Raw genomic sequence first — 288,358 nt, 5'->3', positions numbered from 1 at the left:
CCTACTGTGTGCCACTGACGTTAACCTTTCAAAGAGTTAAATTCTGAAATTGGATGGAGATAATTATATAGTAATTATACTTAAGAATCTGACCGCTTTAATCAGGTGAAATTAATCATAAGTGTGAAAATGATTAATTTGTGTCAGCAAGCGGTTGATTACGGTGACTTGGTTTCCATGAGACACACGTAGCTGACTAGTCAAATCAAATCAAATGTATTTGTCACATACACATGGTTAGCAGTTGTTAATGCGAGTGTAGCGAAACGCTTGTGCTTCTAGTTCCGACAATGCAGTAATAACCAACGAGTAATCTAACCTAACAATTCCAAAACTACTACCTTATACACACACAAGTGTAAAGGGATAAATAATATGTACATAAAGATATATGAATGAGTGATGGTACAGAACGGCATAGGCAAGATGCAGTAGATGGTATCGAGTACAGTATATACATATGAGATGAGTAATGTAGGGTATGTAAACATTATATTAAGTAGCATTGTTTAAAGTGGCTAGTGATATATTTGACATCAATTCCCATCATTAAAGTGGCTGGAGTTGAGTCAGTGTGTTGGCAGCAGCCATTCAATGTTAGTGGTGGCTGTTTAACAGTCTGATGGCCTTGAGATAGAAGCTGTTTTTCAGTCTCTCGGTCCCTGCTTTAATGCACCTGTACTGACCCTGTTTGTTCCTGTTGCTCCCTGTTGGTTCCTGTTGGTTCCCGTTTCTCCCTGTTGGCCCCTGTTTCTCCCTGTTAATTCCTGTTTCTCCCTGTTAATTCCTGTTTACTCCCTGTTGGTTCCTGTTTCTCCCTGTTTCTCCCTGTTGGTTCCTGTTTCTCCCTGTTTCTCCCTGTTTCTCCCTGTTGGTTCCTGTTTCTCCCTGTTGGTTCCTGTTTCTCCCTGTTGGTCCCTGTTTCTCCCTGTTGGTTCCTGTTTCTCCCTGTTGGTTCCTGTTTCTCCCCGTTGGTTCCTGTTTCTCCCCGTTGGTTCCTGTTTCTCCCTGTTGGTTCCTGTTTCTCCCTGTTGGTTCCTGTTTCTCCATGTTGGTTCCTGTTTCTCCCTGTTTCTCCCTGTTGGTTCCTGTTTCTCCCTGTTGGCCCCTGTTGGTTCCTGTTTCTCCCTGTTGGCCCCTGTGGCTTTAGGATCATATTTGTTTATTTAGTGATGGATTCAGGATCAGGAGGCTCCAGTTTCAAAACCAAGGGAATATATTTACTATTCGAGTGCATTGATACCTAACTAGATGGGGGTGTTTTGAACGATTGGCAGTGGCATGTTTGGGTTACTGGGCTAAGGCTAAGCTAGATGTTGTGGTCATGCAGTGGTAAAGACCATGGTGTACGAGAGACCCACAAACACTTGCCTAATAACCCACTGCTGTGACATATGTGACCCACCACCTGGATTTAGTCTATGTAGCAACATTTGAAATTGTGTTTTTTACATTGGATAAAAGTAGAGACTGGTTTATCAGCAAAATGGTTTATCATACACAGCATTTGAGGAACAATGGGAAAGTAATTCTGCTTTGAAAGTTGATCAAGTTGTAAACTCACTTTTGAGGAAATGGCCTTTGTATGTTTATGTATCTAGTGAAGAGCTCTTCTTATACTGCTTGGCTTCACAAGTAACATTGTACCTCAATACTACAGTCAGCGTTAAACATTCTAACCACAGAAAGTAGTACATTCTAACATACCACTCAGACTTTATGTTTCAGTTTTTATACATGGCAAATTATACAATCATTTACACCGCACATCTTCCATCTTACAATGAATACAGTCATCTTTATAAATCAGCCCATACATCATTCCTTTCATTTATGGCCATACTGCTCACAGCTATCCAATCCTTTCAGATCTACTGGAGTGTTGTAGAGGAGGAGGGTCTAGGGGTCCTGTCGTAGAGAGGAGGGGTCATGTCGTAGGGAGCAGGGGTCATGTCGTAGGGAGGAGGGTGTAGGGGTCATGTCGTAGAGGAGGAGGGTCTAGGGGTCATGTCGTAGAGGAGGAGGGTGTAGGGGTCATGTCGTAGGGAGGAGGGGTCATGTCGTAGGGAGGAGGGGTCATGTCGTAGGGAGGAGGGTGTAGGGGTCATGTCGTAGAGGAGGAGGGTCTAGGGGTCATGTCCTAAAGGAGGAGGGTCGAGGGGGTCGTGTCCTTAAGTCTTACTGCCCCTGAGGAAGAGGTAGGGCTTCTCCACCAACACGGTCAGCACATAGCCAATCACCACCGTCAGAATCATGTGACCCAGGAACAGATAGAACTGAGGAGGAAGAAAACAAAGGAAAATAACACAGTGTGATCATCTCCAGAAGAGCAGGAAGATGCATCTCCTTCAAGCATAATGTGCTATTATGATCTACAGTAGTAGGCCTGTCCTAGATCTGTTTGTGCTTTCTTGCCAACTCAAGTCACTGCCATACCAGAAATGTTTGGCATGATAACAACCATGGAAGAAGTTGGCTATGCAGCAGACACTTATCTGGGTCTAGGTTACTACTGTGTGAAATACTTACAAAGTTCATGTCTGTGTAGTGTATAGGAGTCTCCTGTTTTCCGTTGTATAGTATAATAAGAACAGGATGGATCAGGTAACAGGCAAAGCTGATGTTGGACAGAGGAACCCACAGATTTAGTGACAGGAGGTTATCAACAAATCCTGGAGAGAGAGAGAGGGACAGAATATACAGCATGTGAGAGAGACACTGGGTAGTTACTGGAGACTGGGTAGTTACTGGAGACTGGGTAGTTACTGGAGACTGGGTAGTTACTGGAGACTTGGTAGTTACTGGAGACTTGGTAGTTACTGGAGACTGGGTAGTTACTGGAGACTGGGTAGTTACTGGAGACTGGGTAGTTACTGGAGACTGGGTAGTTACTGGAGACTGGGTAGTTACTGGAGACAGGGTAGTTACTGAAGACAGGGTTGTTACTGGAGACTGGGTAGTTACTGGAGACTGGGTAGTTACTGGAGACTGGGTAGTTACTGGAGACTGGGTAGTTACTGGAGACTGGGTAGTTACTGGAGACTGGGTAGTTACTGGAGACTGGGTAGATACTGGAGACTGGGTAGTTACTGGAGACTGGGTAGTTACTGGAGACTGGGTAGTTACTGGAGACTGGGTAGTTACTGGAGACTGGGTAGTTACTGGAGACTGGGTAGTTACTGGAGACTGGGTAGTTACTGGAGACTGGGTAGTTACTGGAGACTGGGTAGTTACTGGAGACTGGGTAGTTACTGGAGACTGGGTAGTTACTGGAGACTGGGTAGTTACTGGAGACTGGGTAGTTACTGGAGACAGGGTTTTTTTTAGGGGCAGGAATGTTACCTGACCACATGAGGAAAAACTCTGATCTTTTGCTAAAGGATGTAACTAAGACTCTTACATAGAAAACGACTAGGGACCATCATTGTTACCGGTCAGATGAAATGGTCAGCAAAGACTCCTGGCCCTAGATCTGTTCTGAATAGTATGTCTGGGACTTGTGGTAGGTGGGTTGTCAGTGCTCAGGTCTCACCTCCATATCCCTCCTCACAGGCCAGTATGATCCAGGCCACGGCCAGGGCCCAGAGGGAGCGATGGATCCCCTGGTAGAGGGCGTGAGGCGCGGACGGCTGGGGTGGGACATCCCGGAGGACATAGGCCAATCCTACCAATATCGCCATGACTGACAGGCAGCAGAACCAACCTACTGCAGCCTGCCACTGAGTTGTTACACAGACACAGGAGAGGAGAGGAGAGGAGAGGAGAGGAGAGGAGAGGAGAGGAGAGGAGAGGAGAGGAGAGAGAGAGAGAGAGAGAGAGAGAGAGAGGAGAGAGAGAGAGGAGAGAGAGAGAGAGAGAGAGAGAGAGAGGGATATGTTATTGAAACGAAACAGGGCTGTAGTGTTAAAAATAACACAGGTAGGTAAACCTTACTGCAAAAAAAAAAACACTTATATAGCATTAAAAGGAGGGTAAACCCTGGTCACAAAATTTTAAAGGTAGGTAACTGAGTGTTATAAGCAGTTAAACTGAGTGTTAAGCAGTTAAAGATTATTCAGTTAATTCAAATTATTACCTGATGTTTTAAAAGGTGGCCTTTCTTAGTTGTCATGCTTATCCCTGCCAGGATCCCGATCAGGTAGGGCCCGTATCTGGTGTATGGTTTATTGTAGTAATACTGGAAGTAGTTTTCATATTTTCTGGACCATATACAATATAAACGATAATGGCAGTGTTGGAACAGAATACATATTATACTGGACATTGTGGGTGATTCATATCTGTAACAGTTGATCTGGTTTGAGTTTATGTAATATGACATTTTCTTACAAATCATTTTTTAATGATTTATGTAGGTCTTGTAATGGGTCAATGAAAGCTTCATTATGCTTTTATAATGATTAATTATTGTTAAAGTGTTACCACTTGATCTTACAGTGTGGTATTCTGGGTAATTTACAGTGTGGTATTCTGGTGAATTTACAGTGTGGTATTCTGGTGAATTTACAGTGTGGTAGTCTGGGTAATTTACAATGTGGTATTCTGGGTAATTTACAGTGTGCTAGTCTGTGTAACTTACAGTGTGGTAGACTGATTGAATGTACAGTGTGGTATTCTGGTGAACGTACAGTGTGGTAGTCTGGATAATTTACAGTGTGGTAGTCTGGGTAATTTACAGTGTGGTATTCTGGTGAACGTACAGTGTGGTAGTCTGTGTAATTTACAGTGTGGTAGTCTGTGTAACTTACAGTGTGGTAGGCTGGGTAACTTACAGTGTGGTATTCTGGTAACTTACAGTGTGGTAGACTGGGTAATTTACAGTGTGGTAGACTGGGTAATTTACAGGGTGGTAGGCAGGGTAATTTACAGTGTGGTAGGCAGGGTAATTTACAGTGTGGTAGGCAGGGTAATTTACAGTGTGGTAGGCAGGGTAATTTACAGTGTGGTAGTCTGGTAACTTACAGTGTGGTAGTCTGGTAACTTACAGTGTGGTAGGCAGGGTAATTTACAGTGTGGTAGTCTGGGTAATATACAGTGTGGTAGGCAGGTAACTTAGAGTGTGGTAGTCTGGGTAATTTACAGTGTGGTAGTCTGGGTAATTTACAGTGTGGTAGTCTGGTAACTTACAGTGTGGTAGTCTGGTAACTTACAGTGTGGTAGGCGGGCTAATTTACAGTGTGGTAGTCTGGGTAATATACAGTGTGGTAGTCTGGGTAATTTACAGTGTGGTAGACTGGGTAACTTACAGTGTGGTAGTCTGGGTAACTTACAGTGTGGTAGTCTGGGTAACTTACAGTGTGGTAGTCTGGGTAACTTACAGTGTGGTAGTCTGGGTAACTTACAGTGTGGTAGTCTGGGTAACTTACAGTGTGGTAGTCTGGTAACTTACAGTGTGGTAGTCTGGTAACTTACAGTGTGGTAGTCTGGTAACTTACAGTGTGGTAGACTGGGCAACTTACAGTGTGGTAGACTGGGCAACTTACAGTGTGGTAGACTGGGCAACTTACAGTGTGGTAGACTGGGCAACTTACAGTGTGGTAGTCTGGGTAACTTACAGTGTGGTAGTCTGGGTAACTTACAGTGTGGTAGTCTGGGTAACTTACAGTGTGGTAGTCTGGGTAACTTACAGTGTGGTAGTCTGGGTAACTTACAGTGTGGTAGTCTGGGTAACTTACAGTGTGGTAGTCTGGTAACTTACAGTGTGGTAGTCTGGTAACTTACAGTGTGGTAGTCTGGTAACTTACAGTGTGGTAGTCTGGTAACTTACAGTGTGGTAGTCTGGTAACTTACAGTGTGGTAGTCTGGTAACTTACAGTGTGGTAGTCTGGGTAACTTACAGTGTGGTAGTCTGGGTAATTTACAGTGTGGTAGTCTGGGTAATTTACAGTGTGGTAGTCTGGGTAACTTACAGTGTGGTAGTCTGGGTAATTTACAGTGTGGTAGTCTGGGTAACTTACAGTGTGGTAGTCTGGGTAACTTACAGTGTGGTAGTCTGGGTAACTTACAGTGTGGTAGGCTGGGTAATTTACAGTGTGGTAGTCTGGGTAACTTACAGTGTGGTAGTCTGGGTAACTTACAGTGTGGTAGGCTGGGTAATTTACAGTGTGGTAGTCTGGGTAATATACAGTGTGGTAGTCTGGATAACTTACAGTGTGGTAGTCTGGATAACTTACAGTGTGGTAGGCTGGGTAATTTACAGTGTGGTAGTCTGGGTAATATACAGTGTGGTAGTCTGGGTAATATACAGTGTGGTAGTCTGGGTAATATACAGTGTGGTAGGCTGGGTAACTTACAATGTGGTAGGCTGGGTAACTTACAGTTTGGTAGGCAGGGTAATTTACAGTGTGGTAGTCTGGGTAATTTACAGTGTGGTAGTCTGGGTAACCAACAGTGTGGTAGTCTGGTGAACTTACAGTGTGGTAGGCTGGTGAACTGGGAGGTGCAGTAGGGCAGTGAGAACAGCGCTAGTCAGACTGGACAGAAACAGCAGAGCTGAAGCCACACCAACCAGAACTCCTTTGTTCCTGAAAGACAACAGAGAGAAGAACATTTATTGAGAAATAAATAGAATGATCATTAGAATAGCCATTTTGCATTGTGAATGACTTACAGCCTATAGAGGTAGATGAGCAGGGGGGTTGTTGCATAGAACTGGAAATCCAGGGACAGATACCAGGTCCATGGAGCACACTGTAGAGACAGATGACCTCTACATTATCTCAGTCATAACCAACAGTCATAGATAATGACAGATGACCTCTGCATTATCTCGGTCATAACCAACAGTCATAGATAATGACAGATGACCTCTGCATTATCTCAGTCATAACCAACAGTCATAAATAATGACAGATGACCTCTGCATTATCTCAGTCATAACCAACAGTCATAGATAATGACAGATGACCTCTGCATTATCTCAGTCATAACCAACAGTCATAGATAATGACAGATGACCTCTGCATTATCTCAGTCATAACCAACAGTCATAGATAATGACAGATGACCTCTGCATTATCTCAGTCATAACCAACAGTCATAGATAATGACATATGACCTCTGCATTATCTCAGTCATAACCAACAGTCATAAATAATGGCAGATGACCCTTGCATTATCTCAGTCAAAACCAACAGTCATCTTTAAAAAAAATATTGTTTTACATATTGTTTTTACACTGTCTGTGTGTATTTGTCCTGTCTGAAGCACCCTGTCAGCCTTGAACAAATTGCCTCTCTGGGATTAATAAAGTTGCATTGTATTGTAGTGGCTACTACCAGTCCAAACATTTCAGTGTAGTACTACTACTGCTAAAGCAATGACAGTTACAGGTTACCTAAAAGGCTCACTATGTCAAATGGTGGTGAAGAGGTTGTTGACCAGTAGTAAGCTAGGGTTAGGGTTAAGGTTAGGTTAGGTGTTAGAGTAGTGGTTAGGTTAGGGGTTAGGTTTAGTGTAGTGGTTAGGGTCAGGGTCATTCTCACTATGTCAGTGATGGTGAAGAGGTTGTTGACCAGTAGTAAGCTAGGGTTAGGGTTAAGGTTAGGTTAGGTGTTAGAGTAGTGGTTAGGTTAGGGGTTAGGTTTAGTGTAGTGGTTAGGGTCAGGGGTCGGGGTCATTCTCACTATGTCAGTGATGGTGAAGAGGTTGTTGACCAGTAGTAAGCTAGGGTTAGGGTTAAGGTTAGGTTAGGTGTTAGAGTAGTGGTTAGGTTAGGGGTTAGGTTTAGTGTAGTGGTTAGGGTCAGGGGTCGGGGTCATTCTCACTATGTCAGTGATGGTGAAGAGGTTGTTGACCAGTAGCAGGTTGGACCACCAGTACTTTTTACAGTTGATGATCTCATCCTCGGCGATGAACCAGAATGCACCTCTCTGGACCACGGAGAAGAGGCCGATAGCGAGACACACGATGAAGAGGTGCAGCGGCTGGACTCTGGGAGGGAGGGCAGGACAATAACAAATCAACAATGATCAGCAAAGAAGAGCACAAAACATACAGCAGATTGGTGTTGTGGTTCTATAAACAGACTGTAATGATTTCAGTGATCCAGGTCACCCTTACACATAGCATTCAGGGTCTCTCCTGGTTAAATAAAAGTTGATGACTGATGGAGTTACCTTTTAAACCTTTTGAAGAGGAAGTTGGCCACCAGACCTGGACTCAGTTTGTCCTCCGCTCTCTGAATGGACCCCAGCAGGGACCTTGCACTCAAAAGACCTCTGAGACACGGACCAGACAGGTGCAGATCAGTGATTACTTCAAGGAAGATGTGGAAGGAAGGATGCATATATGCAGTGCACTCTTAGAAAAAAGGGTTCTTCATCTTTCCCCATAGGAGAATCCTTTTTGGTTCCAGGTAGAACCATTTTGGTTTCCATGTAGAACCCTCTTTAGAAAAGGTTCTACATGGAACACAAAAGGGTTCTACCTGGAACCAAAAAGTGTTCTTCAAAATGTTCTCCTATGGGGACAGCCGAAGAACCCTTTAGGGTTCTAGATAGAAAAAAAATGTGCTAAGGGTGGAGTTGAACTGGGTTGTGTTCTCACCCTAGGAGCAGAAAGGTATCCACAGCCAGATAAACAGGTCCACTGAAGGCAAACACATGCAGAGGGTTTTTCTCCACTGTCCCTTTCCATCTCTTTTCATTATCTGTAATCAGTTCATTGCATATCTGTATCTGTAAATAGCTGATATTAATATCCAATTCATTCATCAAGTATTGTAGATAGATATACTTTTTTACGGTATACTATCCTATCAAACGCTGAGTCTGAAATAGCCGCCTGTCCCTTTTAAAAGCTGGGCATCGGCACATATTTCAGTAAATAAACGCCTGTTTCAAATACACGGAGGATCTAAATAAATGGTTTATGAGGTTACCATGGACACCACTTTGATATTCCCGCAAAAGCCGACTCCGGGTGTCCTGCAAGATGATCAGGGTGAAAGCAAATTAGATCTACGCCACCGTGAGTGACAGTGGGGCCTCTGACTTCGCTGCTAGTGCAGGCTGGCATGACAAATTCCTAGAGCGCAATGGCTTTTCCTTAAGCACAATGGGTTCAAATTGAAGCCTGTCTCTAATAAACGGCAGTTGTGTTCATTGATTGAAGCAAATAAAAGTCCGGGCTGTTAATTGAAGTTCTAAGGTAGACAGCAGTGTAATGAACCTTGCCTAGGAAAGCCTGTTACCATCCATCCCAAAGGGGCTAACCCTTATTGGAACAGTGGTTGGCAGGTCTGCCTACAAACTGGGAGACGTGGGTTTGAGATCTGGAAGGGGCGTTTTACACTGTGGCCATTCACAAGAATTCGCTACAGTACAGAGAATGAGAATTTCCTCTGAGACATACCTAGGTTGTTCCAGGCGCTGAGCTGGACAGTGTGTCCACAGATTATCCATAGAAGGCTAAAGATGCGGATTCCATTGAGGGAGGAGTAGCCTCCACCTGGGCTAGCTGTAGAGAGGACCTCCTGGCTGCAGGCCTGGAAGGAGAAGGCCTGGAGCCACGAGTACATACAACCTGTTGGCAGACAGCAAGAGTGTGGGTTAGTTAGTTAGGAATGATGCACCAAATCAAGTGTTTTTTGTTGATGTATGCAATTACACTTTTTCACCTGCAATAAAACATATTTTTTTCTGAGATCAAAGTTCAGGAAACTATAAAGAGCTCCAGTAATGAATAAATGTGAATAATATATCCCAGGCAAAGCATCAGTAGTCCAGTGTGTTTGTAGGTTTGCGGTGCAGACTATTCTAAAACATGTACTTGCTCTTCTTACTGCCCCCCTCCTCCTCCACTTCCTCCTCCTCTACTTCCTCCTCTGTGTAGTGCTCCATCTGGCTGTCCAGTTGTCCAGAGCAGCTGTTGTTACTGGCTCTAACACTGGACGTGCCGTTAGACATCAGCGTCCCGTAGAGGTTTGGGTCCCTGGTTTTCAGAGAAGAAGACTCCACTCCAGGGCCGACCTCTCTGTTTCTCTGCCATCTCACTATGGCCACAAACAGGGTTGCAGTCAAGGGGACGGCCACCAACGCACAACACACAAACCTGACGGACAGATGGGGACAGAGTCAGACATCCCAAATCACTTTCTTGGACTTTGGATTGAGTTTTTTTTAACTATCTGGGATGTTAGTTAGATCCTCAGAATTAAATCATTTTTGTAAGTATTCCATCTACGCAGATTCGATATGGTTGGGGTTAGAGTTATGACGTACAGGCAGGTGACAACAGTGTCATGACTACACATGAGGATCCAAAGGCTCAGATCAGCTTGGCATGGTTGACGAATAACCAGGCCCTCTCTCACCCACAGAAGAGGGGAGGGGGGATGTGCCGCTTTTGTGACAACTCACATTTTAAGCAGCAGAACTCTCTCTGTACCCAGAAAAGTAACATCTATTTTGTGATGTCATTTTTTTTTAATACATATGGTATAACGGAAATACTGTAACTTGAAATGTATACACTTTGTATATGTCAGGTTTTCATCTTAAATGTTGTGGTGGTGAGACATGAACAATGATGAAAATATTTTTGTTAAGATATGAATGCAGTTTTCGTTTTCTAACGAGATCATAGTTTTGATGATACTTTGCACCAGTAAGTAGCCTAGCCACCAAGGGAGCTCAGAGATCGTGTCAGGATGATGGAATTTCCCTTTTACCAGAGTGCATAAAGGCTTGGAAGAGAAATTAACATCAGACCAGAAAGACGTGAGACCGCGGTCCACACGTTTGAAATGGTTAGAAATTAACCTCAACACGAGATGAAGAAGACAAACGCACAGGACACTGCCGGTCTGCAGCTGCGCATGTAAAGTGGTCAACTTCTGACTATTCACATCAGCTAAGAACAAGTTCTGAACAAAGACACCACTGGTGACCGGACAACTAAAATTAAAATTAAGGACATTGTGACCTCTGGTGGACAATCAGAGCCTTATAAGTGAGCTGAGTGAATGGTTTCACCAGAGCAAGACGACAAACGACGGCATTCACACATAAATACATTAATGATTTCTTACTGCAAACAGGCGGTGGTTCAAGGTGTGCAAGGTATTAGGATTACTTTGAGGGTAGTTTCCAAATACATATCTCTCTCTCTCTCTCTCCCCCCTCCATCTATGTTTTAACAAGCTGTCATATCTTGTCAGTCCACTAGGGACCTTTGTCTCATGTAAGTGTGTATGTTTATTCTGTATTATTATTTAGTTAGTAAATAAATAGTTAAACCAATTTGTGTGGTACGGAATGATGAGTAAAGCTGGGGTTTTTGCAGATCCAAGAAGTTTGCGATCGTTCAGATTATGAGACCGATATGAGGTAATGATTAATAAATGACTGTTATCAATATGTAATTTATAGATCTTCTGGAGTTTAATTTGAGAGATGGTAACTCGTTAAACAGCTTATTCCGTGGTGCCCCAAATCCTAATGAGTTAATTGTTACATTATTAATTTAATCGGGTAACAATTAAACATAGTTAGTGGATTGAATAAATAACAGTCACAATCAGATTAATGAAAGTAAAGTCACGACAACAGACAGGTCTGGAGCCCCAGTATGAGTTAGACACAGGGGTCAGTGGCAGGGTTAGGTGTCAGTGGTTAGGGTGAACTGTACTCACAGGCAGGTGACAGCAGACAGGTCTGGAGCACCAGTACGAGACAGACACTGGGTCATGAACAGGCCCTGAGTGGACTGGGCCAGTAGGGTGGACGGTACTGGAGGGATCAGGGAGGTCCTGGCCTGCTGGAAGGTCTCTGGGGACACAGACACAATGGGTGCCAGTCATAATAACAACATAATGCATCCTTATAACTGTTTATAAATGCTTTATGGATAATTATAAATGTTATTCATGCTATTGCAGACAAAGCTACTGACCGTAAACAACTAGTGTCTGAACCTCTTCTTCCACACAGGAATCAGGAACACATATTCCAACAAAGTACTGGATTGGGTCCTGTGTCAGAACAACATTATAGTACCGTAATTCATTTATCTGAATGTACATACTGTAGTTAGAATCAAATAGAATACAATAACATATTATATAATTAAATACTACAGTAGAGAGTTGTAGCAGTGTGACTATATATATAAAAATAAGGGTTTATTTCCTCACTTGTTTGAGGAAGACCTGGCAGTACTGTCCAGTAAAGGAGGGTCCCTGGACAGACAGACACTCCTGGAGAGACCCAGGCCTGTTCACGTTGCCCCCCACCACATCACTACCCATCTTCCCAAAGGCATCATACACTAGATGGACACAAAACATACACATAATCAATGAGTGATTGCTACGCTAAGCTATGAGATATATTTTGAAATGTTTTGGAAATGTTGTTTTAAAACTAATGCAGTCATGTCTCTGACAATACATTTTGTTTTAAAACTAATGCAGTCATGTCTCTGACAATACATGTTGTTATAGAAATAAATAACTATTAATTTAATTAACATTAAAAAAGGTTTGCCCCAAAAATATTTGTTGTAAGTAACCAGACCCTGAGAATTACAGAGAAATCTGAGAAGGATCCTATTAAGCCCCCTGTTAAACTTCAGACAAGTGAAAACATAGAAAATAGTCAGTCCTATCTTTCTTCAATCACATTTTATTTTAAATGTAACCTTTATTTAAGTCAGTTAAGAACAAATTGTTATTTACAATGACGGCCTACCAGGGAATAGTGGGTTAACTGCCTTGTTCAGGGGAAGAACAACAGATTTTTACCTTGTCAGCTCAGAATTTGATCCAGCAACCTTTCGGTTACTGGCCCAACACTCTAACCACTAGGCTTCCTGCCGGCTCTACACTCTAACCACTAGGCTTCCTGCCGCCTCTACACTCTAACCACTAGGCTTCCTGCCGGCTCTACACTCTAACCACTAGGCTTCCTGCCGCCTCTACACTCTAACCACTAGGCTTCCTGCCGCCTCCACACTCTAACCACTAGGCTTCCTGCCGCCTCTACACTCTAACCACTAGGCTTCCTGCCGCCTCTACACTCTAACCACTAGGCTACCTGGCGCCTCTACACTCTAACCACTAGGCTTCCTGCCGCCTCTACACTCTAACCACTAGGCTACCTGCCACCTCTACACTCTAGCCACTAGGCTACCCTGCCGCCTCTACACTCTAACCACTAGGCTTCCTGCCGGCTCTACACTCTAACCACTAGGCTTCCTGCCGGCTCTACACTCTAACCACTAGGCTTCCTGCCGCCTCCACACTCTAACCACTAGGCTTCCTGCCGCCTCCACACTCTAACCACTAGGCTTCCTGCCGCCTCTACACTCTAACCACTAGGCTTCCTGCCGCCCCACATGTCAACAATAAGAATTTAATTTAAACATATATATTTATTTAAATAGAGGTCAAGTACTCACTTAAAGCAGCATATTCACTGGGCAGGTCCTTGTTTAGCTCTGAGAGAAAAGTCCTGGTGTCCTGCGTGCATTTCTCAGAGACATTCATGGAATATACAGCTAAAGAACACAACTTTAAGCAGTGGACCAAACAACAAGCCCTCCACAGTAGCACCATCTTGGGGAGGATAGCATCCTTCCATTTCGTGACTAGGACCTTTAAATAATGTTAAGAGTCACATGGTCACAGTGGAAGTGATGATGACTTCCTGTTAGGTAATCTGTAGCTTGACCAATCAGTGTGGTAATTGGTGGCTTCACACATGGATGTGAGTGACCAGTCCCCTGGCACTCTAAACCAGCTGTCAATGGCTTTTGATCCAACAGGTACATGTAATGGTTCTTTCATCACAATTATCATTCATTCAAACGTTTATTCATGAAGCAATAACGATCTTCTCTCATAATATTGATTGATTAGTGAGGCCATACAGGCTTGAATTCAAATGTTACGGTGTCACTAAGTTGTCAGTCTAATCCAATCTAATTTAAATTCAAATCCCATGAAGACCAACTACCCATTTTGGACAGGAAATTAGTACATCATGTGTGTTGAAGGTCAAATGTGACTCATAACATGGATGTAATTGGCAGTTAAGAAGTCTGTAAACTGCTTGCTTGACGTCAACACATGTATCACTGCGTGTCCTAATGACACCCTTGGATGGGATTAACGTACACCATACAGCCTTGAAGCAAAGAGAGAGGAGAGAAAGAGACCATAGCAGAGAAGACAAGGGAGAGACAGTCTGTAGCAGGGAAGAGAAAGGAGAGACAGTCTGTAGCAGGGAAGAGAAAGGAGAGACAGTCTGTAGCAGGGAAGAGAAAGGAGAGACAGTCTGTAGCAAGGAAGAGAAAGGAGAGACAGTCTGTAGCAGGGAAGAGAAAGGAGAGACAGTCTGTATCAGGGAAGAGAAAGGAGAGACAGTCTATAGCAGGGAAAAGAAAGGAGAGACAGTCTAGCAGGGAAGAGAAAGGAGAGACAGTAGCAGGGAAGAGAAAGGAGAGACAGTCTGTAGCAGGGAAGAGAAAGGAGAGACAGTCTGTAGTAGGGAAGAGAAAGGAGAGAGTCTGTAGCAGGGAAGAGAAAGGAGAGAGTCTGTAGCAGGGAAGAGAAAGGAGAGAGTTTGTAGCAGGGAAGAGAAAGGAGAGACAGTAGCAGGGAAGAGAAAGGAGAGACAGTCTGTAGCAGGGAAGAGAAAGGAGAGACAGTAGCAGGGAAGAGAAAGGAGAGACAGTTTGTCGCAGGGAAGAGAAAGGAGAGATAATCTGTAGTAGGGAAGAGAAAGGAGAGACAGTCTGTAGCAGGGAAGAGAAAGGAGAGAGTTTGTAGCAGGGAAGAGAAAGGAGAGACAGTAGCAGGGAAGAGAAAGGAGAGACAGTGTGTCGCAGGGAAGAGAAAGGAGAGATAATCTGTAGTAGGGAAGAGAAAGGAGAGACAGTCTGTAGCAGGGAAGAGGAAGGAGAGACAGTAGCAGGGAAGAGAAAGGAGACAGTCTGTAGCAGGGAAGAGAAAGAAGAGACAGTCTAGCAGGGAAGAGAAAGGAGAGACAGTCTGTAGTAGGGAAGAGAAAGGAGAGACAGTCTGTAGTAGGGAAGAGAAAGGAGAGACAGTCTGTAGCAGGGAAGAGAAAGGAGAGACAGTCTGTAGTAGGGAAGAGAAAGGAGAGACAGTCTGTAGCAGGGAAGAGAAAGGAGAGACAGTCTAGCAGGGAAGAGAAAGGAGAGACAGTCTGTAGCAGGGAAGAGAAAGGAGAGACAGTAGCAGGGAAGAGAAAGGAGAGAGTCTGTAGCAGGGAAGAGAAAGGAGAGACAGTCTGTAGTAGGGAAGAGAAAGGAGAGACAGTATGTAGCAGGGAAGAGAAAGGAGAGACAGTCTGTAGCAGGGAAGAGAAAGGAGAGACAGTCTAGCAGGGAAGAGAAAGGAGAGACAGTCTGTAGTAGGGAAGAGAAAGGAGAGACAGTCTGTAGTAGGGAAGAGAAAGGAGAGACAGTCTGTAGCAGGGAAGAGAAAGGAGAGACAGTCTGTAGTAGGGAAGAGAAAGGAGAGACAGTAGCAGGGAAGAGAAAGGAGAGACAGTGTGTCGCAGGGAAGAGAAAGGAGAGATAATCTGTAGTAGGGAAGAGAAAGGAGAGACAGTCTGTAGCAGGGAAGAGGAAGGAGAGACAGTAGCAGGGAAGAGAAAGGAGAGACAGTCTGTAGCAGGGAAGAGAAAGGAGAGACAGTCTAGCAGGGAAGAGAAAGGAGAGACAGTCTAGCAGGGAAGAGAAAGGAGAGACAGTCTGTAGTAGGGAAGAGAAAGGAGAGACAGTCTGTAGTAGGGAAGAGAAAGGAGAGACAGTCTGTAGCAGGGAAGAGAAAGGAGAGACAGTCTGTAGTAGGGAAGAGAAAGGAGAGACAGTCTGTAGCAGGGAAGAGAAAGGAGAGACAGTCTAGCAGGGAAGAGAAAGGAGAGACAGTAGCAGGGAAGAGAAAGGAGAGAGTCTGTAGCATGGAAGAGAAAGGAGAGACAGTCTGTAGTAGGGAAGAGAAAGGAGAGACAGTATGTAGCAGGGAAGAGAAAGGAGAGACAGTCTGTAGCAGGGAAGAGAAAGGAGAGACAGTTTGTCGCAGGGAAGAGAAAGGAGAGATAATCTGTAGTAGGGAAGAGAAAGGAGAGACAGTCTGTAGCAGGGAAGAGAAAGGAGAGAGTTTGTAGCAGGGAAGAGAAAGGAGAGACAGTAGCAGGGAAGAGAAAGGAGAGACAGTGTGTCGCAGGGAAGAGAAAGGAGAGATAATCTGTAGTAGGGAAGAGAAAGGAGAGACAGTCTGTAGCAGGGAAGAGGAAGGAGAGACAGTAGCAGGGAAGAGAAAGGAGACAGTCTGTAGCAGGGAAGAGAAAGAAGAGACAGTCTAGCAGGGAAGAGAAAGGAGAGACAGTCTGTAGTAGGGAAGAGAAAGGAGAGACAGTCTGTAGTAGGGAAGAGAAAGGAGAGACAGTCTGTAGCAGGGAAGAGAAAGGAGAGACAGTCTGTAGTAGGGAAGAGAAAGGAGAGACAGTCTGTAGCAGGGAAGAGAAAGGAGAGACAGTCTAGCAGGGAAGAGAAAGGAGAGACAGTCTGTAGCAGGGAAGAGAAAGGAGAGACAGTAGCAGGGAAGAGAAAGGAGAGAGTCTGTAGCAGGGAAGAGAAAGGAGAGACAGTCTGTAGTAGGGAAGAGAAAGGAGAGACAGTATGTAGCAGGGAAGAGAAAGGAGAGACAGTCTGTAGCAGGGAAGAGAAAGGAGAGACAGTCTAGCAGGGAAGAGAAAGGAGAGACAGTCTGTAGTAGGGAAGAGAAAGGAGAGACAGTCTGTAGTAGGGAAGAGAAAGGAGAGACAGTCTGTAGCAGGGAAGAGAAAGGAGAGACAGTCTGTAGTAGGGAAGAGAAAGGAGAGACAGTAGCAGGGAAGAGAAAGGAGAGACAGTGTGTCGCAGGGAAGAGAAAGGAGAGATAATCTGTAGTAGGGAAGAGAAAGGAGAGACAGTCTGTAGCAGGGAAGAGGAAGGAGAGACAGTAGCAGGGAAGAGAAAGGAGAGACAGTCTGTAGCAGGGAAGAGAAAGGAGAGACAGTCTAGCAGGGAAGAGAAAGGAGAGACAGTCTGTAGTAGGGAAGAGAAAGGAGAGACAGTCTGTAGTAGGGAAGAGAAAGGAGAGACAGTCTGTAGCAGGGAAGAGAAAGGAGAGACAGTCTGTAGTAGGGAAGAGAAAGGAGAGACAGTCTGTAGCAGGGAAGAGAAAGGAGAGACAGTCTAGCAGGGAAGAGAAAGGAGAGACAGTAGCAGGGAAGAGAAAGGAGAGAGTCTGTAGCATGGAAGAGAAAGGAGAGACAGTCTGTAGTAGGGAAGAGAAAGGAGAGACAGTATGTAGCAGGGAAGAGAAAGGAGAGACAGTCTGTAGCAGGGAAGAGAAAGGAGAGACAGTCTGTAGCAAGGAAGAGAAAGGAGAGACAGTCTGTAGCAGGGAAGAGAAAGGAGATACAGTCTGTATCAGGGAAGAGAAAGGAGAGACAGTCTATAGCAGGGAAGAGAAAGGAGAGACAGTCTAGCAGGGAAGAGAAAGGAGAGACAGTAGCAGGGAAGAGAAAGGAGAGACAGTCTGTAGCAGGGAAGAGAAAGGAGAGACAGTCTGTAGTAGGGAAGAGAAAGGAGAGAGTCTGTAGCAGGGAAGAGAAAGGAGAGAGTCTGTAGCAGGGAAGAGAAAGGAGAGACCGTCTGTAGCAGGGAAGAGAAAGGAGAGAGTTTGTAGCAGGGAAGAGAAAGGAGAGACAGTAGCAGGGAAGAGAAAGGAGAGACAGTGTGTCGCAGGGAAGAGAAAGGAGAGATAATCTGTAGTAGGGAAGAGAAAGGAGAGACAGTCTGTAGCAGGGAAGAGGAAGGAGAGACAGTAGCAGGGAAGAGAAAGGAGACAGTCTGTAGCAGGGAAGAGAAAGAAGAGACAGTCTAGCAGGGAAGAGAAAGGAGAGACAGTCTGTAGTAGGGAAGAGAAAGGAGAGACAGTCTGTAGCAGGGAAGAGAAAGGAGAGACAGTCTGTAGTAGGGAAGAGAAAGGAGAGACAGTCTGTAGCAGGGAAGAGAAAGGAGAGACAGTCTAGCAGGGAAGAGAAAGGAGAGACAGTCTGTAGCAGGGAAGAGAAAGGAGAGACAGTAGCAGGGAAGAGAAAGGAGAGAGTCTGTAGCAGGGAAGAGAAAGGAGAGACAGTCTGTAGTAGGGAAGAGAAAGGAGAGACAGTATGTAGCAGGGAAGAGAAAGGAGAGACAGTCTGTAGCAGGGAAGAGAAAGGAGAGACAGTCTAGCAGGGAAGAGAAAGGAGAGACAGTCTGTAGTAGGGAAGAGAAAGGAGAGACAGTCTGTAGTAGGGAAGAGAAAGGAGAGACAGTCTGTAGCAGGGAAGAGAAAGGAGAGACAGTCTGTAGTAGGGAAGAGAAATGAGAGACAGTAGCAGGGAAGAGAAAGGAGAGACAGTGTGTCGCAGGGAAGAGAAAGGAGAGATAATCTGTAGTAGGGAAGAGAAAGGAGAGACAGTCTGTAGCAGGGAAGAGGAAGGAGAGACAGTAGCAGGGAAGAGAAAGGAGAGACAGTCTGTAGCAGGGAAGAGAAAGGAGAGACAGTCTAGCAGGGAAGAGAAAGGAGAGACAGTCTGTAGTAGGGAAGAGAAAGGAGAGACAGTCTGTAGTAGGGAAGAGAAAGGAGAGACAGTCTGTAGCAGGGAAGAGAAAGGAGAGACAGTCTGTAGTAGGGAAGAGAAAGGAGAGACAGTCTGTAGCAGGGAAGAGAAAGGAGAGACAGTCTAGCAGGGAAGAGAAAGGAGAGACAGTCTGTAGCAGGGAAGAGAAAGGAGAGACAGTAGCAGGGAAGAGAAAGGAGAGAGTCTGTAGCATGGAAGAGAAAGGAGAGACAGTCTGTAGTAGGGAAGAGAAAGGAGAGACAGTATGTAGCAGGGAAGAGAAAGGAGAGACAGTCTGTAGCAGGGAAGAGAAAGGAGAGACAGTCTAGCAGGGAAGAGAAAGGAGAGACAGTCTGTAGTAGGGAAGAGAAAGGAGAGACAGTCTGTAGTAGGGAAGAGAAAGGAGAGACAGTCTGTAGCAGGGAAGAGAAAGGAGAGACAGTCTGTAGTAGGGAAGAGGAAGGAGAGACAGTCTGTAGCAGGGAAGAGAAAGGAAAGACAGTCTGTAGCAGGGAAGAGAAAGGAGAGAGTCTGTAGCAGGGAAGAGAAGACTCAGTTGGCTGTTCTAATTGCTTAAACATCCGTCCTCCCCTCCCCTTCATCTGAACTGACAGCAACAGACTTGATGGGTAAAATACTATATGGTGGAAGAAAGCTCATCACTGTATCATATAGTGGTTTATCTCAGCATTGAGATTAGATGGCAGTAGAGAGAGTATTTCCCAAGGAGGGACTGATGCCTGATCATGTGCAGTAGACATCAGGGGCAGAATTCAGAATTTATTATTGACATCAAGAACTGCTTCTACACAAACATCCGACATCTCTAGCGAACAAGCAGCAAGACACATTCTAAGAAACAAATAAGAACCATTGACAGCTTCTCTCATGCACGTTGAGCTCTACACAAATAGATTCATATGTCATTTTCAGAGAATAAAAAAGTTACTTCCAAAAACAATGTGTCCTTTTATGAAATACATACATGACAACAAAAAAAGGACATGGAAATAAAAATGTACAGTATCGTGATCGTTTTCTAGTACAATTAATTTTCTCTTTTCAAATGTAAAACACATCTTGAAATGTAAAGACACTGAAATGAGGAAATGGGTTTCAATTCCAGTCTCACATTCACATTGACATTGTTTAATGCGAAGGCAAGTTTTTTTCTATTTAATTGGTTCATTTACACTCTGAACTATGATCAGAGAAATGCATTGGCACCCTACAACCTTCCAAATGGTACACTTGGTGTTCAGGAAATCCAGAATCATAACTATTAGCCAGTGTAATCTTGTTCATTTGGCCAAATGAAAAGGCTGATATACAGTATGGTCAATTGAAAGGCAGAAGGCTATATACTGTATCTGTGTGTACATGCAAAGAAAGACACGTTGCTATCATCATAACTCAATTAATATCAAAACTGAGCTGCCAGAGAATAAGGAAATTGAAAAGACAAACATTCCGAGACATTCTGAAACAAAATGTCTCCGGTTTCTTTAAACAAAGAACAGAACGAATTGGCCCATAGACTGACGGAATAGAGGTGTGAAATAGACAGGCTACTCTCGTGTGGTCTAGTCTGGAGTCTGGACTGATTGTCCTGACAACATGAGCAGAGTTAGGGTCAAATCCATTCTATATCAGTCAATTCTAGAACTGACTTGAATTGACAGAATTGAAACAGAATTGACCCAAACCCTGTGAGGATGACAAAGTCATGCAGAGATAAAGTGTTTCTTTATAAGCTGATCCCAGATCTGTTTGTACTGCCTAGGCAATAGCCATAGGAGTTGACGGGACAGCACAAACAGATCTGGGACCAGGCTAGTTTCTTCAGACATTCCATGGACATTAGCAGCAGTTATAAAACGTAACACTGCCAATAGTTGAGAAGTCATCTCCCATAACATAAACATGTATACAGTACCTAACACTTTCCCATACTAGTGAGAAGACAACAATTGAAACCTTTTCAAAATAAACATTTTCCTACAAAAGATCTATCCAACATCCATAGAAACATCTATATCATAAAGTGTACAAAATGTTCTCATAGATTGATTTAAATACACATACATTTACTTTAAATATATTACATATTTTAAAACACATTAGAAATGTGTATATATATTGTGTATATACTGTATATTTAATATATGTGGGTAGACGAGTCAATGGAGAATGTCTTATTCCTACTCTAGCATTTACAACGCAATATTCTGAGGCAAATTTGGTCAGAGACAACATTCTGGTAGATGCCACTATGCTTCAACAATAGTGTCCCGACGAGGCCGCTCCATCTCTATTTCTCTGTTGCGTTCAATCTCTTAGACCTGATAAAGGCCATGCCATGTGTCCTCATGTGTGTGTTCAAACTCCCCTCTGTCTCAAACATCTTGTCACACACTTTACATTTGGTTTCAGGGGTCCCGTCGTCCAGGCCGTCCCCCGAGCCGGAACCCAACTGGTTCTCTCTCTGGTTCTCATCGGCAGCAACGGTTCCATTACGTCTGGCCAGCTCCCGCGGCTCCTTCTGCTTGTGGATAATGAAAAGATGTCGGGCCAGGGAGCGGGGAGAAGTGTAGCACAGACCACACTCCCTACACTGGAAGGAGGATCTGTCAGACTTGTGCTGCGGAATGTGGTCGTGGAAGGTGACGAGGTCCTCGGTGGTGAAGCTGCACACGGCACACTTGTGGACCTTGAACACGTTAACCTTGAGCTTCTTTAGGGGCTGGGTGGGTGTGGAGCCCCTGGAGCGAGAACCGGGAGGCCCCTCGTCATCCTGCTGCTTCCTCTTGGGGCTGAGGGCCTGCAGGGGGGGCGAAATAGGGACATGAGGGTTGCTGCATGTACAGATTTCCATTCAATCCAACACAGATAAACAATCTTTGCATTGCCGTGATTTTTAGAGGCAAATTCCCTCATGTTCGCAGAGATCACGTTTGTTTTAAATGCCGTAGATGTTAGCTCAAGCACAAATCACCTTTACAAATCAATGGCAGTGCACAAGCAGTTAATCTGGGTTTCTTTGAATCCTGGTCACAGTATCAGGGAGAGGAACAGCACAAACTATGGATCAGTGGGTGCAGCTGATTGGTCAGTTACTGTGCCTTGTCAGGAGGGCGGGTGCAGCTCATTGGTCAGTTACTGTACCTTGTCAGGAGGGCGGGTGCAGCTGATTGGTCAGTTACTGTACCTTGTCAGGAGGGCGGGTGCAGCTCATTGGTCAGTTATTGCACCTTGTCAGGAGGGTGGGTGCAGCTGATTGGTCAGTTACTGTACCTTGTCAGGAGGGTGGGTGCAGCTGATTGGTCAGTTACTGTACCTTGTCAGGAGGGCTGTCCTCTGTGTGAGCTGGGTCTGGCGCCATCTTCCCCTCAGCATCTTTAATGCCACCATGCATCAGCTGGATGTGTTTGTCCAGCATCACACGCTTAGTGAACGTACGGTTGGGGTCTGGACAGTGACTGTAGAGTCATACAGAGAGAGAGAGTTCTTAAAGAAGAGGCCATACACATTTGACACATTAAATGCTAACATGGTCATCACAGGAATTTGTTGCCCTGTTGAATCTGTGTAGACTGAATAGTTGTGCATCTACAATGTAGGTTCAACTCATATATTCTAGTAGCAAACGCCACAATAACCGAACCCAAAAATGTGATCCAATCCAGCATTACTCACGGACAGGAGTAGACCTTACGTAGCCCCTTGTGCTTGATCCTGTTGTGTCGACACAAGCTGTGGGAGGAGCTGAACGACTTGTCACACTGTCGGCACGGGTGCTTCTTCAGTTGCTGCATTCATAGTGGGAGAAGAAATAGAATTGAACAGTTATGGTTTTATTACGGTCACCACGGCGATAGACTGTATCACAGCAGTCTGAGGCTCTGTCACTACAGACACCCTGGTTCCACTCCAGACTGTATCACAGCAGTCTGAGGCTCTGTCACAACAGACACCCTGGTTCCACTCCAGACTGTATCACAGCAGTCTGAGGCTCTGTCACTTCAGACACCCTGGTTCCACTCCAGACTGAGGCTCTGCATCTCAGTGCTAGAGGCATCACTCCAGACTGTATCACAGCAGTCTGAGGCTCTGCATCTCAGTGCTAGAGGCATCACTCCAGACTGTATCACAGCCGGCCATGATTGGGAGTCCAATTCACCGTATCACAATTCCAGTGGGTCAGAAGTTTACATACACTAAGTTGACTGTGCCAGCTTGGAAAATTCCAGAAAATGTCATGGTTTTAAAAACTTCTAATAGGCTAATTGACATCATTTGAATCAATTGGAGGTGTACCTGTGGATGTATTTCAAGGCCTACCTTCAAACCCAGTGTCTCTTTGCTTGACATCATGGGAAAATCTAAATAAATCAGCCAAGACCTCAATTATAACAATTATACACCTCCACAAGTCTGGTTCATCCTTGGGAGCAATTTCCAAACACCTGAAGGTGCCATGTTCATCTTTAAAAACAATAATACACAAGTATAAACACCATGGGACCACGCAGCCATCATACCGCTCAGGAAGGAGACACGTTCTGTCTCCTAGAGATGAACGTACTTTGGTGCGAAAAGTGCAAATCAATCCCAGAACAACAGCAAAGGACCCTGTGAAGATGTTGGAGGAAACAGGTACAAAAGTATCTATATCCACAGTAAAACAAGTCCTATATTGACATCACCTGAAAGGCCGCTCAGCCAGGAAGAAGCCACTGCTCCAAAACCGCCATAAAAAAGCCAGACTATGGTTTGCAACTGCACATGGGGACAAAGATCGTACTTTTTGGAGAAATGTCCTCTGGTCTGATGAAACAAAAATGTAACTGTTTGGCCATAATGACCATCGTTATGTTTGGGGGAAAAACGGGGAAGCTTGCAAGCCGAAGAACACCATCCCATCCGTGAAGCACGGGGTGGCAGCACCATGTTGTGGGGGTGCTTTGCTGCAGGAGGGACTGGTGCACTTCACAAAATAGATGGCATCATGAGGTAGGAAAATTACGTGGATATATTGAAGCAACATCTCAAGACATCAGTCAAGAAGTTAAAGCTTGGACGCAAATGAGTCTTTCAAATGGACAATGACCTCCAAGCATACTTCCAAAGTTGTGGCAAAATGACTTAAGGACAACAAAGGCAAGGTATTGGAGTGGCCATCACAAAGCCCTGACCTCAATCCTATAGAAAATTTGTGGGCAGAACTGAAAAAGTGTGTGCGAGCAAGGAGGCCTACAAACCTGCCTCAGTTACACCAGCTCTGTCAGGAGGAATGGGCCAAAATTCACCCAACTTATTGTGTGAAGCTTGTGGAAGGCTACCCGAAACGTTTGACCCAAGTTAAACAATTTAAAGGCAATGCTACCAAATACTAATTGAGTGTATGTAAACTTCTGACCCACTGGGAATGTGATGAAAGAATTAAAGCTGAAATAAATCAATCTCTCTACTATTATTCTGACATTTCACATTCTTAAAATAAAGTGGTGATCCTAACTGACCTAAGACAGGGAATTTTTACTAGGATTAAATGTCAGGATTTGTGGAAAAACTGAGTTTAAATGTATTTGGCTAAGGTGTATGTAAACTTCTGACTTCAACTGTACACATGTACTACGGGGTATTGGCTCAGGGTTGATTTGGGATTCAAACTAGGACTACACGCTACCTTGCCATGCTCCTGCCTGACGTGGGCTACGAACACCTCTCTCTGGATGAAGAGACGGTCACAGTCTCCACATGTCCAGCCAGGGGCAGGTGGCTTCTGGGGGGCTGAGGTAGGGGTGATCTGGGCCTTTTTCAGGGGGGTAGTTGGGGCATTCTTGTCCACCCTGTCCAGACCATTGGTGTTGGTGTTGGGGCTGGAACTGAGGGGCAGGTTGATACCCAGGTTGGGGGGACCCTCGATGGTCTTTAAGGTGCCATGCATCGTCTACACAGGGATGACAAACAGCTCCGGTAACAGGCATATTAACTATTCATACAGACTGCACAAGGACAATGACTTAGAATTATCACTTGCTGATTAGGATTATACACAAATATATTTCAAGTGCTTGTCATTACATTGTAGTAGATTTTGAATAATTTTCTGAAAAATAGAAGTGCGTGTTATAAGTTTTTATAAGTTAAATAAGTTATTTGTTCACATCGACCACAAGAGAAGAAGATATTTCCCCCTTCCTACCTTGATGTGGTCCAACATGAGCTGTTTCTGGGCGTAGTGCATGGAACAGTCTGGGCATTTGAAGACAGACACCTTCTGGCTGGCTATGTGTTGATCGAAGTGTGACTGAAGCAGTGTCTGCTGGGTAAACACTGTGTCACACATGGAACACTTGTAGATCAACCTGGAAGACAACAAAAAATAATGTTTTAACAACATATTCCACTCTGAGAGACATGTGGCTTGATAAAAATGAATGAGTTTCATTAAATCGTGTATACAGAAAAGGAATAAAATCAATGTCATCTAATAACAATTATTTTTTTCAATTGTACTAATGCATTGTATACGACAACAGTACCTACACTTAATAATGTTAATGTCCATAATAGGAGTTAATGATTTACTTAAAAACAATCCGTCAGTTCAAAAGGTATATCACAGAACCTGGCAGCACACTGTCTGTTCTGTTCTGTTCTGTTCTGTTCTGTTCTGTTCTGTTCTGTTCTGTTCTGTTCTGTTCTGTTCTGTTCTGTTCTGTTCTGTTCTGTTCTGTTCTGTTCTGTTCTGTCCTGTCCTGTCCTGTCCTGTCCTGTCCTGTCCTGTCCTGTCCTGTCCTGTCCTGTCCTGTCCTGTCCTGTCCTGTCCTGTCCTGTCCTGTCCTGTCCTGTCCTGTCCTGTCCTGTCCTGTCTGTCTGTCTGTCTGTCTGTCTGTCTGTCTGTCTGTCTGTCTGTCTGTCTGTCTGTCTGTCTGTCTGTCTGTCTGTCTGTGAGACCACCTGGCACCTGCTCCTGAACAGGTTCAGTCATCAGTGTGTGTGTGTGTTCATTAGAGTGTGTTGACGGTGTTAGGAAAAGGTCAGGGTGCTGGAAAAACACTCAGTTAAAGCTACTGTGTCTAATAACATTAAACGCAAACCCATTCAACGTTGAAAATGAAGACGGTTCTGACAGGAACATGACTTGGATATGGATATCGGATAACTTTCCCTCATTAAAGCAGAATGAATTTGTGTTAAACAACTGAGGATGTTGGTGTCACCTTTCCAATCAGTGATAGAACAGCATACAGTAGAATAGAACAATAAGATCGTATATTCTATTAAATAGAAGACAAAGGTCTTCAACATAGAACGAAAACTTTCTAGGATAATATTAAGTTTAGATAAATACTTTACTTTACTAGACTAGACTAGACTAGACTAGACTATACTAGATCACATGAATAATGGGTTGTGAGAATCTGAAGAAACTTACTTGGGCTCTCCTATCTTGACCCCAGGGTGCTGTGTGCGTGCGTGTGAGTGTGTGCCAGGAGCAGACTTGAAGGCCATGGGGCAGATGGGACACTTGTAAAAGATCTCACAGTGAGAGCTCTGGATGTGAGTCTTCAGAGCAGCCACGTCAGAGTAGATGACGCTACAGTGCACACAGCTGGAGAGAGAGAGAGGGGGGGGGGGGGGGGGGGGGGGGGAAGAAAAACATACATACAGTGAGAACCAGAATTCATTGGACAGTGACTATTTTTCTGTTATTTTGGTTCTGTACTTTGAGTTTGAAAGGATACAATGACAATGAGGGTGAAGTGCAGACTGTCAGCTTTAATTTGAGGGTATTTTCATACATATCGGATGAAACGTTTAGGATTTATAGAAGCTTTTGTACATGGTCCCCCCCATTTTCGAGCATCAAAAAACATTGGACAGTTTAACATAATGCAGAATAAAGTAATCATTGTAAATATTTGGTCGCACATCACCAGACGCTGGGTATCTTCCCTGGTGATGCTCTGCCAGGCCTGTACTGCAGCCATCTTCAGTTCCTACTTGTTTCGGGGACTTATTGCCTTCAGACTCCTCTTCAGCATGTAAAATGCATGTTCAATTGGATTCAGATCCGGTGATTGACTCGGCCAGTCAAGGATTTTCCACTTTTTGGCCATCAAAAACCCCTTCGTTGTTCTAGCAGTATGTTTAGGGTCATTGTCTTGTTGCATGATGAAGTGCTGTCCAATGAGTTTGAAGGCATTTGGTTTTATCTGAGCAGATAAAATAGACTTCAGAATTAATTGTTCTACTTCTGTCTACAGTCACATCATCGATGAAGACAAGTGAGCCTGTTTCCCTGGCAGCCATAGTCTGGTTCCCTTGCAGCCATAGCCTGTTTCCCTAGCAGCCATAGCCTGTTTCCCTAGCAGCCATAGCCTGTTCCCCTAGCAGCCATGAGAGTGTTTTTGATCTGTTGGGCTGTTGTCAAGGGGGTTTTCTTCACCATGGTGAGTATTCTCCGGTCATACAGTGGTCTTCCTCAATCTACCGGGTCTTTTGACATAATTGAGTTCACCGGTAGTTTTTTTCTCGTTAATGATGAACCAAACTGTTGACTTGGGCGTGCCCAGGGTTTTTTCAATGTTCCTGATTGATTGATGTTCATTTCTGAGCCTTATGGCGGCCAGCTTCATTTGCATCGACACTGCTGTCTTCCTCATGTTGTCACACCCCAACAACAACCTCCAAAGGCAACAGCAAAGTCTAGAATCAATACTATTCATCAACAGCTCTCCTGCATTCACTAACGACACAAATGAATACACCTGCCTAACGATACACATCTGTGAAGCCAATTCAACAAATACTTGTAGTACCTTAAACTGGGGGAGACTATGTACAAAAGGTGCTGTCATTTGTAAATGGTTCATCCGATATGTATGAAAATACCCTCAAATTATAGCTGACAGTCTGCACATCACCCTCATTGTATTCTTTCAAACTCAAAGTGCTAGAGTACAGAACCAAAATAACAAAATAAGTATGGTGCTCACTGTATATATATACAGTGCCTTGCGAAAGTATTCGGCCCCCTTGAACTTTGCGACCTTTTGCCACATTTCAGGCTTCAAACATAAAGATATAAAACTGTATTTTTTTGTGAAGAATCAACAACAAGTGGGACACAATCATGAAGTGGAACGACATTTATTGGATATTTCAAACTTTTTTAACAAATCAAAAACTGAAATATTGGGCGTGCAAAATTATTCAGCCCCCTTAAGTTAATACTTTGTAGCGCCACCTTTTGCTGCGATTACAGCTGTAAGTCGCTTGGGGTATGTCTCTATCAGTTTTGCACATCGAGAGACTGAAATGTTTTCCCATTCCTCCTTGCAAAACAGCTCGAGCTCAGTGAGTTTGGATGGAGAGCATTTGTGAACAGCAGTTTTCAGTTCTTTCCACAAATTCTCGATTGGATTCAGGTCTGGACTTTGACTTGGCCATTCTAACACCTGGATATGTTTATTTTTGAACCATTCCATTGTAGATTTTGCTTTATGTTTTGGATCGTTGTCTTGTTGGAAGACAAATCTCCGTCCCAGTCTCAGGTCTTTTGCAGACTCCATCAGGTTTTCTTCCAGAATGGTCCTGTATTTGGCTCCATCCATCTTCCCATCAATTTTAACCATCTTCCCTGTCCCTGCTGAAGAAAAGCAGGCCCAAACCATGATGCTGCCACCACCATGTTTGACAGTGGGGATGGTGTGTTGCTTTTACGCCAAACATAACGTTTTGCATTGTTGCCAAAAAGTTCAATTTTGGTTTCATCTGACCAGAGCACCTTCTTCCACATGTTTGGTGTGTCTCCCAGGTGGCTTGTGGCAAACTTTAAACAACACTTTTTATGGATATCTTTAAGAAATGGCTTTCTTCTTGCCACTCTTCCATAAAGGCCAGATTTGTGCAATATACGACTGATTGTTGTCCTATGGACAGAGTCTCCCACCTCAGCTGTAGATCTCTGCAGTTCATCCAGAGTGATCATGGGCCTCTTGGCTGCATCTCTGATCAGTCTTCTCCTTCTATGAGCTGAAAGTTTAGAGGGACGGCCAGGTCTTGGTAGATTTGCAGTGGTCTGATACTCCTTCCATTTCAATATTATCGCTTGCACAGTGCTCCTTGGGATGTTTAAAGCTTGGGAATTATTTTTGTATCCAAATCCGGCTTTAAACTTATTCACAACAGTATCTCGGACCTGCCTGGTGTGTTCATTGTTCTTCATGATGCTCTCTGCGCTTTTAACGGACCTCTGAGACTATCACAGTGCAGGTGCATTTATACGGAGACTTGATTACACACAGGTGGATTGTATTTATCATCATTAGTCATTTCGGTCAACATTGGATCATTCAGAGATCCTCACTGAACTTCTGGAGATAGTTTGCTGCACTGAAAGTAAAGGGGCTGAATAATTTTGCACGCCCAATTTTTCAGATTTTGATTTGTTAAAAAAGTTTGAAATATCCAATAAATGTCGTTCCACTTCATGATTGTGTCCCACTTGTTGTTGATTCTTCACAAAAAAATACAGTTTTATATCTTTATGTTTGAAGCCTGAAATGTGGCAAAAGGTCGCAAAGTTCAAGGGGGCCGAATACTTTCGCAAGGCACTGTATATAAAACAAAAATATACAGGACCTTTTAACTCAACACTTTGGATGATTTTGATACTCAATGCAAGTTACAAAATCAACTGACATTGTAATTACTGTGATTAGCAAGCGGCACATTGATAGGTGAAATAAATAATTTTCAGTGTGGAGACTTAAAGGTGACATTATCAAAGAACTACAGTATTGCCTCTTCCAAGTGTGCACCCTCCACATTGGGAAGAGCCGATATTGGGGGTCTCGCTGCTGTTGATTTCTGCAGGAAGAAAGTTGCCTTTCTGTATGGCGTCATATTGCTACGTCTACCTGAGTGAGTGGACCTTTTAAACAAAAGTCATCTGACTGCTCCTAAAGAAAATCTCCAGAGAAGAAGGGGAACCATGGTAACAAGCTAGACAGAAGTGTTTCCTGTTCAGGCAGGAAGCAATGTCAGACTGACCGGTAGCCCACCCTGCGGGTGTAGTGCAGACAGTTCCTGGTCACATGGGACTGGAAGTGGATTGAGCGGCAGATAGCCCCACACTCAGGGCAGATGTAGGGAGACTTGTGCTGGTGGATCCGTTGGTGCGATGCAAAGCTGCATACATTAGGTAGTAGCATTTGGCAGATTGTGCAGGTTTTCTACAGACGTAAACAGAGACAGAAATTTCACAAAACGGTATTATAATTCTCTAGGAGGAATGCAATCTTTGAGAGTTGGTTCAATAATGGAGTTAAATTAACAAAAAACATTTGACAATTTATAAAGGGATGATATGATGAAAAAACACAATGCCATTAAAGGTGGCATCTGCAGTACAGGGAAACAGCGCCACTGGCCGCCCCACCACCTTTGTTATTGTCGTTGTTGCTAAGCTGAGGAGCGTTGTGCAGCATGGTGAGAACGAGGCAGTACATATTAAGCTCTTCTGTCGAGGCGTGCAATGATGTCGGGGGGGGGGGGAGGGGGACACAGCATTCTCTGTTTGCAGTAACTTCTTTGTTGTAATATCACAGATGGACGTGGTTCATTTACCATAAAGGATTCCAGCTTTAATATATATATATATATATATATTTTTATTTGATTTTTTATTATATATTATTCAAAAGGGAGTGTTGATTAGAAGTGGTGACACAGTGGGTGTGACTCACAGAAATACACAATAGACAAGGGAAGTTTAAAAAGAGCAAGAAAACAATCACTCAACACCCGCTTATAGACATAGACACAGTAACCACACATACACACCTGTCCGCTGGACTCTGGCGCCTGCTGATAGTGCATCGCTAGAGAGTTCTCATCCAGGAACACCTCACTGCACTCTAAACACTTCAGACTGGTTCTGCAGAGCCGGGACACATCCTCATCCAGGGGCATGGCAGCAACCGGAGGGGCGTTGGAGGGGGCACAGATCACCGCTGCCTGGGCCTGAGTACCAGCACCCTTCCCTAGGAAGTGGCCGGTGGAGCTGTAGGTAGATCCAGTGGTGGTGGTGGAGGATAGCGGAGGTGATGTAGTGATCATCTGGTCTGTAGGGATGGGCTTGAGGATGAGGTGGGAACACTGCATAACCACCCCTTTGAGGAGAAGAGAAGAAGAGACGAGGTTAGAAGACGAGAGGAGAGGAGACAAAAGGAGAGGAGAGAAGACAAGAGGAGAGGAGACAAAAGGAGAGGAGAGAAGACAAGAGGAGGAGACAAAAGGAGAGGAGAGAAGACAAGAGGAGAGGAGACAAAAGGAGAGGAGAGAAGACAAGAGGAGAAGAAAAGAGGAAAGGACAAGAGGAGATAAGAGGTTTTTATTAGTCTCAATTTAGAAGCATTGCAGAGTATCAACGGCAGTGAACGCTTTAGGCATTTCATGTATGAAGAAAAGTCACCTTTGTCTTTGTGTCCCCGGGCGTGGGAGAGCAGACTGCACTTGTTGTAGAAGACCAGGTTCTTGACACAGTGGTTGCAGGTGACCTCGATGCGGACACTGCGGCGGTCGTAATGCTGGCTCAGGCTTCTCTCCAGGGCAAACGAGTCACCGCACTCCAGGCACCTGTAAATAATAATATAAATGAATATACATTCATTCGAACATGTATATTATATACACTGCATTTCAAGAAGCCCAAGGACACTGTATACATTTTTTTTAGGAAGAAACAGTTAAAATGCTATATAGCTAGCTAGCATTTTACCTATAGCCGCGGGAGGGTAGGGAGATACAGGCGGCCGAGGGGGGGCTGAGGTTGGGGACGTAGACTGGGACGGGGTTGATGCTGCTCAGGACCTTATTGAAGGCCTCCACTACAGAACTCTGAGAGCTGGCTAACACCTGGACTCTAGAGACACCCTTCTTCTGGGCCTGGGCAGCCAGCAGGGCTTGCTTCACCGGCTGCTGCCCCTGGGGCTTGGAGCTGGACAGCACCTGGTGAAACGAACAGACATTCAAGGAGTTACTGAATGAAATGTTAGGGATTTATTGTTGTTATTATTACTCATGTTCCTCATGTTTATTTCTATTGAGTTATTCATTTATTATAATTATTCCTCATGTTTATTTCATTATTACTGTATGACGTTATATTTTGTTGTCTATAGCGTGTTAGCATAGAAGATTAGTTCTGATGTACAGAATGAGGTATCTTAAGAAACCAAACCTGGTGGAGCTCAGACACGGAGGTGGTCTTGGTCAGGGGGAGTAGGTTGAGGTTGGTGAGGTGGACAGTCTTTGGCACGGTGAGTTTGGCGTTTGCCAGGCTGGATGCGGGCACCATGACGGTCTGCTGTTGTTGTTGATGATGGATGGCGTTGGCAGCTTTGAGGATGGCACTGCTGGCACTCTGTACCGACGCAGCGGGGATCACTGTGGCTTTGACCATGGTGTTGTTGGCCAGCTTTAGGTTAATGACCTGAATAGGGGGAGGAGAGGATGGGAAATACAATTGTATTTGTCATATGTAGCCTAACAGTGAAATGCTTACTTATGGGTTCATTTTCAACAATGCAGAGTTAAAGAAAGTCACACCAGGAATAAACACACAGTGAATAATGCATAACAATACAATAAAAATAACATGGCTTGGCCTCCCGGGTGGCACAGTGGTTAAGGGCGCTGTACTGCAGCGCCAGCTGTGCCATCAGAGACTCTGGGTTCGCGCCCAGGCTCTGTCGTAACCGGCCGCGAGGTCCGTGGGGCGACGCACAATTGGCCTAGCGTCGCCTGGGTTAGGGAGGGGTTGGCCGGTAGGGATATCCTTGTCTCATCGCGCACCAGCGACTCCTGTGGCGGGCCGGGCCGGGCGCAGTGCGCGCTAACCAAGGTTGCCAGGTGCACAGTGTTTCCTCCGACACATTGGTGCGGCTGGCTTCCGGGTTGGATGCGCGCTGTGTTAAGAAGCAGTGTGGCTTGGTTGGGTTGTGTATCTGAGGATGCATGACTTTCAACCTTCGTCTCTCCCGAGCCCGTACGGGAGTTGTAGCGATGAGACAAGATAGTAGCTACTAAAAACAATCGGATACCACGAAATTGGGGTAAAAATTCAAAAAATAATAATAAATAAATAAATAACATGGCTATATACAGGGAGTACCGAGTGGATGTGCAGGGTAAGAGGTAATTGACGTACACTACCGTTCAAAGGTTTGGTGTCACTTAGAAATGTCCTTGTTTTCCATGAAAACATACATGAAATTAGTTGCAAAATGAATAGGAAATATAGTCAAAAGGAGATCCTGGATGGCAAGGGACCCTGGGTACAGCCGTGAGAGTACCCAATGTATTGGGGGGAGTGTGGCTAAGTCAGGTAGGAGACCTGAGCCAACTCCCCGTGCTTACCGTGGAGAGAGAGGGACCGGGCAGGCACTGTGTTATGCCGTGAGGCGCATTGTTTCCCCGGTCCGCAGGCATAGCCCGGTGCATGGTGTCCCCGGGTTCACCAGCACAGTCCAGTGCAGGCTATTCCACCTCGCCGCACTGGCCTGGCTACGGGGAGCATCCAGTCCAGGTAGGGTTGGGCAGGCTCGGTGCTTGAGACCTCCAGTGGGCCTTCACGGTCTATCCGGTGCCACCTCCAAGCACCAGCCCTCCGGTGGCAGCAATATTAACACGTACCACGCTGCGCATTGGTTCTCCGATCCTTCCTACTACTCCTCTTCGTCAGAAGAGGAGGAGGACAATCGTTACAGCACCTCTACAAACTATCCCTAACTGTGCATTTGCATTCTCTCAATATTCTGAAAGAAAATTCATAGACCTACAGTCAGTGTCCAGATTACAGTTTCCATTTAATGATGAGTGAGAAAGTTACAGACGCACAAATGTCATACCCCCCAAAAATGCAAACCTCCCCTGTTATTGTAATGGCGAGGGGTATGATATTGGTGCATCTATAACTTCTCGCACATCATTTTTAACGATTCATTCAGGATTATCCGTAATCATGGTAGCATCCACATTAATGTAGAAGTGTTTATAAGTGCTTGATGTAGTCATTATTGTGCTATACATATGGGACCAAATACTTCACTTTTTACTACTTTAATAAACATTTAAGTGAATTTGTCCCAATAATTTTGCTCCCCTAAAATAGGGGGACTACTGTATGTACAAAAAGTGATATAATTTCTAAACTGTTCACCCGATATGGATGAAAATACCCTCAAATTAAATCTGACAGTCTGCATTTTAACATCATAGTCATTGTTTGATTTCAAATCCAAACTGCTGGAGTGCAGAGACAAAACTAAACAAAATTGTCCCAATACTTACAGAGGGCCGTACAAAGAAAAAGGTTGGTTACCTGGGAACCCGCCGTCTTGACTGCCGACACAGGGAGGAAAGCAGTGGCCACAGGTTTGATGGTCATCTGCTTGTTGATCTCCATGGCAACACCTGGGGTGGTGGTGGGCAGGGAGGAGGTCCGCGTCGAGTTCGGGGAGGACAGGAAGGAGGAGACCATGATGGAAGACCCTCTCTTCAGGCGTTCAGGGTCTGACTCTACCTGGGCCAACGGCAGCACTCTGGTGACGGTGCGTTTGATCTGGCCAGAGGAAGTCTTAATGGTTTTGATCCGGACCTTTGGGATGACGGGTGTGGACGGGGAGGAGGAGGGGGAACCAGAGCCTCTACTGCTGTCCTCGCTGGTGGTTGGGCTGCCGGGGCCCTCTGGCTGTTTGGACTGCAGCCTCCTGGCCACCTAGGATAGGATAGAATAGGATAGGATGAACTTTTTTGTCCCCGGGCGGAAATTTGTCTGGGACTAATGGAGCATCTAACCGTTCCTAGAGGTTAGTCTCAGACACATAGTACTGACGTATACAAGTACAGTAAAACATTTACACACTTGACTTATATACAATCCATACCTCCAGAGCTGATGGGGACTCCTGGTCTGGGGGCTTCTCCGGGACCAGGTCCCTGGGGCTCTCCCTCTCCTTGGCCTCCTTGGGTGCTTCCCTCTGGGTGTGGATGTCAGGGATGGTGGTAAATGAGTCTCTCTCGGTGGTAGGGGGGGACTCAGAGACTACAGAGTTAATGGTGTCTGATACTGTGGCTTTCTTAGCACTGAGAGCTGCAATAGCAGCAATGCAGGAGGAAAGTTTGGCTGATGAATTGGCTTGTTTGGCCTGCGAGAGACTGGTGGACACAGCCTGGACACAGTGCTCCCCAGCCTCCCTCCCTGACCCCTCCTGGGTGCGAGGGGCCGTTGTCTCTTTGGCTTTCTCTTCTTCAAGTTTCCTTGATTTAGAGGAGTCGTAAAGGTTCAGACTAACGGTGACCAAAGTCTTGTTGTTTTTATCAGGTTTTGATTTGTCGCAGTCTCCATTGGACCTGTTCGCAGGTTTGGCCGTGCTATGGGAGTCTGCCAGTACGGCTTTGGTGGTCAGCTCCTCCTCTCTCTTGGCAGGTGGTTCTGTCAGAGGGTTTGTCCTAAAAAATGGCAGGGCGCTCTGCTTGACCCTGTCCAGAGAGTCATCAACTTCAATCTTATCGTCATCGTCAAACTCCTCAGCGCTGGAAATGGGACTGAACTGGTTAAAAGTAGAGTGGGAGATGAAGTTGGAGGTGATAGCTAATCCATGATGAGCCTCCACATCTCTCAGAGCCTTTTCGGCTCCGTTGTTCTTACTGTACCGGTCGTTAGGTGACATTGACAGGTACCCGTTATGAAGCCCATTGTGGTTCACCATGGTGGTGGGGTCAGCCTGAACCACCTCCTCTGGTCGTGTTTGTTCTTCACCGCCGGCGTCCATTTTGTGGACATTCTTGACGATGACGCTGACGCCCACGTCTGGAGCTCCAGAGGGGGTGTGTGCCTCGTCCTCGTGGGGGACGCTTGGGTGTTTGAGCTGGCCATCATGAGGGTCCTCGTGGGGGACGCTGGGGTGTTTCAGCTGGCCATCGTGGGGTTCCTCGTGGCCTGACTCTATGGCTGTCTTCGGGTCCACCATGTCTGGGATGTCAAAGGCTGCTAGGAGGTCGTCAAAGTCTGGGGTCTTCATATCTCCCATGTTTTTGATGTGATGATGCAAGAACCTGGAAGAGATATAACGAAAAAAAATACAACTAGTTAGCTAGTACACAAATTAATACACAAACTCATTAAATCTGAATAATATTGTCAAGACACAAAAGAAGGGTGAGAAGAACGATTAAGCCTCCAGATTCTACCCATAATGCCATTGGAGTGCTAATGTAACAAAGTCAAAAAAAAGAAAAAAAAAATGGCGGACGGAAGACAGGGTGGTGCGGCATGTGCCGCTTCTCATTCGAATGCTGTAATTTTATCTAAACCATCAGGTGTACGCCGATCCCAGCTAAGTAACTCATGCAAAGAGTTAAAGCGCAATTATGTGTTTTATCTCCAGTACTCTGCCATGATTGTCAGTTATGTAGCTGCTCTACTGATAATCTCAGTGCGTCCTTGCTGGGATGACACAATCAGTCTACTACCGGAGAATATCAAAACCAAACACATTGGTTCACCGTTCCACGGGAGCGGACAGTACACAGCATACCATAATGTTCTGAATAATGGCCAAGTCTACCTCGCTCCTTATTCTACTGAACCGCTTAGGCGTAACAAACACAAGTCCAACATTTATCGGAAACTGTTAAACTACCTGTTCACTACCCTCCTGCTCTCCGGGGATGTACAACTCAATCCTGGGCCCAATATCACCGAGCCAGTGATACGCACCGGAGTGGAGAGCGGTGGATGGCCTCGTCCACTGGTCGTCGCCGCTGTGGAGGTGGGTGAGTGCTATGGTCCTATGGTTTCTCTCGACTCACCCGGCTCCAGGATAGATTTTGACTCTTCAAACATACCAGAGTCGTTATATGCGATCTCTGACTCTGTTTCTGGTACGCAAGCTATTTTAATTAGTTCCCCGCATCCAGTGCAGGCGGGAGGGATTGTTAATTGCGCTACCGAACTGCCCCTAATCAAAACGGCCTAAACCCAGCCGTCAGAAAACACAGAAAATTTAACTTTTTTCAATGTGTCAATCACTCTCGAGTCATCTGGGACCCACGAGCTAAGCCCAAGGGACTATTAGGGGGGCACTTGAACATTCGTAGTGTCATTCCAAAAAGTGATCAAATTCAACATCTACTCACAGACTCCAACCTTGACTTTCTCTGCCTCTCAGAGACATGGCTCCATAAATTGGCTCCATATGCTGCTTTGATTGTGCCTGGCTACAATGTTTTCAGGAGAGACAGGATTGAAGGAAGAGGAGGGGGTGTGATGATTTACATTAAAGAACATATCCGATGTAAACAAATTGAGTGGTCATGTGATAATGAACTAGAATGTATCGGCCTGAACGTTACACTGTCTCCCCAAATGTCTTTTACCCTCATTGGAATGTAAAGGCCACCTTCCACCAAAAGTGTGTTTTTTGATCAGTTTAATACCATGCTTAGGGAATGTGATTTTGGGAAAGAGGTCATCTTAATGGGAGATTTTAAAATTAATTATGAAGACAAGTGTTGTAGGAAAACCCTCAAACAGATCACTAATACCTTTGACCTTACACAGCTAGTTAAAGGGCCAACCAGGGTGACTTGTTGCTCTAAAACACAGATTGATTTGGTGTTCAGTAATAAACCAGAGAGAGTGACTAAATCATTCAATATGGTTACTGGGCTATCTGATCATAATCTGACACTTCTAGCCAGAAAGCTGTCTAAGAGCAGGTTTAACCTCTCTACTGTTAGAAAGCCGGATCAACTCAGAATACCTAAGAGTGAATTAAACTATTTTGAAAAAGCAATTAAGGGAATAAACTGGAATGATCTCTTGTCCTATACAGACGTGGAAGCTGACAGTCAGGTTGTTCTATCCACAATCCAGACTACAATAAATGGCTTCCTAAAGAAAATCAAATCCAAACCTGGCCAAAAGAGCACTCTTCCTTGGCTAAATGGAGAAATCTGGAAATTGATGAAAGAACGAGATTATGCTCTAAAAATAGCCCTAAAATCTAAATTAGAGCATGACAGACGTAGGTTTACCATGTTGAGAAATAAGGTGATGAAAGAAATTAGACAGGCCAAGGCAAACTTCTTTATTAACATAATTGGTGAAGCAAAGGGAAATTCTAAATTGATATGGGAGAATCTAAAAAAGTTAACAGGGAAAGACCATAGTAACACTGCAAAAAGACTAGAAATCATGGTGAATAACAATCTAACACAGGATGCAGTCGAAATAGCAATAGCCTTCAATTCCTACTTTATTGACTCTGTCAGGGCACTGACACAGAACCCCTCCACTTGTTTCCTGGGCCCAGTGCTAGTGAATGACACTCAACCTGTCTTCATCATAAGGGAGGTTTCTGAGTCAAAGGTGAACAAGGTGATTAGCTCACTAAAGAACTCTAAAGCCAAAGATGTGTTTGGGATGGACTCTACCTTTCTTAAAAACTACAAAGAGTCACTCATTGGCCCCATTACTAAGGTCACCAACACATCTATTGGTCTCGGTGTGTTTCCAAGGGTATGGAAGTCGGCCATAATAACGGCCATCTTTAAATCAGGCGACCCTGCTGACGTGAGTAACTACAGGCCCATTAGTATACTACCTGTGGTGTCAAAGGTTGTTGAAAAGTGTGTAGCAGAACAACTGATTGCCCACCTCAACAACAGCCCCTTCACATTACACTCCATGCAGTTTGGCTTCAGAGCGAAACACTCCACAGAAACGGCCAACTGCTTTCTTCTGGAAAATGTGAAGTCCAAGATGGACAAAGGGGGTGTTGTGGGGGCTGTGTTTCTGGACCTAAGGAAGGCTTTTGATACTGTTAACCATGAGATTCTCATCACAAAATTGTCCAAGTTCAACTTTTCCCCTGATGCCTTGAGATGGATGAAATCATACCTTGAAGGCAGAACTGTGTGTCAGAGTGAGCAATGAGCTGTCGCCCACTCGTAGCTATGATGTGGGCGTGCCCCAAGGGTCAATACTGGGGCCCCTCCTGTTCAGCCTGTACATTAATGATCTGCCTTCTGTCTGTACTGGGTCTGAAGTTCAAATGTATGCAGATGATACAGTGATATATGTGCATGCAAAGAGCAAACAAGCTGCACAAGAACTCACTACTGTAATGGTCCAGGTTACAAAGTGGCTCAGTGACTCGTGTTTGCATCTCAATGTGAAAAAAACAGTTTGCATGTTCTTCACAAAGAGGGCAATAGATGCTACTGAGCCAGATGTCTATGTGTCAGGGGAGAAGCTCCAGGTGGTATCCGATTTTAAGTACCTTGGCATCATACTTGATTCCAACCTCTCTTTTAAAAAGCATGTGAAAAAAGTAATTCAAATAACCAAATTCAACCTAGCTAATTTCCGATTTATACGAAATTGTTTGACTACAGAGGTAGCAAAACTGTACTTCGAAACTATGATACTCCCCCACTTAACATACTGCTTGACTAGTTGGGCCCAAGCTTGCTGTACAGCATTAAAACCTATTCAGTCTGTCTACAAACAGGCTCTCAAAGTGCTTGATAGGAAGCCCAATAGCCATCATCATTGCCACATTCTTAGAAAGCATGAGCTCTTGAGTTGGGAAAATCTTGTGCAATACACCGACGCATGTCTTGTATTCAAGATCCTTAATGGCCTGGCTCCCCCTCCACTCAATATTTTTGTTAAACAGAAAACCCAGACATATGGCAGCAGATCCACAAGGTCTGCCATGAGAGGTGACTGTATAGTTCCCCTAAGGAAAAGCACCTTTAGTAAATCTGCATTCTCTGTGAGAGCTTCCCATGTCTGGAATACACTGCCATCAGACACACATAACTGCACCACATATCACACTTTCACAAAATGCTTGAAGACATGGCTAAAGGTCAATCAGATTTGTGAACATGGTCCCTAGCTGTGTGTTGCCGCTTTCCATGTTGTCTGTTGTCTGTAGCTTATGAGGTGTGGAAACACTTTGTTGCTTTTATGAATTTTGTCTTGCTGCTTTTTGTTTTATGTTGCTCTGTCTGTATGCTACGTCTTGCTTGTCCTATGTTGCTCTGTATGCTATGTCTTGCTTGTCCTATGTTGCTCTGTATGCTACGTCTTGCTTGTCCTATGTTGCTCTGTATGCTATGTCTTGCTTGTCCTATGTTGCTCTGTCTGTATGCTACGTCTTGCTTGTCCTATGTTGCTCTGTATGCTATGTCTTGCTTGTCCTATGTTGCTATGTCTTGCTTGTCCTATGTTGCTCTGTCTGTATGCTATGTCTTGCTTGTCCTATGTTGCTATGTCTTGCTTGTTCTATGCTGCTATTGTCTATATTGTAATTTTTTAAAATAACCTGCCCAGGGACTGCGGTTGAAAATTAGCCGGCTGGCTAAAACCGGCACTTTTACTGAAACGTTGATTAATGTGCACTGTCCCTGTAAAAATAAAAATAAACTCAAACTCAAACTCAAATGACAAGCATTCATGGTTTTGACTAGGTGGTATACAGCTATGACCGGAAGTTACTTTTTCATAGCAGGTTAGGATAACTAATGTATAAGGTTAGAAGAACTAAATGTAGCTAATTTCCCTCCAACATCGGACACCCCCTAACTTCGGACACCCCCTAACATCGGACACCCCCTAACTTCGGACACCCCCTAACATCGGACACCCCCTAACTTCGGACACCCCCTAACATCGGACACCCCCTAACTTCGGACACCCCCTAACTTCGGACACCCCCTAACTTCGGACACCCCCTAACTTCGGACACCCCCTAACTTCGGACACCCCCTAACATCGGACACCCCCTAACATCGGACACCCCCTAACATCGGACACCCCCTAACATCGGACACCCCCTAACATCGGACACCCCCTAACATCGGACACCCCCTAACATCGGACACCCCCTAACATCGGACACCCCCTAACATCGGACACCCCCTAACATCGGACACCCCCTAACTTCGGACACCCCCTAACATCGGACACCCCCTAACATCGGACACCCCCTAACATCGGACACCCCCTAACTTCGGACACCCCCTAACTTCGGACACCCCCTAACTTCGGACACCCCCTAACATCGGACACCCCCTAACATCGGACACTCTCTAGAGGTTGGATGATTAAATCACCGAGCTCAACGGTACATTTTGGGACTGAAGACACGCTTCTAGCTAGCTGACCACAGATTTTCATTGCAGTTTATGTAAGTTAAGTTAGGTTTTGAGAGTTTTCAAAAAACTATTTGGGATGACGGGTGTGGAACACTCTCAAAACTTAACTTACATAAACTGCAATAAATATATATACACACACACACATTTTGTGGGACACGCTGTATATTGTCAAATTCGACTGCGCGACAGACCACACATCATTTAATGTCCAACTTTTTACCTAAATGATTCATACTTATTTATATGTTAGTATTAAACTGTTATCTACTTTCTCAAAACATAAGATGAATCTGTAAAATAAACAAGACTTTATTTGGTTACAACACTGAAGAAGATGTTGGTGAAGAACCAGGTCTTTTTTTTTTACTGAAAGGCTAGCCAACTATCTAGTAAACACTTCGGACACGAGGTTGGTGTCTCTTTTTTGAACAAAATGAAATGGATATATCTTGTAATTGAACAAAATAGTAAGGTGTCCAATAACTGGAGACTGTATGCCAATAATACGGGAGTTTTATCTTTGCTAAACCGCATATCAAAAAGCTGATACAGTAGTAGTAGTATTTCCACTGAAATGTCAAACATGCTAATTACTAACCCGTTAGCTAACAGTTTTACGACACCAATGATCACAAAATATTGATAGCTCGATCACGAGATAACACTGTTGAAGGTAATATATTTCTTAAACGCTGTTGAATACGCCGATAATAAAGGGTGCTACGCTAGCAGGTTAGTATGACTAAATGTAGCAGGTTAGGAGAACTAAATGTAGCAGGTTAGTATGACTAAATGTAGCAGGTTAGGATAACTAAATGTAGTAGATTAGGATAACTATATGTAGCAAGTTAGAACTAACGTAGCAGGTTAGAACTAATGTAGCAGGTTAGTATAACTAAATGTAGCAGGTTAGGATATCTAAATGTAGCAGGTTAGAACTAACGTAGCAGGTTAGAACTAATGTAGCAGGTTAGAACTAATGTAGCAGGTTAGAACTAATGTAGCAGGTTAGAACTAATGTAGCAGGTTAGAACTAACGTAGCAGGTTAGAACTAACGTAGCAGGTTAGAACTAACGTAGCAGGTTAGAACTAACGTAGCAGGTTAGAACTAATGTAGCAGGTTAGAACTAATGTAGCAGGTTAGAACTAATGTAGAAGGTTAGAACTAACGTAGCAGGTTAGAACTAATGTAGCAGGTTAGTATAACTAAATGTAGCAGGTTAGAACTAACGTAGCAGGTTAGAACTAATGTAGCAGGTTAGAACTAATGTAGCAGGTTAGTATAACTAAATGTAGAAGGTTAGAACTAACGTAGAAGGTTAGAACTAACGTAGCAGGTTAGAACTAATGTAGCACGTTAGTATAACTAAATGTAGCAGGTTAGAACTAACGTAGCAGGTTAGAACTAATGTAGCAGGTTAGAACTAATGTATCAGGTTAGTATAACTAAATGTAGAAGGTTAGAACTAATGTAGAAGGTTAGAACTAATGTAGCAGGTTAGTATAACTAAAGTAGCAGGTTAGTATAACTAAAGTAGCAGGTTAGAACTAACGTACAAGGTTAGAACTAACGTAGCAGGTTAGAACTAATGTAGCAGGTTAGCACTAACATAGCAGGTTAGTTTAACTAAAGTAGCAGTAAGTATAACTAAATGTAGCAGGTTAGAACTAACGTAGCAGGTAAGAACTAATGTAGCAGGTTAGAACTAATGTAGCAGGTTAGTATAACTAAATGCAGCAGGTTAGTATAACTAAATTTAGCAGGTAAGTATAACTAAAGTAGAAGGTTAGTATAACTAAATGTAGCAGGTTAGAACTAACGTAGCAGATTAGAACTAATGTAGCAGGTTAGTATAACTAAATGTAGCAGGTTAGAACTAATGTAGCAAGTTAGTATAACTAAATGTAGCAGGTTAGGAGAACTAAATGTAGCGGGTTAGGAGAACTAAATGTAGAGGGTTAGGAGAACTAAACGTAGCAGGTTAGGATAAATAGGTTAAGGTTAGGAAAGGGGTTAGGGTTAGCTGAAATGTTCTCCTAACCTGCTTCAAAAATTCCCTTTGGGCTCCCGAGTGGCACAGCGGTCTAAGGCACGGCATCTCAGTACTAGAGGCATCACTGCAGACACCCTGGTTCGAATCCAGGCTATATCACAACCGGCTGTGATTGGGAGTCCCATAGGGCGGTGCCATATGCGTCATCTGGGTTTGACCGGTGTAGGCAGTCATTGTAAAATAAGAATTTGGTCTTAACTGACTTGCCATTGTTAAATAAAAATATATACTCCATCTAGTCAGAACTAGCATTCAGACATGCAACAAATTCCCAAGTTAATTTGGTTGGCATCCTAAGTATGGTGGCTAATAACGCACACTCTAAATCAGTAATGCCTTTCGAGGCCACATGGAGTGCTATTGTATACATTTTAAACAGAGTCACGACAAGCATTCAGCATACCTATTATTCAGACAAGGCACATTCGTGACAGGTTAGTATAACTCTGGGGAGAATGACTGCTCCCTCTCATTGAAGCCACAGAGGTTCAAGGCCCACCGCAGTACTGCAGGCATTTTTAGCGTGTACATTATAGATATGTTTTAAGGCAATAATTGCTTTTAATACACCACATGCGTGTGCTTGAACCGCTTATTTTAAAATCGCACACAGAAATTATAAAAAAGAGGAAGAGGCGAAGCGAGAGGGATAACTGGACCCAACATCTGGTCTTCACCAGCAGGTGGCATTTATTTTATTTGCTCACCAAGCAAGTTTTTGTATGGAGGTCAATGAGAGAGTGTAGAATTTGGTTAACGAAAAATGTAATGACTAATTTGCTACCTGTGGCTTATTTGATTGAATATACGTTTTTTAATGATTAGGTTGTTGTGAGTGTACTGATAAGTATACGTGATATCCTGGCAACTTTGAGAAGAAAAAAAACGTCATATTGACGTTGTGCCTGGTCGTCACTAGTTACCACAAACACAAAGTCATAAACCCTTCCATTTCTACAATTTATCCTCTTCAAATTTGATTTTAAACCTAACCATGTGCCCAACCCTAACCTTTAATTAAGACCAAAATTAAAATTTTGGGGTTCATGAATTTTTACGATATTGCCAAATTTGACTTTGTGGCTGTGGTAACTAGTGGAAACAGTTGTGCTTGGTGGTCACACACGTATCTTCCGTCTCATTAGCTAGAATGGTCCCACCTGCTCTCGCTTCCTCCCGACTGCCTTCCAATTTTTAAGACATTTATTTTCATTATTAGAGTGGCCACTTGAGTTTCTTGTCAATATAATGGATAATCTGTGGTTATACGGATAATTTAATGGCAGCCTATAAGTACCCCTGTCGGCCTTCAACTTGAGTTACTCAATGAGAGGGGGCAGCACTGAGCTAGCCTGCAACGCCACTTCCTGGACTAGCTCAAACTACACATGTTAATGTTTCTATGGCTGCATTTAGGCAGGCAGCACAATTCAGATCTTTGTTTCACAAATTGTGGGTGGCAGGTAGCCTAGCGGTTAAGAAATCTGGGCCAGTAACCGAAATGTCGCTGGTTTGAATCCCAGATCTGGCAAGGTGGAAAAATCTCCTGTTCTGCCCTTGAGCAAGGCAGTTTAACCCAACCTGGGGAGAAGTTGTTGGTGGTTAATGTGAAAGACACATTTCGGTTGAAGCCATTCAGTTGTGCAATTGACTAGGTATCCCCTTTCCCTTCTCTTTTGCGATTCCTGTTTGCCACATCTTCAATTTAAGCCTAGAAGAGGATGTGTGTCCTCAGGCCTGGAGGGAGGCAAAGGTCATTCTGCTGACCGCTACTGAAGAATAGCAAAGCACCCTCTAATGGTTCAAACAGCCAACCGATCAGCCCGTTACCGGTGTGTTTGATAAAAAATAGAATAGTTATTTTAAAGAAAACTCAGTAACAACAGACTTTCAGCATGTTTATAGGGAAGGGCACTCAACATGCTCAGCACTGACACAAATGACTGATGATTGGCTAAAAAAAATGTATAATAAGAAGATTGTGGGAGCTGTTTTGTTAGACTTCAGCCAGTCTTTGATATCATTGATCATAACCTATTGGTGAAAAAACTTAGGTGTTAAGGATTTACATCCTCTGCCTTTTCATGTATTGAGAGTTACCTATATAATAGAACACAGAGTTACTTATCAAATCAAAGTTTATTTGTCACGTGCGCCAAATACAACAGGCGCCCTTACAGTGAAATGCTTACTTACAGGCTCTAACCAATGGTGCGAAATGGGAGCTTCTGCTACAACCACAAACAAATTTGGTTGAGTGTGGTGTACCGCAGGACAGCTGGCTTGGGCCCACTGACCTTGAATAAAGCCTGCTGTGTCTATGCACGCTGACGACTCAACAGTATAGACGTCATCTATGACAGTAAAATAAATAACACTCAACATAGATCTCCAGTCAGTTTTAGAATGAATAACTAGCAATAGGCTGGTGCTAAATAAAATAAAAAACTACAAGCATTGTTTTTGTGACAAATCACTCGCTCAACACTAAACCTCATCTGGATCTATACTGAATAATGTGGCTATTGAGCAAGTTGAGGAGACTAAACTGCTGGGTGTAACCCTAGATAGCAAGCCATCATGGTCAAAACATAGAGACGCAATGGTTGCTAAAATGGAAGGAGGTCTGTCCATGATAAGGCGCTGCTCTGCTTTCTTGACATCTACAGTGCCTTGCGAAAGTATTCGGCCCCCTTGAACTTTGCGACCTTTTGCCACATTTCAGGCTTCAAACATAAAGATATAAAACTGTATTTTTTTGTGAAGAATCAACAACAAGTGGGACACAATCATGAAGTGGAACGACATTTATTGGATATTTCAAACTTTTTTAACAAATCAAAAACTGAAAAATTGGGCGTGCAAAATTATTCAGCCCCTTTACTTTCAGTGCAGCAAACTCTCTCCAGAAGTTCAGTGAGGATCTCTGAATGATCCAATGTTGACCTAAATGACTAATGATGATAAATACAATCCACCTGTGTGTAATCAAGTCTCTGTATAAATGCACCTGCACTCTGATAGTCTCAGAGGTCCGTTAAAAGCGCAGAGAGCATCATGAAGAACAAGGAACACACCAGGCAGGTCCGAGATACTGTTGTGAAGAAGTTTAAAGCCGGATTTGGATACAAAAAGATTTCCCAAGCTTTAAACATCCCAAGGAGCACTGTGCAAGCGATAATATTGAAATGGAAGGAGTATCAGACCACTGCAAATCTACCAAGACCTGGCCGTCCCTCTAAACTTTCAGCTCATACAAGGAGAAGACTGATCAGAGATGCAGCCAAGAGGCCCATAATCACTCTGGATGAACTGCAGAGATCTACAGCTGAGGTGGGAGACTCTGTCCATAGGACAACAATCAGTCGTATATTGCACAAATCTGGCCTTTATGGAAGAGTGTGAAGAAGAAAGCCATTTCTTAAAGATATCCATAAAAAGTGTTGTTTAAAGTTTGCCACAAGCCACCTGGGAGACACACCAAACATGTGGAAGAAGGTGCTCTGGTCAGATGAAACCAAAATTGAACTTTTTGGCAACAATGCAAAACGTTATGTTTGGCGTAAAAGCAACACAGCTGAACACACCATCCCCACTGTCAAACATGGTGGTGGCAGCATCATGGTTTGGGCCTGCTTTTCTTCAGCAGGGACAGGGAAGATGGTTAAAATTGATGGGAAGATGGATGGAGCCAAATACAGGACCATTCTGGAAGAAAACCTGATGGAGTCTGCAAAAGACCTGAGACTGGGACGGAGATTTGTCTTCCAACAAGACGACGATCCAAAACATAAAGCAAAATCTACAATGGAATGGTTCAAAAATAAACATATCCAGGTGTTAGAATTGCCAAGTCAAAGTCCAGACCTGAATCCAATCGAGAATCTGTGGAAAGAACTGAAAACTGCTGTTCACAAATGCTCTCCATCCAACCTCACTGAGCTCGAGCTGTTTTGCAAGGAGGAATGGGAAAAAATTTCAGTCTCTCGATGTGCAAAACTGATAGAGACATACCCAAGCGACTTACAGCTGTAATCGCAGCAAAAGGTGGCGCTACAAAGTATTAACTTAAGGGGGCTGAATAATTTTGCACGCCCAATTTTTCAGTTTTTGATTTGTTAAAAAAGTTTGAAATATCCAATAAATGTCGTTCCACTTCATGATTGTGTCCCACTTGTTGTTGATTCTTCACAAAAAAATACAGTTTTATATCTTTATGTTTGAAGCCTGAAATGTGGCAAAAGGTCGCAAAGTTCAAGGGGGCCGAATACTTTCGCAAGGCACTGTAAATCAACCAGGCAGGTTCTACAGGCCCTAGTTATGTCGCACCTAAACTACTGCCCAGCTGTGTGGTCAGGTGCGGCAAAGGAGGACATAAGCAAATTGCAGTTGGTCCAGAACAGAGCTGTACACGGAGGGTGAATGTCAGTGGTATGCATGTCAATCTTTTCTGGCTCAAAGTTGAGTAGATATATATACTGCAGAGATAGCCTGCAGAGTTCTGTCTTACTATCTAGGTCTGTACCCAAACAATTTGAGCTTCTACTTTTAAAAATCCACCTTTCCAGAAACAAGTCTCTCACCGTTGCCGCTTGCTATAGACCACCTTCTGCCCCCAGCTGTGCCCTAGATGGGGGGCAATCAATTCACATATGGTGTATATGTGAATTGATTGCCCCCCATCTATCTTCAGAGCTCGTGCTGTTAGGTGACCTAAACTGGGACATGCTTAACACCCCGGCCATCCTACAATCTAAGCTTGATGCCCTCAATCTCACACAAATGATCAATGAACCTACCAGGTACAACCCCAAATCTGTAAACACGGGTACCCTCATAGATATCATCCTAACCAACCTGCCCTCCAAATACACCTCTGCTGTCTTCAACCAGGATCTCAGCGATCACTGCCTCATTGCCTGCATCCGTAAGGGGTCTGCGGTCAAACAACCACTACTCATCACTGTCAAACGCTCCCTAAAAGCCTTCAGCGAGCAGGTCTTTCTAATCGCCCTGGCCCGGGTATCCTGGAAGGGCAGTTGGAGGCCACGGAAGGAGAGTTGTATGGCATTGAAGCTCGTCTGGAGGTTAGTTTACACAGTGTCCAAAGAAGGGCCAGAAGTATACAAAATTGTGTTGTCTACGTTGAGGTGGATCAGAGAATCACCAGCAGCAAGAGCGACATCATTGATGTATACAGAGAAAAGAGTCGGCCTGAGAATTTAACCCTGTGGCACCCCCATAGAGCCTGCCAGAGGTCCAGACAGCAGGCCCCCGATTTGACACACTGAACTGTGTCTGAGAAGTAGTTGGTGAACCAGGCGAGGCAGTTATTTGAAGGCTGTTGAGTCTGCCGATAAGAATGTGGTGAGTGATAGAGTCGAAAGCCTTGGCCAGGTCGATGAATACAGCTGCACAGTATTGTCTGTTATCGATGGCGGTTATGATACCGCTCCATTCCGTTTCTTTTTCATCCTAAAAAAACTCCCCAGTCTTTATTGATAACACACATACACCTAACATGATACAGCCACCACTATGCTTGAAAATATGGAGAGTGGTACTCAGTAATGTGTTATATTGTATTTACACCAAACATAACACTTTGTATTTAGGACAAAAAGGGAATTGCTTTTCAGTTTTACTTTAGTGCCTTGTTGCAAACAGGATGCATGTTTTGGAATATTTTTATTCTGTACAGGCTTCCTTCTTTTCACTGTCAATTAGGTTATTATTGTGGTTGTGGTTAGTATTGTGGAGTAACTACAATATTGTAGTTACTCCTCAGTTTTCTCCTATCACATCCATTAGTCACCATTGGCCTCATTGTGAAATCCCTGAGTGGTTTCCTTTCTCTCCGGGCAACTGAGTTAGGAAGGCCGCCTGAACCTTTGTAGTGACTGGGTGCTGATACACCATTAGACTGTAATTAATAACTTCACCATGCTAAAAGGGAAATTCAATGTCTGTTTTTTTTTTTACTCATCTACCAATATGTGCCATTCTTTGCGAGGCATTGGAAAACCTCCCTGGTCTTTGTGGTTGAATCTGTGTTTAAAATGCACTGCTCGACTGAGGGACCTTACAGATAATTGTATATATGGGGTACAAATAGGGTTGAAAAAAGGCAGAAACAGTCCGGTAAATTTCCATGGCAACTTAAGCCCTGGAATTTGGGGAATTTTGCTTAAATTCATCAAAAGTTAGCTTATAACAGTGAACCTTTTTTATGGGATACACACAAGGCAATTCTAGGTCTTGTGGCATATTTTGGTTAAACTATCCTCAATTCAATGGAATTGTAACCCTCTGCACGCACAGTGCATTCTTCCATCACATGTGCAGTGCACTCTTCCATCACATGTACAGTGCCTTGCGAAAGTATTCGGCCCCCTTGAACTTTGCGACCTTTTGCCACATTTCAGGCTTCAAACATAAAGATATAAAACTGTATTTTTTTGTGAAGAATCAACAACAAGTGGGACACAATCATGAAGTGGAACGACATTTATTGGATATTTCAAACTTTTTTAACAAATCAAAAACTGAAAAATTGGGCGTGCAAAATTATTCAGCCCCCTTAAGTTAATACTTTGTAGCGCCACCTTTTGCAGCGATTACAGCTGTAAGTCGCTTGGGGTATGTCTCTATCAGTTTTGCACATCGAGAGACTGACATTTTTTACCATTCCTCCTTGCAAAACAGCTCGAGCTCAGTGAGGTTGGATGGAGAGCATTTGTGAACAGCAGTTTTCAGTTCTTTCCACAGATTCTCGATTGGATTCAGGTCTGGACTTTGACTTGGCCATTCTAACACCTGGATATGTCTATTTTTGAACCATTCCATTGTAGATTTTGCTTTATGTTTTGGATCATTGTCTTGTTGGAAGACAAATCTCCGTCCCAGTCTCAGGTCTTTTGCAGACTCCATCAGGTTTTCTTCCAGAATGGTCCTGTATTTGGCCCCATCCATCGTCCCATCAATTTTAACCATCTTCCATGTCCCTGCTGAAGAAAAGCAGGCCCAAACCATGATGCTGCCACCACCATGTTTGACAGTGGGGATGGTTGTTCAGGGTGATGAGCTGTGTTGCTTTTACGCCAAACATAACGTTTTGCATTGTTGCCAAAAAGTTCAATTTTGGTTTCATCTGACCAGAGCACCTTCTTCCACATGTTTGGTGTGTCTCCCAGGTGGCTTGTGGCAAACTTTAAACGACACTTTTTATGGATATCTTTAAGAAATGGCTTTCTTCTTGCCACTCTTCCATAAAGGCCAGATTTGTGCAATATACGACTGATTGTTGTCCTATGGACAGAGTCTCCCACCTCAGCTGTAGATCTCTGCAGTTCATCCAGAGTGATCATGGGCCTCTTGGCTGCATCTCTGATCAGTCTTCTCCTTGTATGAGCTGAAAGTTTAGAGGGACGGCCAGGTCTTGGTAGATTTGCAGTGATCTGATACTCCTTCCATTTCAATATTATCGCTTGCACAGTGCTCCTTGGGATGTTTAAAGCTTGGGAAATCTTTTTGTATCCAAATCCGGCTTTAAACTTCTTCACAACAGTATCTCGGACCTGCCTGGTGTGTTCCTTGTTCTTCATGATGCTCTCTGCGCTTTTAACGGAACTCTGAGACTATCACAGTGCAGGTGCATTTATACAGAGACTTGATTACACACAGGTGGATTGTATTTATCATCATTAGTCATTTAGGTCAACATTGGATCATTCAGAGATCCTCACTGAACTTCTGGAGAGAGTTTGCTGCACTGAAAGTAAAGGGGCTGAATAATTTTGCACGCCCAATTTTTCAGTTTTTGATTTGTTAAAAAAGTTTGAAATATCCAATAAATGTCGTTCCACTTCATGATTGTGTCCCACTTGTTGTTGATTCTTCACAAAAAAATACAGTTTTATATCTTTATGTTTGAAGCCTGAAATGTGGCAAAAGGTCGCAAAGTTCAAGGGGGCCGAATACTTTCGCAAGGCACTGTACAGCTGATTCTTAAGATCTTGCACACTAATGAGATGCTATTGAGCCCATACTATTACACTCTCTGAGCCAAGGACTACATGCTTTCTGGTAAGTTTTGATTACAATACTGGGTGGGGTGAATATATTTTATACGACATACATGATTTTTTGTTAACTAGTAAACAGTAGCCTACAGCAAAGTGTGTTTAAATAATTTATAACTAGTTTGTTTCTGCTACCATGTGGGTTTTCGCTTGCTTGAGCCTGCTAACTGAGGAGTGTTAATTCACCTGTTTCCATACATGTTTCATTTTTTAAAAATTATCTTACAAAGGAGCTGTTTAATCTAACTGCTTAACTATTTATCTGTACATGGAATTGTATTTGGGTTTTTGACTTATTTTTTTCTAATCTTTACAGGAAAATGCCACAGGCACTATCTGATGTGTGGAGACATTTCACTGCAGTTAATGTAGAAGGAAAAGTTGTGTACATTTGCAAATACTGTGCCAAATCATGTGCATAAAGTTCCCTCAGCGCTCACAACAAGCCACCTCTGACAAAAGTCCCTCTACTTCTTTTTGAGGTGAAAAGGATGAATCAGACACCTTATCGATAGCAACAGCTCAAGTTTTTTTTCCTCAATGGAGGAGCGTAGTCAGAGAAATGCTGATGAATGTCTTGCTCGAGCTGTGTATGCAACTGGTTCACCTCTAATGCTCACAGGCAATGTGTATTGGAAGAGATTTCTGAATGTTCTGAATTACCTCAAAAAGCGTGAAGACTTCTGCCTGAAGCCCATACACGCCACAGCGTACATGTTGGACCCCAAATATGCTGGCAAGAGCATCGTGTATGGTGCAAAGATCAACAAGGCCTATGGTGTCATCACTACCGTGTCTCGCCACTTTGGCCTGGATGAGGGCAAGGTTATTGGCAGTCTGGCGTAGTACACTTCCAAGCAAGGGCTTTGGGATGGAGATGCAATATGGCAGTTGTGCCAACATATCTCATCAGCCACCTGGTGGAAGGGACTTTCTGGATCTGAGGCTCTTTCCCCTGTTACCTCCATCATCCTCCAAATCCCACCAACATCAGCCGCCTCAGAGTGCAACTGGTCCTTGTTTGGGAACACACATACTAAAGCAGGCAACAGGCTGACCAATACAAAGGCCAAAAAATTGGTGGCCATCCGGGGAAATGTTTGGCTTTTTGAGCCTGACAACGAGCTATCCTCAACAAGGTTGGAAAGTGACAGTGAAGATGAGGCCTCAGAGTCTGATGTTCAAGAGGTGGACATAGAGGAGATCCAGGGAGAAGACATGGAAGCCTGAGAGGAAGACAACCAAAGCTTTAGTTTCTAGACTATCGTTTTACAGATGCATGTTGAAAACATTTTTGGGAGATGCGATGGATCATTGGGGATCATTCAATATTCCCTTCCTTTTGTTGTTCAGTGAAATCATCCCATGTAAAGAGTCAACTCACTTAATTAAAGTTACATTTGTGACTAAATTGTTTTAAAACATTTCTATTGGAAGGATTTATAATTTGGAATTATGTCTACTAAGGTAAAAGGTTTATGTTTCTGTCTCCATATGATATGGTAAATACAGTGCCTTGCGAAAGTATTCGGCCCCCTTGAACTTTGCGACCTTTTGCCACATTTCAGGCTTCAAACATAAAGATATAAAACTGTATTTTTTTGTGAAGAATCAACAACAAGTGGGACACAATCATGAAGTGGAACGACATTTATTGGATATTTCAAACTTTTTTAACAAATCAAAAACTGAAAAATTGGGCGTGCAAAATTATTCAGCCCCTTTACTTTCAGTGCAGCAAACTCTCTCCAGAAGTTCAGTGAGGATCTCTGAATGATCCAATGTTGACCTAAATGACTAATGATGATAAATACAATCCACCTGTGTGTAATCAAGTCTCCGTATAAATGCACCTGCACTGTGATAGTCTCAGAGGTCCGTTAAAAGTGCAGAGAGCATCATGAAGAACAAGGAACACACCAGGCAGGTCCGAGATACTGTTGTGAAGAAGTTAAAAGCCGGATTTGGATACAAAAAGATTCCCCAAGCTTTAAACATCCCAAGGAGCACTGTGCAAGCGATAATATTGAAATGGAAGGAGTATCAGACCACTGCAAATCTACCAAGACCTGGCCGTCCCTCTAAACTTTCAGCTCATACAAGGAGAAGACTGATCAGAGATGCAGCCAAGAGGCCCATGATCACTCTGGATGAACTGGAGAGATCTACAGCTGAGGTGGGAGACTCTGTCCATAGGACAACAATCAGTCGTATATTGCACAAATCTGGCCTTTATGGAAGAGTGGCAAGAAGAAAGCCATTTCTTAAAGATATCCATAAAAAGTGTTGTTTAAAGTTTGCCACAAGCCACCTGGGAGACACACCAAACATGTGGAAGAAGGTGCTCTGGTCAGATGAAACCAAAATTTAACTTTTTGGCAACAATCCAAAACGTTATGTTTGGCGTAAAAGCAACACAGCTCATCACCCTGAACACACCATCCCCACTGTCAAACATGGTGGTGGCAGCATCATGGTTTGGGCCTGCTTTTCTTCAGCAGGGACAGAGAAGATGGTTAAAATTGATGGGAAGATGGATGGAGCCAAATACAGGACCATTCTGGAAGAAAACCTGATGCAGTCTGCAAAAGACCTGAGACTGGGACGGAGATTTGTCTTCCAACAAGACATTGATCCAAAACATAAAGCAAAATCTACAATGGAATGGTTCAAAAATAAACATATCCAGGTGTTAGAATGGCCAAGTCAAAGTCCAGACCTGAATCCAATCGAGAATCTGTGGAAAGAACTGAAAACTGCTGTTCACAAATGCTCTCCATCCAACCTCACTGAGCTCGAGCTGTTTTGCAAGGAGGAATGGTAAAAAAATTCAGTCTCTCGATGTGCAAAACTGATAGAGACATACCCCAAGCGACTTACAGCTGTAATCGCTGCAAAAGGTGGCGCTACATAGTATTAATTTAAGGGGGCTGAATAATTTTGCACGCCCAATTTTTCAGTTTTTGATTTGTTAAAAACGTTTGAAATATCCAATAAATGTCGTTCCACTTCATGATTGTGTCCCACTTGTTGTTGATTCTTCACAAAAAAATACAGTTTTATATCTTTATGTTTGAAGCCTGAAATGTGGCAAAAGGTTGCAAAGTTCAAGGGGGCCGAATACTTTCGCAAGGCACTGTATCTCCAATGCAAAAAAACATCTACATTTAAATGGTATTAATATTAATTTGCATATATTTCTGTTAATTCCCATATATTGCCGTTAATTCCCATATATTCCCGTTAATTCCCATATATTCCCGTTAATTCCCATATATTGCCGTTAATTCCCATATATTCCCGTTAATTCCCATATATTCCCGTTAATTCCCATATATTGCCGTTAATTCCCACGGAAAGTTTCCACCTATGAATATTCCCCAAAATGTGCAAGAGATGAGGTAGTCATTCAAAAATCATGTTAAAATGCTATTATTGTCAATACAATTTTATTATGTGACTTTAAAAAAAAAAAAATTACACCTGAACTAATTTAGGCTTGCCATAACATACTTATTGACTCAAGACATTTCAGATTTAAAATTTGTAACATTTTTGAAAAAGATAATTGCACTTTGACATTGAGGCCAGTGACAAAAAAAATATCTATATTTAATAAAATGTTAAATTCAATCTGTTACACAGCAAAATGTGGAAAAAGTCAACAGGTGTGAATACTTTTTGAAGGTACTGTACATGGAACTCTCTGTCACCCCAGGTAACTCAAGTTAGCAATAAAAACAGATTTAAACCCCCCCCCCCCCCAGATAAAATAGCTCCTTCACTGTGAAGAGACTAACATTTTGATATATTTTGTATTATATTACGTATTGCATTACGTAGTGTTATATATACTATGTATTTTATGCATTTACTTTTGTTTCATGTTTGGACCCCAGGAAGAGTAATTGGGGATCCTCGTAAAATCAGAATTGGGCTGCCTGTCTAAACGCAGCCAATGAGACACTATCTTAAACCGACTTAATTTGGCTTCAATGCGCTATTGAGTCTTCACATAGGAATGCATTGTGTCATGTGATCGATGGCTTTGTCCATTCATGTATACAGTTATTGATACAAATTCACTACTTTTTTGTTGTAGAAAATCGCCCACTAATGTACAAGTAGGAACTCATTCTGCTCCAATTCCCCTCCCAACTCTCAGTTGCCCAATTCAGGGGTTTTCAAAAACCTCTCCTCTGGGATCCCTAGCCGTTCCATGCATTTGAACTATTCCACAGCTGGCACACCTTATTTAACTTGTCAACTAATTATCAAGTCCTTGAATAGGTGTATCAGGTGAGCTAGTTCAAGGCTAGATCAAAATTGTGAAATGTGTGGGGGTCCCTGAGGAGAGGTATGAAAACCACTGCCTTTAATCAAGCTCTCCTAGAGAGGAACAAAGGAAAGCAGAGGTAGGTAGTCAACTAGGCCCACTTAAGACCCAGGACATTCAAATCTGGCCACTAATTTCCTACTGCAATCACTTCATCCATGGAATTAGGCTAAATTAGACTAGTAGCTAATGCCCATTTGAACGTAACAAAATGCAGTGGACCCTCGTAAAAACAGCATCCAAATCAAACTCTGTGAATACTCATCAGTTGGAAAAACCAGACCACACTTTTGGTGATCTTCATTCAAATTGGCATTTTTCTCTTCTTTGCACGTATGTCAGATGACTTCAGACCAAGGTCACTGGGTGTTTACAGAGAATGAATGACATATCTCCAGTGATTATGCTGGTTTGTTTATGAAGGAAACATGAGAGTGGTATACAGTAACATGGCTACTCAGCGCTAGATGAGCTAGCTTATCATTCTGACCTACTTTATGAATGGGATGGAGACAGATAATGCCTGTCCTCTAAATAGCTAATAACTAGCCAAATTGCTTCATGTACATTAGCCTGTATCTGAAGTATTATAAATACGTTTATTTCAAACAACCCAATAGCCAAGGACAGTTCGGAGGTGGATGTACTGTATGTATGTACAATGCTTCTGAAACAAGTAGTGCTTTTTGTGTTGTTGTACTGAAATGAATTTTCACAAGAGGAATCCTCATAGGAAATGTGATGGATGAAGACAATGGGCTACGGATATCATATCATGTGGTGCGTCTTTGCGCTGCCTCTTCAGTCTGCACGTAGCATGTAGCCAAGGAGGGCTGCCTGAATGCTTGCTGCCTCATTAAAATGGACGACAGATCAGTCTGCACACTGCACTGCAGCCCCGGCCACATCCATTTCACCTATTAACATCTGCACTCCCCAGTCTCCCTCCCTGCTAAACCACCAGTGAAATGGCCTCCTCTCCTCAGCTGCAGACAATGAGATAACCAGGCAGTAGTGAACAGAACAAGAAAAGTAGAGAACGAGAGAGAGCGAGAGAGACAGAAACAGATTTGGAGATTGGAGAAAAGGGGCAAGAGGGAAAGGGAATGGCTGCTGCCGAGCTGAGGTGAGGAAAAGCTGCATCAGAAAAAAAAGGAAAAATGGCTGCTGCCGAGCTGAGGAAAAGCTGCAGCAGAGGAAAGAGAATCGCAGGGCCTAGTCTAGTGCAAGAATACGGCCAATAAAAGCAAAGCTGTCTGACATAGAAAAAATGATATTTAATGCAGAGAGATGAAGAATACTGTACTGTATACATATTGACGCCCAGTTATATTAACCCCAGTTTCATGTATATGCTGTTCTCACCACCACCCCTTTCAAGTGCACATACAGTACATCTACCTACAGAGTAACTCACATTAGGAAACATAGCAGTAGAAAGAAACATGAAACAGTCCTCACCCTGTGATCTGTAGCCAGCCTGTCCCCAGCCAGCCACTACTGTAGTCACAAAACCACCTTCCTTCCTTCCTGCTACCACACAGTCAGTCAGGCACAACAACCACCCCCCTTTTCCTGCAGAAAAAAAAATCCATTTCCCAAAGCAGGCAGGGCCCAAAAAGAGGCAGAGAGATGGAGGTGGTGTGATCCCGATCAGTCATCCATTTCCTCCTGTCCTGCACCATCACCAGCTGACTGACAATGACCCTGTGCTGTGAGACAGGCCTCCAGAGTTGCAGTCTCATCCCCTCTCCCCTGCCTGAGCACTGCTCTCTCTGCCTCTGCCTTCAGCGAGGTGGCCAGCCCTGCTTATCCCACAGCCTACACCCTGTATCCCATAGCCTAAACCCCCACACCCAGTGTACTGTACCACCACCATGCTGCTGGGGATCGATAGTGCCTTTCTGCAGCCTCCTCTACTAGGCTACAGCCTTCTAGTTTGGCTGCCATTATTAAGCAGCCAGGGAAGCTCTCTCTCCCCCTGTAGCACAGAGCCGGCATTGTTCCTCAGCCCTCTGTCTGCTGGCTCAAACCTGTTTCAGCCGGTTCCGGTCACCACACATAAAGCCTGCTCTGCTGCAGTACAGCTACACACACACAGACAGGCAGAAAGAGACACAGCTAGCGCCCACTTCTCAGGCTGATCACAGAGCACTGATACTGCACCATTTTGACCTGAAATACAACATCTGGATGTGGTTAAAAGATAACAGATGACTAAAAAGGTAATAGTTCTCTGGGTTCAAAATACAAAAGGTTTGAAGAGATCCTTGTCCAAAACAAATCTGGAATCCAGGTCATTACCCCAGCAACAAAAAAACAGCTAGGCCTCGAGAGTACAAATCATAACATCCTCCTCTGGGTTGTGCAATGGGACAAAATACACACGCAGTTAGAAATCTAACTCTGTTACAGATACAAAACGAGATGGCAGGAAAAAAAGGACACAGCTCAAAACACAGACAATAATACAGCCTGAATCCGGATGGCTTATTATGTGAGTCATGACAGTTACGATTCCTGGTCTGGGATGAGGACGTGCCACAACGCTGGGTGAAAATGGAGAGGGAGGAGGCTGAAGCAGCCATGACAGAGTAGTAGTAGTGGTAAAACCCTGGTCTATACGTGGCCTGCTTGTCTGCATGAGCCCCAGTGTTTTAGTATAGCCCTCGGCTGAGCTGGTGAGGGTCTCTCCACCTCTATCCTCTCTATTCCATGCCCATGGTTCCCTAATCTCTGTCCTAGAGAGGCTGATCTTTGTCATGATAATCCCTGTAGCCTCAGGCAATTGAGCATCCCATCCGTCTGTCTGTGATAAATGACAAGGAAAACAAAGGGCCATCATGATGGCACACACCCTATCCCTGTCACAGGCACAATACATGCAGACACACACAATATATATATATATATAATATATATGTATCTGATATAGATATATATATATACACACAAATACTAGGGGAGGAAAAGGAGATTGTGCCATACCCTCGTGATCCCCTGACTCTGATTTTCCACTAAGAGAGGAGAAATCTTCCTGTTGAGGCCTGCTTCATACACACAGAGTCAATCCAGACTAGCAGCCCCCATCCTGCCAGGCAGCCCCTTATAAACAGTGCTGTGCCTCTGCTCTGTGGCTGCAGTAGGTCAGCCAGTCCAGGCTGCTCCCTCCAGACGAAGCCGAGCGCTGCATGGAAAAAGGGGGCAGTGTTCGACAGGCGAATCAGGCCTTTTGTCTATGCATGTATGTGCAGGGTAAGGGGGTGAGGGGACTCTCCAGGCTCTCTCGGCTACGGCAGGGAGCAGCAGCTGGTGCAGGAAGGAGAGGAGAGAGGGGGAAAGGAAAATATAGAAATATGAGAAGAGGGCACAAAGAAAAGGATACCAAGAAATCTCCTAAGTCTCTCTTGATCAATGACAAATATAGGCTAAATATTGACTTGAAGAAAATAGGGCCTAGTATGGTCTGTGCAGTCTGGATATTGTCATCAATTGATACTGATAGGCTACTTACTCAAATAATTTAACAAAGGCTCACTTTGTACATGGCACTGCATAATGCAATTATTTAAAAGCATGTTCTTTCTTTCTGAGTAATTACAAAGATAAATAGCAGACTATAGGCGAACTACTTTAAAAAGACAGCACATTGTTGTTTATGTTATATAACAGATCCTCACAAGGCCCGGGCCTGTACCTATAAAGTCATCAACCCAAACCCCAGATTCAGACAATTCATCAACCAACACGTGAACAATAGATTATTACCTACCTGGGTAGTGGGTATGGTGACAGATTAGCATATATATATATATGACAGCAGCATATATATGACAGCAGCTCACTCTCAGACAATGAAGTCATGGGTAGCCCCTTCTGTAATAGGTTCAGCACCTTTCCATCAGCAACACATCAAAATGCAAAGGCATCAGACTGCATTTTATCTAAGAGGGGGATATAAACTACCCTGCTCCAGACTGTTGTTTCCAGATGTTGAACGTGTATGTTCATAAGGAAGAAAGGCCTATAAAATACCCCCCCTGCTCACTGCTCTCCGGTGAAGTCTATTCTTTTCTGAGCTGAGCAGAGCAGAGGTTGCTGCTCAGTGCTGCCCACCCCCAAGATTGCCATTGTCACGTGATGAGAAATATTGCCTTGACGCTTGATCATAACGATATTTCAAGTCAGCGGATCAGCCATGTCGTACCTATTATAATGTAGACAAATCGATATTGGAACGTTACGTATGTAAGGTCGTAGGTATCAGACGTTTATTTTATGGATACTTTGTTTTGACAAGATGTGATGACGTTGAAAATCAGAACACAGTTTTCTCAAACCCAGAATGCATTTCGCGGTCGTTCAAACGTGTAAAAATAAATAACGCTTTCTTCGGGGAAATATTAATCGTCTTGTTGGCGGTGTCATCACCGATACATTTCAAGGAGCATTCGTTACGAGTCTCGTTTTTATTTTTAAAATCTGATATATTTGATATAAGTGAACTGCGCCTAGCTAACTGGCTAGTTTCTTCTAAGAGCTGCACTTAATCATCAGCTAAATCCATGCAAAGAAATAATCTCGTCCATAGTTCAATGTCATACTATACTTACCCGCATCCTCCGTGATTAAAACGGTCATTAATTATTATGAATGCTGGCTTTGTGTAACTACATTAGAAACGTAAATACTCGAAAGTATTCTGTTTGAATCTTTTGGCAAAATGTATTTTTGGATAGAGCTGTAGACTTGAGTGTCAGTTCCTGATGTGTGTCAGTCATGTATCAACTCAGCACTCCATCATCACCGTTACAATTGTTCATATTTTCAGTTTGGCAATTATTTTTTAGCATTTGCTTGTTTTCAGAGTTATGCAGCAGCATAATAATGCAGAATTTAATTCAACAGGTTTAGATAAAAAGCAATTACATCCTTTGTGCTGCACCTTTTGGACTTGATAGATCAATTAATCAATCACATGTATTTATAAAGCCATTTTTATATCAGCAGAGAGCACAAAGTGGTGTACAGAAACCCAGCCTAAAACCCCAAACCGCAAGCGATGCAGATGTTGAAGCACTTCATTGTAGAAGCGCTATAAATGGAAAAACACGTGGTGTTTTTTTACAGGAATAAGGAATCTAAAAATGGTTATGGCAAAAGGCTTTAATGATCTCTGTTCCTATGTGACACCTTTGTTAACCGGAGGTCTTTCCTTGATGGGCTACTACACTAGATACTTTTGTCAAAACGATATATGGCTTTCCTATGACATCATGTGACCTTTTCATCATATTTTCCTCAGGTCATTTTGGCTATTGTTGTTCATATTGGTCTTCATTTATGAGGAAATGCAGTTTATTTAAATTCACGTAACAAAATGTATTACCTTTTTTTTTTTTTGACTTCTTGTACATAGGCTACATGGGAAGTAAACCATTTTTAAAAAGTTACTTTGTAAAGTTATTCAAACAATATCTGTGTTTGAATATAACACTTGTCTTGCTTCAATGAAGGTTTTACACACGTATCAATATAATTATTTCCTGTGCAAGGTAGCTATCATTTTGTCATTATTTCAACAAGTGTGATTTCATTTCAGGTAGTTGAATGGAAGGACACCTCATATTTCATATTTGACTCATCCTACCAGTCAGCGATGTGACAGTCAACAGAGGTTTTAATTAACACTTGCTGCCCCTTAAATTACCCGTATTGCCCATTAAAACGCCACTGTGGACATGTATCAAAAAGAGGACGAATGAAATGTGGGGCTTTTTTAGTCATGTTTGCAAATGTCAAGTAATTGTAGTTCTTTTCAACAATGTACATGGGATCCTGTAATATGACTCCCATCTAGCCTGCTCCAAGCGATTAGAGGGCGCCGCTATGTAATGTGAAAATACAGTATATTTGACTCTTGCAAAAACACAAATGCTACATTCAACCTCTAAAGTGTGTTGAAATTAATATCCCCTAAATTCACTCAACACTGCCATCTAGTGTTCATGCTAGACAGATACAAAGTGTCCGTACAGCATTCTACAACGTCACTTATCTCATATGTTGGTCAGCTAGTGGGAAATCAATCAACTCGTCGTGACATGTGTCGTGATCGATGGTTGTCATTGATGCCGCATTCACAACAACTGGGACTCGGAAAAATACATGTCAAATCATGACGTAAGTGATCTTCAGGTCGGGAAGTTGGAGCTCTAGGAAGAGGCCCGAGTTGGATGACCGTCAAATCGATTTTTTTTTCAGTCGGAGCTCGTTTTTTTCCGAGTTACCAGTTGCTTTGAACGCCTTGATGTCGGAAGTCGGAGTTATCCGAGTTCCCAGTTGTTTTGGAACGGCGGCATAAAATACCGATGACGTAACAAGTGATCGTTCAAAAGACAGCTAATAATTACGTGTGACCTGAGTTGACTGTGATGCCTATGGCATGAGTAGATGAGCCGGTCTCTTGTCTGTCTTACTTTCTATGTGATCATTATCTTATCATTATTCAGACTATTGAATGGCTGACAGCTGCAGAAGTGTTCATGCCAATATCTGGTCACAAACATCTGACTGTATTGTGAGACATATGTTCTAATAAATATTCAATATGACTCATATTTCTACTTTTCTATTAGTATATTCTAGGACATTGTGAAAAGAGAAGGAAGACAAAACATCACATAGAACATCTTCGGAAACAGTTGTTACATTGACTAAAAAATAACTGACAATATGTGAAACATTGCCAAAGACTCCAGCCACCCAAGTCAAACACTATTCTCTCTGCTACCGCAAGGCAAGCTGTGTTGGTCCAAAAGGCTTCTTAATAGCTTCTACCCCCAAGCCATAAAACTGCTGAACAGCTAATCAAATGGCTACCTGGACTATTTGCATTGACACCCAACCCCTCCCCCCCTTTTTTTTAACACTGCTGCTACTGGCTGTTTATTATCTATGAATAGTCACTTTACCACTACCTACATGTACATATTACCTCAATTACCTAGACTAACCTGTAACCCCGCACATTGACTCGGTACCGGTACCCCCTGAATATACAGCCTCGTTATTGTTATTTTATTGTTGCTCTTTATGTTTTTTTATTTAAATAACTCTTATTTTTCTTCAAACTGCATTGTTGGTTAAGGGCTTGTAAGTAAAGCATTTCACAGCATTTTCAGCATTTTATAGTGATCTAAAATACACCCAACTAAAATATAAACGCAACATGTAAAGTGTTGTTTCCATGTGTCATGAACTGATATAAAAGATCCCAGGAGCGTTCTATGTGCACAAAAACCTTATTTCTCTCAAATGTTGTGCATTTGTTTACATCCATGTTAGTGAGCATTTTTCCTTTGCCATGATAATCCATCCACCTGACAGGTGTGGCATATCAAGAAGCTGATTAAACAGCATGATCATTACACAGGTGCAACTTGTGCTGGGGACAATAAAAGGCCGCTCCAAAATGTGCAGTTTTGTCACACAACACATTGCCACACATGTCTTAAATTTTGAAGGAGCGTGCAATTGGCATGCTGACTGCAGGAATGTCCACCAGAGCTGTTGCCAGACAATTTCATGTTAATTTCTCTACCAACGTTGTTTTAGAGAATTTGGCAGTATGTCTAACTGGCCTCACAACCACCGATCATGTGTAACCACGCCAGCCCAGGACCTCCACGTCTGGCTTCTTCACCTGCGGGATCGTCTGAGACCAGCCACCTGGACAGCTGACAAAACTGAGGAGTATTTCTATCAGTAATGAAGCCCTTATGTGGGGAAAAACTCATTCGGATTGCCTGGCTCCTCAGTGGGTGGGCCTATGCATTCCCAGCCCCACCCATGGATGTGCCCCTGCCCAATCATGTGAAATCCAAAGATTAGGGCCTAATTAATTTATTTCAATTGACAGATTGACAGATTTCTATATGAACTGTAACTCAGTAAAATTGTTAAAATTGCTGCATTGTTGCTTTTATATTTTTGTTCAGTATAGTTCCATTGGTGCCTGAATTTGTCATACGGCCCAAACTGATTCATAACATTCAGAGCCTTTATAGTGACCTAAAATAGTTCCATTGGAGCCAGACTTTTTCCTATGGCCCCAACTGACTCATAATGTTTCCACTTATAGGTTATTCTCTTGATGTCATCCAATGAGGAAGAGCTGAGTACCAGGCCAACTCACCAACTTCCTGCGGGGCTTTCCTGAGATGTGACAATGCCCCCGGGCACCACTCAACCTTATCAGACCAAATGTTATCTGTATGTACCTTCAAAAGACCGGCGGGTGGACAACGGATCTGTCAACACTAATCCTCTATTACTTTACCTCTGCAATGATCTGTATGTCAATACAGGATATGAATGTCATCATTCGAGTATGAATGTTTCACAAGGATGTGTACTTACAGTAATAGACTCATTTAATTGAATTAAATAACATGGACATGTTTTTGTACATGTTGTTGATCTTTCCTATTCACTGATGCAGATTCCATAATATCATTTCTGCATGGTAACCAACCAATGGTTGTGTGGGTCATTCATTCATCATTGTGTCTAAATTAATGAACACAAGTCAAACCACTTTTGTTTGTTAGCCTTGACCCTACATTACCATTCCTGGCACCTGTTGTCAGCTGTGTTTCTACCAGTCTCCAATATAAAATCAAATCAAATCAAATGTATTTGTCACATACACATGGTTAGCAGTTGTTAATGCGAGTGTAGCGAAACGCTTGTGCTTCTAGTTCCGACAATGCAGTAATAACCAACGAGTAATCTAACCTAACAATTCCAAAACTACTACCTTATACACACACAAGTGTAAGGGGATAAAGAATATGTACATAAAGATATATGAATGAGTGATGGTACAGAGCGACATAGGCAAGATACAGTAGATGGTATTGAGTGCAGTATATACATATGAGATGAGTATGTAAACAAAGTGGCATAGTTAAAGTGGCTAGTGATACATGTATTACATAAAGATGCAGTATATACATATACATATGAGATGAATAATGTAAACATTATATTAGGTAGCATTGTTTAAAGTGGCTAGTGATATATTTTACATAATTTCCCATCAATTCCCATTATTAAAGTGGCTGGAGTTGAGTCAGTGTGTTGGCAGCAGCCACTCAATGTTAGTGGTGGCTGTTTAACAGTCTGATGGCCTTGAGATAGAAGCTGTTTTTCAGTCTCTCGGTCCCAGCTGTGTTCCTACCGGTCTCCAATAAAAAACCTTCTTTCAGCAGTATATGTTTATTTATTTAACTAGGCAAGTCAGTTAAGAACAAATTCTTATTTTCAATGTCGGCCTAGGAACAGTGGGTTAACTGCCTTGTTCAGGGGCAGAACGACAGATTTTTTACCTTGTCAGCTCGGGGGATTTGAACTTGCAACCTTTCGGTTCTTAGTCCAACGGTCTAACCACTAGGTTTCGTATCGAAACCCATTGTGAGAGTCTTAACACTTAGTGTGTCACCGGATAGGTGCGGCTGGTCTTATTCACATCCAGTGGAATAGAACTGCAATTACTAAATAGCCAGCTATTGGTGTAACGTTTAGTTTTGTTTCTAATGTGGGTGATGAAATGTATTCTATTCTACTCTAATGTATTCCATTTCATTTTATTCTACTCTAGGCCTACTCTACTCTACTGAAGGGGGATACATCAGATGCACAACTGAATGTATTCAACTGAAATGTGTCTTCCGTATTTAACCCAACCTCTCTGAATCAGAGAGGTGAGGGGGGCTGCCTTAATCCATGTCATCGGCACCTGGGGAGCAGTTGTTGGGGGTTAACTGCCTTGCTCAAGGGCAGAACAGCAGATTTGTCCACCTTGCCTGGCTCAGGGATTCAAACCACTGACCCAACGCTCTTTACCGCTAGGCTACCTAATGTTTTCAATTTGATTTGATTATTCTCTACTCTCGTCTCTTATACTGTTGTCACACCCTGACCTTAGTATTCTTTGTTTTCTTTATTATTTTGGTTAGGTCAGGGTGTGACGAGGTTGATATATGTGTTTTTGTCTTGTCTAGGGTTTTTGTATGTTTATGGGGTTGTATCTTGTCTAGGTGTTTTTATGTCTATGGTTGCCTAGATTGGTTCTCAATCAGAGGCAGCTGTTTATCGTTGTCTCTGATTGGGGACCATATTTAGGTAGCCATATTCCTTGGGTATTTTGTGGGTTAGTGTCTATGTAAAGTTGCCTGTGTCAGCACTAGTGGTTTATAGCGTCACGGTCATTTTGTTAGTTTGTTTAAGTGGTCTTCCTTTAATAAAGAGGAATGTATTCTCATCACGCTGCGCCTTGGTCTCCTCGTTACAACAAACGTGACAACTGTACAGTCGTGGCCAAAAGTTTTGAGAATGACACAAATATTAATTTCCACAAAGTTTGCTGCCTCAGTTTGTATAATGGCAATTTTCATATACTCCATAATGTTATGAAGAGTGATCAGATGAATTGCAATTAATTGCAAAGTCCCTCTTTGCCATGCAAATGAACTGAATCCCCAAAAAACATTTCCACTGCATTTCAGCCCTGCCACAAAAGGACCAGCTGACATCATGTGAGTGATTCTCTCGTTAACACAGGTGTAAGTGTTGATGAGGACAAGGCTGGAGATCACTCTGTCATGCGGATTGAGTTTGAATAACAGACTGGAATCTTCAAAAGGAGGGTGGTGCTTGGAATCATTGTTCTTCTTCTGTCAACCATGGTTACCTGCAAGGAAACACGTGCCGACATCATTGCTTTGTACAAAAAGGGCTTCACAGGCAAGGATATTACTGCCAGTAAGATTGCACCTAAACCATCCATTTATCGGATCATCAAGAACTTCAAGGAGAGCGGTTCAATTGTTGTGAAGAAGGCTTCAGGTTGCCCAAGAAAGTCCAGCAAGCGCCAGGACCGTCTCTTAAAGTTGATTCAGCTGCGGGATTGGGGCATTACCAGTACAGAGCTTGCTCAGGAATGGCAGCAGGCAGGTGTGACTGCATCTGCACGCACAGTGAGGCAAAGACTTTTGGGGGATGGCCTGGTGTCAAGAAGGGCAGCAACGAAGCCACTTCTCACCAGGAAAAACATCAGGGACAGACTGATATTCTGCAAAAGGTACAGGGATTGGACTGCTGAGGACTGGGGTAAAGTCATTTTCTCTGATGAATCCCATTTCCGATTGTTTGGGGCATCCGGAAAAAAGCTTGTCCGGAGAAGACAAGGTGAGCGTTACCATCAGCCCTGTGTCATGCCAACAGTAAAGCATCCTGAGACCATTCATGTGTGGGGTTGCTTCTCAGCCAAGGGAGTGGGCTCACTCACAATTTTGCCTAAGAACACAGCCATGAATAAAGAAAGGTACCAACACATCCTCCGAGAGCAACTTCTCCCAACCATCCAGGAACATTTTGGTGACGAACAATGCCTTTTCCAGCATGATGGAGCACCTTGCCAGAAGGCAAAAGTGATAAATAAGTGGCTCGGGAAACCAAACATCAATGTTTTGGATCCATGGCCAGGAAACTCCCATTGAGAACTTGTGGTCAAGCCTCAAGAGGAGGGTGGACAAACAAAAACCCACAAATTCTGACAAACTCCAAGCATTGATTATGCAAGAATGGGCTGCCATCAGTCAGTAAGTGGCCCAGAAGTTAATTGACAGCATGCCAGGGCGGATTGCAAAGGTCTTGAAAAAGAAGGGTCAACACTGCAAATATTGACTCTTTGCATCAACTTCATGTGATTGTCAATAAAAGCCTTTGACACCTATGAAATGCTTGTAATTATACTTCAGTATTCCATAGTAACACCTGACAAAAATATATAAAGACACTGAAGCTGCAAACTTTGTTGAAATTAATAATTGTGTCATTCTCAAAACTTTTGGCCACGACTGTACTCTACTCTACTATACTATACTGGACTATACTCTACTGTACTCTACTGCACTCTACTGGACTCTGCTATACTCTACTGTACTCTACTGTACTATACTGTACTCTACTATACTCTAATATACTCTACTGTACTCTACTCTACTGTACTACAGCAGGTAGCCTAGTGGTTAGAGCCTTGGGCCAGTAACCGAAAGGTTTCTGGATTGAATCCCCGAGCTGACAAGGTACAAATCTGTCGTTCTGCCCCTGAACAAGGCAGTTAACCCACTGTTCCCCGGTAGACCGTCATTGTAAATAAGAATTTGTTCTTAACTGACTTGCCTAGTTAAATATAAAAAAATACTATACTGTATTACATTTTGTTTTATTTGTTCTACTCTGGGCCTACCCCACTCTACTCTAGGCCTACTCCACTCCACTCTACTCCACTACTCTAGGCCTACTCCACTCCTCTCTACTCCACTCTACTCTACTCTAGGCCTACTCCACTTCACTCTACTCTACGTCTACTCCACTCTACTCCACTCCACTCTACTCCACTCTACTCTAGGCCTACTCCACTTCACTCTACACCACTCTACTCCACTCCACTCCACTCTACTCTACTCTACTCTACTCCACTCTACACCACTCTACTCTAGGCCTACTCCACTCCACTCCACTCTACTCCACTACTCTAGGCCTACTCCACTCCTCTCTACTCCACTCTACTCTACTTGACTCCACTCTACTCTAGATCTACAACACTCTACTCCACTCCACTATACTCCACTCTACTCCACTCCACTCTAGGCCTACTCCACTCTACTCCACTCTACTCTACTCTACACTTCTCTACTCTACTCTACTCTACTCTACTCTACTCTACTCCTCTCCTCTCTACTCCACTCTACTCTACTCCACTCCTCTCTACTCCACTCTACTCTACTCTACTCCACTCTTCTCTAGGCCTACTCCACTCTACACCACTCTACTCCGCTCCACTCCACTCCACTCTACTTTACTCTACTCCACTCTACTCTACTCTACTCTACTCTACTCTACTCTACTCTACTCTACTCTACTCTACTCTACTCTACTCCACTCCACTCTACTTTAGGCCTACTCTACTCTACTCTACTCTACTCTACTCTACTCTACTCTAGGCCTACTCCACTCCACTCTCCTCTCCTCTACTCTACTCCAGTCTAGGCCTACTCTACTCTATCTAATCCACTCCATTTAGTTGTATTCTATTCTAATCTAGCATAGGCATACTGTAACTGGTCACCAGAACACAGGACATGACACTGGCCATCACATAGCCTTGTGAAGAACTGGCATACTGTAACTGATCACCAGAACACAGGGCATGACACTGGCCATCAAATAGCCTAGTGGAGAACTGGCATACTGTAACTGGTCACCAGAACATAGCCTAGTGAAGAACTGGCATACTGTAACTGATCACCAGAACACAGCCTAGTGAAGAACTGGCATACTGTAACTGATCACCAGAACACAGCCTAGTGAAGAACTGGCATACTGTAACTGGTCACCAGAACACAGCCTAGTGAAGAACTGGCATACTGTAACTGATCACCAGAACACAGCCTAGTGAAGAACTGGCATACTGTAACTGATCACCAGAACACAGCCTAGTGAAGAACTGGCATACTGTAACTGGTCACCAGAACACAGGACATGACACTGACCATCACATAGCCTAGTGGAGAACTGTAATAAGTAATATGAATTAATAACCTGCTGTAAGGGGAAGCAATTAACTGCCTGTTATTAATAACAGACTGTCGCAAATGGCACCCTATTTGCTACATAGTGCACTACCCCTTATAGGGAATATATAGGAAATAGGTTGCCACTTGGAATGTCCCAGGCTATACAGGCTCTGCAAAGAGGAAAAAACAACCCGTCAATGTTAATGAAATGACGCTGACGTGCAAATGCAATCTCTACACACACATTATCCAGGCGTGTTTCGTAATGGCAGGTTATCACAATTTGTCACATTTTCATTTAACATCACGGGTGTATTTTTTTTATTTTTTTTAAGGATCTCTGACGTATAACACTCAGGAAAAGCATTTAACTTTCAACGTCGCCTACTTCAGAGCTATCGCCCTTATGGAGTCACTCCCGTATAACTTCGCAAAGACAACAAACTTGAACGTCGGTCGCGGTATTATATAAATGAACTGATTATGGAAGACCACCATTAGTTTAGGAATTTTTCAACTGGACGGATATACAGCCAATAAGGATTATAATACCTTATTATAACGCTTGCTCCTCTCTCTGCGATATAATGGGCGACCTGTGCCATGCATGGACCTACAAACCTTCCTTATCGATTGCTATTATATTGGTATCAATTTTATGTATGGTGCATTGTTCAGACAATACTGGAGCCATTGGAAAAGTGTTCCCACGAGGGAATCACTGGGCAGTAGGTAAGATACCTATTATTGTTGCTATTTATATTACAGAATAATATATTATTATTTATAATAAAATTAATATTAAGTGTTATTATTGTTATGATCTACTTCGGCTTTTGAGATTCTGCTGGATAGATGAAAATTTTGTTTCGAGATAAAAAAAAAAAAATGTAACGATGGGAAACCACTGCACAAACCATGTTTAATGGTGTAACAATTTTCTGATTGAATTGTTGAGCTGATGTATATAAAAAAAAAATAGGACTTAATGTGGACAGCCGAATGTTGCCTTTGTTTTGTATAATCACCTTGGTTACCCAGAAAAATGAGTATTCTATTTGGTGGGCAAGTTACATTTCCTGTGAAAAGTTTAGGTGAAATGTTCCTGGGTGAGAAAGCTCAGAGCAAACGAAGACATTGTGACGCAGGACATTGGTTGTTCAAATAAAAACCCAGCGTTGAATTGTCTTACTCTCCAAACCAGAATTGGACTCAAAAGAACACTAACTTCAATATTAAATCTTCCTCAATGTCCATCCGTACATTCTTTATGTATAAACCTTTTTTATTAGGTCACTTGATGGGGAAGAAAAGCCTTGACAGTCTCTCTGGATCAGAAGATAGCAGCAACAGGGACAATATACCGTCTTCAGAGGAAGACACGCTGTTGGATAGATATGTGCAGCCGTCCAAGCTGGTGCAAGGCTTCATCAGGACCCTCTGGGGACTGGAGAACAAGAGGCAGAACCAGACCCAGAGACAGGGACAGGAACATGTTATCTCTCGAATGGGTGTACTCAAGACCACAAAGTGGGAAGAGACAGATAGACACCGATACCTCAAACAGGTTAGTAATGGTGAGAGGTTAGTGTCAATTAGGTGAATGTTGTTCCTCCGGTCTTTCCCTTTATAGTATGTAGCCTATGTATTCATCGCATCCCCTAATATCCAGTAGGCTATTTATCAGAATATAAATGTTTGACTTCATTCTTAACTTAATGTTTGAGTTCATTAGTAACAACATATTTATGAAGTATAATTATTTAAAAACGCATGTTTATGAAGACTGATTATTTAAAACCGGTAATTATATTTTATTGCAGGTTTACGTGGTTCAGGTATGAGTGCTAAATTGTTGTATTTCTGCGTTTCCTCTCCGTAGCTGACAGACCTCATTCGATTGGCTTTCAACATGAAGGAGAACACTATCTTCAACTGAAGACAGGCAGTCAGCTCTAGTCTGCAGCTGTCCTATGATGAACGGCACTACACGCCTCAGAGACTCAGTTCGAGTCGTTGCATCCAGCGCACCTGTTCACAATATTTTGAAAACAATATAGCCTATATTAGAGTTGACTTTATATGATATATAATAACATAATTATCATAATAATTACATGACGTCATCTACTATTTATTGTATCCTACTCAAAATACTACTCCCTCCCCATCAACAACACTGTGTAAAGAACATTGAATAAAGCTGAAATTGTTGTGGTAACTGCATTGTGGATATCTGGGTGTTCCTTTACATAACCATACAGAGGTATCCAAAACAAATATCAAAAAAATATTTGATAAAATATTGAAATTGGCCTTTATTACTAGAACCCATAGAAACACATTGAATGACACATTCATAAATGGCAAATAAGACAGTCCAAAAGTAAATAATGAGGAATAAGGTTTTGAAGTGTCTATACCTCCTTACTTCCATAAAACAGTTTTCATGTACTGGTTACCTTCAGATGAGCCCCATAGGTTCAGTCAAACCGTTCGGACGCTACAGACGTTTTCATGAGAAGACTGATTTTCGGGATGTCTCGTGCTCTGACCAACACCACTCTATCTCTGTCACCTTTCACCTTTCAGATGTGAACGTGTTACAAACAACAGATATCGCTAGCTTAAACTGGCGGTATTTTGATGGGGATTTTTATTATGTTACTTCGATAATCGACTCTAGGAGGTATATATACTATAGTACTGTATGTACTTCATTTTCAACTGACAACGGGTGAAGAAGTGCAGAGGCAACATATTCACCACAAGATGGCAGACAAGCGTCTCATCAGAGCCTGTTCACAGTTACGACTGCGTTCCCCATTCCACTTTCTAATAAAGACATTTTTAATTATATAATCTTTTTTGATTTTTACAAAATGTTTATCTATCTATCCCATATTTAAATCTGACAACTGATATGCATCCTTACATTTCTCTAAACTACCTAAGATACTCAAAGTTTAAAATATAAGCTTCAGTATCAAGGAAGTTAGTTCTTAAAGCTATTCAATTTCTGTTAGAAGTTTTCGGGCAACAATTTGGCAATCACTACGATTAGGCTACATTTTGACAAAGGACAAAATACTGGTTTGTATCTTTCAGTGACCCAGCAATACATAAATCTAATGACAAGCTGATCTTTGTGAGGCATAATGTGCAGACAGACAGTCATTACGTTCCAAATGGCACCCTACTCCCTATATAGTGCACTACTTTAGACCAGAGCCCTATCGGAAAGTAGTGCACCATATAGAAAATAGGATGCTATTTGGGACGTAAAACAGTGTGTAAGGAAGGACTCATGCATCTCTACTCAGCTGTCCCCTGACAACAATGGCCTCAATTATCTGCTCCAGACTTTATCACAATGAGAAATCGTAATTGGAACAATTTAATTTGGTTAAGGCGCATCCTGTTGGCATAAACCAGGCTTGTTCTCCACTCTGTTTTCTCCCCTCATTTGTCACAGATAATAGTAGATGATATTAGTGGATGATAGTAGATAATAGTAGATACAGTGCCTTGCAAAAGTATTCATCCCCTTTGGCGTTTTTCCTAATTTGGTTGCAATACAACCTGTAATTTAAATAGATTTTTATTTGGATTTCATGTAATGGACATACACAAAGTAGTCCAAATTGGTGAAGTGAAATGGAAAAAAATAACTTGTTTCAAAATATTTAAAAAATATTAAAAAAACGGTAAAGTGGTGTGTGTATGTATTCACCCCCTTTGCTATGAAGCCCCTAAATAAAATCTGGTGCGACCAATTACCTTCAGAAGTCACATAAATAGATAAATAAAGTCCACCTGTGTGCGATCTTAGTGTCACATGATCTGTCACTTGATCTGAGTATATATATATATATATACTGTGTGTTATGTTCTGAAGGGCCCCAGAGTCTGCAACACCACTAAGCAAGGGGCACCACCAAGCAAGTGGCACCATGAAGACAAAGGAGCTCTCCTAACTCACGGACCAGGCAAGGAAGGCATTAATCATAGAGGCAACAAAGACACCAAAGATAACATTGAAGGAGCTGCAAAGCTCCACAGCGAAGATTGGAGTATCTGTCCATAGGACCACTTTAAGCCTTACACTCCACAGAGCTGGGCTTTACGGAAGAGTGGCCAGAAAAAAAACATTGCTTATAGAAAAAAATAAGCAACCACATTTGGTGTTTGCCAAAAGGCCTGTGGGAGACTCCCCAAACATATGGGAGAAGGTACTCTGGTCAGATGAGACTAAAATTGAGTTTTCTGGACATCAAGGAAAATACATCTGGCACAAACCCAACACCACTCATCACCCCGAGAACCCCATCCCAGTGAACCCCAGTGAACCATGGTGGTGGCAGCATCATGCTGTGGGGATGTTTTTCAACGGCAGGGACTGGTAAACTGGTCAGAGATGAAGGAATGATGGCTGATGCTAAATACAGTGAAATTCTTGAGGGAAACCTGTTTCAGTCTTCCAGAGATTTGAAACTGGGATGGAGGTTCACCTTCCAGCAGGACAATGACCCTAAGCATACTGCTAAAGCAACACTCGAGTGGTTTAAAGGGAGACATTTAAATGTCTTGGAATGGCCTAGTCAAAGCCCAGACCTCAATCCAATTGAGAATCTGTGGTATGACTTAAAGATTGCTGTACACCAGCGGAACCCATCCAACTTGAAGGAGCTGGAGCAGTTTTGCCTTGAAGAATGGGCAAAAATCCCAGTGGCTAGATGTGCCAAGCTTATAGAGACATACCCCACATATTTTGCATCTTCAAAGTGGTAGGCATGTTGTGTAAATAAAATGATACAAACCCCAAAAAATCTATTTTAATTCCAGGTTGTAAGGCAACAAAATAGGAAAAATGCCAAGGGGGTGAATACTTTTGCAAGCCACTGTAGTAGATCATAGTCGATAGTAGTAGATAGTAGATCATAGTAGATAGTAGATCATAGTATATAATAGTAGATAGTATATAATTGTCACACCCTGACCTTAGAGAGCTTCTTATGTCTCTATTTTGGTTTGGTCAGGGTGTGATTTGGGTGGGCATTCTATGTTCCTTTTTCTATGTTTTGTATTTCTTTGTTTTGGTCGGATATGGTTCTCAATCAGGGACAGCTGACTATCTATGTCTCTGATTGGGAACCATACTTAGGTAACGTTTTCCCTCCTATGTTTTGTGGGTAGTTATTGTTTAGTGTTTAGTGTTTTCTGCACCTGACAGGACTGTTTCGGTTTCGTTATTCACTTTGTTATTTTTGTTTCAGTGTTCAGTTAAATAAAAGTCATGAACATTTACCACGCTGCGCTTTGGTCCGATTCCTCCTCATCAGACGACGACACCTGTACAGAACTACCCACCACCAACGGACCAAGCAGCGTGGTATGGAGGAGCAGAGGGCTCAGGACTCCTGGACATGGGAGGAGATATTGGATGGAAAGGGACCCTGGAGACAGGCTGGGGAATTTCGCCGCCAGAAAAAGGAACTGGAGGTAGCTAAAGCTGAGAGGCGGCGATATGAGGCAAGTGAGCGAAGCAGGTACGAGAGGCAGCTGGATTGACGGAGTCAGGCTATAGTGTTTTCTGCACCTGACAGGACTGTTTCGGTTTCGTTATTCACTTTGTTCTTTTTGTTTCAGTGTTCAGATAAATACAAGTCATGAACACTTACCACGCTGCGCTTTGGTCCGATTCCTCCTCATCAGACGACGACACCCGTTACAATAATAGGAGATAATAGTAGATAGTAGATAATAGCAGATATCACTGTATAGTAGTTGTTTTATTTCTTTACTATTTCTTTACTTACCTACACACACACACACACACACACACACAAGCCTGTAAGTAAGCATTTCACTGTAAGGTTGTATTCGGTGCACATGACAAATAAACTTGGATTTGATTTGATTTGATAATAGTAGATACTAGTAAATATTAGATTGTAGTAGATAATAGTAGATAGTATTAGATAGTAGATAAAAGTAGATAATAGATAGTAGTAGATCATAATAGATAGTAGATAGTAGTAGATAGTAGATAGTAGTAGATAATAGTAGATACCAGTAGATAATAGATAGTAGTAGATAATAGTATATAATAGTAGATAGTAGATAGTAGTAGATAATAGTAGATAGTATATAGTAGATAATAATAGATAGTAGTAGATAATAATAGATAGTAGATAGTAGTAGATAATAGTAGATAGTAGATAGTAGTAGATAATAGTAACTAGTAGATAGTAGTAGATAATAGATAGTAGTAGATAATAGTAGATAATAGATAGTAGTAGGTGATAATAAATAGTAGATAGTAGTAGATAATAGTAGATAGTAGATAGAAGCAGATAATGGTAGATAGTAGATAGTAGTAGATAATAGATAGTAGTAGATAATAGATAGTAGTAGATATTAGATAGTAGTAGATAATAATAAATAATAGATAGTAGTAGATAGTAGTAGATAGTAGATAGTAGCAGATAATAATAGATAGTAGATAATAGTAGATAATAGTAGATAGTAGATAGTAGTAGATAATAGTAGATAGTAGAGAGTAGTAGATAATAGTAGATAGTAGATAATAATAGATAGTAGATAGTAGTAGATAATAGTAGATAGTAGCTAATAGTAGATAGTAGATAGTAGATAGTAGTAGATAGTAGATAGTAGATAGTAGTAGATAATAGATAGTAGTAGATAATATATAGTAATAGATAATAGTAGATAGTAGATAGTAGTAGATCATAGTAGATAGTAGATAGTAGTAGATATTAGTATATAGTAGATAGTAGTAGATAATAGTAGATAGTAGATAGTTGTATATAATAGTAGATAGTAGATAGTAGTAGATAATAGATAGTAGTATATACTAGTAAATAGTAGATAGTAGTATATAATAGTAGATAATAGATAGTAGTAGACAATAGATAATAGTGGATAATAGATAGTAGTAGACAATAGATAATAGTAGATAGTAGATAGTAGATAGTAGTAGATAATAGATAGAATTGAATAGTAGTAGATAATAGATAGTAGTAGATATTAGATAGTAGTAGATAATAATAAATAGTAGATAGTAGTAGATAATAGTAGATAGTAGATAGTAGTATATAATAGTAGTAGCAGATAATAATAGATAGTAGATAGTAGTAGATAGTAGATAGTAGTAGATAATAGATAGTAGTAGATAATAGATAGTAGTAGATACTAGTAGATAGTAGATAGTAGTAGATCATAGTAGATTGTAGATAGTAGTAGATAATAGTATATAGTAGATAGTAGTAGATAATAGTAGATAGTAGATAGTTGTATATAATAGTAGATAGTAGATAGTAGTAGATAATAGATAGTAGTATATAATAGTAGATAGTAGATAGTAGTATATAATAGTAGATAATAGATACTAGTAGACAATAGATAATAGTAGATAATGGATAGTAGTAGACAATAGATAATAGTAGATAGAGATAGTAGATAGTAGTAGATAATAGTAGATAGTAGATAGTAGATAGTAGTAGATAATAGATAGTAGTAGATAATAGTAGATAGTAGTAGATAATAGTAGATCGAAGATAGTAGTAGATAATAGATAGTAGTAGATAATAGTAGATAGTTGATAGTAGTAGATAATAATAGATAGTAGATAGTAGTAGATAATAGTAGATAGTAATAGATAATAGTAGATATCAGTATATAGTAGGTATTAGTAGATATCAGTAGATAATAGTAAATAGTAGATACAAGTAGATAGTAGATCACTGACATTCACTGTTGTCTTGCTGAGCAACTCCAGTGTAGATTTGTCCTTGTGTTTTAGGTTATTGTCCTGCTGAAAGGTGACTTAGTCTCCCAGTGTCTGTTGGAAAGCAGACTGAACCAGGTTTCCCTCCAGGATTTTGCCTATGCTTAGCTCTATTCCGTTTGTTTTCATTTAAAAAACCTCCCTGGTCCTCATCGATGACAAGCATACCAATAACATGATGCAGCCACCACCATGCTTGAAAATATGGAGAGTGGTTCTCAGTAATGTGTTGTATTTATCACAGGTCAGGTTTTCTCCCGTGAGTGTACTACCTGAGGTTGCCACTGGAGAGCACCCTTGGGTTACATCTGGTATCCAGGTGACCCTCATTGGTCTATTGCGATCACCTGATGGATGACTATTTAGGTTCCTCTGTGGACTGGGTCAGTTGCTCAGGTCTCATGTTTTGTTCAGTGTTCTTGCTATGAAGATCTTCCGTAAATATTCTGGATTTACCCGTACCTCTGCCTGCTGTGTTTCTCTGCTCATGGGTCCCAGTTCGTACTAACACTAATCTCACAGTATTGGATTTGACCCAAACATAACATTTTGTATTCAAGACAAAAAGTTAATTTCTTTGCCACATTTTTTTGCAGTATTACTTTAGTGCCTTGTTGCAAACAGAATGCATGTTTTGGAATGTTTTTTATTCTGTACAGGCTTCCTTCTTTTCACTCTGTCATTTAGGTTAGTATTGTCGAGTAACTACAATATTGTTTATCCATCCTCAGTTATCTCCTATCACAGGCATTAAACTCTATAACTGCTTTAAAATTGCAATTGGCATCATAGTGAAAAGCCTGAGTGGTTCCTTCCTCTCCGGAAACTGAGTTAGGAAGGACTCCTGTATCTTTGTAGTGACAGGGTGCATTGATCCATAGCCTAATTAATAACTTTACCATGCTCAAAGGATATTCAGTGTTTTTGTCTCTCTTTTTTTATTTTTTTTACCCATCTACCAATCAGTGTCCTTCTTTGCCAGGCATTGGAAAACCTCCCTGGTCTTTGTGGTCGAATATGTGCTTGAAATTCAGTGCTCGACTAAGGGACTTTACAGATAATTGTATGTGTGGTGTGCAGAGATGGGGTACTCATAAAAAAATAATGTTAACCACTATTATTGCATAGAAAGTGAGTCCATGCAACTTATTATGTGATTTGTTAAGCACATTTTTACTCCTGAACGTATTTAGGCTTGTCATAACAGTGGTTGAATACTGATTGACTCAAGACATTTCAGCTTTTTATTTTTAATTTAAAAAATCTACTTTGACATCATGGGATATTGTGACATCATGGGATATTGTGACATCATAGGATATTGTGACATCATGGGATATTGTGTGAAGATTAGTGACACAAATTTTCACGATGTAACACAACAAAATGTGGAAAAAGTCAAGGGGGTTGAATACTTTCTGAAGGCACTGTAAGTAGAATTTTCACTTGGTCATGCATTGATGTCGATGGGAAATTAAAAGTATACATTTGACTCAAGTGGAAGTTGAGTCTTAAGAGCTGACTTGGTGAGTTTCAATTGTATTGGCTGCCGCTAAAGATTCACATTACTTTATTGACCAATTGCACACAAGGTCCAAATGAAATTTTACTTCTTCTTTTAACGCAAACCTTCCGAAAGACACACATACACAGGTGTTTTTAGAGAGGTCAAGGGGGCTGCCACTCTGGACACCTGTTGTTGTGGGGAGGTTAAGGGCCTTGCTCAAGTGTACAACAGCAGGCGATGGCATCTAGGATTTGATAGCCATAGATTATTTGATTGCCAGCTCACTTCCCACCCGTCATAAGACTAATGTCCACTGGAGGGAACCAGACACCACATTCACGTGTCCTGCTCTGTGATTTGTGATTTCAATTTGCAGTATAGAACCACCTGTTTTCTAAAAAGTGAAAGTATTGAGTAAAAACAAACCTCTTGGAAAAGACAGGAGTTATATTGTATATTATCTTTGTGATATATGGATAATATACCACGGCCCTTAGCAGTGGTATATTGGCCATATAACACACCTACCCGGGTCTTATTGCTTAAATATGGCTTTTCAGGCTTGACAATTAATGAAAGAAGGATGAGTTTGCACATTGTCAGCCTGGAGGGTTGATGTAAATATACAGGTTTATTTCCATAATATCATTCACGTACAGAGAGAAACTAATTACAGAAAATTGACATTTGTTTGTTTGTAAAGTCAGCAGCACAAAATGGAAAAATACTGAAAGAAAGGTACCTAAATAAGGGTTGGTAAACAACAATACATACGTTGACCCTGGGATGGGATTGTCTTAGCAGAATAACAGAAGATAATTGTTCAAATAGGGATGGAAATTATGACAAGGAGAGCAGGTTGCGAGCAACATAGACAAACATTTCACATTTCTACTTTCTCCTCAATGGCATCTTTCATTTTTCATTAAAAGCAGACTGGATGGATCTTGGTGAATCCAAGCATAACACTGACAGTTAAAGTTCCTTATAAAATGTGAACATCTGAAATTAGACATGGTTGTTCCTCCTCCAATACTGAGAATTCACAAAAAAACACTGACTGGGACGATGATGTAAACCACTGAAGAAGAAACAATAATCTCGTGGAGTCCTCTAGTCCTCTAGCACAGTGAACTTCCATGTCCACAGACTAGAGCAGCAGCACTGCATGAAGTAGTAGTCTTTAAAGTGTTGGCCCCAGTCAGAGGGACGCAGACAGCATCCATCCATCCTCACCATGTCTTCCCAATAGACTGAATATGCTCCTTAGCCTTCATTCTCAGAGACGCAATACTAGAATTACGAGGATCCGTCTCTTCCATGACTAACTTGTCCATGTACCCAGCCACGGCGCACTGGTATGGGGGTGGAGGAAGAGGGCGCGTAGAACCAATGTGAGGCAGGTTATGGTGTCCAAAACTGGGGGAGTTGAGGAAGGCTGGAGGGGAGTAGCTAGAGGCTCCTGGGAGGCCCTGAGAGGAGCTGGTAATGAAGCCGGGTAGGGACTGCAGTGGGGTGGAGGTGATGGCAGTGCTGAGCCATGGCTCCAGCTGCAGTCCGGAGCCCAAGGACTGGGAAGGGGAGCGGCTGAAGGACAGGAGAGAGGAGGTGTCCTGAAGCTTAATGGAACTCACCTCCAGCTTCTCCTGGCGACGCCACTTGGCCCGACGGTTCTGGAACCACACCTGAGATGGAAGCATCACAACATTCTGATTAGACATTTTAGAATCATAACAACATTCTGATTAGACATTCTGGAACATTACTAAATTCAAAATTAGATCTTCTAGAACTCACACAACATTCTGATCAGTCATTCTGGAACCACACAACATTCTGATCAGTCATTCTGGAACATTCTGAAGTTCAATATTATGAGAACGGGAAAGGATGATTTCATGCTAAAACAGGATTTCAGGGCCATTTTGAACAAATCATGACAATATTGAAATAGCCTACATTTAACCCTATCAATGATAACACAGCTGTAGGAAAGATGAAAGAAAATCAGTCAATCAGGGAGCTTATCTACTGAAACTTGTCATCTTCCAAAAAATGTTCCTGCGTCAAATCAAATAAACTCAATTGCCTAATTCTCCAAACATGAAGTAAAACTTTGTTCGGGCTATTTGAGAAAGAGTTTATTTGCATTTAATATCTATAATGGGAAAACATATTGAATATTAATGTTGAGTCCTCCTTGGTGTAATAAATTAGTTATTGTCATGTCATTAATACATATTGGACATTTTATCGAGAGAAAAAATCGCGTTCATAATCAAAATAATGTTGAACATTTTTTTAATTGAATTGCTTGATATGACTAACTGAAAATATTAACAAATATAGACCTAATATATATATTATATATATATATTGATGGCTACATGTTTTAAATAAATTGAGAATTAGCGATGATAGTGAAATGCTTAAGAGAACATCTATATGGCGTAATTTTGCCTATTTTAAAAAGTATATAGGACCTAAACTAAATGAGACGTTTTAAGAAAAATTAACACATTTTTACATAATTTAACGAGTTATATTAGACCAATTGAATACATTTTCAATTGATAACATTCTATGTGATGCTAGTTTCAAATACAAACGTTTAAAATATCAATTAACGGTCTGTCATCATCAAATATCCAGCGGTTAATATCCAAGTAGCCTATACTTACTAATATGTGACAGTTGACTAAGTACATTACCTACAAGTTAATAAACTGAAGTGGGACTTTGAATTGAGGAATTATGCCTAATACTGACATTATTGTTGTACAGGCCTAATTGTAAAAAGCTGACTATTCAAGTCCAGGCAATTAATGCTTCTTTCATGAGCCACGCATTAAAAAAAATATTATTTGAGAATCATAAATTAATGTCCCACAAATAAGAGAAAGGTTTTGTGGAATATTGGAAATTCAGTTGAGCCCCGTAATAAAATCTAACTTTCTGTTTTCTTTTAAAGACAGAATCGAACATCATTACCACTGTAACGAGTCTGTCAAGTTGGCTCATATCTATATTACCTGCACTCGAACCTCCGGAAGATTCACTTTCATCGCGAGCTCCTCTCTGCTGTAGACGTCAGGATAGTGCGACTTCTCGAACGCTCTCTCCAGCTCATGCAGCTGAAAGGTTGTGAACGTAGTCCTGTTGCGCCGGTGCTTTTTCTTTGGGTTATCATCATCGGACAGTTTATCCTCCCCGTCGGGTAAATCAGGACTAACAGAGGCCCCCGAACTGCTGCAGCAGACACCTAAAAACACATTATAGGCTAGATCAATATATGAACTTCTAAAAGTGTATTTGCCTTTATATGTGACTTTTTACTCTTTGATTCAAAAGTCTACTGGCACATATTTATAAACATGGAATAAATAGCCTACTGGTGTGAAAAATAAAATGTTGAATCAATCAAGATTGAACCATTTTGAATCACCTTTTTAACAAGGCCTCTAGTTTAATACACATTGCAGTGTCACTTACTGTCAAAACGTTCCGTGTTGTGTTCTTTCTTCAGGGATGACATAATTGCGTTCCCTCTCCGCTCGGCGAGTTTCCCCGATGATCCATTGTATGAGACAGATTGATTATATATGTTTTCGTCTTTAAATCCCAATATTGCTTCAATACTGTGAACCCTCGCTGCTGCGGTGTTATGGTTATTGCCGGGGTTCCGGACGAAACACGCAGAAGGTGACAGGCGCTCTTCCATGACTTCAGGAGTTGAACCAAGTAGCCACATTTGATGAAAAAATAATAATCTCAAACTAAATTGAAATGACACTGATTAACAAATGTAGCCTAAACTCAAGAGACATGTACTTTTAAAACAAAGTTTTAAGTGTTCAGAATGAATAGCAAAATGTTTTTATAGAATGAAACACTAAATGTTAAATAGATTGAAACAACAATTCCGGTTGTTTTGTTGAAATAAAAATCGAATTGAAAAAGTTAGTAAGCATCCGTGGCATCTGAGTAGTAGAGGCACCTGTTAGTCTACTAGCTGACACTCCAGTAGTGGTCTTGTCTCATAGAGGAGGCTGTATCTTCTGGGGTTTATAAAGTACTCCTTATGGTAAGACCCCCTTCACTCCGCCCATGTGACAGCCCCCACCTCCCCACCAAGACACGTAAAAGGGGGGTTGTCATGTTCGATTTTCCCCAGCCATGGGTTTAGGGGTAACTACATTGTCCCCATTGAACCAATGCACCAATGCTGAGCTAGGCCACTAACCCCTCCCCAAGACAAGTCTTCTGCCCTGCCTGCCTGTCAGTCAGTCAGTGTTGGTTTATAAACCGCCTTACATAAATCTTAAAACCATATCTCCAGATGTCATGGTTTGTGTCCCAAATACCACCCTTTTCCTTATTCCCTTATATGGTGCACTACTTTTGGCCATTGGCCCAAAGAGCTCTGTTCAAAAGTAAAGATCTATGTAGGCCGGGGATAGGGTGTCATTTGGAATTTACAGGCCATGCTCATGATGGCCTGTAAAAGGAGCAGGTTGGGTAAGAGATTATGGCTTAAGGTAGTCAGAGAACAAAATCATAATTACAAGATGTTCAGTCACGACGAAGGATTTACAAGATGTCAGATTAATGTTTGACTGGTGTCTTAATCAAAGGGTGAATAGATTATTATCAAAACAAGTGACCAAATCACACATTTAGGAGATAATGATATTATTGCAGAAGAAGACAAGTCATGTGCTCTTTTGTTTAATGAACAGGCCTAGGACCTACATATAAAAGAGTTGAAATAGTTAAATAGTTATCGATAGGCCCATCGGCGTATTACATGTTTTCTCAGAGACGAAGTCTACACGGCCACCTCCCAATACTTTAATGTTCAATAAAATAAACGTCGTCTTTTTTTTAAAACTTGAAAATAGGCCTAGTTGTTTTATGTCATTGTTTTATTTAGTTAAATACATAAATAAATAAGAAATAAATACATGTGTTTGTTTAATTGTCCAGTTGTTTTATTGAATGAATGCTCTTTTTTAAATTCTATTAAATTAGTTGATTAACCTGGCAACCAAAACACACAATAATATAATATGTGATTAGCAACAGCTGTAAGTGTTATCCATGTTAGGCTACAGCCAAGTTGTCTTGATAATTGGACATATTTCAAGTTGGGTTGAATGTGTTGAATGAGTTGAGTGGCCTGTGTAAGCCGGTTGTAGCCTATTATCTGTGAACAAGAAAGCCACGACAGTTTCTGCTCCATTAACTAACCACTTGAGAGGTCATAGTTCACACCGTAGTTACATCGTTACATCTTTAGGCCTATACAGTATATAACCTTATTATGTGAGAGGTTAACCATACAGACCTTAGTTTAGCCCAGTGGCCCAGTGGGCCTGCCATTGAGGTGCAAATAAAATGTCTTAACTTCCTCAATATTGTGGGGGATATGTGTAATTAACACTAAACAAAGATTGACAGCAGTTTGGTAATCCCTGGCCCACATGCTGATTAAGAGGATTTGTTTTTTTCTTTCTCTAAAGAGGTAAAACCCTTAAAACTATTTAGCTTTTCCTAATTGCAGAAGGTAACATTATCCTCTGTTTGCTAAAGAGTCCGGTAGGCACTGCACAAGGAGAGATGGATCTAGTGTGCTGGGAACTTGCAGTCACGATATACTGTAGCTTGTCGATATACTGTAGCTTTACAACACAGGCTTGTAACTTAAATATATGTTTTAGTTACAATTAGGGGATGCATATTGGATATAAAAGGGTTATTGGACTCTTGAGTCATTACCATATTTGTAGTTCACAATATTAATTACAATATCCAGGGCTGGGGGGGGGGGGGGGGGGACATGGTTCATGTCCATTTAGTAAATTAATGTCAAGCATTTCAATTTAATTTAAAAAATCCTCAATGAGTCTATTGATCCTTGGCCTTGACAACCGTATGAGCAATTTGATAGCTGGATATTATATAGAACAGTTTTTATTTGCTGTTATTGTACCTTTGACATTGCTCTGTCTGTTGAAAAGCAGTCATCTAGCTGGCTCACACTAGTATGTGATGATCTATTCTCACACCTTTGAGGAGGTTCCAACTACTCTAATGAGGAATATGTGATGTGTGGGTTTCTAAAATAAAATACTGGCTATATGATTTCATCAAGATACAGAAAATATGTCTTTCATTCCCCCTATATAACTCTAACCTTCTGTGGAAACTTGAACGCAACTTGTCTTGTCTAGTTTTCTAGCTAACTGAGTCCAATCCAAATCATTTGAGAGTCTGACATAAGCTGTTAACCTGATGAGGTGGGACAACCTCCTCGGCAACCTTCATCCTATTAACTGCTAATGTTTTACCAGAACATTCCCAACCCAAGGCATTCTGAATCCAAGGCATTCTGAATCCAAGGCATTCTGAATCCAAGACATTCTTAATCCAAGGCATTCTGAATCCAAGGCATTCTGAATCCAAGGCATTCTTAATCCAAGGCATTCTGAATCCAAGGCATTCTTAATCCAAGGCATTCTGAATCCAAGGCATTCTGAATCCAAGACATTCTTAATCCAAGGCATTCTGAATCCAAGGCATTCTTAATCCGAGGCATTCTGAATCCGAGGCATTCTGAATCCGAGGCATTCTGAATCCAAGGCATTCTGAATCCAAGGCATTCTGAACATTGAACTCACGTGAAACTCACAACATGGAGGGATTCTTCACCCGACCTAAACCTACCCTAACAACAGTTGCTAAATAATCTCAAATTAATTGAAGACCCATTCCTTTATTCAGTCTCTGATAGTGTGCTAGTCTAATTCACATATTTAAAATCTAATATAGAGTTTCTTTCGATTTCTGTCTGTTATATCACCCTTTAGGAATATATGTATTTGTGAATAGAAGGCTTTGGATCTGTGAACAGCTATAAGAGAAATAATGTCAAATAGTCAGCCATTTTATACAAGTCAGTCGTTTTATTTGTCATTGGCTTCTGCATGAACATGTATAATTCTAACAGCACAACATAACCTTACATTTAATATACATATATTTTAGAGTAATCCAATATCCTTAACATTAGTACTCCAGTGTGTCAGTCAATGTTAATGTACAGTTTGTTTAATTATGGAATAAAGACTGTATATTTTATTTAAATGATGGATTGTGCAAAACTGCAAGTATTTATCTCTTACAGGCGTGTTTTATGCTCGTTGTTTTGGATAAACATTGATAGAGGTGATTGTCAAAGATTTACTATTGTGTGTGTGGAGGAGGATATACAACAGAATGCATTTTGCAACTGTCCAAAATACTGTCAGTTGAAAAAAGTGTAAAAGAAGTGGCCATCATGAGTGCCATCATTTCCTAATTAACAGATGAAACATGGAGAATAACACAAATTGGGGAGAAACAATCTAAAACAGCATTCATTCACACACATACAAAAAAATACGTACTTTTACAAGTTAAACAAACAGCAAATTACAGGGAGACTTCAAAACATAAACCGATTCACACAAGAAGTTGTTTGGGAAATTAACTTCCATTTCAGCGAAGACCTGCTACCATTGGATGTCGCCAAGCAGATTTCACAGCTTTGATCATTGATAGGGGGAGATAGAGGACTCTCTTAGACCTGGGTTCAAATAGTATCTGTTTTCTTTCAGCTGAGCTTGATTGAGCTTTTATGGAGCCAATGGAATGGTACCAAAAGTGCAAACCAACTCGGCCCGTCCATCTGGCACTCCCCAGACAGGCTCAATCAAAACACTCAAAGGAGACTTTAAAACAGGGGTACTCAAGTACTAGTTGAGAAGGTCCGGTCAAACAAATTTTCTATGTGGATAAGGTCCAGATGGATAATGTCATTTATCGGCGTAGTAACGAACCCTACCTCACAACCCATTGGACCCCAAACTGTTCACACCCCTCTTGTTGGCGGAGAGAAAATGTTGCAGTTTCAAAGCTAATTTCCTGCAGTTCTACACATTTCACATGGGACAGAGAATTTTGTTGCTGTTTCGAAGCTAATTTCCTGCAGTTCTACACGTCTTATGTGTGTTTAAATGATACCAGGGGTCAAAGCCCGATCGAGTTCCATTTTTTTAACAATAAATAGATGTGGTCCACCAGTTGAGCATAGGAGCTTTAAAATAGCTCAGATACTTATTTTAAACCCAGGTCTGCTGGGTGGAGAGTGGAGATTCTTATTGGATCGGTTTGTTTACAGTCGGTCCTAAATCACTCCCTTTCCCTCCCCCTTGTTCCCTTACACCTCTATGTTAGCATGTCTAATGGTCTTAATAAGTATAGGCAGTGTGGTGGTACAGCTTCCACCATATTTTTCCACCTTCAGATCTGCAAACATTGAAGGGTTAGGGCCAAGGGATCGAATCGGGCTAGAATTGGGACCGGCTGTTCATGAAGTGAAATCTTCCATTTTATTTTTATTTTACATGACAGAGCATTTCTCCTCTGCCTTGGCTTTCATCTCCGTCACGGTGGCCGAGGCCTTCTCCTTGAGCTGGTCCATGTCCATGTTCTGGAGGTTCTGAATGCCACCCAAGATGGAGTCCTTGTCCTCCTCCTCCGTGGCATCCTCGTCCACCATCTTGAGCAGCTCCTCGGGTACGTCCACGTCGTCTCCAGCCATGGCCAGCATGTTATCGTCCTGCTCGCTCTGGAGAGAGTAGAGACCGATACAGACATTATATTTATTTTATAGCTTGTAATGTTATTATTAGGTCAGGACATCAGCTAGTAAGATAGACAGAGATCATGTTCTCGTCCTGCTCGCTCTGTTAGAGAAACAATAGGGATTTTACATTAGCTAGCATCGTTAGTTACTGCTCGCTGCCCTTCTCCCACTAAAAGACCAATGCAGACATTAGATTAGCAAGTGAGACAGACAGACAGCCTGAACCTACTACTCGGCCTTTAAAGGGAGAGACCGATACAGATATAAACAACCTCCTACGGGGGCAAGAAAAACGTATGTGAATCCTTTGGAATTACCTGGACTCCTGCATAAATTTGTCATAAAATTGTATCTGATCTTCATCTAGGTCACAACAATAGACAAACACAGTCTGCTTAAACTAATAACACACAAACAATTATATGTTTTCATGTCTTTATTGAACACACCGTGTAAACATTCACAGTGCAGGGTGGGGAAAGAATGTGAACCCTTGGATTTAATAACTGGTTGACCCTCATTTGGAAGCAATAACCTCAACCAAACGTTTTCTGTAGTTGTGAATCAGACCGGCACAATGGTCAGGAGGAATTTTGGACCATTCCTCTTTACAAAACTGTTTCAGTTTAGCAATGTTCTTGTGATGTCTGGTGTGAACCGCTCTCTTGAGGTCATGCCACAGCCTCTCAATCGGGTTGAGGTCAAGACACTCTAGAAGGTGTATTTTCTTCTCTTGAAGCCATTCTGTTGTTGATTTACTTTTGTGTTTTGGGCCGTTGTCCTGTTGCATCACCCAACTTCTGTTGAGCTATAGTTAGCAGACAGATAGCCTTACATTCTCCTGCAAAATGTCTTGAAAAACATGGGAATTCATTTTTCCGCCGATGATAGCAAGCTGTCCAGTCCCTGAGGCAGCAAAGCAGCCCCAAACCATGATGCTCCCTCCACTATACTTTACAGTTGGGATGAGGTTTTGATGTTGGTGTGCTGTGCCTTTTTTCCTCCACACATAGTGTTGTGTATTCCTTCCAAATAATCTGTCCACATAATATTTTGCCAGTAGAGCTGTGGAACATCCAGGTGCTCTTTTGCAATCTTCAGACGTGCAGAAATGTTTTTGTTTGGACAGCAGTGGCTTCTTCCGTGGTGTCCTCCCATGAACACCGTTCTTGTTTAATGTTTTACGTATCGTAGACTCGTCAACAGAGATGTTAGCATGTTCCAGAGATTTCTGTTAGTCTTTAGCTGACACTAGGATTCTTATTAACCTCAATGAGCATTCTGCGCTGTGCTCTTGCAGTCATCTTTGCAGGACGGCCAGTCCTAGAGAGAGTAGCAACAGTGCTGAACTTTCTCCATGTATAGACTATTTGTCTTACTGTGGCGTGATGCACATCAAGGCTTTTAGAGATACTTTGTAACCCTTTCCAGCTTCATCCACGTCAACAATTCTTAATCTTGGGTCTTCTGAGATCTCTTTTGTTCAAGGCATATTTCACATCAGGCAATGCTTCTTGTGAATAGAAAACTCAAATTTGTGAGTGGTTTTTTTTACAGGGCAGGGCAGCTCTAACCAATATCTCCAATCTCATCTCATTGATTGGACTCCAGGTTAGCTGACTCCTGTCTCCAATTAGCTTTTGGAGAAGTCAGCCTAGGGGTTCAAATACTTTTTCCAACCTATACTGTGAATGTTTAAACGATATATTCAATATAGACAAGAAAAATACAATCATTTGTGTGTTATTAGTTTAAACATACTGTGTTAGTCTATTGTTGTGACTTAGATGATCGGATGAAATTTGATGACCAATTTATGCAGAAATCCAGGTAATTCAAAAGGGTTCACATACTTTTTCTTGCCATTGTACTCGTGTGTTTATGTAGAGGCCAACACAGGCGTCAGATTAACTAATGAGACAGACAGCCTACTGCAGCTATACTCCTGCCTCATGCTGGATCTGTAGAAACAAGACATCAACAACACAGCGTCCGCGTGTGAGACAGAGATATCTTCTACAGTTACACTCTGGTCTCTTTAGGGGCCAGCACAGACATCAGATTAGCTAGTGTGATAGAAAGATACCATACTACAGCTAGACCAACACAGACAATCAATCAATAAATCAATCTATCAATGAAATCAATACAAATAAATCAAATTCATTCATAACTGATGTTTTTATGTCAGCAGTTGTCACAAAGTGCTTTGCAGTACATTAGATTAGCTACCGAGGCAGACAGACAACCTCTATCATCCTGTCTCGCTCTGTAGAGACAGATGTTAGATTAGCTAGTAAAACACGGAGAAACATCAAATAAATGAGACGAATACAACAAGTGTAGACTTCACTGTGAAATGTTTACTTACGACCCCTTTCCCAACAATGCAGTTAAAAAGTAGGAACATTTCCAAATAGATGTAATATATATATAGTAACCCGATAAAATAACAATGACGAGGGTATATAAAGGCTATAAAGTACCGGTACCGAGTCAGTGTACTGAGGTATGAGGGTGTTGGGGTGATTGATTGAGGTAATATGTACATGTAGGTTTGGTTAGGTGATTGATTGAGGTAATATGTACATGTAGGTTTGGTTAGGTGATTGATTGATTGAGGTAATATGTACATGTAGGTTTGGTTAGGTGATTGATTGAGGTAATATGTACATGTAGGTTTGGTTAGGTGATTGATTGAGGTAATATGTACATGTAGGTTTGGTTAGGTGATTGATTGAGGTAATATGTACATGTAGGTTTGGTTAGGTGATTGATTGAGGTTATATGTAGATATAAGTAGGGAGTGAGGTATGAGGGTGTTGGGGTGATTGATTGAGGTAATATGTACATGTAGGTTTGGTTAGGTGATTGATTGAGGTAATATGTACATGTAGGTTTGGTTAGGTGATTGATTGAGGTAATATGTACATGTAGGTTTGGTTAGGTGATTGATTGAGGTTATATGTACATGTAGGTTTGGTTAGGTGATTGATTGAGGTTATATGTACATGTAGGTTTGGTTAGGTGATTGATTGAGGTTATATGTAGATATAAGTAGGGGGTGAAAAGCAGAATGTCCGGGTAGCCATTTGACTAACTGTTCAGCAGTCTTTTAACTTTGGGGTAGAAGCTGTTCAGGAGCTTTCAGGTCCCAGGTATGGCGCTCCGGTACCGCTTGCTGTGTGGCAGCAGAGAGTACAGACAGTGGAGGGAGTCTTTGATAATTTTTAGGGTGTTCCTCTGACACAACCTGGTATCCTGCAATAACTACACACAACCACATGCAAGGCACGGGATGAGCGTCGTTTTAATACCTCACTGGTGAAAACAAATGGTCACTTAGGGATCCTTAGTTTGAGCACACTTAATGCAATAAAGAAGAAGAAGAAACTGAAGAAACTGCAGCAACCTCAAACCTACATTCTAGAACCTGTTGAAACCTCCATTCTAGAACCTATTGGAACTTCCATTCTAGAACCTATTGGAACCTCCATTCTAGAACCTGTTGAAACCTCCATTCTAGAACCTGTTGAAACCTCCATTCTAGAACCTGTTGAAACCTCCATTCTAGAACCTATTGGAACTTCCATTCTAGAACCTATTGGAACCTCCATTCTAGAACCTGTTGAAACCTCCATTCTAGAACCTGTTGAAACCTCCATTCTAGAACCTGTTGAAACCTCCATTCTAGAACCTATTGGAACCTCCATTCTAGAACCTGTTGAAACCTCCATTCTAGAACCTATTGGAACTTCCATTCTAGAACCTATTGGAACCTCCATTCTAAACTCCAGGAAGGCTGATCTGAAACCTGCGTTAGCCTTTCCGTTGTAAACCATGACGACGGCCAGGTGTGAGGATTCTAAAGATGTCCGCCACAGTCTTACACAAGAGACTAATTCCATTAGTTAAACATGCCAGATTTTGCAGTTACTATATACAATCACATTATTCCACCATTCATTGTGTTCATCAGTTGTGATGACTGTCTTGTACAATGCCTTTAATCAAATGTAAAATAATCTATATTTTGGGTTGTCTGTTATGGTGAAACTATACTTGCTGGACTCAAGTCGTTGTATAGGTTGTATAGCCTTTGTCATGAACATTTCAATTTAAACTAACACGCAAACAAAACAACTGAGTCAGTACCTATTCATGAAATATGAATATGTTGTCTATTGTTTTGAAGTGTCGTTCCACATATAGAAATAAAAATAACTAACAACAAGATTGAATATTGAACTGAATGACTTGTGAGAGGCATTCTGCAAAAAGCAAACACAGAAGCCATTTACGTTCACCTCAGTCAGGATGATTTATTTTCAATACTTAAATAATATTAATATATATTCTGCTTTTTGCTACTGTAAGCACAGCTTTATACATGGTAGTGGTAATATAGCTATACAAATCAAATGGTTAGAACATTGAACTGTCTTTTCTTTCAGTAATGACGTATGTAAAATCAGAAATCCAACTGTACCTTATTTTCGCTCGTCATAACAACTGGTTAACAATATCTTCCTTATCAAGCAGCTATCAATAGATCCAAACAGATTCCGTAGATTATTCTACAGAATCTAACCTAGATGTGGTTGTTGTGGCTGTCAACGTCGCTCAACCAACACTGTCTTCACTCCCCAGAGACACATTAACACCTAGCAGAGCAGATGGCTTCTGGTCTTGTTTTAAGCCCGCGGCACAATACAGGACACCATGTCAAGTCTCCAGACCTTTTATGGAACATCCTGCCTTCACCGTAATCTGCTGGCAGTTAGCCACCTCCACCTCCCGCTGTACGGCCTAAGGTAAACTGCCCATGTACTAGGCCAAGGGATAAAAACAGAGTCTAGCCTGTAAACATCAACCACTGCAGGTCAGGCTCAACCACTGAGGTGTTCACCACAGCGCTAGAGGCGTCAATACAGACACCCTGTTTCGAATCCAGGCTGTATCACAACCGGCCGAGTTTGGGAGTCTCATAGGGCGGCACACAATTGGCCCAGTGTCATCCGGGGTTGGCCGTCATTGTAAATAAGAATTTGTTCTTAATGTTCTTAACTGACTTGCCTAGTTAAATACATTTTAAATGTAAAATTACATAACCTCATTGTTCCATCCAAAGGTCTCTGCATCTGAGCAATGAACGTGTTTTCTATTTTAACATTTGCTCTACAGTATGTAAACATACAGTATAACATAAAACAGTGCAGAATTCAGGAAGCAAAGTAAAGTTGAAATCATCTACTCTAGAGAGTGACTAGTGACAGGGGGCTGAACAGGTTGTAATTCAGGAGGAATGGGTTGTCACAGGGGGCTGAAAAGATTGTAATTCGGGAGGAATGGGTTGTCACAGGGGGCTGAACAGGTTGTAATTCAGGAGGAATGGGTTGTCACAGGGGGCTGAACAGGTTGTAATTCAGGAGGAATGGGTTGTCACAGGGGGCTGAACAGATTGTAATTCAGGAGGAATGGGTTGTCACCTTTGGGAGTCTGTACTTGTCTCGTAGGCACACCCGCAGAGTTGCCCTCTCAGCTTTCTTGTGTAAGAAGTCGGCATCTCTTTCCATCCTGAACAACAGAGAAAATAAATGATTGATTAACTGATTGATGAATTAATTTATATATAGTGTGACCACATAATGGATAACTTTATATGCATGCATACTGTATACTTGTTTCATTTGTATTCATACAACAATAACGGTCTGAGTAGGATCTTGTTTCAACCAAAGGGACAATTAATATACCATACTAATGCAACACATGATACTGTGAAGCTAAGAGGATGCAGCGCTTACGGAGGTTGACCTTAACGACATGCTACATGTCTCAGGGGTAAACCATCGGGTTTAGGTAAAGAGGTAAGGAGGTTCACACTACATATTCTCACTGTTCAGTCATATGATTCTTCCGGAATTTGAAAAGAGAACATGGAGGATGTCTGGGCTGGCTGCTATAATAAATAGTTACTATTTATGACTTTATCATCTAATGTGCTGCTTGCTTTCCTCCTATTTAGAAAAATCAAAAGCTGTAAAGTCTATGGCTCCAATGATAGTAATTGATTAAACCAACGTTTCAACAGCTTTCCTCCTGTGTCCTTATTATGGCTTTACACAACCCGTAGCATGTCAACACAACCCGTAGCATGTCACACAACCCGTAGCATGTCATTACAACCCGTAGCATGTCACACAACCCGTAGCATGTCATCACAACCCGTAGCATGTCCTCACAACCCGCAGCATGTCCTCACAACCCGCACCATGTTCTCACAACCCGTAGCATGTTCTCACAACCCGTAGCATGTCAACACAACCCGTAGCATGTCAACACAACCCGTAGCATGTCAGCACAACCCGTAGCATGTCATCACAACCCGTAGCATGTCATCACAACCCGTAGCATGTCTTCACAACCCGTAGCATGTCAGCACAACCCATATCATGTCATCACAACCCGTAGCATGTCACCACAACCCGTAGCATGTCATCACAACCCGTAGCATGTCATCACAACCCGTAGCATGTCATTAGGCATTGGGCAGTCAGATTATACAACGCTTGGTCAACTCATTAGTGTATTGACTTTAGGATAATAGTTATGAGAATCCTTGGTTGCGATCCAAGTGGCTCCATATTCTCTATATAATGCACTACCCTAGCGGTTATAGCCCTATTTTCTATATAATGCACTAGCCTAGCGGTTAGAGCCCTATTCTCTATATAATGCACTAGCCTAGTGGTTAGAGCCCTATTTTCTAATGCACTAGCAGTTAGAGCCCTATTCTCTAATGCACTAGCCTAGCAGTTAGAGCCCTATTCTCTATATAATGCACTAGCATAGCAGTTAGAGCCCTATTCTCTATATAATGCACTAGCCTAGCAGTTAGAGCCCTATTCTCTATAAAATGCACTAGCCTTGTGGTTAGAGCCCTATTCTCTAATGCACTAGCCTAGCGGTTATAACCCTATTCTCTATATAATGCACTAGCCTAGCGGTTAGAGCCCTATTCTCTATATAATGCACTAGCCTAGCGGTTAGAACCCTATTCTCTAATGCACTTCTAGCCTAGTGGTTAGAGCCCTATTCTCTAATGCACTTCTAGCCTAGTGGTTATAGCCCTATTCTCTATATAATGCACTAGCCTAGCGGTTATAACCCTATTCTCTATATAATGCACTAGCCTAACGGTTAGAGCCCTATTCTCTATATAATGCACTAGCCTAACGGTTAGAGCCCTATTCTCTATATAATGCACTAGCCTAGCGGTTAGAGCCCTATTCTCTATATAATGCACTAGCCTAGCGGTTATAGCCCTATTCTCTATATAATGCACTAGCCTAGCGGTTATAGCCCTATTCTCTAATGCACTAGCCTAGCGGTTAGAGCCCTATTCTCTAATGCACTAGCCTAGCGGTTATAACCCTATTCTCTATATAATGCACTAGCCTGGTGGTTAGAGCCCTATTCTCTATATAATGCACTAGCCTAGCGGTTAGAGCCCTATTCTCTAATGCACTTCTAGCCTAGTGGTTAGAGCCCTATTCTCTAATGCACTTCTAGCCTAGTGGTTATAGCCCTATTCTCTATATAATGCACTAGCCTAGCGGTTATAACCCTATTCTCTATATAATGCACTAGCCTAGCGGTTAGAGCCCTATTCTCTATATAATGCACTAGCCTAACGGTTAGAGCCCTATTCTCTATATAATGCACTAGCCTAGCGGTTATAGCCCTATTCTCTATATAATGCACTAGCCTAGCGGTTATAGCCCTATTCTCTAATGCACTAGCCTAGCGGTTAGAGCCCTATTCTCTAATGCACTAGCCTAGCGGTTAGAGCCCTTTTCTCTATATAATGCACTAGCCTAGTGGTTAGAGCGTTGGGCCGATAACCAGAAGAATGCTGTTTTGAATACTCGAGCAGACAAGGTGACCCTCTCTCACCCTGAAAAATAACACATTTCACTGCACTTATCGGGTGTATGTGACAATACAACATATTATTTATTTTGGCCAGAGCCCTATGGGATTCCCTAGGGCCCTGTTCTGTGAAGGGAGCAGTATACAGCATTGTACGAGATCTCCAGTTTCTTGGCAATTTCTCGCATGGAATAGCCTTCATTTCTCAGAACAAGAATAGACTGACGAGTTTCAGAAGAAAGGCCGTTGTTTCTGGTCATTCTGATCCTGTAATTGAACCCACAAATGCTGATGCTCCAGATAGTCAGCTAGCCGAAAGAAGGACAGTTTATTTGCTCTTAAACAGGACAACAATTTTCAGCTGTGCTAACATATTTGCAAAAGTGTTTTCTAATGATCAATCAGCCTTTTAAAATTATAAACTTGGATTACACAACGTGCCATTGGAACGCAGGAGTGATGGTTCCTGATAATGGGACTCTGTATGCCTATGTAGACATTCCATTTTAAAAATCTGCCGTTTCCAGCTAGAATAGTAATTTACAACATTAACAATTTCTACACTGTATTTCTGATCACTTTGATGTTATTTTAAATGGACAAACAAAATAAGCTTTTCTTTAAAATACAAGGAAATGTCTTAAGTGACCCCAAACTTTTGAATGGTGTTGTTCATATGAGATGAGTAATGCAAAATATGTAAACATGATTAAAGTTACTAGTGTTCCATTATTAAAGTGGTCAGTGATTTCAAGTCTATGTATATAGGGCAGCATGTATATGTGCCAACCTCATTGGTCGCTGTGGAGAGGGAACTGTTTCCCCTAGCCAATTAAACGTGAGGATTATTAGTTGGCCAGATTGAGGGTTTGGGCCAGATTGAGGATTAGGACAAATTACCCAACACAGAAACAGTACACTGATTGTACAAAACATTACCATGACATAGACTGAACAAGTGAATCCAGGTGAAAGCTATGAATCCTTATTGATGTCACTTGTTAAATCCACTTCAAATCAGTGTAGATGAAGAGACCGGTTAAAGAAGGATTTTTAAGCCTTGAGACAATTGAGACATGAATTGTGTATGTGTGCCATTCAGAGGGTGAATGGGCAAGACAAAATATTTAAGTGCCTTTGAACGGGGTATGGTAGTAGGTGCCAGACGCACCAGTTTGAGTGTGCCAAGAACTGCAACGCTGCTGGGTTTTTCACGCTCAACAGTTTCCCGTGTGTATCAAGAATGACCCACCACCCAAAGGACATCCAGCCAACTTCACACAACTTTAGGAAGCATTGGAGTCAACATGGGCCAGCATCCCTGTGGAACGCGTTGGACACCTTGCAGTTTCCCAATGAATTGAGGCTGTTCTGAGGGCAAAAGGGGGTCAACTCAATATTAGCAAGGTGTTCCTAATGTTTTGTACACTCACTGTATAACACTAACTCCTGCTCTGCTCTGAGAGTCATAGGCCGAAGACACCCAACACAAAATGAGGAATACAAGATGGTTATGAGGTGGTCATACACGCTCTTATAATGCATTATAACTGCAGGCTTTAAGTAAAAGTGCTTTAACATTTAGCATCAGATCTATGTGCAGCCATTTTCCACCAGACGACAACAGAATAGTTCACTAAATCATGGGAGGAAGGGCTAATCTGGTTACATAATCTGGTTACATAATCTGGTTTTGCTGAAGCGTCCATCAGAAGATTATATTTCTGTAAAACATCAACATGTCAAATTAAATCAAATATTATTATTGGTCACATACACATGGTTAGCAGATGTTATTGGTCACATGGTTAGCAGATGTTATTGGTCACATGGTTAGCAGATGTTATTGGTCACATGGTTAGCAGATGTTATTGGTCACATACACATGGTTAGCAGATGTTATTGGTCACATACACATGGTTAGCAGATGTTATTGGTCACATACACATGGTTAGCAGATGTTATTGGTCACATACACATGTTTAGCAGATGTTATTGGTCACATACACATGGTTAGCAGATGTTATTGGTCACATACACACGGTTAGCAGATGTTATTGGTCACATACACATGGTTAGCAGGTGTTAATGGTCACATACACACGGTTAGCAGATGTTATTGGTCACATACACATGGTTAGCAGATGTTATTGGTCACATACACATGGTTAGCAGATGTTATTGGTCACATACACATGGTTAGCAGATGTTATTGCAAGTGTAGCGAAATGCTTGTAACATGTCAGTGTTAGGCTAAGGCTATGCTATATTTTGTTGCAATATAGAAAATTATTACACACAAATAATGTAACCTTTATGGTCTCATTTGTTGATTGCTTAAATAAATGTAAAAAAAATCTTAATTTTATTGAATGTTTAAACATACAATCTACCCGCAGCGAAGCAGCTCAACATTGGCATTCGGTCATCTAAAAGACTCCCATCCAGAGAGACCCACAGGAGCAACCAGGGTCAAGTGCCCAGCTCAAGGGCACGTCAAAAGATCTCCCACCAAGTCAAAACGGGGACCCGAACCAGCGACCTAGCAGCCACCAGCCCAAGATCCTAACAGCCAGACCCATCAACCATCCAAGACCCCCCTCCCCCACCCAAAAAAACCTCTCCCTCTGTTGTCGCCAGTTCCAAATCCCAACCCTCAGTTTCCCTCAGCCCATCCCACCTATCTCTGCTGACCACACTCTTTGTATTTCTACACGCCATACAGTATCTTTCAACTATGCTGTGATGTAACATACAATTTGAATCTAATTTAATAGAATCCAGAGATTGCGAGTTAATGTTTTGGACAGTCACTGAACATGCCCTACTCGGCAGCAGCCAAATCATTTTACATAATAAAACAAAATGGCTGCCATGGCGGTGAACCCACAGTTATGAGCTCTTCCTCCTGTTTGTCAACTAGTACCTGTCTGAAATTGTGGATATGGATGAATAAACTGGACAGAGTGTTGAAATGATTCGAGATAGACATAGGCAGTAAGATTACTTTTGATCTGTGATTTTTCACTTCACCATCAAAGCTCCTCCTACAACGTCGCAGTTAAATTAAATCACGATGGGTGAAATTCAGCAGCCATTTTAAAATCCTCCTGGAGTCTTAATAGTTCAGGCTCTAAATTAGACTGAACTGAATTCAGTTTTCTAATTTTACAGACCATTTTACAGACCATTTTACAGACCACTGATCCTTTTGAGTGTTATTCAAATTCAATGTCAGTAAGCCAGTCTGGCTTCTAAAAAAACATTGTTGATATCACAGCAGAGGGTCAACGATCAGAGATGAATTGTGTAATGGTGGTCGTGGTTGTAAAAATTGCAGTTTGAGTTAAGGTGTCTGCTCTGACCTTGAGTGACAAAACCATCAAGAAAATAAATAATGCAAAAAGAAACCAATTGTAATCTGTAACATCAGGAATAAATGTTGATAAATTTAAGTTATGAATTCAACAACTTTTCAAATTAACGAATCATTTGCAAGGTGATTTCCTGCAGAATTGCTGCATGGTGCTTGTCAAGGTCAGATAGAATAGGTGGAGCCGACACTCTGTAGAGTTAGCCAGCCATGTTGTCTCATAGCCATTCATGATCCAACAACACCAAAACAAAATGGAGGTAACTCGGCAGTCAGGGCAGGTTACTTACTTCTCCTCCACCAACTGTTTTTGGTACTCCTCATACTCCTCGCGTGTCATCCCTGCTGCCTTGGCCGGGTCTGCAGGGGCCGCCTCCGCTTCCTCCTCTCCTCCACCCATAGGATTCAAACCAGCCAGTGGGTTAGGCATCATGGTCTTGATTAGGAACATCTTGATCCCCTATAGAGTTCTGCTGTACTAGGATATATAGATATTATATTATTGTAAATAGGACTAGTTGCTTCCCTGGCTTCTAAGGTTGGGTTGGGATTGCTAGCGGTTGGTTAGGTCCAATGGGATCCTGTATATTCTGTCTAGCTAACCTGTCCTGCTGCCTGGGTGTGTAATGAAGGATGCACTGACGGCTAGGGAACAGACACCAACAACAAAAAATACGGTCAGCCGTAATCTGGATTAAACCTCACTACAGCCCCACGATGCTAAGAGGCAGATGGCCTGGTTTTCTGCCTCTATTTTTAACACACAACTTTAAGGATTGATATTGATAAATGGGACAGGTTCAATCAATGACAGAATTGGTGTATAGCACAATGCAAAAGGTCACAGTCAAATTTTTGGGATTTCAAGATCCCAAGACATTCTTGTTCCCCTGTCACATTAGTTGTTGCATCCGCCCGCCCACTGCTAGTTAATCACATTACTGAACAAGGTTTGGCCCCTCCCATCTGCCAGAGATATCTGTTTATATCCTGGATGAGTTGGGGGGAGGGGGAGCTGAGGGCTGGAGGAGCTGAGAAGCTGAGGGTGGGGGGAGGAGGGGGAGCTGAGGGCTGGAAGAGCTGAGGGTGGGGGGAGGAGGGGGAGCTGAGGGCTGGAGGAGCTGAGGGTGGGGGGAGGAGGGGGAGCTGAGGGCTGCAGGAGCTGAGAGTGGGGGTAGGAAAGAGAGCTGAGGGCTGGAGGAGCTGAGCTTGGGGGGAGGAAGGGGAGCTGAGGGCTGGAGGAGCTAAGGGTGGTGGGGGGGGGGGGGGGGGGGGGGGGGGGTTGTTGAGGGCTGGAGGAACTGGGGGGGGGGGAAGAGCTGAGGGCTGGAGGAGCTGAGGGCTGGAGGAGCTGGGGGGGAGCTGAGGGGGGGACTGAGGGCTGGAGGAGCTGTGGGGGGAACTGAGGGGGGGCTGAGGGCTGGAGGAACTGGGGGTGGGGGGAGCTGAGGGCTGGAGTTATATAAAGAAATCTTTATGTAACAGCATGAAGAATAACGCAACGTACATTTGTGTACAGAGTGTGCAGAATGCTGGGTTGTATACTTTCATATTCTTATCATCAAACGCTGATGTTCTTTATAATTGGTATGAAATTACAGACAGACAAGCTGAATTTTATAACCATAGCATTTGCCCTTTTCTATAGCTACACTGTTGATTGCAGTTTGCTGTACTGTACTGCGTTGTACTGTGCTACACTGTACTGTGCTGTACTGTACTGCGTTGTACTGTACTGTGCTGTACTGTGGCGGGGAGGCGGGTGATCATGCTGTGGGGAAACCTGGCACCATCCCTTCGGTGAAGCATGGTGGTGGCAGCATCATGCTGTGGGGAAACCTGGCACCATCCCTTCGGTGAAGCATCGTGGTGGCAGCATCATGCTGTGGGGAAACCTGGCACCATCCCTTCGGTGAAGCATGGTGGTGGCAGCATCATGCTGTGGGGAAACCTGGCACCATCCCTTCGGTGAAGCATGGTGGTGGCAGCATCATGCTGTGGGGAAACCTGGCACCATCCCTTCGGTGAAGCATCGTGGTGGCAGCATCACGCTGTGGGGAGCTTTTTCAGTGACAGTCAGGCTAGTCAGGCTCGAGGGAAAGATAAATGGAGCAAAGTACAAAGAGATCCTTGATGAAAACCTGCTCAGGACCTCAGACTGGGGTGAAGGTTCACCTTCCAACAGGACAACGACCCTAAACACACAGTCAAGACAACGCCAGAGTGACTTCGGGACAAGTCTCTGAATGTCCTTGAGTGGCCGAGCCAGAGCCCGGACTTGAACCCAATCAAACATCTCTGGAGAGACCTGAAAGTAGCTGTGCAGCGACTATCCCCATTGTTATGGGATTTATATGTATAATGACTAAATTATGTATACATTTAAAGTAGAAATATAACTTAACCGAATACTACCCTGTCACTGTATGATTGTATGAATCTTATTGGAATCATAACACTAAATCTAATGTGTGTAGTTTTAGTCAAGAATTAGAACAAGGACTTTCTGTTCCTTGTTAGAGACAAATGGAGCTATCGTCAGACCGGCTGGAATACTGTGTTCCTTACAGGACATTCTGTCCCCACCCAGGGAGGGGAGAGACCTTGGGCTTGTAGAAGATTGTTTAACAGGTGGCAGACAATGTGAGAAGACTTGTGAACTATGTTGCCATTGTATCTGAGGAGGAGGGACATTTATGAAAAAATGTGAGGTATATAAACCAAATGTACATGGTATTATGACCAGAGCTCTCGAGAATAAACGCTATTGGCTAAGTTGACTGATCTCTGTCCGTTTTATTTAAATAAGAACCTTACAAATTCTTAGAAACTGACAGAGTGTATTAATTGCATTGGTTAATGAACACATAGGAACAAAATCCCTCTAACACTCATCCAACCTGACAGAGCTTGAGAGGATCTGCAGAGAAAAAGAGGAGAAACTCCTCAAATACAGACGTGCCAAGTTTGTAGCGTCACACCCAAGAAGACTCTACGCTGTAATCACTGCCAAAGGTGCTTCAACAAAGTATAGTAAAAGGTCTGAATACTTATGTAAATGTGATATATATATTTTATTTTTCTAATACATTTGCTAAAATTTCTAAACCTGTTTTTGCTTTGTCATTATGGGGTGTTGTGATGTCATTATGGGGTATTGTGATGTCATTATGGGGTATTGTGATGTCATTATGGGGTATTGTGATGTCATTATGGGGTATTGTGTGTAGATTGATGAGGGGAAAAAAATATTGAATCCATTTTAGAATAAGGCTGTAACGTAACCAAATGTAGAAAAAGTCAAGGGGCCTGAATACTTTCCGAATGTACTGTATGTGGATTGAGACACATTCACCACCAGTGGTGTCCATTAAAAGATACATGTTTTACCTGTTATGGTACAATGTTAATTTTTCACTCGCTATGTTGTCATACATTCCCTCAGAGGCTGACAAGAGGATAAAGCCGGTATTTGTACACATGCCATCAGGATTAGTGAGAGGTCACGGTGGTGATGTGACCTGGAAATATAATGGTTAACATCATACTGTAGCTCAGGAGAAACAGCATCCACATCACAGCTGCTATAACCAGCTGAATCAAAACAAGTTAAACTACATGACCAAAAGTATGCGGACACCTGATTGTCGAACATCTCATTCCAAAATCATCTGCATTCATATGGAATTGGTCCCCCACCTTTGCTGCTATAACAGCCTCCATCCAGTCTTCTGGGAAGGTTTTCCACTAGATGTTGGAACATTTGGGGCGGGGACTTCCAACATCTAGTGGAAAGCCTCTATACCAGGCGGTGTGAAAAGAATGCCCAGGAAATCGTCAGACCCCAACCATCCAAGCCATAGTTCTGACACCAACAGGCTCTTGGACAGCTTCTATCCCCAAGCTATACGACTGATAAATCAAATCAAATTTATTTGTCACATACACATGGTTAGCAGATGTTAATGCGAGTGTAGCGAAATGCTTGTGCTTCTAGTTCCGACAATGCAGTAATAACCAACGAGTAATCTAACCTAACAATTCCACAACTACTACCTTATACACACAAGTGTAAAGGGATAAAGAATATGTACATAAAGATAAATGAATGAGTGATGGTACAGAACGGCATAGGCAAGATGCAGTAGATGGTATCGAGTACAGTATATACAGTGCCTTGCGAAAGTATTCGCCCCCCTTGAACTTTGCGACCTTTTGCCACATTTCAGGCTTCAAACATAAAGATATAAAACTGTATTTTTTTGTGAAGAATGAACAACAAGTGGGACACAATCATGAAGTCGAACGACATTTATTGGATATTTCAAACTTTTTTAACATTTCAAAAACTGAAAAATTGGGCGTGCAAAATTATTCAGCCCCTTTACTTTCAGTGCAGCAAACTCTCTCCAGAAGTTCAGTGAGGATCTCTGAATGATCCAATGTTGACCTAAATGACTAATGATGATAAATACAATCCACCTGTGTGTAATCAAGTCTCCGTATAAATGCACCTGCACTGTGATAGTCTCAGAGGTCCGTTAAAAGCGCAGAGAGCATCATGAAGAACAAGGAACACACCAGGCAGGTCCGAGATACTGTTGTGAAGAAGTTTAAAACCGGATTTGGATACAAAAAGATTTCCCAAGCTTTAAACATCCCAAGGAGCACTGTGCAAGCGATAATATTGAAATGGAAGGAGTATCAGACCACTGCAAATCTACCAAGACCTGGCCGTCCCTCTAAACTTTCAGCTCATACAAGGAGAAAACTGATCAGAGATGCAACCAAGAGGCCCATGATCACTCTGGATGAACTGCAGAGATCTACAGGTGCCACAAGCCACCTGGGAGACACACCAAATATGTGGAAGAAGGTGCTCTGGTCAGATGAAACCAAAATTTAACTTTTTGGCAACAATGCAAAACGTTATGTTTGGCGTAAAAGCAACACAGCTGAACACACCATCCCCACTGTCAAACATGGTGGTGGCAGCATCATGGTTTGGGCCTGCTTTTCTTCAGCAGGGACAGGGAAGATGGTTAAAATTGATGGGAAGATGGATGGAGCCAAATACAGGACCATTCTGGAAGAAAACCTGATGGAGTCTGCAAAAGACCTGAGACTGGGACGGAGATTTGTCTTCCAACAAGACAATGATCCAAAACATAAAGCAAAATCTACAATGGAATGGTTCAAAAATAAACATATCCAGGTGTTAGAATGGCCAAGTCAAAGTCCAGACCTGAATCCAATCGAGAATCTGTGGAAAGAACTGAAAACTGCTGTTCACAAATGCTCTCCATCCAACCTCACTGAGCTCGAGCTGTTTTGCAAATAGGAATGGGAAAAAATGTCAGTCTCTCGATGTGCAAAACTGATAGAGACATACCCCAAGCGACTTACAGCTGTAATCACAGCAAAAGGTGGCGCTACAAAGTATTAACTTAAGGGGGCTGAATAATTTTGCACGCCCAATTTTTCAGTTTTTGATTTGTTAAAAAAGTTTGAAATATCCAATAAATGTCGTTCCACTTCATGATTGTGTCCCACTTGTTGTTGATTCTTCACAAAAAAATAGTTTTATATCTTTATGTTTGAAGCCTGAAATGTGGCAAAAGGTCGCAAAGTTCAAGGGGGCCGAATACTTTCGCAAGGCACTGTACATATGAGATGAGTAATGTAGGGTATGTAAACAAAAGTGGCATAGTTTAAAATGGCTAGTGATACATGTATTACATAAAGATGCAGTAGATGATATAGAGTACAGTATATACATATGAGATGAGTAAAGTAGGGTATGTAAACATTATATTAAGTAGCATTGTTTAAAGTGGCTAGTGATATATTTTACATCAATTCCCATTATTAAAGTGGATGGAGTTGAGTCAGTGTGTTGGCAGCAGCCACTCAATGTTAGTGGTGGCTGTTTAACAGTCTGATGGCCTTGAGATAGAAGCTGTTTTTCAGTCTCTCAGTCCCTGCTTTAATGCACCTGTACTGACCTCGACTTCTGGATGATAGCGGGGTGAACAGGCAGTGGCTCGGGTAGTTGTTGTCCTTGATGATCTTTATGGCCTTCCTGTGACATCGGGTGGTGTAGGTGTCCTGGAGGGCAGGTAGTTTGCCCCCGGTGATGCGTTGTGCAGACTTCACTACCCTCTGGAGAGCCTTACGGTTGTGGGCGGAGCAGTTGCCGTACCAGGCGGTGATACAGCCCGACAGGATGCTCTCAATTGTGCATCTGTAGAAGTTTGTGAGTGCTTTTGGTGACAAGCCGAAAGCACTGTCACTCCATCTGATAAATAGCTACATGGACGGAGTTGACTTTTTCTTTCAGTCTCTATGCACACTAACAGGGCCCTACACACTGTCACTCCATCTGATCACACACACATAATACTCACATACATTTATACTGACTCTACACACGGACTCACATGCAAGCTCCTGCTACTCTGATTATCTTATATCCCGTTGCCTAGTCACCTTATCTACATATCTATCGCCATCACTCAAGTATTCCTGCACATGTAAATATAGTATTGGAACGGATTTAAATATTTCCTGCATATAGTATGCTTACTTACGGGTTATTTCATTCCTTATTTCTTGTTTTTTTTCTAGTAATATATTGTATTGATTATTGAATTGTTGGGTTTTGAATTTGCAAGAAAGGCATTTCACTGACATAACTTGAAATTTACTTCCACTCAGCCACAAGAGCATTAGTGAGGTCGAGCATTGATGTTGGGCGATTAGGCCTGGCTCGCAGTCTGTGTTCCAATTCATCCCTAATGTGGTCGATGGGGTTGAGGTCAGGGCTCTGTGCAGGCCAGTCAAGTTCTTCCACACTGATCTCGACAAACCATTTCTGTATGGACCTCGCTTTGTGCACAGGAGCATTGTCATGCTGAAACAGGAAAGGGCCTAACCCAAACTGTGGCCAAAAAGTTGGAAGCACAGAATGGTCTAGAATTTCATTGTATGTTGTAGCGTTAAGATTTCCCTTCACTGGAACTAAGGGGCCTAGCCCGAACCATGAAAAACAGCCCCAGTCCATTATTCCTCCGCCACCAAACTTTACAGTTGGCACTATGCATTGGGGCAAGTAGCTTCTCCTGGCATCTGCCAAACCCCGATTTGTCTGTCGGACTGCCAGATGGTGAAGCGTGATTCCAGAGAACGCGTTTCCACTGCTCCAGAGTTTAATGGCAATGAGCTTTACACCACTCCAACTGACGCTTGGCATTGCGCATGATCTTAGGCTTGTGTGCGGCTGCTCGGCCATGGAAACCCATTTCATGAAGCTCCCGACGAACACTTCTTGTGCTGACATTGCTGTTTGGAACTTGGTAGTGAGTGTTGGAACGGAGGACAGATAATTTTTACGTGCTACGCGCTTCAACTCTTGGCGGTCCTGTTCTGTGAGCTTGTGTGGCCTACCACTTAGCGGCTGAGCCGTTGTTGCTCCTAGATGTTTCCGCGTCACAATAACAGCACTTACAGTTGACCGGGGCAGCTCTAGCAGGGCAGATATTTGACCAACTGACTTGTTGGAAAGGTGGCATCCTATGAAAGTCACTGAGCTCTTCAGTAAGGCCATTCTACTGTCAATGTTAGTCTATGGAGATTGCATGGTTTGTGCTCGATTTTAGCAAACGGGTGTGACTGAAATAGCCGAATCCACTAATTTGAAGGGGTGTCCACATACGCTATATAAACTAAAAGTATCTCCGCAGGACATGGCGTCATATACCAATGACCCATAGTCCGTACCCATGCGAACTGTATGGCATGCCTAGATTAATATATTAATTTGATCAAATATGAACTAACATTTTATTTAGGACACAGTGCCATTCATTTGTTGAAATATGATCCTTGCGACATGGGGCTGTGCATTATCATGCTGAAACATGAGGTGATGGTGGCGGATGAATGGCACGACAATGGGCCTTAAGATCTCGTCACGGTATCTCTGTCACTTCAAATTGCCATTGATAAATTGCAAATTGTGTTCGTTGTCCGTAGCTTATGCCTGCCTATACCATAACCCCACCACCACGGGGCACTCTGTTCACATCAGCAAACCCCTCGCCCACATGATGCCATCTGCCCTGTACAGTTGAAACCGGGATTCATCCATGAAGAACACACTTCTCCAGCATGCTAGAGGCCATCAAAAGGTGAGCATTTGCCCACTGATGTCAGTTACAACATACTGTATATGAAAACACAAAATAAAAAAGGTTATTCAAGTATTAATTACCAAAATTATGAAGATTCCGGTAACTGTGTTAAATTACCGGTAGCTTTGCAACCCTACCTATACCTCACCACTGGCACACAGAGTTGTTCTCTCTCACATAAGGCCCAGCATAATGTCCCCTGATCTGTCAGAGGCTATTATTGCTGGACACCAGTCTACCGTGCCAGAGACACCAGTCTACCGTGCCAGAGACACCAGTCTACCGTGCCAGAGACACCAGTCTACTGTAGAGACACCAGTCTACCGTGCCTCCCTTAGACCAAACCTTGACCAGACTAAGCACTAAGCCATGCATTAAGCTAATGTCTTTAAAAAGGGATCCTGAACTTTAGCGACAGGACGATAGCGCAAACAAATCTGGGACCAGGCTAGTAGGTCAAATTTAACAACAATTAAGGCTACTTTTTTAATACCTGAAAACCAAAATGTAAACAATAGGATGGCATACAAGGAACAAAGACAAAAATGTTGGTTTGTTTTTTTGTTTATGTAAATTGCTTGAGAAGAAAAAAGAAAAAAAGCCAGATTGGCATGTTTCAGCCATTCAAGACGACACACATATTGGACATCCACTCTGGCTTTTCTTCAACACAGTTCAGAATTCATACAAAATTGCACATTTATTAAATCCACAGTTTTCCAAGCTATGTGAACGGGCATTCGGTGTTTTTGTTTTCTGAGAGTGGGAACTTATCAAAAAAATCAGTCGAAAGATCAGAATATCACCCAACGACTTGTCAAAATACTGTATAGAATATATTACATCATATTTGGAATCTTTTAACAAAATGTCCCACACGAGCATTCATTCACATACCCTATACATAATATCAGATCAAATTAAAACTAAGAAATTAAAAAAGAAACTTCTCAAACAAAATCTCATTTTCAAGTACAATAATTTACAATTTTGAAAAACAAAACCAAACCAAAATAACCAGGAAAATGAACAGTGTCTCATTTACATATTGGCATGATCTTGATGAGTGTTTCATCAAAAGAATTTCTTTGCTGCTGCTTCTTGTTGACTTCTGTAGAGGGAGAAGAAAGAGAAAGAGATGCGAGAGGGAGGAGAGAGTTGAAATTGAGAAGAGAGGGGAGAATTGAAATTGAGAAGAGAGGGGAGAGTTGAAATTGAGAAGAGAGGGGAGAGTTGAAATTGAGAAGAGAGGGGAGAGTTGAAATTGAGAAGAGAGAGTTGAAATTGAGAAGAGAGGGGAGAGTTGAAATTGAGAAGAGAGAGTTGAAATTGAGAGGAGAGAGAAAGAGATGAGTTATGACAAACATAATATTTTTTAAATGTATTAGTTATACTATTTATTTATTATTGCTCTTACTTGTACATAATGTAGCTGAAGAACAGGACTGATTGGATGACCACAAAGACCAGGAAGTGTGTGGTACCCAAACAGGAAGGCATTGGAGGGGGATCAGGGCAGTTCATCACCTGCTTTTCACTGGGGTTCTACATGCAGCATAAGACACAAAAATATACAGTAAAAATCTAGATTCCTCATGTCTTCGTTCTTTCCCGTCTTCTCAAAACACATTGGAGGAGAAGGTCTGAGGGAGAAAGACCGTGGATCTTCTCTTCCAATGGTGGTTGGCGAAGGAGGCGAAGTTCGAGGAATCAGGAAAAAAAGACTTGAGAAAGACGTGTGGATAACGCCTGAGATTTACAGTCAGATAAGTTATTGACAAACCCCAGTGCGCGTGATGAGGTGTTCGATGTTCTTCTTGACCACGTGTAGATGTTCCTTGATGTCGTTGAAGTGTTGCACCGTCTCATACGTTCCCATGCCAACTGCGTTGCCCTGATGCTGGCTGGCACCAATCTGCTTCAGAGACTCATAGAACGAGTTTCTGAGGAGAAAAAAAAGTCACTGTTGAACACAGCCCAAGCTGCAGTAGAAACATGTCAGATCCCTCTCACTGTTGAACACAGCCCAAGCTGCAGTAGAAACATGTCAGATCCCTCTCACTGTGGAACACAGCCCAAGCTGCAGTAGAAACATGTCAGATCCCTCTCACTGTGGAACACAGCCCAAGCTGCAGTAGAAACATGTCAGATCCCTCTCACTGTGGAACACAGCCCAAGCTGCAGTAGAAACATGTCAGATCCCTCTCACTGTTGAACACAGCCCAAGCTGCAGTAGAAACATGTCAGATCCCTCTCACTGTGGAACACAGCCCAAGCTGCAGTAGAAACATGTCAGATCCCTCTCACTGTTGAACACAGCCCAAGCTGCAGTAGAAACATGTCAGATCCCTCTCACTGTTGAACACAGCCCAAGCTGCAGTAGAAACATGTCAGATCCCTCTCACTGTTGAACACAGCCCAAGCTGCAGTAGAAACATGTCAGATCCCTCTCACTGTTGAACACAGCCCAAGCTGCAGTAGAAACATACATACGATAGGAAAAATTCAGACATTTTCTACATCAGCCCACCAGAAAGGTCAGCGAAGAAAAACCTCAGCCCATGGTAAACAACATCTGAAGTAGGCGACAACATTAAACCAGGAATGAATTCCAGCTAATACAGAATGAAGAAGATTAATAGAATAGGTCTTCCTATACCTAAATAATCTAAATAAGGTATGTGAACGTCTAGGTATTTGGAAGATGATTGATTTAAGGTTGAAGGAAATGTTTTCCCTATGATAGTGTGTCAAATCAAAAGTTTATTGATTGCGTACACAGATGTTAAATCGCTTCTAGCTCTAACAGTGCAGTAATGCCTAGCAATAAAAACAGCACACACAATCTAGATACAAAACAATCTGTTATATAGGATGAGCCATGACTACAATACAGCATATATGTCTAAAGTAGGTAAAACAGTATGTAAACAGTATTAAAGTGACCAGTGTTCCATGACTATGCACATAGGGCAGCAGTCTCTAAAGTTCAGGGTAGAGTACTGGGTAGTCGCCGGCTAGTAACAGTGACTGAGGTTCAGGGCAGGGTACCGGGTAGTAACAGTGACTGAGGTTCAGGGCAGGGTACCGGGTAGTAACAGTGACTGAAGTTCAGGGCAGGGTACCGGGTAGTAACAGTGACTGAGGTTCAGGGCAGGGTACTGGGTAGTAACAGTGACTGAGGTTCAGGGCAGGGTACCGGGTAGTAGTGACTGTTTAACAGTCTGATGGCTTGGAGATTGAAAAACAGCTTCGATCTCTCGGTCCCAGCTTTGATGCACCTGTACTGTCCTACTCCCTCTTGATGAAGTGAGGGTGTGAATGTGTGACTCAGACTGACAGACAGGTTTATCCATGTGGTAAAGCTATTGGACAGTTCTCTGGGAACAACATCCAGACCACTAATCCTGATTGAAAAGAAGGAGATGAGGCAGAGAAAGTGGGCCAGCACAGGTGATCACAACACACAGACTGATACACTACACACACACACACTGCGTCCTTTAAATGGTGCATACGTTATATTATATATTTTATGTTATACAAACCGTATCCTTTTTTTTTTTTAAATTGTCCAAAATCAAGTAAAAAAAAAAATATATATATATATATATATATATATATATATATATATATATATATATATACACATATATATACATATACATATATATACATATACACACACAACAAGTCAAAAGTTTGGACACACCTAAACATTCAAGGGTTTTTCTTTATTTTTTATTATTTTCTACACTGTAGGATAAAACTATGAAATAACACATGTGGAATCATGTAGTAAACAAAAAAAAGTGTTAAATCAAAATATATTATATATTTCAGATTCTTCAAAGTAGCCAAGCTAAGCCTTGACAGCTTTTCACACTCTTGGTATTCTCTCAACCAGATTCATGAGGTAGTCAGTCACCTGGAATGCATGTCAATAAACAGGTGTGCCTTGTTAAAAGTTCATTTGTGGAATTTCTTTCTTTCTTAATGCATTTGAACCAATCAGTTGTGTTGTGACAAGGTAGTGGTGGAATACAGAAGACAGCCCTGTTTTGTAAAAGACCAAGTGCATATTATGGCAAGAACAGTTCAAATATGCAAAGAGAAACGACATACATAACTTTAAGATATGAAGATCAGTCAATCTGGAAAATGTCAAGAACTTTGAACGTTTCTTGAAGTGCAGCAGCAAAAACCATCAAGGGCTATGATGAAACAGGCTCTCATGAGGACCGCCACAGGAATGGAAGACCCAGAGTTACCTCTGCTGCAGAGGATGAGTTCATTAGAGTTACCAGCCTCAGAAATTGCAGCCCAAATAAATGCTTCAGAGTTCAAGTAACAGATGCATCTCAACATCAATTATTCAGAGTAGACTGCATGAATCAGGCCTTCATGGTTGAATTGCTGCAACAACAAAAAACAATATAGGACACCAATAAGAAGAAGAGACTTGCTTGGGCCAAGAAACACAAGCAATGAACATTAGACAGGTAGAAATCTGTCCTTAAATCTGATGAGAGATTTTTGGTTCGAACCGCTGTCTTTGTGAGATGCAGAGTAGGTGAACGGATGATCTCCGCATTTTTGGTTCCAACTGTGAAACATGGAGAAGGTGTGATGGTGCGTCGCTGGTGACACTGTCAGTGATTTATTTAGAATTCAAGGCACACTTAACCAGCATGGTTACCACAGCAATACGCCATCCCATCTAGTTTGAGCTTAGTGCGACTATCAATTTTTTTTCAACAGGACAATGACCCAACACGCCTCCAGGCTGTGTAAGGGCTATTTGACCGAGGAGTGATGGAGTGCCGCATCAGATGACCTGGCCTCCACAATCACCCAACCTCAACCCAATTGAGATGGTTGGGATGAATGAGTTGGACCGCAGAGTGAAGGAAAAGCAGCCAACAAGTGCTCAGCATATGTGGGAACTCCGTCAAGACTGTTTGAAAAAGCATTCCAGGTGAAGCTGGTTGAGAGGATGCCAAGAGTGTGCAAAGCTGTCATCAAGGGTGGCTACTTTTTTTGGATACTACATGATTCCATATGTTTTATTTCATATATGATGTATTTTCTACTATTCTACAATGTAGAAAAAAGTTTAAATAAAAATGAGTAGGTGTGTCCAAATGTTTGACTGGTACTGTGTGATATATCCCTCTAGCGCTCTCTCTCATATATACATATACACACACGCACATATATATATACACACATACATCCATATCTATGTATCTCTCTATCTACAGTTGAAGTCGGATGTTTACATACACTTCGGTTGGAGTCATTAAAACTCATTTTTTAACCACTCCACACATTTTGTTTTGGCAAGTCGGTTAGGACATCTACTTTGTGCATGACACAAGTAATTCTTCCAACAACTGTTTACAGACAGATTATTTCACTTATAAGTCACTGTATCACAATTCCAGTGGGTCAGAAGTTTACATACACTAAGTTGACTGTGCCTCTAAACAGCTTGGAAAATTCCAGAAAATGATGTCATGGCTTTAGAAACTTCTGATATGCTAATTGACATAATTGGAGTTAATTGGAGGTGTACCTGTGGATGTATTTTAGATTGTAGACATCCACAAGTCTGGTTCATCCTTGGGAGCAATTTCCAAACACCTGAAGGTACCACATTCATCTGTACAAACAATAGTACGCAAGTATAAACACCATGGGACCACGCAGCCGTCATACCACTCAGGAAGGAGACACGTTCTGTCTCCTAGAGATGAATGTACTTTGGTGCGAAAAGAGCAAATCAATCCCAGAACAACAGCAAAGGACCCTGTGAAGATGTTGGAGGAAACAGGTACAAAAGTATCTATATCCACAGTAAAACAAGTCCTATATCGACATAACCTAAAAGGCCGCTCAGCAAGGAAGAAGCCACTGCTCCAAAACTGCCATAAAAAAGCCAGACTACGGTTTGCAACTGCACATGGGGACAAAGATCATACTTTTTGGAGAAATGTCCTCTGGTCTGATGAAACAAAAATAAAACTGTTTGGCCATAATGACCATCGTTATGTTTGGAGGAAAAAGGGGGAAGCTTGCAAGCTGAAGAACACCATCCCAACGGGGGTGACAGCATCATGTTGTGGGGGTGCTGCAGGAGGGACTGAAAAGCTGAAATAAATAATTCTCTCTACTATTATTCTGACATTTCACATTCTTAAAATAAAGTGGTGATCCTAACTGACCTAGGACAGTGAATGTTTACTAGGATTAAATGTCAGGAATTGTGAAAAACTGAGTTTAAATGTATTTGGCTGGTGTATGGTGTATGTAAACTTCTGACTTCAACTGTATGTACCTGTGTGTGTGTGTGTATATATATATATTCAGTATCTATGTATATACATCCATACAACCATGGATGTAAATATTTGAATATCTATATCCAGTATCTATTTCTATATCCAGTATCTATTTCTATATCCAGTATCTATTTCTATATCCAGTATCTATAAATATCCAGTATCTATAATCTATCTATTTTGTACCACAACGGGCAGTTTAATGAGTTTACAATATTCCTGGACGGGGCCGGATTAAGAAATCATACGGGCTTTGTTTAAAAAATATATAATTGTTAACAGTAGTGTTGAGCGATTAACCAAAATGTCTGTTATTTGTCAGTTTTTTAACAACTAATTGACCTATATCGGTTAAATGATTTGAATTCCATTTCGTTCTGTTTTTTTTCTTCCTGTGAGCTCAACGAGCACATTACCACAGTTTCTCTAGAGATCAGATCCAGCCTGAACTGTGTAATGTAGTAGGGAGTTGTTTAAACACCACTTTAAATGTGTACATGACACCGCAACAAAATTTCCCCAAGGGGACAATAAAGTCAGTAAAGTAGTTGTAGTTTCCAACAGGCAAATATTCTACAAGTGTAGCGCATAAAACGTGGTAATTAACTATAATCCATTGCGCATCTACGTGTCCAGTCAGAGTTTTACCACTGCCACAGAAGAGGCAGAAGAATCCAATCGTGAGGGGATAGAGAGAGCAGCTGTTGCTTCGCAAGGTCTCTCTACCTGAAAATACATGATCAGGTATTCCCAAACTTGGGGGGTACGCGCAATGCTGTCGGGGGTACACCTGCACATGTCAAAGACACAAGTTGTTCTGCTTCCACGAGCACATCCATTGCTAGCATCAGTAATTCTACATGTTGTTGTTAGCCCAGCTAGCATGGATACTGACAGTTGTGAATCTGATGCAGCCGAAGAGCTACTGCCCCCCTGACCCTGGAAAGCACCGAACAACAGACAGGGACGTTGGACCATCGAAGAGGAGCAAATATGATGAGAAACACATTGATTTAGGGTTCACTTATATTGGGAATAGCACCTTTCCTCAGCCACAGTGTGTTATATGTGCAAAAATACTTATTTTCCACCATAATTTGTAAATAAATTCATAAAAAATCCTACAATGTGATTTTTAGGATTTTTTTCTCTCATTTTGTCTGTCAAAGTTGAAGTGTACCTATGATGAAAATTACAGGCTAAAACTTGCACAATTGGTGGCTGACTAAATACTTTTTTGCCCCGCTGTATGTATATATACAGTTTATATATACAGGTCTGTTGTTTGGCGCTTTTCCAGGTAAGGGGGCAGTAGCTCTTCGGCTGCATCAGACTCACAACTGTCAGTATCTATGCTATCTATCTATCTATATGTGTGTGTATGTATATATATATATATATATATATATATATATATATAGGAAAAATAAAATAAAAAAATAGAAAATGTGTGTATGTGTATGTATGTGTATATGTGTGTAGATATATATCTATCTATCTATATATCTATATATATATATATATATATATCTATATTATTATATCTATATATATCTATATCTATATCTATATCTATATATATCTATATCTATATATATATATATATATCTATATCTACACACATATATACACATACATACACACACACATTTTCTATTTATTTTTGCTGCTTCTTGGGCCCACACGGACCTGGCGAATTCAACCCCTGGAAGCCCCTGCATTAATCCAGCCCTGCTCCTGGACAGAGAGTGAGAGGGTGACAGGAAAGCTGGTAGGAGAGCGAGAGAATGACGGAATGGTCTGGATTCTAACCCACGCCAACACAGGCATAGGTGCTCTGAAGGCATTGGCACAAATCGGTAGAACACCCAAGGCAACCCAGAAACAATTTGAATGATAGTGCGAGTTTCCTACAGTTTGGGGTTTTGTTTCCTACAGTTTGGGGTTTTGTTTCCTACAGATTGGGGTTTTGTTTCCTACAGATTGGGGTTTTGTTTCCTACAGATTGGGGTTTTGTTTCCTACAGATTGGGGTTTTGTTTCCTACAGATTGGGGTTTTGTTTCCTACAGATTGGGGTTTTGTTTCCTACAGATTGGGGTTTTGTTTCCTACAGATTGGGGTTTTGTTTCCTACAGATTGGGGTTTTGTTTCCTACAGATTGGGGTTTTGTTTCCTACAGATTGGGGTTTTGTTTCCTACAGATTGGGGCTTTGTTTCCTACAGATTATGGTTTTGTTTCCTACAGATTGGGGTTTTGTTTCCTACAGATTGGGGTTTTGTTTCCTACATATTGGGGTTTTGTTTCCTACAGTTTGGGGTTTTGTTTCCTACAGATTGGGGTTTTGTTTCCTACAGATTGGGGTTTTGTTTCCTACAGATTGGGGTTTTGTTTCCTACAGATTGGGGTTTTGTTTCCTACAGATTGGGGTTTTGTTTCCTACAGATTGGGGTTTTGTTTCCTACAGATTGGGGTTTTGTTTCCTACAGATTGGGGTTTTGTTTCCTACAGATTGGGGTTTTGTTTCCTACAGATTGGGGTTTTGTTTCCTACAGATTGGGGTTTTGTTTCCTACAGATTGGGGTTTTGTTTCCTACAGTTTGGGGTTTTGTTTCCTACAGTTTGGGTTTTGTTAAGTCCAGCCAAAATTCCACTCCAGAGCTAAGAAAAGACAACAAACATACTGTAATGAACAATATATAATCTTAATGTCACAGTGAACGGTCCAAAGTCAATCTCTAAATCCTCTTTAGGATCTTCCCAAAAGGCCATTTATCCTTAACATCAGAAACAAAATCTACCATTAACAAAAAAAAGGGCATGATTGCTGAATTAATCCCATGTTCTTAACCCAGATGCACAGTATCTTAATAAAAACAACTTAGTGAAATATTATAGATCATATTCAATTTACCAAGGTTTAAAACAGAAAAAAAATGTATTCACACTATTTATAAATAATACCAAAAGTATTGACCTTAGCGGAGGGCAAATTTCGGATTGGGAATCTATCAAATTTGTTGTGATGGTGGCCAAGCCGTGTAAACCACAGCCTCCAGCACACGTCTATGGTGTCGGCATGGGTCTGATTCCTGCCTACTGCCCTTTGACAAAGTTCTCTTTCCCCACTGTCATCATCTCTGCTCAATAAAAGTCAGGAAAAAAAATTGAATAAAAAACATCTACACAGTGCATTTGGAAAGTATTCATACCCCTCGACTTTTTCCACTTTGTTACGTTACAGCCCTATTCTAAAATTGATTTATTCACCTTCCAACAGGACAACGACACTAAGCACACAGCCAAGACAATGCAGGAGTGGCTTCGGGACAAGTCTCTGAATGTCCTTGAGTGGCCCAGCCAGAGCCCGGACTTGAACCCAATCAAACATCTCTGGAGAGACCTGAAAAATAGCGACACTCCCCATCCAACCTGACAGAGTTTGAGAGGATCTGCAGAGAAGAATGGGAGAAACTCCCCAAATACAGGTGTGGCAAGCTTGTAGCATCACACCCAAGAAGACTTGAGGCTGTAATCACTACCAAAAGGTGCTTCAACAAAGTACTGAGTAAAAGGTCTGAATATTTATGTAAATGTAATATTTAAAGTTTTCCATTTGTAAGATATCTGCAAAAAAATAAAATGTTTCTTAACTGTTTTTGCTTTGTCATTATGGGGTATTGTATTTGAATAACGCTGTAACATAATAAAATTAGGATAAAGTCAAGGGGTCCTGAAGCATTCTGAATGCACTGTACATGGGTTGTGATGGACGTCAGTTTACAACACTCCTTTCTCTGAAATGATTTACTGGTTAAGGGGTTAACCTTAACGAGTATAACACATGATATTGTCTATTGAAACCATAATATATATTTTTTTTAATTACATTGTGGCTTCTGTTTAAAATGTGCTAATCAAAAGTGCCCATGTTAAGGAAAATGTGCAAAATACAGAAGTTATAGTGACGTGTATCAAAAGAGCAGAATTAGAGTCAGTTGACATTTTAATAAAGTGAACAAGATCACGTTTCTGATTAAATTACATTTTCTTATAATGTATTATTACTAACAGGAGGGGTCCGTCTTTTCCCATTAATATCGTCTTAAGATTTAAGATGATTACACGCTAAAAACACTTGACAAATAAAAGCAATTGGAAGGTTGTTAGTATATAGGTCTAGGGGGGGAACGGCGACATCAAGAAAGCAATCAGAAGGATCCCATGTTTTGTATCTGTGTTTGAAGGATGTATTTAAAGACTGAGGTCAAATCCTCCAAGGACAAATGGTGCCCGAGATGCATCCTTTTCTTTCAGCAAGCCCAGGGCCACATGGCACAGAGCACACAGCTGAGGGACGGTCAGACAGTAGAAGACATTTGTATAAACAAAATCCAATTTGTTTCTCAAAATTAAGAAGCAGGCAAATCTCCCTCGAGAAAGTAAGTGAACATTTATTAAAACTGAGTCTAATCTTTATCTTGTCCAAGTGACCCATTTATGAGAAAGCCCTTCTCAGATCAGAGAACATAATTTACCAGAGACTAACAGTAAGACGAGGTCAATCACATAATCATAATTCACATCTCTATAGACGGGGTCAAGACCTTAACGAGGGCATAATAATCTACTAGATTATAATCCCATACAGACCAATCACGTTACTGCATTAGAGTCAGATGTACAGTATGTCAGTACAGTGTTTGTATAGTCTTAATGTTGTGCCGGTCGGCTCGACTATAGTATGCATTCTTTGATGTTCAATGTTAACTTCAAAATCTCCCTACCATCAAATCTAAGCCAATGTCAATAAAAATGTGCAAATTAATTTGGGAAGTGCACAACACACTCCCTCTCGTCATGGTCCGTGTAGCCATTCCAAAGAATCAGTATATCAGATTTTTGATGGGTCGTTAGCACTAGGGTCATCAGACAATTATTTTGCCAAAACCTAGCTCAAATTCTAGACGTCAGATTAAAACAAATCTACAGCGTCCATAAGGTGACCAATAGACTCAGATCCATTTGGACTGATTAAGTTTGTAGGTGCAACAGTTTTTTTTTAAAATCCAAATTTACCACTCTCACAAATCTGCCCAATGAAAACCAAACGATGTGCTACTTTTTGGTAGCATTTCTGACAATGCTAACATCTTTTGAGTTGAATCTCGGCGTTCTAAAACAGTCGAGCAACTCGGGTTGCTGCACAACAGTAGCAGCTTCCTAGTAGAAGGCTAGCAGCTGTAGCTAGCACCAGTTGGATGAGAAGCAAAAGGAAGGTAGCTAGCTAGCTCTGTATATTTTGCTACGGAAGGTTTTTCCTATGGCTGAAGACAGTCATCTGGGTAAAACGCTGACCTGGACACTTGCGTGTAAATCGGAGCACAGATATGCTAGCGGACCTCTTTGGCTGCTATTATAGCCTGTTAGATGCACAATACTGTGGGAACTTTGGGAAAACTGCCACGCTGCTAATTAATATATAATACATGCACACACCAGACAGACACATTGCTGTTGGAAGAGCCAGAGTATATTCTATCCCTTACCATATGTATTAATTCAGTACGCACCCTCCCTCCTCTGTCAATTACATTTTCTTCACATCATTATCATCTAAATTTGCGCTGACTGATCAACACAGTGTCAAGTTACTTTTCAATGTGTTCCTGAAAACCTGAAGTCGCCATCCACAAGTAAAGAAGAAGAGGTGTGTGTTGCACACAAAGCATCAGCATCATAATCATATTTTCTTGTGCGACCTGTGACCAGTCAAAAGACACCATGCTTTGCTAACTTGGTTAGCTATGTGATAAAATGAAACTGTTTACAACTTTTTGACTTTTTATCTGAGAAATAAAGTTATCTGTACTGAGTGAATGCCGTTCTGCATATGACTGTTGTACTGCGCCGTTACTAGTCTGCTTGTGGTCCGCTTGTTAGCTTGCATGATTCTTGCCATTCTCCTTCGACCTCTCATCAACAAGCAGTTTTTTTCTCACATAGAACTGCCGCTGACTGGATGTTTTTTTTGTTTGGTCACACCATTCTCGGTAAACCCTAGACACTGTCGTGCGTGTAAAGCTCCGGAGGGTGGACATTTCTGATACACTGGATCTGGCGTGCCTGGTAACCTACGATCACACCACGCTCAAAGTCTCTGACGTCACTCGTTTTGCCCATTCTGACATTCAATAGAAAAGTAACGGAATGCCTCACGGTCTGTAGAAGCGATCAATTTTCATGAACGGGGTGGTGTACCTAATAAACTGGCCACATTTGACTTTAGTGCCTTATTGCAAACAGGATACATGTTTTGGAACATTTGTATTCTGTACAGGCTTCCTTTTCACTGTCAATTAGTTTAGTATTGTGGAGTAACTACAACGTTGTTGATCCATCCTCAGTTGTCATATCATAACCATTCAACTCTTAACTGTTTTAAAGTCCCCATTGGCCTCATGGTAAAATCCCTTAGTGGTTTCCTTCCTCTCTGGCAACTGAATTAGGAAGGATGCCTGTATCTTTGTAGTGACTGAGAGTATTGATACACCATCCAAAGTGTAATTAATAACTTCATGCTCAAAGTCTGTTTGGAAAAAAAATGGGAAACAGTGTTTCAAACCTCTTTGGGCTAGGGGGCAGTATTTTGACTTCTGGATGACAAGCGTGCCCAAAGTAAACTGCCTGTTACTCAGGCCCAGAAGCTAGGATATGCATACAATTGGTAGATTTGGATAGAAAACATTCTGAAGTTTCTAAAATTGTTAAAATAATGTCAGAGTATAACAGAACTGATATGGCGGGCAAAAACCCGAGGACAAACCATCCAGAAAAAAAAAAAATCAGCCCACCACTGATTCCAATGGCTGACATTTTTTAAATGAAGGGAAAACCTCCTAGATTGCTGTTCCTAGGGTTCCCACTAGATGTTAAAAGGCTTTAGAAAGAGTTTGAAAGAGTTTTTAGAAAAACTACTAATTCTAGCTCATTTTTCCAAGTGGCTCACATTTGGCTGTAGTGTTTTCACGTGCGTGGATGAGAGTGGGTACTTTGTTGTTTATCTCCGGTAAAGACAATAACGATTCTCCGTCTTAAATTTTATCGTTTATTTACGTATTAGGGTAGCTGAGGTTTGATTTTAAACGTTGTTTGACTTGTTTGGAGAGGTTTATTGGTAACGTTTGGGATTCATTTTGTATGCATTTTGAAGGAGGGAAACCGGTGGATTATTGAATGAAGCGCGCCAGCTAAACTGAGTTTTTGGGGATATAAAGAAGGACTTTATCGAACAAAAGGACCATTTGTGATGTAGCTGGGACCATTTAGAGTGCCAACAGAAGAAGATCTTCAAAAGGTAAGGCATTTATTTTATCGCTATTTCTGACTTTCGTGTCGCACCTGCCTGGTTGGAAAATATTTGTAATGCTTTTGTGTGCTGGGCGCTGTCCTCAGAAAATCGCATGGTGTGCTTTCACTGTAAAGCCTTTTTGAAATCTGACACAGTGGCTGGATTAACAAGAGGTTAAGCTTTGTATGACACTTGTATTTTCATGAATGTTAAATATGACCATTTCTGTAATTTGAATTTCACGCTCTGCAATTTTTTTTTATATTTAAAAAAAAAAAAATAATAATATTTTACCCCTTTTTCTCCCCAATTTCGTGGTATCCAATTGTTGTAGTAGCTACTATCTTGTCTCATCGCTACAACTCCCGTACGAGCTCGGGAGAGACGAAGGTTGAAAGTCATGCGTCCTCCGATACACAACCCAACCAAGCCGCACTGCTTCTTAACACAGCACGCATCCAACCCGGAAGCCAGCCGCACCAATGCGCCGGAGGAAACACCGTGCACCTGGCCACCTTGGTTAGCGCACACTGCGCCCAGCCCGCCACAGGAGTCGCTGGTGCGCGATGAGACAAGGACACCCCTACCGACCAAGCCCTCCCTAACCCGGGCGACGCTAGGCCAATTGTGCATCGCCCCACGGACCTCCCGGTCGCGGCCGGTTACGACAGAGCCTGGGCGCGAACCCAGGAACTCTGATGGCACAGCTGGCGCTGCAGTAAAGCGCCCTTAACCACTGCGCCACCCGGGAGGCCCACGCTCTGCAATTTCACAGGGTATTGTCGAGGTGGGTCGCTAGTGCCACGTCTAGCCCAAATAGGTTTTAAACCCTTTACAATGAAGATCTGTGAAGTTATTTTAATTTTTACAAATTATCTTTGAAAGACAGGGTCTCACCAGGGTGATGGTTGGTTTCTTTTTTTGCTGAGTTATATATAAATAAACACACACACACACACAAATAGGTCCCACTTCTTTGTGAGGCATTGGAAACCCTCCCTGGTCTTTGTGGTTGAATCTGTGTTTAAAATTCACTGTCCGACCTTACAGATAATTGTATGTGTGGGGTACAGAGATGAGGCAGTCATTAAAAAATAATGTTCAACACTTACTGCACACAGAGTGAGTCTGTGATTCTTATGTGTCTTGTTACTACTGAACTTATTTAGGTTTGCCATAACAAAAGGGGTTGAATATTTAAGGCTTTTCATTTTTTAATTCATTTGTTAAAATGTCTAAAGCCATAATTCCACTTTGACATTATGGGGTATTGTGTGTAGTAGGCCAGTGACACAAAATTCAGGCTTTAACTAGGGTTGTTACGTGACCATATTACCGACACACCGGTGGTCACAAGTCATTACAGCAGTCAAATTCCACGTGACCGTTTAGTCACAGTAATTAGGCTTCTCCAAGCTCAGATGCTGCTGACGGTCATTAGTAGTCTACCAAACTTACTGCCTGGTACTCAGCACTCTATTGTCCCTCTAATCACACGGACATCAATGCAAACGTAATCAGAACTCTAATCAAACACTTCATGAGATCCCATGAGCTCATGTTGCTCAACATTTCTATAGGCTAAAAAGAGGATCCCATCAGCTTTCTGTAGGCTCGGCCGACTATTTCTATTTCTCTACTTTCCTAATGTTAAGCACATTGCTTCTCTTTGCAACAGGAGTATAGCCTACCTGGCGGGCATGAAAATGAACCGTGGGAAAAGCGTCCTTCATCCGCTATTTAAGTGCAGAGATGACATGTATTTTTTCCCGAGACAGGCGCCTGATAAATGGTCCATTCTAAATCCAAACTAATTTGACAGATATATTATTTAGTATATGTAAAAGAGTAATAGTTCATCAACATTTTAAGCCAAAAGTTCTGATTGGTTGTGTCAGCCTCATTGCTTTTATAAAAATAGGTTTTTCGAATGCTAGTGGTTGGGATTTGGGATCTATCACATCCCACAACTGTCCCAGACTACGTAATATTTTCCTCGCGCAGAATAGGTCACCTTTTGTACTGTGGGGGAAAGTAGACTGCCATAGGCTAGTGCTTTTGCTCGTGTAGCCTGCGCATTAAACAAAGCAGAGCTCATGACTTCTTTCAAATCACAAGTCGCATCACGCAGCCTTAGAATGTATAAAAAAAAAATCTAAACATATATCCCAACATTTGTATCACAACTCAAGTTGCATAAATAACTCTAAAGGAAGTAAACAGGAGGATTTCTTTAGTTAACCGCTAACACAATAGCATGTGCGCACTCTCTCAATTTGGAGAAAATATCCTTTCTATTTTATTCAGCTATGTTCATTTGTATTCTTCATTTATACTACTAAAATTTAAATAATGCCACGGATTTCTAAGCAAAGCTTGTCTGCTAAATGAACTAGTGTAGCCCACAGCCATATGGCATAGCCAGATCAGGCTCCTAACATGAGGACAACTCAGCGTACACCATTCTGTTCTTCTGAAATATATGAAGAAAATGTCATCTGTTTCTTTAGACGTCTAAAAATATACAAAATGTAGATGTTTCTAAGGCTGTGTGGAAGCCAGGAGATGCTAAATGTGTTAATGTTAATCAACCGTCAATTGCGGTGAGACCGGCAGTTAATTGCTTGACATTCACCAGCTGACAATATGTTCTATATGACTGAGAAAGCCCTGTAACACAATATGTTCTATATGACTGAGAAAGCCCTGTAACACAACATGTTCTACACGACTGACAAAGCCCTGTAACACAATATGTTCTATATGACTGACAAAGCCCTGTAACACAATATGTTCTATATGACTGAGAAAGCCCTGTAACACAACATGTTCTATATGACTGACAAAGCCCTGTAACACAACATGTTCTATATGACTGACAAAGCCCTGTAACACAATATGTTCTATATGACTGACAAAGCCCTGTAACACAACATGTTCTATATGATTGAGAAAGCCCTGTAACACAATATGTTCTATATGACTGACAAAGCCCTGTAACACAACATGTTCTATATGATTGAGAAAGCCCTGTAACACAACATGTTCTATATGACTGACAAAGCCCTGTAACACAACATGTTCTATATGATTGAGAAAGCCCTGTAACACAATAAATTGTGGAAAAGTAAAGAGGTGTGAATACTTTGAAGGGTTTGTATATACTTTAACCGCATAATTCTACAGTTACGGAAAACTAGTAAAATAATAATAAATGAACACTAGTTAGCCTTAGTGATGACATTCATCAATATTGATATTGATCATGTCAAATTATCATCTTGGTAAGACTATGTGGATAGTCTGAGCTCAATTTTGAGTTTCATAGCAAAGGATCTGAATACTTACGGAAAATGTGATTTTTTAAAATGTATTTAAAACATGTTATTTAACGAGGCAAGTCAGTTAAGAACAAATACTTATTTTCAATGACGGCCTAGGAACAGTGGGTTAACTGCCTGTTCAGGGGCAGAACGACAGATTTGTACCTTGTCAGCTCGGGGATTTGAACTTGCAATAAATGAGCAACATTTTTTAAACCTGTTATAACTAAAGATGGACTATCAGTAACCTTAACAAGCAGTTGCTTATCAACAGACGGTCAATACTATAAACAAACTATCTGTAGAGCATTTACTGATGGAAAATCTCAACTGTCCAAAGTAAAGCGTCATCATTATTTTCAAATACCAAGAGACTTGGAATATGGCTCTCTCACCATTATCGTTGAATATCGTGTTTGTGTGATCTGATCCGTCTGTCTACACCTTCGATATCATAATACTTAAGAACAAAATATATGTTATTGTTATTCGTCAATGGAAAAGAAAAACAATTGATGTAACTGATGTTTTTGAAAAAAAAGAACAGAGATTCTCATCTTTCACCAGGATTAAGTTACACCATCAAACCTTAATTTGAATTGACAGCCTCTAACAAAAGACTAACACAAGAGTCTTAATCTGCATTATCCTAAGATCATATGAAAAGCCTGGGAGGCCGACAGAAGTATCTAAAGAACAGGGACATTTACGTGTACAGAGCATTCGGAAAGTATTCAGACCCCTTTCGACTTTTTCCACATTTTGTTACGTTAAAGCCTTATTCTAAAATAGATGAATTAGCTTTTTTCCCTGCTCATCATTCTACAGAAAATCCCCAATAATGACAAAGTGATAACAGGTTTAGAAAATGTTGCACATTTATTCAAAATTATCACATTTTACGTAAGTATTCAGACCCTTTGCTATGAAACAAAAAATTGAGCTCAGGTGCATCCTGTTTCCATTGATCATCCTTGAGATGTTTCTACAACTTGGAGTCCACCTGTGGTAAATTCAATTGATTGAACATGATTTGGAAAGGCACACACCTGTCTATATAAAAGGTCCCACAGTTGACAGTGCATGTCAGAGCAAAAACCAAGCCATGATGTCAAAGGAATTGTCCGTAGAGCACCGAACCAGGTTTGTGTTGAGGCACAGATCCGGGGAAGGGTACTAAAACATTTCTGCAGCATTGAAGGTCCTCAATAACATCATTCTTAAATGGAAGAAGTTTGGAACAACCAAGACTCTTCCTAGAGTTGGCCACCTGTCCAAACTGAGAAATCGGGGGAGAAGGGCCTTGGTCAGGGAGGTGACCAAGAACCCGATGGTCACTCTGATAGAGCTCCAGAGTTCCTCTGTGGAGATGGGAGAACCATCCAGAAGGACAACAATCTCTGCAGTACTCCACCAATCAGGCCTTTATGGTAGCAACCAGACGGAAAGGCACATGACAGTCCACTTGGAGTATTCCAAAAGGCACCTAAAGGACTCTCAGCCCATGAGAAACTAGATTATCTGGTCTGACGAAACCAAGATTGAGCTCTTTGGCCTGAATGTCAGGCGTCAAGCGTCTTTAGGAAACCTGGTACCATCCCTACGGTGAAGCATGGTGGTGGCAGCATCATGCTGTGGAGATGTTTTTCAGAGGCAGGGACTTTGGAGACTAGTCAGGATCGAGGGAAAGATGAACGGAGCCAAGTACAGAGAAATCCTTGATGAAATCCTGATCGCTCTGGAGCAGGTTCTCAGACTAGGGCGAAGGTTCACCTTCCAACAGGACAACGACCCTAAGCACACAGCCAAGACAACGCAGGAGCGGCTTCAGGACAAGTCTCTGAATGTCCTTGAGTGGCCCAGCCAGAGCCCGGACTTGAACCCGATCGAACATCTCTGGAGAGAAGAATGGGAGAAACTCCCCAAATACAGGTGTGCCAAGCTTGTAGCGTCATACCCAAGAAGACTCAGGGCTGTAACCTCTGCCAAAGGTGCTTCAACAAAGTACGGAGTAAAAGGTCTGAATACTTCTGTAAAATGTGATATTTCCGGGGGTTATTGATTTTATTTGCAAAACATTTATTTTTGTTGCTTTGTCATTTTGGGGCATTGCGTGTAGATTGACGAGGGGGAGAATTTTTTTTCCTCAATTTTAGAATAAGGCTTTAATGTGACAAAATAAATGTGAAAAAGTCAAGGTGTTTGAATACTTTCCGAACACACTTATTTCTAGTCTATGGACTAGGAATGACAGCAATATATGATTTGGTTTGAATACCTGGCCAATGTTTCCACATGTTAGCATTTTAGCATTTGTGGCACAAATGCAATTTATTATAATTTTTCCTGCTTAATTTCCAAGTTATCTATAAGTAAAAAAGTAAGCATTTGGAAACAGTAGCCAGGTAATCAAACCAAAGAATGGAATGCTGTCAAACCTTGTCAATTGATGGCTTAAAAGGGTACGGAAACCAATATGCAATTGTTAATTTGGGTGAACTATTGCTTTAATCTATGAGAACCTGAAAATATCGACATATTTAGGAAACAATGGTTACGTCAGGTAACGGAAATATATAACGGTTAGGCTATATGTTATATCGTCTCAAAGCACTGACAAGCTCCATGTTAGAAAACAGTCATGATGTTATCAGGAAAAAATATATATTTTTATGTATTTATTCGTCCTCTAGTCTAGAATGCAGTTTGGATGCTCTATAAAGTAAAGAAGCGCCCACCAGACTCCCCAGCTCATATCCTCATGCACAAAACACAGTCGAAAGTCAGCAAACAAAAGCTGAAGGTAAATATGGATTAGGGATGAGCTCCTGGGGAGAGAAGGTGTCTATCCAACTGGGGGTGGGGGGGGGGGGGGGGGGGGGGGGTGTAGTGGAGGAGGTTTAAGGTATCATAGTCTGGGGGGCTTGTAGTTAAGGTATCATAGTAAATCCTACACACAAGCCGGGGGGGGGGGGGGATTTCAGACTGGGAAGCAAGAGACAAACAAAATGTGCAGATTATTGGGTCTAGGCTGAGACACCGGCGGCAGCGGAGTATTGTGTTGTGAGATTAAATATGAGATTTAAAAAGGATTTATTTGTGGCCTGGATTGAAAAACAATAGCTTGTTTGTCTGGAATATCAGATCTTACGTACAGTACTGTGTGTGATAAATACAGTTAAGGAATAATAACAAAACAATTGCTGTGACAGTACCCACCTCAACTCGTTCAGGTTCCTCAGTACTTCCTGTTGTGTTGCAACCACTGCACCCATCTCTTGACTCGGAGCCTGAAGAATTCAATAAACATAAAAACGATTGAAACATGTCATGATCCTTTTTTTTAGTAAAATTATAAAACTTCAGTATGTGCATGTGGCTCTATTGATATGAACAATATACTTACTGTATATTGCGCTCTTTTACGAGTGTGTTTGTATGTATGTATGTGCGCTCGTGGTCTTCCTAGACTTCCTACCTGTCCCACCTGTCCTCCAGACTCCCCTTGGCGCTTGGAGATCTCGTCGGTAGCCACGGATACGTAGCGTCGCTGTTCGTCCAGGATCACGGCCAGCTGATGGTGAAGCTGCTTGATCTCCAGATGGATCCGGTTCTGGCCCTCAAACACTTGGCGGATCTCTCTGTCGTTCACACTCTCATACATGTCCTCAACTACACAGATCAGACAGAAGAACGTCTTATTAGCATCTATTATTAGCATCTGGACATATCCAACCCCCCACCCCTGCCAATTTTTCCGCTAATTTCCTGTAATAGGACAAACTTTTCTATAGGAGGGAGGTAAATGTTTGCAGTTTTTAATATGATAACTGATTATCAAAAACAGGTCCTACCCCAGTCGGTAATTCGACCATGATTACTTTGAGTAGCTGTCCGCTAGACTAACTTAACAAAATCTAAAAACAGCTGACATGAATTAATTGAGTGACTGCTGATGCACGACTAATTTCCAAACCGCACCTTGTGTATTCTATTATTCCAACAGTAAGCGGAAACCTCGACTGATCTCTTACTGTTGAGAGTTTTATAGAGGGCATTCAGAAAGTATTCAGACCTGTTGAATTAATCAGGTTTACAGCCTTATTCGAAAATGGATTAAATTGCCCCCCGCCCTCATTAATTTACACACAATATACCTTAATGTAATGCAAAAACAGGTTTGTAAAAATGTATAAAACAATTGAAATAGCATATTTACATAAGTGAATCTAGATGGTCAGGCTCCGATATATATAAGACTAAGGCTATAGATATATATATATATATCTATATCTACAAGGGTTTTTATTTTTTACTATGTTCTACCTTGTAGAATCATAGTGAAGATAAGCTACAACTATGAAATAACACATGGAATCATGAAGTAACCAAAAAAAAGTGTTAAACAAATCCAAATATATTTTACATTTCAGATTATTCAAAGTAACCCTTTGCCTTGATGACAGCTTTGCACACTCTTGGCATTCTCTCAACCAGCTTCACCTGGAATGCTTTTCCAACAGTCTTTTGAGTTCCAACATATTCTGAGCACTTGTTGGCTGCTTTTTCTTCACTCTGCGGTCCAACTCATCCCAAACCATCCCAATTGGGTTGAGGTTGGGTGATAGTGGAGGCCAGGTCATCTGATGTAGAACTCCATCACTCTCCTTCTTGGTCAAATAGCCCTTATACAGCCTGGAGGTGTCTTGGGTCATTGTCCTGTTGACAAATATCCCACTAAGTGCAAACCAGATGGAATGGAGTATCGCTGCAGAATGCTGTGGTTGCCATGCTGGTTAAGTATGAATTGAATTGAATTCTAAATAAAATCACTGACAGTGTCACCAGCACTGTCCTCCTCCATGCTTCACGGTGGGACCCACACATGCAGAGATAATCCTTTCACCTATTCTGCGTCTCACAAAGACACAGCTGTTGGAACCAAAAATCTCACATTTGGACTCATCAGACCGAGGGACCAATTTCCACCGGTCTAATGTCTGCGGCCCCTGTTTCTTTGCCCAAGCAAACCTCTTCTTCTTATTGGTGTCCTTTAGTAGTGGTTTCTTTGCAGTAATTTGACCATAGTCCATCTGTAAATAGCCCACCCAATCTACCTACCTCATCCCCATACTGTTTTTATTTACTTTTCTACTCTTTTGCACACCAGTATCTCTACTTGCACATCATCATCTGCTCATTTATCACTCCAGTGTTAATCTGGTAAATTGTAATTCTTCGCTACTATGGCCCATTATTGCCTACCTCATGCCTTTTGCACACACTGTATATAGACTTTCTTTTTTTCTACTGTGTCATTGACTTGTTTATTGTGTTATTGGCTTGTTTATTGTTTATCCCATGTTATTCCATGTGTCACACTGCTTTGCTTTATCTTGGCCAGGTCGCAGTTGTAAATGAGAACTTGTTCTCAACTAGCCTACCTGGTTAAATAAAAGTTGAAATAAAAATAATTTTAAATGAAGGCCTGATTCACCGAGTCTCCTCTGAATAGATGAGGTTGAGATGTGTCTGTTACTTGAACTCTGAAGCATTTATTTTGGCTGCAATTTCTAAGGCTGGTAACTCGAATTAACTTGTCCTCTGCAGCAGAGGTAACTCTGGGTCTTCCTTTCCTGTGGCGGTCCTCATGAGAGCCAGTTTCATTACAGAGCTTGATGGTTTTGTGACTGCACTTGAAAAAACGTTCAAAGTCCTTGAAATGTTCCACATTGACTGACCTTCATGTCTTAATGATAGACTGTTGTTTCTCTTTGCTTATTTGAGCTGTTCTTGACAAAATATGGACTTGGTCTTTTACCAAATAGAGCTATCTTCTGTATACCACCCCTACCTTGTCAAAACACAACTGATTGGCTCAAACGCATTCAGAAGGAAATAAATTCCACAAATTAACTTTTAACAAGGCACACCTGCTAATTGAAATGCATTCCAAGGATACTACCTCAAAGCTGGTTGAGAGAATGCCAAGATTGTGCAAAGCTGTCATCAAGGCCTTAAAGGGTGGCTACTTTGAAGAATCTCAAATAGAAAATATATTTGGATTTGTTTAACCCTTTTTTTGCTTACCTCATGATTCCATGTGTTATTTCATAGTTTTCATGTCTTCACTATTATTCTACAATGTATAAAAACAGTAAAAAATACAGGAAAAACCCTTGAATGAGTAGGTGTCAACTTTTGACTGGTACAGTATGTAATTTTTAATGGGCCCGCAGCCTATTAAACAAAATGCCCAACCCTGATCTAGAATGTAAAAAAGTAACATATAATATGTATAGCAAAGACAGGATGAAGTCTGGGGAATATTATGGAGTGAAACTAACTGGGTTGTCCCTGAACGTCCGGATGCTCCTTCTGGTAGTCCTCTTTTTTTTTGTCCAGATCCTGCTGAAAGTTCTCAAATTCCTCCTGGTACTTGTCCTTGTCCTGCTTGGGCATCTCCGCTTCAGGTGGGGGCTTCAAATGGGACAAAACAACCCCTGTGAACCAACGCTGAAGAGACTGATGCCCTGTACTCCCCTTGCTTACATAATGCTTTCTCATACCTCTTTTGAAGAAATAGGGCACACGATTCACTCTGATGTTCTTCCATTTAAAATTGTACTGAGTGGTACTGTAAAGTGGTTTAACTTGTGGTAAGTGGAAACTGTACCAGTAACAGTTATAACTAAGAAAATCTAGTTACCAGTTCTTGGCCAGGCTCTGATAGTCTGAACGTCAAGAAGGACAGGACATCATGATCGTCTGGAAGGCAAAGGTTACATTCAAACAAAACACATTAAATATGATTAAACAAAATGATTTGTTTCATGATTGACCATTATAACCTAACAATATCCACATTTTACATTTCAAGCAGTTTAATCTAAATAAATTAGGAATAGTAAACATTTCATTTGAAAGAAATTACATATAAAAAAGGGGTTTATGGCAAGTTTAATAATGCATTACAACCACATCATAATGCATTATACCTGCAGGCCTCAATTAAACTGTTACCAAGATAACCACCTGCTAGACCACCAGTGGCAGCCGAGATGCCGAAGTAGCCCTCCTGTGGAATGACCATGTTGTCCACTTTTGTACAGAACTCATAGTCATCCTTATCTGGCGTGAAACCATTGTTGATCAGCACCTGACAGGACAGACAATGTTATTAGCACATTAACCAAGTGCAATCAATTAAAATGCATTATAATTGTGTAGTGTTTAACCCCTTTTCCTCCCCAATTTCTTAATATCCAAATTGGGAGTTACAGTTTTGGCCCATCGCTGTGGCTCACGTACGGACTAGGGAGAGGCATGTGTCCTCCGAAACACAACCATGCCAAGCCGCACTGCTTCTTGACACACTGCTCGCTTAACCCGGAAGCCAGCCAACACCAATGCATTGGAGGAAACACCGTACAACTGGCGACCGTGTCAGCGTGCATGCACCCGGCCCACCACAGGAGTCGCTAGAGCGCGATGGGACAAGGACATCCCAGTCGGCCAACCCCTCCCCTAACCCGGACGACGCTGTGCCAATTGTGCGCCGCCTCATGGGTCTCTACAAATCCAAGATCGAACCCGGATCTGTAGTGATGTAGTGCTTTAGACCGCTGCGCCACTCGGGAGGCACGGCATATTTCTGTGTTTGATACATTCGGGTGTTGATCATTTTAAATTGTGTTCTCAATAAATGGCCAATATAAAAACACCAGTCAAATTTGTCTCGGGTTTTTGATTGGAGGGGATTGATAATTTACTTACTGTTAGTGTTCTTTTATAGTATGTTATTTTGGCTCTGACAGGATAGGGTTTGTTACGGAAGTCTCTTAAGCATGTCCCCAGGGCCTGAGTCGTGCCATCACTGAAAAGAAAACAGCAATTTTTTTTAAAGACACATTACATAGTAGTATTAGAAGTAGTATTAGAAGTAGTAGTACTACTTTATATATCACAAGAAGGGAAATTCATTCATCCTCACAAGCATCGACAATACAAAGTACAAAAGGCAGACCTGGATTTATAACAAGTATAAAGGAGACACACACCACAGCAGCAGGAGAAACAAGTACAGAGAAAATAGTGCAACATAGATGGCCATACAAACAGACAATACATGGGTTTGGAGATCTCAGAAAGGAAGGAAAACAGTTTCAATTAATGTGTAAACAACACAGAGTAGTGACGACACAGAAGACAGTGGTGTAAACTCCAACACATAGATGGCACAGAAAAGTGATTTCCAGCTTTCACTGCCCAGGGAGATTAGGAGGAGAGAGAGGATTATAATCTCCAACCACAAATAAATCATTATATTTTCTAATCTTCTTTTAAGTTGTAAAATGTTCCGTTGGTGATGTCAGTAAGGCGAAGGAAATGTTGACTTACTTTGGGTGATCATAAACAAGTTTGCCATTGTTTCCCACTACCAGCACAGCAGGGTTATTTTTCTAAAACAAACAGTAAAAACAAACAACAATTTGTAATCTACCTAATCTAGGTTTTAAAGGTTATTGTTTCTTTCACTACATCCAATACATGCTATCAGACCTAGACTACAACTTGAAAATATGAAGAAAAAAATGTATATCAAGATAAGAAAGTGTGTACAGTATTAACCCACATTTCCCTATTATTTGCATTGCAGTATTTGAATTTTAAAATATTAAATGACATTATGAAAAAAAACTGTTAATTGACATTTACCTGAATTAATTTGCAATATCCTTTTGACCTTTTTGCTTTACCCATTATTTATTTAATTAACACATTTATTGTAAATTGATTAAATGAATGTAATAAAATCTGACCACCAACCTTCCCATCGTTGTCGAAGGAATCGAAGAAGATGCCGATACCGTTCCAGTTGTCAGCGGCTCCATAGACAGGACCATCCAGGCCTTGTGCAGTAGTGAACCATATCGCCTGGAAGAGGGATGAGGACATGGAGACTGTGAATGTCCAAACATACTTATTTTAACTGTCTGAATAACTATAGGTAACAGTAGAGCAGCAGAGGGAAAGAGAGATAAATATAGGGACAGTAGATACAGTAAAATGTACAGTACAGTGAACACATAATGAAGGCCTTGAACCCACGACCTTGGCGTTACAAGTGCCACGCTTTTACCCATCTGAGCCACAAAGGGACAGGACAGACATGGACAGATAAATAAGGGGATTAACCTGTAGTCTGAGCCGAAAGGTCAGCACAACTCCACACTCACTACCAGCAGACTATAGCTGCAGGGATATAGGCGTAGGTAACTCAATGGACATTAATAAGCATACCTATCACACTATTGAGCTGACACAAAACATACTGTACTGGCTCTAATATTTCATTTTCACATATTTTCCAGCACGGCTCCAGCAAGTATGGTGGATGTGTGTGTGACCAGGCCAGTACAGCTTGGCTCAGCTCAGTAGGCTGACTAGGGCTTGAGCATAGAGAATGATAGAGGACTCTAGTGCCCAAAATTGAGAAGAAAAAAAAAATCACCTTGTCCAAAAGAAATTGACATGGTTATCAAAAAGTCATGCCAGGGTAAACCTACACAAAACACCTTATTTTAAGTGTTTCTAAAATCACCTATGGGAAAACTGAATGATGGAAAAACAACTGGAACCATTTCCTTGTTCGACCACTAGGTTTTATGGGTATTATGACTCATACTGTGGTACTCTATTCTGAAGTAGTCAACTGGGTGGTACTTCCTTCCTATGGTTCACATAATTCCATCCAGGTCACCAGGAGGGATCAGCCAATTAATTATACTTGTGCGCAAACACAGTAGCAGAAGAAGATAACTGACTACTTCAAAATGGAGCTGCCTGTGGGCTCACAGACGCCATAATGGGACAGATACACAGAAGAATCCTCTATCATTCTCTATGGGCTAGAGTCAGAGTATATGGAAGCCATAGGAAGGAAGGTATTACTTCTCTCTTGGCTAGCTTCACAATAACAAGACGCATACATATGCTGTAGCCAGTGTTTTTAAAGCACACTGCAGTTAGCCCAGGGTTAAGTCATGCTTGTGTGAAAGGAGGGTAGGATAGCCCTGGGCTAAATGTAACCCATGTTTAAGGATAGCCCTGTGCTAAGAAAATGCTGTGTGAAAAGGCCTAGTGTGAAGCTAGACATGAGTGAATTTCGGCAAGGTGGTGTTCCTCTTACCAGGCCGTCCGCTCCCATCCTCCCTCGTCCAGACACACGGAATGTCACCTCTGCTTCCCAGTTGTCAAAGTTGACCGTGGACTTGGTCCAGACCGAGCCCTTCTGACTCCTGAGAGAGGGGGTGATACGGACCTGATCGGCACTGGGGATGGCATCTGGAATAGACACAAGACGTTAATGTTAGTTAGCAAGTTTGGGGTAAAGTCGTACTGTGAAAATCCTTACTGACAGAAGGCTAAGACAGCTCAGTTACCAGAAGCACTAGTGGTCCGTTCCGTTATGACTGTACGGTACAGAAGCTTTGTGACTGACTGTGAATGTCCAGAAATACTTGTTTAACTGTTTGCATAGCGTAACTAAGTAAGTGAGCCTTGCCCAAGCAATAATGGCCCATAGTGCAACTATGTATTGGTCCGGGGTAAACAATTGAACAGAAGTTATTTTCTTTACAAGCCTTGGGGTTAGTAACATCATTGTGTCTTATGCCTATGTACACATGTACATGTGTTACTGAGATTGTTATTATTTCAAGGTTCTTCGTGGACAACGTTTACATGGATTAATTACATTCTGAAACCTTAAGTAACCTTAAGTAAAGACAATAGGTAGGCCCAATATTGTTAGCATTGCAGTCAAGGGTTTGGCAGACACCCAAGGTCCACAATAGTTTGTATATTTTGAGCCTAAATTAAAAATGTCACAGTAGTTCAATCGTGTGTGTGTGTGTGTGTGTGTGTAAAACATGCCATGTTCTGTACCCTGATAAGCAATGGACAACATGATCAAATTGACTCCTAAATCAGGGTGAGTTGACACCAGTCCGGGACCTTTGCACTGCTTCTAAAGATACTGATTTGTTAACCCTTTTACATTACACAAAACCATGCTAGTAGAAGGACTGATCAATTCAATAGGAAAGAGATTAGAAACCCATACAATGCTCGCTAACCTTTAAAAGACAACGCGTTTTCTCTGATAATATTATGAAACCCAATGCTGCTGTAATGTTTTCCAAGGGGGATTCCAAAACCTGGAATGATCTGTATGTCCATATTTCGTTTCTTATAGGCTGCAACGTTGTTAACAAGAATCCCCTCAACTATTATACCGTGTCAGTTAAAATGAAATGTAAGCTTGGCAACACCAGATGGTATACTTTGAGGTAGGGTGATTTAGGCAGCTGGCAGGCATGAACGTGACAAGGTAATACTCAATGCAGCTAACGTTAGCTAGCTACCTGGTAACTTTACTGATGTCTGCATATTGTGTATTTCTCCTCTTCTCCTCTCCCCGTCTGATGCTGCTGCTCATTTCACTGCCATGACATGTTGAAACGAGTTTGATATCAGGCCCACTGCCTCTCAGTGGGCTACAGGCAGTAGCCGACTGGCTACAACAAACGTGTCATAAATGTTCCCCCACATGCAACATGGCGAAGTTACAATCGCTGGCTAGAATGGTAAGATATCCATCGCAGCGGATTCACCTTATTATAATGATTTATAACGGTCAGCAATTAGCCTAGCCACCGGCACCAGTCACAAATTGAAACTTACTTCCACTGTGTACCCAAAAGGGAATACTCCCGTCGGCTTGAGACAGGTGCGGTCCCTTGAAACTGTACTTGTATTCAAACCTGCGGTTTGGGGCTTCTGCAGTCGATGCAGCGGCGGCGATATTATTGGCATTACTGTGTTGACATATTAAAGTAAATATTAATAAACACGCTTCAGCAGCCAGGCCGTTTACTATGGACACTGCCATCTTTTGGTACCACTGCTGACGTAGCATTGAATCAGAGAGGATGATGGGAATGCCTGTAGGGCCAACAGGGCGCTTTCTTATTGGTCGAATCCCTAGACGTTGTAGGCTGAAATTACACGTTGTAGGCTGACACATGCCTGCATTTCTTTCACAACGTAAACAACGACCGCAACCTTTTGTTTTCACAATGTAGCCCAACCAGTCTTACTTTGTTGTATTTTCGTAAATCTTTGACATATTTTACCAACATATTTTTTATCGTGTCCTGTGATGTGGCCACATCTTTCACCTCAAGTGACCTATAGGCTGCGTGACCACATCATACAGACATGATTCATGATTTATAATGATTTGCTATTTGGTGGAGGTATATACCTACTCTGTTGTTATGAAGGATATATACATGTTTCTTTACCATAACAGCCATAACATAATGATCCTGAATAACAACAACAATAAAAGTAGTGATGATAAGAAGGGCGCTGGAGGGGATGGCTGCCATTTTAACGGCTCTTAACCAACTGTGCTATTTTAGTTTGTAACTTATTTTGTACATACTGTTGATTCTAGCGTCTCTTATGACCGAAAATAACTTAGATATCAGAACAGAGATTACTCACCTCGAACTGGACAAAGATTTTTTCTTTAATGAGACTGAAGTGAAAGATATAATGCTGCTCCCAGACAAGGCCCAAATCCCCATCACTCGCATGAAGAAACAAAGGAAATACATGGGGTGGAGATCAGGGTGCCTTGTGAGAATTTGTCCGTGAGTGTGTAACCCACCTCCAGCATCCATTCTATTAGCCAACGTACGATCACTGGAGAATAAACTGGATGAGCTCCATTCGAGACTATCCTACCAACGGGACATTATAAACAGTAGTATCTTATGTTTCACTGAGTCGTGGTTGAACTACAACACAGATAATATACAGTTGGCAGGGTTTTCTGTGCATCGGCAGGACAGAACAGCTACGTACGGTAAGATGAGGGGTGGAGTGTGTCTGTATTAGTCAATAACGGCTGGTGCGCGATGTCTAATATTAAGGTAGTCTCAAGGTTTTGCTCTCCTGAGGTAGAGTACCTTATGATAAGCTTTAGACCTCAAGATAAGCTTTAGACCACAATCTACGAGGAGAGTTTTCATCTATATTTTTCATATCCATCTATTTAACACCACAAACCAACCCTGGCACTAAGACGCACTCAACGAGATGTATAAGGCAATAAACAAACAAGAATATGCTCATCTAGAAGCGGCGCTCTTAGTGGCCGGGAACTTTAATGCAGGTAAATCTGTTTTTAAATCAGTTTTTTTTCTCATTCCTACCAGCATGTCACATGCAACCAGAGGGGAAAAAACTGTATGCCACCTTTACTCCGCATGCAGAGCTCTCCCTCGCCCTCCATTTGGAAAATCTGACCATGATTCTATCCTCCTGATTCCTGCTTTCAAGCAAAAACTAAAGCAGAATGTACCAGTGACTCGCTCAATACGGAAGTGGTCAGATGACGTGGATGCTTCGCTACAGGACTGTTTTGCCAGCACAGACTGGAATATGTTCCAGAATTCGTCCAATGGCATTGAGGAGTATACCACCTCAGTCACTGGCTTAAGTGCATCGACGACGTTGTCCCTATTGGACCGTATGTACATATCCCAACCAGAAGCCATGGATTACAGGCAACATCCGCACCGAGGTAAAGGCTAGAGCTGCTGCTTTCAAGGAGCGGGACTCTAACCCGGACGCTTGTAAGAAATCCTGCTATGCCCTCAGACGAACCATCAAACAGGCAAAGCTTCAATACAGGACTAAGATTGAATCCTACTACATTGGCTCTGACCTTCGTAGTATGTGTCATGGCTTGCAAACTATTACGGACTACAAAGGGAAACCCGGCCGTGTGCTGCCAAGTGACGTGAGCCTACCAGACGGGCTAAATGCCTTTATGCACCAGCTGTTCCAGACGACTGTGTGATCACGCTCTCTGTAGCCGATGTGAGTAAGATCTTTAAACAGGTCAACATTCACAAGGCCACGGGGCCAGATGGATTACCAGGATGCGTACTCGGAGCATGCGTGGACCAACTGGCAAGTGTCTTCATTTACATTTTCAAACTTTCCCTGACATAGTCTGTAATACCTACATGTTTCAAGCAGACCACCATAGTCCCTGTGCCCAAGAATGCGAAGGTAACCTGCCTAAATGACTACCGCCCTGTAGCACACACGTCGGTAGCCATGAAGTGCTTTGAAAGGCTGGTCATGGCTCACATCAACATCCTCATCCCGGAAACCCTAGACCCACTACAATTTGTACCGCCCCAACAGATCCACAGATGACGCAATCTCAATTACACTCTACACTGCCCTTTCCCACCTGTACAAAATGAACACCTATGTGAGAATACTGTTCATTGACTACAGCTCAGCATTCAACACCATAATGCCCACAAAGCTAAGAACCCTGGGACTAAACAACTCCCTCTGCAACTGGACCCTGAACTTCCTGACTGGCCGACCCAAGGTGGTAAGGGTAGGCAACAACACATCTGCCACACTGATCCTCAACACGGGGCCCCTCAGGGGTGCGTGCTTAGTCCCCTCCTGTACTCCCTGTTCACCCACAACTGCGTGGCCAACCACAAATCCAACACCATCATTAAGTTTGCTGACGACACAACGGAGGTAGACCTGACCACCAACAGTGATGAGACAGCCTATAGGATGGAGATCAGAGACACAGGACAACAACCTCTCCCTCAACTTGAGCGAGACAAAGTAGATGATCGTGGACTACAGGAAAAGATGCCCCCTGCAAACACGCCCCCATTCACATTGACGTGGCTGTAGTGGAGTGGGTCAAGAGTTTCAAGTTCCTTGGTGTTCACAGCACCAACAAACTATCATGATCCAAACACACCAAGACAGTTGTGAAGAGGGCATTACAACGCCTTTTCCCCCTCAGGAGAGTGAAAAGATTTGGCATGGGTCCCCAGATCCTCAAAAGACTCTACAGCTACACCATCGAGAGCATCCTGACTGTTTACACCACTGCCTGGTATGGCAACTACTCGGCATCTAACCATAAGGCACTACAGAGTGTAGTGTACATACTACCTCAATAAGCCTGACTAACAGGCTTATTTAGCCTGGCTACTCTTTTTTGAAATATCTTTTTACTGTTGTTTTATTTCTTTACTTACCTACACACACACCATTGGTTAGCATTTCACTGTAAGGTTGTAGTAGGGCACGTGTAGCGCACCTGTTGTAGTGGCGCACGTGACCAATAAACTTTGATTTGATTTTAGCGCTTGGCAACGCAGACGGTCGTTGGCGCACGTAAGCAGTGGAGGTGCGATAATTGAATAACATGTTTAAATGTATTTTGCGCATGCGACACAAGCGATGCCGTCAGCATGTAATTGAACACAAACAATTATATGTTTTCATGTCTTTATTGAACACACCGTGTAAACATTCACAGTGCAGGGTGGAAAAAGAATGTGAACCCTTGGATTTAATAACTGGTTGACCCTCATTTGGAAGCAATAACCTCAACCAAACATTTGCTGTAGTTACGGATCAGACCTGCACAACGATCAGGAGGAATTTTGGACCATTCCTCTTTACAAAACTGTTTCAGTTCAGCAATATTCTTGGGATGTCTGGTTTGAACCGCTCTCTTGAGGTCATGCCACAGCCTCTCAATCGGGTTGAGGTCAAGACACTCTAGAAGGTGTATTTTCTTCTCTTGAAGCCATTCTGTTGTTGATTTACTTTTGTGTTTTGGGTCGTTGTCCTGTTGCATCACCCAACTTCTGTTGACCTTCAATTGGTGGACAGATAGCCTCCTGCAAAAATTCTTGATGAACTTGGAAGTACATTTTTCCATCCTGTCCAGTCCCTGACAGTCCCTGTCCAGTCCCTGAGGCAGCAAAGCAGCCCCAAACCATGATGCTCCCTCCAACATACTTTACAGTTGGGATGAGGTTTTGATGTTGGTGTGCTGTGCCTTTTTTCTCCACACATTTTTGTCCACACATGTGTTCCTTCCAAACAACTCAACTTTAGTTTAATCTGTCCAAAGAATATTTTGCCAGTAACGCTGTGGAACATCCAGGTGCTCTTTTGTGAACTTCAGAAGGGCAGCAATTTTTTTTTTGGACAGCAGTGGCTTCTTCCGTGGTGTCCTCCCATGAACACCGTTTTTGTTTAGTGTTTTACGTATCGTAGACTCGTCAACAGAGATGTTAGCATGTTCCAGAGATTTCTGTAAGTCTTTAGCTGACACTCTAGGATTCTTCTTAACCTCATTGAGCATTATACGCTGTGCGCTTGCAGTCATCTTTGCAGGACGGCCAGTCCTAGAGAGAGTAGCAACAGTGCTGAACTCTCTCCATTTATAGACTATTTGTTTTACAGTGGACTGATGCACATCAAGGCTTTTAGAGATACTTTTGTAACCTGTTGTATTTGGCGCATGTGACAAATAAAATTTGATTTGATACTTATGTTTTTACAGCTGTGAGTCTTTCTGGGTAAGTCTCTAAGAGCTTTCCACGCCTGGATTGTACATCATTTGCCAATTATTATTTTCAGATATCTTCAAGCTCTGTCAAATTGGATGTTGATGATTGCTAGACAACCATGTGTTGTCATGTGTTGCTGCCATGTTGTCTTAGGTCTCTCTTTATGTTGTCGTGATGTGTGTTTTGTCCTATATTTTTAATCCCAGCCCCCTGCATGAAGCCTTTTGCGTTTTGGTAGGCCGTCATTGTAAATAAGAATTTGTTCTTAACTGACTTGCCTAGTTAAATAAAGGTTAAATAAAAATACAAATGTTCAGGTTTTGCCATAGATTTTCAAGCAGATTTATGTCAAAACTGTATCTCGGCCACTCAGCAACATTCACTGTCTTTTTGGTAAACAACTCCAGTGTAGATTTGGCCTTTAGGTGTTTTTAGGTTATTGTCCTATTGAAAGGTGAATTCATCTCCCAGTGCCTGGTGGAAAGCAGACTGAACCAGGTTTTCCCCTAGCATTTTGCCTGTGTTTATCTCCATTCCATTTATTTTATAATTCTGAAAAACTCCCCAGTCCTTAACGATTACAAGCATACCCATAACATGATGCGGCCACCACCGTGCTTGAAAAAAAATGGAGAGTGGTACTCAGAAATGTGTTGTGTTGGATTTGCCCCAAACATAACACTTTATTTGTATGTGACAAATAACATTTGATTTGATTTGAAGAAGTTAATTGCTTTGCCACATTTTTTGCAGTATTTCTTTAGTGCCTCGTTGCAAACAGAATGCATGTTTTGGAATATTTGTATTATGTACAAGCTTCCTTCTTTTCACTGTCATTTAGGTTAGTATTGTGGAGTAACTACCATGTTGTTTATCCATCCTCAGTTTTCTCCTATCACAGACATTAAACTCTGTAACTGTTTTAAAGTCACCATTGGCCTCGTGGTGAAATCCTTGAGTGGTTTCCTTCCTCTCTGGCAACTGAATTAGGAAGGATGCCTGTATCTTTTGTAGTGTCTGAGTATATTGATACACCATCCAAAGTGTAATTAATAACTTCACCATGCTCAAAGTCTGCTTTTGTTATTTGTATTTTTTATCCCATCTACCAATAGGTTCCCTTCTTTGCGAGGCATTGGAAACCCTCCCTGGTTGAATCTGTGTTTGATATTCACTGCTCGACTGAGGGACCTTACAGATAATTGTTTGTGTCAGGTATAGAGATAAGGTAGTCATTAACAAATATAATGTAAAAAAACTATTATGAGGCCATGCAATCTATTATGTGACTTATTAAGCAAAATGTTCCTCATGTACTTATTAGGGCATGCCATAACAAAGGGGTTGAATACCTATTGACTGAATACATTTCAGCTTTTCCTTTTTTTATTAATTAGTCAACATTTCCAAAAATCTAATTCCACTTTGACCTTATTGTGTGTAGGCCAGTAACACATCTCAATATTATCCATTCTGAATTCAAGCTGTAACAACCACATGCGCAATAATTCAAGAGGTGTGTGTACAAACCGAAGGCATAGCTGGGTTTTGTTTATGCTGTCGTTAAGTTGTGCACTAATACCACGTGTATCTGTAGCAAGTGAACAAGAAATCATTTGACACAGCTCTGTAATTGGGAGGAGAACACAACACTTGCTGTGCCCTTCTTCAACCCCCTGTATGCATCCATTATGAAGGTTAAACGAAGCAGCCAAGCGGATATGCTCTTGAAAAGTGTTAAAAATGCACACTTGGTTCTGTATTACAACACTGCTTACTGACGTTTTAATTTTCACCAGGCCTTGGCCTAAGACCAGAGTCATTAAAAAAGCTCAAGCAACGCTAAGTAATTGATGGATAGTCAGACAGGATGTGTCCACTTTGCTTTTCTCTCTATCAACGTTTGGGGAACTTGGCTGCTTTCACATAAATCCATTGAGAGATTCTGGCTTAGCTTCTGTACTGTGTAGGCAAACCAGAAAAATCACTCCAACAAATTCACATACAAAAGCCCAACACCTTCCCTTACGCTTCTCTTTTAAAAGTGATTCTGATTCTGAATGATGACTGCATCCAGCCAACTCAAAGACTGTGAATCCAGCCCAAAAAATAATCAAGATTGTCCACGTAACAGGACAATATGTAACAACAATAATCAAGTGGATGCATTTGTAATGTAAATTAAAGTCAGTAAGTAACATATTGTACAATGCAAAATAATTATCAACAACAATGACATAGAATATATGTGCAGGTTGGTCAGACACTGTCCCTCGTCTTGCAAACCCACAGCTCTGCACCTTTCCTCAACAGGATGGGTAGCTTTTTCTCATCGAAGAGGTCTTGCAAACCATTATTGCAGATTTTAAATTTGGGAAAATAAAACTCTCTAATTGCTTTATATTTTTTGACATTGGCAACCCTGTCTAAGGTTCTGTGGTGGTACAGTGACAACACAGCCTTTCCTCTACAGGGAGCCAGGTTTTTTCTGTTTCTACCCTTCTGTACTTTGTCAAGGTTTTTCTAAGGTTTTGATCAGTAACCACGGTCAAATAGTTTACTGTGGTGTACTGGTGATTTAGGGCCAGATAGCACTGCATTTTGCTTTGTGCTTCTTGTGTTTGTTTTTCCCAATAGGTGATGTAGTTCTGTTTTGACGATGTTGTCATTTGGTTTATTCTGATTGATTGGATGTTCTGGTCCTGAAGCTTCAGTGTGTTAGTAGAACAGGTCTGTGAACTCAGACCCTGGACCAGCTGGATGAGGGGACTGAGGCTTCAGTGTGTTAGTAGAACAGGTCTGTGAACTCAGACCCAGGACCAGCTGGATGAGGGGACTGAGGCTTCAGTGTGTTAGTAGAACAGGTCTGTGAACTCAGACCCAGGACCAGCTGGATGAGGGCACTGAGGCTTCAGTGTGTTAGTAGAACAGGTTAGTGAACTCAGCCCCAGGACCAGCTGGATGAGGGCACTGAGGCTTCAGTGTGTTAGTAGAACAGGTCTGTGAACTCAGACCCAGGACCAGCTGGATGAGGGCACTGAGGCTTCAGTGTGTTAGTAGAACAGGTCTGTGAACTCAGACCCAGGACCAGCTGGATGAGGGGACTGAGGCTTCAGTGTGTTAGTAGAACAGGTCTGTGAACTCAGACCCAGGACCAGCTGGATGAGGGCACTGAGGCTTCAGTGTGTTAGTAGAACAGGTTAGTGAACTCAGCCCCAGGACCAGCTGGATGAGGGCACTGAGGCTTCAGTGTGTTAGTAGAACAGGTCTGTGAACTCAGACCCAGGACCAGCTGGATGAGGGCACTGAGGCTTCAGTGTGTTAGTAGAACAGGTCTGTGAACTCAGACCCAGGACCAGCTGGATGAGGGCACTGAGGCTTCAGTGTGTTAGTAGAACAGGTTAGTGAACTCAGCCCCAGGACCAGCTGGATGAGGGCACTGAGGCTTCAGTGTGTTAGTAGAACAGGTCTGTGAACTCAGACCCAGGACCAGCTGGATGAGGGCACTGAGGCTTCAGTGTGTTAGTAGAACAGGTCTGTGAACTCAGACCCAGGACCAGCTGGATGAGGGCACCCTTTTCTTTGCTCAGCTCTTGGCATTGCAGGGCTTGGTAATGATATGAGTGGGGGTCACTGCATTTGATTTTTTGGGGTATTTTCTATTAGTGACTATGGCCTAATGTTGCCCTGCATGCATTGTTTGCAGTTTTCATCTGCATGCATTGTTTGTAGTTTTCATCTGCATGCATTGTTTGTAGTTTTCATCTGCATGCAGTGCAGTGTTTCAGTGCAGTGTTTGTCCCATTTGGTGAAATCTTGCTTTTACAAGTGGACCCCACACGTCGCTGCCATATAATGCAATTGGTATAATGACAATATTCAATTCATTTTTAATAGGTATTTCAATTTGAATTTGTTTCTTAATGGTGTAGAATGCCCTGCTTGCTTTCTTTCACAGTTCATTCACTGTCTCATTTACGTGTCCAGTTGAGCTTAAACCTAAATCCCTTTAGTGTGTGTAGTATTCTATATGTCTATATGTTTTGGACTCTTTCCCTCAACATGGGTCAAAGGTATTATTTTCCTTCTGAGAACAAAAAAGCTATGTCCCATAAAAAAAAAAGCTATGTCCCATTGATAAGGATTCAGCCCATTCCCAAGGTACCTACCGTTTAAAAGTCAGCATCAGCATCCGTGCTTTCGCCAGGTATTTCCCATACACCCTTTCGCCAGGTATTTCCCATACACCCTTTCGCCAGGTATTTCCCATACACCCTTTCGCCAGGTATTTCCCATACACCCTTGCGCCAGGTATTTCCCATACACCCCTGCGCCAGGTATTTCCCATACACCCTTGCGCCAGGTATTTCCCATACACCCCTGCGCCAGGTATTTCCCATACATCCCTGCGCCAGGTATTTCCCATACACCCCTTGCGCCAGGTATTTCCCATACACCCTTGCGCCAGGTATTTCCCATACACCCTTGCGACAGGTATTTCCCATACACCCTTTCGCCAGGTATTTCCCATACACCCTTTCGCCAGGTATTTCCCATACACCCTTTCGCCAGGTATTTCCCATACACCCTTGTGCCAGGTATTTCCCATACACCCTTTCGCCAGGTATTTCCCATACACCCTTTCGCCAGGTATTTCCCATACACCCTTTCGCCAGGTATTTCCCATACACCCTTTCGCCAGGTATTTCCCATACACCCTTTCGCCAGGTATTTCCCATACACCCTTGCGCCAGGTATTTCCCATACACCCTTGCGCCAGGTATTTCCCATACACCCTTCCGCCAGGTATTTCCCATACACCCCTGCGCCAGGTATTTCCCATACACCCCTGCGCCAGGTATTTCCCATACACCCTTGCGACAGGTATTTCCCATACACCCTTGCGCCAGGTATTTCCCATACACCCTTTCGCCAGGTATTTCCCATACACCCCTGCGCCAGGTATTTCCCATACACCCTTGCGCCAGGTATTTCCCATACACCCTTTCGCCAGGTATTTCCCATACACCCCTGCGCCAGGTATTTCCCATACACCCTTTCGCCAGGTATTTCCCATACACCCTTGCGCCAGGTATTTCCCATACACCCTTTCGCCAGGTATTTCCCATACACCCTTTCGCCAGGTATTTCCCATACACCCTTTCGCCAGGTATTTCCCATACACCCTTGCGCCAGGTATTTCCCATACACCCTTCCGCCAGGTATTTCCCATACACCCCTGCGCCAGGTATTTCCCATACACCCCTGCGCCAGGTATTTCACATACACCCTTTCGCCAGGTATTTCCCATACACCCTTTCGCCAGGTATTTCCCATACACCCTTGCGCCAGGTATTTCCCATACACCCCTGCGCCAGGTATTTCCCATACACCCTTGCGTCAGGTATTTCCCATACACCCCTGCGCCAGGTATTTCCCATACACCCCTGCGCCAGGTATTTCCCATACACCCCTTGCGCCAGGTATTTCCCATACACCCTTGCGCCAGGTATTTCCCATTCACCCTTGCGCCAGGTATTTCCCATACACCCTTGCGACAGGTATTTCCCATACACCCTTGCGCCAGGTATTTCCCATTCACCCTTGCGACAGGTATTTCCCATACACCCCTGCGACAGGTATTTCCCATACACCCTTGCGACAGGTATTTCCCATACACCCTTGCGACAGGTATTTCCCATACACCCCTGCGCCAGGTATTTCCCATACACCCTTGCGACAGGTATTTCCCATACACCCCTGCGCCAGGTATTTCCCATACACCCTTGCGACAGGTATTTCCCATACACCCTTGCGACAGGTATTTCCCATACACCCCTGCGCCAGGTATTTCCCATACACCCCTGCGCCAGGTATTTCCCATACACCCTTGCGACAGGTATTTCCCATACACCCTTTCGCCAGGTATTTCCCATACACCCTTGCGACAGGTATTTCCCATACACCCTTGCGACAGGTATTTCCCATACACCCCTGCGCCAGGTATTTCCCATACACCCTTGCGACAGGTATTTCCCATACACCCCTGCGCCAGGTATTTCCCATACACCCTTGCGACAGGTATTTCCCATACACCCCTGCGCCAGGTATTTCCCATACACCCCTGCGCCAGGTATTTCCCATACACCCTTGCGACAGGTATTTCCCATACACCCCTGCGACAGGTATTTCCCATACACCCTTGCGACAAAACTTCTGGGAAATTGCGCATTTGAAGTCCACGCTTCAAATGTTGTTTTTTCTCTCCAGAAGAATGACCAATAACTTATTGTAATGTGAGTGTTACGTTTGTTGATTTATCAATTTACGTTCAAAATGTTAATCCAATTTCTGTCAGACAGTATATATATAGTTATATATATACAGTATTTTAAATTGAATCATTTGCACATACGGTGCATTCGGAAAGTATTCAGACCCCTTGACTTTTTCCACATTTTGTGACGTTACAGCCTTATTCTAAAATGGATTCAATAAATGTGTTTCCTCAATCTACACACAATACCCCATAATCAAATATCAAAAAACGTTTTTTATAAATGTTTGTAAACGTATTAAAAATATTAAACAGAAATAGCTTATTTACATAAGTATTCAGACCCTTTGCTATGAGACTCTAAAATGAGCTCAGGTGCATCCTGTTTCCATTGATCATCCTTGAGATGTTTCAACAACTTGACTGAACTTCACCTGTGGTAAATTCAATTGATTGGACATGATTTGGAAAGGGCCTTGGTCAGGGAGGTGTCCAAGAACCCGATGGTCACTCTGACAGAGCTCCAGAGTTCCTCTGTGGAGATGGGAGAACCTTCCAGAAGGACAACCATCTCTGCAGCACTCCACCAATCAGGCCTTTACGGTAGAGTGGCCAGATGGAAGCCACTCCTCAGTAAAAGGCACATGACAGCCCACTTGGAGTTTGCCAAAAGACACCTAAAGGACTCTCAGACCATGAGAAACAAGATACTCTGGTCTGATGAAACCTAAATTGAACCATTTGGCCAGAATGCAATGGGTCACGTCTGGAGGAAACCTGTTACAATCCCTGCGGTGAAGCTTGGTGGTTGCAGCATCATGCTGTGGGGATGTTTTTCAGTGGCAGGGACTGGGAGACTAGTCTCGATCGAGGGAAAGATGAATGGAGCAAATTACAGATCCTTGATGAAAACCTGCTCCAGAGCTCTCAGGACCTCATAGTGGAGCAACGTTTACCATCCAACAGGACAACGACCCTAAGCTCACAGCCAAGACAACGCAGGAGTGGCTTCAGGACAAGTCTCTGAATGTCCTTCAGCGGCTCATCCAAAGTCCGGACTTGAACCCGATCAAACATCTCTGGAGAGACCTGAAAATAGCTGTGCAGCGACTCTCCCCATCCAACCTGACAGAGCTTGAGAGGATCTGCCAAGCCTGTCTAGCTTGCTAACTATTGACTTGATCTAGCTAGCTAGTTGGCAAGCGATCTCATCCGATTTTGCTGTTTAGACAAACAACGAAACTAACAAATTCAGTAATGTGTGCATTATGAAGAAAGTGACAGTTTTTAAATACTGAACTGGCAATCTTGCTTGCAAGCTAATGACAAAAGTTACAAATAATTATTTTCCAAACTGTTTTCAAGGACTAAAGAATGCAGGGGCTGATTATTCATTAAACACTATTACATTGTTTACATGTTGTTCATTTGTTCCACAATGAGGCCATGCTCAGAGAGAGAACAGTCAGTAGCATAATTTGCATTTGATTAAAGGGAGACCGAAATTAAAGGGCCTGAGCACATCATTTTAACAAGCTTAGATGAAGAGGAGGGGAGGGGGGGGGGTCGAAAATTTGGCAGGAATATTTCTACCAAATCCCATCTGGAAGTAATTAATCGAACAGTGTACGAGGGCCAGCCTTAAAAAGAAGTGCCCCTTGTTCCTAATTATATCTTTCCAATCATGATTTAGAACTTCCCACTAACAAAATTCTGAAAGTGAATGAACACCCCTCTCCCTCCTACCCTCCTCGTCTCCCCCTTCATCATACAGCATTCAATTAATTCCCAATGGCAGAGAATGAATCAGTTACTGTGCTGGAATAAAGACATTAATGAGGTAATTTTATTAGCACAGCGGTCCGGCCGGTCCAATCTGGTTCCAAACAGCGGGAGCAGAGAGAACAGAGAGGCGGAGCCATGGAGGAAATTAGGGTTACCCTGCGTAGACACTAATTATGTGTTTAAGATATTTAGTGGAGAGCAGCGAGCTCCAAATTAACTGCCCCAAAAAAACCTGCTGCATTGATGATGAAACGAGAAAAAAAAAGACATTGTTGCCCTCCCATATAATTACAGGACAGTGCAAATTTGTTTCTAATGAGGCGAAAGCCATGCACCCCCTTTAAACATAAAACTAGTCTCCCTAGAAACTGGTGAAAGCTGGCTCTTGGGGCTTGTTGGGACCTAAGTTTAAGGAAGCATTGAGGCAGGGGGACAATGAGGGATTGTATTGTCAGGGTCCTGAGTGCTTTGTGTGCTGTTAACAGGTAAGTGGTGAATAGCTCCCCTTCTGAGACTCCTGGGGGGCCCGTCTTCCCAGCACAGCAAAATTTGGCCCTGAAAAAGAGGTCCAAAGGGGTCCGGTAAAGAGCAGGAGGGCTAGTGAATGGACCCGCAGCAACGAGCTGCTCTGAATGGGTCTAGTGCTTCTTAAGTGATTACACTGTGTTGTGCCGACTCCCTCTCATCAAGTTATCTTTACACAGGCTTTGTCTCCTCTGATTGGACCTGATGAGGGACTAATTGGTAGCTTTTTTACACAACGGCATACTTAAGCCAATGGCAATCTGTGGAACGTGGTACTTAAACCAATGGCAAGCTGGGGAAGACAGCATGAGCAGAGTTAATGAGAGGCTTTGCACAAATAAAGGCTTCAAAATGGGCCTGTTTTCACACAATGGAGGAAAAAGGAAAGTTGAGGATATGCTTTGTTTTTCCTCCACATCTTTCACTATTTTACTTGCGGGTATCTGAAAAGAGAAAGAGGCGTGACGGGGGGGGGGGGGGGGGGGGTACTCATAGAAAGTTTGAGGTACTTGAGGTCTGCATAAAGGAATCTATTCTATATTGTTTGGGGGCCCTTGGTTCAGTGTGTCTATAAATAATGAGAGAGGACTACTCCTCATAATGAATGTGCTTTAGTCCACAGACAATGACATGGCCGCTCTTCATTGAGGCACACTGGACTGTGTGGAACCACTTTGAGGTAAATGTTTTAGTCCCCCTAGCCTAAAGAATAATAACACCTTATGGGCCCACACACTACTTGGGTAATAGGGAGGGAATATGTGCAGGCCAGCAGACTTTGTCCAACTAATATATTGCACTGAAGATAGCATGGGATATGTGGAGCCAAACGTTGAGTCATCAAACAGTTTACATTTAAGTGATAATGCCTGAGAAGCCGGTGTTTGGAGGATATATTGGCACGGGTGTTGTTAGGCCCGAGACAGAGTCATATATTAGTATATTATATCTATATGTATTGTGTACTTGATAAGCATTAAACACATACTTACACATCCAACCATAAGGCAAAATAAATGGTTATTTCAGATAATTATTCATAGGGATTTACAGCAATCATGTCAATGTGAACCATTGTTCTAGTTGCGGAATCTTTTCTGCAGGTTCTGGGACATTACGCTTTGGGAATGTAAAGCTATTTGCAGCAGTCATTGAAAATGAAGCCAGTTTGAGTTGATATAGCCAGTGGTTATAGCCAGTGGTTATAGCCCGTGGTTATAGCCCGTGGTTATAGGCCGTGGTTATAGCCTGTGGTTATAGCCAGTGGTTATAGCCTGTGGTTATAGGCTGTGGTTATAGCCCGTGGTTATAGCCCGTGGTTATAGCCCGTGGTTATAGCCAGTAGTTATAGCAAGTGGTTGTAGCCAGTAGTTATAGCCAGTGGTTATAGACAGTGGTTATAGCCAGTGGTTATAGCCAGTGGTTATAGCCAGTAGTTATAGCCAGTGGTTATAGCCAGTGGTTATAGCCAGTGGTTATAGCCCGTGGTTATAGCCCGTCGTTATAGCCAGTGGTTATAGCCAGTGGTTATAGCCAGTAGTTATAGCCAGTGGTTATAGCCAGTGGTTATAGCCAGTGTGAGTAGTGGTGTAAAGTACTTAAGTAAAAATACTTTTAAGTACTATTTAATTTTTTTGGGGGGGCATCTGTACTTTACTATTTATATTTTTGACAAATTTTACTCCACGACATTCCTAAAGAAAATAACGTACTTTTTACTCCTTACATTTTCCCTGACACCCAAAAGTACTTGGTCTAATTCACACACTTATCAAGAGAGCATCCCTGTTCATCTCTAGTGCCTCTGATCTGGCAGACTCACTAAACACAAATGCTTCGCTTGTAAATTGTGTCTGAGTGTTGAACTGTGCCCCTGGCTATCCGTAAATTTAAAAAACAAGAACATCGTCGTCTGGTTTGCTTAATATAAGACATTTTAAATGATTTATACTTTTACTTTTGATACTTAAGTACATTTAAATCCAAATACTTTTAGACTTTTACTCAAGTAGTGTTGTACTGGGTGACTTTCACCTTTCTTTTAAGGTATCTCTACTTTTACTCATGTATGAAAATTGGGTACTTTTTCTACCACTGAGTTATTATAGCCAGTTGTTATAGCCAGTTGTTATAGCCAGTGTGAGTTGTTATAGCCAGTTGTTATGAGTTGTTATAGCCAGTTGTTATATCCAGTGTGAGTTGTTATAGCCAGTTGTTATAGCCAGTTGTTATAGCTAGTGAGTTGTTATAGCCAGTTGTTATAGCTAGTGTGAGTTGTTATAGCCAGTTGTTATAGCCAGTGTGAGTTGTTATAGCCAGTTGTTATAGCTAGTGTGAATTGTTATAGCCAGTTGTTATAGCCAGTGCGAGTTGTTATAGCCAGGTGTTATAGCTAGTGTGAGTTGTTATAGCCAGCTGTTATAGCCAGTGTGACTTGTTATAGCCAGTTGTTATAACCAGTGTGAGTTGTTCTTGCTGCTATTGAGTTGTTAAATGTTCACTGCAGGCTATTGGAAATGACATTTCCTATTTTACTTTCCTATAGCCTGTTGACCTCTAAGCTGCTACTAGCTGCTGCTGTTTGTCCTCCTGTTGTTGTGGTAATGGCTGCTTGGACTTGTGCTGCTGAGGCATGAATAAACGCTATGTAGCAGCCTCATCGAGCTAAGCTTTGGACTCACACTGAGAGGTGAGAAGCCACTCTCACTCTCTCTCTCTCTCACTGCCCCTCTTGGTCCCTCTCTCTCTCTCTCTCTCTCTCTCTCTCTCTCTCTCTCTCTCCCTCGCTGTCCCTCTCTCTCTCTCTCGCTGTCCCTCCCTCTCTCTCTCTCTCTCTCTCTCTCTCTTTCTCTCTCTCTCTCTCTCTGTCTCTCTGTCTCTCTCTCTCACTGTCCCTCTCGGTCCCTGTCTCTCTCTCTCTCGCTCTCTAGTGCTCTCTCTCTCGCTGTCCCTCTCTCGCTGTCCCCATCCCTCTCTCTCTCTCTCTCTCTCTCTCTCTCTCTCTCTCGCTGTCCCACCCCCATCTCTCTCTCAATTCAATTCAATTCAATGGCTTTATTGGCATGGGAAACATGTGTTAACATTGCCAAAGCAAGTGAGGTAGACAACATACAAAGTGAATATATAAAGTGAAAAACAACAAAAATTAACAGTAAACATTAGACATACAGAGGTTTCAAAACAGTAAAGACATTACAAATGTCATATTATATATATATATATACAGTGTTTTATATACAGTGTCTCTCTTTCCCTCTTTAAATCTCAGCCTCAATCTCAATATGCAGACCCAATCTCCATCTAACTTATTATTATATATAGTGTCAATGCACTAGTGATCCATGTATCTGTCTTTCTCTGATATACTGAGCATACTGATCAACTGAGAGTCTACTGGTTTACTAGATCTACGGCTATCCTTCACTGAGGCATGCTCACCCTTTTCCTTGTCCTGATCCCCTGGTGTAAGCCCTGGTGTAATTGGCTGGCCAAATATTTGTGCTGACTAATTAGTAACGGTATTCAGAGTCTAAGTGATCCATTAGCTTACTACAGGTCTCTATTGTCTAACATCCAAAGAGACTATTTGCATGTCTATTGTTATGGAAATGTTTACATTTCCTCCAGAGAGAGAGAATTAAAGTCCTAATGAAGTGAACCCTGGGCAAAAGAGAGGGACCTCAATTACTAACTCTCTCTCTTTACCACCCCCTGGGTCAATGACATGGATAAACTAAGACTCTCAGGTCATTCAGGAGAACCTCATGAATATACACAAGGAGAGTACCAATGAATTACAGGTTAGGTTGAATTAGGCAGAAGCGTTATGGTATTGATTTCAAGCGTAACAGAGTTGGTTATGTTTTCCACTTGCCACTGCAGAAATAATGCATGTATTCAATATTGATGTATTTCTATTGGTTGGTAATATGTTATTGATTACGCTTGCAGATAGGTGGAGATCACCAACGTCATTTCTCCCCAGTCCGATATTGACCTGCAGGCGGTAGGTGACGTTCTGAAGCAGTGCATTCTATTTACGTAGCTTGCTAGCTCTTTACAATGTGTACGACTTCATATGTGTGTGTGTGTGTGTGTACACACTGTTAGATACCGCAGGGGTTCCTGGGATGTGCTTTTGTATGTGATTGCTGTAAGAGTGAGTTAGCTAGCAGGCTCTATTTGTAATGGTGGCATTAGCTCGCATTCACGGTTATTTCAATTCTAACAGACACATCACGAATCTACAGCCATCAACTTACTGTTGTCCTGCACATCTAACGTGTTTCCTTGTGTCTATCGTCAGGTACTTACAAAAGCACTGTCTAACTGATTATCTCGAGTATAATAATTACATTGCTGTGTAGTGAGGTTAGGGCAAGATGTCCACTGTTAAGAAGTGACACAGCAAGTAGTTGTAAGCCATACAGGGAAAGTACCTAGAACCATTTTGTGAGAGTCACCTGAGATCAGAGAAACAGAATAGGCTTACTACCTCAGTAAAGCAACACAAGTCATTTGTAAGAAAGATACCACTTCCTAAATTCCTATAGACGGAACACACAGCATTCCCTAAATGTTCCTAATAACCATGGAGAGAGGAACACACAGCATTCCCTAAATGTTCCTAAGAGCCATGGAGAGAGGAACACACAGCATTCCCTAAATGTTCCTAATAGCCATGGAGACAGGAACACACAGCATTCCCTAAATGTTCCTAAGAGCCATGGAGAGAGGCACACACAGCATTCCCTAAATGTTCCTAACAGCCATGGAGAGAGGAACACACAGCATTCCCTAAATGTTCCTAATAGCCATGGAGAGAGGAACACACAGCATTCCCTAAATGTTCCTAAGAGCCATGGAGAGAGCATTCCCTAAATGTTCCGAATAGCCTGCTGACAGACCCATGGAGAGAGGAACACACATCATTCACAGATTAGCGACACGTTGACCCGCTCTCCAGCGAGGGGGCCGTGCAGTAGAGCGTCCTCATTATCCAGACCTCCAGGAGGACAGAGAGTGAATAGCGGAGGTATGGTGTCAGTCCTTAATAGAACCCCTTACCGGGCTCTGGGTTTCCCCCCTGAAAGAATCTCTCTTCAGGGATCATGTTATCTGAACCCCTCATTAAATGGAGGATTTAAAGCTCTGTGTCATTTTAGCTTGACCACCTCCACAGCAGTCCAGCAGGTTAGTTAACCCCAGATAATGGTTTCATAGATAGATAGTAGATAGTCATTATCAGATCACATGCAGGATGATAAAGCAGCAAATCAGAAAGAGGCCTGAAGATAAATAAAAGATAATAAAATTGCTAATTTTATTTATTTAACTAGGCAAGTCAGTTAAGAACAAATTCTTAGTTTCAACGACAGCCTAGGAACAGTGAGTCCTGCCTGTTCAGGGGCAGAATGACAGATTTGTACCTTGTCAGTTCGGGGATTTGAACTTGCAACCTTCCGGTTACTAGTCCAACGCTCTAACCACTAGGCTACCCTGCCGCCCCATGTAGGTATTTATTTTGTTACTGCAAAATATTCACCTTGATATGATGATATTCAGACTTATGGCTCTTGCCTGTAACTTTTGGATTGTTTCAAAGTTTACAGATGAAACAGCATCAGCAGGAGCCTGAGACCAGAGGGTATGGATAATCACTGCCATCTAGTGGATTTAACGGGGAGCACACGTTTCAGCCAAGACTCGGTTCACTAACGACATCTAGTGGCTAGTAAGTGTTACTACAGCAGAAAGACGTATCTATCTGGCCTATTTTATACAGTGGTAGCATCCAATGAGGAGTCTGTACCTAAAAGACTGTGGTCAGGGTACATATCTACAAAGTGTCTCAGAGTAGGAGTGCTGATCTAGGATCAGGACCCCACCAGTTCATATAATCTTATCAATTAGGACCTGAAAGGCCCAAACTGATCCTATGTAGATCAGCACTCTGCTCTGTGCAGATAAGACATCAGGCACACGGTAATCTCCATCTCCACAAATTCAGTAGACCTAGGTGAACATACCATTTATAGTCCAATATTTCTATGTGTATTGGAGAAGGGGGGCAGATTGGGGGGGGGGGGGGGGGGGCAAGTGATTTTAAATTGTACAGTATTTATCAATCGTAATAAGAGTCTGTTAGCAGCTGTTGTGGTGTGTGTGTAGCATGAGTTCAGAAAGTATTCACACCCCTTGACTTTTTAAACATTTTTGTTATGTTACAAAGTGGAATTAACATTGATCTAATTGTCATTTTGTTGTCAACAATCCTTACACAAAACTCTGTAATGACGAAGTGGAAGAAAAATTATAAGATCTGTAAAAAAAAAAAGAAAGAACAATAAAACCCATATATAATTTGATTAGATAAGTATTCAACCCCCTGAGTCAATACATGTTAGAATCACCTTTGGCAGTGATTACAGCTGTGAGCCTTTCTGGGTAAGTCTCTAAGAGCTTTGCACACCTGGATTGTACAATATTTGCCACCTATTATTTTGAAAATTCTTCAAGCTCTGTCAAGTTGGTTGGCGGTCATTGCCAGAAAGCCATTGCCATATATTTAAGCCAGTTTAAGTCAAAACTGTAACTAGGTCACTCAGGTACCTTCCATGTCATCTTGCTAAGCAACTCCAGTGTGGCTTTGGCCTTGTGTTTTAGGTTATTGTCCTGCAGAAAGGTGAATTCGTCATCCAGTGTTTGTTGGAAAGCAGACTGAACCAGGTGTTCCTCTATGATTTTGCCTGTGCCTAGCTCTTTTATTTGAAACTCCCTAGTCCTTACCGATGACAAGCATACCCATAACATGACGCAGCCAGTTAGCTCTCTTAGTACATCTAAGGGTCAGCTGTGCTGCCCTGTTCTGAGCCAATTGCAATTTTCCTAAGTAATTTTTTGTGGCACCTGACCACACGACTGAACAGTAGTACAGGTACGATAAAACTAGGGCCTGTAGGACTTGCCTTGTTGATAGTGTTGTTTAGAAGGTAGAGCAGCGCTTTATTATGGACAGACTTCTCCCCATCTTAGCTATTGTTGTATGAATATGTTTTGATCATGACAGTTTACAATCATGGATTACTCCAAGTAGCTTAGTCACCTCAACTGGTTCAATTTCCACATGAATCATTACAATGTTTATTTGAGGTTTAGGGTTTAGTGAATGATTTGTCCAAAATACAATGCTTTTAGTTTAAAAAAAAATATGTAGGACAACTTATTCCTTGCCACTCATTCTGAAACTATCTGCAGCTCTTTGTTAAGTGTTGCAGTCATTTCAGTCGCTGTAGTAGCTGACGTGTACAGTGTTGAGTCATCTGCATACTTAGACAGACTGACTTTACTCAATGCCAGTGGCTAGTTGTTAGTAAAGATTGAACAAATTAAGGGACCTAGACAGCTGCCCTGGGGAATGCCTGACTCTACCTGGATTATGTTGGAGAGGCTTCCATTAAAGAACACCCTCTGTGTTCTGTTAGACAGGTAACTCTCAATCCACAATATAGCAGGGGATGTAAAGTCATAACTAACACATTTGTTTTTCCAGCAGCAGATTATGATTAATAATGTCAAGTGCTGCACTGAAATCTAACAATCTTTTTACCATCAATTTCACTCAGCCAATGATCAGTCAGTTGTGTAAGTGCTGTGCTTGTTGAATGTCCTTCCCTATAAGTATGCTGAAAGTTTGTTGTACATTTTACTGTAAAATATCATTGTATCTGGTCAAGCACAATTTTTCCCAAAAAGTTTACTAGCAAGCTGATTGTTTGGCTACTTGAGCCAGTAAAGGTGGCTTAGGGGAATGTATTTTGCTTCCCCCCCAGGCCTGAGGGCACACACTTTCTAGTTGGTTTAAATAGAAGATGTGGCAAGTTAGGAGTGGCAAGATCATCCGCTATTATCTTCAGTCATTTTCCATCCAAGTCAGAACGAAGTGGCTTGTCATTGTTGATAGACAACAATAATAATGTTAGATTTGCCTCAAACATAACATGTTCTATTCCGGACAAAACGTCAAATGCTATGTCACATTTTTTGCAGTATTATTTTAGTGACATTGCAAATAGGAAGGATGTTTTGGAATATTTGTATTCTGTACAGGCTTCCTTCTTTTCACTCTGTTAATTAGGCTAGTATTGTGGAGTAATTACAGTGTTCAGTTTTCTCCTATCACAGCCATTAAACCCAGTAACTGTTTTAAAGTCACCATTGGTCTCATTGTGAAATCCCTGAGCGGTTTCCTTCCTCTCTGGTAACTGAGTTAGGAAGGACAACTGCATCTTTGTTGTGACTGGGTGTATTGATACTCCATCCAAAGTGTAATTAATAACTTCACCATGCTCAAAAGGATATTCAGTGTCTGCTTTTAAAAATGTTCACCCATCTACCAATAGGTCCCACTTCTTTGTGAGGCATTGGAAACCCTCCCTGGTCTTTGTGGTAGAATCTGTGTTTAAAATTCACTGTCCGCCTGAGGGACCTTACAATTATCTGTATGTGTAGGGTACAGAGATGAGGTAGTTATTCATAAATCATGTTAACCACTCTTGTTGCACCTAGAGTGAGTCCATGCAACTTATTATGTGACTTGTTAAGCACATTTTTACTCCTGAACTTATTTAGGCTTGCCTAAGCAAAGTTGTGGAATACTTATTGACTCAAGACATTTGAGCTTTTATTTTTTAATTAACTTGTAAAAAGTTCTAAAAACAAAATTCCACTGAGACATTATGGGGTATTGTTTGTAGATCAGTGACACAAAATCTCAATTTAACAAATGTTAAATTCAGGCTGTAACTCAATGGGTAAAAAGTCAAGGGGTGTGAATACCTTCTGAAGGCACTGTATATCTCGGTGGGCGTGTGTGGAGAGTCAGTGCATGTGGTCAGTCTGTTCAATAGTTCAGCAGTCTGATGGCTTGTAGATAGAAACTGTCTCTAAGCATGTTAGTATCAGACCTAATGCTCCAATACCGTCTGCCAGACGGTAAGGGAGAGAACAGCTCGTGACTGGGGTGTGTGGGGTCCTTGATGATGCTGAGAGTCTTCCTCAAACACCGTTTTTAGTAGATGTTCTGGATGGATGAGAGCACGGTCCCAGTGATGTTCTGGATGGATGGGAGCACGGTCCCAGTGATGTTCTGGATGGATGGGAGCACGGTCCCAGTGATGTACTGGATGGATGGGAGTACGGTCCCAGTGATGTTCTGGATGGATGGGAGCACGGTCCCAGTGATGTACTGGATGGATGGGAGCACGGTCCCAGTGATGTACTGGATGGATGGGAGTACGGTCCCAGTGATGTACTGGATGGATGGGAGCACGGTCCCAGTGATGTTCTGGATGGATGGGAGCACGGTCCCAGTGATGTACTGGATGGATGGGAGCACGGTCCCAGTGATGTACTGGATGGATGGGAGCACGGTCCCAGTGATGTACTGCATGGATGGGAGTACGGTCCCAGTGATGTACTGGATGGATGGGAGCACGGTCCCAGTGATGTACTGGATGGATGGGAGTACGGTCCCAGTGATGTACTGGATGGATGGGAGCACGGTCCCAGTGATGTACTGGATGGATGGGAGTACGGTCCCAGTGATGTACTGGATGGATGGGAGTACGGTCCCAGTGATGTACTGGATGGATGGGAGCACGGTCCCAGTGATGTACTGGATGGATGGGAGTACGGTCCCAGTGATGTACTGGATGGATGGGAGCACGGTCCCAGTGATGTACTGGGCCGTCTTCACCACCCACTTGAGGGTCTTGCGGTCATGGATGGAGCAATTACCGTACCAGGCCATGATGCAACCGGTCAGGACACCCCCCTATGGGGCAGTGGAAGTATTTGGAGAGGACGCGGGATGGCATGCTGAATATCTTCATCCGCCGAGGAACATAAAACTGCCTCCTCTCTCTACTGCAGTCCCGTTTATATGGAGCATGGGGCATGTTCCCTCCTCTGCTTTCTGAAGGCAACAATCCAACTCCTTTGTTTTTCTGACATTGCCTGTCAGGAAGTCCAGGATCCAGTTGCATAGGGTGGTGTCCAGTCCCAGGGCTCTGAGCTTGGTGATGACCTTGGAGGGAACAATAGTGTTGAATGCTGAACTGTAGTCAATGAACATCATTCTCACATAGGTGTTCCTCTTGTCCAGATGTGTTACGGCCGTGTGAAAAGCGATGGAAATGGCATCTTCTGTGTTTCTGTAGGAGCGGTAGGGGAATTGGAATGGGTCCAGTGTGCTGGCATGTTGACCTTAATGTGGGCCATGACCAGCCTCTCAAAGCGCTTTATGATGACCGAGGTGAGGGCGACGGGGCGATAATCATTTGGGAATTATGTGAGAACATATGAAAATAACCTTAATGTGACTTATTTTCAGAAGTAAAATGTATATGGCATTGGGTCTTGACAACAAAAAAAAAGATGTGGATATACCATCTTGATATATAGCCCTGAAATATAGCACATATTTCATACCACAGTGGAATTCATGAGATAACAAACTTACACTCAATTTTGACAGAACAAGATATTCTGTTTGAGATAATATTTATGTAGTTTTTCCATAGTGTTTGGGGTTAACAGTGAGTCATTGTTGGCAGCTCTAGGAGGTTTTGAACACACCATTGTTAAATCCCTCAGGAATAATTATAACCTCAGCGTGAAATTAAAAAAATATGCAGAAACAGGCAAAAATAAAAAATGTAATGTAAGATTAAAGTTGCAATCTGCGATTAGGTTACATTTTCCGAGCCCAATCCCTCAAATAGCAGGGGTGATGTTTCATTACGAATCCCAGAATGTAGCTTTAACCATTGTTCCAACCCCATCTGTTAGAAGATTTGTTCTTTCCTCAGTCTACTGGAGGTGAGGAATTGGGCCATTGGAGTTACTGTAGTTGATTTATGATCTTCAGATGGTGAAATTAGACGGCATTCTTCTACTAATGGACACACACACTTAGCCTGGCAGTCTCCTACTCACTCAGTAGGTCTATGTTCTGCCAGTGATGGAATATTAAATGTTTGGAGTCTATGATCTATGAAGTGCTCGGGAGCCTCACCTGATGTGACGGGTTTAGAAGAAGTGTTAACATTGGTATAAATTCCAGGGTTTATAGTAAAAGAGCAATTCGTGTGATGTATTGGATCACTGTCATTCCTCAGAAATGTATGACAATTGTATGAGTTAGAGGTGTGTCCCAAATGACACCTCATTTACTGTAATCAACCCATAGGACTCTAGGCAAAAGTAGTGCACTGTGTAGGGAACAAGGTGTCAGTAGGGATACAGTGTTGGCCTCCACCTGGTAGGTCTAATCATAGGAACACACTGTCCATCTGCACTTCTAATGTAGGAACATTGTGTAAGATAATCTACCAACTCTGAACTTGTCTTTGATGTAAAATACTGTGCTCTCCTTGTGGCCTGAGGACATGCCATTACTATGGATATAAATATATATTTTTACTATAGTATACTGCGGTCTAAATACTAGTATATTAATACTACAGTATTTACTGTATTGTGTTTATGTAGACATGACTAGTATACTATGACTGTAGTATACTGTTCTTTCAGACCTCACTGGTTGTATTCACCAGTGCTTTGCGGATATGACTAATATATATAAATAAACTGCCGACCAGGGTTAGCTAAAATGGCACAACTACCAGACTACACCAGTTACTGTTTAATGAGGGGAACACCTCAACCAAGACAAGTTGTGACAGTCCACCTATTGAGTTGGATCAACAGTTCTGAGCAATACAACAGGCCAAACACCTATATTTTTAAAAATATCACAAGTCTAACATCTAAACATTAGACAAGTTCTAGGCCCATTAAAGGGAAACGTTATGAGGCAGATAAAGAACAAGCAAAGTTTTAATAAAAGCTTAAAGGATTAGGTTTGCTTGTTTAACAAACATTAACAAGACTACACCAAAATGACTTCAATGTTACAAGAAAGCTTTCTGAAATAGGGCTTTCACAGAGACTCAGGGCTTTCACAGAGACTCAGCTGCCCAAGCGAACATGATGACTAAAAACAGTGACAAACAATACCGTACTACTGATAGTAGAAAGTAACAGTTGACCAAATGCATTTACATATACTTTAAAAAACGAAATTACTTTAAAAAGACAGTCACCTTATTGGGAGTGCTGCCAATAAATGGCCTGGATCTCAAACCAGCAAAGTCTCTCCAAACAAACCAACTGAAAACAAAAAAACAGGACAGATGGTGAAATTAGTCTGCAATGTAAAGCCCTTGTAGTTGCTTTACATAATTAACATCCTGAACGTTGTCACATGAATAAACTCACCGCTGGTCAAACACAATCAAAATGTATTTATAAAGCTCCTTTTACATCAGCTGTTGTCACAAAGTGCTTTACCCAGTCTAAAACCCCAGAGAACAAACAAGGCAGATGTAGAAGCTGTGACTAGAACTCCCTAGAAAGGCTGGAAGGTAGGAAGAAACGTATATCAGGATCTGAGGGGTTTTCTTTCTCTCTCTCTCTCTCTCTCTCTCTCTCTCTCTCTCTCTCTCTCTCTCTCTCTCTCTCTCTCTCTCTCTCTCTCTCTCCTCTCTCTCTCTCTCTCTCTCTCTCTCTCTCTCTCTCTCTCTCTCTCTCTCTCTCTCTCTCTCTCTCTCTCTCTCTCTCTCTCTCTCTCTCTCTCTCTCTCTCTCTCTCTCTCTCTCTCTCTCTCTCTCTCTCTCTCTCTCTCTCTCTCTCTCTCTCTCTCTCTCTCTCTCTCTCTCTCTCTCTCTCTCTCTCTCTCTCTCTCTCTCTCTCTCTCTCTCTCTCTCTCTCTCTCTCTCTCTCTCTCTCTCTCTCTCTCTCTCTCTCTCTCTCTCTCTCTCTCTCTCTCTCGTCCTCTTCCGGCTAAACACATAGCATTCAGAACAATCAACCACACCCCAAACATTTCTTCAAGACACCATGTGTCCAAATGGTTCCTTGTAAAAATTTTTAAAAAAGCAACAACACTGTACAGTCTATACCCACAAAGGACCTTCCAGGTACAAAGATCACATCTGAACATGACCTAGGGGTGCTTTAATACATTTCCTGCATCTCCTCCTCTAATAAGGGTGCCCAGGGAAACAATGAGCCAAAACGTTGGTTCCTAGCCTGTCTCACAATATTCTTCAGTTACAATACTAACTGAGGTTTAGGTGAGGGTTATGGTGATGTCATCTACTGTGGGACCCCAGTTAAAGAGCAGGCGGAGGCAGAGATGTAGTTCAGTTTAACAGTCTATATAGATGCAGATCAGTTTAACAGTCTATATAGATGCAGATCAGTTTAACAGTCTATATAGATGTAGTTCAGTTTAACAGTCTATATAGATGTAGTTCAGTTTAACAGTCTATATAGATGCAGATCAGTTTAACAGTCTATATAGATGCAGATCAGTTTAACAGTCTATATAGATGCAGATCAGTTTAACAGTCTATATAGATGCAGATAAGTTTAACAGTCTATATAGATGCAGATCAGTTTAACAGTCTATATAGATGCAGATCAGTTTAACAGTCTATATAGATGCAGATCAGTTTAACAGTCTATATAGATGTAGTTCAGTTTAACAGTCTATATAGATGTAGTTCAGTTTAACAGTCTATATAGATGCAGATCAGTTTAACAGTCTATATAGATGCAGATCAGTTTAACAGTCTATATAGATGCAGATCAGTTTAACAGTCTATATAGATGCAGATAAGTTTAACAGTCTATATAGATGCAGATCAGTTTAACAGTCTATATAGATGCAGATCAGTTTAACAGTCTATATAGATGCAGATCAGTTTAACAGTCTATATAGATGCAGATCAGTTTAACAGTCTATATAGATGCAGATCAGTTTAACAGTCTATATAGATGCAGATCAGTTTAACAGTCTATATAGATGCAGATCAGTTTAACAGTCTATATAGATGCAGATCAGTTTAACAGTCTATATAGATGCAGATCAGTTTAACAGTCTATATAGATGCAGATCAGTTTAACAGTCTATATAGATGCAGATCAGTTTAACAGTCTATATAGATGTAGTTCAGTTTAACAGTCTATATAGATGTAGTTCAGTATAAGAGACTTTATAGTTTGTTTAAAAATAAATCTTGTTAGGGCTAGGGTCCTTTATTCAGAATTTCCGCCTGACTGATGTGTCAAAAGTAAACGACCTGTTACTCAGGCTCAAAAGCCAGGATATGTATATAATTGGTAGAATTGGAAAGAAAACACTTTGAAGTTTCTAAAACTGTTAAAATAATGTCTGAGACTATAAGAGAATTGATATGGCAGGCAAATATCCGAAGAAAAACCAACCGTAATCTTTTTTTTTTTTTGAGGTCACAGGCTCTTATCATGGAAAGCTATGTAATTACAGCTCCCAGATTGCAATTCCTATGGCTTCCACTAGATGTCAGTCTTTAATCAAGGTTTGAGGCTTGTTTCTTCAAAAACAAGCAAGAATTTTGAGTTTTGGTGAAGAGACCACAGGAGCAATAGTATTTTGGTGCGCGAGGAAGAGGGCGCGCGCTTATAATTTTACTTTCCTATTGAACATACTACTTTCCGTATGAAATATTATAGTTTATTTACATTTAAAAATACCTGAGGATTAAATAGAAACGTCGTTTGACTTGTTTGGATGAAGTTTAGCGGTAGTGTTTTGGATTTCTTTGTCTGCATGTTGAACGAGTGGATTACTGAAATCGATGGCGCCAACTAAACTGACTTTTTGGGATATAAAGAAGGATTTTATCTAACAAACGACCATTCATGTTGTAGCTGGGACCCTTGGGATTGCAAACAGAGGAAGATTTTCAAAAGTAAGTGATTTATTTGATCGCTATTTGTGATTTTGTGAAGCCTGTGCTGGTTGAAAAATATGTTGATGTGGGGAGCCGTCCTTAGACAATCGCATGGTATGCTTTTGCTGTAAAGCCTATTGTAAATCAGACAACGAAGTTAGATTAACAAGAATTTAAGCTTTTAAATTATATAAGATACTTAAATGTTCATGCATGTTTAATATTACGATTATTTATTTGAATTGTGCACCCTCCAATTTCACCGGATGTTGTCGACAGGTGTCCCGCTAGCGGGACGCCTATCCCTATTAAGAGTCTTTATAGGTTCAGGTAATGGAGATGATACATGGCAGGGAATGACAGATGTTGAGACTCATCTGGTAACGACCGTTGGTGGAAGAAGGTGAGGACCAAGATGCAGCGTGATAAATGTTCATCATTATTTTAATAAACTAAATACAACAAGGAACAAAAGAAACAACCGAAACAGCTCCGTCAGGTGCCAAACACACTAAACAGAAAATAACTACCCACAACCCATAGTGGGAAAACAGGCTGCCTAAGTACGGTTCTCAATCAGAGACAACGATTGACAGCTCCCTCTGATTGGGAACCATACCAGGCCAAAACTAGAAATACAAAACATAGAACAAAAACATAGAAAAAAGAACATAGAACGCCAACCCTAGTCACACCCTGGCCTAACCAAAATAGAGAATAAAAAGCCTCTCTATGGCCAGGGCGTGACACATCTTGAATTGAGACTTGGCTTTGTATGCAGTATGGTCGATCTAAAAGGAGACAAAGATGCAAATAAAAACAGCAATGAACATACATAATTAATTGTGGTTAAAGGCAACAATCAATGACAATATCAGCCCTTTATGGTAGAGTGGCCAGACAGAAGTCACTCCTCAGTAAAAGTCATGAAACCTCGCTTGGACTCTCAGACCACAAGAAACAGGATTCTCTGGTCTGATGAAACCAAGATTGAACCCTTTGGCCTGAATGCCAAGCGTCACATCTGGAGGAAACCTGTCACCTTCCCTACAGTGAAGCTTGGTGGTGGCAGCATCATCTTGTGAGGATGTTTTTCAGCAGCAGGGACTGGGAGACTAGTCAGGATAGAGGGAAAGATCAACAGAGAAAAGTACAGAGAGAGATCCTTGATGAAAACCTGCCCCAGAGCACTCAGGACCACAGACTGGGGCAAAGGTTCACATTCCAACAGGACAACAACCCTAAGCACACAGCCAAGACAACGTAGGAGTGGCTTCGGGACAAGTCTCTGAATGTCCTTGAGTGGCCCAGTAGGCTAGGCCGGGGCTATAATTGCTGAAAAAGGTGCTTCAACAAAGTACTGACTAAAAGATCTGAATACTTAGGTAAATGTGATATTTCAGTTACAGTGCCTTGCGAAAGTATTCGGCCCCCTTGAACTTTGCGACCTTTTGCCACATTTCAGGCTTCAAACATAAAGATATAAAACTGTATTTTTTGTGAAGAATCAACAACAAGTGGGACACAATCATGAAGTGGAACGACATTTATTGGATATTTCAAACTTTTTTAACAAATCAAAAACTGGAAAATTGGGCGTGCAAAATTATTCAGCCCCCTTAAGTTAATACTTTGTAGCGCCACCTTTTGCTGCGATTACAGCTGTAAGTCGCTTGGGGTATGTCTCTATCAGTTTTGCACATCGAGAGACTGACATTTTTTCCCATTCCTCCTTGCAAAACAGCTCGAGCTCAGTGAGGTTGGATGGAGAGCATTTGTGAACAGCAGTTTTCAGTTCTTTCCACAGATTCTCGATTGGATTCAGGTCTGGACTTTGACTTGGCCATTCTAACACCTGGATATGTTTATTTTTGAACCATTCCATTGTAGATTTTGCTTTATGTTTTGGATCATTGTCTTGTTGGAAGACAAATCTCCGTCCCAGTCTCAGGTCTTTTGCAGACTCCATCAGGTTTTCTTCCAGAATGGTCCTGTATTTGGCTCCATCCATCTTCCCATCAATTTTAACCATCTTCCCTGTCCCTGCTGAAGAAAAGCAGGCCCAAACCATGATGCTGCCACCACCATGTTTGACAGTGGGGATGGTGTGTTCAGCTGTGTTGCTTTTACGCCAAACATAACGTTTTGCATTGTTGCCAAAAAGTTCAATTTTGGTTTCATCTGACCAGAGCACCTTCTTCCACATGTTTGGTGTGTCTCCCAGATGGCTTGTGGCAAACTTTAAACAACACTTTTTATGGATATCTTTAAGAAATGGCTTTCTTGCCACTCTTCCATAAAGGCCAGATTTGTGCAATATACGACTGACTGTTGTCCTATGGACAGAGTCTCCCACCTCAGCTGTAGATCTCTGCAGTTCATCCAGAGTGATCATGGGCCTCTTGGCTGCATCTCTGATCAGTCTTCTCCTTGTATGAGCTGAAAGTTTAGAGGGACGGCCAGGTCTTGGTAGATTTGCAGTGGTCTGATACTCCTTCCATTTCAATATTATCGCTTGCACAGTGCTCCTTGGGATGTTTAAAGCTTGGGAAATCTTTTTGTATCCAAATCCGGCTTTAAACTTCTTCACAACAGTATCTCGGACCTGCCTGGTGTGTTCCTTGTTCTTCATGATGCTCTCTGCGCTTTTAACGGACCTCTGAGACTATCACAGTGCAGGTGCATTTATACGGAGACTTGATTACACACAGGTGGATTGTATTTATCATCATTAGTCATTTAGGTCAACATTGGATCATTCAGAGATCCTCACTGAACTTCTGGAGAGAGTTTGCTGCACTGAAAGTAAAGGGGCTGAATAATTTTGCACGCCCAATTTTTCAGTTTTTGATTTGTTAAAAAAGTTTGAAATATCCAATAAATGTCGTTCCACTTCATGATTGTGTCCCACTTGTTGTTGATTCTTCACAAAAAAATACAGTTTTATATCTTTATGTTTGAAGCCTGAAATGTGGCAAAAGGTCGCAAAGTTCAAGGGGGCCGAATACTTTCGCAAGGCACTGTATTTTTTGTTTTTATACCATTTGCAAAAATGTCTAAAACCTGTTTTTGCTTTGTCATTATGGGGTATTGTGATGTCATTATGGGGTATTGTGATGTCATTATGGGGTATTGTGATGTCATTATGGGGTATTGTGATGTCATTATGGGGTATTGTCTGTAGATTGATAAGAAGGGAAAAACAATTTCATCCATTTTAGAATGAGACTGTAACGTAACAACATGTGGAAAAGGTGTGAATACTTCCCGAATGGATACTAGTGAATCCAAGATGAACTGCCAGGTGGTGGCAGGTGTGCCCTCTATATACAGTTGAAGTCAGAGGTTTACATACACCTTAGACAAATACATTTAAACTCAGTTTTGTTCACAATTCCTGACATTTAATCCTAGTAAAAATTCCCTGTTTTAAGTCAGTTTAGGATCACCACTTTATTTTAAGAATGTGAAATCTCAGAATAATAGTAGAGAGAATTATTTATTTCAGCTTTTATTTCTTTCATCACATTCCCAGTGGGTCAGAAGTTTACATACACTCAATTAGTATTTGGAAGCATTGCCTTTATATTGTTTAACGTTGGTCAAGTGTTTCTGGTAGCCTTCCACAAGCTTCCCACAATAAGTTAGGTGAATTTTGGCCCATTCCTCCTGACAGAGCTGGTGTAACTGAGTCAGGTTTGTAGGTCTCCTTGCTAGCACATGCTTTTTCAGTTCTGCCCACAAATTGTCTATAGGATTGAGATCAGGGCTTTGTGATGGCCACTCCAATACCTTGACTTTGTTGTCCTTAAGCCATTTTGCAACAACTTTGGAAGTATGCTTGGGGTCATTGTCCATTTGGAAGACCCATTTGAGACCAAGCTTAACTTCCTGTCTGATGTCTTGAGATGTTGCTTCAATATGCTCACAGATCACTGCACCTGTTCATAGCCCATCTGTAAACAGTCCATCTATCTACCTACCTCATCCCCATACTGTATTTATTTTTTTATCTTGCTCCTTTGCACCCCAGTATCTCTACTTGCACATTCATCTTCTGCACATCTACCATTCCAGTGTTTAATTGCTATACTGTAATTACTTCGCCACCATGGCCTATTTATTGCCTTAACTCCCTTATCTTACCTCATTTGCACACAGACTTTTTGTTTTAATTTGTTCTACTGTATTATTGACTATGTTTTGTTTATTCCATGTGTAACTCTGTGTTGTTGTATGTGTCGAATTGCTATGCTTTATCTTGGCCAGGTCGCAGTTGCAAATGAGAACTTGTTCTCAACTAGCCTACCTGGTTAAATAAAGGTGAAAAAAAAAAAATATATATATATATCCACATAATTTTCGTTCCTCATAATGCCATCTATTTTGTGAAGTACACCAGTCCCTTCTGCAGCAAAGCACCCCCACAACATGATGCTGCCACCCCTGTGCTTCACGGTTGGGATGGTGTTCTTCGGCTTGCAAGCCTCCCCCTTTTTCCTCCAAACATAACGATGGTCATTATGGCCGAACAGTTCTATTTTTGTTTCATCAGATCAGAGGACATTTTTCCAAAAAGTACAATCTTTGTCCCCACGTGCAGTTGCAAACCGTAGTCTGGCTTTTTAATAGCAGTTTTGGAGCAGTGGCTTCTTCCTTGCAGAGTGGCCTTTCAGGTTATGTCGATATAGAACTTGTTTTACTGTGGATATAGATACTTTTGTACCTGTTTCCTCCAGCATCTTCACACGGTCCTTTGCTGTTGTTCTGGGATTGATTTGCAATTTTCACACCAAAGTGCGTTCATCTCTAGGAGACAGAACGCATCTCCTTCCTGAGTGGTGTGATGGCTGCGTGGTCCCATGGTGTTTCTACTTGCGTACTATTGTTTGTACAGATGAACGTGGTACCATCAGACGTTTGGAAATTGCTCCCAAGGAAGAACCAGACTTGTGGAGGTCTGTTTTATCCTCCTAGTAAACCTCTGTTCTATCCTCCTACAGTAGTAAACCTCTGTTCTATCCTCCTACAGTAGTAAACCTCTGTTCTATCCTCCTACAGTAGTAAACCTCTGTTCTATCCTCCTACAGTAGTAAACCTCTGTTCTATCCTAGTAAACCTCTGTTCTATCCTCCTACAGTAGTAAACCTCTGTTCTATCCTCCTAGTAAACCTCTGTTCTCTCCTAGTAAACCTCTGTTCTATATTCCTAGTAAACCTCTGTCCTATCCTCCTACAGTAGTAAACCTCTGTCCTATCCTCCTACAGTAGTAAACCTCTGTTCTATCCTCCTACAGTAGTAAACCTCTGTTCTATCCTCCTAGTAAACCTCTGTCCTATCCTCCTACAGTAGTAAACCTCTGTTCTATCCTCCTACAGTAGTAAACCTCTGTTCTATCCTCCTACAGTAGTAAACCTTTGTTCTATCCTCCTACAGTAGTAAACCTCTGTCCTATCCTCCTACAGTAGTAAACCTCTGTTCTATCCTCCTACAGTAGTAAACCTCTGTTCTATCCTCCTACAGTAGTAAATCTCTGTTCTCTCCTAGTAAACCTCTGTCCTATCCTCCTACAGCAGTAAACCTCTGTTCTATCCTCCTACAGTAGTAAACCTCTGTTCTATCCTCCTAGTAAACCTCTGTTCTATCCTCCTACAGTAGTAAACCTCTGTTCTATCCTCCTACAGTAGTAAACCTATGTTCTATCCTAGTAAACCTCTGTTCTATCCTCCTAGTAAACCTCTGTTCTATCCTCCTACAGTAGTAAACCTCTGTTCTATCCTCCTACAGTAGTAAACCTCTGTTCTATCCTCCTACAGTAGTAAACCTCTGTTCTATCCTCCTACAGTAGTAAACCTCTGTTCTATCCTAGTAAACCTCTGTTCTATCCTCCTACAGTAGTAAACCTCTGTTCTATCCTCCTAGTAAACCTCTGTTCTCTCCTAGTAAACCTCTGTTCTATCCTCCTAGTAAACCTCTGTCCTATCCTCCTACAGTAGTAAACCTCTGTCCTATCCTCCTACAGTAGTAAACCTCTGTTCTATCCTCCTACAGTAGTAAACCTCTGTTCTATCCTCCTAGTAAACCTCTGTCCTATCCTCCTACAGTAGTAAACCTCTGTTCTATCCTCCTACAGTAGTAAACCTCTGTTCTATCCTCCTACAGTAGTAAACCTTTGTTCTATCCTCCTACAGTAGTAAACCTCTGTCCTATCCTCCTACAGTAGTAAACCTCTGTTCTATCCTCCTACAGTAGTAAACCTCTGTTCTATCCTCCTACAGTAGTAAATCTCTGTTCTCTCCTAGTAAACCTCTGTCCTATCCTCCTACAGTAGTAAACCTCTGTTCTATCCTCCTACAGTAGTAAACCTCTGTTCTATCCTCCTAGTAAACCTCTGTTCTATCCTCCTACAGTAGTAAACCTCTGTTCTATCCTCCTACAGTAGTAAACCTATGTTCTATCCTAGTAAACCTCTGTTCTATCCTCCTAGTAAACCTCTGTTCTATCCTCCTACAGTAGTAAACCTCTGTCCTATCCTCCTACAGTAGTAAACCTCTGTTCTATCCTCCTACAGTAGTAAACCTCTGTTCTATCCTCCTACAGTAGTAAACCTCTGTTCTATCCTCCTAGTAAACCTCTGTTCTATCCTCCTAGTAAACCTCTGTTCTATCCTCCTAGTAAACCTCTGTTCTATCCTCCTACACTAGTAAACCTCTGTTCTATCCTCCTAGTAAACCTCTGTTCTCTCCTCCTAGTAAACCTCTGTTCTATCCTCCTACAGTAGTAAACCTCTGTTCTATCCTCCTAGTAAACCTCTGTTCTATCCTCCTACAGTAGTAAACCTCTGTTCTATCCTCCTACAGTAGTTAACCTCTGTTCTATCCTCCTACAGTAGTAAACCTCTGTTCTATCCTCCTAGTAAACCTCTGTTCTATCCTCCTACAGTAGTAAACCTCTGTTATATCCTCCTAGTAAACCTCTGTTCTATCCTCCTACAGTAGTAAACCTCTGTTCTATCCTCCTACAGTAGTAAACCTCTGTTCTATCCTCCTAGTAAACCTCTGTTCTATCCTCCTACAGTAGTAAACCTCTGGCCTATCCTCCTACAGTGGTAAACCTCTGTTCTATCCTCCTACAGTAGTAAACCTCTGTCCTATCCTCCTACAGTAGTAAACCTCTGTTCTATCCTCCTACAGTAGTAAACCTCTGTTCTATCCTCCTACAGTAGTAAACCTCTGTTCTATCTTCCTACAGTAGTAAACCTCTGTTCTATCCTCCTACAGTAGTAAACCTCTGTTCTATCCTCCTAGTAAACCTCTGTTCTATCCTCCTACTGTAGTAAACCTCTGTCCTATCCTCCTACAGTAGTAAACCTCTGTTCTATCCTCCTACAGTAGTACACCTCTGTTCTATCCTCCTACAGTAGTAAACCTCTGTTCTATCCTCCTACAGTAGTAAACCTCTGTTCTATCCTCCTACAGTAGTAAACCTTTGTTCTATCCTCCTAGTAAACCTCTGTTCTATCCTCCTACAGTAGTAAACCTTTGTTCTATCCTCCTAGTAAACCTCTGTTCTGTCTACCTCCAGAAGAGAAGTGTGAAGAGAGAGGGAGAGAGACGAGGAAGAGTGGAGCAGGGATTCAAAGGTTATCCTCATCACACCCCATCTCTCCCCCTCCCCCTTTCTCCATCTCCCCCTCCTCTCTCTCTCTCTCCCCCCTTTCTCAGTTTCTCCACCCTCTCGCTTTGTCTCTCTCCCTCTCCATCCCCCTCTCTCTCCACCCCCTCTCCCTCTCCACCCCCCTCTCTCTCTCTCCACCCCCTCTACCTCTCCACCCCCCCTCTCTCTCTCTCTCCACCCCTCTCTCTCTCCACCCCCTCTCCCTCTCCACCCCCCTCTCTCTCCCTTTCCACCCCTCTCTCCAACCCCCTCTCTCTCTCCAACCCATCTCTCTCCACCCCCTCTCCCTCTCCACCTCTCTCTCTCTCTCTCTCTCTAACCCCCTCTCTCTCTCCACCCCCCCTCTCTCCACCCCCCCTCTCTCTCCATCCCCTCTCCCTCTCCACCCCCCCTCTACCTCTCCACCCCCCCTCTCTCTCTCCACCCCCCCTCTCTCTCTCCATCCCCTCTCCCTCTCCACCCCCCCCCAGCCCCTCTCTCTCTACCTCAAGCCTAGCCAGTCTTATCTCTTACTGCTCCAGCCATGACATAAGTAAAAACAGATGGAATACATGTTTCTGTTATTACTGCATTTATTTTCCAGTTTCTTTACATGTGCGATTTATGTTTGAATTGTAGAATGCCCCCTTTTGACCACATAAGCCTAGACTTGGATCTGCTGAAATATAATATGGTGCCACTTAAAAACACTGGAATATTCCATTACATGAAAAGTTGCTCAATCCCTCTCCAGTGGTACTCTCCATGACCTTTCTTCTTCTCTCTGTCAAGGACCATTCTCCTGGAGGCTTGGCAGCCATAGCAACCACTTGGCTTTGGAGGAGTGTTACACACTTACTTAGCAGCCATAGCAACCAGAAACAATCCTTGGCTAGTGTTGCTGAGGCAACGAACAAACAAAGCTGTGGTGATTAGGAGCAAAGAAATCGAATGACATATTCTATCTATGATTTAGGGGTAGGACGAACTGGACTCTGAATTGGACTATTCTCATGTGTGCATGTGTCTATAACAGGGTGGAAACTACGTTTAAGTAAGAAAGTAGACCATTTGAGACATTCAGTGAGTGAAATGCTGTTGAGCTAAGAAGACATTCAAGTCCATAACTATAATACAAAAAAATTTACTAAAATATACATTTACAATCCTATTTATAATATAAAAATAGAGATTCTATGAAAGAAAAAAAATACATTTAGACTTTTGGGTGACTTTAAAAAATACTTTGATAATAATATTTACAAACAAATACTGAAAATCTGCCTCAAATTCAAAGTGTCCAATCCAAGTCTGAGTCTGTTGTTGAGGCTCGCATGGGTTTCCTCTTCCTGTTCCTGTTCCTGTTCCTGTCCTCTTCCTTCCTGCGTGGTTTGTAGTCTTCTCCAGAGTTGCCCTTGGCAACGTTTTGTGTTTTGTAATCCTTTGGTTTGTCTTCTCCAGAGCCCATGTCCACCAGGATATCTTGGTTCTCCCTCCAGTTGTCAGGCGATTGGCTGTCCCTCCAGCTCTCTGGGCCAACCATGGGGACCTCCCTCCCAGGCGACTGGTTGTCCCTCCATGTATCTGGGACCCCCATAGGGAACTCCTCTCCAGGAGACTGCATGAGTCTGCCGAACACCTTGCTCTGTAGCTCAACGATATCGTTACGGATGTCAGCCATCAACAGCAGCAGGAAGTCAAAGGATCCGGGAGGGCCCTAGGTTGAGAAATCAAAAGAGGAGGTTGATAACATATCACTGCCATTCACCGCTGTGGTCAATTCCATTTCAGTTGAGTAAGTTCCCGGAAGCAAACTATGCATTCCAATTGTTCATGTGGAATTTAAATGTCTGTTTACTTCCTGAATCGACTGAAATGAATTGTAACTGCTGTTAGTGTGTTCTATAGGATCACACCTCACCTCAAAGGTTTTTACTTATTTTTGTCAAGGCGGGGTGGATGACTGTTGTCATTAATCTGGTGCTTTGATTTCACTCTGATGAGATAAGAGACTGGGCATTTGTTCCTTGACCTCTGAACCTTCTGGGTTCACCGTGGCAAAACTGTACCTCTCGCCAACCCTCCCTCCATCCCCTCCTCCACCTCTCTATTCTCCCTCCATCAACCTCCTCCCTACCTCCACCTCTCTATTCTCCCTCCATCCCCTCCTCACAACCTCCACCTCTCTATTCTCCCTCCCTCCATCCCCTCCTCCCTACCTCCACCTCTCTATTCTCCCTCCATCCCCTCCTCCCTACCTCCACCTCTCTATTCTCCCTCCATCCCCGCCTCCTTACCTCCACCTCTCTATTCTCCCGCCATCCCCTCCTCACTACCTCCACCTCTCTATTCTCCCTCCATCCCCTCCTCACTACCTCCACCTCTCTATTCTCCCTCCATCACCTCCTCCCTAACTCCACCTCTCTATTCTCCCTCCATCCCCTCCTCCCTACCTACACCTCTCTATTCTCCCTCCATCACCTCCTCCCTACCTCCACCTCTCTATTCTCCCTCCATCACCTCCTCCCTACCTCCATCTCTCTATTCTCCCTCCATCCCCTCCTTACTACCTCCACCTCTCTATTCTCCCTCCATCCCCTCCTCCCTACCTCCACCTCTCTATTCTTCCTCCTCACTACCTCCACCTCTCTATTCTTCCTCCTCACTACCTCCACCTCTCTATTCTCCATCCATCCCCTCCTCACTACCTCCACCTCTCTATTCTTCCTCCTCACTACCTCCACCTCTCTATTCTCCCTCCATCCCCTCCTCCCTACCTCCACCTCACTATTCTCCCTCATCCCCTCCTCACTACCTCCACCTCTCTATTCTCCCTCCATCACCTCCTCGCTCCCTCCACCTCTCTATTCTCCCGCCATCACCTCCTCACTACCTCCACCTCTCTATTCTCCCTCCATCCCCTCCTCACTACCTCCACCTCTCTATTCTCCCACCATCACCTCCTCCCTCCCTCCACCTCTCTATTCTCCCTCCATCACCTCCTCACTACCTCCACCTCTCTATTCTCCCTCCATCCCCTCCTCCCTACCTCCACCTCTCTATTCTCCCTCATCCCCTCCTCCCTACCTCCACCTCTCTATTCTCCCGCCATCACCTCCTCACTACCTCCACCTCTCTATTCTCCCTCCATCCCCTCCTCCCTACCTCCACCTCTCTATTCTCTCTCCACCCCCTCCTCCCTACCTCCACCTCTCTATTCTCCCACCATCCCCTCCTCCCTACCTCCACCTCTCTATTCTCCCTCCATCCCCTCCTCCCTACCTCCACCTCTCTATTCTCCCTCCATCCCCTCCTCACTACCTCCACCTCTCTATTCTTCCTCCTCACTACCTCCACCTCTCTATTCTCCCTCCATCCCCTCCTCCCTACCTCCACCTCTCTATTCTCCCTCATCCCCTCCTCACTACCTCCACCTCTCTATTCTCCCTCCATCACCTCCTCGCTCCCTCCACCTCTCTATTCTCCCGCCATCACCTCCTCACTACCTCCACCTCTCTATTCTCCCTCCATCCCCTCCTCACTACCTCCACCTCTCTATTCTCCCACCATCACCTCCTCCCTCCCTCCACCTCTCTATTCTCCCTCCATCACCTCCTCACTACCTCCACCTCTCTATTCTCCCTCCATCACCTCCTCCCTACCTCCACCTCTCTATTCTCCCTCCATCCCCTCCTCCCTACCTCCACCTCTCTATTCTCCCGCCATCACCTCCTCACTACCTCCACCTCTTTATTCTCCCTCCATCCCCTCCTCCCTACCTCCACCTCTCTATTCTCCCTCCACCCCCTCCTCCGTACCTCCACCTCTCTATTCTCCCACCATCCCCTCCTCCCTACCTCAACCTCTCTATTCTCCCTCCATCCCCTCCTCACTACCCCCACCTCTCTATTCTCCCTCCATCCCCTCCTCCCTACCTCCACCTCTCTATTCTCCCACCATCCCCTCCTCCCTACCTCCACCTCTCTATTCTCCCTCCATCCCCTCCTCCATACCTCCACCTCTCTATTCTCCCACCATCCCCTCCTCCCTACCTCAACCTCTCTATTCTCCCTCCATCCCCTCCTCACTACCCCCACCTCTCTATTCTCCCTCCATCCCCTCCTCACTACCTCCACCTCTCTATTCTCCCTCCTCACTACCTCCACCTCTCTTGGCCTTAACGAGGAGTTTGACTTGAAACCGTTTTTATAGTTTCAATAAGTCTAAATTTTTTTTTTTTTAAACTCCTAATTGAATATTGTATGTGTGTATATTACTATAAATATTGATCACATTCTCTGTGAATGATCATATATTTTGATACATTGAATGTTAATATTGGGAAACTATGTTAATACATTTTTTACCTCCTGTTTCAGGAATAGTGAGTACTGCCCCTAAAAATATATATATATCGCACCTTCCACCCACACCTGGGATATGGATACCTGATGAAGACGTAAGGGTCAAAAACGTTGTAAATAAATATCACCTGGGAGCATGAGAGGCAGTGTGCAGCGTTTTCCTTTCTGTTGTTCACTTAAAAGTTTACCTCAGCATCTCGGAGTGCTATCAAACTTGTATGGCTCGATCGTGCTTCGACCCCTGGTGTCATATAAAACGTACATAAGATGTGTAGAAATGCAGGAAACAAGCTTTAAAATGGCTAAATGTTCTCTCCGCCAACAAGCGGGGTGTGAACAGTTTGGGGTTGCAATGGATTGCTAGGTGGGGGTTTGTTACTTCACCGATAAATGCCAATAATCCATCCGGAACTTTGCCACCTGGGAATTGTGTGTGACCAGTCCGTCTCATATAGTACACCATGCAGGGTGGTTGAAGGGAGACAGAAGAGAGAGAGAGAGAGAGTTCCCACAAGAATAGTAAACAAACAAAAATTTGACTAACTGGGGTACATTTTGTTGGTCCCCATGAGGTCAAATGCTATTTCTCAGTGGGTTTAGGGGTAAAGTTAGAATTAGTGTTAGGGTTAGAATTAATGTTAGGCGCTATGGTTAGGTTTAGGGTTAAGGTTCGGGTAAGTGTACGGATTAGGGTTAGGGGTTATGGAAAATAGGATTTTGGATGGGACTGAATGAATAGTGTGTTCCCACAAAATTAGCTGTACAAGACTGTGTGTGTGTGTGTGTGTGTGCGTGCGCGTGTGTGTGTGTGTCATGGTGCAGAACAGTATATCACTGACTGGTATATTGTAGGGTAGTTGAATGAAGACAGAAGAGGGGCATCTAAAACAGAGTCTTGACTTACAGGAGGTCCAGAAGGTCCAGCAGCCCCCGTCTCCCCCTAGAGAAACAAAACCAATATTGTGTTAAGATGAGTTACAGCTACAGAGCAATCAGGCAGGAGAAGACAACACTGACTGTCTTCTCCGTATACTGTCATTACCACACGGGAGATGAAAGTTCATTTTGAATGAAGTTCAAAAACCTTGTTAAATCCAGATGTTTACTTTATTGTTGGTAAATTAGAGCAAAGAAACAGATTAATATCTTTCAGTCTATCTACTAATACTGTAGCAGTATTGTACCATAGTAATAACCTGGCCAAGACATACTGAACAAAAGCAACAATTTCATTGATTTTACTGAGTTACAGTTCATTTGAGGAAATCAGTCAATCAAATTGAATTAAAATTAGTTCCTAATCTATGGATTTCACATGACTGGGAATACAGATATGCATGCACATGTTGGTCAAAAAAAATGGGCCTCAGGACTTCGCCACGGTAGTTTTGTGCATTCAAATTGCCATTGATAAAAATGCAACTGTGTCCGTAGTTTATGCCTGCCCATACCATAACCTCACCGCCACCATGGGGCACTCTGTTCACAACATTGACATCAGCAAATAGATCACCCACACGACGCCATAGACGTGGTCTGCGGTTGTGAGGCCAGTTAAACGTACTGCCAAACAACGTTGGAGGCGGCTTATGGTAGAGAAATTAACATTACGTTCTCTGGCAACAGCTCTGGTGGACATTCCTGCAGTCAGCATGCCAATTGCACGCTCCCACAAAACTTGAGACATCTGTAGCATTGTGTTGTGAGACAAAACTGCAAATTTTAGAGTGGCCTTTTATTGTCCCCAGCACAAGTTGCACCTGTGTAATGATCATGTTGTTTAGTCAGCTTCCTGATATGCCACACCTGTCAGGTATTGGCTAGCACTTTTTAATGAAACGTTAATGTAAAATGTAAGCGTGTCATGTCACCTTTAGACCAGGTGAGGGCATTATCAGGTGGAAGAGTTGACAAAGCACAGCTGTAGGAAAGTGAGAAAAGTTGCTTCTTTGCAGGAAGGCACTGGGAATTCAATTCCCAAAATAGCCTCGGTTAGAGCGTTTGTCTAAGTCCATAGTAATCATAGATATGATGTTAAACATAATCTTCCAACATTTAAAAAAAATATTTACATTCCATACAAAAACAAAAAAAAACTGTATGTGGCTAAAATGAGACATTGGCCAGATCCAGATGAACAACATTCAAGGCTGATCCCAGATCTGTTTGGCTTGACAAGGATTAACCATAGGAGTTCATTGACGAGACAGCACAAACTGATCTGGGACCAGGCTAGAAGAGAGCTAGAGATTAGGGAGGATGTTCCAAGGGTTGTGTTCCAAATGGTACCGATTCCATATGTAGTGCACTCCTTTTAACCAGAGTCCTATGGGCCCTAGTCAAAGTAGTGGACTAGATAGGGAATTGTACGCGATTTGGGACGTAGCTCTAAATCATGCTCTACCTTGATGCCATGTTTTCCTGGTGCCCCCGCAGGACCCTGTATGAGACAAGAGAAGACATCACAGATCACATCATTTAACCATTCGCTGTGTCCAGTCACATCTTGGGTCCAGCTACATTTCAATGAGGGCAAAGAACCTCTGTATCTCCTCTCTATACAGTCACCATCAAATGGCACTGGGCACAGAGAGCTGGGACCTCCGCCACATTCAGATCTGGACTGATTCATATTGTGCCACACTGAAATGTACACCACCCATCACACACACACACACACACACACACACACACACACACACACACACACACACACACACACACACACACACACACGCACTCACTCTGTGCCCAAAACCCAGTTACGACCAGGGTTCAAATACTATTCGAAATCATTTCAAATACTTTATCAGTGCTTGATGGTACTTCACTGGCTTAAGGGACCAATAGAATAGCCCCAAAATCCCCACCAATGCTCCTTATAGGACACATCACTGCACTCTATACTCCTCTGTAAACTGGTCATCTCTGTATACCCGTCGCAAAACGGTCCCTGGTTTGAATCCGGGCTGTATCACATCCAGCTGTGACTGGGAGTCCCATAGGGTGGTGCACAATTGGCCCAGTGTCGTCTGGGTTTGGCCGGGGTAGGCTGTCATTGTACATAAGAATTTGTTCTTAACTGACTTGCCTAGTTAAATAAATGCTTATTTATAAAACCCTCTTAGGCCTCACTCCCCCCTATCTGAGATATCTACTGTAGCCCTCATCCTCCACATACAACACCCATTCTGCCAGTCACATTCTGTTAAAGGTACCTAAAGCACACACATCCCTGGGTCGCTTGTCTTTTCAGTTCGCTGCAGCTAGCGACTGAAACGAGCTGCAAACAATACTCAAACTGGACAGTTTTATCTCAATCTCTTCCTTCAAAGACTCAATCATGGACACTCTTAAGGACAGTTGTGGCTGCTTTGTGTGATGTATTGTTGTCTCTACCTTCTTGTCTAGTATCAGAATTGGGTAATTTTTGAAATGTATTGCAGATATACATTAGAGGGCACAAATATCAATAACTCCATATGATTTTGATATCGATATGAGCAAGGCATATCGGGAAATCAGTTTATTCTACCTTTTAACCTACACTGTTCTGTAAAACAGCATACATGACTGTTCCTGCATGAACAAAACCCTCTCACAGACATTCTCACAGTATCTCGACTTAACATAATTAACTGCTTGATGATGGGCCATGGTGGCGGAGAGGAAGGCAGATGTTTTACGTGTCCCCAACCCATCGTGTTTTTATTTTGTACATAATGTTTCTGCTACCGTCTCTTATGACCAAAAATAACTTCTAGACACCAGGACTGTGATTACTCACCACGGACTGGCAGAATCCTATTTTTCCTTTAACGACTCTGACGAGCCCGACGCGAATGATATACTGCTTTCTCGGGAACACGATTTGTGTGAAGAGGCAGAGAAAAAGGGGCCAAAGGGCGGGCTGCTTTCTGAGAATTCGTAGGCGATCAAATAAAGCCCCACTTCCCTCCATTCTGCTAGCAAACGTACAATCTTTGGAGAATAAAATCGACAAGCAACGCGGAAGACTAAACTACCAACGGGATATGAATATTAAAACCAATAAGCTAAGGACCCTGGGACAAAACACCTCCCTCTGCAACTGGATCATGGACTTCCTGACGGGCCACCCCCAGGTGGTGAGGGTAGGTAACAACACATCCGCCACGCTGACCCTAAACACGGGGGCCCCTCAGGGGTGCATGCTCAGTCCCCTCCTGTACTCCCTGTTCACTCATGGCTGCACAGCCAGGCACGACTCCAACACCGAAAATGACGAGACAGCCTATGGGGAGGAGGTCAGAAACCTGGCCGTGTGGTGCCAGGACAACAAGCTCTCCCTAAACGTGATCACGACAAAGGAGATGATTGTGGACTACAGGAAAAGAAGGACCGAGAACGCTTCCATTCTCATTGACGGGGCTGCAGGGGAGCAGGTTGAGAGCTTCAAGTTCCTTGGTGTCCACATCACCAACAAATGAACATGGTCCAAGCACACCAAGACAGTCGTGAAGAGGGCACGACAAAACCTATTCCCCCATTTGGGATGGGTCCTCAGATCCTCAAAAGGTTCTACAGCTGCACCATCGAGAGCATCCTGACTGGTTGCATCACTGCCTGGCATGGCAACTGCTTGTCCACCGACTGCAAGGCACTACAGAGGGTAGTGCGAACGGCCCAGTACATCACCGGGGCTATGCTTTCTACCATCCAGGACCTCTATACCAGGAGGTATTAGAGGAAGGCACTAAACATTTTCAAAGACTCCAGCCACCCCAGTCATAGACTGTTCTCTCTGCTACTGCACGGCAAGCCGTACCGGAGCACCAAGTCCAGGTACAAGAGGCTTCTAAACAGCTTCTACCCCCAAGCTATAATATCTAATCAAATGGCTACCCAGACTACTATTTGCATTGCCCCCCCCCCCCCCTTTACACCACTGCCTCTCTCTGTTGTCATCTATCCATAGTCACTTCAATAACTCTACCTACATGTACATACTACCTCAACTAACCGGTGCCCCCGCACATTGACTCTGTACCGGTACCACCTGTATATAGTCTCCACATTGACTCTGTACCGGCACCCCCCTGTATATAGTCTCCACATTGACTCTGTACCGGTACCACCTGTATATAGTCTCCACATTGACTCTGTGCTGGTGCCCCCCTGCATATAGTCTCCACATTGATTCTGTACTGGTACCCCCCTGTATATAGTCTCCACATTGACTCTGTACAGGTACCAACTGTATATAGTCTCCACATTGACTCTGTACCGGTACCCCCCTGTATATAGTCTCCACATTGACTCTGTACCGGTACCCCCCTGTATATAGTCTCCACATTGACTCTGTACCGGTACCCCCCTGTATATAGCCTCCACATTGACTCTGTACCAGTACCCCCTGTATATAGCCTCCACATTGACTCTGTCCCGTAAAACCCTGTATATAGCCTCCACATTGACTCTGTACCGTAACAGCCTGTATATAGTCTCCACATTGACTCTGTACCGGTACCCCCCTGTATATAGCCTCCACATTGACTCTGTACCGTAACACCCTGTATATAGCCTCCACATTGACTCTGTACCGGTACCCCCTGTATATAGCCTCCACATTGACTCTGTACCGGTACCCCCCTGTATATAGCCTCCACATTGGCTCTGTACCGTAACACCCTGTATATAGTCTCCACATTGACTCTGTACCGGTACCCCCCTGTATATAGTCTCCACATTGACTCTGTACCGGTACCCCCTGTATATAGTCTCCACATTGACTCTGTACCGGTACCCCCTGTATATAGTCTCCACATTGACTCTGTACCGGTACACCCTGTATATAGCCTCCACATTGACTCTGTACCGGTACCCCCCTGTATATAGTCTCCACATTGACTCTGTACCGGTACCCCCTGTATATAGTCTCCACATTGACTCTGTACCGGTACACCCTGTATATAGTCTCCACATTGACTCTGTACCGGTACCCTCTGTATATAGCCTCCACATTGACTCTGTACCGTAACACCCTGTATATAGTCTCCACATTGACTCTGTACCGGTACACCCTGTATATAGTCTCCACATTGACTCTGTACCGGTACACCCTGTATATAGTCTCCACATTGACTCTGTACCGGTACACCCTGTATATAGCCTCCACATTGACTCTGTACCGGTACACCCTGTATATAGCCTCCACATTGACTCTGTACCGGTACACCCTGTATATAGTCTCCACATTGACTCTGTACCGGTACACCCTGTATATAGCCTCCACATTGACTCTGTACCAGTACCCCCTGTATATAGCCTCCACATTGACTCTGTACCGGTACACCCTGTATATAGCCTCCACATTGACTCTGTACCAGTACCCCCTGTATATAGTCTCCACATTGACTCTGTACCGGTACACCCTGTATATAGCCTCCACATTGACTCTGTACCGGTACACCCTGTATATAGTATTCCTTCAAACCGATATGGTATCGATATCTGTTCAAACATGTTTAACTGATATGCACTATATAGGGGATAGGATGCCATTTGGGACACATCCAAGGACAGACAGGCCTGTGACTCGTGTCCTAGTTTCCCCTACAGGACCCACCACAGCTGGGGAATTCACAACACTCTGTCTGTCTGTCTGTCTGTCTGTCTGTCTATCTGTCTGTCTGTCTGTGTGTCCGTCTGTCTGTCTGTGTGTCTGTCTGTGTGTCTGTGTGTCTGTCTGTGCTGGGAGAGGGGGCACAGTCAGCTGATGGGGTCAGAGTCATGACACGTGTCACAGCAGAGACGACAGAGAGGTGGAGGTATTGGACATGGGGGGAGGAGGGGGACATGGGGAGGGGAGGAGGGGAGGAGGGGGACACAGGGGCAGGAGGGGGACACGGGGAGGGGAGGAGGGGGCCACCATCATCTAACACAGCAGAACAGACAGTGCTCTGTTTCTCTAGACCTGCAGTTTCAGCATATATGAAAGGCAGTTTATAACCAAGGAGAATCTGAGAGGATAACATGATGATGATGTTACAGGAAGAAAGTGGTGTTGTAATGTCGGTCTCCTAGAAGGGACAGTATACAAGGCATACGAGTGGTATTGAAACAGATGGTATTGGCGGTGGTGCTGTTACTGACCATGGGCCCCCGTCGGCCCTGCTTTATGAAGGACAGGTCAGGCGAGGGCCCAACGGGGCCCATCAGTCCCCTGGGTCCAGTAGGGCCGGGGGGCCCCAACAGTCCTGTGTGGCCAGGGGGACCCATTGGCCCTGGATCTCCTGAGATATAGAAACACACAGGTCTGGGATTAGTGGGAGAGCAGAGACATTACACTACAGGACTACAGAGACATTATACTACAGAACTACAGACAGACAGAGATATTATACTACAGAACTACAGATAGACAGAGACATTATACTACAGGACTAAAGACAAATAGAGACATTATACTACAGGACGATAGACAGACAGAGATATTATACTACAGGACTACAGACAGACAGAGACATTATACTACAGGACTACAGATAGACAGAGACATTATACTACAGAACTACAGATAGACAGAGACATTATACTACAGAACTACAGATAGACAGAGACATTATACTACAGAACTACAGATAGACAGAGACATTATACTACAGAACTACAGATAGACAGAGACATTATACTACAGAACTACAGATAGACAGAGACATTATACTATAGAACTACAGACAGACAGAGTCATTATACTACAGGACTACAGAGACATTATACTACAGGACTACAGACAAATAGAGACATTATACTACAGAACTACAGACAGACAGAGTCATTATACTACAGGACTACAGATAGACAGAGACATTATACTACAGAACTACAGATAGACAGAGACATTATACTACAGAACTACAGACAGACAGAGACATTATACTACAGGACTACAGATAGACAGATACATTATACTACAGAACTACAGACAGACAGAGTCATTATACTACAGGACTACAGAGACATTATACTACAGGACTACAGACAAATAGAGACATTATACTACAGGACTACAGACAAATAGAGACATTATACTACAGAACTACAGACAGACAGAGACATTATACTACAGAACTACAGATAGACAGAGACATTATACTACAGAACTACAGATAGACAGAGACATTATACTACAGGACTACAGACAGAGACATTATACTACAGAACTACAGATAGACAGAGATATTATACTACAGGACTACAGACAGAGACATTATACTACAGGACTACAGATAGACAGAGATATTATACTACAGGACTACAGACAGACAGAGACATTATACTACAGGACTACAGACAAATAGAGACATTATACTACAGAACTACAGATAGTGTAACGGCTTTCGTCTGTAGGAGGAAGAGAAGCGGACCAAAGCGCAGCGTGGTGGTTGTTCATTGTATTTTATTACGACACTATACATGAACAAACTAACGAAAAAACAAGAAACGTGAGAACTCAAAACCTAATACAGCCTATCTGGTGAACACTACACCACAACAGGACCAAGCGGTGTGGTAATGGGCAAAGGAGAAAGCAGCAGCAGGAGCAGCGCGAGGAGGATTGGACATGGGAGGACGAACTAGACGGTAAAGGACCTTGGGCTCAGCCAGGAGAGTATCGCCGCCCCAAGGAAGAACGGGAGGCGGCGAAAGCGGAGAGGCGCTGGTATGAGGAGGCAGCGCGGCGTCGTGGATGGAAGCCCGGGAGTCAGCCCCAAAAATTTCTTGGGGGGGGGCTAACAGGGAGTATGGCTACGCCAGGTAGGAGACCTGAGCCAACTTCCTGTGGTTACCGGGGGGCTAGAGAGACCGGGCAGGCACCGTGTTATGCTGTGGAGCGCACGGTGTCCCCAGTGCGGGTGCACAGCCCGGTGCGGTACATTCCAGCTCCGCGTATCGGCCGGGCTAGAGTGGGCATCGAGCCAAGTGCCATGAAGCCGGCTCTACGCATCTGGTCTCCAGTGCGTCTCCTTGGGCCGGCTTACATGGCACCAGCCTTGCGCACGGTGTCCCCGGTTCGCCTGCATAGCCCAGTGCGGGCTATTCCACCTCGCCGCACTGGCAGGGCGACCGGGACCATTCAACCGGGTAAGGTTGGGCAGGCTCGGTGCTCAAGAGCTCCAGTGCGCCTGCACGGCCCGGTCTATCCGTCACCACCTCCACACCCCAGCCCTCCGGTGGCAGCTCCCCGTACCAGGCTGTCTCTCCGGCCCATCCGTCCAGAGCCTTCCTCCTCTCCAGCGCTGCCGGAGTCTCCCGCCTCTCCGGCGCTACCAGAGCCTTCCTCCTCTCCAGCGCTGCCGGAGTCTCCCGTCTGTCCGGCGCCTCTGCCGGAGCCTCCCGCCTGTCCGGCGCCTCTGCCGGAGCCTCCCGCCTGTCCGGCGCCGCTGCCGGAGCCTCCCGCCTGTCCGGCGCCGCTGCCGGAGCCTCCCGCCTGTCCGGCGCCTCTGCCGGAGCCTCCCGCCTGTCCGGCGCCTCTGCCGGAGCCTCCCGCCTGTCCGGCGCCTCGGCCGGAGCCTCCCGCCTGTCCGGCGCCTCGGCCGGAGCCTCCCGCCTGTCCGGCGCCTCTGCCGGAGCCTCCCGCCTGTCCGGCGCCTCTGCCGGAGCCTCCCGCCTGTCCGGCGCCTCTGCCGGAGCCTCCCGCCTGTCCGGCGCCTCTGCCGGAGCCTCCCGCCTGTCCGGCGCCTCTGCCGGAGCCTCCCGCCTGTCCGGCGCCTCTGCCGGAGCCTCCCGCCTGTCCGGCGCCTCTGCCGGAGCCTCCCGCCTGTCCGGCGCCTCTGCCGGAGCCTCCCGTCTGCCCAGCGCCGCCCGTCTGCCCAACGCCGCCAGCGCCGCCCGTCTGCCCAGCGCCGCCAGCGCCGCCCGTCTGCCCAGCGCCGCCAGCGCCGCCCGTCTGCCCAGCGCCGCCAGCGCCGCCCGTCTGCCCAGCGCCGCCAGCGCCGCCCGTCTGCCCAGCGCCGCCAGCGCCGCCCGTCTGCCCAGCGCCGCCAGTGCCGCCCGTCTGCCAGGAGCCGCCAATGCCGCCCGTCAGCCAGGGGCCGCCAGTGCCGCCAGTCAGCCAGGGGCCGCCAGTGCCGCCCGTCAGCCAGGGGCCGCCAGTGCCGCCAGTCAGCCAGGGGCCGCCAGTGCCGCCAGTCAACCAGGGGCCGCCAGTGCCGCCAGTCAGCCAGGGGCCGCCAGTGCCGCCAGTCAGCCAGGGGCCGCTAGAGCCCCTCCGCCCGGAGCAGCTGCCCCTCCGTCCCGAGCAGCTGTCCCTCCGTCCCGAGCAGCTGTCCCTCTGTCCCGAGCAGCTGTCCCTCTGTCCCGAGCAGCTGCCCCTCTGTCCCGAGCAGCTGCCCCTCTGTCCCGAGCAGCTGCCCCTCTGTCCCGAGCAGCTGCCCCTCTGTCCCGAGCAGCTGCCCCTCTGTCCCAAGCAGCCCCTCTGTCCAGTGGGGTCATTGAGAGGGGTGGGCATGGTGTGTAAGCCACGGAGGCGGACAATAAGGCGGACTGAGACAATGGCGAAGTGGGGTCCGCGTCCCGCGCCAGAGCCGCCACCGCGGACAGACGCCCACCCAGACCCTCCCCTATAGGTCAAGGTTTTGCGGCCGGAGTCCGCACCTTTGGGGGGGGGTACTGTCACGTTCTGACCTCTATTTCCTTTGTTTTTGTATTTATTTAGTATGGTCAGGGCGTGAGTTGGGTGGGCAGTCTATGTTTGTTTTTCTATGTTTTGGGGCAGTTCTATGTTTTCGGCCTAGTATGGTTCTCAATCAGAGGCAGGTGTCATTAGTTGTCTCTGATTGAGAATCATACTTAGGTAGCCTGGGTTTCACTGTTTGTTTGTGGGTGATTGTTCCTGTCACTGTGTTTGGTGTCACAGGATAGGACTGTTTTGCGTTTTCACATTTCTTGTTTTTTGTTAGTTTGTTCATGTGTAGCGATTTATTAAAACATGAATAACCACCACGCTGCGCTTTGGTCCGCTTCTCTTCCTCCTACAGACGAACGCCGTTACAGATAGACAGAGATATTATACTACAGAACTACAGATAGACAGAGACATTATACTACAGAACTACAGATAGACAGAGACATTATACTACAGAACTACAGATAGACAGAGACATTATACTACAGAACTACAGACAGAGATATTATACTACAGGACTATAGACAGAGATATTATACTACAGGACTACAGACAGAGATATTATACTACAGGACTACAGACAGAGATATTATACTACAGGACTACAGACAGACAGAGACATTATACTACAGGACTACAGACAAATAGAGACATTATACTACAGAACTACAGATAGACAGAGACATTATACTACAGGACTACAGACAGACAGAGACATTATACTACAGGACTACAGACAAATAGAGACATTATACTACAGAACTACAGATAGACAGAGACATTATACTACAGGACTACAGACAGAGACATTATACTACAGAACTACAGATAGACAGAGACATTATACTACAGGACTACAGATAGACAGAGACATTATACTACAGAACTACAGATAGACAGAGACATTATACTACAGAACTACAGACAGACAGAGACATTATACTACAGGACTACAGACAGACAGAGACATTATACTACAGGACTACAGACAAATAGAGACATTATACTACAGGACTACAGACAAATAGAGACATTATACTACAGAACTACAGACAAATAGAGACATTATACTACAGAACTACAGACAGACAGAGACATTATACTACAGGACTACAGACAAATAGAGACATTATACTACAGGACTACAGATAGACAGAGACATTATACTACAGGACTACAGACAGATAGACAGAGACTTTATACTACAGACAGAGACATTATACTACAGGACTACAGATAGACAGAGATATTATACTACAGAACTACAGATAGACAGAGACATTATACTACAGGACTACAGATAGACAGAGACATTATACTACAGGACTACAGACAGACAGAGACATTATACTACAGGACTACAGACAAATAGAGACATTATACTACAGGACTACAGATAGACAGAGACATTATACTACAGGACTACAGACAGAGACATTATACTACAGAACTACAGATAGACAGAGATATTATACTACAGGACTACAGACAGAGACATTATACTACAGGACTACAGATAGACAGAGACATTATACTACAGAACTACAGATAGACAGAGACATTATACTACAGAACTACAGATAGACAGAGACATTATACTACAGAACTACAGATAGACAGAGACATTATACTACAGAACTACAGACAGACAGAGTCATTATACTACAGGACTACAGAGACATTATACTACAGGACTACAGACAGAGACATTATACTACAGAACTACAGACAGACAGAGACATTATACTACAGAACTACAGATAGACAGAGACATTATACTACAGAACTACAGATAGACAGAGATTATACTACAGGACTACAGACAGAGACATTATACTACAGAACTACAGATAGACAGAGATATTATACTACAGGACTACAGACAGAGACATTATACTACAGGACTACAGATAGACAGAGATATTATACTACAGGACTACAGACAGACAGAGACATTATACTACAGGACTACAGACAGAGACATTATACTACAGAACTACAGATAGACAGAGACATTATACTACAGGACTACAGATAGACAGAGACATTATACTACAGAACTACAGATAGACAGAGACATTATACTACAGAACTACAGACAGACAGAGACATTATACTACAGGACTACAGACAGACAGAGACATTATACTACAGGACTACAGACAAATAGAGACATTATACTACAGGACTACAGACAAATAGAGACATTATACTACAGAACTACAGACAAATAGAGACATTATACTACAGAACTACAGACAGACAGAGACATTATACTATAGGACTACAGACAAATAGAGACATTATACTACAGGACTACAGATAGACAGAGACATTATACTACAGGACTACAGACAGATAGACAGAGACTTTATACTACAGACAGAGACATTATACTACAGGACTACAGATAGACAGAGATATTATACTACAGAACTACAGATAGACAGAGACATTATACTACAGGACTACAGATAGACAGAGACATTATACTACAGGACTACAGACAGACAGAGACATTATACTACAGGACTACAGACAAATAGAGACATTATACTACAGGACTACAGATAGACAGAGATATTATACTACAGAACTACAGATAGACAGAGACATTATACTACAGAACTACAGATAGACAGAGACATTATACTACAGAACTACAGATAGACAGAGACATTATACTACAGAACTACAGATAGACAGAGACATTATACTACAGAACTACAGACAGACAGAGTCATTATACTACAGGACTACAGAGACATTATACTACAGGACTACAGACAGAGACATTATACTACAGGACTACAGATAGACAGAGATATTATACTACAGGACTACAGACAGACAGAGACATTATACTACAGGACTACAGACAAATAGAGACATTATACTACAGAACTACAGATAGACAGAGACATTATACTACAGAACTACAGACAAATAGAGAAATTATACTACAGGACTACAGAGACATTATACTACAGGACTACAGATAGACAGAGACATTATACTACAGAACTACAGATAGACAGAGACATTATACTACAGAACTACAGACAGAGATATTATACTACAGGACTACAGACAGGGATATTATACTACAGGACTACAGACAGAGATATTATACTACAGGACTACAGACAGACAGAGACATTATACTACAGGACTACAGACAAATAGAGACATTATACTACAGAACTACAGATAGACAGAGATATTATACTACAGGACTACAGACAGAGACATTATACTACAGAACTACAGATAGACAGAGACATTATACTACAGGACTACAGACAAATAGAGACATTATACTACAGAACTACAGACAGACAGAGACATTATACTACAGAACTACAGATAGACAGAGACATTATACTACAGGACTACAGACAGAGACATTATACTACAGAACTACAGATAGACAGAGACATTATACTACAGGACTACAGACAAATAGAGACATTATACTACAGGACTACAGATAGACAGAGACATTATACTACAGAACTACAGATAGACAGAGACATTATACTACAGAACTGCAGATAGACAGAGACATTATACTACAGAACTACAGATAGACAGAGACATTATACTACAGGACTACAGACAAATTGAGACATTATACTACAGGACTACAGATAGACAGAGACATTATACTACAGAACTACAGATAGACAGAGACATTATACTACAGAACTACAGATAGACAGAGACATTATACTACAGGACTACAGACAGACAGAGATATTATACTACAGAACTACAGATAGACAGAGACATTATACTACAGAACTACAGATAGACAGAGACATTATACTACAGGACTACAGAGACATTATACTACAGGACTACAGATAGACAGAGACATTATACTACAGAACTACAGATAGACAGAGACATTATACTACAGAACTACAGATAGACAGAGACATTATACTACAGGACTACAGACAGACAGAGATATTATACTACGCAGTCGTGTTCACCCACGACTGCGTGGCCACGCACGCCTCCAACTCAATCATCAAGTTTGCGGACGACACAACAGTGGTAGGCTTGATTACCAACAACGACGAGACAGCCTACAGGGAGGAGGTGAGGGCCCTCGGAGTGTGGTGTCAGGAAAATAACCTCACACTCAATATCAACAAAACATAGGAGATGATTGTGGACTTCAGGAAACAGCAGAGGGAGCACTCCCCTATCCACATCGATGGGACAGTAGTGGAGAGCGTAGTAAGTTTTAAGTTCCTCGGCGTACACATCACAGACAAACTGAATTGGTCCACTCACACAGACAGCATCGTGAAGAAGGCGCAGCAGCGCCTCTTCAACCTCAGGAGGCTGAAGAAATTCGGCTTGTCACCAAAAGCACTCACAAACCTCTACAGATGCACAATCGAGAGCATCCTGTCGGGCTGTATCACCGCCTGGTACGGCAACTGCTCCGCCCACAACCGTAAGGCTCTCCAGAGGGTAGTGAGGTCTGCACAACGCATCACCGGGGGCAAACTACCTGCCCTCCAGGACACCTACACCACCCGATGTCACAGGAAGGCCATAAAGATCATCAAGGACAACAAACCACCCGAGCCATCGCCTGTTCACCCCGCTATCATCCAGAAGGCGAGGTCAGTACAGGTGCATCAAAGCTGGGACCGAGAGACTGAAAAACAGCTTCTATCTCAAGGCCATCAGACTGTTAAACAGCCACCACTAACATTGAGTGGCTGCTGCCAACACACTGACTCAACTCCAGCCACTTTAATAATGGGAATTGATGGGAATTGATGTAAAATATATCACTAGCCACTTTAAACAATGTCACTTAATATGTTTACATACCCTACATTATTCATCTCGTATGTATACGTATATACTGTACTCTATATCATCTACTGCATATTTATGTAATACATGTATCACTAGCCACTTTAAACTATGCCACTTTGTTTACATACTCATCTCATATGTATATACTGTACTCGATACCATCTACTGCATCTTGCCTATGCCATTCTGTACCATCACTCATTCATATATCTTTATGTACATATTCTTTATCCCTTTACACTTGTGTGTATAAGGTAGTAGTTTTGGAATTGTTAGTTAGATTACTCGTTGGTTATTACTGCATTGTCGGAACTAGAAGCACAAGCATTTCGCTACATTCGCACTAACATCTGCTAACCATGTGTATGTGACAAATAAATTAGATTTGATTTGATTTGATTTACTACAGAACTACAGATAGACAGAGACATTATACTACAGGACGATAGACAGAGACATTATACTACAGGACGATAGATAGAACACAGACAGACAGAAACATTATACTACAGGACGATAGACAGAGACATTATACTACAGGACGATAGACAGAGACATTATACTACAGCTAGAACACAGACAGACAGAAACATTATACTACAGCTAGTTTTACCTGGAGGTCCGGGCAGACCAGGAGGTCCGGGCAGGAAGGAGTGTGACATCAGCATCTTCTCACTGGTCATCTGCTTGGTGACATCAGCGTTGCTGGGCAACATGGCGATCTATAGAACAAGAAGAACGGATATAGTTAAGATTGTTCATGTTTTTAGTACAATAGTTGAACTAAGATCATAAGGCATTCATCAGTTATATTCTTCAACAATCAATTGCAATATATCATTAATTTAGAAGTAAAAAATCCTATCCTAAATGGCCCATTTAATGTAGCGGTTCTAGCTCAAAGGATTTTTTCAAGATCAGTCTTAATGAGAGAGAGGTCTGAGATAATGGAGGAAGGATCAGGCATGTCGACGATACAGCCACTTGGCTGTCAGTCATCATAGAGCAGAAGCCTACGGGGAGATTACAGCCACTTGGCTGTCAGTCATCATAGAGCAGAAGCCTACGGGGAGATTACAGCGTAAGAGTGTATTCCATGTTCAAGGACCTGTAATAATAGTTACTACATGGATGTATTAAACTTACAGGACAAGAAAATGACATTCTCTACGTGAATTATTTGTTGTGTCAGAGTACGACTTGAAACCAGCTATGTCAATTTGTAATAACCAGACGCAGGCCCAGGAAATCACTATGCTTTACTTAGGTAGACCAGGAGACCGCACTGTACTCTGGGATATATACATGTACATGTGAGTACTCTATATCAAAGCGTAGTACAGGCTGGGGCCATACATTAGGCTGGGGCCATACATTAGGCTGGGGCCATACATTAGGATGGGGCCTGGGCCATACATTAGGCTGGGGCTGGGGCTATACATTAGGCTGGGGACATACATTAGGCTGGGGCTGGGGCTATACAATTAGGCTGGGGCCATACATTAGGCTGTAGCCATACATTAGGCTGGGGCTGGGGCCATACATTAGGCTGGGGCCATACATTAGGTTGGGGCCATACATTAGGCTGGGGCCATACATTAGGCTGTGGCCATACATTAGGCTGGGGCCATACATTAGGCTGGGGCTGGGGCCATACATTAGGCTGGGGCCATACATTTGGCTGAGGCCTGGGCCATACATTAGGCTAGGGCTGGGGCCATACATTAGGCTGGGGCCATACATTAGGCTGGGGCCATACATTAGGCTGGGGCTATACATTAGGCTGGGGCTATACATTAAGCTGGGGCCATACATTAGGCTGTGGCCATATAAAAGGCTGGGGCCATACATTAGGCTGGGGCTGGAGTCATACATTAGTCTCTGGGGCCATACATTAGGCTGTAGCCATACATTAGGCTGGGGCTGGGGCCATACATTAGGCTGTAGCCATACATTAGGCTGGGGCTGGGGCCATACATTAGGCTGGGGCCATACATTTGGCTGAGGCCTGGGCCATACATTAGGCTAGGGCTGGGGCCATACATTAGGCTGGGGCCATACATTAGGCTGGGGCCATACATTAGGCTGGGGCTATACATTAGGCTGGGGCTATACATTAAGCTGGGGCCATACATTAGGCTGTGGCCATATAAAAGGCTGGGGCCATACATTAGGCTGGGGCTGGAGTCATACATTAGTCTCTGGGGCCATACATTAGGCTGTAGCCATACATTAGGCTGGGGCTGGGGCCATACATTAGGCTGTAGCCATACATTAGGCTGGGGCTGGGGCCATACATTAGGCTGGGGCCATACATTAGGCTGTAGCCATACATTAGGCTGGGGCTATACATTAGGCTGGGGCTATACATTAGGCTGGGGCCATACATTAGGCTGTAGCCATACATTAGGCTGGGGCTGGGGCCATACATTAGGCTGGGGCCATACATTAGGCTGTAGCCATACATTAGCCTGGGGCTATACATTAGGCTGGGGCTATACATTAGGCTGGGGCCATACATTAGGCTGTGGCCATATAAAAGGCTGGGGCCATACATTAGGCTGGGGCTGGAGTCATACATTAGTCTCTGGGGCCATACATTAGGCTGGGGCCATACATTAGTCTCTGGGGCCATACATTAGGCTGGGGCTATACATTAGGCTGTGGCCATATAAAAGGCTGGGGCCATACATTAGGCTGGGGCTGGGGCCATACATTAGTCTCTGGGGCTGGGGCCTTACATTAGGCTGGGGCTGGGGCCATACATTAGACCGTGGCCAAACATTAGACTGAGGCCTTACATTACCTGCCAACTGGTGTGCAAGTCATATGACATGGTGTGTCCCTGGACAGGGGCGATGAATCAGAGAACCTCCAATTGAATCATTATTCCTGCCGATGAGGTCTCCGGACCATGACATGAGATGAAGGAGTAAGTGTTGGTTTGTAGAGACGAGCAGCTATGTAAGTAATAATCCAAAGCAGCCTGCGTTTATGCCTTGAGGGGGGCAGTGGGTGACCAGTAATGGCCATAATCTTCCTTTCCTGTCAGTCAGTCAGTCAACCCCCCTCCTCCCCCCCCTGCACAATATCTGACCTCTGTTCTCAAAAGACAATTTGTTTTCTTAGACTGCGTCCCAAATTGTACCCTATTCCCTATATAGAGCACGACTACTTTTGACCAGAGCCCTACTTTTGACCAGAGCCCTACTTTTGACCAGAGCCCTATGGGTCCTATGTAGGGATTGGGGTATAGGGTGCCATTTGCAGCACACTAGCCACATAGGCCTATTTCATGTTTTTCCCTCCAATGAAAAAAAGAGCTAGTAGCGTGCCTACTGAACCCCATAGGACCACACGGCTGGGAACCATATATCACATGTTACAGGGCAGAGTGGTGAACTGCCCTGTTGACAGACTGGTCTACAGATTGAGCCTGACTGAGAAGGCTAGAGGGCTGGAAATACTCACTAAGCAGTGTGTGTGTGTGTGTGTGTGTGTGTGTGTGTGTGTGTGTGTGTGTGTGTGTGTGTGTGTGTGTGTGTGTGTGTGTGTGTGTATGTGTGTGTGTGTGTGTGTGTGTGTGTGGTACCACTCCAGTGAGTTTTACACCGTATAACCGGCACTTTACAACGACTGACATAATTTACAGAACCAACTCGCTAGCGGCAGTAATCCAAAATGATTTCAATAATGTTTATTACGTACAATAAACGTCGTTCTGCGTCCCAGAGGAGATGTTTCCCAGTGTTATTCTACCTGAATATATTGACAGATATTGACCAGTGATACGCATAGTTCTTTGGTGAATGAAACATACAATAGTATATACAATGAATGACTAAATAAACCAATGGAATAATCCTGATCCATTTTAATACCTAACTGAATCCAACCAACTGTTTTTTATGTGGAATGGCTCAGTGGTAAGCAGCAACACAAATGAAATACAAGACGTTATAATAACAATAATAATCGTTACCAGCACCACCTTTTAATAAACCTGAATCCAACCAGGTGCATTTAACGTCTTTTTTTTTAATTGCATTGACATTTAAATGGTAGTCATTTAGCAGACGCTCTTATCCAGAGTGACTTACAGTTAGTGCATTCGTCTGAAGATAGCTGGGTGGGACAACCACACTTCACAGTCGGTACATTTTCCCTCAATAAGTTAGATATCAGCAAAGTAAGTGCTAGTAGGAAAATAAAAGTGTGAGTATTATTATTATTATTATTATTATTCAGATTAGTGGAAACCAGAACAAACCTTTTGTTTGAGCTGAAAGACAGTAATCTTGATCTGGTGAAAGTCTTCACACGTAGCAGAGCATGCCCCAGCCTTCATCACGTTGTCTGACGTCTCAAACGGCCCAGCTGCTGAGGGAGCGCATAAACCACAGCAAAATGTTACTCAACATTTATTTTTTATTTTTTTTAAATATAGACACACCAAACGTCATCACAGTGACTTCAGAAAGTATTCATACCCCTTGACTTGTTCCACATTTTGTTGTGTTACAGCCTCAATTTAAAATGGATTACATTTAGATGTTATTTTTGTCACCGGCCTATACATAATACCCTATAATGTTAAAGTGAGATTTTGTATTTGTAATTGTTTACAAATGAATAAAACATGTTCAGCTGAAATGTCTTTAGTCAATAAGTATTCAACCCCTTTGTTAAGGCAAGCCCAAATAAGTTCAGGAGTAAAAATGTGCTTAACAAGTCACATAATAAATTGCATGGACTCACTGTCTGTGCAATAATAGTGTTTGACATGATTTCTGAATGACTACCTCATCTCCGTTTCACACACATTCAAATGATCTGTAAGGTCCCTCAGTCGAGCAGTGAATTTCAAACACAGATTCAACCACAAAGACCAGGGAGGTTTTCCAATGCCTCGTAAAGAAGGACACCGATTGGTAGATGAGAACAAATAAGAAAAGCAGACATTGAATATCCCTTTGAGCATGGTGAAGTTATTAATTACACTTTGGTGTATCAATACACCCAGTTACTACAAAGATACAGGCGTCCTTCCTAATTCAGTTGCCAGACAGGAAGGAAACAGCTAAGGGATAATCACCAAGAGGTCAAAGGTGACATTAAAACAGCTACAGAGTTTAATGGCTGTGATAGGAGAAAACTGAGGATGGATCAATAACATCGTAGTTACTCCACAATACTAACCTAATTGACAGAGTGAAGAGGCAACTCCGGGATGGTGGCCTTTTAGGCAGAGTTGCAAAGAAAAATACATATCTCAGACTGGCCAATAAAAATAAAAGATTAAGATGGGCAAAAGAACACAGACACTGGACAGAGGAAGTCTGCCTAGAAGGCCAGCATCCCGAAGACGCCTCTTCACTGTTGACATTGAGACTGGTGTTTTGTGGGTACTATTTAATGAAGCTGCCAGTTGAGGACTTGTGAGGCATCTGTTTCTCAAACTAGACACTCTAATGTACTTGTCCTCTTCCTCAGTTGTGCACCGGGGCCTCCCACTCCTCTTTCTATTCTGGTTAGAGCCAGTTTGTGCTGTTCCGTGAAGGGAGCAGTATACAGCATTGTACGAGATCTCCAGTTTCTTGGCAATTTCTCGCATGGAATAGCCTTCATTTATCAGAACAAGAATAGACTGATGAGTTTCAGAAGAAAGTTATTTGTTTCTGGCCATTTTGAGCCTGTAATCGAACCCACTAATGCTGATGCTCCAGATACTCAGCTAGTCTAAAGAAGGTCAGTTCTATTGCTTATTTAATCAGGACAAAAGTTTTCAGCTGTGCTAACATAATTGCAAAAGGGTTTTCTAATGATCAATTAACCTTTTAAAATTATAAACTTGGATTAGCTAACACAACGTTCCATTGGAACACAGGAGTGATGGTTGCTGATAATGGGCCTCTGTACACCTATGTAGATATTCCATAAAAAATAAGCCGTTTCCAGCTACAATAGTCATTTACAACATTAACAATGTCTACACTGGTATTTCTGATCAATTTGATGTTATTTTAATGGCCCAAAAATGAACTTTCTTTCAAAAACAAGGACATTTCTAAGTGACCCCAAACTCTTTGAACAGTAGTGTATTTAAATGAGATATTTCTGTATAGAGAATTTTCAACATTTCTAAAAACCTGTTATCACTTTGTCATTATGGGGTATTGTGTGTAGGTCTGAATTTGAATTCAGGCTGCAACACGACAAAATGTAGAATAGGTCAAGGAGCATGAATACTTTCTGAAGGCCCTGTAACTAGTCATTGCTCTTTTACTATTTGAAAGATGTGACAATAAAAACACATCTGTGTCACCAGTCTGTAAAAAAAAGATATCAGAAACAGAGATATCTGTGGCAAAATCTGAGGGGAAATCTTTCGTCCGTCTAGGAATGCTGCAAGTATGTTAAACGAAGAAAAATAGTCCCAAATAGTCTGTGTCCCAAATGGCACCCTATTCCCTTTATAGTGCACTACTTTAGATCAGAGCCCAAATGGCACCCTATTCCCTTTATACTGCACTACTTTAGACCAGAGCCCTATGGCACCCTATTCCCTATATAGTGCACTACTTTAGACCAGAGCCCTATGGCACCCTATTCCCTATATAGTGCACTACTTTAGACCAGAGCCCTATGGCACCCTATTCCCTTTATAGTGCACTGCTTTTGACTAAAGTCTGTGGGTCGTGCACTGTATAGAGACATTTAGAACGTGCATTGAAGATGTCGTTCCCATAGCAACGATTAAAATATTCCCAAACCAGAAACCGTGGATTGATGGCAGCATTCGCGTGAAACTGAAAGCACGAACCACTGCTTTTAATCAGGGCAAGGTGACCGGAAACATGACCGAATACAAACAGTGTAGCTATTCCCTCCGCAAGGCAATCAAACAAGCTAAGCGTCAGTATAGAGACAAAGTAGAATCGCAATTCAATGGCTCAGACACAAGAGGTATGTGGCAGGGTCTACAGTCAATCACGGATTACAAAAAGAAAACCAGCCCAGTCACGGACCAGGATGCCTTCCTCCCAGGCAGACTAAATAACTTTTTTGCCCGCTTTGAGGACAATACAGTGCCACTGACACTGCCCGCAACCAAAACATGCGGACTCTCCTCTCCTGGCTGCAGGCCCAGACGGCATCCCCAGCCGCGCCCTCAGAGCATGCGCAGACCAGCTGGCTGGTGTGTTTACAGACATATTCAATCGATCCCTATCCCAGTCTGCTGTTCCCACATGCTTCAAGAGGGCCACCATTGTTCCTGTTCCCAAGAAAGCTAAGGTAACTGAGCTAAACGACTACCGCCCCGTAGCACTCACCTCCGTCATCATGAAGTGCTTTGAGAGACTAGTCAAGGACCATATCACCTCCACCCTACCTGACACCCTAGACCCACTTCAATTTGCTTACCGCCCAAATAGGTCCACAGACGATGCAATCTCAACCACACTGCACACTGCCCTAACCCATCTGGACAAGAGGAATACCTATGTGAGAATGCTGTTCATCGACTACAGCTCAGCATTTAACACCATAGTACCCTCCAAACTCGTCATCAAGCTCGAGACCCTGGGTCTCGACCCTGCCCTGTGCAACTGGGTACTGGACTTCCTGACGGGCCACCCCCAGGTGGTGAGGGTAGGTAACAACATCTCCACCCCGCTGATCCTCAACACTGGGGCCCCACAAGGGTGCGTTCTGAGCCCTCTCCTGTACTCCCTGTTCACCCACGACTGCGTGGCCACGCACGCCTCCAACTCAATCATCAAGATTGCGGACAACACGGCCTACAGGGAGGAGGTGAGGGCCCTCGGAGTGTGGTGTCAGGAAAATAACCTCACACTCAACGTCAACAAAACTAAGGAGATTATTGTGAACTTCAGGAAACAGCAGAGGGAACACCCCCCTATCCACATCGATGGAACAGTAGTGGAGAGGGTAGTAAGTTTTAAGTTCCTCGGCGTACACATCACAGACAAACTGAATTGGTCCACCCACACAGACAGCATTGTGAAGAAGGCGCAGCAGCGTCTCTTCAACCTCAGGAGGCTGAAGAAATTCGGCTTGTCACCAAAAGCACTCACAAACCTCTACAGATGCACAATCGAGAGCATCCTGTCGGGCTGTATCACCGCCTGGTACGGCAACTGCTCCGCCCACAACCGTAAGGCTCTCCAGAGGGTAGTGAGGTCTGCCCAACGCATCACCGGGGGCAAACTACCTGCCCTCCAGGACACCTACACCACCCGATGTCACAGGAAGGCCATAAAGATCATCAAGGACAACAACCACCCGAGCCACTGCCTGTTCACCCCGCTATCATCCAGAAGGCGAGGTCAGTACAGGTGCATCAAAGCTGGGACCGAGCGACTGAAAAACAGCTTCTATCTCAAGGCCATCAGACTGTTAAACAGCCACCACTAACATTGAGTGGCTGCTGCCAACACACTGACTCAACTCCAGCCACTTTAATAATGGGAATTGATGTAAAATATATCACTAGCCACTTTAAACAATGCTACTTAATATAATGTTTACATATCCTACATTATTTATCTCATAAGTATACATATATACTGTACTCTATATCATCTACTGCATCTTTATGTAATACATGTATCACTAGCCACTTTGAACTATGCCACTTTGTTTACATTCTCATCTCATATGTATATACTGTACTCGATACCATCTACTGCATCTTGCCTATGCCGCTCTGTACCATCACTCATTCATATATCTTTATGTACATATTCTTTATCCCTTTACACTTGTGTGTATAAGGTAGTAGTTTTGGAATTGTTCTACCTGGAACCAAAAAGGGTACTTCAAAGGGTTCTCCTATGGGGACAGCCGAAGAACCCTTTCAGGTTCTAGATAGCACATTTTTTCTAAAAGTTTACCCTAAGAGAAAACGGCTGAAGCGAGAGGGATGAGTGATCGGCATATATATATATATATATATATACTGTATATATATATATGCCGTTAAACATTGTACCTGTACCCTAGTGTAATGGGTGGCTGGAAATCCTAGAGGGAGGAGGAAGCTGCTCTAGTAAATATGTAATGGAGCTGTATGTGTTTGTGTTTGGTGTGGGGGGCTTGGGAGCAGGAGGGCTGAGTAGCCAATATCGTAGACCACGTGCCTTGCTGCTATCAGTGGAGATCACAGGCAACGTGGTGGGGCTGTGGGGCTGTGGGGCAGGCAGAGGAGGGTGGTATAGAGTCTAGACCACATGCCTTGCTGCTATCAGTGGAGATCAAAGGCAATGTGGTGGGGCTGTGGGGCTGTGGGGCAGGCAGGGGAGGGTGGTATAGAATCTAGACTACATGCCTTGTTGTGATCTGTGGTGATCTATAGCTTGACTCTCTGCTGTGATCTGTGGTGATCTATAGCTTGACTCTCTGCTGTGATCTGTGGTGATCTATAGCTTGACTCTCTGCTGTGATCTGTGGTGATCTATAGCTTGACTCTGCTGGGATCCGTGGTGATCTATAGCTTGACTCTCTGCTGTGATCTGTGGTGATCTATAGCTTGACTCTCTGCTGTGATCTGTGGTGATCTATAGCTTGACTCTCTGCTGTGATCTGTGGTGATATATAGCTTGACTCCACACAGTGTGGTGTTGTTGATAGAGAGTGGATCGCAGCACAGGTGGAGGGCATGACTAAGAAGGTAGGGAGCCAAACAGAGAGACAGGGGAGTAGGGAGACAGGGGAGCAGGGAGACAGGGGAGCAGGGAGACAGGAGTGGGGAGACAGGGGAGCAGGGAAACAGGGGAGCAGGGAGACAGGGGAGCAGGGAGACAGGGGAGCACGGAGACAGGAGTGGGGAGACAGGGGAGCAGGGAGACAGAGGAGCAGGGAGACAGGGGAGCAGGGAGACAGGGGAGCAGGGAGACAGGAGTGGGGAGACAGGGGAGCAGGGAGACAGGGGAGCAGGGAGACAGGAGTGGGGAGACAGGGGAGCAGGGAGACAGGGGAGTAGAGTAGGTAGACAGGGGAGTAGAGTAGGTAGACAGGAGAGTAGAGTAGGTAGACAGGAGAGTAGAGTAGGTAGACAGGAGAGTAGAGTAGGTAGACAGGAGAGTAGAGTAGACAGGAGAGTAGAGTAGGTAGACAGGAGCGTAGAGTAGGTAGACAGGGGAGAACAGTAAGTAGACAGGGGAGTACAGTAGACAGGAGAGTAGAGTAGACAGGAGAGTAGAGTAGACAGGGGAGTAGAGTAGAGTAGACAGGGGAGTAGAGTAGGTAGACAGGGGAGTACAATACGTAGACAGGGGAGTAGAGTAGGTAGACAGGGGAGTAGAGTAGACAGGTTAGTAGAGTAGAGTAGACAGGGGAGTAGAGTAGGTAGACAGGAGAGTAGAGTAGACAGGGCAGTAGAGTAGGTAGACAGGGGAGTAGAGTAGAGAGGGGAGTAGAGTAGAGTAGACAGGGGAGTAGAGTAGGTAGACAGGGGAGTACAGTACGTAGACAGGGGAGTAGAGTAGGTAGACAGGGGAGTAGGGGGGCTGTGGTGTAAAGACCACACATCCTGCTCCCCACAATATTATGTTGCTGATAGATCTCAGTGGATCGCAGCACAGGTGAAAGGCAGGGGAGTACAGTACGTAGACAGCGGAGTAGGGGGGCTGTGGTGTAAAGACCACACATCCTGCTCCCCACAATATTATGTTGCTGATAGATCTCAGTGGATCGCAGCACAGGTGAAAGGCAGGGGAGTACAGTACGTAGACAGGGGAGTAGGGGGGCTGTGGTGTAAAGACCACACATCCTGCTCCCCACAATATTATGTTGCTGATAGATCTCAGTGGATCGCAGCACAGGTGAAAGGCATGGCTATGATTACTTTTCAGCAAAGACCCACAGAATACCTTTAATCAAGCTCACACATCAAGGTTGTTGGGTTTTCCCACCAGCCCCCTCCCCTCCCTCCCTCCCTCCCAGGTTAACTGCACACTCTTTTCAAGGGAACATAAAAAAACACCACTTTAATGATGGTGGGGTACTTGCACAACCCTAGGCTGCAAGGCAAGCTATTCCCAAAACCAGATGAAGTCAGCTTTGCTTTGAGAGATTGTCTTTATGTTTTGGAGAAGTGAAGACTAGATGTATTACACTGCTGCAAGGCGGGTTGTGGATTAACCTCACAGCTAAAAGTGTGTGTGTGTGTGTGTGTGTGTGTTTGTGTGTGTGTGTGTGTGTGTGCCTGTGTGCCTAACTGTTCTCAGTAAGACACACAGTGTGAATTTAACGTTAGATAATCTAACAGGAACCAGAGGAAGTTGTGAATGACCAAACCATGATCACTTCCTTTACTAACCTACAAAAAAAAACCTGCAGCAGCTCCTCTTTTTCTGCTGTTTGTTTGAGGCACATCAAACTAGAACAGGAGTGAAGGGGGCGGCTCGCGTTGGGAGAGAGACTCCTTCTGAAATAGGATCATGTGATCTATAATGGATGCCAGGTGTCTGTAGACTACTACGTCCCAAATGACACCCTATTCGCTATACCCTACCCCAAGCCATCAAACGGCACCCTATTCCCTATACCCTACCCCCAAGCCATCAAACGGCACCCTATTCCCTATACCCTACCCCCAAGCCATCAAACGGCACCCTATTCCCTATACCCTACCCCCAAGCCATCAAATTGCACCCTATTCCCTATACCCTACCCCCAAGCCATCAAACGGCACCCTATTCCCTATACCCTACCCCCAAGCCATCAAATTGCACCCTATTCCCTATACCCTACCTCCAAGCCATCAAACGGCACCCTATTCCCTATACCCTACCCCCAAGCCATCAAACGGCACCCTATTCCCTATACCCTACCTCCAAGCCATCAAGCGGCACCCTATTCCCTATACCCTACCCCCAAGCCATCAAACGGCACCCTATTCCCTATACCCTACCTCCAAGCCATCAAACGGCACCCTATTCCCTATACCCTACCCCCAAGCCATCAAACGGCACCCTATTCCCTATACCCTACCTCCAAGCCATCAAACGGCACCCTATTCCCTATACCCTACCCCCAAGCCATCAAACGGCACCCTATTCCCTATACCCTACCCCCAAGCCATCAAACGGCACCCTATTCCCTATACCCTACCTCCAAGCCATCCAATGACACCCTATTCCCTATACCCTACCCCCAAGCCATCAAACGGCACCCTATTCCCTATACCCTACCCCCAAGCCATCAAATTGCACCCTATTCCCTATACCCTACCCCCAAGCCATCAAACGGCACCCTATTCCCTATACCCTACCCCCAAGCCATCAAATTGCACCCTATTCCCTATACCCTACCTCCAAGCCATCCAATGACACCCTATTCCCTATACCCTACCTCCAAGCCATCCAATGACACCCTATTCCCTATACCCTACCCCCAAGCCATCCAATGACATCCTATTCCCTATACCCTACCCCCAAGCCATCCAATGACACCCTATTCCCTATACCCTACCCCCAAGCCATCAAATGGCACCCTATTCCCTATACCCTACCCCCAAGCCATCAAATGGCACCCTTTTCCCTATACCCTACCCCCAAGCCATCCAATCTATTATTTATTTATCTTAGTTGTTTTGCACTGGCTCTATGCACACTCACTAGACCCTATACACACACATTCACACATACACACATATATATCTCCAGATTGACCAGTCAATATTACCTCAATCACATCAACTAGCTGGTACCCCGCACACTGACTCAGAACCCGTGCTCCTTGTATATAGCCATAAGAATTTCACTGTAAAGTGTACACCTGTTGTTTTCAGCGACATGTGACCAATAAAATGATTGGTAGTGTGTAGTGTACTTCTGGGCCCTAGTCTAAAGTAGTGCACTATATAGGGAATAGGGATCCATAGGGCTCTGGTCTAAAGTTGTGCACTATATAGGGAATAGGGATCCATAGGGCTCTGGTCTAAAGTTGTGCACTATATAGGGAATAGGCATCTATATGGCTCTGGTCTAAAGTAGTGCACTATATAGGGAATATGGTGTCATTTGGGATGCACGCTAGGGTCCTCTCCCGAGTGGCACAGTGTTCCAAGGCCCTGTATCTCAGTGCTAGAGGCGTCACTACAGACACCCAGGTTCTAATCCAGGCTCTATGACAACCGGCCGTGAATGGGAGTCCCATAGGGCGGCCGGGTTTGGTCGGTGTAGGCCCGTCTTTGTAAATAATCATTTGTTCTTAACTGACTTGCCTAGTTAAATAAAGGTAAAAAAAAATATTAAATCACTGTCAGACGTGCCTTCGGGGCCTGTGTTCAGAAAGCATCTCATCTAGGAGTGCTGGTTTAGGATCAGTTTCCCCTTTTCGATCATAATGAATCATTTATATGGGCAGAGGGGACCTGATCCTAGGGCCTGGAAAGGAATAACCAGGAAAAAATGTCAGCCAAAAAAAATCTCCCCCTCACCTCTCTCCCCCTTGGTGCAGGTCTTCCCATCCTCTTCCAGGAAAAAGCCTTTCTCACACTCACACCTGTAGCTCCCTGGAGAGTTCAGACAGACCTGAGAGCACACCGTCCCGTTGTTGTTGGCACACTCATCCATGTCTAGAGAGAGAGAGAGAGAGAGAGAGAGAGAGAGAGAGAGAGAGAGAGAGAGAGAGAGAGAGAGAGAGAGAGAGAAAGAGAAAGAGAGGAGAGAAAGAGGTGGCGAGAGGGGGTGGTGGTGAGAGAGGGGGAGAGTGGTGGTGAGAAAGGAGGAAAGAGAGAGAGAGAGGGGGAGAGAGAGGGGGTGGCGGCGAGAAAGAGAGTGAGGGTGGCGGCGAGATAGGGAGAGAGAAGGGTTGGTGACAGGAGAGAGAGGGGGGGGGAGTGGCGAGAGAGGGGGAAAGAAAGAGGTGGCGAGAGAGGGTAGAGAAAGAGAAACAGAGGGGGGTGGTGAAGAAAGAGGAGAAAGAAAGAGAAAACACAAAGACGGGCTTGTTCAACTTGTTGTATTCTTAATGCGGTCTATCATGAGAAGTGCCATTTGAAATAAAATGAAATGTGAGACTGCCAGTGTCCAAGCCTGTGAGAGAATGCTACTAAAATAACAACACTGAAACAAAAAAGGACTTCAAAGTGAAGTATATTATGGAATATGTAGCTGACTATGTAGCCGACTATGTAGCCGACTATGTAGCCGACTATGTAGCCGACTATGTAGCCGACTATGTAGCCGACTATGTAGCCGACTATGTAGCCGACTATGTAGCCGACTATGTAGCCGACTATGTAGCCGAATATGTAGCTGACTATGTAGCTGACTATGTAGCTGACTATGTAGCTGAATATTTTGTTGAAAATGTAGCTGAATATGTAGCTGAATATTTTGTTGAAAATGTAGCTGAATATGTAGCTGAATATGTAGCTGAATATGTAGCTGACTATGTAGCTGACTATGTAGCTGAATATTTTGTTGAAAATGTAGCTGAATATGTAGCTGACTATGTAGCTGACTATGTAGCTGAATATTTTGTTGAAAATGTAGCTGAATATGTAGCTGACTATGTAGCTGACTATGTAGCTGAATATGTAGCTGAATATGTAGCTGACTATGTAGCTGACTATGTAGCTGAATATTTTGTTGAAAATGTAGCTGAATATGTAGCTGAATATGTAGCTGAATATTTTGTTGAAAATGTAGCTGAATATGTAGCTGAATATGTAGCTGAATATGTAGCTGACTATGTAGCTGACTATGTAGCTGACTATGTAGCTGAATATGTAGCTGACTATGTAGCTGAATATGTAGCTGAATATGTAGCTGACTATGTAGCTGACTATGTAGCTGACTATGTAGCTGAATATGTAGCTGACTATGTAGCTGACTATGTAGCTGACTATGTAGCTGAATATTTTGTTGAAAATGTAGCTGAATATGTAGCTGAATATTTTGTTGAAAATGTAGCTGAATATTTTGTTGAAAATGTAGCTGAATATGTAGCTGGAGAGGGTACAACACTTACTGGAGGCCATACCTGAGTAGTAGTACTTGGCCATGGTTATCTTTGCTCGGTGACTGTGTTAATACAGGGGCGTAGGACCATAGAAATATAGTTACTAGAATGTACATTCTATTTATATGTGTGGGACCAGGTCTCACCCAGGCAGTATGGCTTCTCTCTGTTCCGGTGTCGCTCCCGGTCGTAGCGGTAACCAGGGTAACAGGTGCACACGACCCGTCCAAAGTGGTCCGTGCACTGTTGTTCACAGGGGGCGCCATCACACACGTCATAATCTGTACACACACGTCATAATCTGTACACACACATCATCTGTAGACGCACATCATAATCTGTACACACACATCATAATCTGTACACACACATCATAATCTGTACACACACATCATAATCTGTACACACACACGTCATAATCTGTACACACACATCATCTGTACACACACATCATAATCTGTACACACACCATCTGTAGACGCACATCATAATCTGTACACACACATCATAATCTGTACACACACATCATAATCTGTACACACACATCATAATCTGTACACACACATCATAATCTGTACACACACCATCTGTAGACGCACATCATAATCTGTACACACACATAGACGCTTCTATCAGAAACACAGCTGGGACTGGTATAGAGATACTACTCCGTCTTACAAACACAGCTAGGACTGATTAATTGCACTATGACGGCACCTAACCTGGTCCCAGATCTGTTTGTGCTGTCCTGGCATCTCCAACGGTTGGCCTAAAACAACACAAATCAGATCTGGGACCAGGTTAGATGGCACCAGTTATGTGTGAATAGAGCGATCAAGCACAGGTCTGATTCCAGTTCCTGCTTTTAGCACACGATTTCATACTCATTACTGATGTTTATGACACTGCACTTTGAAGTCATTGTCTCTCATGCCTTAATTAAAGCGCGTTAGTAATTGGAGGACCAATAAAAGTTGAATAGAATTGAAGTCTCCAGTCACTGAATACTTAGTAAGACGAATGATGCCTTTCATAACAATATGATGATCACATGTTACGGTTGAAGAAAACGCTTTAACACGAATGGAGACGGCATGTGCCAATGGACTCATTGTAACAGAATATGAGGTTTAACAAAATCCAACAGTAATGAAATAACTGTACTTTAAAATCATTAAACACCTAGCATGCTTTCTTACGCTCTTTCAGAAAGGTTCAAATAACAGAACGGTTAAAATAACAGGAAGGTTAAAATTACAGGAAGGTTAAAATAACAGGAAGATTAAAATAACAGGAAGGTTAAAATTACAGGAAGGTTAAAATAACAGGAAGGTTAAAATTACAGGAAGGTTAAAACTACAGGAAGGTTAAAATTACAGGAAGGTTAAAATAACAGGAAGGTTAAAATTACAGGAAGGTTAAAATAACAGGAAGGTTAAAATAACAGGAAGGTTAAAATTACAGGAAGGTTAAAATAACAGGAAGGTTAAAATAACAGGAAGGTTAAAATAACAGGAAGGTTAAAATAACAGGAAGGTTAAAATTACAGGAAGGTTAAAATAACAGGAAGGTTAAAATAACAGGAAGGTTAAAATTACAGGAAGGTTAAAATAACAGGAAGGTTAAAATAACAGGAAGGTTAAAATAACAGGAATGTTAAAATTACAGGAAGGTTAAAATAACAGGAAGGTTAAAATAACAGGAAGGTTAAAATTACAGGAAGGTTAAAATTACAGGAAGGTTAAAATAACAGGAAGGTTAAAATAACAGGAAGGTTAAAATAACAGTAAGGTTAAAATTACAGGAAGGTTAAAATAACAGGAAGGTTAAAATAACAGGAAGGTTAAAATTACAGGAAGGTTAAAATAACAGGAAGGTTAAAATAACAGGAAGGTTAAAATTACAGGAAGGTTAACATAACAGGAAGGTTAAAATAACAGGAAGGTTAAAATTACAGGAAGGTTAAAATAACAGGAAGGTTAAAATAACAGGAAGGTTAAAATAACAGGAAGGTTAAAATTACAGGAAGGTTAAAATAACAGGAAGGTTAAAATAACAGGAAGGTTAAAATAACAGGAAGGTTAAAATTACAGGAAGGTTAACATTACAGGAAGGTTAAAATAACAGGAAGGTTAAAATAACAGGAAGGTTAAAATTACAGGAAGGTTAAAATAACAGGAAGGTTAAAATAACAGGAAGGTTAAAATTACAGGAAGGTTAAAATAACAGGAAAGTTAAAATAACAGGAAGGTTAAAATAACAGGAAGGTTAAAATAACAGGATGGTTAAAATTACAGGAAGGTTAAAATAACAGGAAGGTTAAAATAACAGGAAGGTTAAAATTACAGGAAGGTTAAAATAACAGGAAGGTTAAAATTACAGGAAGGTTAAAATAACAGGAAGGTTAAAATAACAGGAAGGTTAAAATAACAGGAAGGTTAAAATAACAGGAAGGTTAAAATTACAGGAAGGTTAAAATAACAGGAAGGTTAAAATAACAGGAAGGTTAAAATAACAGGAAGGTTAAAATTACAGGAAGGTTAAAATAACAAGAAGGTTAAAATAACAGCATATCAATCTAATGATTTATGGGTTAAACCAGAGACACAAACCTATGAACACCAGGGAATGGTCGCCAAAAATATCTAAGCAAACACACAAGAAAGACCAAAGAAAGACATAAATCTGCATCCCAAATAGCACACTATTCCCTACACAGTGCAGTACTGGGCTGGTCAAAAGCAGTGTACTATGTAGGGAATAGGGTGCCATAGGCCTCTGGCCAAAAGTAGTGTACTATGTAGGGAATAGGGTGCCATAGGTCTCTGGCCAAAAGTAGTGTACTCTGTAGGGAATAGCGTGCCATTTGGGATGCAAATTGGGAACGGTTCCATACCTTCAGGAATGCACTGGCCCAGCACAAACTTAAACCCCTCACAACATTTCTTCCTGAAAAAGATCAAGCAAAGCACACACAAAAAAAAGAGTCAAAAGACACACCTTAAACAATTTTAAAAAGTTTTGTGACCCAGAATGTTACTTGTGGTCAAATTCAAAATGGACAGTTGAAGCTCTCGTTCTACAATTTGACATGCTCATAACGATTCCGAATGCTAAGTTGTTCTGTGGCTGTGTAGGCGACTATCTGTTATAATGTCATAACCATCTTCTCCTCAAGACTGAGCCAGACATCTGTGGATGCCAGGTATTTTACTATATACACCGGTATTGATGCGCGGACCGGTTTGGGTTTTTACTAAACCTTCAATAAGGGTATTTCAATGTTTGGTTTGTTAAGGAGAAAGGAAACACTTCAAGAAGTTACGCTGAGGAAAGAGATCCGATCCACTAACCCAAAACACGTGCTTTGTAACATAGAAACGTCTATATTTTCAGTATTGTAATCTTGAACAACGTTTATTAGGAGCGGCAGGTTGGACCAGTAATCGAAAGGTTGCTAGATTGAATCCCCGAGCCGACGAGGTAAAAACCCTGAACAAGGCAGTTAACCCACTGTTCCCCGGTAGGCAAACTTTGTAAATAAGAATTTGTTCTTAATTGACTTGCCTAGTTAAATAAAGGAAAAATGGGCAGCGCCATCTTGAATTGCCAAAGTAACGACTGATGCCAATGGGTCATCAGTAGGAGTGAGTTTCGGCGCAGAGACTAAAAGTGAATTATGTCACCGTGAGGTACCTCAACTGGACCGGAAAGATTTCTCACAATTATGACAGCTCTGTCACTGAGATCAGGTAGAATCACACCCTCACAGGACACGTACATAGATATACTGTACATACCAGACATAGGTACTAGTAAAGGGCACAGGAGCGGAGCAAATGGAATGGCATCAAACACCTGGGAACCATGGAAACCACGTGTTTGATACCATTCCACCAATTCCGCTCCAGTCATTAACATGAGCCCGTTTTCCCCAATAAGGTGCCATCAACCTCTTGTGGTAAAGGGGCTCCTAATCCTCACCCAGTAGCTCATGTTGTCAGTGATTATTTCCCCTTTGTTCCATGCTTTTAATTTGTTTCCATTCTGACACTTCCTTTATAAGGCTACAGGCCTAGTGGAATGTATTAGGTTATAGGCCTAGGGTAATGTATTAGGTTATAGGCCTAGGGTAATGTATTAGGTTATAGGCCTAGGGTAATGTATTAGGTTATAGGCCTAGTGGAATGTATTAGGTTATAGGCCTAGGGTAATGTATTAGGTTATAGGCCTAGTGGAATGTATTAGGTTATAGGCCTAGGGTAATGTATTAGGTTATAGTGTCACGTTCTGACCTCTATTTCCTTTGTTTTTGTATTTATTTAGTATGGTCAGGGCGTGAGTTGGGTGGGCAGTCTATGTTTGTTTTTCTATGTTTTGGGTCAGTTCTATGTTTTCGGCCTAGTATGGTTCTCAATCAGAGGCAGGTGTCATTAGTTGTCTCTGATTGAGAATCATACTTAGGTAGCCTGGGTTTCACTGTTTGTTTGTGGGTGATTGTTCCTGTCACTGTGTTTGGTGTCACAGGATAGGACTGTTTTGCGTGTTCACATTTCTTGTTTTTTGTTAGTTTGTTCATGTGTAGCGATTTATTAAAACATGAATAACCACCACGCTGCGCTTTGGTCCGCTTCTCTTCCTCCTACAGACGAACGCCGTTACAGAATCACCCACCACAACAGGACCAAGCGGTGTGGTAATGGGCAAAGGAAAAAGCAGCAGCAAGAGCAGCGCGAGGAGGTATGGACATGGGAGGACGAACTAGACGGTAAAGGACCTTGGGCTCAGCCAGGAGAGTATCGCCGCCCCAAGGAAGAACGGGAGGCGGCGAAAGCGGAGAGGCGCTGGTATGAGGAGGCAGCGCGGCGTCGTGGATGGAAGCCCGGGAGTCAGCCCCAAAAATGTCTTGGGGGGGGGCTAACAGGGAGTATGGCTACGCCAGGTAGGAGACCTGAGCCAACTTCCTGTGGTTACCGGGGGGCTAGAGAGACCGGGCAGGCACCGTGTTATGCTGTGGAGCGCACGGTGTCCCCAGTGCGGGTGCACAGCCCGGTGCGGTACATTCCAGCTCCGCGTATCGGCCGGGCTAGAGTGGGCATCGAGCCAAGTGCCATGAAGCCGGCTCTACGCATCTGGTCTCCAGTGCGTCTCCTTGGGCCGGCTTACATGGCACCAGCCTTGCGCACGGTGTCCCCGGTTCGCCTGCATAGCCCAGTGCGGGCTATTCCACCTCGCCGCACTGGCAGGGCGACCGGGACCATTCAACCGGGTAAGGTTGGGCAGGCTCGGTGCTCAAGAGCTCCAGTGCGCCTGCACGGCCCGGTCTATCCGTCACCACCTCCACACCCCAGCCCTCCGGTGGCAGCTCCCCGTACCAGGCTGTCTCTCCGGCACATCCGTCCAGAGCCTTCCTCCTCTCCAGCGCTGCCGGAGTCTCCCGCCTCTCCGGCGCTACCAGAGCCTTCCTCCTCTCCAGCGCTGCCGGAGTCTCCCGCCTGTCCGGCGCCTCTGCCGGAGTCTCCCGCCTGTCCGGCGCCGCTGCCGGAGCCTCCCGCCTGTCCGGCGCCTCTGCCGGAGCCTCCCGCCTGTCCGGCGCCTCTGCCGGAGCCTCCCGCCTGTCCGGCGCCGCTGCCGGAGCCTCCCGCCTGTCCGGCGCCTCTGCCGGAGCCTCCCGCCTGTCCGGCGCCTCTGCCGGAGCCTCCCGCCTGTCCGGCGCCTCTGCCGGAGCCTCCCGCCTGTCCGGCGCCTCTGCCGGAGCCTCCCGCCTGTCCGGCGCCTCTGCCGGAGCCTCCCGCCTGTCCGGCGCCTCTGCCGGAGCCTCCCGCCTGTCCGGCGCCTCTGCCGGAGCCTCCCGCCTGTCCGGCGCCGCCAGCGCCGCCCGTCTGCCCGGCGCCGCCAGCGCCGCCCGTCTGCCCGGCGCCGCCAGCGCCGCCCGTCTGCCCAGCGCCGCCAGCGCCGCCCGTCTGCCAGGAGCCGCCAATGCCGCCCGTCAGCCAGGGGCCGCCAGTGCCGCCCGTCAGCCAGGGGCCGCCAGTGCCGCCAGTCAGCCAGGGGCCGCCAGTGCCGCCAGTCAACCAGGGGCCGCCAGTGCCGCCAGTCAGCCCAGCGCCAGCGCCGCCAGTCAACCAGGGGCCGCCAGTGCCGCAAGTCAGCCAGGGGCCGCCAGTCAGCCAGGGGCCGCCAGTGCCGCCAGTCAGCCAGGGGCCGCTAGAGCCCCTCTGTCCCGAGCAGCTGCCCCTCTGTCCCGAGCAGCTGCCCCTCTGTCCCGAGCAGCTGCCCCTCTGTCCCGAGCAGCTGCCCCTCTGTCCCGAGCTGCTGCTTCACCTCTGTCCCGAGCAGCCCCTCTGTCCAGTGGGGTCATTGAGAGGGGTGGGCATGGGGAGTAAGCCACGGAGGTGGACAATACGGCGGACTAAGACAATGGCGAAGTGGGGTCCGCGTCCCGCGCCAGAGCCGCCACCGCGGACAGACGCCCACCCAGACCCTCCCCTATAGGTCAAGGTTTTGCGGCCGGAGTCCGCACCTTTGGGGGGGGGGGTACTGTCACGTTCTGACCTCTATTTCCTTTGTTTTTGTATTTATTTAGTATGGTCAGGGCGTGAGTTGGGTGGGCAGTCTATGTTTGTTTTTCTATGTTTTGGGTCAGTTCTATGTTTTCGGCCTAGTATGGTTCTCAATCAGAGGCAGGTGTCATTAGTTGTCTCTGATTGAGAATCATACTTAGGTAGCCTGGGTTTCACTGTTTGTTTGTGGGTGATTGTTCCTGTCACTGTGTTTGGTGTCACAGGATAGGACTGTTTTGCGTGTTCACATTTCTTGTTTTTTGTTAGTTTGTTCATGTGTAGCGATTTATTAAAACATGAATAACCACCACGCTGCGCTTTGGTCCGCTTCTCTTCCTCCTACAGACGAACGCCGTTACATATAGGCCTAGTGGAATGTATTAGGTTATAGGCCTAGGGTAATGTATTAGGTTAAGGCCTAGGGTAATGTATTAGGTTATAGGCCTAGGGTAATGTATTAGGTTATTGGCCTAGTGGAATGTATTAGGTTATAGGCCTAGTGGAATGTATTCGGTTATAGGGTAATGTATTAGACTATAGGCCTAGTGGAATGTATTAGGTTATAGGCCTAGTGGAATGTATTAGGTTATAGGGTAATGTATTAGACTATAGGCCTAGTGGAATGTATTAGGTTATAGGCCTAGTGGAATGTATTAGGTTATAGGCCTGGTGGAATGTATTAGGTTATAGGCCTAGTGGAATGTATTAGGTTAAGGCCTAGGGTAATGTATTAGGTTATAGGCCTAGGGTAATGTATTAGGTTATAGGCCTAGTGGAATGTATTAGGTTATAGGCCTAGTGGAATGTATTAGGTTATAGGCCTAGTGGAATGTATTAGGTTATAGGCCTAGTGGAATGTATTAGGCTACAGGCCTAGGGTAATGTATTAGGTTATAGGCCTAGTGGAATGTATTAGGCTACAGGCCTAGGGTAATGTATTAGGTTATAGGCCTAGTGGAATGTATTAGGTTATAGGGTAATGTATTAGGTTATAGGCCTAGGGTAATGTATTAGGTTATAGGCCTAGTGGAATGTATTAGGTTATAGGCCTAGTGGAATGTATTAGGCTACAGGCCTAGTGGAATGTATTAGGCTATAGGCCCAGTGGAATGTATTAGGTTATAGGGTAATGTATTAGGTTATAGGGTAATGTATTAGGTTATAGGCCTAGTGGAATGTATTAGGTTATAGGCCTAGTGGAATGTATTAGGTTATAGGCCTAGGGTAATGTATTAGGTTATAGGCCTAGGGTAATGTATTAGGTTATAGGCCTAGGGTAATGTATTAGGTTATAGGCCTAGTGGAATGTATTAGGCTACAGGCCTAGGGTAATGTATTAGGTTATAGGCCTAGTGGAATGTATTAGGCTACAGGCCTAGGGTAATGTATTAGGTTATAGGCCTAGTGGAATGTATTAGGCTACAGGCCTAGGGTAATGTATTAGGTTATAGGCCTAGTGGAATGTATTAGGTTATAGGCCTAGGGTAATGTATTAGGTTATAGGCCTAGTGGAATGTATTAGGTTATAGGCCTAGTGGAATGTATTAGGCTACAGGCCTAGTGGAATGTATTAGGCTATAGGCCCAGTGGAATGTATTAGGTTATAGGGTAATGTATTAGGTTATAGGGTAATGTATTAGGTTATAGGCCTAGTGGAATGTATTAGGTTATAGGCCCAGTGGAATGTATTAGGTTATAGGCCTAGTGGAATGTATTAGGTTATAGGCCTAGTGGAATGTATTAGGTTATAGGCCTAGGGTAATGTATTAGGTTATAGGCCTAGGGTAATGTATTAGGTTATAGGCCTAGGGTAATGTATTAGGTTATAGGCCTAGTGGAATGTATTAGGTTATAGGCCTAGTGGAATGTATTAGGCTACAGGCCTAGGGTAATGTATTAGGCTATAGGCCCAGTGGAATGTATTAGGTTATAGTTCTAGTGGAATGTATTAGGTTATAGACCTAGTGGAATGTGTGTAAGAAGAATTTGAGGTTGTAAAAGCCAATTATTGTTATTATACGTCTTATTATATTATAATATTTTGTAATTCCATTTACGTTTACATTACAATGTGATTGTTGTATACAATCTTGTGGTTATGATAGCTTGCACTATGTTTTCAGGTTTGAATGAGATAATGTATTATCTTAACCTTATTCTTTCACTAAAGTTATTGTTTTAATTCACATTATATTACTTGTGTATGTCTTTCCTTATCAAATTGAAGACAAAATAAAATGTATAATATGTTTGTACAAAACTAATAATATTGCCCTCATAACAGCCTCAATTCGTCGGGGCATGGACTTTACAAGGTGTCGAAAGCGTTCCACAGGGATGCTGGCCCATGTTGACTCCAATGCTTCCTACAGTTGTGCCAAGTTGGCTGGATGTTCTTTGGGTGGAGGACCATTCTTGATACACATGGGAAACTGTTGAGTGTTTAAAACCCGGCAGTGTTGCAGTTCTTGACACGCTCAAACTGGTGTGCCTGGCACCTACTACCATTACCCCGTTCAAAAGCACTTAAATATTTTGTCTTGCCCATTCAACATCTGAATGGCACACAAACACAATCCATGTCTCAATTGTCTCAAGGCTTAAAAAAAATAATTATTTAACCTGTCTCCTCCCCTTCATCTACACTGATTGAAGGGGATTTAACAAGTGACATCAATATCAAATCAAAGTTTATTTGTCACGTGCGCCGAATACAACAGGTATACAACAAATACAACCTTACAGTGAAATGCTTACTTACAGGCTCTAACCAATAGTGCAATAAAGGTATCAGGTGAACAATAGGTAGGTAAAGAAATAAAACAACAGTAAAAAGACAGGCTATATACAGTAGCTAGACTATAAAAGTAGCGAGGCTACATACAGACACCGGTTAGTCAGGCTTATTGAGGTAGTATGTACATGTAGGTATGGTTAAAGTGACTATGCATATATGATGAACAGAGAGTAGCAGTAGTGTAAAAAGAGGGGTTGGCGGGTGGAGGGACACAATGCAGATAGCCTGGTTAGCCAATGTTGGTTGGTCGGGCCAATTGAGGTAGTATGTACATGCATGTATAGTTAAGGGATCATACATTTCACCTGGATTCACCTGGTCAGTCTACGTCATGGAAAGAACAGGTGTTGCTCAGGTTTTGTACACTCATTGTATATGTTTAATATACTATCCAGATAAGAAAGAGTATGATCACAGAACGTTCCATGGAATTCCAGGAAATTACCACCAGTCACTAAAATGGCTATAACTCATTCACAGTCAAAAGGTTTTTGCTATTCTGATTTCAGATGATCACTCCTTAAAAAGGAAGAGTCAATATGCTCAATGACATGTTTCTCTTCATTATGAAGTTGTGTAAATGACAGTTGTTTTGAGGGAAAAAGCCAATAAAATATACACATTTTCAGAGGTGATTTTGACTGATTACCATTTGATTGATGTGGTACTAGTGCATTGATGTGGTACTTGAAAGGGCTGTTTGAAAGGGCTGTTTCTCAGCATTCGGAAAGTATTCAGACAACTTGACTTTTTCCACATTTTGTTACGTTACGGCCTTATTCTAAAATGGATTACATTGTTTTTATTCCTCATCAATCTCCACACAATACCCCATAAGGACAAAGCAAAAACAGGTTTAGACAATTTTGAAAATGTATTACAAATAAAAGACCTGATTGGTGGTTCAGAGAAGGGTTGTCCTTCTGGAATGTTCTCCCATCTCCACAGAGGAACTCTGGAGCTCTGTCAGATTGACCATTGGTTCTTGGTCATCTCCCTGACCAAGGCCCTTCTCCCCCGATTGCTCAGTTTGGCTGGGTGCCAGCTCTAGAAAGCTCTAGTCTAGGTCTAGTCTCCATTTCAGAATGATGGAGGCCACTGTGTTCTTGGGGCCGAGCAGTTGCCTTACCAGGTAGTAATGCAACCAGTCAGGATGCTCTCGATGATGCAGCTGTAGAACCTTTTGAGGATCTGATGCCAAAAGACCGATGCCAAAGCTTTTCAGCCTCCTGAGGGGGAATAGGTTTTGTCGTGCCCTCTTCACGAGTGTCTTAGTGTGCTTGGACCATGTTAGTTTGTTGGTGATGTGAACACCAAGGAACTTGAAGCTCTCAGCCTGCTCCACTGCAGCCCCATCGATGAGAATGGAAGCGTGCTCGGTCCTCTTTTTCCTGTATTCCACAATCATCTCCTTTGTCTTGATCACGTTTAGGGAGAGCATGTTATCCTGGCACCACACGGACAAGTCTCTGACCTCCTCCCTATAGGCTGTCTCGTCGTTGTAGTGATCAGGCCTTCCTTTTGTTGTCCAGGTGGGAAAGGGCAGTGTGGAGTGCAACAGAGATTGTATAATCTATGGATATGTTGGGTGGTATGCAAATTGGAGTGGGTCTAGGGTTTCTGGGATAATGGTGTTTATGTGAGCCATGATCAGCCTTTCAAAGCACTTCATGGCTACAGACGTGAGTGCTACGGGTCGGTAGTCATTTAGGCAGGTTACCTTACTGTTCTTGGGCACATGGACTATGGTTGTCTGCTTAAAACATGTTGATGTTACAGCCTTGTGAATGTTGACCTGTTTACACGTTTTATGCACATCGGCTGCGGAGAGAGTCTTCCGGAACAGCTGGTGCTCTCATGCATGTTTCAGTGATATTTGCTTAAAAGCGAGCATAGAAGTAGTTTAGCTCGTCTGGTAGGCTTGTTTCACTGGGCAGCTCTTGGCTGAGCTTCCCCTTGTAGTTGGTAATGGTTTGCAAGCCCTGCCACTTCTGACGAGCGTAAGAGCTGGTGTAGTACGATTCAATCTTAGTCCTGTATTGACGCTTTGCCTGTTTGATGGTTCGTAGCGGGATTTCTTATAAGCTTCCGGGTTAGAGTCCCTCTCCTTGAAAGCGGCAGCTCTAGCCTTTAGCTCAGTGCAGATGATGCCTGTAATCCTTGCCATCTGGTTGGGGTATGTACGTACGGTGACTGTGGGGACGACGTCATCGATGCACTTATTGATTCCTTGTAAATTCCTTATATTAAGCAAAGCAGGCAGCAACATTTTCTTGTTTTTAAAATGTACGTATAGCCAGACATTATTTACAAAAGATGTAAATAAATGTGTTTATTGAGTCTGCCAGACCATAGGCAGTAGGCACGTGTTCCACGTGTTCTCTTGATAAGTGCGTGAATTTCAAGGAAGATGTATGGAGAAAAACCTACAATATTTTCTATAGGAATGTAGTGAAGTAAAAGTAAAAGTATGCCAAAATATAAATTGTAAAGTAAAGTACAGATACCCCAAAATACTAATCATTACACCACTGGGCAGAGGCCATGGTCTATGGTCTCAGTAAATTCAGGAATTCCAAAACTCTCCCACTGATGATGCAACAATGCATGTGATATGCATCTCCGGCACGTGTAATGTAAAGTTGATTGAGTTTGCTACTTGAGTCATTTTCCTCCCTCTCCTCCTGTTGCATGATACTTCCCTTACCAAGCCCTGCCCTCTGTCACTCAAGGAGAGCACTTTGTTTCCTCGACCATGGAGTAATGAGAGCACTTTGTTGCCCCGACCATGGAGTAATGAGAGCACTTTGTTGGTTGACCATGGAGTAATGAGAGCACTTTGTTTCCTCGACCATGGAGTAATGAGAGCACTTTGTTGGTTGACCATGGAGTAATGAGAGCACTTTGTTGCCCCGACCATGGAGTAATGAGAGCACTTAGTTGGTCGACCATGGAGTAATGAGAGCACTTAGTTGGTCGACCATGGAGTAATGAGAGCACTTTGTTGCCCCGACCATGGAGTAATGAGAGCACTTTGTTGGTTGACCATGGAGTAATGAGAGCACTTTGTTTCCTCGACCATGGAGTAATGAGAGCACTTTGTTGGTTGACCATGGAGTAATGAGAGCACTTTGTTGCCCCGACCATGGAGTAATGAGAGCACTTAGTTGGTCGACCATGGAGTAATGAGAGCACTTTGTTGCCCCGACCATGGAGTAATGAGAGCACTTAGTTGCCCCGACCATGGAGTAATGAGAGCACTTTGTTTCCTCGACCATGGAGTAATGAGAGCACTTTGTTGCCCCGACCATGGAGTAATGAGAGCACTTAGTTGCCCCGACCATGGAGTAATGAGAGCACTTAGTTGCCCCGACCATGGAGTAATGAGAGCACTTAGTTGCCCCGACCATGGAGTAATGAGAGCACTTAGTTGGTTGACCATGGAGTAATGAGAGCACTTAGTTGCCCCGACCATGGAGTAATGAGAGCACTTAGTTGCCCCGACCATGGAGTAATGAGAGCACTTAGTTGGTCGACCATGGAGTAATGAGAGCACTAAGTTGCCCCGACCATGGAGTAATGAGAGCACTTAGTTGCCCCGACCATGGAGTAATGAGAGCACTTAGTTGCCCCGATCATGGAGTAATGAGAGCACTTTGTTGCCCCGATCATGGAGTAATGAGAGCACTTAGTTGGTTGACCATGGAGTAATGAGAGCACTTTGTTGGTCGACCATGGAGTAATGAGAGCACTTCACTTGCCGTTCACTCTGCTGTCTGCATGGTCAGACAGTGCTGTTTAATTACACTATTAATTTGTGTATCTTACGGTTTGCAAATTACAGTCTGAAATTTGGTATTTTCTTAGCAAGTTGTGGCTAAAATAAATTGTGGTAGCCGCTAATGCTAATAGATAGTTAGCTGGCTAGCTAGCTTTCTAAATGTACTATCGTAGCTAGCTAATACAGCCTGGGTGTCACGCCCTGGCCTTAGTATTTAGTATTTTGTGTTTTCTTTATTATTTTGGTCAGGCTAGGGTGTGACATGGGTGATTTATGTGTCTTGTCTAGGGGTTTATTAGATTAATGGGGTTGTGTGTAGTATAGTAGTCTAGGAAAGTCTATGGTTGCCTGGAGTGGTTCTCAATCAGTAGCAAGTGTTTATCGTTGTCTCTGATTGGGAACCATATTTAGGCAGCCATATTCTTTGAGTGTTTCGTGGGTGATTGTTCCTGTCTCTGTGTTTGTTGCACCAGATAGGGCTGTTTCAGTTTTTCACGGTTCTTGTTAAGTATATTGTTCACGTTATCATCTTTATTAAAGATGTTTATAAATAACCACGCTGCGTTTTGGTCCGCCTCTATTTCACCAGAAGAAAACCGTAACACTGGGACCAGTGTTAGTGTAGGCTTAGATACGTATGTTATTTGTGCAACGGTATCTTACGAAATCAGAGATGAGAATGGAGAAATCTCCATTGAAATCATGTGAAATTTGCAACTCCAGATTCTTGAATTACTCATAGAGCATATTTAGAACTTTTATTATTCAAAAACATAAAACACTGTCAAATAACGTCATACTGCCAAAAAGGCAGATGTCTGTGCTTTCTCTGGCCTGTTGTGGAGCGCTAGGCTCAGATCAGAGTGAGTAGCCTATTGAATTACAGTCAGTCTACTGCCACTCCCGATAGAGAGAGGGCCGCAGCTGGCATAGTGAATACTTTGACCCTCAAATCCTCCACTTTACACAGTTGTAACTGATTCACCACAACACAAAAAAGAGATTTGTGAGTTCCTGGAAGATTATTGAATTGAAGTATAAATATTACTGTAGAATACAATGTATAACCGGTATTAAACATTGCAGATTGTTTTAGATATTAAGATGAGGTTTGGAGTTCTATCTTCTAATATCCTTTAAAACCATATGAACCACTCCCATAGCACCTCATCACACTGCTAGGCCAACGTGATGCTGAGGCTGAGGACAGTGAACTATAATGAAATGGTGGACGGGAGGTAGGAAGTATTTTTAGAGACAATGTTCTCCCATTTCCTCCTCCTCTCCCACAAGGAGTTAATACCAACACAGATCTGCTACAGAGGCCTTGCTATGGTGACCTGCTGTATCTCACACTGTCACGGCTCAAATCTAAGCAACAACACAAATGGGGTTCGGCATAGAATGCACTATTACTATTACATGTTATCAGCATGTGTTATGTGCTATAGGCCAGCCTGGCAAAATGAAAAAGACGTTTGCTATTTTACGTACATTTTTGCACCTCCATTAAGGGTGATATGTTACATTTTGATACAAATGGAATAACGGTCTGGTTACTGAAGACCGAAACTAAAGTGTGGAGGTTGGTTGGGGAGGATGGTTGGACGTATATACCACAACCGTCTAGAAATCCAAAGGTTGCGTGTTTGAGTTGCGTCGGGGATTTGATTTTTATTTGGATCTCTTTTAGTCCTCATTTGGACTAAATCTTTCATCAGTCCTTAAACATTCAAATACAATTTATAATACGAACACATTTTCACGTATAACACACAGTTACTAACAGACATAATACACGATCCTCTAGATAAATCAGCTCCCAGGGTACAGCAGCCAAATCATTTTGAAATAGCTCATGATTAAATGTTTTAAAATTTATTTTGACCACAATCCTCGGGGGTTTCTTTGGAACCTTGGTGTTCATGGTTATGGTCACAATATTATATTGACCCGATAAATACTCTAACAGTCTAAAAACCATAGTCCAGCACAACGTTCATCTGTATTATATTTAAATGGTTTTGAAGTATTGTTTAAATATATATATTGAAAGGTTTCTGGTTTGCTCAGTTAAATTATTCAATTTCTTTATTGCTCTAAATCGAAATGTTACTTTGCCTATTTCTCTTTTCTGTCTGGATAACACACAGATGGTGGACAATCTATTCCTAGTATTTACTGAATGTCTGTCTCTTACCAACTGAATACCGTTGTGAATAGAGTTTGGCCATTTGAAATGGTGTATATTATGAAATAAAAAAAAATCAATTATCTTGTTGATTGATGACCAACCAAGAGCATTGCGCATGTCTACAACAGAATAACCATATCTCCACCTTAAAGCAATCCTTGCTGCTTTGTTCTGTGCAATCTGCTTCCTCCTAATTTCACTTGCTGATGCATTTCCACAGACCACAGGAAAGTAGTTCACCTGATTCTCAATTAACGCTTGTGTTATTTGCTTAAGAATGTTTCCTGATAAATATTTAGCTATCCTTCTGATTATGCATGCAGTTTTAATATTTTGTTTTTACATAGATTAGCTATTTGAGATGACTATGATAAGCAGGTGTCTAGCTGCACTCCTAGTAGTTTGGTTTCTGCCACTTCCTCAATTTGTACTCCCCCATACTTCATTGTATCCCATGCTGTGTTGGCCTTTTCCTGGTGGAACAGACCAACATAACTTTGGGTTTCTTGGTGTTTAAAACAAATTTGTTCCGGCAAACCCACTCCCTGATATTCTCCAAATCTCCTTGTAAAGCTTGCTGTACCTGTTGAACCGATTGTCTTGCTGTATAAATTATAGTATCATCTGTAAATATAGTAGCTTGAGTTTCAGCTAAGGCATAAGGAAGGTTGCTGGTATTGATTAAATAAATAAGTGGCCCAAGGCAGCTGCCCTGCGGTATGCCACAGTTTAAAGCATGAGGGGTAGAAAATGAACCATTGATATAGGTGGACTGTTTCCTGTCAGTTAGATATGACTGTACCCAATTCAATGCTACCTCCTTAAAACCATAATGCATTAATTTTGTGAAAATTATTTCATGATCCACTAAATCAAATGCTGCACTGAAATCTAAAAACAGTACACCTACAAACCTGCCATTATCCATAGCATTGAGCCACTGGTCAGTCATGTCAACCATTGCAGTGGTAGTGGAATGGTTTTTGCGATAAGCATGCTGATTGGCTGTAATCAGATCATTCTTTTCCATGTACTCCCATATTTGTTTACTCACAATACCCTCCAATATCTTACTGAGTGAAGGGAGTAGACTAATTGGTCGACTATTGGCAGGAGTAATGGGTTCTTTGCAGTCTTTCGGAATAGGACACAGTTTCGCATGCTTCCATACATTTGCAAACATCCCCTTTTCCAGTGACCAATTAAATATGTATCTCAGTGGAACTGCAATCTGGGGAGCAGCACAGTGAAGTAAAACGTTGTCCATAAGACCATAACCTGTAGATTTACCATCAGGTAATGACTTCAATAGGTTTAACACCTCATCCACTGACACCATTTGCAGACTAAAAGAGCAGGTCTTGTTGCTCATAATATGATCATCAATCCATTGGACAATAGCTTGTCTGGAAGAATGTGTGTTTACATTATTGCTAAGTAAACAACCTTTTCTTTGTAAAAAAAACTGCAAAAATATTGGCAATATCAGCTGGTTTTGTTATTGTTGTTATTGTCAACCTCCACACTAGATGGGCATGATGAGATAGATGTACCAAGTAAGCCCTTAACTGTATTCCATACCTTTTTAGAATCATTTTTACAATCAATAAAAGCATTGTTGTAAAATAACGTTTTTTTCTTACGATTCAATTTAACTGCATAATTACGTAATGTTCTATAATTCTGTTAATCAATTACTAGTTCAGATTTGGCTGCTAAGACTTTTGCCATATTTCTTTGAGAAAAAGCCTCACCCAGCTCATCATCAATCCATGGAGATGGACGAGCCCCAACTGTTCTCTTTCTTATAGGGGCATGATAGTCCATTACCTCAGTGAGCAAATCAATAAAACATTCTGTAGCGTGATTTAAATCATCCTCTAGATAAATCAGCTCCCAGGGTACAGCAGCCAAATCATTTTCAAATAGCTCATGATTAAATGTTTGAAAATTTCTCTTGACCACAATCCTAGGGGGTTTCTTTGTAACCTTGATGTTCATGGTTATGGTCACAATATTATGGTCTGTCCAGCCCACTGGCATTGATCTGGCTTTTAAGCATTGTAATGGTATATTACAGAAGATAAGATCAATGCACGTGTCTGAACGATGACCCAACTTAGTTGATGATCTAGTAGTATCATTAATAATTTGTTTCAAACCACAGTTCTAGGGCATATCTCATCAATTTAGCTTTATTTGAATTATTATGATGCTTCCAATTTATATTAAAGTTCACAAAAGATAAATACATATCTGTTACTATCTGTGGCCTGGTCAAACCCAGTGCATAAGTCATCCAGATAGGACACCTTAGAGCTAGGAGGTCTATACACACGTCCAACCAATATGGGTGCCTGGTGAGGCAGATGTACTTGAGCCCATAGTTCCTCTATTTGACATACATTAAGGTCATACCTCCTCTTTAAAGGTATATGATTCTGAATGTACAGTGCTACACCCCTACCATTCCTATCTCTTCTAAGTAGACTATATCTATGATTCCTGTCTCTTCTAAGTAGACTATATCTATGATTCCTATCTCTTCTAAGTAGACTATATCTATGATTCCTGTCCCTTCTAAGTAGACTATATCTATGATTCCTGTCCCTTCTAAGTAGACTATATCTATGATTCCTGTCCCTTCTAAGTAGACTATATCTATGATTCCTGTCTCTTCTAAGTAGACTATATCTATGATTCCTATCTCTTCTAAGTAGACTATATCTATGATTCCTATCTCTTCTAAGTAGACTATATCTATGATTCCTGTCTCTTCTAAGTAGACTAAATCTATGATTCCTATCTCTTCTAAGTAGACTATATCTATGATTCCTGTCTCTTCTATGTAGACTATATCTATGATTCCTATCTCTTCTAAGTAGACTATATCTATGATTCCTGTCCCTTCTAAGTAGACTATATCTATGATTCATGTCTCTTCTAAGTAGACTATATCTATGATTCCTGTCTCTTCTAAGTAGACTATATCTATGATTCCTGTCTTTTCTAAGTAGACTATATCTATGATTCCTGTCCCTTCTAAGTAGACTATATCTATGATTCCTGTCTCTTCTAAGTAGACTATATCTATGATTCCTGTCCCTTCTAAGTAGACTATATCTATGATTCCTGTCTCTTCTAAGTAGACTATATCTATGATTCCTGTCCCTTCTAAGTAGACTATATCTATGATTCCTGTCTCTTCTAAGTAGACTATATCTATGATTCCTGTCCCTTCTAAGTAGACTATATCTATGATTCCTTTCCCTTCTCAGTAAACTATATCCTTGAATGTTCATTTGCCCATCATTTACTGATGCATCTAAATGCGTTTCGGTCAAAGGCAAAAATAGGACTATTATTTATGTTGACCAAGTTAAAAACCTCATGTATTTTTTTAGGAAGGCTACGTACATACAGTGGGGCAAAAAAGTATTTAGTCAGCCACCAATTGTGCAAGTTCTCCCACTTAAAAAGTTGAGAGAGGTCTGTAATTTTCATCATAGGTACACTTCAACTATGACAGACAAAATGAGACAAAAAATCCAGAAAATCACATTGTAGGATTTTTAATGTGATCATTCATTCCAAAATCAGTGTTTCTGAGTTCTCTGCCCCTGCTCTTCGGCATTTCTTTCTGTTTAAGTTTGTCAAAACATTGCCCGTGGCCTATTCCCAGAGGCCTTACCTATTCCATGGACTCTGGAGAAAGTGACATTACGCACGACATCAGTGGGCAGTTTCAGTTGAGTTGACATAAAGTCTCAGACAGTGTCCTCACAGCCTCTGCGGTTGTCATTCTCCGGTATCCCTGAGAATATTAGATTGTCCCGCATTGATCGACACTGTACATAGAGCAAGGTTTCTTTAAGTTGTTTGTTCTCCCTTTGCCCCACCTCCACCTTGCCATGTATAGAGTCTACAGAACCTTTCAGCCCTGTGTTCTCTTTCCTTCGATCATCAATCTGACGTTGGCGGAATACTGGACTGGCACATAATGCATTGATGTCCTCTCGTAATATGTCCAAGATATCAAGTTGGATAAGCCTTACATTGATGGATTTTTAACAAGTCAACATCCATTTCAGTAAACCTCTCCCCACTCGCCACACGCGCCCTCTTACTAGGGGATGGTTTGGTGCCACCGTTGATACCTATTGGCCAACCTGAGTTTGGTTTGTTTTGTTGATTGGGTTGGTTGTCCTTAACAGTGCTTGAATCCTCCGAAACCAGCGACAAGTGTCTCTCGTCAATGAAACGTTCAAGCTCTTCAATGGATTCTGAATCATCCAGCGTGTTTGCAGGCAGAGTAAAACAAAAATAACAAAAACAACGTTAACTTAGCTAGCGTCTAGTCAGTGTATGCGAAAAGAAATCACGCAATGTGACAATGTGTTGTGTATCTGTTGCAGTTTCACCACAGGTAACTCTAATGAACTTATCCTCTGCAGCAGGTGTAACTCTGGGTCTTCCTTTCCTGTGGCGGTCCTCATGAGTGCTGTAGCATTTCAGCTAACCCCTTTCTAAACCTTAACCTAATTACCCTAACCTTTTACCTAAATTCTCCTAACCTTTGTCGTCAGTTCTCCTAACCGGCAACATAAATTCTCCTAACCTTTGTCATTACGGAGCAACAAGCAGCCTGGTCTCAGAGAAGGACGTCCTTTAAGACATACAGTATGATACGATACATCGTCCGATTTGTATGATATTGTATGAAAAGACTCCATATCATAGTAAATTAAGATATTCAAAATGTACCTCCCAAATGCTACGAATAGTAGTCATAATGTTTTACTCCCATCTTTACTATGGGCTTTAATCCCTACATTATCTGCATTGTTTTCATGTTGGAAGCATGTATTTGCCCTCATGACGATCACACTATATCTGTGGCCTTTAAGTGTAGTGTTACCAATAATCTTGTCTCCTTTCTCTCAGAAGGAGACAAGATTATCTATTCTATGTGCGCCATGAAGACAAACAGTCATGCTCGCTTGTGTTCAATACCTTCACAGTTCAGTGACGCTAAATGCTTAATATAGCCTGCAAACACACTTCAGATGTTTCTAGGTTTTATTCAGGTGTGGTGGTGAGGCTACAGAGCAGTAGGTTGTTTCAGTATCCAAGCCTTCTTCGACCTCCAACACACACTCACAGGCAGCCAGGCATGTGTTTCCAATGTTAAACTCTACATAACAAATTGTGGGATCTCCCTTGCCTATACCCATTTCTTGTGTGAATTAAATGGTCCATGCAATGTAAAAACGCTTGAAAGACTGTGTGCCATTTGCACTGAAAACAAATCAACAGAAATCATGTTGATACGAAGCATGCAACTGTACCACAATGTTGTAACATGCATACAGTTACTATGTGTTCTACTGTTGGTGACTGTTTTCCCCTAGTCATAATAATATTTTGCCCTAGCATATTGGACCGTTTGTCAACACAGGCTGAATTAGTTAGTAGATTTCCGGAGACATGAGTTGGGTTAGATTCATGGAGACAGATCAGGGCTAAGAACCGCTCGCACGTCCCTTCCCCTCCCAGTGGTTTGAACCTGCAACAATCTGATTATAAGTCTCTCTCTGCTCCACCACACAGTCGCACTGTGACTAAACCTGATTTAGTGGCTCAACAGATGACTTCTTGGGATGCAGGAGCTACAGGGCTATGTCCCAAATGTCAGCCCCCGTATTCTCCCACATAGTGCACCTTATGGGCCCTGGTCAAAAGTAATGTAGCACTTAGGAAACAGGGTGCCATTTTGGAAGCGGCTGTTGAGGTGGAGTCCACTTAGACTAGGAGAGCACTCTCGTGGAGACCTTAAATCTCAGCCAAGGACGAGGTTGATAATGTTGATCATGGTCTCGTCATGCCTCACAGACCCTTTGGTTACACACGTATGATCATAAAAACACACATACAGACAAGCATGTGAGCACACTACAATGTTGCTTTTTTCCCCAGTATTGCAGAAAGGTTATATTTTGCCTCAGTAGTAATGTCCTGGTGATGGTGTACTGAGAGAGCCTGGGTCCCAAATGGCACCCTATTCCCTACATAGTGCACTTCTGTTAATGGTCTACAGTAGTACACTATAGGGAATAGGGAGCCATTTGGGACACCGTCTGAGAGAGTTGAACTGAGTCTCCAATGACCTACTATTTCGTCTCATAATAATAACATCCTCAAGAGGATAGAATGAATTTATAGAAAATAGTGAGCTTAGGAAAATAACCATGCGGTTTAATGTCCACAAGAAAATAAAGACATCCCGATAGTTAGCTGACAGAGCATCCCATGTTTCTAGAAACCAGATACGATCTCTTTCTGAAGAAACATATGCACAAAAAGCAGTTAAAATATGTTTTTATTAGTTAGTTTCAGCACAATAGTACCTGAACCCAACCTTCTAAAATTACAGACTGTGGCTTTAAGTTTATATAAAAAAACTTAAAAAGTTGTCATGTTTTACTGTAACTAAGCTCACATATTCAAACCCAATAGCATTATTTACTACCTTTTAATAAAACTATGAACTATGAGGTCATCGCATCAATGAAGCCTAGGCGGCCTGGCCTATCCATTTTCAACGAAGCTTAGGCGGGCTGGCCCATCCATTTTCAATGAAGCCTAGGCGGGCTGGCCTATCCATTTTCAATGAAGCTTAGGCGGGCTGGCAAAATTCTATCCATGCGGAGCAGCTAGCGCTGCTCGTGAAGGAAGCTAACTTTTTTATTTTATTTGACCTTTATTTAACTAGGCAAGTCAGTTAAGAACAAATTCTTATTTTACAGCCTAGGAACAGTGGCAGGGGAAGAATGACAGATTTGTACCTTGTCAGCTTGGGGGTTTGAACTTGCAACCTTCCGCTTACTAGTCCAACGCTCTGACCACTAGGCTACCCTGCCGCCCCCAGATGAGAAATCTGTAAAGCATCAATACAGGACTAAGATCGAATCCTACGACACCGGCTCTTACGCTCGTCGGACGTGGCATGGCTTGCAAACCATTACAGACTACAAAGGGAAGCACAGCTGAGAGCTGCCCAGTGACACGAGCCTACCAAACGAGTTAATCTACTTCTATGCTCGCTTCGAGGCTAAAAACACTGAAACATGCATGAGAGCACCAGCTGTTCCGGAAGACTGTGTAATCACGCTCTCCGCAGCCAATGTGAGTAAGACCTTTAAACAGGTCAACATTCACAAGGCCGCAGGGCCAGACGGATAACCAGGACATGTAATGTGAGCATGCACTGACCAACTGGCTAGTGTCTTCACTGACATTTTCAACCTCTCCCTGTCCGAGTCTGTAATACCAACATGTTTTAAGCAGACCACCATAGCCCCTGTGCCCAAGACCAGTAAGGTAACCTGCCTAAATGACTACCGACCCGTAGCACTCTCGTCTGTAGCCATGAAGTGCTTTGAAAGGCTGGTCATGGCTCACATCAACACTATTATCACAGTAACCCTAGACCCACTCCAATTTGCATACCGCCCTAACAGATCCACAGATGATGCAATCTCTATTGCACTCACAATGCCCTTTCTCACCTGTACAAAATGAACACAAATGTGAGAATGCTATCCATTGACTACAGCTCAGCGTTCAACACCATAGTGTCCTCAAAGATCATCAATAAGCTAAGGTCCCTGGGACTAAACACATTTTAACTGCCTTGTTGGTTAGGGACTCATAAGTAAGCATTTCCCTGTAGGGTCCACACCTGCTGTATTCGGTGCATGTGACTAATAACATTTGATTTGATGTATGATGTACCAGTCAAAAGTTTGGACACACCTACTCATTCAAGGGTTTTTCTTTATTTTTACTATTTTCTAAAAATAGCCTTTACAGAGCCTGGAGGTGTGTTTTGGGTCATTGTCCTGTTGAAAAACAAATGATAGTCCCACTAAGCTCAAACCAGATGGGATGGCGCATTGCTGCAGAATGCTGTGGTAGCCATGTTGGTTAAGAGTGCCTGGAATTGTAAAGAAATCATAACAGTGTCACCAGCAAAGCACCCCCACATCACCACACCTCCTCCTCCAAGCTTCACGGTGGGAACCACACATGCAGAGATCCTACGTTCACCTACCCTGCGACTCATCAGACCAAAGGACAGATTCCCACCGTTCTATTGCTCGTGATTCTTGGCCCCAGCAAGTCTCTTCTTATTATTGGTGTCCTTTAGTAGTGGTTTCTTTGCAGCAATTTGACCACGAAGGCCTGATTCATACAGTCTCCTCTGAACAGTTGATGTTGAGATGTGTCTGTTACTTGAACTCTGTGGTGCAATTGGAGGTACAGTTAATTGCCTATTTCTGAGGCTGGTATCTCTAATGAACTTATCCTCTGTAGCAGAGGTAACTCTGGGTCTTCCTTTCCTGTGGCGGTCCTCGTGAGAGCCAGTTTCATCATAGCGCTTGATGGTTTTTGTTACTGCAAAAAGAAGAAAATATGTTCCATATTGACTGACCTTCATGTCTTAAAGTAATGATGGACTGTCATTTCTCTTTGCTTATTTGAGCTGTTCTTGCCATAATATGGAGTTGATATTTTACCAAATAGGGCTGTCTTCTGTATACCACCACTACAGTACCTTGTCACAACACAACTGATTGCCTTTTAAATTGAACATGATGGAGGGCTTTTGAAATGACTTGCCGTGAGAGGTGATGAGAGCCCATCTCTGCTCCAGCAACTGTCTGAGACTCAGTCAGTCAATACTTTGCATTGATTAATGTATTGATTAAGTCTAAAAGTGAGTTCATAATACCACACCTCACCGCTGTGCTGTTTGTTTAATGAGCTTCTTAAGCAGTTGATCCATACTGCTCTCCAAGGGGATTAGATTCACTCACAGCCAAATACATGAATCCTTACAGGACATTTACATTGGAGGTCTTTATCTTTCAACGTATTTACTGTTGAAACCCAAAAAACTACACCTCTGTATTTAAAAGGTCAAATGCAGCAATTTTTTCCCTTCTCAAAATCAAATTATTTCTGGGTAACAATTAAGTACCTTATTGAAATTTCAGACAGTCTTTTCAACAACTCTTACACTAAAAGGGCATTATCATTATTTTCACAATATCATAGTGTGGAAATATACAGTTAGCTCCAAAAGTATTGGGAGAGTGTGACACATGTTGTTTTTGGTCTGTACTCCAGCACTTTGGAATGATACAATGACTATGAGGTTAAAGTGCAGACTGTCAGCTTTAATTTGGGTGAACCGTTTAGGAAATTACAGCACTTTTTGTACATAGTCCCACCATTTTAGGGGACCGAAAGTATTGGGACAAATTCACTTATATGTGTATTAAAGTAGTCAACGGTTTAGTATTTGCTCCCATATTCCAGAACACATTGACTACATCAATCTTGTGACTACTACAAAAACTTGTTAGATGCATTTGCTGTTTGTTTTGGTTGTGTTTCAGATTATTTTCAGGTCACTCATGACCTTCCCGACATCCTGAAAAGTTTCTTACCGAGCTGGGACCCTCACCAACCGGCCATCTGGCCCATAGAGACTAAAGGACTATGCTGTGACCCTCACCAACCGGCCATCTGGCCCATAGAGACTAAAGGACTATGCTGTGACCCTCACCAACCGGCCATCTGGCCCATAGAGACTAAAGGACTATGCTGTGACCCTCACCAACCGGCCATCTGGCACATAGAGCCTAAAGGACTATGCTGTGACCCTCACCAACCGGCCATCTGGCCCATAGAGACTAAAGGACTATGCTGTGACCCTCACCAACCGGCCATCTGGCCCATAGAGACTAAAGGACTATGCTGTGACCCTCACTAACCGGCCATCTGGCCCATAGAGACTAAAGGACTATGCTGTGACCCTCACCAACCGGCCATCTGGCCCATAGAGACTAAAGGACTATGCTGTGACCCTCACCAACCGGCCATCTGGCCCATAGAGACTAAAGGACTATGCTGTGACCCTCACTAACCGGCCATCTGGCCCATAGAGACTAAAGGACTATGCTGTGACCCTCACCAACCGGCCATCTGGCCCATAGAGACTATGGACTACGCTGTGACCCTCACTAACCAGCCATCTGGCCCATAGAGACTAAAGGACTATGCTGTGACCCTCACCAACCGGCCATCTGGCCCATAGAGACTAAAGGACTATGCTGTGACCCTCACCAACCGGCCATCTGGCCCATAGAGACTAAAGGACTATGCTGTGACCCTCACCAAACGGCCATCTGGCCCATAGAGACTAAAGGACTATGCTGTGACCCTCACCAACCGGCCATCTGGCCCATAGAGACTAAAGGACTATGCTGTGACCCTCACCAACCGGCCACCTGGCCCATAGAGACTAAAGGACTATGCTGTGACCCTCACCAACCGGCCACCTGGCCCATAAAGACTAAAGGACTATGCTGTGACCCTCACCAACCGGCCATCTGGCCCATAGAGACTAAAGGACTATGCTGTGACCCTCACCAACCGGCCATCTGGCCCATAGAGACTAAAGGACTATGCTGTGACCCTCACTAACCGGCCATCTGGCCCATAGAGACTAAAGGACTATGCTGTGACCCTCACCAACCGGCCATCTGGCCCATAGAGACTAAAGGACTATGCTGTGACCCTCACTAACCGGCCATCTGGCCCATAGAGACTAAAGGACTATGCTGTGACCCTCACCAACCGGCCATCTGGCCCATAGAGACTAAAGGACTATGCTGTGACCCTCACCAACCGGCCATCTGGCCCATAGAGACTAAAGGACTATGCTGTGACCCTCACCAACCGGCCATCTGGCCCATAGAGACTAAAGGACTATGCTGTGACCCTCACCAACCGGCCACCTGGCCCATAGAGACTAAAGGACTATGCTGTGACCCTCACCAACCGGCCATCTGGCCCATAGAGACTAAAGGACTATGCTGTGACCCTCACCAACCGGCCATCTGGCCCATAGAGACTAAAGGACTATGCTGTGACCCTCACCAACCGGCCATCTGGCCCATAGAGACTAAAGGACTATGCTGTGACCCTCACCAACTGGCCACCTGGCCCATAGAGACTAAAGGACTATGCTGTGACCCTCACCAACCGGCCACCTGGCCCATAGAGACTAAAGGACTATGCTGTGACCCTCACCAACCGGCCATCTGGCCCATAGAGACTAAAGGACTATGCTGTGACCCTCACCAACCGGCCATCTGGCCCATAGAGACTAAAGGACTATGCTGTGAACATCACATATACTTAGACATGGAATCACTGGTTACGCAACCCTGCACCTTAGAGGCTGCTGCCCTACATACTTAGACATGAAATCACTGGCCACTTTAATAACGGAACACTGGTCACTTTAATAATGTTTACATACTGCTTTACCCATCTCATATGTATATACTGTATTCTATTCTACTGTATTTTAAACACCACTCTGACATCGAGCAATCCAATATTTATATATTTCTTAAATTCCATTCTTTTACTTTTAGATGTGTGTATTGTTGTGAATCGTTTTTAGATACTACTGCATTTTGCTACACCCGCAATAACATCTGCTAAATATATGTTTTTGTGACCAATAAAATGTGATGATGATGACATTTTATTTGAATCAGGGCAAGGCAGAGGACTCTGTAGTGCTGAGTTATGACATCTGAATGTGCATCAACAAGATCATATTTGTACAGCAATTTCATCAGGTAACATGAATACCAAGTCGGCGAGAGGTAGTTAGAATAGGATGGGAGGTCACGAGTCCGTGTAACCAATAGAGAGTCATAGTTCCGAGTGTGGGAACAAACAGACTGTCCCACGGTCGGGTAAACAAGCAAGGTCACAGTCAACAAAGCACAAGAGAAAAATATAACCAGAGTAGATCTCTATGAGTTCAGTAGGCTATAAAAGTGAGATTAAATAAATAAACAGTAAGCCTATACTAGTTAAAGCATTTCTGAGTAAGTTTCACAAGTTAATTAGCCTACATAAAATTCAGATCAGCTCAAAGTCTGCTTTGTGTGTGCTGGAGGCGAGAGAAAGCTCGGGAGAGAGAGGTGAGTGTGGTGGAGGTACCTGTACCAGACAGGGGGAGACAGGCCAGGGAGAGAGGTGGAAGGTGGTACCTGTACCAGACAGGGGGAGACAGGCCAGGGAGAGAGGTGGAAGGTGGTACCTGTACCAGACAGGAGGAGACAGGCCAGGGAGAGAGGTGGAAGGTGGTACCTGTACCAGACAGGGGGAGACAGGCCAGGGAGAGAGGTGGAAGGTGGTACCTGTACCAGACAGGAGGAGACAGGCCAGGGAGAGAGGTGGAAGGTGGTACCTGTACCAGACAGGGGGAGACAGGCCAGGGAGAGAGGGGTGAGTGTGGTGGAGGTACCTGTACCAGACAGGGGGAGACAGGCCAGGGAGAGAGGGGTGAGTGTGGTGGAGGTACCTGTACCAGACAGGGGGAGACAGGCCAGGGAGAGAGGTGGAAGGTGGTACCTGTACCAGACAGGGGGAGACAGGCCAGGGAGAGAGGGGTGAGTGTGGTGGAGGTACCTGTACCAGACAGGGGGAGACAAACCAGGGAGAGAGGTGGAAGGTGGTACCTGTACCAGACAGGGGGAGACAGACCAGGGAGAGACGGGTGAGTGTGGGGAGGTACCTGTACCAGACAGGGGGAGACAGGCCAGGGAGAGAGGGGCGAGTGTGGTGGAGGTACCTGTACCAGACAGGGGGAGACAGGCCAGGGAGAGAGAGGGGTGAGTGTACCAGACAGGGGGAGACAGGCCAGGGAGAGAGGGGGGAGTGTGGTGGAGGTACCTGTACCAGACAGGGGGAGACAGACCAGGGAGAGAGGTGGAAGGTGGTACCTGTACCAGACAGGGGGAGACAGGCCAGGGAGAGAGGTGGAAGGTGGTACCTGTACCAGACAGGGGGAGACAGGCCAGGGAGAGAGGTGGAAGGTGGTACCTGTACCAGACAGGGGGAGACAGACCAGGGCAGACGGTGAACAGAGAGGGGTGAGTGTGGTGGAGGTACCTGTACCAGACAGGGGGAGACAGACCAGGGAGAGAGGGGTGAGTGTGGTGGAGGTACCTGTACCAGACAGGGGGAGACAGACCAGGGAGAGAGGGTGAGTGTGGTGGAGGTACCTGTACCAGACAGGGGGAGACAGGCAGGGAGAGAGGGGTGAGTGTGGTGGAGGTACCTGTACCAGACAGGGGGAGACAGTTCAGGGAGAGAGGGGTGAGTGTGGTGGGGGTACCTGTACCAGACAGGGGGAGACAGACCAGGGAGAGAGGGGTGAGTGTGGTGGAGGTACCTGTACCAGACAGGGGGAGACAGACCAGGGAGAGAGGGGTGAGTGTGGTGGAGGTACCTGTACCAGACAGGGGGAGACAGACCAGGGCAGACGGGGAACAGAGAGCAGGGAGTGTGATGGAGGTACCTGTACCAGACAGGGGGAGACAGACCAGGGCAGACAGTGAACAGAGAGGGGTGAGTGTGGTGGGGGTACCTGTACCAGACAGGGGGAGACAGGACAGCGAGAGAGGGGTGAGTGTGGTGGGGGTACCTGTACCAGACAGGGGGAGACAGACCAGGGCAGACGGTGAACAGAGAGGAGGGAGTGTGGTGGAGGAGGTACCTGTACCAGACAGGGGGAGACAGACCAGGGCAGGCGGTGAACAGAGAGGAGGGAGTGTGGTGGGGGTACCTGTACCACACAGGGGGAGACAAACCAGGGCAGACAGTGAACAAATCCCAGCTAGCTAGCTAACGTAGCTAGCAAGTCCCAATACTAATACAGTACTCTGATAAACCAGGTCTACCCTTATGACTATTCAGCAAAACTCACATAAACCAGTTCTACCACTGTGCAAGAGACACTAAAACAAACCTATTGACATTAGACCCATTCGGTTTATGGGTCTCACCCTAAAACAACTAAATATGACATTTTACAGTACAAATCACTATTCAAACATATGTAAAGGCTAATGGATAATGGTACAACTCATCTGTAAGTAAGATCATATTAATCAAGTATATCCATATCGCAACTTCAATCTACTATGATTAAATATACTGTATATAATAGGTTAGAGACACTGTATTTTCCCATAGGTCACACATGTGACCGCTAAGATATTTTGGCAACACTTTACTTGACACCAAGTGGTCATAACACATTACGACACACGGTCATAACCATGTCATAATATGTCATGACGGCTGACGTAACATGTCATAATATAGTCAGTCGTAACACTGTCATGACCCATATATTAGCACCTGTTGTGACATATTGCCTTATTTTAAATTGTCAATAATATATATTTTTTTCCCAGCCAATAAGTTTCCTTTCATTAGAAAGTTTGTTTCTTAGACCCTTTGTTGCTGTAATTATTTCTTTATTTTACCTTTACTTAAGGCAACATTCTTATTTTCAATGACGGCCCAGGAACAGTGGGTTAACTGCCTGTTCAGGGGCAGAACGACAGATTTGTACCTTGTCAGACTCAGGGGTTTGAACTTGCAACCTTCCGGTTACTAGTCCAACGCTCTAACCACCTGGCTACCCTGCCGCCTCTACACTCTAACCACTAGGCTACCCTGCCGCCTGAAATAAATTCTTTAGTCATGTTTTTTTTTCATCATATTTTAAATAACTTGTAGAAAGTACACTTTATGACACTGTCAAGAAGCATTATGACATCATAATCATATAAGCCAGATAGGCCTATCAGGTACATGTCCTTATATCAGTCATCAGTCAAATAGAGGGTGTCTTGTTCTGCCCCTGAAATCAGCAGCAGAGCATTGGGGTAGGTGCATGTCTGACATCAATGTGTGCACAACTACAAGTATCATTTAATATGTAAAGAAAAAACAAGGTTTTGTGGGTTTTGACACTCTTATGTAGGTGTCATAACCAGCCATGAATGTAAACTAGAACCTTTAAACAATATATTTACAATGAAAATATATATTTTTAAAAAATTCTACAAATGTATTGTGTTTTTTAAGCAGTCGAATACAGACTTCTGGGGCAAAATGAATCTGTAAAAGTACATCTTGGAGATGTATGCTTGTGGTCTTGTGACCATTTTGATAAAGCATTTGAAACTTCTCTGAATTACACTAGACACCTTAATAATTACATGACATAATTGTTGATAAGTACAACTTTAACTTCTTAAAAGCCTTCTTTAAAGTCCCCAACAAATTCTGCCTCCCAAATGGCATACTTTTACACTACCCCATGGGTACTATGCAAAAAATAGTGCACTAAATAGGGAATATGGTAGAGTCTGGGACGCAGCCTTTATTTTCTCTGTTCCCTCTGCATGGCTAACAGGCGAAAGTCACAGGCAATAGTGCACTAAATAGGGAATATGGTAGAGTCTGGGACGCAGGCTTTATTTTCTCTGTTCCCTCTGCATGGCTAACAGGCGAAAGTCACAGGCAATAGTGCACTAAATAGGGAATATGGTAGAGTCTGGGACGCAGGCTTTATTTTCTCTGTTCCCTCTGCATGGCTAACAGGCGAAAGTCACAGGCAATAGTGCACTAAATAGGGAATATGGTAGAGTCTGGGACGCAGGCTTTATTTTCTCTGTTCCCTCTGCATGGCTAACAGGCGAAAGTCACAGGCAATTGTGCACTAAATAGGGAATATGGTAGAGTCTGGGACGCAGGCTTTATTTTCTCTGTTCCCTCTGCATGGCTAACAGGCGAAAGTCACAGGCAATAGTGCACTAAATAGGGAATATGGTAGAGTCTGGGACGCAGCCTTTATTTTCTCTGTTCCCTCTGCATGGCTAACAGGCGAAAGTCACAGGCAATAGTGCACTAAATAGGGAATATGGTAGAGTCTGGGACGCAGGCTTTATTTTCTCTGTTCCCTCTGCATGGCTAACAGGCGAAAGTCACAGGCAATAGTGCACTAAATAGGGAATATGGTAGAGTCTGGGACGCAGCCTTTATTTTCTCTGTTCCCTCTGCATGGCTAACAGGCGAAAGTCACAGGCAATAGTGCACTAAATAGGGAATATGGTAGAGTCTGGGACGCAGCCTTTATTTTCTCTGTTCCCTCTGCATGGCTAACAGGCGAAAGTCACAGGCAATAGTGCACTAAATAGGGAATATGGTAGAGTCTGGGACGCAGCCTTTATTTTCTCTGTTCCCTCTGCATGGCTAACAGGCGAAAGTCACAGGCAATAGTGCACTAAATAGGGAATATGGTAGAGTCTGGGACGCAGCCTTTATTTTCTCTGTTCCCTCTGCATGGCTAACAGGCGAAAGTCACAGGCAGTTTGTGCCTCGCTTTGCCACCTGTGCTTTTCTTTCACTGAGGTGTTTTCATTTTGTGAAGTGATCTGTATCATGTTACAGGGGCCCTGTGACATTCAGACCTAGATTATCTTGACCTTAGTTACCCCCAGTAAGCTATAAGGACTCTAATTACTCCATAAATATTACATAGGTCCTGGTGAGACCTGGCCTAAAAAAACAACAACACACAGCCCTGGGACCACACTGCCCTGGGACCACACTACCCTGGGACCACACTGCCCTGGAACCACACTGCCCTGGGACCACACTGCCCTGGGACCACACTGCCCTGGGACCACACTGCCCTGGGACCACACTGCCCTGGAACCACACTGCCCTGGGACCACACTGCCCTGGGACCACACTGCCCTGGGACCACACTGCAGAGCAGAGGACAGAACTAAACAGGACCATGCACTGAAGGGCAGAGAATGGCCTGGCCACACACACACACAGCGCATGCACACACTCACACAACGACACATACGCATTAAGGCAAGTAAACACAGATCTACTGTATACTGCATGCATACACGTACATACACTACCGGTCAAAAGGTTTAGAACACCTAATCATTCAAGGGTTTAACTTTATTTTTACTATTTTCTACATTGTAGAATAATAGTGAAGACATCCAAACTATGAAATAACACATGGAATCATGTAGTAACCAAAAAAAGTGTTAAAACAAATCAAAATATATTTTATATTTGAGATTCTTCAAATAAACACTCTTGGCATTCTCTCATCCAGCTTCATGAGGTAGTCACCAGGAATGCATTTCAATTAACAGGTGTGCCTTAAAAGTTAATTTGTGGAATTTCTTTCCTTAATGCGTCTGAGCCAGTTGTGTTGTGACAAGGCGGGTGTGTGTGTGTGTGGGGGGGGGGGGGGGGTATACAGAAGATGGCCCTATTTGGTAGTTCATATTATGTCAAGAACAGCTCAGATAAGCACAGAGAAACGACAGTCAATCATTACTTTAACACATGAAGGTCAGTCAATAAGGACAATTTCAAGAACTCTGAAATATGCAAAAATCATCTAGCGCTATGATGAAACTGGCTCTCATGAGGACCGCCACAGGAATGGAAGACCCAGAGGTACCTCTGCTGCCGAGGATAAGTTCATTAAAGTTAACAGCCTCAGAAATTGCAGCCCAAATCAATGCTTCATAGAGTTCAAGTAACTGACACATCTCAACATCAACTGTTCAGAGGAGACTGCGTGAATCAGGCCTTCATGGTCAAACTGCTGCAAATGTAACAGTATAAGTTTAGACCGTCCCCTCGCCCATACCCGGGCGCGAACCAGGGACTCTCTGCACACATCAACAACAGACACCCACGAAGCATCGTTACCCATCGCTCCACAAAAGCCGCGGCCCTTGCAGAGCAAGGGGAACTACTACTTCAAGGTCTCAGAGCAAGTGACGTCACTGATTGAAACGCTATTTAGCGCACACCGCTAACTAAGCTAGCCATTTCACATCCGTTACACAAAGAAACCACTACAAAAGGACACCAATAAGAAGAAGAGACTTGCTTGGGCCAAGAAACACAAGCAATGGAAATTAGACCAGTGGATATTTGTCCTTTGGTCTGATGAGTCTAAATTGGAGATTTTTGGTTCCAGCCGCCGTGTCTTTGTGAGACCCAGTGTGGGTGAACGGATGATCTCCGCATTTATGGTTCCCACCGTAAAGCATGGAGGAGGATATGTTATGGTGTGGGGGTGCTTTGCTGGTGACACTGTCAGGGATTTATTTAGAATTCGAGGCACACTTAACCAACATGGCTACCACAGCATTCTGCAGCGATACGCCATCCCATCTGGTTTGAGCTTAGTGGGACTATCATTTGTTTTTCAACAGGACAATGATCCAACACACCTCCAGGCTGTGTAAGGGTTATTTGACCAAGAAGGAGAGTGATAGAGTGCTGCATCAGATGACCTGGCCTCCACAATCACCCGACCTCAATCAAGTTGAGATGGTTTGGGAGTCAGACCGCAGAGTGAAGGAAAAGCAGCCAACAAGTACACAGCATATGTGGGAACTCCTTCAAGACAGTTGGAAAAGCATTCCAGATGAAGCTGGTTGAGAGAATGCCAAGAGTGTGCAAAGCTGTCATCAAGGCAAAGGGTGGCTATTTGAAGAATCTCAAATATATTTGGATTTGTTTAACACTTTTTTGGTTACTACATGATTCAATATGTGTTATTTTATAGTTTTGATGTCACTATTAATCTACAATGTAGAAAATAGTCAAAATAAAGAAAAACTTTTGTCTAAACTTTTGATCGGTAGTACACACACACACCCTGTGTAGTACACACACCCTGGGGCGGCAGGGTGTGTAGTACACACACACACCCTGGGGCGGCTGGTGGTTAGAGAGTTGGACTAGCAACCAGAAGGTTGCAAGTTCAAACCCCCGAGCTGACAAGGTACAAATCTGTCGTTCTGCCCCTGAACAGGCAGTTAACCCACTGTTACTAGGCCGTCATTGAATATAAGAATTTGTTCTTAACTGACTTGCCTAGTTAAATAAAGGTAATATATATATACACACACACTTTGTCTAAGAGTGTATGTAGGACCCTGGTCAAAAGGAGTGCACTATATGCAGATGCAGTCTATCACAGTGCAATCCGTTTTGTCACCAAAGCCCCATATACTACCCACCATTGCGACCTGTACGCTCTCGTTGGCTGGCCCTCGCTTCATACTCGTCGCCAAACCCACTGGCTCCATGTCATCTACAAGACCCTGCTAGGTAAAGTCCCCCCTTATCTCAGCTCGCTGGTCACCATTGCATCTCCCACCTGTAGCACACGCTCCAGCAGGTATATCTCTCTAGTCACCCCCAAAACCAATTCTTTCTTTGGCCGCCTCTCCTTCCAGTTCTCTGCTGCCAATGACTGGAACAAACTACAAAAATCTCTGAAACTGGAAACACTTATCTCCCTCACTAGCTTTAAGCACCAACTGTCAGAGCAGCTCACAGATTACTGCACCTGTACATAGCCCACCTATAATTTAGCCCAAACAACTACCTCTTTCCCTACTGTATTTTATTTATTTATTTATTTTGCTCCTTTGCACCCCATTATTTTTATTTCTACTTTGCACATTCTCCCATTGCAAATCAACCATTCCAGTGTTTTACTTGCTATATTGTATCTACTTTGCCACCATGGCCTTTTTGCCTTTACCTCCCTTATCTCACCTCATTTGCTCACATCGTATATAGACTTGTTTATACTGTATTATTGACTGTATGTTTGTTTTACTCCATGTGTAACTCTGTGTCGTTGTATGTGTCAAACTGCTTTGCTTTATCTTGGCCAGGTCGCAATTGTAAATGAGAACTTGTTCTCAACTTGCCTACCTGGTTAAATAAAGGTGTTCTCAACTAGCCTACCTGGTTAAATAAAGGTGTTCTCAACTAGCCTACCTGGTTAAATAAAGGTGAAATAAAAAACAATAAAAAAAATATAGTGAATAGGTTGCCATTTGGGATGCACAAAGTGTTGCCAATAACCGACAGAAGAAACAACCTCTAAGCCTGTCTGGACGCATTATCTACTGTTACAAGCACTGTATTGCCTGTATGTAATAAAGTACATGTGAAACACAATGATGTATTAAGAGACTACATAGATCTCATCATGGGACCCGACAGAGACCTCATCATGGGACCCTACAGAGACCTCATCATGGGACCCTACAGAGACCTCATCATGGGACCCTATAGAGACTACAGAGACCTCATCATGAGACCCTATAGAGACTACAGAGATCTCATCATGGGATCCTACAGAGACCTAATCATGGGACCCGACAGAGACCTCATCATGGGACCCTACAGAGATCTCATCATGGGACCCTACAGAGATCTCATCATGGGACCCTATAGAGACTACAGAGACCTCATCATGGGACCCGACAAAGATCTCATCATGGGACCCTACAGAGACCTCATCATGGGACCCTATAGAGACTACAGAGATCTCATCATGGGACCCTACAGAGACCTCATCATGGGACCCTATAGAGACTACAGGGATCTCATCGTGGGACCCTACAGAGACCTCATCATGGGACCCTATAGAGATCTCATCATGGGATCCTACAGAGACCTCATCATGGGATCCTACAGAGACCTCATCATGGGACCCGACAGAGACCTCATCATGGGACCCTACAGAGATCTCATCATGGGACCCTACAGAGACCTCATCATGGGACCCTATAGAGACTACAGAGATCTCACCATGGGACCCTACAGAGATCTCACCATGGGACCATATAGAGACTACAGAGACCTCATCATGGGACCCTATAGAGACTACAGGGATCTCCTCATGGGACCCTACAGAGACTACAGGGATCTCATCGTGGGACCCTATAGAGACTACAGGGATCTCACCATGGGACCCTATAGAGACTACAGAGACCTCATCATGGGACCCTATAGAGACTACAGGGATCTCATCATGGGACCCTATAGAGACTACAGAGATCTCATCATGGGACCATATAGAGACTACAGGGATCTCATCATGGGACCCTACAGAGACTACAGGGATCTCATCGTGGGACCCTATAGAGACTACAGGGATCTCATCATGGGACCCTATAGAGACTACAGAGACCTCATCATGGGACCCTATAGAGACTACAGGGATCTCATCATGGGACCCTATAGAGACTACAGGGATCTCATCATGGGACCCTATAGAGACTACAGAGACCTCATCATGGGACCCTATAGAGACTACAGAGATCTCATCGTGGGACCCTACAGAGACCTCATCATGGGACCCTATAGAGATCTCATCATGGGATCCTACAGAGACCTCATCATGGGACCCGACAGAGACCTCATCATGGGACCCGACAGAGACCTCATCATGGGACCATATAGAGACTACAGAGACCTCATCATGGGACCCTATAGAGACTACAGAGATCTCATCATGGGACCCTACAGAGACTACAGGGATCTCATCATGGGACCCTACAGAGACTACAGGGATCTCATCATGGGACCCTACAGAGACTACAGGGATCTCATCATGGGACCCTACAGAGACTACAGAGATCTCATCATGGGACCCTACAGAGACCTCATCATGGGACCATATAGAGACTACAGAGACCTCATCATGGGACCCTATAGAGACTACAGGGATCTTCTCATGGGACCCTACAGAGACTACAGAGATCTCATCATGGGACCCTACAGAGACTACAGGGATCTCATCATGGGACCCTACAGAGACTACAGGGATCTCCTCATGGGACCCTACAGAGACTACAGGGATCTCATCATGGGACCCTATAGAGACTACAGAGACCTCATCATGGGACCCTACAGAGACTACAGGGATCTCCTCATGGGATCCTACAGAGACCTCATCATGGGACCCGACAGAGACCTCATCATGGGACCCGACAGAGACCTCATCATGGGACCATATAGAGACTACAGAGACCTCATCATGGGACCCTATAGAGACTACAGAGATCTCATCATGGGACCCTACAGAGACTACAGGGATCTCATCATGGGACCCTACAGAGACTACAGGGATCTCATCATGGGACCCTACAGAGACTACAGGGATCTCATCATGGGACCCTACAGAGACTACAGAGATCTCATCATGGGACCCTACAGAGACCTCATCATGGGACCATATAGAGACTACAGAGACCTCATCATGGGACCCTATAGAGACTACAGGGATCTTCTCATGGGACCCTACAGAGACTACAGAGATCTCATCATGGGACCCTACAGAGACTACAGGGATCTCATCATGGGACCCTACAGAGACTACAGGGATCTCCTCATGGGACCCTACAGAGACTACAGGGATCTCATCATGGGACCCTACAGAGACTACAGGGATCTCATCATGGGACCCTACAGAGACTACAGGGATCTCCTCATGGGACCCTACAGAGACTACAGGGATCTCATCATGGGACCCTACAGAGACTACAGGAATCTCATCAGGGTGTGAATCTCGCTTATGGCCCCACACGGGCTAGAGTTGGCACTGTAGTCGGTGGGTGGGTCCAACACGTCTCCTTACCCCTTGGTACAGGAAACCCACTACTTCTCTCTGCTTTGCTGCTTTGTGGAGTTTGATAACATTCTCTAGAATCTAGATCAAGAGAGCTGAGCACAACAAAACACATTGCTAACATTCCTCCCCACAACACAAAAACCAGATGTTTAAAAAACAAAAACATTTATATTCTCTGCAGTAGCACCCCCCACAAATCCCCCATTATTGACTGTATGTTTGTTTACTCCGTGTGTAACTCTGTGTTGTTGTTTACTCCGTGTGTAACTCTGTGTTGTTGTTTGTGTTGCACTGCTTTGCTTTATCTTGGCCAGGTCGCAGTTGTAAATGACAACTTGTTCTCAACTGGCCTACCTGGTTAAATAAAGGTGTTCTCAACTGTCCTACCTGGTTAAATAAAGGTGTTCTCAACTGTCCTACCTGGTTAAATAAAGGTGAAATAAAAATAAATAAAAATAAATAAAACATCTTTTTAAATGACTGAATCTTAAGGAGTCTGTTCTCTTTGAGTGATGGACAGAATGCGTTCAGGGACATTGTAGTCCCTACAAAGTAAAGTCTATTTAATTTTAGTCGCTGAAAGGAAAGCTTGCAGGCCCATTTCAGTGTGCTCAATGAGGTGTGGATAACTGATTCAGGTTCAGAGTAGCATTGTGGTGGTAGTTAGGTGTGAGGGGATTTCAATTAGATTCCTGGATGGATGCCAAGAACAACAGGCTGGCCAGGGTCACAGTCTAACTGTCAACACATTGAAAAAACAGGTCATGCTCATTTATATTCTACGCATAATAGCGACACTAAGTGGTATCAATGACACAAGCACACGGACAGACACAAACAAACACAGGTCCACATTCATGTGTACACGCGCAGAAACACACAGACAAGACACATGCAGTACAAGAGCCGAGTAATGACAACATCTTTCCTTCTCCAGTGTCACTGACTAAAGTACAACTGAAAGTTCTGTCAACGTTGTAGCTAAACCTCCATCAGCCCCTTGATGAGTTGATGAGGATGTTTGGATTTGTACCTCACGGGTTTGGACTTTCTGCTCAGATGATTCACATTATGTCATCCCAGAATGCAAATCCATAATAAAATTAGGCTGTGTCAAAACGTGTCACGTTCTCCTAAACATAACATGGCCATCATCATAAAGTGATATTAGCAAGTCAAAACTACACAATGATATTTCAAAGCAAACAGTGGATAGTTACTGCCAAAAAATACTTTGTGTGTTTCGTAGTTTGTCCACGTTTGAAAGCCTTTCGAGGATACGTCTAATACGTCATCAGGAAGACAAATGACAAAGTGCAGTACGGTACCTCAGAAAAAAGCTTGGATACCTTTTTAATTCAAAATATATATATTTTCCTATACTAGTAACATATTGGAAGGGCACATCTTCCCTGCTAAAAGTATTAGGGTCAGTCTAGGGTCAGTACTGTTATATCTGGAGTATTTCTCCTGTATTATCCGGTGTGAATTTAAGCTCTCTCTCTCTCTAGGACTACCAGGCCTGATGACTCCTTGATGTCCTCAGTCCACCTGGCAGTGCTGCTGCTCCAGTTTCAACTGTTCTGCCTGCGGCTATGGAACCCTGACCTGTTCACCGGACGTGCTACCTGTCCCAGACCTGCTGTTTTCAACTCTCTAGAGACAGCAGGAGCGGTAGAGATACTCTAAATGATCGGCTATGAAAAGCCAACTGACATTTACTCCTGAGGTGCTGACCTGTTACACCCTTGACAACCACTGTTATTATTATTATTATTATTATTTGACCCTGCTGGTCATCTATAAACATTTGAACATCTTGGCCATGTTCTATTATAATCTCCACCAGAAGAGGACTGACCACCCCTCATAGCCTGGTTCCTCTCTAGGTTTCTTCATAGGTTCTGGCCTTTCTAGGGAGTTTTTCCTAGCCACCGTTTTTCTACACCTGCATTGCTTGCTGTTTGGGGTTTTAGGCTGGGTTTCTGTACAGCACTTTGAGATATCAGCTGATGTACGAAGGGCTATATAAATACATTTGATTTATTACAGTCAGTGAGGGAGGCTAAAGACAGGAGAGCAGACCACAGGACTTCCAGGACATACAGTACCACAGGACATACAGTACCACAGGACATTCAGGACCACAGGACATTCAGGACCACAGGACATTCAGTACCACAGGACATTCAGTACCACAGGACATACAGGACATACAGTACCACAGGACATACAGTACCACAGGACATCCAGTACCACAGGACATACAGGACATACAGTACCACAGGACATACAGTACCACAGGACATTCAGGACCACAGGACATTCAGGACCACAGGACATTCAGTACCACAGGACATACAGTACCACAGGACATTCAGTACCACAGGACATTCAGTACCACAGTACATACAGTACATACAGTACCATAAGACATTCAGGACATACAGTACCACAGGACATTCAGGACATACAGTAAGTACCACAGGACATTCAGGACATTCAGTACCACAGGACATTCAGGACATTCAGTACCACAGGACATTCAGGACATTCAGGACATTCAGTACCACAGGACATACAGTACCACAGGACATCCAGTACCACAGGACATTCAGGACATTCAGTACCACAGGACATTCAGTACATACAGTATCACCGTACATATAGTACATACAGTACATACAGTACATACAGTACATACAGGACATACAGTATCACCGTACATATAGTACATACAGTACATACAGTACCACCATACATACAGTACATACAGTACATACAGTACATACAGTACATACAGTATCACCGTACATATAGTACATACAGTACATACAGTACCACCATACATACAGTACATACAGTACATACAGTACATACAGTACCACCATACATACAGTACATACAGTATCACCGTACATATAGTACATACAGTACATACAGTACATACAGTACATACAGTATCACCGTGCATATAGTACATACAGTACATACAGTATCACCGTACATATAGTACATACAGTACATACAGTACATACAGTACATACAGTATCACCGTACATACAGGACATACAGTATCACCGTACATATAGTACATACAGTACATACAGTACCACCATACATACAGTACATACAGTCCATTCAGTACCACTGTACATTCAGTACATACAGTACCACAGGACATACAGTACATACAGTACATACAGTACATACAGTATCACCGTACATACAGGACATACAGTATCACCGTACATATAGTACATACAGGACATACAGTATCACCATACATACAGTACATACAGTCCATTCAGTACCACTGTACATTCAGTACATACAGTACCACAGGACATACAGTACATACAGTACATACAGTACATACAGTACATACAGTACCACAGGACATACAGTACATACAGTACATACAGTATCACTGTACTACCAACTCTGTTTTTTTTACTCCAAATGGGTGATCTTTGGTACGCAACCCAACTTTGGTGCATTTTCTTGACTGAACGGAAGTAGCAATTATAACACAATTATAGTTGATTGTTTTTTGACAGCAAAGAAGGTAAATGAGGTTGAAAGTGGATACTCCTCCACAGGCTAACTGTCAGTTGGATAGAGTCCATTACAGACAATGATTGGTGCATAACATCCCCGAAGCACTTAGAGAGAGTAATTCAGCATGAACTGTATGAACGTTTCAGAGTTCTTCAGGCATCTACACGCACGAAGCTTGGGAGTCCAATCTATCTGGTGTAATTTACAATGATAGAATGAATATTAATTTAATTAAATGGCATATCCTTTAACTGTACATATGGATCTAATTCTGCCTATGATTATTTGATATGAAATATATCTGTTTTTTTTGGGGTTCTCTCTCTCTCTCTCTCTCTATCTCTCTCTCTCTCTCTCTCTCTCTCTCTCTCTCTCTCTCTCTCTCTCTCTCTCTCTCTCTCTCTCTCTCTCTCTCTCTCTCTCTCTCTCTCTCTCTCTCTCTCTCTCTCTCTCTCTCTCTCTCTCTCTCTCTCTCTCTCTCTCTCTCTCTCTGGTGTATTTATAGAATCTAAAAAAGGTTCATGGTTGGAACAGTTTCTATAGTTTCCTCCTGCGGCTCCTGGACTGACAGGACAGCCAGGGCCGAGGAGAAGGATGTATTGGCAGTCTGTTCTGTTCTCAGCTGTGAGAGGAGCATCTCAGCAGGCTGTCAGAGAGACCAGGCCTGCAGACAGAGGGAAGTGGCCCAGTCCAGGACCCTGTGGTTTCCCTGGCTGTGCTGACTAAGAGGCCCCGGTTCCCTGACATTGAGGCCCCGGTTCGGTTCTCTCTGACCCACCCAGGAGGGCAGTATTAAACACTATTAAACAGATACGGCAACCCAGCTGCAGAGAGAGAGAGAAATAGAAAGAGAGAGAGAGAGTTTGAGAGAGAAAGAGAGAGAGGGGGAGAGGAAGGGAGTGGAGGGAAGAGAGGGGGTGAGAGAGAGATAGAAGAAGGGAGTCAGACGAGTAAGACGGGTGATACAGAATGAGAGGACAGGGGACGGCGCGGGGGGGCGCGGGGGGTCGGCGACCTCCTCTGGAACAATATAGATGAATGAACACTGTTCAATGTAACATAATACGATGGATGAAATATGTCCTCAGTACAGTACATCTGCTCTAGCTCTCCCTCACAATCACTGGCTACACCCAGTCAGTCACCCCAGTCCATTAACCAAGTTCACTCCACACTGTTACAGTACAATGGAAACAGAGACCCCACACAGTACTTTAACACAAGACATTAAAAAACGACCTATCCGTTAATGAGCAGTTGAACCCAGCATTACTTTAAACTCTGACAGTCAAATGGATTCAGTGTAATTTCCCAGGATACGGCCTCCCGATCCAAAACAAATACATCTCTCTTAATTGAATTTGTGCAAATGCTCTGCTCCATTTGATCTGCGAGCCCTTTTACTTCCATTACCCCTATTTAAAGGCATAAATCATTGTTCATGTGAAGCCGTGCCAGACGGAAGAGAGTGACATCAGGTGTCAACGTTGTACAGGCATGCAGAAGGAGGCTTCATCACCTCTGTAGACTGCAGTCAACATATCTACTCTTCTTAACTTGACAACCTTTGTATCTCTTTGGGGAGGTGGGAAAACTCTATTCTGTGTTCGGTTGGGATTCACAGAGGTTGAATTGGAAAAGTAGACCTTTTTCTACTTCGGAAACAGTGGAATCTGTTTCAGATGAGCTGACTTGGCCTTGTGCAATATGATCCTATCAGATATAGACCCAGGGATCAGCCAACCTGAGACCTACAAAGAGCAGGAAAGACCCGATTCAATATGGAGTTAAGCTTTGCCTAAAGTCACTGATCTAATCAAGAGATTTCCCAACCCTAAACAACCTAAAACCACCACCAGTAATGACATAGGATTCGGGTGTGATGTGTAATATGTGGGATGGTGTGGTTCTCTAGGAGGAACTGTTTTCAACACCCTGATCTTTGAGAAATGGAAGGAACACATGGGCAAGTCACCCGCCAAAATGTGTTATTTCTTAACTCTGAACCTGTGGGATGTCAACATCAGGGGTGCAACTTTGGATTTAGAGGTGGGACACACACACACACACACACACACACACACACACACACACTGCCTGTCAAAAGTGTGGACACACCTACTCATTCCAGGGTTTTTCTTTATTTGTACTATTTTCTACATTGTAGAATAATAGTGAATACATCAAAACTATGAAATAACACATATGGAATCATGTAGTAACCAAAAAAAAAGTGTTAACCAAATCAAAATATATTTTAGATTTGAGATTATTCAAAGTAACCACCCTTTGCCTTGAAGACAGCTTTGCACACTCTTGGCATTCTCTCAACCAGCCGCACCTGGAATGCTTTTCCAACGGTGTTGAAGGAGTTCCCACATATGCTGAGCACTGCTTGGCTGCTTTTCCTTCACTATGCGATCCAACTCATCCCAAACCATCTCTATTGGGTTGAGGTCAGGTGATTGTGGAGGCCTGGTCATCTGATGCAGCATTCCTTCACTCTCCTTCTTGGTCAAATAGCTCTTACACCGCCTGGAGGTGTGTTGTGTCATTGTTCTGTTGAAAAACAATGATAGTCCCACCCAGCGCAAACCAAATGGGATGGTGTATCGCTGCAGAATGCTGTGGTAGCCATGCTGGTTAAGAGTGCCTTGAATTCTAAATGAATCATGACAGTGTCACCAGCAAAGCACCCTCACATCATCACACCTCCTCCTCCAAGCTTCACGGTGGGATCCTCCATACTTCTACACAAGTGGAGATCATCCATTCACCTACCTGATGGTTAGAACCAAAAATCTCATCAGACCAACGGACCGATTTCCACCGGTCTAATATCAGTTACTCGTGTTTCTTGGCCTAAGCAAGTCTCTTCTTATTATTGGTGTCCTTCAGTAGTGTTTTTTTTCAGCAAATTGACCATGAAGGCCTGATTCACACAGTCTCCTCTGAACAGTTGATGTTGAGATGTGTCTGTTACTTGAACTCTGTGAAGCATTTATTTAGGCTGCAATTTCTGAGGCTGGTAACGCCAATGAATTTATCCTCTGCAGCAGAGGTACCTCTGGGTCTTCCGTTCCTGTGGTGGTCCTCATGAGAGCCAGTTTCATCACAGCGTTTGATGATATTTGCGACTGTATTTGAAGAAAGTTCTTGAAATTTACCGGATGGACTGACCTTCATGTCTTAAAGTAATGATGGACTGTCATTTCTCTTTGCTTATTTTTTTATTTTTTTAATTTTGTAAATTTATTTTCACCTTTATTTAATCAACCCTGTACAGAACATTATGCCAACCCTGTCTAGCTGGTCTTAATCAACACTGTCTAGCTGGTCTTGGTCAACCCTGTCTAGGCTGGTCTTGATCAACCCTGTCTAACTGGTCTTAATCAACCCTGTCTAGCTGGTTTTAATCAAGCCTGTACAGAACATTATGCCAACCCTGTCTAGCTGGTCTTAATCAACCCTGTACAGAACATTATGCCAACCCTGTCTAGCTGGTCTTGATCAACCCTGTCTAGCTTCTCTTAATCAACCCTGTCTAGCTGGTCTTGATCAACCCTGTACAGAACATTATGCCAACTCTGTCTAGCTGGTCTTAATCAACCCTGTACAGAATATTGTGCCAACTCTGTCTAGCTGGTCTTAATCAACCCTGTACAGAATATTGTGCCAACTCTGTCTAGCTGGTCTTAATCAACCCTGTACAGAATATTGTGCCAACTCTGTCTAGCTGGTCTTAATAAACCCTGTACAGAATATCGTGCCAACCCTGTCTAGCTGGTCTTAATCAACCCTGTACAGAATAGCTGGTCTTAATCAACCCTGTTACCTTCTCCCTAACATTGTAAAGGAAAGATAGAGCTTTACATATTATCAGCATATAATTGAATTGTATGTATTCTTAGCTAAATCATCTGGAAATGTTGGGCTTATGATATCCAAAACAGCCTAAATCTATGTACCTGTCAGGTGTGTAGAGCAGACATGGGGAATGATGTGTACCTGTCAGGTGTGTAGAGCAGACATGGTGAATGATATGTACCTGTCAGGTGTGTAGAGCAGACATGGTGAATGATATGTACCTGTCAGGTGTGTAGAGCAGACATGGGGAATTATATGTACCTGTCAGGTGTGTAGAGCAGACACGGTGAATGATGTGGATGGGAATAATAACCCATTTGTGTTTTTCCAATTTTCTGTTTTTACTGTTTTCAAAATATATGGATCACAGGTCTATGGACAGATCTATGGACATGTGAGTGGACAGGTGAGTGGACAGGTCTATGGACAGATCTATGGACATGTGAGTGGACAGATCTATGGACAGATCTATGGACATGTGAGTGGACAGGTCTATGGACAGATCTATGGACATGTGAGTGGACAGGTCTATGGACAGATCTATGGACATGTGAGTGGACAGGTCTATGGACAGATCTATGGACATGTGAGTGGACAGGTGAGTGGACAGGTCTATGGACAGATCTATGGACATGTGAGTGGACAGGTGAGTGGACAGGTCTATGGACATGTGAGTGGACAGGTGAGTGGACAGATCTATGGACATGTGAGTGGACAGGTGGGGTGGACAGATCTATGGACATGTGAGTGGACAGGTGAGTGGACAGATCTATTGACATGTGAGTGGACAGGTGAGTGGACAGGTCTATGGACATGACATGTGAGTGGACAGGTAGGTGGACAGGTCTATGGACAGATCTATGGACATGTGAGTGGACAGGTCTATGGACATGTGAGTGGACAGGTGAGTGGACAGGTCTATGGACATCTATGGACATGTGAGTGGACAGGTGAGTGGACAGGTCTATGGACAGATCTATGGACATGTGGGTGGACAGGTGAGTGGACAGGTCTATGGAATGAATATCACTGGTCTTCTCTGAGTATTTTTGAGTAATTTTTGGTTTGATTTATTTTTTTATTTTTTTTTACAAATACAAATGTTATGCCACCAACTGCAGTTGACATAGCTTCAGCGTCCCAAAGGTTAAATCCTAAGGAGTCGTTTTCATAGACACCTGCTTCTACACCTCTCTCCACATGGTGCCTATCTGAACATACAGTATGAATGAGAATGTTTTGATTTACAGTATTCATCTGCTTCTACACCTGCCGTTCTATACCATCACTCATTCATATATATATATATTTCTTTATGTACATATTCTTATTCATTCCTTTACACTTGTGTGTGTATAAGGTAGTTGTTTTAAAATTGTTAGGTTAGATTACTCGTTGGATATTACTGCAATGTCGGAACAAGAAGCACAAGCATTTCACTACACTCGCATTAACATCTGCTAACCATGTGTATGTGACAAATAAAATTTGATTTGATTAGACCTCTCTCCACATGCTGCCTATCTGAATATACAGTATGTATGAGAATGTAATAGAAACAGTATTTATCATTTAACTGATTATACATAGTGAAATATGTAATCTATTCATTCTTACATTTTCCCCCCAAAATGTGTAATTTTTTTTATTTTTTATTTATTTAACCTTTATTTAACTAGGCAAGTCAGTTAAAAACAAATGATTATTTACATAATGATTGTAATTCAAAAAGATGATATGCAAAGCAAACCAACAGAACATTTCTCTCTTGACGTTTCTCTTGCATTAAGTCCTGCATATTCCTCCTTTCGATATTTCATATCGCAAGTCTTGCATATTTCTTGCAATATCTCCATATATCGTCAGTCTTGCATATTTCTTGCAATATCTCCATATTGTGGATGATGTTGATTGCGCCCTATAGTGACCTCGTGTTTTATTCAAGGGAATCTTGGTTTGAGTTATAGTAGACAGAGAGACAACAGAAGAGATGTGTGGATATTAGCTAGTTCTCTGGAACGACAGGTTTTCACTCGTTTCTTAGGATGTCAAGGTGAGAAACTGATAGGTGAGAATTGTCTGTTAATTGAATGATTAGAATGTTCCGCCCTGAAACACACAATTATATGGAATTGATTAGAATGTATGAAATCATAATCAATAAATGTGTAGTCCTCGTCAGAATGAGGGTAAAACAATATGCCTTTATGGTGTTCTAAACACAGACTGTCTGAGCTCGGTGCCGACCTGACTAGAGATTTGGGAGAGAACTGGGAGAACGTCTCAAGGACAAGGTCACTATCTCTGTCGGCTGGGTAGTGAGACAGACAGTGTGTGCGTAGCAGGACATGTGTGTGCGTATGTTTGTGTGTATGTGTGTGTATGTGTGTGTGTATGTTTGTGTGTATGTGTGTGTGTATGTTTGTGCGTATGTGTGTGTGTGTATGTTTGTGTGTATGTGTGGACGTGAGAAGTCAGTTTAAAATGAATTGATTTGTATTCTTGACTTCAGAACGTTCCGTGAATAAACCTCTGACTATTTGGCTGAGCCTCCGTCTGTTTCATTCGACCAGGATCTTACAAATTCTGGTTTGCAGACTGAGTAATATAATTAAATTGGGTGATATACATGGAGAACATGTACATCAGAAACATCTGACAGGACATTATTCTTCACCTAACCTGTGTTTCTCAGTGGAGGTATGTATGTAGCTCTGAGACATGGCTCTAGCCACCATTGGTGTACATGTCTCAATGGAGGTGTATACTGTATGTTGATCAGGAGTGCAACTTTCGCCCAGTTTTATCATTGGAATGTAATATAAAATGTGGTAACAGTGTGCTTTAGGACCATGCGAACGCCTCCGAGCGGTCGGGCAGGCTGTTTGGAGTGTTTATCTGACTGGATAAAAAAAAAAATATAGTATCAGTCAAACGTTTCGACACACCTACTTATTCAAGGGTGTTTTTTAAATTTTACTATTTTCAAATCAAAATATATGTTATATTTGAGATTCTTCAAGGTAGCCACCCTTTGCCTTGATGGCAGCTTTGCACACTCTTGGCATTCTCTCAACCAGCTTCAGGTAGTCACCTGGAATGCATCAAGGTGTACCTTGTTAAAAGTTAATTTGTGGAATTTCTTTCTTAATGCATTTGAGCCAGTCAGTTGTGTTGTGACAAGGTAGGGGTGGTATACAGAAGATAGCCCTATTTGGTAAAATACCAAGTCCATATTATGGCAAGAACAGCTCACTGGTCACCATAGCATAGCACCACTCCAGCAGGTATATCTCACTGGTCACCCCCAAAGCCAATTCGTCCTTTGGTCGCCTTTCCTTCCAGTTCTCTGCTGCCAATGACTGGAACGAATTGCAAAAATCAATGAAGCTAGAGACTCATATCTCCCTCACTAGCTTTAAGCACCAGCTGTCAGAGCAGCTCACAGATCACTGTACCTGTACATAGCCCATCTGCAAATAGCCCATCCAAGTACCTTATCCCCATACTGTATTTATTTATATATCTTGCTCCTTTGCACCCCAGTATCTCTACTTGCACATTCATCTTTTGCACATCTACCATTCCAGGGTTTAATTGCTATATTGTAATTACTTCGCCACCATGGCCTATTTATTGCCTTAACTCCCTTATCTTACCTCATTTGCACTCACTGTATATAGACTTTTTGTTTTCTTTTGTTCTACTGTATTATTGACTGTATGTTTGTTTATTCCATGTGTTGTTGTGTGTGTACTACGCTTTATCTTGGACAGGTCGCAGTTGCAAATGTTCTCAACTAGCCTACCTGGTTAAGACCAGCTAGACAGGGTTGATCAAGACCAGCCTAGACAGGGTTGACCAAGACCAGCTAGACAGTGTTGATTAAGACCAGCTAGACAGGGTTGGCATAATGTTCTGTACAGGGTTGATTAAGACCAGCTAGAAAGGCATGATTAAGACCAGCTAGACCGGGTTGATTAAGACCAGCTAGACAGGGTTGGCATAATGTTCTGTACAGGGTTGATTAAGACCAGCTAGACAGGGTTGATCAAGACCAGCTAGATAGGGTTGATTAAGACCAGCTAGACAGGGTTGATTAAGACCAGCTAGACAGGGTTGATTAAGACCAGCTAGACAGGGTTGATTAAGACCAGCTAGACAGGGTTGATTAAGACCAGCTAGATAGGGTTGATTAAGACCAGCTAGATAGGGTTGATTAAGACCAGCTAGATAGGGTTGATTAAGACCAGCTAGACAGGGTTGGCATAATGTTCTGTACAGGGTTGATTAAGACCAGCTAGATAGGGTTGATTAAGACCAGTTAGACAGGGTTGATTAAGACCAGTTAGACAGGGTTGATTAAGACCAGCTAGACAGAGTTGGCATAATGTTCTGTACAGGGTTGATCAAGACCAGCTAGACAGAGTTGGCACAATATTCTGTACAGGCTTGATTAAGACCAGCTAGACAGGGTTGGCATAATGTTCTGTACAGGCTTGATTAAAACCAGCTAGACAGGGTTGATTAAGATAAGCTAGACAGGGTTGATCAAGACCAGCTAGACAGAGTAGGCACAATATTCTGTACAGGCTTGATTAAGACCAGCTAGACAGGGTTGGCATAATGTTCTGTACAGGCTTGATTAAAACCAGCTAGACAGGGTTGATTAAGACCAGCTAGACAGGGTTGATCAAGACCAGCTAGATAGGGTTGATTAAGACCAGCTAGACAGGGTTGATTAAGACCAGCTAGACAGGGTTGATTAAGACCAGCTAGACAGGGTTGATTAAGACCAGCTAGACAGGGTTGATTAAGACCAGCTAGATAGGGTTGATTAAGACCAGCTAGATAGGGTTGATTAAGACCAGCTAGATAGGGTTGATTAAGACCAGCTAGATAGGGTTGATTAAGACCAGCTAGACAGGGTTGGCATAATATTCTGTACAGGTTTGATTAAGACCAACTAGACAGGGTTGGCATAATGTTCTATACAGGGTTGATTAAGACCAGCTAGACAGAATTGGCATAATGTTCTGTACAGGGTTGGGGGGGAGGGGGTACACAATGCCAGACAGTACTAAATGCTTGGCGTGGGTTCCAAATAGTGTATTAATCTAGAAGCAGCAGCTGTTTGCAATAGAGATTGATTGCTATGGCTATGTTTAATGGTGCAGGAAACATTTCCTTTCTTTGGCTTGTTAGTGTCCTGTAGGACTGATGACTGCTCAGTTTATTAGCTTTAATAATGGGAGAATACATTAAGAATGTAAATGACCCAAACATGAATAACAGTTAGACAAGAAAGAAAATCTATAGTGTGAGTAAAATACAATACACAATCTCTGGTTATCGGATGCTACACATGTAAACACAGCCTCTGGTTATCGGAGGCTACACATGTAAACACAGCCTCTGGTTATCGGAGGCTACACATGTAAACACAGCCTCTGGTTATCGGAGACTACACATGTAAACACAGCCTCTGGTTATCGGAGACTACACATGTAAACACAGCCTCTGGTTATCGGAGGCTACACATGTAAACAAAGCCTCTGGTTATCGGAGCCAACACATGTAAACACAGCCTCTGGTTATCGGAGGCTACACATGTAAACACAGCCTCTGGTTATCGGAGACTACACATGTAAACACAGCCTCTGGTTATCGGAGGCTACACATGTAAACACAGCCTCTGGTTATCGGAGGCTACACATGTAAACACAGCCTCTGGTTATCGGAGGCTACACATGTAAACACAGCCTCTGGTTATCGGAGGCTACACATGTAAACACAGCCTCTGGTTATCGGAGGCTACACATGTAAACACAGCCTCTGGTTATCGGAGGCTACACATGTAAACACAGCCTCTGGTTATCGGAGGCTACACATGTAAACACAGCCTCTGGTTATCGGAGGCTACACATGTAAACACAGCCTCTGGTTATCGGAGGCTACACATGTAAACACAGCCTCTGGTTATCGGAGGCTACACATGGAAACACAGCCTCTGGTTATCGGAGGCTACACATGTAAACACAGCCTTTGGTTATCGGAGGCTCCACATGTAAACACAGCCTCTGGTTATCGGAGGCTACACATGTAAACACAGCCTCTGGTTATCGGAGGCTACACATGTAAACACAGTCTCTGGTTATCGGAGGCTACACATGTAAACACAGCCTCTGGTTATCGGAGGCTACACATGTAAACACAGCCTCTGGTTATCGGAGGCTACACATGTAAACACAGCCTCTGGTTATCGGAGACTACACATGTAAACACAGCCTCTGGTTATCGGAGACTACACATGTAAACACAGCCTCTGGTTATCGGAGGCTACACATGTAAACAAAGCCTCTGGTTATCGGAGCCAACACATGTAAACACAGCCTCTGGTTATCGGAGGCTACACATGTAAACACAGCCTCTGGTTATCGGAGACTACACATGTAAACACAGCCTCTGGTTATCGGAGGCTACACATGTAAACACAGCCTCTGGTTATCGGAGGCTACACATGTAAACACAGCCTCTGGTTATCGGAGGCTACACATGTAAACACAGCCTCTGGTTATCGGAGGCTACACATGTAAACACAGCCTCTGGTTATCGGAGGCTACACATGTAAACACAGCCTCTGGTTATCAGAGGCTACACATGTAAACACAGCCTCTGGTTATCGGAGGCTACACATGTAAACACAGCCTCTGGTTATCGGAGGCTACACATGTAAACACAGCCTCTGGTTATCGGAGGCTACACATGTAAACACAGCCTCTGGTTATCGGAGGCTACACATGTAAACACAGCCTCTGGTTATCGGAGGCTACACATGTAAACACAGCCTCTGGTTATCGGAGGCTACACATGTAAACACAGCCTCTGGTTATCGTAGGCTACACATGTAAACACAGCCTCTGGTTATCGGAGGCTACACATGTAAACACAGCCTCTGGTTATCGGAGGCTACACATGTAAACACAGCCTCTGGTTATCGGAGGCTACACATGTAAACACAGTCTCGGGGTGGCAGGTAGATTAGTGGTTAGAGCGTTGGGCCGAAAGGTTGTAACCGAAAGGTTGTAAGATCGAATCCCCTAGCTGACAAGGTAAAAAGGAACCAGGCAGTTAACCCTCTGTTCCCCGGTAGGCCGTCATTGTAAATATATTTTATAAACTGACTTGCCTAGCAAAAAAAATAAAATTCAAAGCTTCACATGAAAATCACCACTACACTGAGAGAGAATAAGTTGAGGATCAGAAATGTTTTTCTTGACAATATGGATTGGTAGTGTCAGTGTTGTTCTGCATGCTCTAGCAAAGTCTCAGTCCCAGCCTGAGTCCTCTGGTGCAGCGTGAGGTACAAAGCTTATAATTGCATTCTTGGTGGTCGAAAATGCCATTGAAAGTGTTGCACTTAAATAGAGTTTAGGATTTAAACGGTTTGTCAACACTCAGCATCAACAAAGCTTAACCAAATAAACAAATGCTGCGTTATAACAATATATTGCCAGCCTGGCATTAAGATATCACTGCAGTCTGTCCTAACTATCGTCAGCCATTGTTTCAACTTCCGTCTGATATTGTGTGGTCCTTTATCATTCTGCCCTGTAGGTAGACTATAGACCATACCTCTGTCTGTCATTACCAAGACCAGGGAGGGAGAGAGCAGAAAGCCCCCCCCCCCCCCCCACACACACCTCTGCTTTAGACATTATCACCAGCACCACCCACGTACTAACATAACCATAGCATGACCATGACTGTTAGCATGTAGCATAACCACACAACGGTTCACTGTGAAACTCCACCGTGAAGAGAAACTGCTTAGTGCTGGGAAACTGTGGATCAACCCACCCTAAACAGTACAGGCTATTTTCCCTGACACAGATAACGCTTAGTCCTGGACAAAAAAAGTTATGCTCATTGTAGGAATCTCCATCGAAATACGTAGTTTTTTAGACCAGGACTAATCTCTCTGGGAAACCAGCCCTGTGTAACAGTGTTGCTTCCGTCCCTCTCCTCGCTCCGACTTGGGTTTGAACCAGGGACCCTTTGCACACATCAACAACTGCCTCCCACGAAGCATCGTTACCTATCGCGTCACAAAAAGCCAAGGGAAACAACTACTTCAAGGTCTCAGAGCGAGTGACGTCACCGTAACTAGCGAGCCTTTACACCCGGGTGACTTAGCAGTGTGAGAAGTTTACAAAGACAGGTCTTATCAAATAACTAGTGTCAGATCTTACTAAGTACTTACCCGTAGAACTACTAATAACAAGTCAAATACTCACAATTGAACATAAAATGTGTGTTTCAATCACAAAATATGTGTAATATACATGGCTATATATGGCTGCATAACTTTATAAGGGGCTACTTGAATCATTTTTTAAATAAAACTTAGAATTGATTTCACATTGTAGCCCACGTAATATTATTTAACAAGAATCCCAAACAGTTAATCCAGAATCTAAAACAAACCATTTATTACAAGAATTGACCATTGCATTGTAAGATGACTAGAGAACTGTAATAAAACTACCCCAGTGTAAGATATTGATACACCAGTAAAATAATATTCTTGACATTTACAATTTAAGGTTGCCAACATTGTGGTGTATCACGAGCTAACCCACTGTGTTTTCACGAAGCAACCAAATCCAACCCTCGACCTACTGTCACCAGACCTGGGTTCAAATACTATTTGAAATCATTGCAAATCCGTGCTTGATTATGCTTGAGCCAATAGAAAAGTCAGAAAACGTTTGGCACTGCTGACAGGGTAAAGCAAACTCAGAAATATTTCGAATAGTATTTGAACCCAGGTCTGGACCTAACTTAATAGAAGCCTATTGGATTTTACAATACAAAAAAATAATTTCATTTCTGGTAATCACATGTCCCTTTCAGCCTTCACATTCCTTCATATCTTTGATTGTCATCTCATACTTGGAGCCACGTTAAACCATTACGCCTATTTCAATGTCTCAGTCCGTCCCCCAAATGATTCCCCCCCCCCGTTTGCTAGGTTCTAAGGGAAGTACACAAATGTCTTTTGAACATTTCAGATAAAAGCACTTTAGAGACACGGTGAGGCATTATGACCAAGTATTTGAAGTCATGAAGTCATGTTCTGCATCCCAAAGAGTCTCAAATGACACACTATATATCCCTTATATAGTGCACTACTTTACAGGACCTTGGTCAATAGTAACACACTATATAGGGAATAGTGTGTCATTTGAGACTCAACCGTAACCATGGTCTTACTGGAAAGGCATGTTTTGTATTACAGACCGATACAAATGGAAACAGATGTACAAATGGGTTTTGGTGGAAACAAATGAAATTACTCTCTATAATATTGAACAGCAGAGAGTAATATTGCTGATCGCTATCCAAAGAACCCACATACATTATTTATATATATATATATATTCTATTTTCTCAAAGTCATTTGTTTTTCCTCTACTGTTGGTACACTGTTCAGTGTTGGACTATAGGGAGACTGTTGGTATACTGTTCAGTATTGGACTATAGGGAGACTGTTGGTATACTGTTCAGTGTTGGACTATAGGGAGACTGTTGGTATACTGTTCAGTATTGGACTATAGGGAGACTGTTGGTATACTGTTCAGTATTGGACTATAGGGAGACTGTTGGTATACTGTTCAGTATTGGACTATAGGGAACTTGCAAAACATCTATTAATGTTGATATACCTCTTGTTTCACCTACAAGTAAAACATTATACAACTTGTTAATAACAATTGAACAGTTGTTAGCGGGACACTTCAACCTAATTCCATCCTAGTTAGAGATCTACTCATGTCTCACCATAGACTGTCGTGAGGTCAAAGCCTGCTTAGAATGTGTTGGGAAATGTTGCACAGTGGAAAAGCACTGCCTGATATGAGTAGCTTAGATAGATAGATAGATAGATAGATAGATAGATAGATAGATAGATAGATAGATAGATAGATAGACTTATTCCTCTATCTGGAGCTGCTAGAGGTATTCCTCTATCTGGAGATGCTAGAGTTATTCCTCTATCTGGAGATGCTAGAGTTATTCCTCTATCTGGAGATGCTAGAGTTATTCCTCTATCTGGAGATGCTAGAGTTATTCCTCTATCTGGAGATGCTAGAGTTATTCCTCTAACTGGAGATGCTAGACTTATTCCTCTATTGAGCTGCTAGACTTATTCCTCTATCTGGAGCCATTAGAGATCAATAACATCTCATAACATAATTGTTCACTTGTATAACTTACCGCGGACGTCTGAGTGATGCATGGGACAGACAGTGGCCTGGGTTTAGCCAATGAAACTTGGGGGAAGATGGGAAGTCATGTTGGTTAAGGGAGGTTAGTCTGACGTCTGGAAAATACCAGAGAGATTTATCTGATTCTGAGTCGAAATGTAAACAAAACACAAATAGATGTAAATCATACATCACTATTTTCTGTTCTGATTTACATTTCTGCTATGAATTTATATATATATATACTGTTACATCCTAAACAAACTCAAAGACAGCTTGGCTATGAGGAGAAAAGTGGGAGAGAAAGGGAGAGGGAGAAATATGCCCAGAGGGCAGCAGCTAGCAGCCAGAGTGTAGGGCCTGTCGGGCGGATGGACGGACGGTGCTCCACATATATCACTAAGGAATGCTCCAAAACACAAACAACACGTCCTCCCCTGCACTTGCCAAAATAACTCAAGTGCACAGTGATTTCCTAATTCATTTTGGGGAAGAACACGAGGAGCTGTCAGCCTCCCTCCATAAAATAAACCATGCTATTCCTCCGTGTGCAATAATGAGGCTACTGCCAACACCCTGTCCCATCCCATATCTAAAGTTTTCATATTTACACCCTGTCCCGTGTTTCATTTACACCCTGTCCCGTGTTTCTATCTACATATCTGATCCAGGAGAATGGCTTCATATTTACACCCTGTCCAGTGTTTCTATCTACATATCTGATCCAGGAGAAAGGCTTCAAGGTTTTAATGTTTACTTCATATGCTACAGCGATTACAGTGTTAGGTGAGACGTTTCATCTATCAATGGTACAGTTGTTGTAGACATGATCTACTACAGTAGATGGAGACTTGGAGAGTTTTACACATTGGTGACACTAAAGACGTCTGACACTAAAGACGTGTGAGATACATACAACATACGTTACGGTGTGGGATATATAGGCTACACCAAGATACTGACTCGCGATGATGAATCTGACAAGTATCTCATTAAACGCTTGCAGTATCCATGACGACAAGTGTGTTACAAATAACAACTGTGATAACTGTTTCTACGTTCTCCAGTCGTATAACCAACAGGGCTAAAATGTGACCTGTGGGATCATTTCCTTCATTCAACAGCATCAAAGACAAACTAAAACTAACTAACTTGGTAAAGTCTTATGGCCTTATGACTTTAGTCCTATGACTTTGCATAGAAGGAACCATACAAGGCATTAACAATAGGGAGGATGGGCTCAAATCTGTCAAGGCACCTAACCCGAATTGCTCCAGGGTCGCCGTTGATAATGGCAGACCCTGGCCATGACCCCCACTCTCCGAGGGTGTCTCCAGCGTTATGGGTGTGTCAGCATTTGGGCCCTGCTAATGAACTATGTCATGTTTTGTGAATGAGGAGAGATGTACAAGCTTAAACTCACAGCAGTATTTCCGTTTCGTGGCATTACTGGAAGGGTTGTATGGAGGAACACCAACATTAGCTCCTCTTCCTAGTATCCTGATGGCTAACGTCCAATCACTGGAAAATAACCTTTGTGACCTCAGAGCAAACCTTCAATCGTAGAGGGAGATCAGGGAACGATGTGTCTTTGTTTTTAAATCCATATTCGGAATGGATCGAACGGTAGCTTCTGGTAAGAGTTAGGGGGAGGGGTATGTTTCCTCATAAACAATTCCTGGTGTACCGAAGTTGAAAACATTGCAAGCTCCTGTTCACCCGACCTGGACATTCTGATGCTAAAATACCGACCCCACCATATGCCAAGGGGATTTGTGTGTGTTATTATCATCACAGCTGTGTACATTCTGCCACACCAAGGCGGCACTTTAGCAAACTGTACAAGATCATTAGCCAGCAAGAATACTCTCACCCAGAAGCAGTCTTTATTGTCACGGATGACTTTAACCAAGCCTGTCTAAAACACATTTTTCCAAAAATATCACCGACATGTATCCTCCCTTACAAGAGGATCCAGCGTGCTTGAACATGTATATACACAAACATCTGTGACCCGTAAAAAGCCATCCCACTTCCCCCACGTCGGCCAATCAGTTCACGTCTCTCTGTTCCTACTCCCACATCTACAAGCAGCAACTCAAGAGGGAGTCACCAACACAGAGAAAAGTGAGGCACTGGACAGAGGAGGCAGACTCATTCCTGTAGGGTTGTTTTGAGAATCCTGATTGGAATATGTTCAAAGATTAATCCACCCAGGACTCATCCATGTACATTAAGGTATAGTTGAAATTGGAAGTTTACATATACCTTAGCCAAATACATTTAATGAACTCAGTTTTTCACAATTCCTGACATTTAATCCTAGTAAAATGTCCCTGTCTTAGGTCAGTTAGGATCACAACTTCATTTTAAAATGTGAAATGTCAGAATAATAGTAGAGAGAATGATTTATTTCAGCTTTCATTTCTTTCATCACATTCCCAGTGGGTCAAAAGTTTACATACACTCAATTTGTTTTTGGTAGCATTGCCTTTAAATTGTTTAACTTGGGTCAAATGTTTCAGGTAGCCTTCCACAAGCTTCCCACAATAAATTGGGTGAATTTTGGCCCATTCCTCCTGACATAGCTGGTGTAACTGAGTCAGGTGTGTAGGCCTCCTTGCTTGCACATGCTTTTTCAGTTCTGCCCACACATTTTCTATAGGATTGAGGTCAGGGCTTTGTGATGGCCACTCCAATACCTTGCCTTTGTTGTCCTTAAGCCATTTTGCCATAACTTTGGAAGTATGCTTGGGGTCATTGTCCATTTGGAAGACCCATTTGCGACCAAGCTTTATCTTCCTGACTGTCTTGAGATGCTTCTTCAATACATCCACATAATTTTCCTCCCCCATGATGCCATCTATTTTGTGAAGTGCACCAGTCCCTCCTGCAGCAAAACACCCCCCACAACATGATGCTGCCACCCCCGTGCTTCACGGTTGGGATGGTGTTCCTCGGCTTGCAAGCATCCCCCTTTTTCCTCCAAACATAGCGATGGTCAAACAGACCATTGGACATTTCTCTAAAAAGTACGATATTTGTCCCCATGTGCAGTTGCAAACCGTAGTCTGGCTTTTTTTATGGCAGTTTTGGAGCAGTGGCTTCTTCCTGGCTGAGCGGCCTTTCAGGTTATGTCGATATAGGACTTGTTTTACTGTGGATATAGATACATTTGTACCTGTTTCCTCCAGCATCTTCACAAGGTCCTTTGCTGTTGTTCTGGGATTGATTTGCCCTTTTCGCACAAAAGTACGTTCATCTCTAGGAGAGAGAACGCGTCTCCTTCCTGAGCGTTATGACGGCTGCGTGGTCCCATGGTGTTTATACTTGCGTACTATTATTTGTACAGATGAACGTGGTACCTTCAGGCGTTTGGAAGGATGAACCAGACTTGTGGAGGTCTACAATTTTCCCATGATGTCAAGCAAAGAAGCATTTAGTTTGAAGGTAGACCTTGAAATACATCCACAGGTACACCTCCAATTGACTCAAATTATGTCAATTAGACTATCAGAAGCTTCTAAAGCCATGACATCATTTTCTGGAATTTTTCAAGCTGTTTAGAGGCACAGTCAACATAGTGTTTGTAAACTTCTGACCCACTGGAATTGTAGTGAATTATAAGTGAAATATTGATACATATGATACTTACTTATTATAAGTGAAATAATCTGTCTGTAAACAATTGTTGTACAAATTATTTGTGTCATGAACAAAGTAAATGTCCTAAACAACTTGCCAAAACTATAGTTTGTTAACAAGAAATTTGTGGAGTTGTTGAAAAACGAGTTTTAGTCACTCCAACCTAAGTGTATGTAAACTTCCGACTTCAACTGTATATACATTGACAGCTTCATTAGGAAGTGTGTTGATGAAATGTGTTGACTCATTTCCCAACCAAAAACCCTGGATGAACAGAGATATTCATACCATGCTGAGAACCCGTACTGCAGCATTCAATGTCAGCAGAACGAACTCTGATGACTGGGTGAAGTGCGGCATGTACAAGACAAGCAGGCACGAGCTCCGTAAATCCATTAGGGACGCAAAAAGACAATACAGACTCCAACTTGATGTTCGACAACTCAGACGGGCGACGCATGTGGCCAGGACTACAGACTATCACGGACGACAAAAGCAAATCCAGCCGTGTGGTGCCCACCAACGCCTTCCTCCCAGATGAGCTCAACACATTCCACGCATGGTTTGAGGCAGACAATTCCCGAGCCATCCAGGAAGACTCTCGCTGCTCCAGCCGACCAGGTGCTTTCGCTCTTCAAGGCTGATGTGGGGAAAAATCTCAAAAGAGTGAATACTCACAAAGCCGCCATCCGAGATGGCATCCCCGGCCGCATCCTCAGAGTGTGTGCTGACCAGTTAGTTGGTGGTCATCTTCTCTGAAATCTTCAACCTGCACTCTTAGAAAAAAAAAGGTTATTCGGCTGTCCCCATAGGAGAACCCTTTTTGGTTCCAGGTAGAACTATTTTGTTTTACATGGAACCCAATAGGGTTCTACCTGGATCCAAAAAGGGTACTTCAAAGGGTTCTCCTTTAGGGAGAGCCGCAGAACCCTTTTTTCTAAGATTGTGTCCCTGTCCCAGGCTGCAGTTCCCACCTGCTTTAAAGGAGACCACCATCATCCCAGTGCCCAAAACAAACAAAGTGACATGCCCAAATTATTATCGCCCCGTCGCCCTCACCTCGGTCATCATAAAGCGCTTTGAGAGGCTGGTCATGGCCCACATTAAGGCCAACATGCCAGCATACTGGACCCATTCCAATTCCCCTACCGCTCCTACAGAAACACAGAAGATGCCATTTCCATCGCTTTTCACACGGCCGTAACACATCTGGACAAGAGGAACACCTATGTGAGAATGCTGTTCATTGACTACAGTTCAGCATTCAACACTATTGTTCCCTCCAAGGTCATCACCAAGCTCAGAGCCCTGGGACTGGACACCACCCTATGCAACTGGATCCTGGACTTCCTGACAGGCAGACCACATGCTGTGAGGATTGGCAACAACACCACCTCCACACTGGGGCGCCCCATGGGTTCGTCCTCAGTCATCTGCTGTATTCTCTGTTCACCCATCAAATTTGCAGACGACACCACGATTGTAGGCCTGAAACAACAAGTCAATCAAATTTATTTATAAAGCCCTACATCAGCTGATGTCACAAAGTGCTGTACAGAAACCCAGCCTAAAACCCCAAACAGCAAGCAATGCAGGTGTAGAAGCACGGTGGATAGGAAAAACTCCCTAGAAAGGCCAGAACCTAGAAAGAAACCTAGAGAGGAACCAGGCTATGAGGGGTGCCGGGTGGAGATTATAACAGAACATGGCCAAAATGTTCAAATGTTCATAGATGATGTTCAAGTCTATAGGGAGGAGGTAAGTGAACTGGCATTGTGGTGTCATGCCAATAACCTCTCAACATCAACAAAACAAAAGGAGTTGATTGTTGACTTCAGGAAGCAGAGGAGTAAGACTGCAGTAGAGAGAGGAGGGAATATGACCCGATCCACATCAACGAGACTGCAGTAGAGAGAGGAGGGAATATGACCCGATCCACATCAACAAGACTGCAGTAGAGAGAGTCACAAGTTTTTAGTTCCTACGCGTCCACATCACTGAGGACTTGACATGGACCAACAACACCACCACTCTTGTCAAGAGGGTCCAACAGCGTCTCTACTTCCCAACGCGGATGAAGAAACTTGGCATGCCGCCCCGGCATTATGGCCTGGTACAGGAATTGCTCCATCCACGACCGCAAGGTCCTCCAGCGGGTGGTGAAAACGGCCCAGTACATCACTGGGATCTTGCTCACACCCATCAAGGACATCTACTGAAAACGGTGCCTGAGAAAGGTATGCAGCATAATCAAGGACCCCACACCCTAGCCATGAGCTGTTCACCTCCTTAACGCCGGGCAAACTGTATTTTGTGGGTTTACAGAGTTACAGCAGTTCTGCATGGAAGAGAGGGCCAAAATTCCTCCACAGCGACGTGAGATCAACAACTACAGGAACTGTTTGGTTGGAGTTGTTGCAGCTTGTAACGCTCTGGGTGTCGTGAGTGGGAAGTCAGGCGCAGAGAAACAGAGAGTTCAATATAGTGCTCTTTTAATGCACACACGGTGAACAACGCCCCCCCCCCCACAAATGCCCGAGACACGGGGACGAAAACTGTCCAGCAAACTCCACTAACATAAACCAACACGTTTGTCTACACCAAACACAAAGGTTACAATAATTAATCCCGCACAAAGAAACGGGCGGGCCGGCTGACTAATAAAGCCTAAAATAATTACAACCAACTCAAAACAGGTGTAACCAATAAACACATAAGGAGGGGGAGGAAAGAATCAGTGGCAGCTAGTAGGCCGGCGACGACGACCGCCGAGCGCCACCCGAACGGGAAGGGGAGCCACCTTCGGTCGGAGTCGTGACACACCTAATAGGTGGCATAAAATGTAGAACATTGGAAAAGGGGGCCAATACTTTTCACGGCCACTGTGCAATATACAGTCATGCTACACACACATCACAACTGCTGCTACCAGACTTATTATACGGCTCAATTTATACACGGACCCCATTCCACTCTTCCCCAATACATGTGTAAATATTGGACTACAAATTATGCGTTGCTGCATTACACTGATGCTTAAATGTCTATTCTATTGAGCCATTTACTTTATGTTCGTATTCTTATATTGTATCGTTTATTTTTGTTGCATTTTCCAGAAGAAACCTGTAAGTAAAGCATTTTGTTGGACGATGTGTACAACGCGTATCCCATACGTACGACGAATGAAACATAAAACTAGTGCTAAAACACGTGCTAACAAAATAAACATCAGTATTAGCCGTTGTGAGAATGGAAACCGTCAACCATCATGTTAAGATATTGGACTGAACATTGACTGTATAAAGGGCTAGAATAAGGTATTTATCATTTTGAACTTGAATTGATTGTAACAATTTTCATCAGGAACCATCTGCTGCTTGTAGCTAATTTTAGTAAATCCTGTTTCTCTCCAAGTTAAGAGCTTTTGGGAAAGAGTGTTTTGAGTTTGTTCCATACTCCTAAGCTTAGTCCCTGGCTTGTAAAAGCAACTATTTAGTTATTCATTAGATACAGTTTTATTCCACCGAAGCTCCGTCCCCAGATTAGAAAGAAAAAAAACTAAACTTGAAATGATTTATCAGTCTTTATCAATTTATCAATTCAACACACAGTTCGAGATTAATACATGAAAACATGCCTCCATTCACATTTTCAGACTCTACAGACGCTTCTAGACTCTTGTGTGAGTTTAGAATCAGAAAGACTCTCTTGTGAGACATTCATCTTGAGAATGGTGTTTAGAATAGAATAAAATATACAGCAAATTCATCACTGCTTCGCCTTAGGGTCTCATGGGGTAACAATTAAACACATGCGCACACACTTCCTGTTTCCCAATCGCTACATTTTGAGCTGCATACTTTTACCGTAGTTCGCCATGACTGACTGCCATGAATGGTAGACTAATTCTAGAGAATTCAACTGACTGGTCGGTCCAAATAGGATGACAGCAGTAACATACATCAAGGTTTCCACTAATAAAAAAACATCTGGTCTGGATGTCTGTGACGGATATTAATCACTGGTAAATCGGCCAATATTTCTGTCTAACTCATAGTTACAATACACACACGCAGAGGTTTCCAAGGCTGTTTTAGGAAGAAATCAACAACACTCAGCTCGATGGCATTTTAACATGCACGCCTGATTTACAATGAAGACTCCTTACAAGGACATATTGTAAAGAACCAATAGTGTAGAAACAAGGTTTCGACGAAGCCATTTCACTTTATTGAATGCATTAATTGTAATATTGCCACGTCTGTTTATGATATTACAATGACAAAGAAGTTACTGCAAATAACGAACGCACGCACGACATCATTGCACGCACGACAGAAGCGCTTAATATGTACTGCCTTGTTTTCACCATGCTGCACGACGCTCCTCAGCTCAGCAACCACAACAATAACAACAGTGGCGCTGGCGCTGTTTCTCCCTACTGCAGATTCCAATCCTTAATTCCGACTTTACATTTCTGAACATCTTGTGTCATTTCAGAATATTTAACTGTAAAACCGAGACTCAAATATTCTTTCAGTCATAGCCAAGAGAACAGACAATACATATGGTCGAAGGAAATGCAAAGAGAAACCAAGACCTTTCCTGCTCTATCCTCTGTCCCCTTCCCTGGCTAGATCCTTCATTGCAACGCTGTAATGGGTGGGATGACAATATGGGCCAGTTGACAACAGCAATCTCAGGGCTTTGTCTTGTTGACAGATGTTTGGAGTGAGTGTGTGTTTGATAGAGGGAGTAGGATTATTTTATGGCACTTAACACATATAATTGCGATTCAAAAATGCAAAAGCACGCATGAGTGTTATGTAAGACAAGAGGAGAGGTCCAGCAGACTCAGACAGACTTGAGAGAGAGAGAGAGAGAGAGGCAGAGAGAGAGAGAGAGAGAGAGAGAGAGAGAGGCAGAGAGGCAGGGAGAGACTGGGAGAGAGAGAGAGAGAGAGAGAGAGAGAGAGAGGCAGAGAGAGAGAGACTGGGAGTACTAAAGTAATAAATTCTGTCAATGAATGTATAACTATTGGCAAGGTGAAAGAGATCATGTTGTTTGACAGAGACTTATTATAAGTGATACATTTCACAGACATTCAGCAGTAAGCTAAGTGTTTGAACATTACCAGGCTTTAAAAACTAAAGCAATTGTAAATCCATTGGCGGAGATAGACAGTCACGACTCCTGCGGATAACAATATGTCAGTCAAGGACAGCCCATGGGGTAAAACACCTCATCAAGTTAGCATTGGTGCTGCAGCAATGTGTTACAACAGAATTCCAGAGAAAAACACTTGTCTCCATCAAGATGGCGCCGGATGCTAAGCTACAGGACTGTTTTTCTAGCACAGACTGGAATATGTTCCGGGACTCCTCCGATGGCATTGAGAAGTACACCACATCAGTCATTGGCTTCATCAATAAGTGCATCGATGATGTCGTCCCCACAGTGACCGTACGTACATACACCAACCAGAAGTCATGGAAGCACAGCCAAGAGCTGCCCAGTGACACAAGCCTACTAGACGAGCTAAACTACTTATATGCTCGCTTCGAGTCAAATAACACTGAAACATGCATGATAGCACCAGCTGTTCCAGAAGACTGTGTGATCACGCTCTCCGCAGCCAATGTGAGTAACACCTTTAAAAAGGTCAATGTTCACAAGGCTGCAGGGCCAAACGGATTACTGTGAGCATGCGCTGACCAACTAGCAAGTATCTTCACTGACATTTTTTACCCCTCCCTGTCCGAGTCTGTAATGCCAACATGTTTTAAGCAGACCACTATAGTCCCTGTGCGCAAGAACACTAAGGTAACCTGTCAAAATTACTACCGACCCGTAGCACTCACGTCTGTAGCCATGAAGTGCTTTGAAAGGCTGGTCATGGCTCACATCCAAACACCATTATCCCAGAAACCCTAGACCCACTCCAATTTGCGTACCACCCCAACAGATCCACAGATGATGCAATCTCTATTGCACTCCACACTGCCCTTTCCCACATGGACAAAAGGAACACCTATGCGAGAATGCTATTCATTGACTACAGCTCAGAATTCAACACCATAGTGCCCTCAAAGCTCATCAATAAGATAAGGACCCTGGGATTAAACACCTCCCTCTGCAACTGGATCCTGGACTTCCTGACAGGCGCCCCCAGGTGGTAAGGGTAGGTAACAACACATCCGCTACTCTGATCCTCAACACACATGCTCAGTCCCCTCCTGTACTCCGTTCACCAATGACTGCATGGCCAGGCACGACTCCAACACCATCATTAAGTTTGCAGATGACACAACAGTGGTAGGCCTGATCACCGACAACGACGAGACAGCCTTTAGGGAGGAGGTCAGAGACCTGGCTGTGTGGTGCCAGGACAACAACCTCTCCCTCAACGTGGTCAAGACAAAGGAGATGATTGTGGACGACAGGAAAAAGAGGACCGAGCACGCCCCCATTCTCATCGATGGGGCTGTAGTGGAGCAGGTTGAGAGCTTCAAGTTCCTTGGTGTCCACATCACCAACAAACTAACATGGTCCAAGGACACCAAGGCAGTCATGAAGAGGGCACGACAAAACCTATTCCCCTTCAGGAGACTGAAAAGATCTGGCATGGGTCCGCAGACCCTCAAAGGGTTCTACAGCTGCACCATCTGGTTGCATCACTGCCTGGTATGGCAACTGCTCGACCTCAAGGCACTACAGAGGTTAGGGCGTACGGCCCAGTACATCACTGGGGCACAGCTTTCTACCATCCAGGACCTCTATACCAGGTGGTGTCAGAGGAAGGCCCTAAGAATTGTCAAAGCCTCCAGCCACCCTAGTCATACACTGTTCTCTCTGCTACAGCACGGCAAGCAGTACAGGAGCGCCAAGTCTAGGTGCAAAAGGCTTCTAAACAGCTTCTACCCCCAAGCCATAAGACTCCTGAACGCCTAATCCAATGGCTACCCAGACTATTTACATCCCCCCTCTTATACTCCGCTGCTACTCTCTGTTGTTATCATCTATGCATAGTCACTTTAATAACTCTACCTACAGTTGAAGTCGGAAGTTTACATACACTTAGGTTGGAGTCTCCTTTTTCAACCACTACACAAATTTCTTATTAACAAACTATAGTCTTGGCAAGTCAGTTAGGACATCTACTTTGTGCACGACACAAGTAATTTTTCCAACAATTGTTTACCGACAGATTACTTCACTGTATCACAATTCCAGTGGGTCAGAAGGTTACGTACACTAAGTTGACTGTGCCTTTAAACAGCTTGGAACATTTCAGAAAATAATGTCATGGCTTTAGAAGCCTCTGATAGGCTAATTGACTAAATTAGTATATGTAAACTTCTGACCCACTGGGAATGTGATGAAGTAAATAAAAGCTGAAATAAATAATTCTCTCTACTATTATTCTGACATTTCACATTCTTACAATAAAGTGGTGATCCTAACTGACCAAAGAAAGGGAATTTTTACAAGGATTAAATGTCAGAAATGGTGAAAAACTGAGTTTAAATGTATTTGGCTAAGGTGTATGTAAACTTCCAACTTCAACTGTACAGTCTTGCCCAAAAGTTTTGAGAATGACACAAATATTAATTTTCAAAGTTTGCTGCTTCAGTGTCTTTAGATATTTTTGTCAGATGTTACTATGGAATACTGAAGAGTAATTACAAGCATTTCATAAGTGTCAAAGGCTTTTATTGTCAATTACATGAAGTTGATGCAAAGAGTCAATATTTGTAGTGTTTGACAGAGGAATGGTTGACAGAGGAATAACAATGATTCCAAGCACAATCCTCCTTTTGAAGATTCCAGCCTGTTTTTCAAACTCAATCAGCATGACAGAGTGATCTCCAGCCTTGTCCTCGTCAACACTCACACCTGTGTTAACGAGAGAATCACTGACATGATGTCAGCTGGTCCTTTTGTGGCAGGGCTGAAATGCAGTGGAAATGTTTTTTGAGGGGATTCAGTTCATTTGCATGGCAAAGAGGGACTTTGCAATTCATTGCAATTCATCTGATCACTCTTCATAACATTCTGGAGTATATGCAAATTGCCAGACTTTGTGAAAATTAATATTTGTGTCATTTTCAAAACTTTTAGCCACGACTGTACATGTACATAGTACCTCGACTAAGGTTATGTGCCCCCGCACATTCTGACTCTGTACCGGTACCTCCCTGTATATAGTCTCGCTATTGTTACTTTACTGTTGCTCTTTAATTACTTGTTACTTTTATTTATTATTCTTATTTTTTATTCAACTGCATTGTTTGTTAGGGGCTAGTAAGTAAACATTTCACTGTAAGGTGTATTTTGCACATTTGATTTGATTTGAAAAGCAGCCAGATAAAAACACTTGTCTCCATTTTCTGTAAACGCAACATTTTATTATAAAGAGATCATTAAAATAGTTTTGTGGAGATGATTTAGTGTTCAGGTCAGATGAAGTGCGTATGCCTCTAGGGGTCATCGCTGTCTTGCGAGTAGAGAAGAGGAGAAACATTTTGGAGAAGACAAGAGGACAGGCAGTGGAGGATAGGATTCATTTTGGGGGGAAATTATAGAATCCACACACAGGGTTTCAGGGGGGGGGGGGGTAGAAGACGAGGAGAGGAGAAAAATGTTGGGAAAGATAGCAAAGTTGCAGGGGGAGAGGATGAGGAAAAACATGTTGAAGCTATCCACAGAGTTGCAGGAGGAGAGGACGAGGGGGAGGAAAATGAGTGGAGAGAAGGAGGGGAGAAACTCGTTGAAAATAACCACAGACTTGCAAGGGGGTAGATAACGAGGACAAGGACAGGAGAAGAATGTCGGGGAAGATATCCTTATGCATGTTACTGATTCTATGGCCTTAAGTCCGTTTAGAGTAAACTAACGGATTTACCCAGGAATGCCTCGGCTTAGGAGGGGAGGAGAGGTGAGGTTAGGAGAGGAGAAGAGAGGAGAGGGGAGGATAGGAGAGGTTAGGAGAGGAGAAAGAGGAGAAGGGAGGATACGAGCAGGACAACAAACTGCTTGAGACCACCATCAATATTTGGAAGAACAACAAATCAACAATTACACACGCCACATATAAATTAAGTGTGACCGTGGCAGGGCTGGAAGCACTCTGTTTCTCCTCTCTCGGGCCTAGCTGTATGCAGACAGAGCTCTCCCGCGGAAGATGGCTAGAAGCTAGCTGTAGGCTAGACACAGCTCTCAAGCAGAAGACGGCTAGAAGCTAGCTGTAGGCTAGACGGAGCTCACCCGCAGAAGATGGCTAGAAGCTAGCTGTAGGCTAGACAGAGCTCACCCGCGGAAGACAGCTAGCAGCTAGCTGTAGGCTAGACAGAGCTCACCCACGGAAGACGGCTAGCAGCTAGCTGTAGGCTAGACAGAGCTCACCCGTGGAAGACGGCTAGAAGCTAGCTGTAGGCTAGACAGAGCTCACCCGCAGAAGACGGCTAGAAGCTAGCTGTAGGCTAGACATAGCTCACCCGCGGAAGACGGCTAGCAGCTAGCTGTAGGCTAGACAGAGCTCTCCCGCTGAAGACAGCTAGCAGCTAGCTGTAGGCTAGACAGAGCTCTCCCGCGGAAGACAGCTAGCAGCTAGCTGTAGGCTAGACAGAGCTCTCCCGCGGAAGACGGCTAGAAGCTAGCTGTAGGCTAGACAGAGCTCTCCCGTGGAAGACGGCTAGCAGATAGCTGTAGGCTAGACGGAGCTCTCCCGCGGAAGACAGCTAGCAACTAGCTGTAGGCTAGACAGCGCTCCCCCGCGGAAGACGGCTAGAAGCTAGCTGTAGGCTAGACAGAGCTCTCCTGCGGAAGACAGCTAGCAGCTAGCTGTAGGCTAGACAGAGCTCTCCCGTGGAAGACGGCTAGCAGCTAGCTGTAGGCTAGACGGAGCTCTCCCGCGGAAGACAGCTAGCAACTAGCTGTAGGCTAGACAGCGCTCCCCCGCGGAAGACGACTAGAAGCTAGCTGTAGGCTAGACAGAGCTCTCCCGCGGAAGACGGCTAGCAGCTAGCTGTAGGCTAGGCAGAGCTCTCCCGCGGAAGACGGCTAGCTGTAGGCTAGACAGAGCTCTCCCGCGGAAGACGGCTAGCTGTAGGCTAGACAGTGTATGCAATAAATCAAGTTAATGTAATCTTTACCTTGTGTATTCTCAAATCTATACCTCCTGTATTCTCAAATCTATTTAGGAAAGTCATAAACAAAAGTCTATTTAAATACACTAAGTAGCACAGATATAAAGTGGAGGGTCCAAACAAGCTCTTCCTAGTAGTCTCACCTATCTGTTATAGTTGTCAGACACTGTTTCAGATCTGTCGTTACCCTCCATTTTACAGAATAACATTTATTGGTAGATGTATTTGCCAATAAAACATAGCAGCACCTAATGAATGTTTATTTTTTCTCCAACAGACACTCAATCCAAATACCATCACTGTAAGAGTCCAACTGTTACACACACAAAAAACAGGCAAAATGTGCCTACCCTTGTTCCGTTTAAACATGCCTCAGTCATTCCTATGCCAGATAGAGAGACAGGGCCAAGTTAGCCCATGGTCCGTATTAGTAGAGCCCACAACCATGACTTAAGATGTAAAATACAGATTCTTATGAAAGGGAAGAAATACCAACTAAAATTGGCGATAAACTCTTGAGCAATGCCTGGCATGACGATGGAGAGACATCCTACACACATTTCAACACAGTGAGAGAGCTGATAGGCAGCCTATCATGTGGTAACTTGTTACAATGCAGGTGGACTGAAATGCACCCAGCTGCCTCAGATACATAGGCACATTTCTTTCCTCCAGCCTTTCTCTCGTTAGTTAAATAAACAACGTATGAAGACAACGGTGAGTCTAAGCAATAACCATCCACCACAGTAATCATTTAAAGACCACATCACAAACAGGGGGCTGAAATAACATGATGAAGTTACGTGTGTGTCATTCCCCGCCAGTGCCAGACAGGAAATGCAGCAGAGTAATGAGTCTCTCACGTTATGGACAGACACCCGTTGCAGAGGGGTTCAGTTTTAGATGGATGCACTGTGTTTTGTTAGAAGGTAAATCTATCTAATCCGTGTGTTGACCTATTACAATGTAATTACATCAATGACTTTCCAATCATTATTGACACATTGCCCAATACCATTACATGAAAGCAATTAGACAAATTATAGGTTTATTTCAACCACCTACACTTCTGCTATACGAAAAACTACAAAAAATATCTAGTCATCTTTTGGTGTATTTATCTGTTTATGGTAAATGACGTCTATCTTACATGCTGTATGATTCAATATTTTAGCCAATATGGTTAATCAATTCATAAAAGCATCGGCTATCCCATGAAGCCGTTTACAACTCTGGTCACTGAAGGTTTGTTCCCAAATGCTATATAGGCTAGGATCATTGATGACATATGATTGCTAAATTATGGTTCCAATTTCATTTGCTCTCTTGAAACTACTGTATCCTTTGGAATGACTTCCATAGCAACAGTGAATCTATGGGTCATTATCAATTAACACGTCAAAAGTCTGGTCACTGAATGTTTGTGATATGCAGCATCACAGCAGCAAAACAACTAGCCTATATATTATATTATTTGATTTACCCCCTCCACACACACACAAAAAGGCAATTATAATTTAGTACCGTAATCTCAGCTCACAAGAGAGAATCATATTCTACATTGCAATGGAATATTAGAAACTTAAATGAGCCTACCTGTAACAAGTTGTCACCTCTCCAGTTGGTTTCAAGCAAGGATATTTGGTTGTGGCAATCTTATTCTCAGAACAGACTTCACTGTAAAATAATAACATTAGGCTATTAATGCACGTCCTTCAGGATAAATAATATACAACCTACCACAATATAACCCAAGTATCCCGTACAATGTTTCTCTTTGTATCTACAGCACCGTGCGTAATGTCAAATCCAAACCCGTCAAAAAAATACCCAGGGCGCGCGACGCGTGGTATAGCCTACCTGTTCGCATCATCCTGTTGCTCCCTGTAAGTCCACTGCAAACTTCGTGAGAAGAAGAGAAACATCAGAAGAATCATCAGAAGAGTCCCGCTGCCTTTTACATTCATTTCCCCTGGTCAAGTCTGAGTCGCATTCAGTCCCAAACACCTGTATCATTCCTGTAACCGAAGCAATTATTGTAGAGTTGAAGAGTGAATGGAAACTTGAAGTGATTGGATATTTCCAGCTGCTCTCGCTTCAAGTTAATAGGCTATCCCAAACTGATGACTATTTCCTCTGTCCCTCCCACCGCTGACTTTTAGAGTAAGTCTATGAATTCGCCAGGCGCTCACTTTCATATGAACTGCGCATCAATGAACACTAAACTTCTCTGCTGTTTATTTGACACACGACGAACGCTTGATAGACCGAGGAAGTGTAGTGTTTGCTAGTCAAACTTTTGTCATGTTTATTTTCTTCCAAGAAACCAGTTAAAATAACTGAAATTATTAATAACGGTCTCAGAGGATAGCATTTTGCGTATTGTCACAATTTTCGTTGAATCCTGGGCTGAAATTAAACAATAGCTGTTGCTGACATCCCAAATGCTATATATGATATGATCATTGATGAAATATAATTGCTAAAGTATGGTTACATTTAATTTGCTCTCTTGAACATACCCTTTGGAATCTATAGGTCATTACCATTAAAATGTAACAATAAGATGCAGAGTGTTCGATTTGCCCAGCCTGGTCTCATAGACCAGACATAACATAGTAAATGTAAATTCAGGACACTCAGTATGATATGTTATGTTTGGTATGGTTACATAAGAAATAAGGTCACTTAAGGCAAAAGCAAAAGAAGGGTGGGTAGTTGGTCGGGGTAGATGAGTGGGAAAATAACGTGAATGTCTAGGAACCCAAAGGTTGCTGGTTCCAATCTTAGCAAGTCTATTTAGCTACTACTTTTTTAGCTAGTAACATATCATACAAATTATAATTAGTGTCTCAAATTTGCCTACAGAATAATACAAAATGTTCTGAGACCACATTGCAGAGCCTGCTCGCGGGGCAAGGAGAACCCAGCTATGCTAAAACCATGCTGTTTACAGGGGATTGTTAGGTAAATGTTAACTATTTGGTTGTAATATCGTCGTCATCTCTTGAAGAGCATAGCCAGGACTACACATTTCCAATTATTCCATGCAAAACAAAACACATGCACACATGTAGCTCCATCATCAGTTATTCAGCAAGTAACTGCATGATTTATATGATCAGCAAACATAAACTGATCCTGTAATTTCAAAACTGCCCACCATTTATTAGATATTTTAGTGATATAAAATTTGAATTAAAAACTACATCTGACAAGTGTGAGTAGTTTGGGTTCATTTCCCATCCGTTGTGGGCTCTGCCTGTCAAGCAGCAAAAGGGGCTCATTTGCCAATGTACTGTTAGCTGATGGTGTTTACTTTACAAGCTAACGGTAGAAATGTTGTACAGTTGGCTGAACATAGTGGTACAGAAAGTAGAACCAATGGACTTTTTCTCCAACCAACCTAGTGAAGTTAGCTAACATTATAGCCCGTTTTCAACATTGTTTTTAGTGTATGGTCACGATGTATGGTCATTGCTGACAGGCATGATAGGCTACATTGATTGATGGACCATATCAAATTGGCTAGTTAGATAATAACAGATCACATCAATAAGGCTAGTTAACAAGCTAACTTTCAGGAGATAAACTAGATGGCTATATATCCAAGTATTGTTTGATTTGCTTGCCATCTATAGTGTTGATGACAGTAGTCCAATTGACAACTTTACCAGGAGAAGGACTTGCCAATGTCAAGCCCTTTACAGCGACAAATATCATAGCTAAGCAAGGCTTGCTTAAAACCCCGTATGATAGACCAAATGAATAGCTGTAGCTAGATCAACGCTACACTAGGATGTGTTGCCCAGCCCATATTTTTTATTTTTTTTTCTCTATAGTGAATATTGCGTTGAAGATCTGCCGTTGTTTCAAAGGTACAAATTCAACATTTTATACAAGGTTTGTCTATGTTGAAAATGGGTGACAATAATGACAAAAATCCTGTGATAGGAATGTCATCCTCAAAAGAACAGTTTATTATGTTGATGACTTTTTTTTTAAATCCAATGTATTTTCCACATAGGTTAGATTAAAATACATTGACAAATTACATTGAAAACAGTGCCGACCCGTCATTCAGGGAAGGTGGGGCAGAGCAGTGGTATGGTGTTGGGACTCTGCTGTTGGGACTCTACTGTTGGGACTCTACTGTTGGGACTCTACTGTTGGGACTCTGCTGTTGGGACTCTACTGTTGGGACTCTACTGTTGGGACTCTACTGTTGGGACTCTACTGTTGGGACTCTGCTGTTGGGACTCTGCTGTTGGGACTCTACTGTTGGGACTCTTCTGTTGGGACTCTGCTGTTGGGACTCTACTGTTGGGACTCTACTGTTGGGACTCTGCTGTTGGGACTCTACTGTTGGGACTCTACTGTTGGGACACTACTGTTGGGACTCTGCTGTTGGGACTCTACTGTTGGGACTCTACTGTTGGGACTCTGCTGTTGGGACTCTACTGTTGGGACTCTGCTGTTGGGACTCTACTGTTGGGGCTCTACTGTTGGGACTCTACTGTTGGTACTGCTGTTGGGACTCTGCTGTTGGAACAGCTTTATGTACTGTAGGCCCTAACAGTTTGTGGGCACCGTTTGTCACCCATATAATCCAATTAATATGTTGTGTTGTGTTGTGGCTTGTAATTGTTTAGTATTGTGTTGTTTAGTGGCTTGTATTGTTTAGTGTTCTGTTCTGTTGTGTTGTGTTGTCTTGTGTTGTGTAGTGGCATTGCTGGCATGCATCTTTAAAACAAACTGTAGGAGTTTGCCCCACCAAGATTTACATGCTAAAGTGGCCACTGTATTGAAACGATGTTGATTCAACCAGTTTGTGCAAGTGGGTAAACACACTCACCTAATGAAGATACTTTGCTCTCCATAAAGACCCGTAAACCAATACACAAGGTACCTTACAAAACAAGATTGTAGTTTAGAAACTGCAGTAAAAGTGCAGTAATTGCAATCGATTGGGGGTAATTTGGACGCAGTAATTACAGAATAACCGAAGTGTACTGCAGTTGAACTGCAATTATACTGCACTCTAACTGCAGTTATACTGCACTCTAACTGCAGTTATACTGCATTCTAACTGCAGTTATACTGCACTCTAACTGCAGTTATACTGCATTCTAACTGCAGTTATACTGCACTCTAACTGCAGTTATACCGCACTCTAACTGCAGTTATACCGCACTCTAACTGCAGTTATACTGCACTCTAACTGCAGTTATACCGCACTCTAACTGCAGTTATACTGCACTCTAACTGCAGTTATACTGCACTCTAACTGCAGTTATACTGCACTCTAACTGCAGTTATACTGCACTCTGACTGCAGTTATACCGCACTCTAACTGCAGTTATACTGCACTCTAACTGCAGTTATACCGCACTCTAACTGCAGTTATACTGCACTCTAACTGCAGTTATACTGCACTCTGACTGCAATATTTCTCGTAAGGGGTAGCCTAGCAGTTAGAGGGTTTTGACCAATCACCAACAGGTTACTGGTTTGAATACCAGAGCCGACAAGTGAACGATCTTTCCAATCTTAACCCACATTTTACTGCCGGGGGGCTGACCCTGTAAATCAACACACTGACCCTGTAAATCAACACACTGACCCTGTAAATCAACACATTTTACTGGGGCATCGTACTATGTGGCTGACCCTGTAAATCAACACATTTTACTGCACCTGTCCGGTGTATGTGATAAGAACACACACACACACACACTCACACTCACACACGCACGCACGCACACACACACACACACACACACACGCACGCACGCACGCACGCACGCACGCGCACACACACACACACACACACACACACACACACTCACATGCACGCACGCACGCACGCACACACACACAAACACACACACACACACACACTCACACTCACACACGCACGCACGCACACACACACACACACACACACACACACACATTATTTGTAAAGTTTGAGAGTTCAACCGGCCACCCTACCTCATTTATCAATGATCTTGACAACTTTGGCACCACCACATGGATGAAGAGGAAATGGCAATGAGTTCAAAACATGTGGAGTTGGCTTAAATGGTTGACTACCGGGGTAAACTCTATTTTGCCTTCAAATGTTTATTGAAAACATAAATATATTTGCTTTTGTTGTTTTTTTGTTTTGTTTTGTTTGTTGTTGTCTCTCAAATACACTGTTACAGTTGTTGATAAGCTAGCTAGCACATGTTTTCCATATTATTTAAAACACATCAAAACAAGACATGGTATCAGTAGTAAGATAGAACAAGAGGATACGAGCCACCTACGATTCCCCACAAGGGAAACGAGCCACCTACGATTCCCCACAAGGGAAACGAGCCACCTACGATTCCCCACAAGGGAAACGAGCCACCTACGATTCCCCACAAGGAAGCTTCATGTCATTGTTGCTAGCTATCTGTTCAAAATCATAACACCACACATACAGCTATTTTCTTTAGAGAGTTTGTACTAGAATGAGAGGTAGAAAGGATTATCTGGATGTAGTTTGCTAAACATAAAAACATTTATTGTGAGAACAGCATTGTCAAATATTAGCATTTCTATATAATGGGGCGGCAGGTAGCCTAGTGGTTAGAGCGTCGGGCCAGGTAGACTAGTGGTTAGAGCGTCGGGCCAGGTAGACTAGTGGTTAGAGCGTCGGGCCAGGTAGACTAGTGGTTAGAGCGTCGGGCCAGGTAGACTAGTGGTTAGAGCGTCGGGCCAGGTAGACTAGTGGTTAGAGCGTCGGGCCAGGTAGACTAGTGGTTAGAGCGTCGGGCCAGGTAGCCTAGTGGTTAGAGCGTCGGGCCAGGTAGACTAGTGGTTAGAGCGTCGGGCCAGGTAGACTAGTGGTTAGAGCGTCGGGCCAGGTAGACTAGTGGTTAGAGCGTCGGGCCAGGTAGACTAGTGGTTAGAGCGTCGGGCCAGGTAGACTAGTGGTTAGAGCGTCGGGCCAGGTAGCCCTGTGGTTAGAGCGTCGGGTCAGGTAGACTAGTGGTTAGAGCGTCGGGCCAGGTAGCCTAGTGGTTAGAGCGTCGGGCCAGGTAGACTAGTGGTTAGAGCGTCGGGCCAGGTAGACTAGTGGTTAGAGCGTCGGGCCAGGTAGCCTAGTGGTTAGAGCGTCGGGCCAGGTAGCCTAGTGGTTAGAGCGTCGGGCCAGGTAGACTAGTGGTTAGAGCGTCGGGCCAGGTAGACTAGTGGTTAGAGCGTCGGGCCAGGTAGACTAGTGGTTAGAGCGTCAGGCCAGGTAGCCTAGTGGTTAGAGCGTCGGGCCAGGTAGCCTAGTGGTTAGAGCGTCGGGCCAGGTAGCCTAGTGTTTAGAGCGTCGGGCCAGGTAGCCTAGTGGTTAGAGGGTCGGGCCAGGTAGCCTAGTGGTTAGAGCGTCGGGCCAGGTAGCCTAGTGGTTAGAGTGTCGGGCCAGGTAGCCTAGTGGTTAGAGCGTCGGGCCAGGTAGCCTAGTGGTTAGAGCGTCGGGCCAGGTAGCCCAGTGGATAGAGAGTCGGGTCAGGTAGCCTAGTGGTTAGAGCGTCGGGCCAGGTAGCCCAGTGGTTAGAGCGTTGGGTCAGGTAGCCTAGTGGTTAGAGCGTCGGGTCAGGTAGACTAGTGGTTAGAGCGTCGGGCCAGGTAGACTAGTGGTTAGAGCGTCGGGCCAGGTAGACTAGTGGTTAGAGCGTCGGGTCAGGTAGACTAGTGGTTAGAGCGTCGGGCCAGGTAGACTAGTGGTTAGAGCGTCGGGCCAGGTAGCCTAGTGGTTAGAGCGTTGGGTCAGGTAGCCTAGTGGTTAGAGCGTCGGGCCAGGTAGACTAGTGGTTAGAGCGTCGGGCCAGGTAGACTAGTGGTTAGAGTGTTGGGCCAGGTAGCCCAGTGGTTAGAGCGTCGGGCCAGGTAGCCCTGCGGTTAGAGCGTCGGGCCAGGTAGACTAGTTGTTAGAGCGTCGGGCCAGGTAGACTAGTGGTTAGAGCGTCGGGCCAGGTAGACTAGTGGTTAGAGCGTCGGGCCAGGTAGACTAGTGGTTAGAGCGTCGGGCCAGGTAGACTAGTGGTTAGAGCGTCGGGCCAGGTAGACTAGTGGTTAGAGCGTCGGGCCAGGTAGACTAGTGGTTAGAGCGTCGGGCCAGGTAGCCTAGTGGTTAGAGCGTCGGGCCAGGTAGCCCAGTGGTTAGAGCGTCGGGCCAGGTAGCCTAGTGGTTAGAGCGTCGGGCCAGGTAGCCTAGTGGTTAGAGCGTCGGGTCAGGTAGACTAGTGGTTAGAGCGTCGGGCCAGGTAGCCTAGTGGTTAGAGCGTCGGGTCAGGTAGACTAGTGGTTAGAGCGTCGGGCCAGGTAGCCTAGTGGTTAGAGCGTCGGGCCAGGTAGACTAGTGGTTAGAGCGTCGGGCCAGGTAGCCCTGTTGTTAGAGCGTCGGGTCAGGTAGACTAGTGGTTAGAGCGTCGGGCCAGGTAGCCTAGTGTTTAGAGCGTCGGGTCAGGTAGACTAGTGGTTAGAGCGTCGGGCCAGGTAGACTAGTGGTTAGAGCGTCGGGCCAGGTAGACTAGTGGTTAGAGCGTCGGGCCAGGTAGACTAGTGGTTAGAGCGTCGGGCCAGGTACCCCAGTGGTTAGAGCTTCGGGCCAGGTACCCCAGTGGTTAGAGCGTTGGGCCAGGTAGCCCAGAGGTTAGAGCGTCGGGCCAGGTAGCCCAGTGGTTAGAGCGTCGGGCCAGGTAGCCTAGTGGTTAGAGCGTCGGGCCAGGTAGCCTAGTGGTTAGAGCGTCGGATCAGGTAGCCTAGTGGTTAGAGCGTCGGGCCAGGTAGACTAGTGGTTAGAGCGTCGGGCCAGGTAGACTAGTGGTTAGAGCGTCGGGCCAGGTAGACTAGTGGTTAGAGCGTCGGGCCAGGTAGCCTAGTGGTTAGAGCGTCGGGCCAGGTAGCCTAGTGGTTAGAGCGTCGGGCCAGGTAGCCTAGTGTTTAGAGCGTCGGGCCAGGTAGCCTAGTGGTTAGAGGGTCGGGCCAGGTAGCCTAGTGGTTAGAGCGTCGGGCCAGGTAGCCTAGTGGTTAGAGCGTCGGGCCAGGTAGCCTAGTGGTTAGAGCGTCGGGCAAGGTAGCCCAGTGGTTAGAGCGTCGGGCCAGGTAGCCTAGTGGTTAGAGCGTCGGGCCAGGTAGCCTAGTGGTTAGAGCGTCGGATCAGGTAGACTAGTGGTTAGAGCGTCGGGCCAGGTAGCCTAGTGGTTAGAGCGTCGGGTCAGGTAGACTAGTGGTTAGAGCGTCGGGCCAGGTAGCCTAGTGGTTAGAGCGTCGGGCCAGGTAGACTAGTGGTTAGAGCGTCGGGCCAGGTAGCCCTGTTGTTAGAGCGTCGGGTCAGGTAGACTAGTGGTTAGAGCGTCGGGCCAGGTAGCCTAGTGTTTAGAGCGTCGGGTCAGGTAGACTAGTGGTTAGAGCGTCGGGCCAGGTAGACTAGTGGTTAGAGCGTCGGGCCAGGTAGACTAGTGGTTAGAGCGTCGGGCCAGGTAGCCTAGTGGTTAGAGCGTCGGGCCAGGTACCCCAGTGGTTAGAGCGTTGGGCCAGGTAGCCCAGTGGTTAGAGCGTCGGGCCAGGTAGCCCAGTGGTTAGAGCGTCGGGCCAGGTAGCCTAGTGGTTAGAGCGTCGGGCCAGGTAGCCTAGTGGTTAGAGCGTCGGGCCAGGTAGCCTAGTGGTTAGAGCGTCGGGCCAGGTAGACTAGTGGTTAGAGCGTCGGGCCAGGTAGACTAGTGGTTAGAGCGTCGGGCCAGGTAGACTAGTGGTTAGAGCGTCGGGCCAGGTAGCCTAGTGGTTAGAGCGTCGGGCCAGGTAGCCTAGTGGTTAGAGCGTCGGGCCAGGTAGCCTAGTGTTTAGAGCGTCGGGCCAGGTAGCCTAGTGGTTAGAGGGTCGGGCCAGGTAGCCTAGTGGTTAGAGCGTCGGGCCAGGTAGCCTAGTGGTTAGAGTGTCGGGCCAGGTAGCCTAGTGGTTAGAGCGTCGGGCCAGGTAGCCTAGTGGTTAGAGCGTCGGGCCAGGTAGACTAGTGGTTAGAGCGTCGGGCCAGGTAGCCTAGTGGTTAGAGCGTCGGGCCAGGTAGCCTAGTGGTTAGAGCGTCGGGCCAGGTAGCCCAGTGGTTAGAGAGTCGGGTCAGGTAGCCTAGTGGTTAGAGCGTCGGGCCAGGTAGCCTAGTGGTTAGAGCGTCGGGTCAGGTAGCCTAGTGGTTAGAGCGTCGGGTCAGGAAGACTAGTTGTTAGAGCGTCGGGCCAGGTAGCGTAGTGGTTAGAGCGTCGGGCCAGGTAGCCTAGTGTTTAGAGCGTCGGGCCAGGTAGCCTAGTGGTTAGAGGGTCGGGCCAGGTAGCCTAGTGGTTAGAGCGTCGGGCCAGGTAGCCTAGTGGTTAGAGTGTCGGGCCAGGTAGCCTAGTGGTTAGAGCGTCGGGCCAGGTAGCCTAGTGGTTAGAGCGTCGGGCCAGGTAGCCTAGTGGTTAGAGCGTCGGGCCAGGTAGCCTAGTGGTTAGAGCGTCGGGCCAGGTAGCCCAGTGGTTAGAGAGTCGGGTCAGGTAGCCTAGTGGTTAGAGCGTCGGGCCAGGTAGCCTAGTGGTTAGAGCGTTGGGTCAGGTAGCCTAGTGGTTAGAGCGTCGGGTCAGGAAGACTAGTTGTTAGAGCGTCGGGCCAGGTAGACTAGTGGTTAGAGCGTCGGGCCAGGTAGACTAGTGGTTAGAGCGTCGGGTCAGGTAGACTAGTGGTTAGAGCGTCGGGCCAGGTAGACTAGTGGTTAGAGCGTCGGGCCAGGTAGCCTAGTGGTTAGAGCGTTGGGTCAGGTAGCCTAGTGGTTAGAGCGTCGGGCCAGGTAGACTAGTGGTTAGAGCGTCGGGCCAGGTAGAATAGTGGTTAGAGTGTTGGGCCAGGTAGCCCAGTGGTTAGAGCGTCGGGCCAGGTAGCCCTGTGGTTAGAGCGTCGGGCCAGGTAGACTAGTGGTTAGAGCGTCGGGCCAGGTAGACTAGTGGTTAGAGCGTCGGGCAAGGTAGACTAGTGGTTAGAGCGTCGGGCCAGGTAGACTAGTGGTTAGAGCGTCGGGCCAGGTAGACTAGTGGTTAGAGCGTCGGGCCAGGTAGACTAGTGGTTAGAGCGTCGGGCCAGGTAGACTAGTGGTTAGAGCGTCGGGCCAGGTAGCCTAGTGGTTAGAGCGTCGGGTCAGGTAGACTAGTGGTTAGAGCGTCGGGCCAGGTAGCCTAGTGGTTAGAGCGTCGGGTCAGGTAGACTAGTGGTTAGAGCGTCGGGCCAGGTAGCCTAGTGGTTAGAGCGTCGGGCCAGGTAGACTAGTGGTTAGAGCGTCGGGCCAGGTAGCCCTGTTGTTAGAGCGTCGGGTCAGGTAGACTAGTGGTTAGAGCGTCGGGCCAGGTAGCCTAGTGTTTAGAGCGTCGGGTCAGGTAGACTAGTGGTTAGAGCGTCGGGCCAGGTAGACTAGTGGTTAGAGCGTCGGGCCAGGTAGACTAGTGGTTAGAGCGTCGGGTCAGGTAGAATAGTGGTTAGAGCGTCGGGCCAGGTAGCCTAGTGGTTAGAGCGTCGGGTCAGGTAGACTAGTGGTTAGAGCGTCGGGCCAGGTAGCCTAGTGGTTAGAGCGTCGGGTCAGTTAGACTAGTGGTTAGAGCGTCGGGCCAGGTAGCCTAGTGGTTAGAGCGTCGGGCCAGGTAGACTAGTGGTTAGAGCGTCGGGTCAGGTAGACTAGTGGTTAGAGCGTCGGGCCAGGTAGCCTAGTGTTTAGAGCGTCGGGTCAGGTAGACTAGTGGTTAGAGCGTCGGGCCAGGTAGACTAGTGGTTAGAGCGTCGGGCCAGGTAGACTAGTGGTTAGAGCGTCGGGTCAGGTAGACTAGTGGTTAGAGCGTCGGGCCAGGTAGCCTAGTGGTTAGAGCGTCGGGCCAGGTACCCCAGTGGTTAGAGCGTTGGGCCAGGTAGCCCAGTGGTTAGAGCGTCGGGCCAGGTAGCCCAGTGGTTAGAGCGTCGGGCCAGGTAGCCTAGTGGTTAGAGCGTCGGGCCAGGTAGCCTAGTGGTTAGAACGTCGGGCCAGGTAGCCTAGTGGTTAGAGCGTCGGGCCAGGTAGACTAGTGGTTAGAGCGTCGGGCCAGGTAGACTAGTGGTTAGAGCGTCGGGCCAGGTAGCCTAGTGGTTAGAGCGTCGGGCCAGGTAGCCTAGTGGTTAGAGCGTCGGGCCAGGTAGCCTAGTGTTTAGAGCGTCGGGCCAGGTAGCCTAGTGGTTAGAGGGTCGGGCCAGGTAGCCTAGTGGTTAGAGCGTCGGGCCAGGTAGCCTAGTGGTTAGAGTGTCGGGCCAGGTAGCCTAGTGGTTAGAGCGTCGGGCCAGGTAGCCTAGTGGTTAGAGCGTCGGGCCAGGTAGCCTAGTGGTTAGAGCGTCGGGCCAGGTAGCCCAGTGGTTAGAGAGTCGGGTCAGGTAGCCTAGTGGTTAGAGCGTCGGGCCAGGTAGCCTAGTGGTTAGAGCGTTGGGTCAGGTAGCCTAGTGGTTAGAGCGTCGGGCCAGGTAGCCTAGTGGTTAGAGCGTTGGGTCAGGTAGCCTAGTGGTTAGAGCGTCGGGTCAGGTAGACTAGTGGTTAGAGCGTCGGGCCAGTTTGACTAGTGGTTAGAGCATCGGGCCAGGTAGACTAGTGGTTAGAGCGTCGGGTCAGGTAGACTAGTGGTTAGAGCGTCGGGCCAGGTAGACTAGTGGTTAGAGCGTCGGGCCAGGTAGCCTAGTGGTTAGAGCGTTGGGTCAGGTAGCCTAGTGGTTAGAGCGTCGGGCCAGGTAGACTAGTGGTTAGAGCGTCGGGCCAGGTAGAATAGTGGTTAGAGTGTTGGGCCAGGTAGCCTAGTGGTTAGAGCGTCGGGCCAGGTAGCCCTGTGGTTAGAGCGTCGGGCCAGGTAGACTAGTGGTTAGAGCGTCGGGCCAGGTAGACTAGTGGTTAGAGCGTCGGGCCAGGTAGACTAGTGGTTAGAGCGTCGGGCCAGGTAGACTAGTGGTTAGAGCGTCGGGCCAGGTAGACTAGTGGTTAGAGCGTCGGGCCAGGTAGACTAGTGGTTAGAGCGTCGGGCCAGGTAGACTAGTGGTTAGAGCATCGGGCCAGGTAG

At 43.4% G+C, this 288,358-nt stretch overlaps 7 protein-coding genes across 10 annotated transcripts; 1 reads left to right on the top strand and 6 right to left on the bottom strand.

Moving 5' to 3' along the window:
• Positions 1–1,716: 1,716 nt before the first annotated feature.
• On the bottom strand, positions 1,717–13,558 carry LOC139421856 (O-acyltransferase like). The gene is made up of 15 exons (XM_071172984.1): positions 13,402–13,558; positions 12,137–12,270; positions 11,896–11,974; positions 11,636–11,771; positions 9,776–10,053; positions 9,355–9,525; positions 8,548–8,650; positions 8,118–8,219; positions 7,767–7,932; positions 6,611–6,690; positions 6,414–6,524; positions 4,076–4,199; positions 3,533–3,719; positions 2,530–2,672; positions 1,717–2,276 (listed from the first exon to the last, which is right to left on the bottom strand). The coding sequence occupies exons 1-15, from the start codon at positions 13,556–13,558 to the stop codon at positions 2,172–2,174; spliced, it is 2,076 nt and encodes a 691-aa protein (XP_071029085.1). The 3' UTR covers positions 1,717–2,171.
• Positions 13,559–19,393: 5,835 nt separating this feature from the next.
• Positions 19,394–59,478, bottom strand: LOC139422698 (zinc finger protein 532). Of its 3 annotated transcripts, XM_071173922.1 has the most exons (15): positions 59,125–59,426; positions 58,341–58,661; positions 34,592–35,762; positions 34,027–34,422; positions 31,885–32,136; positions 31,423–31,652; positions 31,117–31,280; positions 30,486–30,814; positions 29,694–29,875; positions 26,071–26,247; positions 24,835–24,997; positions 24,316–24,579; positions 22,323–22,435; positions 21,964–22,105; positions 19,394–21,447 (listed from the first exon to the last, which is right to left on the bottom strand). In XM_071173922.1, the coding sequence occupies exons 3-15, from the start codon at positions 35,735–35,737 to the stop codon at positions 20,938–20,940; spliced, it is 4,068 nt and encodes a 1,355-aa protein (XP_071030023.1). In that variant the 5' UTR covers positions 35,738–35,762; positions 58,341–58,661; positions 59,125–59,426; the 3' UTR covers positions 19,394–20,937. The 3 variants fall into 3 exon arrangements, with proteins under 3 accessions (XP_071030023.1, XP_071030024.1, XP_071030025.1); XM_071173923.1 differs by lacking the exon at positions 58,341–58,661 and having other exon boundaries at positions 59,125–59,478; XM_071173924.1 differs by lacking the exons at positions 58,341–58,661; positions 59,125–59,426 and adding an exon at positions 56,814–56,892.
• A 9,923-nt stretch (positions 59,479–69,401) lies between these two features.
• LOC139421855 (gastrin-releasing peptide) lies at positions 69,402–71,170 on the top strand. The gene is made up of 3 exons (XM_071172983.1): positions 69,402–69,730; positions 70,291–70,565; positions 70,881–71,170. Exons 1-3 carry the CDS (start codon positions 69,586–69,588, stop codon positions 70,935–70,937), a joined length of 477 nt encoding a protein of 158 aa, XP_071029084.1. The 5' UTR covers positions 69,402–69,585; the 3' UTR covers positions 70,938–71,170.
• An 8,246-nt stretch (positions 71,171–79,416) lies between these two features.
• LOC139421854 (retinal homeobox gene 3) lies at positions 79,417–82,325 on the bottom strand. The gene is made up of 3 exons (XM_071172982.1): positions 81,808–82,325; positions 81,348–81,577; positions 79,417–80,000 (listed from the first exon to the last, which is right to left on the bottom strand). The coding sequence occupies exons 1-3, from the start codon at positions 82,064–82,066 to the stop codon at positions 79,548–79,550; spliced, it is 942 nt and encodes a 313-aa protein (XP_071029083.1). The 5' UTR covers positions 82,067–82,325; the 3' UTR covers positions 79,417–79,547.
• Positions 82,326–85,260: 2,935 nt separating this feature from the next.
• On the bottom strand, positions 85,261–99,105 carry LOC139422697 (complexin 4a). The gene is made up of 3 exons (XM_071173921.1): positions 98,603–99,105; positions 92,494–92,581; positions 85,261–86,986 (listed from the first exon to the last, which is right to left on the bottom strand). Exons 1-3 carry the CDS (start codon positions 98,761–98,763, stop codon positions 86,759–86,761), a joined length of 477 nt encoding a protein of 158 aa, XP_071030022.1. The 5' UTR covers positions 98,764–99,105; the 3' UTR covers positions 85,261–86,758.
• A 7,947-nt stretch (positions 99,106–107,052) lies between these two features.
• On the bottom strand, positions 107,053–135,504 carry LOC139422696 (lectin, mannose-binding, 1). The gene is made up of 13 exons (XM_071173919.1): positions 135,270–135,504; positions 133,714–133,868; positions 132,351–132,458; positions 131,922–131,983; positions 131,298–131,397; positions 130,557–130,680; positions 130,231–130,289; positions 129,869–130,001; positions 127,000–127,193; positions 126,741–126,811; positions 108,288–108,447; positions 107,922–108,049; positions 107,053–107,615 (listed from the first exon to the last, which is right to left on the bottom strand). The coding sequence occupies exons 1-13, from the start codon at positions 135,502–135,504 to the stop codon at positions 107,579–107,581; spliced, it is 1,566 nt and encodes a 521-aa protein (XP_071030020.1). The 3' UTR covers positions 107,053–107,578.
• Positions 135,505–171,678: 36,174 nt separating this feature from the next.
• Positions 171,679–277,323, bottom strand: LOC139421853 (collagen and calcium binding EGF domains 1). Of its 2 annotated transcripts, none has more exons than XM_071172980.1 (11): positions 277,110–277,323; positions 276,846–276,926; positions 208,875–208,927; positions 206,125–206,259; positions 204,450–204,587; positions 195,252–195,361; positions 191,595–191,703; positions 182,602–182,741; positions 177,872–177,907; positions 176,372–176,407; positions 171,679–172,820 (listed from the first exon to the last, which is right to left on the bottom strand). In XM_071172980.1, the coding sequence occupies exons 1-11, from the start codon at positions 277,214–277,216 to the stop codon at positions 172,395–172,397; spliced, it is 1,371 nt and encodes a 456-aa protein (XP_071029081.1). In that variant the 5' UTR covers positions 277,217–277,323; the 3' UTR covers positions 171,679–172,394. The 2 variants fall into 2 exon arrangements, with proteins under 2 accessions (XP_071029081.1, XP_071029082.1); XM_071172981.1 differs by having other exon boundaries at positions 195,252–195,358; positions 277,110–277,258.
• Between the last annotated feature and the right edge of the window lie 11,035 nt (positions 277,324–288,358).

Source organism: Oncorhynchus clarkii, chromosome 12 (assembly GCF_045791955.1).
Source record: "Oncorhynchus clarkii lewisi isolate Uvic-CL-2024 chromosome 12, UVic_Ocla_1.0, whole genome shotgun sequence".
NCBI lineage: Eukaryota > Metazoa > Chordata > Actinopteri > Salmoniformes > Salmonidae > Oncorhynchus > Oncorhynchus clarkii.
Note: the sequence above shows the minus strand (reverse complement) of the source record. Positions and strands in the feature narration are given on the sequence as shown.

Coding starts and splice junctions, on each gene's coding strand:
- LOC139421856 (XM_071172984.1), bottom strand. CDS start 13,558: ATGGTGCTACTGTGGAGGGCTTGTTGTTTGGTCCACTGCTTAAAGTTG. Junction 8,220..8,547: donor GATACCTTTCTGCTCCTAGG/GTGAGAACACAA, acceptor TCCGTGTCTCAG/AGGTCTTTTGAGTGCAAGGT. Junction 2,277..2,529: donor ACTACACAGACATGAACTTT/GTAAGTATTTCA, acceptor CTTCCTCCTCAG/TTCTATCTGTTCCTGGGTCA.
- LOC139421854 (XM_071172982.1), bottom strand. CDS start 82,066: ATGTGGCTACTTGGTTCAACTCCTGAAGTCATGGAAGAGCGCCTGTCA. Junction 81,578..81,807: donor CAACACGGAACGTTTTGACA/GTAAGTGACACT, acceptor ATGTGTTTTTAG/GTGTCTGCTGCAGCAGTTCG. Junction 80,001..81,347: donor TTCCGGAGGTTCGAGTGCAG/GTAATATAGATA, acceptor CTTCCATCTCAG/GTGTGGTTCCAGAACCGTCG.
- LOC139422696 (XM_071173919.1), bottom strand. CDS start 135,504: ATGCTACGTCAGCAGTGGTACCAAAAGATGGCAGTGTCCATAGTAAAC. Junction 133,869..135,269: donor CTTTTGGGTACACAGTGGAA/GTAAGTTTCAAT, acceptor TGTCTATTCCAG/ATGCCATCCCCAGTGCCGAT. Junction 130,290..130,556: donor TGCCACTGGTGGTCTAGCAG/GTGGTTATCTTG, acceptor TTTGCCTTCCAG/ACGATCATGATGTCCTGTCC.
- LOC139422697 (XM_071173921.1), bottom strand. CDS start 98,763: ATGTTCCTAATCAAGACCATGATGCCTAACCCACTGGCTGGTTTGAAT. Junction 92,582..98,602: donor AAACAGTTGGTGGAGGAGAA/GTAAGTAACCTG, acceptor TCTGTTGTTCAG/GATGGAAAGAGATGCCGACT. Junction 86,987..92,493: donor ACAAGTACAGACTCCCAAAG/GTGACAACCCAT, acceptor TACTCTCTCCAG/AGCGAGCAGGACGATAACAT.
- LOC139421855 (XM_071172983.1), top strand. CDS start 69,586: ATGGGCGACCTGTGCCATGCATGGACCTACAAACCTTCCTTATCGATT. Junction 69,731..70,290: donor AGGGAATCACTGGGCAGTAG/GTAAGATACCTA, acceptor CTTTTTTATTAG/GTCACTTGATGGGGAAGAAA. Junction 70,566..70,880: donor GACACCGATACCTCAAACAG/GTTAGTAATGGT, acceptor TCCTCTCCGTAG/CTGACAGACCTCATTCGATT.
- LOC139422698 (XM_071173923.1), bottom strand. CDS start 59,216: ATGACTTCATTGTCTGAGAGTGAGCTGCTGTCATATATATGCTGCTGT. Junction 35,763..59,124: donor TCACCATACCCACTACCCAG/GTAGGTAATAAT, acceptor TATCTCTTCCAG/GTTCTTGCATCATCACATCA. Junction 24,580..24,834: donor TCATGTTGGACCACATCAAG/GTAGGAAGGGGG, acceptor ATCCCTGTGTAG/ACGATGCATGGCACCTTAAA.
- LOC139421853 (XM_071172980.1), bottom strand. CDS start 277,216: ATGAATGTAAAAGGCAGCGGGACTCTTCTGATGATTCTTCTGATGTTT. Junction 204,588..206,124: donor AGAGAAGCCATACTGCCTGG/GTGAGACCTGGT, acceptor CTCTCTCTCTAG/ACATGGATGAGTGTGCCAAC. Junction 182,742..191,594: donor TGGTCTGCCCGGACCTCCAG/GTAAAACTAGCT, acceptor TCTATATCTCAG/GAGATCCAGGGCCAATGGGT.